Consider the following 218,893-nt stretch of genomic DNA (forward strand, 5'->3'; position numbering starts at 1 on the left):
AGTTTCTCAATCCTCAAATTTCCTCCATCCTGCTGCTGAGTCAGGAGCCATCTTGCAGTAGAGGGTAATAAAAATCTACATTTAAGCAAGACACTCTAAGCCTGTTAAGAAAAAAAAAAAAAAAAAGACAATCTAATTATTTAAACCCAGTTGCTTTATTTTGCACTTTTAAAATTCACAAAAAGCTTCACAATATCTGCTCTTCCCCTGTTGATCATCAAGGCTTTATGGTAAGACAGTGAAACCTTTATCACAGGAATTGGGCACCCTCAAAAACAATGGATCATTTGCAAACAAATTTCTTTAATCAAGAACATTTTGCAACATACATACTCTGGCATGTATCTGAATTCATCTATCTTAAAATAAGACTTTAAAAAGCTTTAAAAATAAAAGATTTAATACTGACAAGCCTACCAGAATAATGCTGATGGCAAGCTATAAACAGCTTTAAATGTTGAATGTAATTTGGGGAAAGGGGAAAAGGAATTATCTGTTGAACCTATATTCAAATGCATCTGTGAGTAAAACTTCTCTAGTTTAATGAATTTCAACAAAGTGAACAACTCCTTTGCCTCAAGGTAGTTGAGTCTCAAGTTTTATTTTTAAACTTGTGACATCTTGACTTAAGGAAATGAATCCTGAACTTAGAATATTTAACAAGAAAAACATTGGCGCAAGAGAGAAACAAGACTACTTTCTTAGTCTTTCTAATGTGGATAACAGATAAAACCACTGTTCACATTAGGGAAAAATAGCAAAGATGATACGTAGGGTTTAGTTTTGGCTTATGTACAATATCTAAATTCAAGGTGGTCTCATATAGGAAACTTAATAATTGTTGCCTTCAATTAGTTTTTTAATTTGTGGAATGGCAAAGTACATATTTTGAGGCACGCATTACAGGATCCACTACAATTATTTACACTGCTATTTTCACTTTTAATATAAGTTTTATCTACTCTGGGGTAGCTCTCTGGATATAATCAATAGAGGCCACTAAAAATAATGCCAGAATTCAAGTGAGAAGAGAGTGGAAATGGAAAGAGGATGGGAGGATAATGAAATTGGGTAGCAATAACAAACATTTTTAAAGGTTTCCGAACACATGCCATGAAATTACATTATTTTGGCTAAATGCCATTGGGCAGCTGGAAGTGATCAGGAAATGAGTGGAATATCCTAATTGTCCCAGTTAGATTCTTAACTAACCCGTGATTTGGATGGCTCGCTCATGAAGGACTGTTTACATAGGCTGCTTGGTGAAGGGTAGTTGTGCTAGGCTTACAGCCTACTCTGCTTTGTTTCGTTCAAGAACACTTTTAGAGGGCTATGAACCCCTAAAAAGGGCAGCAGAACAAAGAGTCTGTTAGACTACAAACAGAGATTAACAAAGGCATAATCTGTAAATGGTTTAATTATGGATATGTCATCTATCACCTTCTTTCTTGAGATGGGGAATATGGGCCTACGGAAAAAATGAAACTCCACTACTCCCCCATATTGTAAATTTTTCTATTCTGGTTAGAAAGTTTTAAAAAAATCTCAACTTTAAAATAGGCCTCATCTTTCATCTCGAATTGCCCCTTCTCTTAGTCTTATATATGATATTGTTTAAAACTCACACATCAGTGAGACCAGTCAGGAGTTTCAGGACCATTTTAATAGAAGACAGTTCATTTACTTGGAAAACAGGATTTTATTATTTTAGAGATTTAAGTGCTCTGTTTTATCACAATGAGAGTTATCCTCAAAGCAAATATTCTCTAAGATAACAAAGTATTCAATTTATTTGGGTAATATACTTAAACATATTAAAAGTTACAAAGCCTAAGATAAGCAAGCAACAAGTCAATAAAAATCACCTCAGGATTCTAACATCTTCACATGGTATCACTGACTATGAAATGCAAAAAGACTATAAATGTTTAAGTGGAATGATCTCTAACCTATACAGTACATTAGTGTGACCGAACAAATGATCGCATACTAAGGAAGACTACAGGACATGAGTAAGTACAGAAAGCTGCTCTCCAGGACTGCATTTTCAAGAAAGCTTAAAAAATTAACTGACCATCATTTTAGGAGGGAAAAAAAGGTAAGTATGGATTAGGAAGCTCTACATGCAGATTAAAAAAATTCGAATTAAAATATCTTAGACTATTTTAGATGTTCATTTGATACTGGAAATATGGTCACTATCATAAAGTATTTCTCTTCATCACAAAAATTCCATATATTAAGGATTTACACAATCCAGGGGGAAAAAAATCTAGAAACTTTTTTTTTTTTTGCCTGAGCAAGTAATCTAAAAAGGCTCTCCGAAATCTTGACTAGAGGTATCATACTCTGCAATAAAATGCTTGAGTTCTTCAACACACCGCTCACCTATTTCATGTAAATTCTGTCTCAATGCAAACTGTATAGACTTTTCTAATGAAGGATCTTTTTCAATCAGCATTTTCACAACCATCCCAAAAGTTTCACAGTCTTGTCGGTAAACCTAGAAAGATGAAATACATTGTGGTTAGCTAAGAATAATTAGCCAAACATTGAGCTGATTCAGCTGGCAGAACTATGGTGCTAAAATCTAAAAGGGAGACACAATACTGCTGAACCTCTCTTGGCTCTGAGTATACACTACTGCCAAAGGCCATTTAAACCTCTATCTCTGAGATTTGCTGACAAGCTGAAAGAGTAGAAAAGCACTGATACACTACATCACTGACTATAGAAATCTGGCATGGCGTTTGTCAAGCATAAGGCAGTCTACTAACAGGACATCAGACTAGAAACGAGAAGAACTGAGAACAAATGCCAGCTAGGTAAGGCACGCTGATGGCTTTATTTTTTTACTTGTTTGGAAGAAGTAAGTTTCCAAGCCCCTAATTTCAGATTATTTGTCTGAATCATGACCAGATGACAAATTTTAAATTCTGTTTAGTATACAAAAGACAACTATAAGAAGGCTGAAAGTATTTATTTGAAAAAAGCTTTTCAAGTCATAAATATTTAACCATAATTAAAATCACCAAGGCAGAGTTAAGATCAAAACAGTATGTTATACACATACATGTTCATGCATGCATGTGTGTACACATATATGTATATATAGATACACACATGTATACATGTGTATACATGTAAATATTTTTTCCACCTCAATGTATATATTATACTATTTTACTTCAATATGTATATATAATTTTTATCAATGGCAATTAGGTATTATTTCCTGCCCCAAAATTGCTAAATTTTCTCCAGACTAAATGTTATTTCTTCAGTTTACAGTCACAAAATGCATTTTAGATTTCTATGCTATTTTTCATACTCTGCAATTCATGTATTTAAAGAAATATTACAGTTAAGTCTCCATGAAAATTAAGTGAAATACAAATTGTCTGATTTAAAAGAACTGTCACATTAATTTTAACTTTTCCAAATTTAACAAAAACAATCAACATAACATGTTTATTCTCTGAAAAAGGATTTTATTCATTTTTTAAAACCTTAGAAAGAAGTAATTTGAGACATTGCTTCGCTTATGATAGTTTTCATTCCTCAAATGATCACTGCTAGTTGTGGTTGCTGCTAATATTTTTTAAATGTCTGCAAGATTTTTTTATCCTTTAAAATAGATATTTAAAGAAGAATATTTATTTTTGACTCTCAGTACTAGGTTGCTAACTTATACTAAATTCACTTCTTTGCTCTTGAAAACTATTCACAAGCCCCAAATTAAAAAGAATAAGTTTTTCAAATGACCTAGAAATTAAAATATATAAAACCCTCAGCTGCCTTCTCCATCTCAGTACTAACACACACACACCCCTTTTTCTAAATAGTGATGAAATTTACTAATAGCCATTAACTTTAATCCAACTATTTAAACCAAACATTTATTCCAGTTTATCTTAAGGTTTACATGACCCAGAATTGATATTACTAACTACTCTAATAAACCAACTTAGGAAACAGTATACCATTCACATGATATTACATAGGCTGTCAAGGCAATAGAGCACAGGAATTGGTCTAACAAACACAGAGTACCTAACCTAATGAAGCCAATGCAGTCCCCATGGGGGAAGGTAAATTCCTTACCAAACCAGTCAAGCCACATAATAACAGCATTCTAACACCAACCACAGGCCTCAGAAGACCACTTTGTGGGTGGCCTAAATTTTATAGGCTTCTTTATAGCAGATGTAACTAGATGAGGATAAGGTTACACTGTGAATTAACCTGCAAATTCTTTAATGTAAATCTGCTGTTTTACCTAAACTGTAACTCTTTGTCTAGCATATTTACAGAACATAAATGTACTACAGATTTGCATATCAAAAGTAAAACCATATTAAAATATGTTCATACATTTAAACTGCAAACTACTGTCACTCTGGAGACAAGATAATACAAGCATTTAAAGGCTGTGTTTTATTTTTTAATTGTAAATCCTTTTTGAATTATTCACTGAAATAGACAAATTTTTGTACATTAGTTGACAACAACTAGAACTGCCCAAAGCAATGTAATTCTCTACTACAGGGTAGATTTTCTAAAAAGACTGCTTAAAATGCAATGGTTGAGCATTAGACAGGAAATAATTAGTTTTTTGTTAAAGGAAGAACCTCACCCTCCAAACTTTTATAAATAAAATTCACAACAGTCAGAAACATATTTCCGAAATCTGTTCCACAGTAAACTCAATCCCAAACAGGAAGGGTGTAGTTATCTGTGGAAGAGTTTGTTTGCTTATGGTCCCAAGCTGGAAATGCATTAATAATCTTCAGATTTGATATCTACAGGCCACACAGGAAGATTTTTTGTTGTTGCATTTTCCCTTGATTGGACCTCATCAAAATGGGAAACATGTTAAAGTTTGGGTGGGGCTCACATACATTGCATAGAAACATAGTTAAGTTTGCCAGCAAAATGAAAACACTATCCAAATGTGCTTTCACACAGTCCTTTATTATAGTAGTCTGTGTTAATAGTTGAATTCTCATAAAGTGCTTCTAGGAATAAAGGGATATGATAAAATAAACTACCAAGGCTTTTTACTATTAATTATGCTGTCTAGTGACTGAAAGAAGAATATCTGGCAAAACAAACTACATACTTATAATGACATAAAATTCCTCTAAAATGTATATCATTGTAGACCTTACCTCTGTTCCCACAAAAAGAGAAAACAAAAATTAAGGCAAAATGAGTTGTTAGAATTTTCATTTCAGACAAACCATCTTTAGCATATATATTACAGCTCCGTAAGAGTAGTTCGGTGGAATGATAGAGATAACACAGTGATTAGCCACAGGAAGCTACTTAAATTTAGGTAAATATGCATATACTTATCTTAATATTTAACTTATAATTTATATTAATATTAGGAGGTACATGGATAAATCGCCAAAGTCAGACATGCACACAGCCTTAAAAGACTGAGGAATCAAAAACAATGATTTTTCTCTACTGTTGATACCTCAACATTCCATATAATTTCCTTTATCTGAACTCATTTGGTTCAAATCCTGTGTGTCCTATTTCAGGAGAGTCACATCCCAATGGGAAAGGTAAACACAGACAAGTAAAACACAGCATAAAGGAGATGACTAGATGTGGAAGGTGACAGGGAAGCTAGAAAGATGGAGTTCAAGTCCTGACTCTACTACTGTGTTGGGCTGAATAATGTTCTCCACCCCCACCCCACCCCCGAGATGTCCATATCCTCATGCCTGGAGCCTAGGAATGTGTTACCTTACACGGTACAAGAGACTTTGCAGATATGTTTACGTCAAGGATTTGAGAAAGGGAAATTATCCTGCATTATCCAGGTGAATAAAATATAATCACAGAAGTCCTTAAAAAGAAACACAGAAAAAGAGAGGAAATGTGATCACAGAAATAGAGGTTGAGTGATGACCTTTAAAGATGGAGGAGGGAGCTACCAGCCAAAGAGTACACGCAGCCTCCAGAAACTGAAAAAGGCCAGCAAAGAGATTCTCCCCTAGGGCCTCCGTAGTAAGTACAGCCCTTGCAGACGCACTTTTGGACTTTACACATTCTTCTTAAGCTCACGTGGAACGTGCACCAAGATACACCACATTCCAGGCCATAAAACATGCCTTAGCAAATTTAAAAGAACAGAAATCATACAAAGTATACTCTCAGACCACAGTGGAATTAAGTTAGAAATCAAAAGAAAGATAGCTAGAAAAATCCCAAGATATTTGGAGATTAAACAACATACTTCTAAATAATAACACCCAGATCAAAGAAGTCTCATCAGAAATTTTAAAATATTTTGAACTAAATGAAAATACAACTTATCAAAATTTGTGAGATGCAGCAAAAGCAGTGCTTAGAGAGAATTTTATAGCATTAAATGAGTATGTTAGAAAAGAAGATATAAAATAAACGATGTAATAAGCTAGGATTCTAGAAAGAGAAGAGCACATTAAATGCAAAGTAAGTAAAAGAAACTAATAAAAATTTGAGCAGAAATCAATGAAATTGAGAAAAGAAAACTAGAAAATCAATAAAACCAAAAGGTGGTTCTTTAAAAAGATGAATAAAATTGATAAACCTCCAGCCAGGCTAACCAAGAGAAAAAGAGAGAAGACACAAATTATTAATATCAAAATCGAAATAGGGGTCACCACTACTGACCTCCCAGGCATTTATAATAAAGGACTATTATGACAACTCTATGCACACTAATTTGATAAATAGATGAAATGAACCAATTCCTTGAACGATACAGTCTAGCAAAACTCAAACAAGGAAAAATAGATAATATAAATAGGCCTATATCTATGAAAGAAATTGAATTAACAATAACATACCAAAACAAAGCATTAGGCCCAAGTGGTTTCACTGGTAAATTCTACCAAACATTTAAAGAAAAAATGATAACAATTCTTCACAATCACTTCTAGTAAACAGAAGCAGAGGGAACATTTCCTACTGTTCTATGAGGTCAGCATCACCTTATTACCAAAACCAGACAAAGACATTACAAGGAAGAAAAATTACAGACCTGTATCTGTCATGAACACAGATGACAAAAAATTCTGAAATCCAAAATACAATAAAAAGAATTACACATCACAATCAAGTGGGATTTACTGCAGGTATGCAAGGTTCGTTCAACATGTGAAAATCAGTTAATGCCATCCATCACATCAATGTGCTAGAAAAGAAAAATCACATGATCATATCAATAGATGCAGGAAAGCATTTGAAAAAAATCCAACACTCATTCACAACAAAAAGTCTCTGGCAAACTAGGAATAGAGGAGAACTTCCTCAACTTGATAAAAAATATCTACAATAACCCTACTGCTAAATCATGGTGAGAAAGTAGATGTTTTCCTCCCAAGACAGGAAACAAGACAAGTACATCCCCTTTTACAACTCCTATTCAACACTGTACTGAACACAGATAATGCAGTAAGACAAGAAAAGGTATACCAATTATGACGGGAGAAATAAAACTCTCTTTGTTTGCAGATGACATGACTGTGTAGAAGATCCCAAAACTGACCAAAAAACTAGTGGAACTAATAAGTAAGTGATTAGAGCAAGGTTGCAGGATACAAGGTTAATATACAAAAGTCAACTGCTTCCCTAGATAATAGAAATGAACAACTGTAATTTGAAATTAAAAACAAAACACAGCACCAAAAACACTAAGTATAGTATAAATCTAATGAAACAGATACAAGATCTATATGAGAAAAACTATAAAACACTGATGAAATAAATCAAAGAAGATATAAATACCAGCATACCTCATTTTATTGCACTTTACAGTGCCTGCAGTGTTTTTTACAAATTGAAGGTTTGTGGCAACCTTGCATCAAGCAAGTCTATTGGCACCATTTTCCAACAGCATTTGTTCACTTTGTGTTTCTCTGTCACATTTTGGTAATTCATGCCATACCTCAAACGCTTCACCAGCAAAAAGATTATGGCTCACTGAAGGCTAGCATTTTTTAGCAATAAAGTATTTTTTTAATAAGGTATGTATATTGGTTTTTTAGACATATTGCTATTACACCCTTAACAGACTATAGTATAGTATAAACATAACTTTTATATGCATTGGGAAACCAAAAAATTCATGTGACTTGCTTTATTGTGATATTTTCTTTATTAAGGCGGCCTGGAACTGAACCTGCAATATCTCCTAGGTATGTTTGTAAATGGAGATATAGTCCATGTCCATGGATAAGAAAACTAAGTATTGTTAAGAAATCAGTTCTTCCCAACTTGATCTATAAATTCAACACAGTCACAACAAAAATTCCAGCAAGTAATTTTGTAGATATTGACTGATTCTAAAGTTTATATGGAAAGGTAAAAGACCCCAGAAGAGTCAACATAATACTGAAGAAAAAGAACAAAGTCAGAGAACTGACACTCAACTTACTATAAAGCCACAGTAATCAAGACTGTATGGTATTTTCAAAAGAACAAAGAGATCAGTTGTACAGAATAAAGAGCCCAGAAATAGATTCATACAATTCAACAGTCAACTGATCTTTGACAAAGGAGCAAAGGCAATTCAATGAAGAAAGAATAGTCTTCAACAAATGGTGCTGGAAGAACTGATCATCCATGTGCAAAATCTAGACAGAGGTAAACTCAGAATGGATCATAGACCTAAATGTAAAATACAAAACCGTAATACTTTTAGAAGATAACAGAGGAAAAAATCTAAGTGACAACACCAAAAGCATGTTCCAAGAAAAAAAAATTGGATTTCATTAAAATTAAAAACATCTCCTCTGGGAAAGACAATGTTAAGAGAACAAACAGACAAGCTACACACTAGGAGAAAAATCTTTGCAAAGCATATATCCAACAAAGTACTAGTATCCAAAATATACAAAGAATTCTTAAAACTCAAAAACGAACTCAATTTAATAAATGGGCAAAAGATCTGAACAGACACCTCACCAACGAAGACATTTAGATAGCAAAAAAGCAAATGAAAACATGTTCAACATCATATGTCATTAAGGGTATTGCGTATTAAAACAATGATGAAATGAGATACCACTACACACCTATTAGAATTGTTAAAATCCAAAACAATGACAACCCCAATTTCTGGTGAGAATGCAAGCAATAGGAACTCTCATTCATTGCTGGTAGGAATGCAAAATGATACAGGCCACTTTGGTAGACTACTGAGAAGAATCACACAAATGAAAAAAAGAGGGGAAACGTTAGGTACCCTCTGTGCCTTAGTTTCAGTATCTACAGACCTAACTATGCTGTTGTAAGGACGGAGATAATAAACAGCACTCAGTATAGTGCCTGCTCTGTAGGAAGCATTTAATATATGTTAAAGATAGCGATGCTGATGATGGAAAGAGGAAAAACACTCTTCTGACTTTGTCTAGAGAAGGGAGTATTAGAAAATGATATTGTAACTTCTTTTTAATGTTTAACATCTAATTATATTTCTAACATCAAAGACTACAGTTAAAATTTTATCATTAATGCTTTTATTTTGGTTTTAGTTTTATCTCAAGTCCTTTGTTTTCTGCTGACATTAATCAGGTGCACATTGAAAAAAAAATCAATGTGAAGACCACATTTCCCATCTCAAGAGCTGATTCTTTAAACATGAGGAGTTCTCACTAGGAAAACATGAAGGAGGAAAAGGAAATAGCATTTTGGGAAAACTCAATTGGCTTGGCGTAGTTAAAGCATGTTAACCTCAAAATAGGTCATGAAGAGCTTTCTTTCAAGGAGTTTAGATCTCAACTTATACATTAACAATTAGCAAATGGGTAAAAAGCGACAAGCAGGAAGTGGATCCTTTTGATGTATCAGGGAGAAAATGGTTAGGAATCAATGCTATGGGTTCCTGAGAACCAGAACTATGAATGCCACGTGATGTGTTAAAGAAAGAGGCTTAATTCAGAGTAATTAAGAAGCAATATGGATATGATAATATCAAAAAAACAAACAACCCAATCCAAAAATGTGCAGAAGACCTAAACAGACATTTGTCCAAAGAAGATATACAGATTGCCAACAAACACATGAAAGGATGCTCAACATCACTAGAAAAATGCAAATCAAAACTACAGTGAGATATCATCTCACACCAGTCAGAATGGCCATCATCAAAAAATCTACAAACAATAAATGCTGGAGAGGGTGTGGAAAAAAGGGAACACTCTTGCACTGTTGGTGGGAATGTAAATTGATACAGCCACTATGGAGAACAGTATGGACATTCCTTAAAAAACTAAAAATAGAACTACCATATGACCCAGCAATCCCACTACTGGGCATGTACCCTGAGAAAACCATAATTCAAAAAGAGTCATGTACCACAATGTTCACTGCAGCTCTATTTACAATAGCCAGGACATGGAAACAACCTAAGTGTCCATCACATGATGAATGGATAAAGAAGATGTGTCACATATATACAATGGAATATTACTCTGCCATAAAAAGAAACGAAATTGAGTTATTTGTAGTGAGGTGGATGGACCTAGAGTCTGTCACACAGAGTGAAGTAAGTCAGAAAGAGAAAAACAATTACCATATGCTAACACATATATATGGAATATATATTTAAAAAAAAAAAAGTTCTGAAGAACCTAGGGGCCGAACAGGAATAAAGACACAGATGTAGAGAATGGACTTGAGGACACAGGAATGGGGAAGGGTAAGCTGGGGTGAAGTGAGAGAGTGGCATGGACATATATACACTACCAAATGTAAAAGAGATAGCTAGTGGGAAGCAGCCACATAGCACAGGGAGATCAGCTCGATGCTTTGTGACCACCTAGAGGGGTGGGATAGGGAGGGTGGGAGAGAGGTGCAAGAGGGAGGAGATATGGGGATATATGTATATGTATAGCTGATTCACTTTGTTATAAAGCAGAAACTAACACACCATTGTAAAGCAATTATACTCCAATAAAGATGTTTAAAAAAAAAAAGAATAATGGGTGGAAGGTTTTAACTTATTTCAAGGGGGAGGGTATTGGGAATGGGAGATAAGGTCAGTACCTAATATGTAATTGAGGCACCTATCAAAAGGAAGTTGAGTACTGAGTCTAGACTTTAGGAGAAAGAAATAGAGGAGGGAGGGAGGGGGAGAGAGAGATCATTTTCAGCACCAATGCCAGCTGAGGCCATGGGAGTTCCTTGAAGAATGGGATAAGTTCTTTCCAGCTCCAGTATCTGATAAAGTAGATACTCAGTAAATGTTGAATGAATAGCTAAAGTCAGTTCTGAGAGAATGTATAGTATAAGAACAAAAGACAAAAAAAAAAAAAGAACAAAAGACAGCCCAAAGTAGACATCTAAAAACGTCAATACCAACCCTAAAAGTGACAATAAGGAAGACTAAGAACCAGGAGAGAATGAAGGAGAAAGTTTGTAAAATAAGGACACAGTCAATCAAATGCCAGAGAAAAGTTTAGGAAGCTGACAAACAAAACATGTTCACCGGATGTGGAAATGAGGGAGTAGCTGGTCGACTGCAGAAGCAGTTCACTGGCTGGTGGCGCTTATGGAGCTATGCTGCCCAATCCAGCAGCCACCAGCCATATGTGACTACTTAACTTTAAACCTTAATTAATTACATCAAAACTTCAGTTCCTCAGTTGCACTTTAGTGGCTTCCATATTGGATGGTGCAAATACAAAACGTTTCCATCGTCACAGAAAATCCTATTAAGCAGTGCTGTTATAGAAAATGGAGCAGTGAAAAAAGGGTAAAGTGACAAGTGTTGACCTGGTAAATTAATTAATATATATTTGCAACTATTTTACCATTAAAGTAGAAATAGAAGTTTACCACTTTTAAAGAAGCACTGTGAAATATTAGTACCTGTGAAATATTCTATAATCTTTTGGTGAAATTCATATAAAAATGTAAGTTAAAAAAAGTAACTCCAATTGAGGCTTAATATACAAGGAAACATTCATAATGTCTAATGTGTTGATGAGGGTGGGAAAAAAGTGACAGCATACTGATGTTAAATACTGGAGCAAACTTAAACCTTTTAATTTGGGTCTGTGGTAATGCAGAAGGTGTCAAAACTACTGTCATTTACGTTGCTCCTTGTGCTATATTAATAGAAAAAGATATCTTTGAAACATCCTCCTCAAAACTGCACTGGCTCTTAAAAACACAGCTCCTAAAAAGAACACTGATGGTTGCTAAGAAATGCACTATGAATACATGGATTAGATCTCAACCGCCTACATTCAATATGTGGGTACAACTACTACAGCCACATAAAAAAGTAAGTCCAAAATTAATGATAAAGTGGTTAAACGCTAAAAACACCTTAGCAATTAATGTCTGTAGAATTCTCATCCATAAATACAGATCAGTTTATAAACTTACACAATTCAATCAAAGATTAATATTTAAATGGTTTTCATTTTATCCTTTCCAGCTTATTGGTTCTTCCAATCTTAATATACTCAACAGACAAAAATAAAAGAAATAATTCCAAAGAGTCTACAAAATTTTTCGCTGATGCCAAAACCAGGTACCATGGAGATTAAATACAGGAACAAGACAAATCTCAAATTAATACTGAGCAAAAAAAAGTTGCAAAGGAAATTAGAGATACCATTTATGCATGTCTTTAAAAGTTTATTTAGTTTAGGGATACATACATATAAACTAAAAATACATAAGAATGACAACCCTGAGAAGGGAGGGAGAAAGCAGGGATCTGCGAGGGGCTTTATCTACATCTGTAGTATTTTATTTATTTAAAAAGAGGGGGGGAAAGCCACAAATATTAAACTCTAGTTAATGACATACATGAAGTATTTTGGAGTGAAGTGTACTGAGATGGGCAACATATGTTGACATGCAACCAAAAGTAAGATGAATTAATGGATGAACAGAAGCATGGATAGATATGTCAAAGCAAATAAAACAAAATATTAATTAGAGAATCTAGGTGATCAGTATATGGGTTTGCACTGTATAATTCCTTATGTTTGGCATTTTTATAATAAAATACTAAAGGGAAAGAGAGATCTAAAGCAAAATAAGGCCTAATGATGGGTATATGGGTCTGGGCATCTCAGCTTACAAATGAAGATGGATCTCTGTTTTGCTTGGACTCTGGGTACTGAACTCTGCATCTTATCAAAGTGGGTTGAGAATTACAGATATTAATGAATCTGTAAATGCAGATATAAATTTGAATGACAGACAGCTGTGCCCATCAGACAACTAGAACTCATCTACTATGTGCAAGGCACTGGATTTAGTCAGTAATAGAGCAGACCCTGCCCAAGGAAATTAGATTCTAATAAAAAACAGTAATATGTTTAAGATAACCATAAGGCAAGGCAAAATACAGAAATACCTCAGAGATATTGCGAGTTCAGTTCCAGACCATCATAATAAAGCAAATATCACATCCCATCAATCTTTTTGGCTTGCCAGTGCATATAAAAGTTATGTCAGATAACCTATGGACTAGGAGAAAATATTTGCAAACAATGCAACCGACAAGTGGTTAATTTCCAAAATACACAAACTGCTCATATAACTCAATATCAAAAACCCAAAAAACCCAATCAAAAAATGGGCAGAAGAGCTAAACAGACATTTCTCCAAAGAAAACACACAGGCCAACAGGCACATGAAAAGATGCTCAATATTGCTAATTATTAGAGAAATGCAAATCAAAACTACAATGAAGTATCACCTCACACCAGTCAGAATGGCCATCATCAAAAAGTCTGCAAATAATAACTGCTGAAGAGGATGCGGAGAAAAGGGAACCCTCTTTCACTGTTGCTGAGAATGTAAACTGGTGTAGCCACAGTGGAAAACAGTGTAGAGGTTCCTTAAAAAACTAAAATTAGAGCTACCATATGATCCAGCAATCCCACTCCTGGGCACATATCTGGAAAAGATGAAAACTCTAATTTGAAAAGATACATGCACCCCAGTGTTAATAGCAGCACTATTTACAACAGCCAAGACATGGAAGCAACCTAAGTGTCCATCCAACAGATGAATGGATAAAGAAGATGTGGTATATATCTACAATGGAATACTACTAAGCCATAAAAAATACTGAAATATTGCCATTTGCAGCAACATGGATGCACCTAGAGATTATCATACTGAGTGAAGTAAGTCAGACAGAGAAAGACAGGTATTATATCACTTATATGTGGAATCTAAAAAATAATACAAACAAATTTATTTACAAAACAGAAACAGACTCACAGGCATAGAAAACAAACTTATGGTTACCAAAGGGGGGTGGTGGTGAGAGGATTAACAGATACACACCACCATATATAAAATAGGTAAAACAATAAGGATTTACTGTATAGCATAGGGAACTACATTCAATATCTGGTAATAACCTATAATGGAAAAGAATCTGAAAAAAAAAAAAATATATATATATATATAACTGAACCACTTTGCTGTATATCTGAAAATAATACAATATTGTAAATCAACTACACTTCAAAAAAAGAGTTATGTTGGGACTTCCCTGGTGGCTCAGTGGTTAAGAATCCGCCTGCCAATGCAGGGGTCACGGGTTCGATCCCTGGTCCGGGAAGATCCCACATGTCACGGAACAACTTCTGAGCCTGCGCTCTAGAGCCTGCAAGCCGCAACTACAGCAGCCCGCGTGCCACAACTACTGAAGCCCACGTGCCTAGAGCCTCTGCTCCGCAACAAGAGAAGCCACCGCAATGAGAAGCACGCGCACCACGACAAAGAGCGGCCCCTGCTCGCCACGACTAGAGAAAGCCCGCGCGCAGCAACGAAGACCCAATGCAGCCAAAAATAAATTTAAAAAAGTTATGTTTACACTATACTGTAGTCTATTAAGTGTGCAATAGCATTATGTCTAAAAAATTGTATACACCTTAATTTTAAAATATTTTATTTCTAAAAAATGCTAACCCTCATCTGAGCTTTCAGTGAGTCATAATCTTTTTGCCATAATGACATCAAAGATCACAAATCACCATAACAAATATAATAATACTGAAAAAGTTTGAAATATTACAAGAATTACTAAAATGTGACACAGAGACACAATGCGAGCAAACACTGTTGGAAAAATGGTGCCAGCAGACTTGCTAGATGCAGGGTTGCCACAAACCTTCAATTTGTAAAAAATGCAGTATCTGCAAAGCCCAGTAAAGCGAAGCACAATAAAACAAGGTATGCCTTTACAGTAAATGCCATAAGACAAACACAAAATATTGGTATTATAATAATTCCAAAGAAAAGATCATAATGAGTGGAGAGGGGGAGGACTAAAAGCACTTAGAACGCTGGCTATTTTCAGGAATCCTGGAAGATTGCTAACAAAAAAGCATAGAAAGAAGAATGAATCTTGGAAGACAGGGAAGATTTGGAAAAGATGGCAAATGGATAGACTAGAATCAAATGGAGCTAACATATGAACAGATTGGACTTGAAATAACTTATGACTGGCCTACGGTTTAACTTCTCCTTGGACTTACATTACACTGTAGACAAACATATTACATTGTAGACATTTTTTCCTTATTCAGCAGACAACAAACAAACCTCTGAAGATTGCTGATTAGAGGGAAATGAATGTATTCATTACTCAATATCCCCTTCAAATCTGATTCAGTAGACCAGGAAAAGGAATTTGGTGCTCAATGCCAGTTACTGGTTTAAGAAAAGAAATTCTAAGATTCAAAACATTTTATAAAAAGGCTATATCTAGGGACTTCCCTGATGGCTCAGTGGTTAAGAATCCGCCTGCCAATGCAGGGGACACGGGTTCGAGTCCTGGTCCGGGAAGATTCCACATGCTGCGGAGCAACTAAGCCCATGCACCACAACCACTGAGCCTGTGCTCTACAGCCCACGAGTCACAACTACTGTGCCCGTGTGCCACAACTACTGAAGCCCACACACGTAGAGCCTGTGCTCCACAACGAGAAGCCAAAAAAATAAAAAGGCTATATCTAAAGAAAAATAGTCATAATGAAGATAAAAGGCAATTAAATAAAATAGGTTTAAAAATTCTAATTGCTGAGAAAATGGTTAACAATAAGCATTTTGCAAAATGACAAAATTTATCTGGTGGCTTTTAATATTCTGATGTCTAAAAACAATAAAAAATTCTTTAATAAAGGCCAGGAAGGATAGGCTCAATTTAGACATTTTCCCAAGTTAATGTCTAAAACATTCATCACCATGAAAACAGATCACAGGTTAAAATGACAAGTCAGCTCCTTAAAAGATACTTGTCACTTAGAAAGTATTTCCCTTGAATAAAAAATAATCAAATGTAAAATTTCTCATGTATATCCTGAACTGATTTTTTTAACATATAGCTATTTGTTATAAAAGAAATTATTATATTAGTTGAAAATTAAATGAAGCTAATGAGTATACAACCAAAAGAAAAACCTAACATACAGTTTAAGTTAGTATTATCCAAAGAAAATTTATTTTAATTAAGATTACTTCCAAATAAATCTTTTTAGAAATTAATAGATTTTAAATTGTTCATGAGGTTAGTCTAGTCCTCAAATGATTTAACATTATCAATCAGAAAAGTACAAAGTCTTGCCTTACAAAAGGTCACATTTTAGATTTGAATAAGGCTAAAAGAAAGTAAATAATTAGCAACAGCCTGTTCCATAAACGAAAAATCTTACATTGGTTTGAGAGAAATAAGAGGAGCAACCTCCATCCACCCAGTAACCCTCTGACAGGAGAAACCCTTAGGAGTGACTAAGCAGGAAGCAGCTTAGCTACTTCATGACCTGTCCACCGCACCCCCTTCCTCCTGGTTCCTCTCTCACACAAGAGGTTGGAGAGAATCCAAAAGTAAGGTTGCTTTAACCTTGTGAAGATATGGAAGAACGACTCAGAACCTAAGCCCAGTCAGTGAGCCATCAGGAAGGGCTACACAGGAAGAATTTTAAGAAAATGGGGAGGAATCCTAGGCAAACGTCTCTATGATTAGAAATGGTTATGGGTTACAATTCTAAAGGCTTTGTTTGTTTGTTTAAACATAATAGTATTTAGAAATTACTGGCATATTAGAAACATTAAGTCACTAACAACATCTTCACATAGACTTTTTACATTATTTTATGTACCAGGACTATCCTCATTTTACAAAAATACTGAAGCAGAGAGATTAAAGGAATTCACAGTTGCAAGAAGTATGACTAACATTCACAGCCTAGGTTTCTAATTTACCCCTTACAATACTTCTGCTATAACCCATGAGAATTATTTAAATCCAAAATTAGAAATAAAGCCACGACTGAGACTAAATCTTTGGCAAAGATAAATTAATCTGCTTGGTTTTGAAGAGTGGTGTAAAGAAAGATGACCTGGAAGGCAGGTCATCTGATCATGATTCCTAACTATCTTAAGAAAATGAGACATTATTTCTGTGTGTGTGCTTCATGTCTAATACTTTATAAGTCATTCTCCTAGTGCAATCTGAAATTTGGGTTATTTTTCCATACAGCTTCAAGGATGCCACTAAAATAAATTTATGAAAAATAAACAAGTCAGATCAGCCATCTTCCCCATGCTGAGAAAAAGCACTACTGTTCTGTAAACTATTTATGCTGTTGGTTTAAAGAGCATTTTATGGCTGAAATGGGACATTTTCAATGAATTCTACAGGGGAGGCTAGTTCTTCTCTAGCTTTTTGGCCAGGTGATTCTGTGCACCTTTTTTGCTATGTGATTCACTCTATCATCCCATTTCTTTCAACATTAAAATTCTATACTGTAAAGTTGATTTTAAGGGAAATTACTTTTCCTACTGTGAAATTTCCCCATGTCTCACACTGAAAAAATTAAGTTATGGTTCAGCACATATGTGCTGTTGTGCTACTTTTTCTTTTCCTGTTTTCAGTGACACTAGACAGTTTAAATATTTTATATGTAGTGCAGTCTAGAAAAACTTTCATTTTTGTTACAGTATCAAGGTACTGTGAATTTTCAGCTCAAGATAAGAAGTCCTTGCTAATAGTTTTAGGAGACTTAAAATGTATGCCATCGTCTCTTCTTAGTGAAGGTAACGGGAGTGGGGGTTATGAAGAGGTCGCTGAACCAGAAGGTGACAGTGAAGGGGTCGGACACACTAGAGGTGGTCAGAATTAACTATAACTTCAGTATTCTGGCAGCTTCAGCAGTTTCTGCTTAGCTGTACCTTATCCACCCCCACCCCGACCCCCATCCTGAGAGAGGCCTCTGGCAGCTATATTTATATTATATTCCAATTGAAAAATATATATTTAGAATAAAATTTAAGGGATTTTGGTGATAAAGACAAATCCCAGGGCGTGCTAGATTATGAATTAGGTTTATGATGCTGCATTGCCAAGGAACAGGAAAAGTAGACAGCTGGTGGGGAGGGAGGCATGGGGAGAAAGAAGGAAAATTAAGGAAGAAGTTCAGAAACTGCCTGGTAGCCTTTCAGTTCCAGGCTCTAAACCTGGTTTTTGCCCTGTATTTCATGAGAAATCCCCGTAAGTTTTCAATACTTTCCCTTTACTTGCTAAAGGTAGTCTGAGCGGGTTTTATAACTTGCAACCAAAAAGAACTCCCTCCAGATACCTAGCATGATAGCCTGCTGCATGTAGTAGATGTCATCCGGTCCTTCTGGGCTGGGGTGACGATCTGGGAGCAGCAAAGACCTGTGCAGTTACACCTGCACTGCAGCATATCTGCTCATCAGCAGTGCTTTCACACTGGCAAGAGTGCCAAGGTGATGGTAGAAATCTATTTTCTCTTCAATACAGTTGCAAACCTATCAAAAAGGTGCTTCACAAGGCTTTATCCAACATAGTTGAAGACAGGCTATACTGTTTCATGGTGAAAGCTAAACAACTGCCAATCCTTGGAGTTCCACTGAAAATACAGCTTTTGTTACTCCTACTGAAAAAAAAAAAAACAATGTATCTGCTTTCAACTCATCATATGCAAATGTAAGAAATAGAATATTATCAGTCTACTTAATTGTACTTCTACCAGAGAGAAGCTTTTCAGTTGGATAACATATAGTACCACTCTGAATACTTCTAATATGTGTTCTTTTTTCTTTCCAGAAGAAAGGAATTATTCATAACTAACACAAATAGCACAGCTTCATTTTAAAAATAGGAACTGCAGTAACTGGTATATTAAAAGTAGGTTAAAATTAATGAATGTTTAAAATAATTTATTATTTTACTGTTATCTCTGAAGGTATTTATATTATGTACAGTGGGAAAAGTCCATAAATCCCACTACATATGAATGGAAATACACATTTTCAAGGTCTCTCTGCAAATATTTTCTAGTCTATACATTTAATAGCAAAGTCTACAGAGTAATTGGTATATGATTTAAAATTAGTCTTAATATGTCTACTTGACATTACAAATAAAACTACTAATGACTTCTCAAATGATACTGAAGTACCTTCCAAGAATCAGAGACACACTTATAACAATACTGTGCACACAAATGAACAGACACATGCTAGAATCGTGATGCTGTCATCATTACATCAACCAATTATGCCGCAATTTCCATTTTATGTTCAAGATAAGGACCATGTATTAATTGTTGTCTGATGTTATTAAATTTTTGTAAATAAGATGTAAACCTGGTCCTCAAAAAAGCCTTTTTGAAGATGGAATTTAGCTACAGCCAAGGATTTGAGATAGGAATCCAGTCAAATGAAATTTTCTAATGTTTGCAGATAATTTGGGGTAAGCTGCTATTACAGAATACGACTACATATTTCTAATTTGTGGTAAGCTGCTATTACACAATACAACTAAATATTTCCATTTATTTGAAATTATGAGGATAAAAATGAAAGTACTAAAACTGTACTTTTAAATTAATAACTTTTTTTAGCTGGCAAAAGTCACTAAAATTGGAGTGATTGGTATAGTTTAGGTAAGAATAAAGGGGAAAACCAGACATTAAACCTTTGTTTGGATTAGCAGCACTGAACACTGAATTGTTTCAGATAAAATAATGGTCAGAAGGCTGGCCACCTTACTACAAGAGCCAAAAGAAACTGTAGGCTATAGTTTCCCCTTTAACCTTACTTCATTCAAGATTATTACGTGCTCATGTTGATACAACATAGACAGAAATTTTTCATATAAACACATCCTGGAAAAATGCATTAAACCATTTCTTTCCCCATACATATTTTCAGTGTCCTATGTCAATAAAAAGCATAAATATCAAAATGTGGCTTCACTCTCTGAGGGTTCAGTGTGCTTCATGTTGTAGTATTAAAAGGCCAGAAATTAATATTGAAGGTTAGGACGTACTGCCTGAGAAAACACGAAATCATCTATAAAAATTAATTGCTAAAGTATTCTACTGTTAAAAGGGACTGTTTACACACTTTCGGAAGTACCATAGTGCTGAAATCTGACTCTGTTGTATACCTCCTTATTTCTTGATTGTGCTATTTCTACAGTCACGATACTGGTGTGAAACTAACCAATACAACTCTGTTATAACACAGTAGCCTTCTTTCTAACTGTTTTGTTTCTAGTCTTTTTATTCTAAACTCTCCTGCTCACAGAAGCCATCATCCTATTGGCTTCCAAGATCTGACTCAAATTCTTTAATAAAATCTTAGCTACTAAAATAGACTTATCACCTACCAAAATATCATGCACCATACATTTTTCAGGATTTTACCTGCTCTCATATGCCATTTGCATTTCCTTGGTTGCTTTTCTACTTCAATTTATTCAAAATTTTGTTCAAGATATATTTCATGAAGTTTTTGCAGATCAAATTTTTCCAGTTACTTGAAATATCTAAGAAGTATACATTTATTTCTGGCCATCCTACCTCTATTATATTGAGGGTAAATACAATTTATTTTGCTTCCTTTGTAACTGTCTCCCATTAGGTATAAGGCTGGGAACAAAATGGATCTTTAATTCTCTGATTAATTTAAAGGCTTAACATCATATAGTCTGGCCTTGGCTCAAACTTTAATTAGACATTTTGGCCATCCTTCCAATTGATCCTAAATGCAAATTCTTTGAGATTAGTAAATGAATCTGTTCATAGGTGTTGTGAATAAATATTGTTCCTTGATCAAGTAAATGTCATAATTAAATTTTTAATTGATTTAGCATTACAAGCAAGGTGTAACCAGCCCTGCCCATACCCACCAGTCTGTAGGCATCAGTACTGGAACACATCAGGCCAAGCAACTAACTGGGCAGGGACACAGCCCCACTCACCAGCAGACAGGCTGAACCTGAGCCCACAGTCGCCCTTGGACATGGCCCTGCCTACCAGAGGGCCCAGGAACTGGTTCCACACACCACTGTGCAAGTACTGGACCCAAGACCCCCAGGCCCTGCAGCCAGAGCACCAGGAGCCACCAGTGGGCAGACAGTAGGCCCAGAATCCCCTGGGACTTGGCCCTGCCCACCAGCAAGCCACATCTAGCCTTGGGAAAAGTCGCATCCACCAAGAAGTAGACTCAAGCCCCAGGACCACTACAGCCACAAAGCCTGCCATCAGGCTAGTACCAGCCCTAGGATGGCATGGGCCACGGCCTTGCCAACCAGAAGTCCAACACAAGCTTCAGGACACCACAGACCACACAGTCAACTGTGTCATGAACTGGCAGAACACACCAGCAGTCCAACACCAGCTCTGGGACCCCTGGGCCTTGCACCCAGACCCCAAGACACAGCTTTGCCCCCCAGTGGGCTAGCACTAGTCTGAGGACTTGGCTTCATCCATCCACTGGTGGGCAGGCACCAGCCACATGATTTCCTGGACCCCGACTCTGCCCAACAGTGAACCAGCACTAACCCCAGTGCCTGCCGGTGTTCTGCAGCCAGGCACCTCATGATGCAGCCCTGCCAACCAGCAGCAGGCAGCCTCCACACAAGGCAGAACTTGGCAAATAACTGGACTGGGAGCCAGCCATGCCTACCAGACTGCCAAGAGTAGTCAGCCCGCCAAAAGAGAACAACCCACACAGCCGACATAGGAGGTATCCCTAGAGCAGATAACTCTGATTACCAAAAAAGAGTGCACTGCTGGGACCCATAGGATGTCTCCTACAAAAGGTCACTTCTTCAAGGTCAGGAAATGTAGTCAACCTACCAGATACATAGAAACAAAAACAGCAAGTTAGGCAAAATGAGGAAACAGAGGAACATGTTGAAAATGAAGGAACAAGATAAAACCCCAGAAGAACAACTAAGTAAAGTGGAGACAGACAATCTACCTGAGAAAGAGTACATGGTAACAGTTGTAAAAATGATCGAAGAACTAGGGAGAATGAATGAATAGAGTGAGAAGTTAGAAGTTTCTAACAAAGAGTTAGAAAATATAAAGAATAACCAAATGGAGATGAACACCATACCTGAAATGAAAAACACACTAGAAGGAATCAACAGTAGACTAAACGATACGGAAAACAGATCAGTGAGCTGGAAGACAGAGTAGTGGAAATCACTGAAGCTGAATAGGAAAAAAAGAAAACAAGAATAAAAAGAAATTAGGACAGTTCAAGACACCATTGAAACAACATCAAATGTACTAATATTCACATTATAGGGGTCGCAGAAGGAGAAGAGACAGACAGAAAGGGGCAGGGAACGTTTTTGTAGACATAATAGTTGAAAACTTTCCTAACCTTGGAAAGCAAACATACACCCAAGTCCAGGAAGCACAGAAGCATACAAAAACTGCAGAAAACACAAACATGTGGAGGCTAAACAATATGCTACTAAACAACCAATGAATCACTGAAGAAATCAAAGAGGAAATCATAAAATACCTAGAGACAAATGAAAATGAAAACACAATGATCCAAAACCTATGGGATGCAGCAAAAACAGTTCTGAGGGGGAAGTTTATAGCAATACAAGCCTACCTCAAGAAACAAGAAAAATCTCAAATAAACAACCTAACCTTACACCTAAAAAGAAAGTAGAGAAAGAACAAACAAAACCCAAAGTGAGTACAAGGAAGGAAATCATAAAGATCAGAGCATAAATAAATGAAATAGACACAAACACCAAAAAAAGGCAAAGATCAATAAAGCTAAAAGCTGGTTCTTTCAAAAGACAAACAAAATTGATAAGCCTTTAGCCAGACTCAACAAGAAAAAAAGGAAGAGGGCCCAAGTCAATAAAATCAGAAATGAAAAAGAAGTTACAACTGACACCATAGAAATACACAGGTTCATAAGAGACTGCTATGAACAACTATATGCCAACAAAATGGACAACCTAGAAGAAATGGACAAACTCCTAAGACTGAACCAGGAGGAGAGAGAAAATATGAACACACCAATTATTATAGAAATCGAATCAGTAATAAAAAAAAAATTCCAGCAAACTATAAAGTCTAGGAACAAGTGGCTTCACAGAATTCTACCAAACATCTAGATGGGAGTTAACAACTATCCTTCTCAAGCTATGCCAAAAAACTGCAGAGGAAGGAATGCTTCCAAACTCATTCTATGAAGCCAGCATTACCTTGATACCAAAACCAGACAAAGATATCACAAACAAAAGAAAATTACAGGCCAATGTTCCTGATGAACATAGATACAAAAATCCTCAACCAAATATTAGCAAAATGAATACAACAATACATTAAAAGGATCACACATCAAGATCAAGTGAGGTTTATCCCAGGGATGCAAGGAATGTTTCAACATCCAGAAATCAATGTGATACACCATACTAACAAACTGAAAAATAAAAACCATATGATCATCTCAGTAGATGAAGAAAAAGCTTTTGACAAAACTCAACATCCATTTATGATAAAAACTCTCCAGGAAGTGAGTATGAGGGAATATTTCTCAACATAATAAAAGTCATATATGAAAAGCTGACAGCCAACATCACACTCAGTGGTGAAAAGTGAAATGCGTTTCTTCTAATATCAATAACAAGACAAGAATGCTCACCCTCAACACTTTTATTCAACACAGTATTGGAAGTCCTAGTGAAAGCAATCAGACAACAAAAAGAAATAAAAGAACTCCAAATTGGAAAGGAAGAAGTAAACTGACACTATCTGCGATGACATGATACTATTCATAGTAAATTCTAAAGACACCACCAAAAAACTACTAGAGCTCATGAATAAATTCAGTAAAGCTGCAGGATACAAAATTAATATACAGCAATCTGCTGCATTTCTATCCACTAACAATGAATTATCAGAAGGAGAAATTAAGGAAACCATCACATTTACAATCACATCAAAAAGAATAAAATACCTAGGAATAAACCTACCTAAGGAAGTAAAAGACATGTACTTGGAAAACTAAAAGACACTGATGAAAGAAATTGAAGATGACACAGATGGAAAGATATGCTGTGTTCACAGATTATAAGAATTAATATTGTAAAAATGACCACACTATCCAAGGCAATCTAGACTTAATGCAGTCCCTATCAAAATACCTATGGCATTTTCCACAGAACTAGAATAATTTTAAAATTTGTATGGAAACACAAGAGACCCTGAAGAGACAAAACATCTTGAGAAAGAAGAACAGAGCTAGAGGTATCCTGCTCCCTGACTTCAGACTATACTATTCAATACAAAGCTACAGTATTCAAAACAGTTTGGTGCTGACACAAAAACAGACACATAGATCAATGAAACAGAATAGAGAACTCAGAAATAAACCAACGCACTTACAGTCAGTTAATGTACGACAGAGGCAAGAATATACAGTGGGGAGAAGACAGCACCACCTAGGCGGTACTAGGAAAATTGGATAGCTACATATAAAAGAATGAAATTAGAATTTTTCCCACACCATATACAAAAAATAGACTCAAAATGGATTAAAGACCTAAAAGCAAAATCATAAACTATAAAACTTGTAGAGGAAAACATGGGCAGAAGACACTTTGCCTGTCTCCCTAGGCAAAGGAAACAAAAGCAAAAATAAACAACTGGGACCTAATTAAACTTAAAAGCTTTTGCACAGCAAAGAAAACCATCAACAAAACAAAAAGACAACCTAGAGAATGGGAGAAAATATTTGCAAATGATATGACCAATAAGGGGTTAATACCCAAAATATAGAAACAGCTCCTACAAGTCAATACCAAAAAACAAACAACCCAATTAAAAATTGGGCAGAAGATATGAACAGCCGTTTTTCCAAAAAGGAAATGCAGATGTCAACAGGCACATGAAAAGATGCTCTACATTGCAAATCATCAGAGAGATGCAAATCAAAACCAGAATGAGACATTACCTCATACCTCACACCTGTCACACTTTTGGCTATCATCACAGAGACTATAAATAACAAATGTTGGCGAGGATGCTGAGAAAAGGGAACCCGTGTACACTGTTGGTGGGAATGTAAATTGGTACAGCCACTGTGGAAAAGAGTGGAGGTTCCTCAAAAAATGAAAAAAAAAAAAACTACCAAATGATCCCTTTTCCACTCCTGGGTATACATCTGAAGGAAATGAAAAAACTAATTCAAAAAGATACATGCACCCCATGGACTTCCCTGGTGGTCAGTGGTTAAGACTCCACACTTCCAATGCAGGGGGCACCAGTTCGATCCCTGGTTGGGGAACTAAGATCCCACATGCCATGCGGCACAGCCAAAAAACAGAAAGAAAAAAAAAAAAGATACATGCACCCCAATGTTCACAGCAGCGTTATTTACAACAGCCAATATATGGAACCAACTTAAGTGTCCAACAGCAGATTAAAGGATAAAGAAGATGTGGTACATATATACAATGGAATACTATTCAGCCATAAAGAAGAAGGAAATTTTGTCATTTGCAATAACATGGATGGACTTGGAGGGTATAATGCTAAATGAAATAAGTCTGACAGAGAAAGACAAATACTATATGATATCACTTAAATATGGAATCTAAAAACTACACCAAACTAGTAAACATATAACAAAAAAGAAACAAGACTCACAGATATAGAAAACAAACTAGTGGTTACCAGAGGGGAGAGGGGGAAAGAGAGAGGCATGGTAAGAGTAGGGGATTAAGAGGTACAAACTACTATGTATAAAATAAATAAGCTACAGGATATATTGTACAACACAGGGAATATAGCTAATATTTTATAACTATAAATGGAATATAACCTTTAAAAATTGTGACTCACTACGTTGTACACCTGAAACTTAATAATAATAATAATATTGTAAATCAACTATAACTCAATTTTAAAAAATTGGTCTAAAGTTTTTTCCCTGTAAGACAATCATATTGTAGAAAAATAATAAAATTCAATTAGAAACACTGTGCTTCACCATACATTCATACAGTTTTCACTATTAAAACTGAACACCAAAGGAGAAAATAAGTTTTTTAAAAAAAGACTATTATACAAAGAGACAAGTTTCAAAATGTCTAAAAATATACTTATATTGCCTTGTACAGAAAACAAACAAAACATACACACAAAACCACAAGAACAACCACAAAACCCAAAGCAAAACTCATCCAGAAATGGTACCATTCAGATGACAGTATTTAAGATGTCAAGAGGATTGCATGTTACTAAGATGAAGCAATAATTAAAATGTAAACATACTGCATGTAAAACAAAGGAAAATTCTGCCTCTGTCTCTACTGTGTAGGTGTGACAGGAAAGCTCTAAATTTTTCCCTCCAACACTGAATCATCTCCAGTGATTCAAGCCAGTATTTATCTCATATAACTCAATTGTGTAGCAGCTGCATTCTGTATTTTTCTTTAAATGGCACTTAAGTTATTTCAGTTTTAGAGACAAAAGAAACCACATTAAATTGGAAAAACCAAATACAACTTTAAAAGTCAAATTTTGACTATAACATCCTATATCTCTGTCAAAAAAAAAGAGAATAATATACCATTCTTCTCACATACTGAACACATTCTGAATTATCCATATGAAAATTATCCATATAAAAATCAGATTATGTTTTCTTAGCCTTCTATCATATGTGGGACATAATTACACAGTAAAAGCTTCAAATTGAAATCCTTTGCACAATAAGAATCAACTTGTTATGACCTTGAGGAATGAGCCACTTATATCCACAGGTATTCCAAAAAAAGAAAGGAAAAAAAATGTAAAAAATTATCATAGGTATCATTTCTTATCATTTTCTTTCTACGAAAGAAGTAACTTTTTCATTCATACTGAACGTAAGTGGTTTAAATATAATTCAATATTCAAAACTAAAAAAAGAAAAACTTAATTCTCCAACCCTTTAAAAAATTCCCACAGATGCCACTATTATAAAAGGTAGGCTCATAAGCATTTTAAACGTCCAGTTTTATTTTTTCTTACTTTTAAAAATGTGTATGAAAGAATTTCAATTATTAACAGGATGGAAGGGGAATATGGCAGAGTGATGGAGATGATGGATTTTAAGGTCATGGAGTCCCTAGGTTTGGGTTGCTGTGTGTCTCTGGGCACAATATTTAATTCTGTAAGCCCCAGCTGCCTTGTTTATAATGTGGGTATTGTAGCATGACCTTATGTCACAGGGCTTTTGTGAGTATTAAGTGACAGAGCAAACATAAAGTACTTAATACTCAGAAACCATTCACTCAACAAACATTTGAGGGCCTACTAGCCAACAAATATTTGAGGACCTACTATGTACAAACCCTGTGCAAGTGGTGAACAAAAAAACATACAGTCCCTATCCTCAGAAAGCTTTCTTTTTAGTGGGAAAGATATGCAATAAAAAGTATAAAAACATATAAACAAATGTATAATTGTGGGAAGTGTTATAAAGGAAATAAAGTAGGTTCAGTGATGGGGGAATTACTTTGATTGGTCAGGGGGATAAGGAAATGTTTCAGTGAAAGGGTAATACTCAAGCAGGGGCCTGAAAGATGAGAAGAAGCCAGCAAGAGCATTCCAGGAAAAAGTAATAGCATCAACAAAGGCCACCCAAGAGGGGAGAAAGTGTGTCCTATAAGAGGCCAGTATGACTGCAGCACAGTGAACCACGAGGGTAATACGAAAGAAATTTGGAGGGAGAGGTAGTAGAAAGAACCAGCAGATCTCTACAGCCACGGTAAAGACTTTGGATTTTTATTCTGAAATACTATAATGGGAAGCCACTGGAGGGTTTCAAATGGGAAAACATTATATTTAACAGGTTTAGAAGTCAGGAAATAACATAGCAACATTCCATTTGACTAAAAGATCGAGATTCAATGTATCCTGGAGCACTGCAACTCGCTTGTTTAAAATACCATTGTTTGGGACTTCCCTGGTGGTCCAGTGGCTAAGGCTCCGCACTCACAATGCCTGGTCAGGGAACTAGATTAGATCCCACACGCCCCAACTAAGAGTTCGCATGCCGCAACTAAAAGATCCTGCATGCCGCAACAAAGATCCCGCGTGCTGCAACAAAGATCCTGTGTGCCGCAACAAAGATCCCATGTGCCGCAGCTAAGACCTGATGCAGCCAAATAAATAATTTTTTTTAACAAAGTATATATTTCCTATTTTAAAAAATACTATTATTTGTTTCTTTCAGGTGGAAAATTCTAAAATACATTAGCCATTTCATGTCTAAGGCTAATATATATGTATTTTTAAAAAGACACCTCAAAAACATTAAAAACTAAAGTACCTGTTTCTTTTCCCCCCTTTTAAATGCATCATGATCAACCGTTATGCCAAATTATGAATGTAAGTGTAATTTTTATCACTTGCCTCTTCGATTTTGAGTTGCACAATATGTCAGTTGTTCAAAAGCCTGGGCAACAGAACTGGTCAAACTTCCTGGCGTATAAATAACTGAATTAAAAGAGACTTTAAAAGAGACTAAGTTTGTGTCTTTCTTTTTTTTTTTTTCAGTAAAATCATCACCTTCACCATCTATCAGTGATCCTTTTTTGATTGTTTAGTAATATTTAAGGTGTTCTTACTTGGTTAGCTATGGATAAACAATCTGGTTTGCTTTTCTACTCTTACTCAAAGGATACTGTGAATTACTGGAAAAAATCCAAAACTGCAATTATTTGATCCACCACAAACTCTTTAATCTCCCTGTTGAGTTCTATATCAACACGCACCATTTGGGGTATCCTAAGCCCTTTCCTTGCCCAAATCAGGAATGCCAACTGCTGATAGGACTCTCTCCTCCGTATCCATTTCCCCGTACTCTGAGCAAAACTGCCTCTCCTAAACTGATCCTCCTCTTCACCTCAAAAATGCTGCCACTTTATTCTCCTTTGCCCTAGTTGCAGAAAAAAGGGTTCTCTAAATTTTCAAGGTTAAGTCCCTCTATCTGTGCTACTGATAGCTTGCTTGCTATCAATTATTGCTTCATCAATATTTCATCTGTTTTCTTATCTCACTCTCTCATATTACCCTTAACCTTTCACAAGTGGTCAAAAGTAAGTAAATAAATAAATAAATAGGGCATCAAGTTTTGTTTGTTCTCCTGCCACATGTTCTCACACACTAGTTCTCCACTGCTGACTTCACCAATCTAATTCAGGCTCTCGTCATCCCTCACCCGAAGAGTAGCCAAACAGCTCTACACAGCCAAACTCATCTTCAAAACAATCCTGATCCTAATTCTCATGTATCTGAAATTCATCCATAAACCCTACTGCCTATCAACAGAATTCAAACTCTCTTTTTCTGGCACTTAAATTTTTCAGCAAACTGGCTTCAATCCACCTATCCTCAGAAAACTATCCTAGGCTTGCTATCTACTATCTTTTCCCTACCAACAAATTTCTGTAAAATACAGTCTATAATCACACCCTTTCTCACACTACCTTAGTTTCTCATCTTCTACTTGGAGACTGTGCCCTTTAACTTGTGGGATCTACACTAACTGTGAGTGGTTAATGCCAGAATTGAATTGCAGTACACCAGTACACCAGCTGAAACAGAATACTTCCTTCCTGATTTGTATCCTTTATAACAAAACTGTAATCAGAAGTTTAGCACTTTCCTGAGTTCTGTCAGTTGTTCTAGCACATAATTGGACCTGATGGGATCACGGGGAACCCCAAATTTGCAGCCAACTGGTCAGGAGTTCAGGGAGCCCCAAAGTACAGCCAGCTGGTATCTAAAGTAAGGGCAGTCTTGCTGTGCCCTTTAACTTTTGGGGTCTGCACTAACTCTGGTGGTTAGCAACAGAACTGTAGTACACCAGTTGGGACTGAAACAAGATACTTCCTTCCTAAGTCTTTCTACCAAAGCAAGACAAAGATCTTAAGCTCATTACTTGAGACTATTCAAGATCCTTCTAATAATACCACAGGAAATAAAATTTTGTCAACATCTACTCTATGAAATCATAGCAATAAATGCTGTGGCTGGGGAGTGGAATAGGAGAATGAAGGGTATGGGGGAAAGATTAAAAAATATTCATGTACAGATGGGCAATAGGCACATGAAAAGATGCTTGTCATTGCTAATTATTAGAGAAATGCAAATCAAAACTACGAGGGTCTTCCCTGGTGGCGCAGTGGTTAAGAATCCACCTGTCAATGCAGGGTACACGGGTTCGAGTCCTGGTCCGAGAAGATCCCACATGCTGCAGAGCAACTAAGCCTGTGAGCCACAACTACTGAGCCTGCACTCTAGAGCCCGCGAGCTACAACAACTGAACCCGCGTGCCACAACTACTGAAGCCCACACACCTAGAGCCCGTGCTCCACAACAAGAGAAGCCACCGCACCTCAATGAAGAGTAGCCCCCCGCTCGCTGCAACTAGAGAAAGCCCGCACGCAGCAACGAAGACCCAACGCAGCCAAAAATAAATTAATTAATTAAATAAATTTAAAAAAAAAAACAAAACCTACAATGAAGTACCACCTCAGACCGGTCACAATGGCCATCATTCAAATGTCTACAAATAATAAATGTTGGAGAGGGTATGGAGAAAAGGGAACCCTCTTACACTGTTGGTGGGAATGTAAATTGGTGCAGCCACTATGGAGAACAGGATGGAGGTTCCTGAAAAAACTAAAAGTAGAGTTGCCATGTGATCCAGCAATCCCACTCCTAGGCATATACCCAGACAAAACTAATTCAAAAAGATACGTGCACCCCTATGTTCATAGCAGCACTATTTACAATAGCTAAGACATGGAAACAACCTAAATGTCCATCGACAGAAGAATGGATAAAGAAGATGTGGTATATACATACAATGCAATACTATTCAGCCATAAAAAAGAATGAAACAATGCCATTTGCAGCAACATGGATGGACCCAGAGATTATCATACTAAGTGAAGTAAGTCAGAAAGAGAAAGACAAATACCATATGGTATTACTTATATGTGGAATCTAAAATACAACACAAATGAACTTATCTACAAAACAGAAACAGACTCACAGACACAGAGAACAGACTTGTGGTTTCCAAGGGGGAGTGCAGTGGGGGAGGGAAGGACTGCGAGTTTGGGATTAGTAGATGCAAACAATTATATATAGGATGGATAAACAACAAGGTCCTACTGTATAACATAGGGAAATGTCTTCATTATCCTGTAATAAACCATAATGGAAAAGAATATGAAAAAGAACATATATGTGTATAGCTGAGTCACTTTGCTGAATAGGCAGAAATTAACACAAAGTTGTAAATCAATTATATTTCAATAAAATTTTTTTAAAAAGTAGAAACCCCCCAAAAATTATTGTGAAATATGATTTTCCCTAAACTAAACTATTTTTAATTGTTTTTTTTTAAACAACTTTATTGGAGTATAATTGCTTTACAATGGTGTGTTAGTTTCTGCTTTATAACAAAATGAATCAGTTATACATATACATATGTTCCCATATCTCTTCCCTCTTGCATCTCCCTCCCTCCCACCCTCCCTATCCCACCCCTCTAGGTGGTCACAAAGCACCGAGCTGATCTCCCTATGCTATGCGGCTGCTTCCCACTAGCTATCTATTTTACATTTGGTAGTGTATCTATGTCCATGCCACTCTCTCACCCTGTCACACCTTACCCCTCCCCCTCCTCATATCCTCAAGTCCATTCTCTAGTAGGTCTGTGTCTTTATTCCCATCTTGCCACTAGGTTCTTCATGACCTTTTTTTTTTTCCCTTAGATTCCATATATATGTGTTAGCATACTGTATTTGATTTTCTCTTTCTGACTTACTTCACTCTGTATGACAGACTCTAACTCCATCCACCTCACTACAAATACCTCCATTTCATTTCTTTTTATGGCTGAGTAATATTCCATTGTATACATGTGCCACATCTTCTTTATCCATTCATCCGATGATGGACACTTAGGTTGCTTCCATGTCCTGGCTATTGTAAATAGAGCTGCAATGAACATTTTGGTACATGACTCTTTTTGAATTATGGTTTTCTCAGGGTATATGCCCAGTAGTGGGATTGCTGGGTCGTATGGTAGTTCTATTTTTAGTTTTTTAAGGAACCTCCATACTGTTCTCCATAGTGGCTGTATCAATTTACATTCCCACCAACAGTGCAAGAGTGTTCCCTTTCCTCCACACCCTCTCCGGCATTTACTGGTTCTAGATTTTTTGATGATGGCCATTCTGACCGGTGTGAGATGATATCTCATTGTAATTTTGATTTGCATTTCTCTAATGATTAAGGATGTTGAGCATTCTTTCATGTGTCTGTTGGCCATCTGTATATCTTCTTTGGAGAAATGTCTATTTAGGTTTTCTGCCAATTTGTGGATTGGGTTGTTTGTTTTTTTGTTATTGAGCTGCATGAGCTGCTTGTAAATCTTGGAGATTAATCCTTTGTCAGTTGCTTCATTGGCAAATATTTTCTCCCATTCTGAGGGTTGTCTTTTGGTCTTGTTTATGGTTTCCTTTGTTGTGCAAAAGCTTTTAAGTTTCATTAGGTCCCATTTGTTTATTTGTGTTTTTATTTCCATTTCTCTAGGAGGTGGGTCAAAAAGGATCTTGCTGTGATTTATGTCAGAGTGTTCTGCCTATGTTTTCCTCTAAGAGTTTGATAGTGTCTGGCCTTACACTTAGGTCTTTAATCCATTTTGAGTTTATTTTTGTGTATGGTGTCAGGAAGTGTTCTAATTTCATATTTTTACATGTAGCTGTCCAATTTTCCCAGCACCATTTATTGAAGAGGCTGCCTTTTCTCCACTGTATATGCTTGCCTCCTTTATCAAAGATAAGGTGACCATATGTGCGTGGGTTTATCTCTGGGCGTTCTATTCTGTTCCATTGATCTATATTTCTGTTTTTGTGCCAGTAGCAAACTGTCTTGATTACTGTAGCTTTGTAATATAGTCTGAAGTCAGGGAGCCTGATTCCACCAGCTCCATTTTTCGTTCTCAAGATTGCTTTGGCTATTTGGGGTCTTTTGTGTTTCCATACAAATTGTGAAATTTTTTGTTCTAGTTCTGAGAAAAATGCCAGTGGTAGTTTGATAGGGATTGCATTGAATCTGTAGGTTGCTTTGGGTAGTAGAGTCATTTTCACAATATTGATTCTTCTAATCCAAGAACATGGTATATCTCTCCATCTATCTGTATCATCTTTGATTTCTTTCATCAGTGTCTTATAATTTTCTGCATACAGGTCTTTTGTCTCCTTAGGTAGGTTTATTCCTAGATATTTTATTCTTTTTGTTGAAATGGTAAACGGGAGTGTTTTCTTAATTTCACTTTCAGATTTTTCATCATTAGTGTATAGGAATGCAAGAGATTTCTGTGCATTAATTTTGTATCCTGCTACTTTATTAAATTCATTGATTAGCTCTAGTAGTTTTCTGGTAGCATCTTTAGGATTCTCTATATATAGTCTCATGTCATCTGCAAACAGTGACAGCTTTACTTCTTCTTTTCCGATTTGGATTCCTTTTATTTCTTTTTCTTCTCTGATTGCTGTGGCTAACACTTCCAAAACTATGTTGAATAATAGTGGTGAGAGTGGGCAACCTTGTCTTGTTCCTGATCCTAGTGGAAATGGTTGCAGTTTTTCACCATTGAGGACAATATTGGCTGTGGGTTTGTCATATATGGCCTTTATTATGTTGAGGAAAGTTCCCTCTATGCCTACTTTCTGCAGGGCTTTTATCATAAATGGGTGTTGAATTTTGTCGAAAGCTTTCTCTGCATCTATTGAGATGATCATATGGTTTTTCTCCTTCAATTTGTTAATATGGTGTATCACATTGATTGATTTGCTTATATTGAAGAATCCTTTCATTCCTGGTATAAACCCCACTTAATCATGGTGTATGATCCTTTTAATGTGCTGTTGGATTCTGTTTGTTAGTGTTTTGCTGAGGATTTTTGCATCTATGTTCATCAGTGATATTGGCCTGTAGTTTTCTTTCTTTGTGACATCTTTGTCTGGTTTTGGTATCAGGGTGATGGTGGCCTCGTAGAATGAGTTGGGGAGTATTCCTCCCTCTGCAATATTGTGGAAGAGTTTGAGAAGGATAGGTGTTAGCTCTTCTCTAAATGTTTGATAGAATTCGCCTGTGAAGCCATTTGGTCCTGGGCTTTTGTATGTTGGAAGATTTTTAATCACAGTTTCAACTTCAGTGCTTGTGATTGGTCTGTTCATATTTTCTATTTCTTCCTGGTTCAGTTTCGGCAGGTTGTGCATTTCTAAGAATCTGTCTGTTTCTTCCAGGTTGTCCATTTTATTGGCATAGAGTTGTTTGTAGTAATCTCTCATAATCGTTTGTATTTCTGCAGTGTCAGTGGTTACTTCTCCTTTTTCATTTCTAATTCTATTGATTTGAGTCTTCTCCCTTTTTCTCTTGATGAGTCTGGCTAATGGTTTATCAATTTTCTTTATCTTCTCAAAGAACCAGCTTTTAGTTCTGTTGACCTTTGCTATTGTTTCCTTCATTTCTTTTTCATTTATTTCTGATCTGATCTTTATGATTTCTTTCCTTCTGCTAGCTTTGGGGTTTTTTTGTTCTTCTTTCTCTAATTGCTTTAGGTGCAAGGTTAGGTTGTTTATTTGAGATGTTTCCTGTTTCTTGAGGTAGGCTTGTATTGCTATAAACTTCCCTCTTAGAACTGCTTTTGCTGCATCCCATAGGTTTTGGGTCATCGTGTCTCCATTGTCATTTGTCTCTAGGTATTTTTTGATTTCCCCTTTGATTTCTTCAGTGATCACTTTGTTATTAAGTAGTGTATTATGTAGCCTCCATGCGTTTGTATTTTTTACAGATCTTTTCCTGTAATTGATATCTAGTCTCATAGTGTTGTGGTCGGAAAAGATACTTGATAACGATTTCAATTATCTTAAATTTACCAAGGCTTGATTTGTGACCCAAGATATGATCTATCCTGGAGAATGTTCCATGAGCACCTGAGAAAAATGTGTATTCTGTTGTTTTTGGGTGCAATGTCCTATAAATATCAATTAAGTCCATCTTGTTTAATGTATCATTTAAAGCTTGTGTTTCCTTATTTATTTTCATTTTGGATGATCTGTTCATTGGTGAAAGTGGGGTGTTAAAGTCTCCTACTATGATTGTGTTACTGTCGATTTCCCCTTTTATGGCTGTTAGTATTTGCCTTATGTATTCAGGTGCTCCTATGTTGGGTGAATAAATATTTACAATTGTTATAGCTTCCTCTTGGATCGATCCCTTGATCATTATATAGTGTCCTTCTTTGTCTCTTGTAATAGTCTTTATTTTAAAGTCTATTTTGTCTGATATGAGAATTGCTACTCCAGCTTTCTTTTGATTTCCATTTGCATGGAATATCTTTTTCCATCCCCTCACTTTCAGTCTGTATGTGTCTCTAGGTCTGAAGTGGGTCTCTTGTAGACAGCATATATATGGGTCTTGTTTTTGTATCCATTCAGCCAGCCTGTGTCTTTTGGTGGGAGCATTTAGACCATTTACATTGAAGGTAATTATCGATATGTATGTTCCTATTCCCATTTTCTTAAATGTTTTGGGTTTGTTATTGTAGGTGTTTTCCTTCTCTTGTGTTTCTTGCCTAGAGAAGTTCCTTTAGCATTTGTTGTAAAGCTGGTTTGGTGGTGCTGAACTCTCTCAGCTTTTGCTTGTCTGTAAAGGTTTTAATTTCTCCATCAAATCTGAATGAGATCCTTGCTGGGTAGAGTAATCTTGGTTGTAGGTTTTTCTCCTTCATGACTTTAAGTATATCCTGCCACTCCCTTCTGGCTTGCAGAGTTTCTGCTGAAAGATCAGCTGTTAACCTTATGGGGATTCCCTTGTGTGTTATTTGTTGTTTTTCCCTTGTTGCTTTTAATATGTTTTCTTTATATTTAATTTTGGATAGTTTGATTAATATGTGTCTTGGCATGTTTCTCCTTGGATTTATCCTGTATGGGACTCTCTGTGCAATTTCCTTTCCCATATTAGGGAAGTTTTCAACTATAATCTCTTCAAATATTTTCTCAGTCCCTTTCTTTTTCTCTTCTTCTTCTGGGACCCCTATAATTCGAATGTTGGTGCGTTTAATGTTGTCCCAGAAGTCTCTGAGACTGTCCTCAGTTCTTTTCATTCTTTTTTCTTTATTCTGCTCTGCAGTAGTTATTTCCACCATTTTATCTTCCAGGTCACTTATCCGTTCTTCTGCCTCAGTTATTCTGCTATTGATCCCATCCAGAGTATTTTTAATTTCATTTATTGTGTTTTTCATGGTTGCTTGGTTCCTCTTTAGTTCTTCTACGTCCTTGTTAAATGTTTCTTGCATTTTGTCTATTCTATCTCCAAGATTTTGGATCATCTCTACTATCATTATTCTGAATTCTTTTTCAGGCAGACTGCCTATTTCCTCTTCATTTGTTAGTTCTGGTGTGTTTTGACCCTGCTCCTTCATCTGCTGTGTGTTTTTCTGTCTTCTCATTTTGCTTATCTTACTGTGTTTGGGGTCTCCTTTTCACAGGCTGCAGGTTCGTAGTTCCCGTTGTTTTTGGTATCTGTCCCCAGTGGGTAAGGTTGGTTCAGTGGGTTGTGTAGGCTTCCTGGTGGAGGGGACTAGTGCCTGTGTCCTGGTGGATGAGGCTGGATCTTGTCTTTCTGGTGGGCACGTCCACGTCTGGTGGTGTGTTTTGGGGTGTCTGTGGCTTTATTATGATTTTAGGCAGCCTCTCTGCTAATGGATGGGGCTGTGTTCCTGTCTTGCTAGTTGTTTGGCATAGGGTGTCCAGCACTGTAGCTTGCTGGTCGCTGAGTGAAGCTGGGTCTTGATGTTGAGATGGAGATCTCTGAGAGATTTTCACCTGTTGGTATTACGTGGAGCTGGGAGGTCTCTTGTGGACCAGTGTCCTGAAGCTGGCTCTCCCACCTCAGAGGCACAGCCCTGATGCCTGGCTGGAGCACCAAGAGCCTTTCATCCACACGGCTCAGAATAAAAGGGAGAAAAAATAGAAAGAAAGAAAGAAAGAGGATAAAATAAAATAAAGCCATTATAATAAAAAATAAGAAGAAAAAAAATTATTAGAGAAAAAATTTATTAAGAAAAAATTTTTTTTAATTTTTAAAATTAATTTATTAATTTTTTATAATAAAAAATCAGAAAAAAATTATTAAGCAACAAATTTATTAAGACAAAATTTTTTTTAATTTTTTAAAATAAAAAATATGGAAAAACTTATTACGAAAAAATTTTTTTAATTTTTAAAAATAGAAAATAAGGAAAAAATTATTAAGAAAACATTTATTAAGAAAAATAATTTTTAAGTACAAAAAAAACAAAACAAAAAAAGGACGGACCGAACCCTAGGACAAATGGTGAAAGCAAAGCTATACAGACAAAATCTCACCCAGAAGCATACACATATACACTCACAAAAAAAGGAAAAGGGGAAAAATTAATATATCCTGCTCCCAAAGTCCACCTCCTGAATTTGGGATGATTCATTGTCTATTCAGGTATTCCACAGATGCAGGTACATCAAGTTGTTTGTGGAGCTTTAATCTGCTGCTTCTGAGGCTGCTGGGAGAGATTTCCCTTTCTCTTCTTTGTTCATAAAGCTCCCGGGGTTCAGCTTTGGATCTGGACCGGCCTCTGCGTGTAGGTCGCCTGAGGGCGTCTGTTCTTCGCTCACACAGAACGGGGTTAAAGGAGCAGCTGCTTCGGGGGCTCTGGCTCACTCAGGCAGGGGGATGGGAAGAGTACGGATGTGGGGCGAGTCCGTGGCGGCAGAGGCCGGCGTGATGTTGCAGCAGCCTGAGGCCCGCTGTGCGTTCTCCCGGGGAAGTTGTCCCTGGATCACGGGAGCCTGGCAGTGGCGGGCTGCACAGGCTCCCGGGAGGGGCGGTGTGGATAGTGACCTGTGCTTGCACACAGGCTTCTTGGTGGCGGCAGCAGCAGCCTTAGCGTCTCATGCCTGTCTCTGGGGTCCGCGCTGATAGCCGCGGCTCACGCCCACCTGTGGGGTCCACACTGATAGCTCACGCCCGCCTCTGGGGTCCGCGCTGATAGCTGCGGCTCGCGCCCGTCTCTGGAGCTCGTTTAGGCGGCGCTCTGAATCCCCTCTCCTTGTGCACCACGAAACAAAGAGGCAAGAAAGTCTCTTGCCTCTTCAGCAGCTGCAGACTTTTTCCCGGACTCCCTCCCGGCTAGCTGTGGTGCGCTAACCCCTTCAGGCTGTGTTCGCGCTGCCAACCCCAGTCCTCTCCCTGCGATCTGACCGAAGCCCAAGCCTCAGCTCCCAGCCCAGCCCACCCCGGCGGGGGAGCAGACAAGCCTCTCAGGCTGGTGAGTGCTGCTCGGCGTCAAGCCTCTGTGCGGGAATCTCTCCGCTTTGCCCTCTGCACCCCTGTGGCTGCGCTCTCCTCCGTGGCTCTGCAGCTTCCCCCCTCTGCCACCTGCAGTCTCCGCCCGCGAAGGGGCTTCCTAGTGTGTGGAAACCTTTCCTCCTTCACAGCTCCCTCCCACTGGTGCAGGTCCCGTCCCTATTCTTTTGTCTCTGTTATTTCTTTTCTCTTTTGCCCTACCCAGGTACGTGGGGAGTTTCTTGCCCTTTAGGAGGTCTGACGTCTTCTGCCAGCGTTCAGTGGGTGTTCTGTAGGAGCAGTTCCACGTGTAGATGTATTTCTAATGTATCTGTGGGAAGGAAGGTGATCTCCACATCTTACCCTTCCTCCATCTCTGTAATTATTGATTGTTCCCTACAGTGTCCTATTTTTCAACTTATGTTCATGTCATTCACCGCTATCTAGAATCTTTTACCTCATATTCCTACCTATGAGACTCCTACCTGAATTTTAAGAGTCCAAACAATTGTCACTTCCAAAATGAAACCTTTCTGGTTCTCCTAACTGAAACTGATTCTTTAAATCTCAGTTTCAAGGCAAACAAGAATAACAGAATGCAATAAGTTAAGGAGCAGTCACATTTTTACCATTTCCAGTATAAACTTGAATAAGTCACTTCAGCTTTTTAAACTTGTAAAATAAAGATAGGGCAAAACAACACACTATTTCCCAGAAAACTCTCCTTCCTTAAAAAACTTAGAAACACATTCTTTTAGAAGCATAGCTAAGCTCTTAAAATAAGTGAGGGGGGGGCTTCCCTGGTGGCACAGTGGTTGAGAATCTGCCTGCTAATGCAGGGGACACGGGTTCGAGCCCTGGTCTGGGAAGATCCTACATGCCGCGGAGCAACTAGGCCTGTGAGCCACAACTGCTGAGCCTGCGCGTCTGGAGCCTGTGCTCTGCAACAAGAGAGGCCGCGACAGTGAGAGGCCCACGCACCGCGATGAAGAGTGGCTCCCACTTGCCACAGCTAGAGGAAGCCCTCGCACAGAAACAAAGATCCAACACAGCCCCCCAAAAAATAAATAAATAAATAAAAATTAAAAAAAAAAATAAGTAAGGGGAACTGCCAACAGTCACAAATGAAGAAAGAAAAGAAGCAAGAAACCAGAGTGCTAAGCTAGTATCATGAGCCATGGCTTCCCCAAAGAGCCAGGGACTCACAGCCTGGTGGGCAATGAGAGACACGACTTCTGGTTCATTCAAGATAGAGTTGGTTTTAAGGCCTCTGTATAAAGCTAAGATTTTTGTGAAAGGTCAAACTAGAAAAAAACAAACAAAAATCACCTGTCAGTAAAAGAAAATGACAGGAAAACTTCTCTGCCTTGGTCTAGGCTCTTGAGGTGAAGAGATGTAGTTTCCTCTGAGAATTCATAAGCACAGTCTACCTTCATATGCATTTGTAGTTCTAAATATAATATCACAACTCCAAAATACAAATTACATGAGGGAACATGCTACCATAGGCAAGGGTTAGCAGAAACAACAGCTGGATTAAAGACCTGAGACTTCAGCTATTAAAGTGATCAGTTACAGAAAATAAGATGTTTAAAGAAATGAGGGAATGAAAACATAAGCAATAAACAATCTAATTCTAGGTAGATTTACAAAAGGAACCAAATTGAACTTCTAAAAGTGAAAAGTATTAACCGAAATTAAGAACTCAATGGATAGATTAAACAACAAATTAGATACAACTGAAGACTTAGAGGGAGTCCTGAACAAAATACCCATAATTTCAAATAGAAAAAGATAGAAAAGATGAAAGAAAAAAATTTAAGAGAAATGAAAGATGGGATGAAAACATCTACCTGTGTCCAACTGGAGTACATAAAAGTAGAAATACAGGATACTCAAAATTCAGAGAGTTAACAGTTTATAATTTTCTAGCTCTAATGAAAAATGTAAATTCTCAGAAAGCATAAATTATCTTACACAGAATAAATTTTAAAACATCCTTATCTAGACACATTATAGTGAAACTGCACTTCAAAAGTAAATAAATTTTAAAATAATAATCTCTTCCTTGTCCCTTCATAGCTTGTTGTAAAGATCTAATTTTTTACATCAATAACAATTTCTTACATCAATCTTCTAATATGCATTTTAGTCATATGTAATAAATATATGAGAAATCCTCTCAACCTTGTAGACTATGAAAACCATTAAAATCTGGCTACGTTTTTGCAACAAAATGAATGAAGATGGTTTTCCTTCTTCCTTTAGTTCCCAATCCCTGGAAGGGAAAGATCCTTGAAGCTAAAATGGCAGAGCAAAAACTACGTGGGACTAAGGTTGCTTTGGGCACTGCTTCTAGTTCCATTCGTTCAACTGGTAAACACACACTGTGAGTCTACTGTAGGCAAGGAACTGGAGGATACAAAGATGATTAATTGGTAATTGTCCTTTCAGCCTATTAGAAAGGTAAATAGCATTGTGGATGAACATATGCTAACTACGAGTAGGAGAAAAAGATGTTATTAACTTTTGGTTGTGTAGCTTTCATGGGCAAACAACAGTTGGCCGTGCAACTGATGAATTCAGTGAATAAAAATAAAGTTTTAGCATAAATAAAACAAAATTTAGAAAAGTAAACATGCTGCAAACAAACTGTCCTCTCTTAATACCCTGTTTCAACTAGAAAGTCAATAATTTAATATTTTTTACACTTTTGCTTTACATGGGGCCCTGATCTCTTTCACAATTACAATCAAGAATGTACTACATTAAAAAAATGGAATGGAGGGCTTCCCTGGTGGCGCAGTGGTTGAGAATCTGCCTGCCAATGCAGGGGACACAGGTTCGAGGCCTCATCTGGGACGATCCCACATGCCGCGGAGCAACTGGGCCCGTGAGCCACAACTACTGAGCCTGAGCGTCTGGAGCCTGTGCTCCGCAACAAGAGAGGCCACGATAGTGAGAGGCCCGCGCACCGCGATGAAGAGTGGCCCCCGCTCACCGCAACTAGAGAAAGCCCTCGCACAGAAACAAAGACCCAACACAGCCAAAAATAAATAAATTAATTAATTAATTTAAAAAGAAAAAAATGGAATGGAAAACTATTTTTATGTAAGAACAAATTCTTTACTGAGAGAATCAGATGCATTTCTTCAAGCTTGGTTTCAATAGAACCAAGAATTTTTACTAACATAGTTCGTGATTAAATACTTAAGTAGAATAAATGAGTACTATTTAAGTCTCTAGATTAAAAAATCTGTATTATTAAGACCTTATTTGATCTATAACTTTTGGACAACAAATATAAAGGACAGAGAAACACATGCAGTTGTTGAAGTAGTAAGTACAAGAGGTTTTTCTTAGTTCTCCTCAAACAGTGTCAATGAAGGATGTTAATAAACAGAATAAAATTTCAGGGCAGAATAACACAAATCATAATTAGAGAGCAATACAGTATGGAACTGTCCAAGCTCTGGGCAAAATTATAATTACGAATCCTCAAAAGAAGTGTATGTATGACTATATGTAAGAGAGAGAGAGAGAGAGAGAGAGAGAGAGAGAGTGTATGTGTGTGTGTGTGTGTGTATACACCCTTATAATTAAGCCAATGAAGCTAATGAAAACAGATAAATAATCTTCAAAGTCAGAAATATCCTAAAGATAGAAATAAGCACCACAATTCAATACAGTCTACATATAGTAAAACACAATGGAGTGTATATGGTCAGGAAAATGTTCAAGAAAAACTGGATACAAAGAAGTGGTTTAATGGGAGAAAGGCATACTACTATATCTGGTGACATGAAATTTTAAAAACTTTGTAACTTGAATTCACATACCATAAATGATTATTTCAAAATCCCCGGAAATAAAATACTTCCTATCAATCTAACATGCGTATTGTATGGATAAAGCAATAAATAAAAGACAAAAGCCCTATTCAAAATATGAAATTGCTAATATATATTTTATAGACTTTTTCCAAGCAAATTAATCTTTAAAAGATATATATACAAAAATTAAGTCCTACTATAGCCTCAATATAATCACTACCATCATAGGTAAAATGGAGATGACAATATAGCATCATATTATCACCATTCTACATGTTTCAGTTATTCAATATCTATTTTGCCTTTTACCTTTCACTCTTAGTAAGAGGGACTCACTAGATGAAAGTGAGAGGAGGAGTCATTTTTGTCCTCCTTTGTTTCAATGATGTTAATTATAATTTCAACCCATTCACAAAGATTATAATTTAAAATACAAGACTACCAAAGGAACAGATCATTTTTCAGTGTGACTTACAAGTTACTTGGTCAGTTTAAGCCTTATTTTTTCTAAGCTGGGATTCCATGTGAATCCACAAAAATCTTGTAAGCACACAAGACTTAATACTTTTCATCTACCATGAAAAATAGTACAAAACAATAGCAGCAGCCATGTTGATACTGACAATATACTAGGCAACTTAAATATGTATTCCCACTTAATTCTACCTTTACTATGAAGTGGGTAATATCACCATTCCCGTTAGAGTAGTGAGGAAAAAGCGAGGCTCAGAAAAGTTAAGTGACTTTCCCAAAGAAGCACAGCAAGTGGCTGAACTGGGATTCAAGCCAAATCCCCTAACTCCACAGTTCCTACACTACTTATTCTAACTTCTAAAATACTGCAGCAGCACTGTGGTAATTCTCCATAAATCCTTCTACTGAGTATACAGAATTCCATAGTGTGGATGTGCTAGAATCTATTGAGTCATTGTTCTTCAGGTAGAAGAAAATGATCCTTGATGGAAGTTAGAGATGTAAGAAGCAATGAAAATAACAAAAAGGGTAAATATTTAAATAAACCAAATTAACATTAACGGCATAAAATACTATTAAGTATCTTGTGGGGTTTAAAATACATATGGGAGTAAAATACAAACTAAATCAAATCAATCAAGAGGAAGTTCAATGGATTTCAAACGATCTAAGGTGCCTGCATTGATCATCAAGGAGTGAAAAGTACTAGTTTATATTAGACTTCAATACGTCAAGGATGCATGGTGTAAAGAATGTATAACTACAAAGAAAATGTGGGTGTATGGGAGATGAACAATAAATTTCAAAATACCAAAGAAAGAGAAAAGGAAAGAAAAAGGACTACAGAACAGGAAGAACAACTAAACACAAATATAACAGTAACTACAGTAAATGGAAATGATTCAAAGAAAAGATGTATTTTATTCAAGATGGATTTTTTAAAAACTCAACTATATGGCTGCTTACAAGAGAAATAACTTAAATACAAGAATGAAAGTAAGGTAACAAAAACAGACATCATGCCCAAACTAACTTAGGTAAATATGAGACATTAGAGATTAAGGGGACTATTTCATAAAGACATAAAATAATTCTAAACTCATATGCACTTTACATCATAGCCTCAACATATAAAAGGAATAGAAACATTTAAAAGAGATATGCAAATCCACAAACATATTTGAAGGTTTTGACACAACTCTTTCAGAAACTGTTAAGACAAGCAAAATCAATACGGATATGAAAGAGTTGACACAATAATAAACTTTACCTTATTGACATACTAATAGAACAATGCACTCAACAAATAAAAAATACACCTTCTTTTCAAGTATACAGAACACTTAGAAAAACTGACTGGACTTCCCTGGTGGCACAATGGTTAAGAATCCACCTGGCAATGCAGGGGACACAGGTTCCATCCCTGGTCTGGGAAGATCCCACATGCTGCGGAGCAACTAAGCCCGTGCGCCACAACTACTGAGCCCGCATGCTGCAACTGCTCGAGCCCGCATACTGCAACTGCTCAAGCCCGCATGCCTAGAGCCCGTGCTCCACAACAAGAGAAGCCACTGCAATGAGAAGCCCATGCACTGCAATGAAGAGTAGCCCCTGCTCACTGCAACTAGAGAAAGCCCATGTGCAGCAATGAAGACCCAACACAGCCAAAAAAAAAAAAAAAAAAAAAAGGAAATAAAAAAGAAAAACTGATGATGTGTTGGGCCACAATGTAAGTTACAACAAATTTCATAGGGCTAAAATCCTAAAGAATATGTTTTCTGACTACAGTGGTTTAGAAATAGAAATTTATTTTTTTTAAAAAAACCTACAAAATCCCCATGTTTGGAAATTTAAAAATATTCTAAATAAGAAATCCAAGGAATATTAGGAAAATATTCTAAACTGAATGACAATAAAAATAACATCAAAATTTGGAAGATGAGCTAACGCCATGTTGAGAGGGAATTTATAGGTTAAAAGAAAAACTACAAATCAGTAAGTATCTATCTCAAAAATTTTTTCAATAACAGCAATTAAACCAAAAAATGAAGAAGGAAAAAAAACAATAAAGGCAGAATTTAATGAAATATAAAATCAAAACAAGAAAAAAAAATGAACAAAACCAAAAGTTGGTTCTTTGAAAAAGACTAATAAAGCTGGTAAATTCAGGTTACAATGATCATGGAAGATGTGGCAGCCAACCCCCAGATAGCCCCCAGTGATCCCCACCCTCCTGGTATTTTCATCCTTGTGTAATCCCTTCCTGTTGAGTGTTGGCTGGGCTTAGTGACTCACTTGTAATTAACAGAACAAGGTAGAAGTGACAGACAGTATGTGACTCAGAGAACAGACCAAAAAAGGCAGCAAAGCATTGCTCTTTTTTGCTCACTCTTGGGGGAGGCAATGATTACATGCAAGGAACTGAAACTCATGCCAACAGCTACATAAGTGAGCTTGGAATCTCAAGTGGAGATTGAGATTCCAAGCTCACTTGGAATCTCAGCTTGAATTCCAAGTTCACAGTGGATCTTCCCAACTCCAGTCACATCTTGAGAAACTATAGCCCTTGTTATCAGCTTGACTGCAGCCTCGTGAGAGATCCTGAGCCTAGATCCCAACAGGCTTTGTTTGTTATACTGAGAACATGAGAAACAAATTCTAAAGTTTCTACAGAAATTCACAGTTCCAAGTACAGGCACCCTTGAAAAAAAAACAACAGGGAGGAGGATTTGCTCTACTGGATATGAAGACTTAATTGTGAAGCTATAGTAATGAGGACAGTGCAGTACTTTTACATGAATCAAAAGACCAATAGAATAGAACAGAGTCCAGAAACAGATTCACATATATATGGACACCTGACTTATTACACAGTGCAGGTGTCAATGCAGAACAGTGAGGAACACATGGTCCTTCCAAAAGATGGTTCAGTGTCAAATGGATATCCACATGGAAAAAAAGTGAAACTCGATCCCAGCTACATTTAATATACACTATACATAAAATCATTTTCAGATGGATTGTAACTCATTGCAAAAGACAAAACAGAAAAGCTTCTAGAAGATAATAAAAGAGAAAGATATCTTAAATAGGAGACAAATAAAAGCAATAAAGACAAAGACTCAAAAGTCTGGGCTACATTAAAAGTAAGAATTTTTATTCCTCCATAGATATCAAAAGAATGAAAAAGCAAGACACAAAATGGGAAAAGATATCTGCAACACACGTAACTAACAAAGGGTTTGTATTCAGAATATATAAAGAACTTCTACAAATCATTTAAAAAAAAAAAAAGAACTCAACAGGAAAACAAGCAAGAATCTCAACAAGTACTTTACAGAAGAGTACTTGTACTATGTGCGAATAACCATACGAAAAAATCCTCAGCATCATCTGTAATCGGGGAAATGCAAATTAAAACCAAAAGGAGCTATATTACATGTAACAATATCAATGAATCTCATAAACACAATGCTGAACAAAAAAAAGCTAGGCACAAAATAATATCTACTGTATGATTCTATTTGTGTAAAGCTCAAAAACTATACTACAATGTTAGGAATCAATTTAGTGGTTACCTTTGGGAAAGGAGGGGCAGTGATTAGCGAGGGGGTATGATGGGACTCCTGGGGTACTGGTAATCTCTATTTCTTGCCCTGAATGGTAGTTTTCACTAGTGCTTGCTTTGTGAGAAATCATTCAGGTTAATTATGTTTTGAACACTTCTCTCTGTACATGTGTTATACATTGTTAAGGTGACTTTCTTAAAGTAGAGCATATTAGTAATCATAGCAGAGTTTAGCATAATTGAACATCAGCTAACCAGAAAGCTGAATGATGCTGAACTGCTCATTTCCCCTCAAGTCCAGATAACTGAAGGATTAGAAATCTTAAGATTCAGTTCAGAGGCAGACAAAAAAAATCTCCAAATAATCTCCTGGCTAATTCAAGTAAACAAGTATTCTAAACAGAAATGATATATACTGCATTGTCCAATTTCCTGTACTACTTTTTTTAAAAACAAAATTTAAAAAAGAGAAAGAATAAGGGAAAAGCACACAAAATAGATAATAATATGTGACTCCCAACATCAACTCACTTCTAGTGTTTAATTTCGTTACCTTTAAGTAGAAACATAAGATTATCTAAGTGCAACTTTTAAAACACCATCTATAAATGAATTGAGAATATCAATTAACTCACACTGTAGTCAGCAAATGAGTGTATATAACAGACAAGTTTGTTATCTCCTTGCACAATACTTGAATTAAACAACAGTTGAGAAGACAGCAGATGTTATAGGAGGGATCACATCTTAAAAATAAGGGATGACAAGTGAAGGGGGATATATGGGAACAATTTATGTCTTAGGAATGGGGAGGGAAAGCAGGGAATTCTAAGGAGAAGGAAACATTAATCTTTTATGGTACTTCTTATGTCTAGAAAAATAGATAAGGACCAGTGAGATAAAAAAAGCAAGCCAAATGGAAAATGTGAAAGGAAAATTACAAAGCCCCCCAAAATAAATAAAATATTTCATAATAAAATTATTTTCACATTTCATTTTGAATAAAGGGGAAATCCCCCAAAATAAAAACAGAAGTAGGGCTTCCCTGGCGGCGCAGTGGTTGAGAGTCTGCCTGCTAATGCAGGGGACACGGGTTCGAGCCCTGGTCTGGGAGGATCCCACATGCCGCGGAGCAACTGGGCCCGTGAGCCACAACTACTGAGCCTGCGCGTCTGGAGCCTGTGCCCCGCAACGGGAGGGGCCGCGATAGTGAGGGGCCCACGCACTGCGATGAAGAGCGGCCCCCGCACCGCTATGAAGAGTGGCCCCCGCTTGCCGCAACTGGAGAAAGCCCTCGCACGAAACGAAGACCCAACACAGCCATAAATAAATAAATAAATAAAGTAGCTATTAAAAAAAAAAAAAAAAAAAAAACAGAAGTAAAAGGACAAGAGGTAAACAGCCCAAATCTTCACACTGATGAGAAAATGGGCTCTCAAAGTTAAACTTATACAGGAAACTTGCTATAAAATATTCCTAAGAGGTAATCTGAAAGTAGTCAATATTCCAAGGTTGCAAAGAAACAGGCAAAGTAATACTCAACACAACCATAACCACTTGTATAGCGATTTTCAATATATAAAGGGCTTTCACATACAAGAGTTTGTTAATTCTGCAGGAAAACATGCAACTAATCCCATTTAACAAATGAGGAAAAGGCTCTGAGAAGTTAAAGCACTAAATGGAAGCATCCAGCAATTTCTATGCCACACTACTTAGAAATGTTCCCAATGTGAAGTACTCAGAGACTAAATAAAATTGTTAACTTACAAAAGGGGAACTGAATAGCAAGTGACAGTAATTTGGAACCACTAGAGAAAATCCTTACCTAACACTGGTTGACAGGAAACAAAGAAGGGAGGTGAGAGAAGGAAGCTCATGCATGGGCTTATGCCATGGGGAATACCTGTATTGGGTACTTTTGTTTAAATGATGACATTCCCAGGGATAATGTCCAGGATGGCCTTATCTCTTCTGGTACTTGCAACATTTTAAGTATGGTTTTTATAAGGCTTGGTATCTGTATTGTCCAAATTTTATATTTTATGTAAAAATAGTATCTTAACAGAGTCATCAATCTCCATATTTATGGATTTATATCAGGTATAAATAATAACTTACTTTTAATTAAACGTAAAAGCTGAGACACTTGGTTTTGACATTTCAAATATGATACAAATTACCTTCTGAGACAGCTTCCAGATGAAACTCCCTTAAAGTGAAAACTTTACACTTAGGTTTCAGCAACAAGTGTCTATAGTAAGAGCATGAACAGAATCTGACTGATAAATTGTAACTTTCAAAAACTCGAAATTTAGCCAAAATAAATGATTTATTTTCAATGTGTTTTGGGGATAAGAGATTTTTCAGAGGTAAATCTTATGTGAGTATATTTTACTAAATCTATATATGTAAGGTCCGAATAAGTGGTTGGTAATAATGGACTGTTAAATACAGTAGGGTAGACTTGATGTCTAGACAAGATAGTGGTAAGAGCTGCACTTTTAAAAAGTTTGTTACTTGCTCTGATAAAAAGAAAAAACAAAGAATGTTTCTATCATGTAGGATTAGTATAAAATGCTTAGATCATGCATATACAATGATAGAGTTGCCACTACTTTGGAAACAATTTCATTTTAACCCATCATGTGTGACTCTTTTCCATGTCTGCAACTCTAGTTAACATTTCAGGAAGATGGTTCATTTGATTAATTTTCAAGCTTTTTCTCTGTAAAAGTAAAACAAAAATATCCTATTTTATATTGAGGGAGAAAGAGCAAGACCCAGTGAGAGGACTGGGAAGCATCAGCTATATAGTTAGATGGTGACTGAAACTAGACACTCTAAGAAAAGAAGAGGGCCACAGGCAGAATGGTGACTAAGCGGAACATCTTGTGTACTGAACAAAACACTTTCTGCACAATTCATTAGCTCAACAAGCACTAATTAATTACTGACTGATGCATAGCAATGATAAATATTTGAGTTTTTAAAAAGCATTTTAATGTAAGTAAACTGTGTCCTCATTAAGAGGTTTAAAAAAGAATCAACACCTAAATATTCTATAGTGAAATCTGAAATTAGCTTCTTTATCTACATATGTAATAGTGCATACAGAAGAAGCAACATTTAACTTTTAATTTTTAATATGATTTAGATTAGGAAGAGACCTAAGATTATTCAGCCTAACTTTTTTATTTTGAAGAAGAAAATGAAGAAAAGCCAGTGAGCAGCCCATACGGTCACAAAATGGTTAACATGTAGAATTCAAATTAAAATAAAAACCACATATTAAGTAGATTGATCTAGACTTACAGTAAAACTGTATTAACCTATAAGACTGATGACCTAGACAGGCAACAAAATGATTTCGGAAGTAACTTGATTTTTATTAACTAGAGTAAGGAAAGTGGCCCCAACATGACTAAGAAATAAATTTCCTCAATATAACAAGGCTGGCATAGCTATGATTGACTATAAAAAATAATGTCTTTACCAAAACAAATGCATATTCAGTTTAAGTCTTTGGAAGTTAAAAGAAGGAAAGAAGAAAAATACACAATCCCCTCTATCAAGAGTCTCTGAGTACTCTCTCTGTTTTAGAACATTAGATTGGCACCCTCTCTGGATCTAAAATGATTCCTGTCTATATTTTAATTATAAATTATCAGATAAATATAGTAATCAACCATTCTGTTAATTGAGAGACTTACTTGCAGGTAGAAATATCAGCTTTTTCATAAAACAGCTTTATGTTATTAGGATCGTGTCCTGAAATAGCCAAAGAGGTCTTAAAAATGAATTTGCCTTCATGGTACCTGTTCTTTTTTGAATTACTCACCAAATAAGAAGAAAGAAGAGATGGACTTTCCCCCTTACAAATGATGACTTTCTGCGATTTGAGGAACATCGTGAGTAATGCATTTAAAGAATATTATCAGGTACATCCCTGCAATTAGATTGGCTTGGATTTTATTAATTGCTTGCATCTACTAACATGATTTTTAAGAAAGGCTGATAAAGACTGGTACAAGCAAGAAATTCAGATCCTCTACAAACTCACATATTACAGTTATTCTCAAACTTGGCATGCCATTAGAACCATGAGAGGTAAACAGGCACTCTGGTGATCTCCTATGCAGTTATTAAAACCTGCACAGCACTTCACAAAACATAAACACAGGCATTTGACACCCACAGTATTAAAGCAACTCCACAGCCCCAAACTGTATATTTTAAATGTAATATTTTATTTTAAAAATACATATATATACATTTTTTTAATGTGGAGAAATCAGAGGACCTATATTTTGAAACACGGTTCCCAAGGGATTATAAATGTCTATTAATAGGGGACTAGTTATATATACTGATATAGAATGGTCACTAAGACATTGAACAGGGTACAGAGTATTCTGCTGTATTTAAAGAAAAAGCATGGAGACACACACACCAACTTTTATTTTTTTTAACACTCAGGAATGACTTTTTAAAAATTTTTTTAATTTTTTTTTAAATTTTATATATATATTTATTTATTTATTTATGGCTGTGTTGGGTCTTCGTTTCTGTGCGAGGGCTTTCTCTAGTTGTGGCAAGTGGGGGTCACTCCTCATCGCAGTGCACGGGCCTCTCACTATCGCGGCCTCTCTTGTTGCGGAGCACAGGCTCTAGACGCACAGGCTCAGTAATTGTGGCTCACGGGCCTAGTTGCTCCGCGGCATGTGGGATCCTCCCAGACCAGGGCTCGAACCCGTGTCCCCTGCATTGGCAGGCAGACTCTCAACCACTGCGCCACCAGGGAAGCCCCACACACCAACTTTTATCTCCACTCATCTGAATCAAACATGCTCCAGATGTGTGTGTGTGTATATGTATGTATGTATGTATACACACATACATACTGTATATAAACTCTGTGTATACACATATATATGTATATATACACATACAAATATATACAGTATATCTACACGTTGGGGAAAGAAACTGGGCAGCTAAGAATTACAGGTGAGAAGGAAACTTGTTTTCACTGCATAATCTCTTGTGCCTTTTGAATTTTATCCTTGTGTATTTTATCACTTAAAATACAGCTTTCAATGGATGGGCTGGAGGATATTTTAACATAAACTAAATCAAAGGACATGCTTTTGAGATATAACCATGACGTTAGTTCCTAACTGAATGTTATTACTGTCAGTAAAATCAACTGCATAACTGAATAGAAAAAACTTTCATAAATATTTGTTTTGGGTGATATTTACAAAGTGCTACAACTTACAACTTATCCAACTGAATATTTAAGATCTATGCATTTTATTGCATGTTAATTATACCACAATTAAAAAACAGACAGTACAAAAGTCTCTTAATTTACATAAAAGGTGGTAATAGTTTTCAACCTTTCAGCACATTAGAAAGTATAGAAGAACTTAAGAAAAAACAGTCACCTCCTTCCAACTCCTTGTTACTCCAAATATGGTACATAGACTAGTAAAATCAGCGTCACCTGGGAGAATGTCAGACATTCCAATCTCAAGCCCCATCCCAGATCTACTGAATCAAAATCTGTATTTTAACAATATCCCCCAGTGATTTACACCCACATTAAAGTTTGAGAAGCTCTGATAACTAACTTACCAGAATATTTATGGCAGATATCCAACAAGCTCTACTTTTTAAAAGCCCCACAGATGTACAACAAAAGCAGAGAATTACAATATAAGCACAGTGCCTTGAGAGTGAAGAGATGAAAGGTTCTTTTTTTAAAGACTAGTTGGCAGAGCAAAATATCCTAATAAACTTCAGTTACTCACCAACTATCCTTACAGTTGCTTCACTAGGCACCTGCTTCTCTACAACTTCTTGTGTCTTTAGGAGGATTTTAGCCACCCTGACACTCTCAGTCATATGATTTGCTAGGCCAACCATGCATATGCATATTTTTTTGTCTGTGTATGTATACATATACATATGTGTGTGTGTGTGTGTGTGTGTGTGTATACCCCAGATCTACTCATATTATCCGATTCCATCTGAAGAAAGAGTAAGATAGAAGAATCGAAGCCAGATCTTGCCAGTGGGGAATTACAAGAAGACTTAAATATCATTAGATGCCAGGACCCCAAGAAAACAGAGGATCTCGCTGACAGGCTATGTCTAAGCACAATTTTATCAAAGTATGAGGGATTTTGCAAATCTTAAATAAGAGAATTCCAAAGAGTTAAAGTAAATATTGCTTTATCCCTCAAGGTACAATAGAGGAAAGAAGGGTATGTAATAATGGAGGATTTCAATTTGCGTCGTTCATTCAAAGTAACAATTCGTTAAAAGCCAAGATTCCTCCCTGGTAAAACAGCAAGGAGTAGGATGCACTTTCAAATCAAATAGTTCAGTAGTAGTAGGTATGTGAGGTCTTGCAGGATATATCACGATCAAGGGGTTAATGCCAAATACCTGAACCACAATATGAATCACCTATATTTTTTTTTTGAATTTTAGAATTTTATTTATTTTTTTATACAGTAGGTTCTTATTAGTTATCCATTTTATACCTATTAGTGTATATATGTCAATCCCAATCTCCCAATTCATCACCTATATTTTTGTGGATTAAGTCTCTCTAGGAATTACCATAATGACAGAAGAAATTCTGAAGTTCACCTCTCTAAGCTCAGAAGCCAGAAAGCCTAGGAAAATATTCCAGTATTTGAATGCAAAAGGTGGCCCAAATTGGGTAAGAGGGGATAATCTGGGGAAATAGGGGGAAAAGATATACCACAGGATCCAAAGCATAAGGAGGATAAATGTGCTGTAGCAAGAGAATGAATCATACCCACTAAAGGATATTTACGTAAAAGTGAGATGTTTCAAATGATCTCTAGCAACATAATATTCAAAGATGCAATCTGATGTCTTCTGGCTCAAGGATTTTAGACCAGTGGTTCTCCACTATATACGACTATAAGCTGGCAGCTTTTTCAAAAGGCACCTGTACCTCTACCCTACCGAATTCTTATATGCCCAGGAATGAGATGGCAATAATATGGCAAAGAACATGAATCTGTGCTTATTGAAGTGATTCTGATACAATCTATCTCCATATGCGTGCCCTTAAACATCAAATAAGCCACATTTGTAGGCCCTCTGAATTAAATCAAATTTTGGCCTGAAGATTTAGTTTATTACATATTGTAATACTGCCTCAAGTTAATGACTTTCTTTGGATTCAAGGGCTGAAGGACCTAATTTATATAAACCCTCAAAAAATTACATGTGGAAATTTATAAGATACCTGAACATATTGCACTTGACATAACAGGGAGAAAAAGCAACTTGGCTATAACACCAATATTTACATTCCTGCATTATTCTAAGTTTGATTTGTTGGCCTCATCTATGCAGGCCCTCTTTTGGGGGGCTATTATTCATTTTTTAAATCATGCAATATTTCAAGTATATGGAAAAATATAAATTACTAGACAGCTGTAAAACTAACTACCATCTAGCTTTCTCAAACCTTTATAATATTCCTATCTATCTGGTATTTAATCTCTAAAAATAAAATGTGCAAATGTTTGAGAGAAATCCCCTTAAACTTAATTTTTTCATTTTCAAAAATCACTATAACATTAAGACATGATTTATAAAATAATTATATGTCATTATTTACTAGCTTTGTGACATTTTGAGGAATTTTGGTTTGATTTTCTTGTCAATATATGAAAACCAAAGTACCCTAGCAAGAACACAGTAGTTACATTCCAACATTTAACATCATTAAGTTCTCTATTTTATAATGGTTTTACTTCTCTAGTACATCAGAATACAGTATTGACCTTTTAGAGTTATTTTTCTTTCTTTAGGTCATCTGTCCTTGTTCAATATACTTTAGTATCAGATTTTTCATGTGTTTGAACAATGGGCAGATGAAAACAGAGATACAGTCATACTTACAGGTCAAACATATATGGGTGTCTGTAAAGTATACAAACACTGGTTTCATATTAAATAATTTTATGTGTGTGCTGCTAAGCTAGGCTCCACCTCTGACTGGTAACCCACCTTTTCAAGATCAAATAGATCAACTACGACTAATAACAAGAGGAGACAGTACAAATATTAATAAATAACAACCCAAAATACTCCCTCCCAATAGGGGAGTCAGTCAAGTTTTTCTACCAGTTATATTCTTAAGAAAACCTCTCCTTTAAAGAACTGCAATTTAGGTGAAAAAGAAAAATAACATTAAATAATTCATTCACTTAACAATCACTTATCAAGCATTTACTATGTGCTGGGCCTAGGCACTCTGTTAAGTGGTCAGGCTAAGACGCACTCTGATTTCAAGTGACTCAGTGACTATCCGTACAACACATATTTCTTGTGAGCCCACTACATGCCAATCACTATTCTGGGTAATGAAGATAAAGCAGTAAACAAAACAAAGTCCTTGCTCTCATGAAGCCTCCATATGGAAGGGAGACAAGCAAACATATGTCAAATGGTAGGGGAAAAAAAAAGCTACAAAGAAAAATAAGTCAGAGTAAAAAGACAATAATTTTATATAGGGCAATGATATTCATATTCGTATTGGACGATACACCTAGTGAGCAAACCATTTATTTACTCCCATTTAATTGATATCTTGAAAGGCACCAATCTGCCATTCACATCACCAAATTAAACCGGATTTTCTCAGTCACCGTTTTCCTATATAAGCTGCACAATCATATCTAGGATTTAAATAAGATCTTCTACTTAGCCAAGGGAAATAGATTTTAATTGATGTGGAAATGGACAGCACCTTGAGAAAAGGTTTAATTTTGTTCTAATTTCCAATAGTTTTTAGAAGATTATATAACAATATAATGACATTTACTCAAGGCACTAGAGAGTAACAACATCAAAAACAAACAGCTGTACAACATGTCACATTTTATAAAGCCCTTTCACATTTCATTTACTTCATTTAATTCTCATAAAGTGATAATACCGTATAAAGCAGGTAATATTTCCATATTGAAACACTTTCAACTTTTCTATGCATAATGAGCATATGCGAGGAGAATTAAAGAGGAAATGATGGCTACTTTTTAAATCTTAGGTAAAACAAAGCCTCTAGGCTTATTCTATTCCAAAATTACATTTCACACTGTATTAAGATACAGATAGAAGGTTTTGTCCTATAACTATTCCTTAAGCAATCTATTCAATCTAGTAAAAACAAGATCCTGACTTTTCAGAATGACATCATTAAAATTAGATTTAAATACCTATCCTTTATTTTTTCTTTAATATTTGAAAAATACTTAAAAGTATAATGAAAACCATCAAGAAACATCTGTAATCCCAGTATTCAAAACTAACATTTGCTATCATATTGGTATATTTTTCAACCCATCTCTAAGTTTAATAGTTTTTTAATTGCTCCACACTAACTAAAATATTAATATTCTCTAAAATAGAAGCTTGCTTTTTATTAAAAAAAGAAAAAAAAATTAAGCAGGGGTGGAGGACCAAACTGATCAAAATTACTGTGAAATCAAATCAAACACTTTTTAGAATTTTTTACATTGTAATTTCAGGGTCACAAATGGAAAAAGACAAAATGAAATATATTTATTCAATAAATATTTACTGTAACTACTGTGTAAAAAGTGACAGGAACAAAAGATTTTGTACTTTAAGCAGACTGGATTCTCACCTGTTCAATCTCTTTGGTTTTTGAAGCTATTGCTTTAGAGCGACTGGTTAGCTGACTGTCTTCGAATAATTCTATGCCATCTGTTGCATTTGGCTCAGGTTCTTCTGGCTGGTCAATGAACAATGGTGCCGTGGATCCCGCCTTTAAAAAGAATTAGAAATCTTTTATTACTTTCTTAAAGGACATACAGCATTTTAGATGACTGAATATAAGCACCAACTGGCAGATTATCTCAAGAGAAAGTGCTAAATTTAACCTGACTTAAGAAAAGAAACACTTTCAATCTTGCTATGCATAATGAACATATGTGAGGAGGATTAAAGAGGAAATGATGGCTACTTTTTAAATCTTAGGTAAGACAAAGCCTCTAGGTTTATTCCAGTCCAAAATTATATTTCATACTATATTAAGACAGAGCTAGAAGGTTGTGTCCTGTAACCATTCCTTAAGCAATCTATTTAAGAAACACAGAAGAAAAAAGTCCAACTGGAAGTGAGAAGTGTGAACACACATAAGCAAATATATTACACAGGAACACAGAAAAGGACTCTACTTTCAGAAGTTAAAAATACCTTGCCTCCTGTAGGCTAAGAATTTATTGAAATAACTGAAAAGAAAACAACTCCAAACAGCAATAATTATTACTTCAACAATACTGCAATAGTTCATTAATGAGTAAATGATCCCATAAAAAGCCCAAGGCCGATTATTTTACTTTCTAAAAATACTTCTGAGGAAAACTAAATAAATGAGGGAAAACTATTATTTAACTACAGTGCATTAGTTTACTCAAAAATTTATTCTATGATAAATGCCAAGCACTGCTCAAGGGACACTAGATATATCAATGAACAGAACAGACAAAAGTTCTTGCCTTCACGGAGCCTGCAGTAAGCAGTAACTTGGAAAGAGTAAAGTTTGAGCTAATGTATTTTACTGTTGTATATTTTAGTTGGGTGGGAGGTGAAGAAGGAAATAAGAAAACTGTACTCATCACAAGTTTATCAAAAAACTTACTGTTTTTGTGACTGAAGTAGCAGCAAACAGCAGTAGTTTTAGAGAAGTCACAAGATATATATTAATTAGTGGTATTTTTCACCAGTAAGAGCAGTGGCATTCCAACATCTAATGTGTTGTACACTGCCACAACCTCTTTAGAGAGTAATTTGGCAATATTTATCAAAATGTACCACATATCCCTTTCACCAAGCACCTTCACCTGTAGGAACTTAATCTACAGATACACACATGAGCAACAAATGCTAAGATATGGCTGCCATTAATGGCAAATGATTGAAAACAACCTAAATGTCCATCAAATAAATTATGCACTATCTAGAACCATGGAATACTAAGAAATCATTTAAAAGAATAAGAACAGTCTAAATATATTGCATAACGTTTCCTAATTTTTCTCCTGGCAAGTCCCGAAGGTCATTCCCCATAAATATACTGCCAGTTGGGCTTCCCTGGTGGCGCAGTGGTTGAGAATCTGCCTGCCAATGCAGGGGACACGGGTTCCAGCCCTGGTCTGGGAAGATCCCACATGCCGCGGAGCAACTAGGCCCGTGAGCCACAACTACTGAGTCTGCGCATCTGGAGCTTGTGCTCCACAATAAGAGAGGCCGCGACAGTGAGAGGCCCGCGCACTGCGATGAAGAGTGGCCCCCACTCGCCGCAACTAGAGAAAGCCCTCGTACAGAAACGAAGACCCAACACAACCAAAAATAAATTAATTAATTAATTAAAAAAAAAAAATATATATATATATACTGCCAGTTGTGTCAAAAACAAAAGGGAAGGGACTTCTCTGGTGGTCCAGTGGGTAGGACTCTGTGCTCCCGATGCAGAGGGCCCGGCCGGGTTCGGTCCCTGGTCAGGGAACTAGATCCTGCATGCATGCTGCAACTAAGAGTCCTCATGCCACAATGAAGATCCCACGTGCCACAGCTAAGGCCCAGCGCAGCCTTAATAAATAAATATTTAAAAAAAACAAAAACAACAAAAAAAAAAAAACAAAAGGGAAGAGGGAAGCATGGGTGTATATACCTTTATGCATATATATGAACACACTACCTCTGGAAGGATATTACCTATGGGGAAAAAAATGATAAAAGAGGCTGTCTCAATAGGGATAACTTAGAAGACACTGTACCTATTCCAATGCCTTTTGAATTTCTGACATGTGCATGCATAATCTACTCTTTTAAAAAACCTGGTTTTTATAAGTCTGAGTGATATATCTTCAGGGATTTAAATTGAAAGTATATGAATCATTTAGGGGGAGAGGATTCTGGGAAGACAGCAGAGTAGGAAGCACTAGCAATCTGTCTCTCAACCTACACAAAAAATTACACCGGCATAATGTCTGATTTAACTATTGTGGAACTCTGGACTCTGTTGAAGCCTTGTCCCTTCCAAGGAAGACATGGGTGGTAAAACTGAGGTTAAATTCAGCTCTTAGCACAGTAGCAGCTGCCCATCTCCCATCCCTACCCACTTGGCAGGAAGCTGTGTACATGTTCCTAGAGCAGCTTACACATTGCTTATGGGAGTCAGACTGGGGAAAAAGTACCCTATCCTCCAAATATCAGAGAACTGTGCTCCAATCACTGATTGCTGCTTCTGATCAGAGGGGCAGACAAACAGGCGAACAGCCATTATTATTATACCTCCCCCGATTGTTGCAAGTCCCTCTTATTCTGGCTGAAGTGACTTCCAGGGGATATAAAGGACCAGAACACTTCCCTCCTTCATTTTTCACGTCTTCCTCTTTTGGGAGCCAGACATTGAAGATAAGAATGTTCAAAAAAAAACTGTATACATGGGGGAAGTTAGAAAGTAAATGGGCACAACAAGGGAAAGGCTCAGAAAGAACAGAGAAGACTTTGTTTATACCTCAGACTGATCCTCAGTACAGAAACAGCCAACAATAAAAAACAAAAACAATAACAACAACAACAACAACAAACCCAGCAAGCCCAGGGGTACAGGGAGACTCTGACTTACAGAGTTACCACATTATTAGATTCAAATGCCCAGTGTTCAACAAAAAAATCACAAATCATACAAAGAAATGGCAAAGTATTGCTCATTCAAAGAAAAAAATGAATCAACAGAAACTGCTCCTGAAAGAGACCTAATGGCAGATCTACTGGATGAAAAAACTTTAAAATAACAGTCTCTAAGATGCACAAAGAACTAAAGAAAGATGTGGGAAAAGCCAAGAAAGCAATGTGTGAACAAAATGGAAATATCAATAAAGAAATAAAAAACCTAAAAGGAAACCAAAAAGAAATTTCATAGCTAATAAGACCAATAATTACAATAAAAAATTCACTAGAGGGATTCAAAGGCAGAAGAAAGAATCAGTGAACTTGAAAAATAGGACAAGGAAATAGGAAATTATTGTCTGAAGGACAGAAAGAAAAAAGATTGAAGAAAAGTGAACAGAACCTAAGGGATCTGTGGAGCACCATTAAGTGGACCAATATACACTTAATATATATATCCTTCTGGGAATCTCAGAAGGAGGAGAGAGAGAAAGGGGCAGAGAAGATACCTGAATAAATAATGGCTGAAAACTCCCAAATCTGATGAAAGACATGAATATAAACATCCAAGAAGCTCAAAAAACCCCAAGATGAACTCAAAGAAGCTCAAAAGACACATTATAATCAAACTTTAAAGATAGAGACAAACGGAGCATCTTGAAAGCAGTGAGAAATCATCATCATCAATACAAGGGGTCTTCAACCAAGATTTAGCAGATTTATCATCAGAAACTTTGGAGGCCAGAAGACAGTGGACTGATATGTTCAAAGTGTTAAAAGAAAAAACTGCCAACAAAGACTGCTATATCCACCAAAACTGTCCTTCATAAGTGAGGGAGAAATTAAGACATTCCCAGATAAACAAAAGCTGAGGAAGTTCATGATACTAGATCTGTCATGCAAGAAATGCTTAAGGGAGCCCTGCAAGGTGAAATGAAAGGACACTAGATGGTAACTCGAAGCTGTATGGAGGAATAAAGAGCTCAATAAAGTTAAATGCATGGGCAGTTAAAACAGCTAGTATTACTGTAAATAGTTGGAAACTGCACTTTTTATTTGCAACATGATTTAGGAGACTATGACATTTAAAGAAAAAAATTATTAGTGTAAAAACTAGTATCACTGTAATGTTCGTTTATAACTCCAAGTCTTATTTTCTAGATAATTTAATATGCTAATGCATTTAAAATAATTATTAGTTTATGGTTTGGGGCAGCACACAATGTGTAACGATGTAATTGTGGACCATCAACAAATGAAGAGGTAGAGACAGAGCTGTAAAGGAGTACAGGCTTTGTATGTTATTGTAGGTAAGCTGGTATAAATTTAAATTAGTGTTACAATTTTAGGATGTTATATGCCATCTCCATTGTACCCACAAAGATAACAGCTATAGAATATACACAAAAGAAAACAAGATAGAAATTTAAACATTTCACTACAAAAAATGAACTAAAAACAAAAGAAGACCTGAATGCAGGAAATGAGGAACAAAAAAGCTATAGGGCATATAGAAAACAAATAGCACAATGACAGGAGTAAGTCCCTCCTCAGTAATTACTTTTAAGTGTAAATGGTTTAAATTATCCAGTCCAAAGACAGAAACTGGCAGAATGAATAAAAACATATGATCCAACAATATGTTATCTACAAGAGATTCACTTGAGACCCAAAGACACAAACAGGTGGAAAGTAAAAGGATGGAAAAAAGATATTCCATGCACATAGTAACCAAAAGAGAGCAAGAGTGGCTATAATAATAGCAGACAAATAAACTTTAAATAAAAATGGTTACAAGAGACAAGGACATTATGTATTAATAAAAGTTTCAATAAAGCAAAAAGATATAACAATTACAAACATTTACACACCTAATGACAAACTATAAAAATATATGAAACAAAAACTGACAAAATTGAAGGGAGAAATAAACAGTTTCACAATAATAAGTAAGGAAATAAGTAAGTAAGGGAATAGTGGGCTTAAGCAACACAATACACTAACTACATCTAACAGACATATACAGAACAATCCAAACTTCAACAGAGTACACATTCTTCTCAAGTGCACATGGAACATTTCCCTGTATTGGTGCACATATTAAGTCTCAATAGATTTAAAAAGAAAAATCTGGAAAATTCACAAAATTGTGGAAATTAATGCACTTTTAAACAAACAAAGAAGAAATCACAAGGGAAAGTAAGAAATACTTAGAGATGAATGAAATGAAAACACAACATACCAATGAACAGATAAACAAAGTGCAGTACACACACACACTGCTATACTTAAAATAGATAACCAACAAGGACTTACTGTAAAAAATTTTTAAAAATAGAATGTACTCCTAGTCCATCTGAAAACCCCAATCAATTTCCCCAAATATCACTAAAGTATCTTTTAAAACTATTTAAAAATCCACTAAGGAATTCTAAATAATATAAAGCATTTAAAACACACACACACACACACACACACACACACACACACACAAAATATAGTACACACATATACAATGGAATATTACTCAGCCTTTTAAAAGAAAAAGGAAATTCTATAATATGCTACTACATGGATGAACCTTGAAGACACTATGCATAATGAAATAAGCCAGTAACAAAAGATGAATACTATATGATTCCACTTAAGTACTTAAAGTAGTCAAAATCATAATGACAGAAAGCATAATAGTGGTTGCCAGAGACTGAGGGAGGGGGAGAATGAACTGATAAAATTGCTTTGGAGAGTTGTTGTTTAATTGGTGTAGAGTTTCAGTTTTACAGGTGAAAAGAGTTAAGGGGATGGAGGGTGGTGATGTGCATAATAATGTGAATGCATTTAATACCACTGAACTATACACTTAAAATGGTTAAGATGAGCTTTAAATGACACAATAGACCAGATAGATTTAATTGATATTTATAGGACATTCCATCCAAAAACAGCAGATTACACTTTCTTCTCAGGTGCGCATAGAACATTCTCCAGGACAGATCACATCTTGGGTCACAAATCAAGCCTCAGTAAATTTAAGAAAACTGAAATCATATCAAGCATCTTTTCTGACCACAACGTTATGAGATTAGAAATCAATTACAGGGAAAGAGAACGTAAAAAATACAAACACAAGGAGGCTAAACAATACGTTACTAAATAACCAAGAGATCACTGAAGAAGTCAAAGAGGAAATCAAAAAATACCTAAAGACAAATGACAATGAAAACATGACAATCCAAAACCTATAGAATGCAGCAAAAGCAGTTCTAAGAGGGAAGTTTATAGCAATACAAGCCTATCTCAAGAAACAAGAAAAATCTCAAATAAACAATCTAAACTTACACCTAAAGGAACTAGAGAAAGAAGAACAAACAAAACCCAAAGTTAGCAGAAGGAAAGAAATCATAAAGATCATAGCAGAAATAAATGAAATAGAAACAAGGAAAACAATAGCAAAGATCAATAAAACTAAAAGCTGGTTCTTTGAGAAGATAAACAAAATTGATAAACCATTAGCCAGACTCATCAAGAAAAAGAGAGAGAGGACTCAAATCAATAAAATTAGAAATGAAAAGGAGAAGTTACAACAGACACTACGGAAATACAAAGCATCCTAAGAGACTACTACAAGCAACTCTATGCCAATAAAATGGACAACCTGGAAGAAATGGACAAATTCTTAGAAAGGTATAACCTTCCAAGACTGAATCAGGAAGAAATAGAAAATATGAACAGACCAATCACAATTAATGAAATTGAAATTGTGATTAAAAATCTTCCAACAAACAAAAGTCCAGGACCAGATGGCTTCACAGGTGAATTCTATCAAACATTTAGAGAAGAGCTAACACCCATCCTTCTCAAACTCTTCAAAAAAACTGCAGAGGAAGGAACACTCCCAAACTCATTCTATGAGGCCACAATCACCCTGATGTCAAAACCAGACAAAGATACTACAAAAAAAGAAAATTACAGACCAATATCACTGATGATTATAGATGCAAAAATCCTCAACAAAATACTAGCAAACAGAATCCAATAACACATTAAAAGGATCACACACCATGATCAAGTGGGATTTATCCCAGGGATGCAAGGATTCTTCAATATAGGCAAAGCAATCAATGTGATACACTATATTAACAAATTGAAGAATAAAAACCATATGATCATCTCAATAGATGCAGAAAAAGCTTCTGACAAAATTCAACACCCATTTATGATAAAAACTCTCCAGAAAGTGGGCATAAAGGGAACCTACCTCAACATAGTAAAGGCCACATACGACAAACCCACAGCAAACATCATCCTCAATGGTGAAAAACTGAAAGCATTTCCTCTAAGATAAGGAACAAGACAAGGATGTCCACTCTCACCACTAACATTCAACATACTTTTGGAAGTCCTAGCCACGGTAATCAGAAAAGAAAAAGAAATAAAAGGAATACAAATTGGAAAAGAAGAAGTGAAACTGTCACTGCTTGCAGATGACATGATACTATACATAGAGAATCCTAAAGATGCCACCAGAAAACTACTAAAGCTAATCAATGAATTTGGTTAAGCAGGATACAAAATTAATGCACAGAAATCTCTTGCATTCCTATACACTAATGATGAAAAATCTGAAAAAAAAATTAAGGAAACACTCCCATTTACCATTGTGACAAAAAGAATAAAATACCTAGGAATAAACCTACCTAGGGAAACAAAAGACCTGTATGCAGAAAACTATAAGACACTGATGAAAGAAATTAAAGATGATACCAACAGATGGAGAGATATGCCATGTCCTTGGACTGGAAGAATCAATATTGTGAAAATGACTATTCTACCCAAAGCAATCTACAGATTCAGTGCAAACCCTATCAAATTACCAATGGCATTTTTTATGGAACTAGAACAAATAATCTTAAAATTTGTATGGAGACACAAAAGACTCCGAATAGCCAAAGCAGTCTTAAGGGAGAAAAACAGAGCTGGAGCAATCAGACTTCCTGACTTCAGACTATACTACAAAGCTAGAGTAATCAAGACAATATGGTACTGGCACAAAAACAGAAATATAGATCAATGGAACAGGATAGAAAGCCCAGAGATAAACCCACGCACCTATGATCAACTCATCTATGACAAAGGAGGCAAGGATATACAATGGAGAAAAGACAGTCTCTTCAATAAGTGGTGCTGGGAAAACTGGACAGCTACATGTAAAAGAATGAAATTAGAACACTCCCTAACACCATACACAAAAATAAACTCAAAATGGATTCGAGACCTAAATGTAAGACCGGACACTATAAAACTCTTAGAGGAAAACACAGGAAGAACACTCTTTGACATAAATCACAGCAAGATCTTTTTTGACCCAGCTCCTAGAGAAATGGAAATAAAAACACAAATAAACAAATGGGACCTAATGAAACTTAAAAGCTTTTGCACAGCAAAGGAAACCATAAACAAGACGAAAAGACAACCCTCAGAATGGGAGAAAATATTTGCAAATGAAGCAACTGACAAAGGATTAATCTCCAAGATTTACAAGCAGCTCATGCAGCTCAATAACAAAAAAACAAACAACCCAATCCAAAAATGGGCAGAAAACCTAAATAGACATTTCTCCAAAGAAGATATACAGATGGCCAACAGACACATGAAAGTATGCTCAACATCCTTAATCATTAGAGAAATGCAAATCAAAACTACAATGAGGTATCATCTCACACCGGTCAGAATGGCCATCATCAAAAAATCTAGAAACAATAAATGCTGGAGAGGGTGTGGAGAAAAGGGAACACTCTTGCACTGTTGGTGGGAATGTAAATTGATACAGCCACTATGGAGAACAGTATGGAGGTTCCTTAAAAAACTAAAAATAGAACTACCATACGACCCAGCCATCCCACTACTGGGCATATACCCTGAGAAAACCATAATTCAAAAAGAGTCATGTACCAAAATGTTCATTGCAGCTCTATTTACAATAGCCAGGACATGGAAGCAACCTAAGTGTCCATCATCGGATGAATGGATAAAGAAGATGTGGCGGGGGCTTCCCTGGTGGCGCAGCGGTTGAGAATCTGCCTGCCAATGCAGGGGACACGGGTTCGAGCCCTGGTCCGGGAAGATCCCACATGCCACGGAGCAACTGGGCCCGTGAGCCACAATTACTGAGCCTGCGCGTCTGGAGCCTGTGCTCCGCAACAAGAGAGGCCGCGATAGTGAGAGGCCCGCGCACCGCGATGAAGAATGGCCCCCGCTTGCCGCAACGGGAGGAAGCCCTCGCACAGAAACGAAGACCCAACACAGCCATAAGTAAATAAATAAAAAAAAAAAAAAAAAAAAAAAAAAGAAGATGTGGCACATATATACAATGGACTATTACTCAGCCATAAAAAGAAATGAAATGGAGGTATTTGTAATGAGGGGGATGGAGTTAGAGTCTGTCATACAGAGCGAAGTAAGTCAGAAAGAGAAAAACAAATACAGTATGCTAACACATATATATGGAATCTAAGGAAAAAAAAAAGGTCATGAAGAACCTAGTGGCAAGATGGGAATAAAGACACAGAACTACTGACGAATGGACTTGAGGATATGGGGAGGGGGAGGGGTGAGATGTGACAGAGTGAGAGAGTGTCATGGACATATATACACTACCAAATGTAAAATAGATAGCTAGTGGGAAGCAGCCACATAGCACAGGGAGATCAGCTCGGTGCTTTGTGACCACCTAGAGGGGTGGGATAGGGAGGGTGGGAGGCAGGGAGATGCAAGAGGGAAGCGATATGGTAACATATGTATATGTATAACTGATTCACTTTGTTTTAAAGCAGAAACTAACACACCATTGTAAAGCAATTATACTTCAATAAAAATGTTAAAAAAAAAAAAAGATGAAAAGACAACCCTCAGAATGGGAGAAAGTATTTGCAAACGAATCAACAGACAAAGGATTAATCTCCAAAATATATAAACAGCTCATGCAGCTCAATATTAAAAAAACAAACAACCCAATCCAAAAATGGGCAGAAGACTTAAATAGACATTTCTCCAAAGAAGACATACATATGGCCAAGAAGCACATGAAAAGCTGCTCAACATCACTAATTATTAGAGAAATGCAAACCAAAACTACAATGAGGTATCACCTCACACCATTTAAAATGGGCATCATCAGAGAATCTACAAACAACAAATGCTGGAGAGGGTGTGGAGAAAAGGGAACCCTCTTGCACTGTTGGTGGGAATGTCAATTGATACAGCCACTATGGAGAACAGTATGGAGGTTCATTAAAAAACTAAAAATAGGGGCTTCCCTGGTGGCACAGTGGTTGAGAATCTGCCTGCCAATGCAGGGGACATGGGTTCGAACCCTGGTCTGGAAAGATCCCACGTGCCGCGGAGCAACTGGGCCCGTGAGCCACAATTACTGAGCCTGCGCGTCTGGAGCCTGTGCTCCGCAACAAGAGAGGCCGCGATAGTGAGAGGCCCGCGCACCGCGATGAAGAGTGGCCCCCACTTGCTGCAACTAGAGAAAGCCCTCGCACAGAAACGAAGACCCAACACAGCCATAAATAAATTAATTAATTAAAAAAAAAAAAACTAAAAATAGAATTACCGTATGACCCAGCAATCCCACTACTGGGCATATACCCAGAGAAAACCATAATTCAAAAAGACACATGTATCCCCAGTGTTCACTGCAGCACTATTTACAATAGCCAGGTCATGGAAGCAACTTAAATGCCCATCGACAGATGAATGGATAAAGAAGATGTGGTACATATATACAATGGGATATTACTCAGCCATAAAAAGGAACGAAATTGGGTCATTTGTAGAGACGTGGATGAATCTAGAGACTGTCATACAGAGTGAAGTAAATCAGAAAGAGAAAAACAAATATCATACATTAATGCATATATGTGGAACCTCGAAAAATGGTACAGATGAACTGGTTTGCAGGGCAGAAATTGATACACAGATGTAGCGAACAAAGGTATGGACACCAAAGGGGGAAAGCGGTGGGGGGTGGGGGGGTGTGATGGTGGGATGAATTGGGAGATTGGGATTGACATGTAGACACTAATATGTATAAAATGGATAACTAATAAGAACCTGCTGTATAAAAAAAAAAAGATGCCTGTGTCCCTACTGCCACCTAATGGTTCTTTGAGCATTAAGGTCTCCATTGCGTAGTTCTTTTTTTCCCAACTGCTGACACTATACCAATAAACTGGCTAAATGTGACCATATCAAACTATGTACCACTAGTCTTACTGTGGCAAAACTCTGGGGCTCATTCTGGTTTCTGGAAAAAGTCATGTTAACTGTCTCCTTTTTCCTCTTTACATTTGGGAATGTATATCCCCCTACTCCCCATGGTTGTTTGGTATAAGTATCATTTTAAAAAAAGATTGTTTTATAATCTATCCACTGTGCAATAAAAGTGATGTGGAACGTAAAAAAAAAAAATGGTTAAGATGGAAGTTTTATGCTATATGTATTATATTACAACAAAAAATAATTTAAGAAATAAATCACAATATCAGTATAAGGTTTCTAACACTAGACAGACAACAGTTAGTTTCAGATGATGTCAAGAAAGATTATTTATACTGTGTTCTGACTACCCCATGGTCAAAATAATTCTGCCACTAGATTCCATTTTAGTTAGGTCAATGCAAAACAAACAAAACAAAAAATTATTAAAGTTTTACAACACACTCAAAATAGGAATTTCAAGCTTCATCATAATTCTAGACCTACATACAAAAATAGAAATTGATGAGCATAATAAACACATCAGTGTAGATGAGTTTTGGGAAAATAAAAGGCAAGTAACGAAAAGAAAAATAACTTGAATTGACACTAAAAGAGCTCATTAGCTACAGTAATCAAAACAGTATGATACCAGCATAAAAAGAGACACATAGGCCAAATGGAACAGAACTGAAAGCCCTGAAATAAACCCATGCATATATGGCCAACTAATATTTCACAGAGGAGGCAAGAATACTCAACGGAGAAAAGAAAGTTTCTTCAATAAATGGTCCTGAAGAAATCACGTTATTCACATGTAAAAGAAGGAAACTAGAGCCCTATCATATACTATTCACAAAAATTAACACAAAATGCCCTAAAGACTTAAATGTAAGACTGGAAACCATAAAACTCCTACAAGAAAACAGGAAAGAGAGTTCCTTGATATGGGTCTTGGCAATGATTTTTTAGATATGACATCTAAAACACAAGCAACAAAATAAAAAATAAACAAGTGATACTATATCAAACTATGAACCTTCTGCACAGCAAAAGAAATGATTAACAAAATGAAAGACAAACTACAGAATGGGAAAAAAATATTTGCCAATCATATATATGGATAAAGAGTTAATATCCAAAATAAAGAACTCATACGACTCAATAGCAAAAAACAAAAAAAAACCCACACAAAACCAAATAACACGATTAAAAAATGGGCAAAGGACCTGAATATAAATTTTTCCAAAGAAGATATATGAATGGCCAACAGGTACATGAAAAGGTGCTCAACATCACTAATCATTAAGGAAATGCAAATCATCACCACAATGAGATATCACCTCACACCTCTTAGAATGACTAGCATCAAAAGGACAAGATGTAACAAATGCTGGGAGGATGTGGAGAAAAGGGAACCTTTGTGCACTGTTGGTGGGATTGTAAATTGGTACAGCCGCTACAGAAAACAGTATGAGATTCCTCAAAAAATTAAAAAGAGAACTACCATATGATCTAGCAATTCCACATCTGGGTATATATTTGAAGAAAATAAAAACACAAACTTGAAAACATACATGCACCCCAATGTTCATAGCAGCATAATTTACAATAGCCAAGATACAGAAGCAACCTAAGTATCAATCAACTGATATACAGACAAAGAAGTTACATGCACAATACAGTATTATTCAGCCATAAAAGAGAAAGAAATTCTGCCATTTGCAACAACATGGATGGACCTTGAGGGCATCATGGTAAGTGATATAAGCCAGACAGAGAGAGACAAAAACTGTATGATCTCACTTATATATGGAATTTTTTTAAAAACTCATAGAAAAAGAGATCATATCCATGGTTACCAGAGGTGGGGGGTGGGGAGTAGTGGGGTGGGAATTGGATGAAGGTGGTCAAAAGGTACAAACTTCCAGTTATAAGATAAATAAGTACTGAGGATGTAATGTACAACATGATGTTTACAGTTAACAGTGCTGTCTGGTGTATTTGAAAGTTGACAAGAGAGTAAATCCTAAGAGTTCTCATCACAAGGAAAAAAATATTTTTCTTTTTTGTGGTGTTTATATGAGACAATGGATATTAACTAAACTTACTGTGATAATCATTTTGCAATATATGTAAGTCAATTCATTATGCTGTACACCTTAAACTTATACAGTGCTGTATGTCAATTATATTTCAGTAAAACTGGAAAAAAAGAGCTTATCAGTAATTAAATTTAGTTTAGTTCATTAGATATATATTATCCAAGGTACTGGAGGGAAAACAAGACATGAGATACATTCTATCTATCTATCTATCTATCTAAATAACTAGACAAGTAAAAGAAATTTTTAATAAAGGCAATATAAGGTCATCAGTGAAACAGTGGCAAAAAACTTTACAACAGGAAAGGAAGAAAAGTGGAATCAAGAAAGATATTGAGTCTTATTATCTCGAGCACTACTGATTTCACTGAATGGATCTGAATTTGAAAGAGGGCCATGGAAGTTGGGCATACTTCACTAGGGACAGGGTAAGCGGAAAATAACACCTGATACGTGGAAACAACATAATTCACATTTTCACATTTAAATAAGAAATATTTTAAAATTTTCTTCTGCAGCAAGAAGCAACAACCTGCTCTACCACAACATTCTAATAATCTCTGAATAATTTGCTTTTCATTTTGATAGCCAAAAGCAAAACTCTCATGGCCATATGTTTACAGATAGTAAATTATATCTCTACCAAACTTGACTGCAAGCTCTTTGAAAGCTAGGATAGTGTCTCTAATGCAGTGTTTGACACAAACAGACGCAGAATGAATATTTAGTGAATTTAAATAAACTATGAGAAAGCCAGTATAGTATCATTTTCTGAAAATACATGCCTTAAAACACTAATCCTAAAATTTGCACTGTGAAGAAAAATTCAAGCCAAAAATTTGATAAATTATGCAAACTTTATTATTCATCCTCCTGTCACAGACCACTAATGAGCATATTAACATATTAAAATCTCTGAAAAGTACTGAAATGCCAAAATCAACCTACCTCTTTTAAATCTAGCATTTCCCAAATGTAAGGGGGCTAACAGAATCTTTTTTGTTCTTCCTCAGACCACTAAGACCCTTCAGAATTATCATTCTATCAAATACTTTGGGAAATTCTCTATTAGAGTCCAAAAGGTAAATGTATGCAAACTGTTACAGAAGAATGAACTATAATATTCCTGAATATTTAAACATATCACTGAATTTACCTTCAATTTCACTGGACTCTCTATTAACTACATGGTCTCCCAACCAAATTGCTTAAAACTATATTGATGACAGCAAGAGAAGATAAACTGGAAACTTAAATATTTAATCTCCTCTCTATTCGACAGCTAATATAAAGATTGTCACAATTAGATTTAAACACACGCATACACACACACACACACACACACACACACACACACACAGCACTATGCCAAACTCTTCCATAGCATCAAAGTCCTTTTTTCCTTCCACCTTATTCTTTCAAATCAGATAGGAGTTTATAGATAGGAGATAGGAGATAGGAGAACCAAGGTCAAAATTCTCAAAAATGTTTACTTCTCATAAAACATAGATCACTGAAATGAGCAACTATTTAAAAACTACCCTAGAACAAATGTGACTATCTGTGCCCAAAAGACAGAGTATCGTTAAGAATTTCTCAACTGCTTTATCTCCAGTATGGAAAAGTATCAATGTAACTTGAAGAACATTTAGATGCTACGAGATTAATAATGCTGCTCAACGCTCATGATGTACACCAACTAACAAACATACTAAAGTAATCTCAACCCTGCTCTCGCCTTGCCTTTGGTCCAACAAAAAATCATGTCTGACCTATGACCCACATATAGATTTTTAGGATACTGACTTCTCACTAATTCAAAACCTAGCAAATTCTGGGCATATTTTAGAGAAAAAACACGGAGCCTGAAAAAAAAGTCTTTCTAGACCCAATGTCACTGACTATTCAGAGTCAAAATCTAGTCAAGCAATGAAAAAAGACTATAAATAGAATATTTAAAATCTGGAAAAGGTGGATAGTGAGATTTTTTTTTTTAATGAAGAGATATCAAAGAAGACGAGGGGGGGAGAATGAACGTATCTTAATAAAGCTTTGCTAATTGAAGATATAGTATTTAGGAAACAAAAAATTAAGTATTTTTGGAAGTTTTTGGTTTAAGTACTCTGAGAAAAATTATCAGATGTCCAAATTAGCAATTTTAAAGCACATATTTCTATTATTAATATAAAAACCATTATTCTAAATTATTAAGGAAAATAGGCAAAATGACCCTATTAAATGTATTACTGTATTGTTCGTGCTTTTAAATAGTGCTAGAAAGGTACCAAAGAAGGACAGCTTGATATTTTTATATCTTTACTTGAAAATATGCATATCTATTATTATAGCTACAGTAACAAGGAAACCTTGACCTATTTAAGAACAACTGATAGCTAAATGATAGATCAGCATCTTAAAAAAGAAAGGCTCTATTTCTGAAAGTACTGATAGGGTTTGTACTGGTTTGTACTTTCTATGAGCAGTGTACATTAGTTATTTTGGAAAGGATCTTTTCATAGTGTATTAAGATGTATGTAGGTATATAATTTGTACATTGAATTCTAATGCTTGATCTGTTTTATCAAAGGACCTTCCTTAAAAGGCATCCAAAAATATATTGTAAAGTCAGAAATCTCCTCTGAATATACATAATTTGTCATCATACAGAGATTTTTATATTCTCTGCCAGGTCAAAATAATTCCTCTAGTAACAAATTCTGAATCTAGAAGCTTAACTTTGCCCACAAAATATCTGTATTTCACTCTATTACAGGTTATAGAGAAATTTTTCAGTTCATTTTCAAATATTTTAATGAAAACATTCTATAAAGAGTATTCTGTGGACCCAAAAATGTTCTCATTTTTTGGTACTCAAGACTCATCAAAAAGCACAGGTAGGGCTTCCCTGGTGGCGCAGTGGTTGAGAATCTGCCTGCTAATGCAGGGGACACGGGTTCGAGCCCTGGTCTGGGAAGATCCCACATGCCGCGGAGCGGCTGGGCCCGTGAGCCACAGCTGCTGAGCCTGCGCGTCTGGAGCCTGTGCCCCGCAACGGGAGGGGCCGCGATAGTGAAAGGCCCGCGCACCGCGATGAAGAGCGGTCCCCGCACCGCAATGAAGAGTGGCCCCCGCTTGCCGCAACTGGAGAAAGCCCTCGCACGAACCGAAGACCCAACACAGCCAAAAATAAATAAATAAATAAATAAAGTAGGGGAAAAAAAAAATTATAAAAAAAAAAAAAAAAGCACAGGTAGACCAAACAATGCATAATTGCATTTCTTGGAATATTTACGAGATAATTTGCATAGAGTATAACATGCAATATAAATATAGCCCAAGATCCAAGGTTTAATTAGATTTTTGTTCTGAATTCATTGATTTATGACTAGTGGCTTAGCATGATTTCTAGAAATACTTTTAAAAGCTCACAAAAGAAGCATATAAATATTGCATTTTCCTTATGCTCCATATTTATACTATTCTTACACTTCTAAACTACTAGAGACATTCAGACATAGTATAATTACTGAATTCAGAGTCATTCACATTCATTCTATTACTGTGTATGGTAAAATTTAATAATCCTTGAGGACATTTTCCCCAAATATACTTTAAAACACTAGAACAAACTAAAATTTTCATCCATAATTTAAAATCCAGGCAAAACTCTCAGATGTGAAACATAAAGAAGAAATTTTGCCTTACCTCATACTCAGAAATTTCAGGTAAGTTACTTTCATCTGCCTTCTCTAGCTTTTCAGCGGCCCACTTGCTTGCAGCCTCAGCAAGTTCCTTTTCCGTTAGCCTACTGGGTTTGTCTAACACCTAATAAAAACAAAAGAATGGTTCTGTTACAGTTCTCAAGGGCTTTTAAATTTCAAATACATCAAGAAGTATACCCCACTTACACACAAAATCATATAAGCCTTCAAATTTATATAGAGAACAAGTACATTCTTCACTTTTTCAAAAATATTCAACACAGAATTTAGTTAAGTTGCAATTTGTTTGGGACATACAGACTAGATCTGACTCCTACTTTCATTTATATAAAGCTTTAGAAATTCATCTAAGGAACGAAACAAAAGACACTGACAACTAATATACTAAATAGTACTTAGAATATACAAGACATTATACTGATTTCAACTTTGTATCTTTAATTATATTCAATGAAATAACTAATGCCAAGATTTCATCAAGGTAAATTCCTAATTAACGAAACAGTAAAGTCCAGATATGCTATTTTATACTTTGTAATAGTTTATATAAATCCTACTCTTTACACGAAACGTATACACTTAAATTTCATTTTTTGGTACTACCACTACTTCCCTTCTCCAACCACATACAATACTAAACAAAGTATAGGATTTGGAGTTACAGACAAAGCTGGGTTTGAATAGCAGTTTCATCACTAGTGAGGGTAGATGATTTTATATACATAACTTATGACACTGTGAGCCTTCGTTTTCTCATTTACAAAACAGGGATTAATAATATTATATTCACTCTTAAAGTAGTTGTGAGAATCAAGGGAAGTAACAGACCTGAAAGCATCTAGCATAATGCTTGGTACTTTAATTTTGTCTCCATCTCTTCTATAATGTCACATCATTGATTCTAAATATACCTCCTCTGGATGACAGTGTCAGTAAAAATCCCCATGTTATGGTACACTATCATTTATAAAGCGTTTACACATGCAAACCAAAAAAAGGTATTTTAATTAAACGGAATTCCATGAAAGTGGCTAGACTTTATCACCCTCAACTTATAAACCAAAAAACTGAATGTCAAAAGGTTACTGATTTGCACACAGTTACCAATAAATGCTGAGCTGGAACTTAAAACTAGGTCTTCTAGATGAGTAAGGCCCTTGACCACCTTCAATTCAATTTACCAAAAAACTGGTTTGCCATCCATAATATTTACTGGAAGATAATCACAGTGTATCTACATGGAGTGTTTCCATGGCCACTGAGTAAGCCTAAATATCTTACTCCAAAGCCCTACCCATACATAAGGTTAAAAAGATATAAGCGGGACTTCCCTGGTGGTGCAGTGGTTGACAATCCGCCTGCCAATGCAGGGGACATGGGTTCGAGCCCTGGTCTGGGAAGATCCCACATACCACGAAGCAGCTGGGCCCGTGAGCCATAACTACTGAGCCTGTGCGTCTGGAGCCTGTGCTCCGCAACGAGAGAGGCCGCAATAGTGAGAGGCCCGCGCACTGCGATGAAGAGTGGCCCCCGCTTGCCACAACTAGAGAAAGCCCTCGCAAGAAATGAAGACCCAACACAGCCAAAAATAAATAAATAAATAAAAATTAAAAAAAAAAAGATATAAGCAATACCTTTATTATTACTCAGTAATAAGGTTAAAACGTTTTTTAAAAAATAAGAAACACACACAAATATATTTTTTTAAATGTACACCTCACTTTGGTACCTGTTTTGAAGAGAAAATTATAGAGCAAAAACAAAACAAAACATTGTAAATTATCTCTAGTAAAGAAGGAAGCAAAATCTTTTACAACTGAATCCTTCTATTCAACCATTATTAACTCTGTACACTTAAAAAACTCTCATTTGAAACTGCCTTCTAACAGCAGAAAATAAACTCTGAAAAACTATTCCTACATGACAGTAACCATAATGTTTAAAAGAAAAAGTCCTCCACCATATCAGGAAATCTAGGTAATAAAGCTAGCATGTAACCCTGGGAAGAGGACACAGGAAGCTGTACTTTCCCAATACATAAAATGATTATAGATCTAAAATTCTGAAATTCTAATTCCATTCTAAGACAAAAATGCAAACATCTAAAATAAACTGTCAGATGAAAATATCTAAAATCCATTAGGGTTGGATTTTACAGTTAAAATATATTTTTATCACATACCATAAAGTCCTATGCTGTAATATATTCACACCACATTATAGTTCAAGAGAAATAAATATTTCAAATATCATAATTTAAATATTCATAGTGACTTAGATGGGTAAGTATTATTTACTCTTCACTCATTTCTAGCAGGGGAAAAAAATCCCAAAAAAACAAAACCAAGCCAGTGTTTCAGATGGGTAAAGCACCCTTGATATGATAAGAAAGAACCGAAAAATCCTATCAGTCTTTCCTATTCAAAATCCAGCATTCTAGCATCCTCAGACTTCTGGGAAAGCTCCAAAGACACAAGTTGTCACAAAGACACCTTTTCTTTTTTCCATTTGAGGCAGAGAAGCAGCTGCCCACTGAACACCAGCACAGACCACCAGGTGATATCTATTCTTACAGAAAAGCCAAACATACCAAAGACAGAAAACAAAAAGAAATGAAGAAAGACGAGAATAGAAGTAACAACAGTTATGGAAAGAGAAAGAGTGTGAGGTTGGTGAAGAGAACCTCAGCAACACCCCAAAGTTTTAAGTTTTGAGGATTAGAACCATGCACCTTTTCAACATGTTTTCGGATGCTGAGAAGGAAGGACTGAGAAGAATGATGCAGTGAAGACTGGCTATGCCCTTGAGAAAATTATTTAACATCTAAGCCTTTTCCATAAAATGGAGATATATACCCACTTTTTTTAAATTGCAAAATAATCACAACCTTAGCATTAGCTAACACCTGCATCATGTCACATAATTACCATTTCTTTTTTGTGGTGAGAACATCAAAGATCTCTTAGCAAATTTCAATTATACAGGAGAATATTATTAACTATAATAACTTTGCTATACATTAGATACCCGGAACTTATTCATATTATAGCTTCAAGTTTATAATCTTTCACCAACATCTCCCCTTTTCTCCCATCCCCCAGACTCTGGTAACAACCCTTCTTTCTGTGAATTTGACGTTTTTAGATTCCACATGTCAGTGGGATCATAGAATACTTGTCGTTCTCTGTCTGGCTTATTTCACTTAGCATAATGCCCTCAAGGTCCATCCATGTTGTCACAAATGGTAAGATGTTCACCTTTTTCATGGTCAAATAATATTCCATTGTGTATGTATACAATATTTTCTTTATCCATTTATTCATTGAGGGCAGGTTAGGTTGTTTCCACATCTTGGCCATAGTGAATAATGCTGCAATGAACACAGAAATGCAGGGGAGTTCCCTGGTGGCCTAGTGGTTAGGATTCCAGGCTTTCACTGCCGTGGGCCAGGCTCAATACCTGGTCAGGCAACTGCGATCCCGCAAGCTGGGCAGCACAGCCAAAAAAAAAAAAAAAAGCAGATATCTCCTTGAGATACTGTTTTCATTTCCTTTGATTTCTTCAGTGATCCATTGGTTGTTTAGTAGCATATTGTTTTGCCTCCAATGTGTTTGTGTTTTTTGCAGGTTTTTTCCTCGTAGTTGATTTCTACTCTCATAGCCTTGTGGTCAGAAAAGATGTTTGATATGATTTCAATTTTCTTAAATTTACTAAGGCTTGTTTGGTGGCCTAGCAAGTCATCTATCTTGGAGAAAGTTCCATGTGCACTTGAAAAGAATATGCATTCTGCTGCTTTCTGGATAGAATGCTCTCTCTATATTAATTAAGTCCATTTGGTCTAATGTGTTATTTAAGGCCTATGTCTCCTTACTGATTTTCTGTCTAGATGATCTGGCCACTGATGTAAGTGGGGTGTTAATGTTTACAGACAAGCAAAAGCTTGTCACTTAGTTCTTCTTCTGGGGTTATATCTTGTTCCTTTCTAGAACATATTCCTCTGCTGCCTCATTTTGTCTAAGTTGCTCTTTGTATTTTTATGTATGTGGTAGGTAGGTTATGCTTCTCCACCTTGGAGAAGTAGCCTTCTGTAGGAGACGTCCGTTGTGTCCTAGCAGTACACTCCCCCCTCCGCCATCACCTAAGCTATATGCTCTAGGCGTTCCCCCTAAAAGGGCTGTGTGGGTCCTTCTGTTATGGTGGGCTAACTATGTGGGTAGTCTGGTAGGCTTGGTTGGCCCCTAGTCCAGTTGGCTGCCCCCAAGTCCAGCTGGTTGCCAGGCCCTGCCTTGTGGAGATGCTGCTGGCTACTGTTTAGTTGGGCCTGGTCACAAGGTGGCTGGTTGCAGAACCCTAGGGGGCCCCAGAGCTAGTGCTGGCTCACTGGTGGGAAGTCAGGGTCTCAAAGACTCTAAAGCTGCTGCCCACACACTGGCAGGTGAAGCCAGATCTGGGGTTAGGGCCAGACTATTGGCAAGCAGAACTGCTTCCTGGAGTCTGGCTGCAGGGCCAGGGATCCCAGAGCTCATTTCAGATTGCTGGAGTAGGGGGGAGGCCAGTTCCTGAAACAGTTGGGTATGGGGTCTGGGGTGTCCCGAAGGTTGTGCTGGCCTGCTAGTGGTCAGGGCCAGGGCACAGCTGGTCCCAGGGCAGGGTCTGGCTTGCTTCTGCTGTCTGCCCCCTAGTGGGTGAGGCTGGTCTAGAGGCTAGTGCAGGCTTCCTGGCAGGAAGGGCTGGTGCCTGTCCACTGGTGGTTAGAGCTGGGTCTTGGCCCTTTGGTGGGTAGGGCTGTGTCTAGGGGTGTGTCTAGAGGTCAGGAAGTCTTTAGGCAGGCTGTCTGTTGATGGATGGGGCTGTGTCCCCGCCCAGTTAGTTGTTTGACCTGAGGCACCCCAGCACTGACCCCTACAGGCTGCTGAGTGGGGCCAGGTCTTGGTGCTAATGAGCCAAGATGACAGCAGCCAGCAACAGTGTTCATGTGTCTGAGCGTTCCCTAGTATGTCTGCCACCAATGTCCATGTCTCCAGGGTGAGCCGCAGCTGCTCCCTGCCTCTCCAGAAGACTCTCCAAGACCAGTAGGTGGGTCTTGTCCAGGCTCCTATCAAATTACTGCTTTTGCCCTGGGTCCCACTACACATGGGATTTTGTGTGTGCCCTTTAAGAGTGAAGTCCCTATTTCCCCCACTCTGTGGGGCTCCTGCAATTAAGCCCTGCTGGGCTTCAAAGCCAAATGCTCTGGGGGCTTGTCTTCCTGGTGCCAGAACTCCAGGCTGCGGAGCCTGACATGGGGCTCAGAACCCTCACTCCTGTGGAAGAACTTCTGCAATATAATTATCCTCTAATTTGTGGGCTGCCCACCTGGGGGGTATGGGATATGATTATACTGCGAGTCCATCCCTCCTACCTGTCTCGTTGTGGTTCCTTCTTTACGTCTTTAGTTGTAGAAGATCTTTTCTGGTAGGTCCCACTCTTTTTCACTGATGGGTGATCTGCAGGAAACTGTGATTTTGGTGTGCTCCTGAGAGGAGGTGAGCTCAGGGTCTTTCTACCTTGCCATCTTGGCTGCTCTCCTTATGAGAGCAGTATGAGCAGTGGTCATACATGCATACTGAAGCATCATGGCAGATGGACACCGAACTCCCAGTGTTGACACGTGGGCTGAGTTTTGTGGCCAATAGGAGGCAGTTTATGATAAAAGATGCTTAGGCAAGGCTAAGTGAAGGGGTGCAGAGCTTCCTTGCACTCTCAGAGCTGCCATGTGTTTACCCTGTTTTCAATTCTTTTGCATATATAACTAGAAGTGGCTTGCTGGATGATATGATAGTTCTAATTTTTTTTTTTTTTGAGGAATCCCCATACTGTTTTCCAATTTACATTCCCACCAAGAGCACACAAGGATTCCCTTTTCTCCATATCCTCTCCAACATTTGTTATTTGTACACTTTTTGATGACAGTCATTCTGACTGGTGTGAGGTGATATCTCATTGTGGTTTTGATTTGCATTTCCCTAATAATCAGCAATGTTGAGCATCTTTTCATATGCCTGCTAGCCATCTGTATGTCTTGTTTGGAAAAATGCCTATTCAGGTCTTCTGCCTGTTCTTTGATATTGAGTTGTATGAACTATTTATATATTTTGGATATTAATCCCTTGTTGGTCATATCATTTGCAAATATTTTCTCCCATTTTGTAGGTTGTCTTTTTATTTTATCAATGGTTTCCTTTGTTTTGCAAAAGCTTTTAAGTTTAATTAGCTCCCATTTGTTTATTTTTGCTTTTATTTCTTTTTAGGGTTTTCTACATATAAAATCATGTTATCCACAAATAGTAACAGTTTTACTTCTTCCTTTCCAGTTTGGGTGCTTTTTATTTCTTTTTCTTGCCTAATTGCTCTGGCTAGGACTTCCAATACTATGTTGAATAAAACTGGTGAGAGTGGGCATCCTTGTCTTGCTCCTGATCTTAGAGGAAATGCTTTCAGCTTTTTGCCATTGAGAATGACGTTGGCTGTCAGCTTGACATATATAGCCTTTATTTTGTTGAGGCATGTTCCCTCTATGCCCCCTTTGTTGAGTTTTTATCATAAATGGATGTTAAATTTTCTCAAATGCTTTTTCTGCATCTACTAAGATGATCATATGATTTTTATCCTTTATTTTATTAATGTGGTGTATCACACTGATTGATCTGCAGATACTGAACCATGCTAGCATGCCTGGAATAAATCCCACTTGATCATGGTATACGATCCATTTAATGTGCTGATGAATTTGTTTTGCTAACATTTGGCTGAGGATTTTTGCATCTATCTTCATCAGAGATATTGGCCTGTAGTTTTCTTTTCTTGTAATGTCCCTGTCTGGTTTTGGTATCAGGATAATTCTAGGCTCATAAAACGAGTCTGGAAGTGTTCAATCCTCTTCTATTTTTTGGAAGAGTTTGAGAAGTACAGGTATTCTTAAATGTTTGGGAGAATTCATCAGTGAAATAATTTGAGAAAATTATTTAACTTCTGAGCCTGTTATATAAAATGGAAATATACACTTACCTACATCATAGAATTTTTATATGAATTAATAACAGAAGAAAATACATAATATAGTATATAGAATCAAGTAATTATACAATAAATATTAGGTCTCTGCCTATTACCCCACTTCCAAAATAAAAGCACAGTCTCCCAAATATGCCTCATCTGGATATTCATTCCCACTCGGCTATGGTCAAGATGAGAAGGGGCTCAGTAAATACTAATTTTAGCATAACCTGTGGAAATAATTCTATGAGAAAACTGCTCATTTACTCTGGGGGCAACTTTTAAGTTATGGTTACTTAAAACTCAAGCTTTCAATGCAGCAAATTACCCCCATTAGGTGTGACAGTAAAGAATAAAAGCATCTGTACTATACAATCCATCTCATTTACTTTGTGTTTCCTCTTTGAATTGATTTTAGAAATACAACAAACCTTTGATGAAGGAACTGCTGAAGAACTTGAGGGTGAAGTGTCTCTTGATGTTTTCAAAGACTGAACAGGTCTTTCTTTACCTATGTAAGAAAATATAAAATGCAATTTTCTAGCTTATTTGTTTTCAACTAGAGTGATTTTGTAAATGAATAAATAAGGGGTGGAGGTCATACACTTATTTTAATAGTGAAATCTTTATTACATTATTAAATTAAATCTGTTAATATCTAAATCCTCCTATCTTAGAGGCTGGGCACCATCAAAAATTTCAAATAACCTAGAACCAAAGGACAGCATATATGGCAATCTAGGCCATATCAATGCCAGTTAGCAAACACGGAACCACAGAGAAGACCTCAGGAAAGGCAAAAAACATTTTAAAATCATAAATGCTTCCTCCTCCAAGTTCCGAAAAGTTAACTTTTAATACATCACACTAAAAATCCAATGGAGGTTATTATATAGATACTACCAAAGAAAATTAGCTAATTATTAGCTAATTAAGCTATAGCTCAAAGAGAAAGGTATGTAGAAAACTTAGCAGGTATTCATGAAATGTTTTAAAAAAATTAAAACTAGAAAACTATAATAGAGCACTCACTAATCCAGTACCTGATATGAATGAGTACCTAAATATTTGTTAAATGGTGAAAAATAAATTTGTATGCGATAAAGTCACTAACCTTTATCTTTGGTCACTTCAGACACTCACATAGTGCTCTATGTGTACTATTGTTTTTATGGAAATATAAGCCAGAAAATAAATTTAAATATTATTTTAGTCGGTTCAACGAAAACAAGAAAAATGGGTTTAGTTAAATATAATCTTAAAAATAACAGTGAGCTGTTGCTAATAGAAAAACGTTTCATTAAATTATCTATATGTCAACTGTAACAGATATCCTCTGCTTTCAAGTGCTAGGAAAACTTTAATTACAGAGAAGAGGAAAAAGCAGCACCAAGTTTGGAGTGACACAGCAACTGGTCAAGACTGGATAGTGGGTTAAGGCCAGGAAAGCAGTCAAGAGCAAAAGCGGAGACAAAACGACCTTGAAACTGAGGCAAAGCCAGCTTCAGTCAAAAAGCCTCTTAAGCTCTTCCTGCTATGGTCAAGACAGCGAAGTAAGGGCTTGGAGGTCAAGGGCTTCCAACCACCTGGCAACGTAGTGAATAACATCTCTTTCCAATGTCCTGCAGAGCCGGAAAGGCTTTCTCAAGACGCCCCCCACAGCTCCCCGCACCCACAACACGTGGCAATGTGTGAAGATATTTCTGATTGTCACAGTGGGTGAGTGCCACTGGCACATAGTAAGCAGAGGTTAGGGATGCTGCTAAACATGCTACAAATGCACAGGGCAGCACCCACAACAAAGAATTATCCAGCCTCAAATGTCAGTAGTGCTGAGGTTGAAAACTCCTGCTCTAGGCACAGTATTCCAACTGTGAAGCTCCAATAGTCTTAAAAAAGACCTAACTCTAGAATCTTTTAACTTGTGGTACCATTAAGAGACTTTCACACTAAGCAAGTTTAAAAGTTCTTACAGACCTTAAAAATCAAAAGCAAAATGATACCATCACTACATCCCCAAATGGCTAAGAACATGGTTTATTTAGTCATTCCCTACTGTATTTCCATTGCACATGGCAAATTCCATATCATAATGTGACAGTGTCAGTCTATCCCACTGCACCAAAAGCCCCTAGAGGAACAAGTATCATAGCTCATTTTTTTCCAAATACCCAAGGCCTACCTAGTTGAGTCCTTTAAGAAAAGAGTAGGCACTCACAAACTGGTGAAAAGATGAATTCTTTTTCTACCCTTAGGATTCAATGACCTCCCCAGTCTATTCCGATTAAGTATTTCCTTGAGAGATGAAGAACTGGACCAATCAGCACAGCACACTATGTTAATTAAAGACATAATTATAGGCTCAATTCTGGCACACAGCAGCTAAACATAGCAAAAAACTTTCACAAGCAGCTGTTAATCTCTTATTTAGCACCTCTTTTACAAACAAAACATCAGCACTACAGGTATGCCAAGTATGGTATCCAAGTGTAGTCTTAGGATCTTTCATGATTTTAGCTGCATAAGACTAATTTAAGCAGATTTCAACCAATCTCAGTGTGCAGAAGCAAAGGAACATTGAAGGAGAGGGCAGTGGTTTATCAAATATCAACATATATTCATATATACCGGTGGCATGAAGGGCAGGGACAGGCAAGAAGCAAAGGATAAAGAAAAAGGATGATACAGATGGCAGCAGAAAGAGCACAAAAACGGTAAATAGAAATATCCTGATCCTACTGATGTTGGCTCCTTTCTGCCAGTGACTTGCCTACTCTACAGATCTCAACCTCCTATGAGGTGGCAGTTGCTGACTGGGAGTGTCTAGCCCAGACAACAAACCCACATGTCTCCCCAAATCCTACTACCTGAGTCTGCTATTGTTCAACTCTGGTTCCAACAGCAGACTAATGGAGCAGTTATACACTTTTCCCATTTCTATAACCTCTATCAATTATAGCCCCCCACCCTTCACGATCCCAAATCACAATCTAGCTCAAAACTCACCTCTTTCTGGCTTTCCTTCATTCTGCCGTTTGTAGGAGGCACCAGCACGCACGGACTCTAGGGAAAGGTGGGCAGGGAGGAATTAACACCAGCACCTCTGTGCCCAGGAGGAACAACAGAAGAACCCAGAAGCAGGAGTAATGAGAACAGGAACTTCTGAGCATTTGCCAGTGACCCTAACCGCCTTCCTACCCTGCTTTCAAGTTGGGTTGCCTGAGCAAACACCAATGAAGAGAAATAAATAACAGAATAGGAGAAAAACTCTGTTTAAGATTGCGTCCAACAACAATGATGTATGAAGATGAGGCTAACCAAGGACAGCATGAGCAGAAAGAAATGAGAAAAGGATCCTATGATAAGACACCAAAAGTTAAAGACGGGGATCACACGTCTTACTTATCACTATAAGCATCTAATCTAATCTCCTCCATAAAGTCAATATTCAAAGGATTAAAGAATGACACCAAAAAATCAAGAGTGAAAGATGAATCACCACTAGAAATCAAAAAGGACACCTGGGAAAGTTTTCATGGTATATCATATCAGTTCCCTGAGCATAGGACGGCTACCGGCAAGCAGTCATTCTGACGTGTTCTCAACAGGTAGCCTATTACTAAATCTTGCTAATTCTTTTTATACGAACTCTCTCACATATGGATTTTCCTTATAAACAAATCCACAGCTACATGATCTCCTAATTATCCCATACTTAGAATCTTGTAAATATTTTGTTAGTTTCCTTACCTGCAAACTCTTAATGATGCAGATGGAATCGGCTTTCTAAATAGCCTAAATAAACTAGAAGGGGCTCTCAGCTATATTTCCAATAAGTTTTCTTATCATTTATTTCAAATTATTCTACTATAGATCCCAAATTGCCAATTTTATCTTTTTTTCTGAGAAAATAATACATTTTCTGAATCACTTTGGCACTGTCAGCACCTTGCATTAAAAAAAAAATTCAAGAAATATCACACAAATATTGCCATCCTACTCTTGCAAGAACGTTGAAGACGCAGTATCCTTATCTAATTGTTCACTGATGTCATCAGAAAGTTTTGTTCCTCCTGAGCAGCTGATGTGTTTTTATCTAAGTTTCACTATGAACACTATTTATTGCTCATTTCCTCTTTGTTTTAGGCAAATCCTTAGTTCACTTATAGTAATTGTTGAAATCCTTACCATAGGCAACTATTTCATAAACTACTAACTTTATTCTTTTATTTTCATACCCTTATTTCCCTTTTATATAAAATTCTTCACCCGTTTACTTAATCCTGTTTTAATAAGTGTTTATTTTTGTTAACCTGCCTCAAATTCTTTGTAGATCAAGAGATCAGGACAATGATATTTTTTTATAGGAGTGTCTGGGGCTTGGGCCTGGCTCACACTAGCTGTTGAGAATGAACTGTCTGTATCTCTTCCAAACTCTTAAGTTCAGTGACTCCACACCGGTAGCCTGAAATCAGCCATGGTAAAAGTATTCACTCCACGAATATTGGCAAACGTCACAATCAGGTGTTTTTCCCCTGAAGAGTCAGTTTACTAACACACCACTGGTGCTGTGTTGATTGATTTTGATTCCAAATTTCAGAAACACTGTAGGAATTACTGCATTTAACTACAGATTCCCATCCATGCTACCTTCAACAGACCTGGGCTACTTAACAATATCCTAACAGACAGTAAAACCACCCAGCTGAATCCAGCTCAGACTGCAAAATCATAAACAAGTGGTTGTTTTAGTCCACTAAATTTTAGAGTATTTTTTTTTAACACAAGAGGTAATAGAAACAACCCACTGTGCTTAAACTCTTTATCCCAGAGTTTCCAATGATCTGCTTACATTAAAACTGAAGGTCTTTCTTCTTGTCCTCTACTACTGCAGCTTAATGATTCATATACAAGTTCTTCTTAATATTTTACCATTTGCTTTTCATGCCTTTGTACGTTTCTGTTTGTCATCCTACATCTTCCTACCTTTCTCTTTTTTCTTTGTTGGTTATTGTTCCTTAAATATGAATGTTCCTCCTATCCTCAATCCTTTTTGTTTTGTTATTCTTCCGTGGCTCCAACCAATATTATGAAGACAAATGTCTCTCAAATCCACTTCTTTCACTCACACTTCTATATTTCTAATTGACAGAATGCTATTCCTTGGCTACTTAGCCATTACCTCAAATTCATCTCACATGTGATCTTAGTAAGCAGAAACTAACTCCTACTTGAGAGCAGGGCAAAAGGGCTCAACACATTCCTGCCTTTGCTGTGATTTGCTAAAGAAAATGAGTTCTAAAGTAGGATGAAGGAAAGAAACCAGGAAAGAAAAATTCTCAAGTTGGCAATATGGAAATCAAAATCCAAGTCAATGTATTGGTGAGTGAAAGAATAAATGGTGAGGAAGACAATGAACAAGAATTTCAAATACTGGTTCCATAGACTAGATATAAAGTTCTTCCCACGCAGGTGAAATGAAAGCCAGAGAAGCAGCTTAATGTTACAATAAACATTTAAAAGTTCTGTAAGAATTTAACAATATTTGCTGTCTCTTTGAATATAATAGCTGTAAATCTGATACGATCTTTCAGAAATATACTTTCTTGCTGATGTGTTCTGATGAAAGCAGCAATGAACTTAACCAGACTCACCCAATCCTATCAAGTATTATTAATTATTGATAACCCATATAGGAGCAAAATACACTGCTAGGAAAAAAAATTAAAACCATCCCTAGAGGGACTTCCCTGGAGGTCCAGTGGTTAAGATTTCGCCTTCCAATGCAGGGGGTGCAGGTTTGATCCCTGGTTGGGGAGCTAAGTTCCCACATGCCTCGTGGCCAAAAAACCAAAAAACATAAAACAGAAGCAATATTGTAACAAATTCAGTAAAGACTTTTAAAAAATGGTCCACATCAAAAAAAAAATCACTGGAGATAATAAAATTAGGGGCTACATCTTGCAAACTATTAAATTCTTGGTACAGTGCCTGATGTATAAGAGAAAACCAGATACTTCTGAATGTCTTATCAATAAACAAATAAACTTAACAGCGCAGGTAGTAGATTCATCTCTCCTTTGATAGCTGAAGCATTAAAGGGGAAATTAAGATATGAACAAATGAAGATGTGGTGGCTATAAAGATGCTGAGGAAATGATTCATTTTTCTGGATCATGGATGAAGACATGCAAATTTGGGGCTCTTGGTTAGGAAGAACATGATTTCTCAGAGATCTACTGGTTTATTCAAGATGGTATGAAACAGGGAATTCTCTGGAGGTCCAGTGGTTAGGACTCCACACTTCTGTTGCAGGGGGCACAGGTTCATCCAGACACAGGGGTAGAAAAAGCTCTCTCTGTATCACCTCTGCTTCCCACAAATAACAAACTTTTGGAGGTAAGAGATCCAACAAGTTGAAATAAAGGCATATTAACTATGAATACATGGAAGTGCATTTCTGAAGAGAACTTTCCTTTAATACATCAGTTACAACCACATGGGCTCACTTTTTAAAGTATAAGTAAAATATTACATCATCTGTACATATTATGAACATGTGCAACAGGGATGCTATAAATGCCTACACATAGGAAAATGCCATTAATTGATTACTGTTTCAGAACCTCCATCACTCAGGTGCCAGAAAAGCTAAAGCTGTACTCCTGGGATTCACCCAGAAAACTCACAGCCAAAGCTCTTTGTGATATAATAAATAGACTCTCACACACAAGAATACATTATACAATCTAATTCAATAGCACACTTACAGCCTGGATCAGTTAACAGCCCACGATTAAATTCCTCATGAAACAACTCATCCCAATAACCCTTCTCCACTTTCCTCCTTCCACCAACTTCTGCCCACTCTTCAGATATCCCCTAAAATGCCTAATCCCATGTAATGATTTGTCTCCTTCTCTAACCCATAAACTCAGAGGGCAAAGACTAGATCTGTCTTGCTTGGCAAACCATTTATATGAAATATATTTTTGTTGAATGATTTTATGAGTACTGAACATAAATACAATGACTTTCAAACCAAGAAACACTATAAAATTTAGCTGCTAAGAAAATAGGTTCTTACTGCGTAATAAACATGATCTGATGGTAAAGCCTTATTTCCATATTCCCATTATCACTTACACCCGCACAGAAAAGCCTTCTTTCTAAAGGCAGAATTAAATCTCTAAATTTTATTGGAATTTCAGCTATGATCCAAAAATTCATGTGGACTTCCAAATTCATTCACAGCCAACAGGTATTAAGACGTGTGTCTTTTCCCATTATACTTAAGTTCAATAATAGAGTCTATCTTCCAAATACACTCTTCTCAAAATAGTATTTTTAATTCTTGTACATTTTCAGTTATTGTAGAAGATATGCTTTCGAAAAGGATTAAACACTGATGAATAAGTCTTTCTTAAAAATATCTTTCATTCTTAACAATGGCTGCTGATATTGAGAAAATAAGGGGAGGCTGGGCCCAAAGTCAGAGCTATAGAAAATCAGATACAGACCAACAAAAACAATAAACTTACAAATCTTCCATAGTAATGACATTTAAAAAATTCAACCAAAATGTCACACAACCTAATTTATATATGAGCATCACTGGTAAATGTGACATTAATCTGTAGCAAATGTTTAGAATGAATTAACAAAGAGTTTGTAAATACTTAACATAATCATCCCTAGGAGCCACACCAGATTTACAAAACAAAGCAAGGCAATCTTTATGTCATTGTTTCCGTAGTGGAAATGCTTTGTAATCCTCAAGTGGAAAAGAAAACAAGATGGGGAATCACAACTGGTTGAATAACAGCAAACAATGCAGATAAATGGCTGTGGTCCACAGAGGGAGGTGCCTAGAGGTTTCTATATTGGGCCTTATGCTACTCAACATAATTTTTTTTTTAACATCTTTTTTTTTTTTAACATCTTTATTGGAGTATAATTGCTTTACAATGATGTGTTAGTTTCTGCTTTATAACACAACATAATTATTAATGATTAATACAAAACACATAAAGCATACTTCATTTGTAGATAAAACAAAGCTGTTTTTATCTGCTGCTAAATACATAGGATCACTAAAGAGATTTTAAGACCTTTATGGAAGAGAATTATAAGCCAAAGTTAACTACATGAAATATATCATTCCAAGATTTTTTTTTTAATGCATTAACTACAAACAAATAATTGCAGCTGAAAAAAGTACAGGCTGCAGGGCTTTTTGTTTCATAGTAATATATGTGAAAATGGCCTAGGTTTCAGTTGTCTGCAGTTTCAGAAAGGACCAGTAATACAATATGGTTGACAAAATAAAAGTTCACTTCTGGCATCATGACTTAAAAGGAATAGAAAGAAAATTAGGAAAGCAAAAGGTCTGAAAACCATGTCAAATGAAAGGAACAGCTGAAGGAACTAAATATATTTAAACCTGGAAAAAAAAAATCAAAAAGATTATGATGGTACTTTTCAAATACACAAACGGTTCCAACAAAAACAGAAATATCTTTACAGCTCTAAGATAAATAACTAGTATTAAGTAGACATTATAGGAAAAGATTTTAATTGTTTTTTAAAATGAGCTATACAAAAATGGAAAGACTGTACTGTGATACAGTAAACATCACAGGAAGTACTTTAACAAAAAGTCTCCCATACCCATATGGGAGACTAAACATAGTGATCATTATTAATGCTATTATCCTAAACAAAAGGTAAACAGCAAAAGTATAAGATAGGAAAACAATGAGATTCATTTGAGAGAAGGTAGGGAAAAAGGAAATAAATAAATAAGAGATAGTTGACAAATGGGGAGATGTTTTGTTAGATTAATTAGAATAAAATAAACTTCAAGTAAAAATACACAAGGTATACATAACAAAACAATTTTAACTATAACAGTATCATAATAATCTGTTAATAAACAGATTAAGAAGGACAACCTACACTGTTAGCATGTAAATATGAACAACAATAAGGAATGAAAAATAGTATCATAGTCACCGTTATGACCAGGTTAGTCCACTTAAGTTATAGGCAGAAAATTCTTAAACGTGAAACACAAGGTGTAAACAGTTTGATTTAGGAAGATAATTAGTCTATGTCAGTACAAAGTTCCATAAGATTTAACCCAAAAGGCTAAGTAGAAAAAATTTAATTAAATAACATGTGTGGACATGTGTGCACACGTGTGTATGTGTGTAAGCACAAAATGGGAACTAAGCAGCTGAGATGAAAAAGTAATAATCATTCTGTGGCTTATAATTAAGCACAGATACATTAAATGCACAGAACAATTGTGAAGAATTAGTCCTAAAATAATTACCATGGACAAACTACTAGTGATTATTAAAATAAATAAAATTACTCTGAAAAGTATGAACAAGAAGCAAAAAATTAAAAGTTAAAGAATTAACAAAATGAGGGCATAAGGAATAAGAAAATTATTTTTTACCTGTTACAGAAACATTTAAAAATCTTTGTCAAGATTTCAATTTACATTGGAAAACTAAATTAACCCATCACTGTTAATTAGCCCAGTTTAAGTGACTGATAATTGAAGGATGATATTTCTCAGTCCTTTTTTGAAGAAAAGCAAGGTGCCATCAACATTTGTGAGATTTAGATTTAAAGCAAAAACCATTATCACAGATATGTAAAATAACAATTACTTTTTCCTTTTATTGTTTAAAGCAAGACTTTTACTGTTAACTTTTTGGAAGATGATCTCATATAACTATTCTAAAAACTATTTAATGAAAGGAGTACAGAAAAACATTTCAACAGTTCAGCCCAAACAGCTAAGGAATCAACCAAAGTAACCCGTAAAGAGAGTTTTCCCAGAACAAACTTTTTTTCTTGATTAAAGAACTTTACTTTCAAAGCTAAATGACTTAAGAAAATAAACATAAAGGCATTAACAAAGTCATACACTCTATTTCATTCAATTCACACCAGATTTTAGTCTCCCAACTTTCTCTGTTATCTTTCCATCACTGCAAGATATTAAAGGTATTAGACCTCAGAGGATGGGGAAAGCATATCGCAGACACTAAGACAGGAGCATCACTGTGTGACTCTACATTTCATCTTGAGATTTGAGAGTTTTGGCCACTGACTACCAGGCCAAAGGCAGACAGAAGATGCCTCCCTAGGAATCTGTTTTAGAGGAGAAATGTAAAAAATAAGGCTAATTCAACAGTAACTTAAATAACTTAATGGCTTCACTATAAGCTGTAAAGAAGGATCTCAAGCTTCCATTTTACTCATGTTTTGTTAAAAAGGCTTCAAAATCAGTTTCCAAAGACACTTTCTTCCTCTTAACCAAATTATTAATAGATTTGGATTTAAGTCACACACATCTAAAAACATATCGTCGGTCTTAGAAGGTATATCGGGCTAATTTGGGATATTTAGGTCTGTGCATGTGAGCATAAATTAGACTTAGAGGTTATTTATCCACTTGAAGGGTGAGGGGAGAAAAAGGAAGTAAAGCATAGGAGAAAATACCAAACTTTTAACACTGAACTCCACAGTAAAACTTTCAGTTACCTGGAACTATTCCAAGAATATTTTAAGCAGTCAGGCATGTGTAAGTGACTATGTTTGTTTTAAATCCTTCAAATGGCATTCTTACACATATATCCAAAAGTATGTTTTTTGGAAACCCCACTCTACCTAGCTCTGGAAACAGTAGACAAGTGATAAATGTTTGTTAAATACAGGAATCCAGCAACAGCTACAATGGAGACAATCTAATGATCTGAAGTGATCTTCCATCACTCTGAACACGCAGGAGGCAAAGACTGTTGAACTAAAAACCTTATCATTTGAAAAAAACAGTTAAAAGGAAGGAAGTTAAAAAGGAAAGAAAAATTATTGGCTTATAATTCCTTCTACCTAGAAGATACTTCTCCACCTGTAGAAGTCTGAAATAAAAGATAAGCCCAAATGTCATTTCCTCCATGGCATGTTCTTCCATCCCCAGAGTGAGAGTCTCTTACCCTGACCGGCTAATGTCATGTTAACTCATTTACGACATAACGAGCCTTACATCAAAGTTATACTTTACATGTTATATTTACATAATGATAAAATTGCTATTAGTTGGGGAAAAATACACATATATATTCTAGTTCCTTGGTGACAGGGACATCGTTCTAACACAGTGCCCTGGATACAGAAGGCATGAGGAAGTGTTTTGTGAATGAGCTCAACTGCAGGTAGTAGAGTCTAGAATGACAACACAGGAAAGCGTTACCTAGAAAAGTTGCTTCATTTATTTATTCCAACACATACTGAGCAACTGGGCCAGGATGACATGCACTGAATGCCATGCATGTCCAGGCACTCCAAACTTAAAAAAAACAAAAAACAAATTGGAGGTTGGGAAAGAATTAAAAAAAAAAAAAAAAACAAATTGGAGGTTGGGAAAGAATGAACCTAAGGTAGGTTTTAGCTCTAAATTCTATAAGGCTATATACCTTATATTTAGGGGGATCCACTAATATTTTTCATGAAAAATATAAATAGATTTCCTCTAGTGACAGAAGATTAAAGAGGTTGGATCAGCTCAGGAATTAGCAGAAAATACAGGAAGTGTGTGACTTGCCAACATGATTACAACCTCTTCCACGCTGAAGAACTAGAAGTGAAATGTCATATAGACTGCAATTTAAATGGTTTCAAAATGCTTGTGTGTGTCTATGTGTGTGTATGACATTCATTATACTATTCTTTCAACTTTTCTGTAAGTTTGAAATTTTTCAAATAAAGAGTTAAAAATAATAACACATATAAGGCAATCTGACTCAATACGTTCTTATCAGTGGAGGTTGCAAAAAAAAAAAAAAAGGAGAACTCTTAAAAATACATACTTCTATGTTGAGACTGATGGAAAGAGTAAGTTTTGCTTCTTTCTGGGGAGTAACTTCTACTGCTGACACTGGAGCCAGATCTGCTGTGTGGAGAATCCTTTCGGCCTGCAGGTGATTCTCTGAAAAAAGGAGGGTCTCTTTTATGAGGAGACCGGTCTCTCACATAATGGGAAGAGTAGAAACTTTTTCTTCTAAAGCCGTCTCTCATGTCCCTTTGAAGAAAAAATAAAATAAGTTAATTATATCCTATACTCTCTATATACAAGCTCAAATGGCAAAAGCTCTGGTTACAAACCACTGTTTGTGTTGTAATTTATGTCCCCTTTTTCTACCACCACCTAACTTCTGAAATCAGTCAACAAAATGAAACTTTATCAGTGAATTATGTCATTTTTTCAGTTTGGGGTAGAACCAGGTGGTTAAGTGCAAAAGTTACTTTATTTTAAGCAAGCACAAAAATTTTTTAATGTGAAAAAGTCATATAGTCTCTACTTCTGCTTGCTACTAACAACATACCACACAGCTACCATACTCTCAAAGACACCTAGAGAATGCCAAAGATTTCCCCAATGAGACAGTTCATGGTCTACTATCCTCTTCTAAGTACAGTATATACCACTGGTTTTCAACTAGTGTGATTCCCCGCTGCCCTCCATGATAATTTGGCAACATCTACAGACACTTTTGTTGTTACAACTGGAGAGGAGGGAATGCCCCTACTGGTTAGGGGCAGGATGCTCCTAAAATGCTACAATGCCCAGGACAACACCCACACTTATACACAGTAAAAAACTATGCAACCCAAAGTGTTGACAATGCCAAGGTTGAGAAACCCTGGTATATACCTATTAAATCCTTGCTCTCTGAATTTACAACAGATTGTTGCCAATCTCTAAATACCAACTTTTTATATCATCTTTACTTTTATAAATTAAATTTCCTTAGTAAGCAATATCATCAACTCAAAGCAGAAAGTAAGCCCAAGTAATAAAGATTTATAAAGCAAAACTATATAACAGTAAAGCAAATTAAAATTATTAAATACAACTATGAAGACACAAGCCTCGGACTTCCCTGGTGGCACAGTGGTTAAGAATCCGCCTACCAAAGCAGGGGACACAGGTTCAAGCCCTGGTCCAGGAAGACCCCACATGCCGTGGAGCAACTAAGCCCTTGCACCACAACTACTGAGCCCGCGTACCACAACTACTGAAGCCCGCATGCCTAGAGCCTGTGCTCAGCAACAAGAGAAGCCACTGCAATGAGAAGCCCGCATGCCTAGAGCCTGTGCTCAGCAACAAGAGAAGCCACTGCAATGAGAAGCCCGCATGCCTAGAGCCTGTGCTCAGCAACAAGAGAAGCCACTGCAATGAGAAGCCCGCTCACCGCAACAAAGAGTAGCCCCCGCTCGCCACAACTAGAGAAAGCCCGCGCAGCAATGAAGACTCAACGCAGCCAAAAATAAACAATTAATTAATTTTAAAAAAAAGACACAAGCCTCTATTTAAAAGAACACTTGGAGTCAAACAGGTTTTAATTGAAGATTTAGCAAATGTACCTCCATATTAAAATTAGAGACCACTATCTTCAGACAGAAGAATGCTAAAAAGACGAGCCAATTGTATGAAATTTCAACTGCTCAGAAAATAATTTCAGCATATTGACTGGTAGTCCACAATATATAAGTAGGTTGTTGTCATTAACTGATTAATACCCAAACTATATCCTCTTTCCAGATATAATTTTCTCTGTGCAAAAATAGAAAACAGTTAAAACTCATTTATGATAAATAAACTCAGCCAAAATACTAATACTGAAATAAAGCATTAAAGAAATTCCAATATGTTCAAGTTCAATCACTAAAGCTATAGAAATCATATCAATATCACTGAGAGCTGAAGTAAGTAGCTATATATGTATTACACAGATTTTAGGAACTGTACCAGGCGCTGGGGACCCAGTGGTGAACCACAAGCATGCAGTCCCTGCCATTACGGAACTCTCAGGCTAGTGGGAGAGGCTGATATTAAACATACAGACAAAACATGTAGCCAATGGTGTGTGCAGGGAGACTAGGAGTCTACTTAGTCCAGGCAAGAGACACTGGTGACTTAGATAAGGCGGGAGCAGGGGAAGGGTCACAAATTCAACATGCACAAGAGTGCAGTTTTGTAGACTCAACGAGACAAGGTAAATGTTTGACTAATGAGTGTGAGAGATGGTGGATGACAAGATGATACCCAGAATTCTGGCACGATGGATTACTGAAATGAGAAATAGGGACAGGGTGGGAGATCCACATTTAGACTTGATAGTGCTATATTTGAGATGCTCATGTAATATCTTGGTAGGCAACTACAGATACTGGTGATAATATCAGAAGAGATTTTTGGCTATAACTACAAATTTGTCTGTAAACAGGCAGTATTTAAAAGCCTTGGGTATAGATGAAAACAAAGGATAAAAAGTGCAGAAGGCCCAGAATCTAGGGCTAGAAAACTGCCACACTGAGAAGGAAATGGGCTGTCTGAGAAGAATGAAATAGAGTGGCCACAGAAACATGAGGTACAGGTGAGTAAGTTATCAGGGAAGGCAATGAAAGAGTGCTCCAAGAAGGAGAATAAAGGTTTCATACAGCAAAAGTAAATGAGCTCTTCCTGATAACTTACTCAGGAAATGGAGAAGAACAGGCCCACATTCAGAGGAGAGACTGCCTATCTTCTCTGGAGGGAATGGAAAGATGAAATGCTGAACTACAGTTTCCTAATCCTGACACCAGATGGCAGTAAAATCACAACAGCACAGTTGAGAGCTGTCAGAGCGGCTTGGGGTGGCTAGATACACACGGGGGAAGTGCACGTCAGATTTTAACATCTCAGAGCAGAGTAACGTCTCTCCTCTCCTTCACATCAGCATCTCCTACTGACCATCAGATTAAGCAAAAACATCACCACAGGCGTCAGCTACCATAAGTACATGGTACTACTTTGATAAAGTGGTAATATTAGCCAAGTCATTTATTCATGTGTGTATGTATGCATATTTTTTCATATCTATATATCTCTGTCCCAATATAGGAAAGGCACTATGAGGAGTTACTCTGGCTCTGAAGAAGCTTAATATCTAATGGGGGGATGGGGAGTAAATGTTCCAGAAGGCTGGTACTGTAATTTAGAAGAGACATATATACATATTAATAGATGAAAAACTGACCAAGGAGTCTTTAAGCAAAGGTGAAATTTAGATCAATATTGTCTAAGAGAAATATAATCAAGGTACAGATGATGTAGTCATATTTCAAAAGTAAAGAGAAACAGGTGAAATTAATTTTAGCAATATTTTACTTAACCCAATATATCTAAAATATTAGCAACATGTAATCAATATTAAAAAATTTAGTGAGATACTTTATATTCTCTCTTTCATCTTACAGCTTGAAATCCAGTGTGTATTTTACACTTACACAATATCTCAGTCTGAACTGGCCACATTTTTTTTTTTTTTTTTTTTTTTGGCTGTGTTGGGTCTTCGTTTCTATGCAAGGGCTTTCTCTAGTTGTGGCAAGCGGGGGCCACTCTTCATCGCGGTGTGCGGGCCTTTCACTGTCACAGCCTCTCTTGTTGCAGGACACAGGCTCCAGACGCGCAGGCTCAGTAGTTGTGGCTCACGGGCCTAGTTGCTCCGCGGCATGTGGGATCTTCCCAGACCAGGGCTCGAACCCGTGTCCCCTGCATTGGCAGGCAGATTCTCAACCACTGCGCCACCAGGGAAGCCCCTGAACTGGCCACATCTTAAGTGCTCAACAGGCACATTCAGCTAGTGGCTCCCATATGAACAGCACAGATTTAGATGGTGGGAAAAGCATTCCAAGCTTCAAGAAAAAGCAGAGAAGGATTAAAGGATATTATGCAAACAAGAAGAGAAGTAGTCAGAACAGTGAAAACTTAAAAAAGCAGTAACTAAAAAACAAAGGAAGAAATTTTTGAAAAGGGAAAAGGTAGTTAATATCAAATACTGCAGAGGCTGGAAGAGATCTTCATATTTAAAACCTAAGAGTCACATGACCAGTGAGTGGGCTGTCCAGTAAAACTTTGGAAACCAAATCAGACTATAAGAAATTATGACATATCTACTAAAGGAGTTAAACTACTTTTCTTCTAAAAAAAAAAAAAAGTTTGGCAGAGGGAAGAAGGAAGAGAATTGGGACAATACTCTGAGGAAAGGGGCTTACTTGGTCATATTTGGAAGTTAGGGGGAAAAGGCTAATTTCCTATTGAAGGAGAAACTGATAATCCAAGACACAAAAATGGTAACTGACAAAGAAGGAGCCAAAAATCACCAGGAAAAAAATGGGATAAAGGAACTAAGTAGAAGAGAATAGCACTGAAGCCAAGAAGAGAAGAACACGAAAAGGATAAAGAGGAAAATTCTCATTTCAAGAAGAAAAAATATGAGAAATCTCTCTTCACAAGTCCTTTACCTCAGTAACATAGTTCTAGAAGTCATTAATAGAAAGTAAAGAAAGTAAGGACATGAACAGACGCTTAAGGCAGAGTGGAAAGTATTTGTCCTTTGGGGGAAAGTATTCATTTGAGCAGTGTTCCTCAAAATGCAGGTCCCCAGACCTTCATCAGCATTACCTTGGGAAGGTGATAGAAATTCAAATTCAGGGCATCAAACCACACCTACTGAATCAGAATCTCTGGGAGTGAGACCAAGGATTCCGGGCTTTAACAAGGCTCTCCAGGTGATTCTGTTGCACAGGAAACTTTGAGAAGGACTGGACTAGACAAACTCACTAACGTCTAAGAGCTGTGTACGTATAAATATGGTATCTTTAAGTCAAAAACAGAAACTCAGGGCTAATGATAGAGGCAGAACATTTTCCAGTGGTGATGATTGTAGGGTTTGACCATGCCAGTGGAGAGCTAAAGAGCTGAAACAAGAAAGAACTGGTGTTAATTAAAAGCATCATCAAATCAGGATAGGGAGGGATGGAGGAGAAGACTATATGCCAGAAACTATAATAATCCAGGAACAAGAAATGGGGTCCTGGAAATTCATCAAAGAGTACAAAGATGAGGACAGGTGGTACAAATGGAGAAGTTCAGAGATGACACTGGAACTGTGGCTTGGAGGAGGTAATAAGGAGCAAGAAGTATGCCCAGAACTCATCTCAAGAATCAAGGAATTAGGAGGCAAGTGAGTTGGGAGGTAAGTGGTTTCAACTCTTGGAAGTGAGGTTCCTGTTGCAGAAAATGGATGGAAAGAACAATAGAAAATACATCCACTCTACTTTGATACTAAAAGACCAAGTCTTTGCCCTCATGAAGCCTATATTGTAATGGAGAAGACATAAATACAACATTTCAGACTGACAGGCAGTATAAAGAAAGGCAGATGTGAGGGAGGTTATTTTTGATGGGATGATCAGGAAGAACATCTCTGAGAAGGTAATATCTGAGCAGAGATGTAACAGAGGGGATGGAACCCAACAAAGAATGAGGCAGTAGAGAGACCTGATGTACATTTACAATGATCACTCTAACTGCTCTGTGAAGGCATCATATGTTGGTGCCAAGGACACAATGATGAGTCAGAGAGCTTTCTTGGCGTTTATAGAATTATACAGCACCAACATTTCAAATATACTACTAGCTCTATGTATAGGACTTAACAGAAGCATAACTAGTAGAGGAAGGAAAGGGACTGCTAAGGCCCTCTGTGAACTAGCCTCCTAAGTACTAAAAGCCCCTCCCAAAGTAACTACTGACTCCATGACCTTGAACAAGTTACTTAACCTCCTTATGCCTTAATTTTGTCATCTACAAGGTGGGGATAATAACAGTACCTACTTACAGCTGAAAGGAGTAAATGAGATATTATATGTAAAGCACTTAGAACAGGGCCTGGTACACAGCACTCAACAGATGTTAGCTAATTCTATTGACAGTATTACCCCACTATGATTTCCATCAAATCGGTATAAAGGCTTATTCAAGAAATTAGCTAAGCGTGCCAATACCACCGCTTGATAGCTTTGTCATTCAGAAAAAAACTATGAAATCTTACATATTTGTTAAGAGTTTAAAACCTACTCAAAATAATAAAACCTCCAGAACAAGACTTCCACTTGACTTCCCAAGCAATTTGCTTTACAGAAGATGAACTGTGGATAATTCAATGTAAAGGATGGCAGTTATGGAGTTCTGTACACAGACAAAACACATATAAAGTGAAAAGTAGGCAGAATGGCCATTTGCTAGACTAGGGGGTCAACAAACATTTGTTTAAAGGTCCAACTACAAATATTTTAGGTTTTGTGGGCTATATGGTCTCCATCACAACTCCTCAACACTCCACTCTAACACAACAGCAGCCACAGATGATATGTAAACCAATGCGTGTGGCTGTGTTCCAATAAAACTTTATTTACAAAAATAGACAGCTGGTCAGATTTGGCCCATGGGTTATAATTTGCTGATCCCAATGTAAACAATTATGTACTTCTTGAAGGTTTCCAAACACAATTTATTAAAGAATAAAGAGTTTACCTATAGCTTCCTTTTTCTCACAGAACACAAAGAAAAGTATGGGGATTTTTTTCACCTTAACCCCTTGTCAATACCTCAAGATTTTTATGCTTTAGAAGTTTAATTGTATTTTGGAGAGCAAATTAGTTATATAATGATAGAAATATGTTTTGGCTGATTCATATTTTCTTTTCTACCAGAGACCTGACTTTATATGTTTACAATGTAATTGTAAATATACAAATTTAATGTTTATTTACTTATAATATAAAAAAGCCTTTCTCAAAATATGTTCCACAAAATACTAATCCACAACTGTGGGAAACACTGAGTTTAATAAAATTAAACACCTTTATTTACAGTGACACTTCTCAGAGCATTCTCTGCAGGAAGACACAGACTCAAAAATTAGTTCAGCTGCTCATGTATGGCCTTTGATCTTAATTTACTTCCTAACTCCTTTAAGCACAGCAACTTTGCAATGAACGGTATCTATGACTATAGTTCTAAGCTTTAGTCTTTTCATTATCCGTTATCTTATTTTTAACCTTCCCCCAAACATATGGATCCTCAAGTTATAAAATATTTTACCTAACTTTGAGACAACGTGGGGAAGAGGGTGATAGATTCTCTTTCCTTTAACACATACTATGACAAATTCAGGCTGACTAAAAAGCTAAATGTTTGGAAGGAAGGGACAGGAGAAAAAGACCTGTCTCTCTGTCTGTCTGTCTGTCTCTGTCTCTGTCTCTCTCTCTCTATATATATATATATATATTTAAAAGATACTAAATAATTATAAGTCAACAGGAAGAAACCACTGTGTATCAAAATACCAAGTTTAAACTACATACCAAAAAAGTGCCTAAAGTTGAAAATTTAATTAGATTTAAAGCAAATTTCCAATTAAGAGGGAAAATTCCAACATCTGATGGCAGTCTTAAATGTTAGTCTTTAATAATTTAATGAATGTTGACAAACCTTTGAACAAGATGAAAACACCAATAAAAAGTAGATGAAGGATATGAAGATAAATCAATGAAAGACAAATGTATCACCTCACTAAATATTTAATATAACTCAAGTTATTTTAATTTTTCCCTATCAAATAGGCAAATGATCCCATCCAATAGTGAAAATTAGGGTGGGATATATAAGCCTCATCATGAATAATACACAATTTGGGTTGGGCTGGAAATTGCTAGGGATTTACTGGTCCTAAAAAGAAAAATACTACTCTAGTCCGTAGAACAGAGTTAGACTTCAAGGTCCACACTGTCAGAATGCCTTTTTTATCTTTAAATAACAAGTTTCCTTTCTCTCTTCCTCTATTTATATTCTGTACAAATCTCACTTTTTCTAGGCTCAATCTAACGTTACAAAATGCTACACAATACTTTGAATTCCTTCTTTTTCTAGGCATAACACCTGGTTAATTTAGTTTGCACTTGGTTTCAAACGTCAACCATAAGAGTTTCTATCTTTGAGAGAAAAAAGTCACAGCTATCAAAACAATCCAGTAATCCATAAATAAGATGGGTGTCAATGTATATCACTAGCGCACGTGATATTAGTTTTATGAAACAACTGAGTCTTAATTTTCTTAAATTTTTGTCTTCCACTATAATATATGACAGACTTAGGTAAAACTGGATATACAAGGACTTAGCTGTTTTGTTCTTTTTTTCTTTAAATTAAGATAATGTGGCAAGGACAAATTGAGCAACCTTGTATCTTTTACCTTATACCTAAACAAAACCCTTTCATTTACTTCTATTTCTTTGGCATAAAATGTAATGTAAGAGTGCAATGAGTTTTTAAAGCATGTAATTCAACAGAAAATCAACAGTGCTTTCATCTGTAAACTTATTCCTAGTAAAATCAAGGAATTTTTTCCTTTCTTTTCAGATGATTTCTATGTGATTGTAGTACTTCATAATGTAAGTTTTAAATTTTTATTTTTATTTAATTAGAAATTAGTTGTTAAGTTTTTTTTCTTTCATTTCATTGATAGTTCCTATTTATCAAGTGGAAGACCAAATATTTCACAATTATTTAGTAAATCAGTTTGACTATTATAAACAACTTATGTAACTAAATATTTTCTGATGTCAATATTCTCTTAAGTTCCCTATTTTAGATTTTAAAAATTGATCTTCCACTACTCAAAGCCACCTCCCTCCAACACCAACCTTCCAATCCAAAAAGAAATCTGGATAGCTAATATTCTCCACAGTAATTAAGTAGCTGTAATTATACTTCAAAGAGGAAAAGCGACCTCTAGAAACAGTTTCCTGATGCTTAATGTACTCAAGTGACGAGTACAGCTATTATTACTGCTCTGAGAGTCTGATACTCTAAATGCAAAAAAACCCTATTTATCCAAATTATGAATATAAAAAACAGTCAAAATACATGCAAGGATAAAAAAGGATTCTATTAGTGAGGCTCCTTAGTATACTGATGGTTCTCAAGTGACAGTGATTTTGCTCCAAGCAGGACATGTGGCAATACCTGAAGACATGACATTTTTTACTGTCACAACAGGGAGATACTACTAGCGTCTAGTGGGTAAAGGTCAGGGGTGCTGCTAAACAACCTACAATAAACAGGACAGACCCCCTCAATAAAAAATTGCCCAGCCCAAAATGCCAATAGTGTCAAAAGTTCAGAAATCCTGAGACAGACAGACACACATGCATGCACGCGGGCACACACACACACACTCAAATTTAATCTATCAGTTTAAGAAATAAGAAGAAACATTCTAAAGCTTTCTTGGAACCACTTAACAATTCTAAAATGTTACTTTATAACATACCTAACATCAAGTATTAAAATTCCTTCAACTCTTCTAAACATTCAAATTATATGTTACATTTTCAAGTAAAGTATTTTCTACTCTATTTTCAATCTTTAATTGAAATAGTTAAGAGCATAGACTCTGGAACAAGTCTGCCAGGTTTCAAATCCTGGCTCCATCATTTGGTTACCATGGGAGAGGTGTGACAGTTACTTAACTTCTCTGTGCCTGTTTCGTCATCTATAAAACGGGAATGATGGATTAAGAGGAATAATGCCTACATAATTCATAATACATAATAAGTATTCATACTTATTAACTCAAATTAAAAAAACACTGAAAATACCAAGTGTTGACAAGGATGTGAAACAACTTTCACATGTGTTGCAGATGAGAATATAAATGGGTGCAAAGCTGCTAGCTCTCAGTCCACAAATCACCACAGGACTAACAAATGCACATCATCATCAGTGACGAATCGCACTGCATTTTTCAAAGGCTTTTGGATTAGTCACGGTGCATCTGTTACTCAGTTCATACACAGACAACAAAGCATGTAGTTTTGTTGCCTTCTTGTTCCCAGTGATAAACCCACATGATATTTTATAAAAATGGATAATTGAAAGAGAATTAGTCAACAAAGACAAAAGTGCAGCCAAGAAACAAAGAAGTGACAATGATAGGAGTGGAATTCAAATTGAACATAAATGGAGTTACGGAAGAAACAGGTGACCATGGGAATGTTGACAATGTTGCCTTCAAGATATGCAGCCTGAGGAAATTGGTGAAGGCAAACTTATTGAAGGCAAACAACGAAAGGAACTGTGACAAAAAAGGATGAAAATGTCCCAGAGGAAGTGAGGCTAAGAAAAAAATTCACATTAAAGGAACTCTCAGAGATATTTCACGGCAATGAAAATGCAAAGGATAAAATGTTGGAAACTGATCCAAACTCAGAATGGAGTACGTATGACCATTCACCAAGGCATAAAAAAGATGCTTGCTTCGAGAAGAAGACAAACACTGTTCAAACTACTCTTGATAAGTTTTTTTACAAAGAAATAAAACTCAAACTCTCAATGTTTCTAATGTTCTAAATTACAGTGTATTAAATGAATATTAGTTTTACCATTTATTTTACTTCCCTATACATTTCTATTGAAAGAGTTTAATGTTTTGACAAAAGGTTTTACAAGTCACAACGACTGTAATTATTCTCATTGACTGTTAAGATGGCTTTATGTCAGAATAATGATCACCTTTGGAGAGGAAGAAGAAAATAACTGAATAGGTGCATGAAGAAGCTTCTGGGGTGCAAGTAATGTTCTATTTCTTAACCTGGATGTGGTTACACTTACAGTTAACACTGAGCTATACACCTTGATTTGTGTACTTTATGTATGTTATATGCTCTAATAAGTGTCTATGAAAAAGAAAGGTATTGGGACTTCCCTGGTGGCACAGTGGTTAAGAATCCATCTGCCAATGCAGGGGACACAGGTTCGATCCCTGGTCCGGGAAGATCCCACATGCCACAGAGCAACTAAGCCCGTGCACCACAACTACTGAGCCTGCACTCTAGTGCCCGTGAGCCACAACTACTGAAGCTCATGCACTCTAGGGCCGGTGCTCCACAGCAAGAGAAGCCACTGCTATGAGAAGCCCACGCACTGCAACGAAGAGTAGCCCCCGATCGCCGCAACTAGAGAAAGCCCGTGCGCAGCAACGAAGACCCAACTCAGCAAAAAAAAAGGAAAGGTGTTTATTTTCCTCTAAAAATGTGATATACAAAAATTTAGCTCCTTATCACTTAAAATGATGTGAAGGGATTTTTTAAAGAAAGCAAACAGAACTTTCATCTTCGAGAAAAGAATTTTCATTTTTAATATTTATTTTAAGGGAAAACAAATTGTAAGACCAACTACTGTCTAAAAATCATTATTATATTTTAAAGATTTATTTCGAACACCTGAACAGCATAGCATTACTCGCCAAACCCAAGAGAAGGCAGCCTTGTCAACTTCAACTACCAACGTGGTGTCAGGTAATCTTCCCAGAGGATCACCAAGAAATCAGGGCAACATGATTAGCTTCCTCCACCTCAGGATATTCTCTCTGCAAAGGCAAACCTTATAATATGTCTTGACCTAGAAATAATCCAACTTATATTTTGTTGCTATTTATTTTTCCATTATTCAGAAAAATGCTATACCTTAACAAAGCAATTCTTAACCTTCAACGTTATTTCCAAATATGATTCTCTTCACCTGACCTGCAGAAAAGTTAGTGCACAGATTTGAAGACAATCTTTTATAGATAAAACATTAAAAAAAATAATCCTTTATATCAAAATATAAAATTTAAAGATTTTTTTGTCTCCCATAGTTTTTCTTAAATCTTTGGTGCCTGCTATTGTATGTATGCAACTAAATGTTATCAAATGACTAATGAATAAGCAAACACAAAATAATTATTAACAGAAAAAATTTAAGTCTTCTGTTGCCCTTGCTTTAACAGCTTGTATTTCTGTAAACTCACTCACGGTTTTACTCTGTACCATATATTTAATAGATATTTTCTACTGATAAAATCTTTGACATATTTTTTAAATATTTCTGTTTCATAGAGTTTGACCTAAAGATACCATTACTTCAAGGCTCACCTCGATTTTTGCTACTTCAACAAAATACCACTACTACATTTAAGAAATACTTCTATGTCCAAAAATGGGGAACTAAATAATTCTAACTTGACTGCTGAAAAAAATCTAGAAAAACTGGACAAAAGATTTGTTTTTTAGTAATCTGCTCAGAGTCATCAGAGAGCTAAAAATGTAGAAAGAACTATGGATCCAAAGTACAAGAGAAGTAGGAAGCCCAGATTGCTGAGCCTGTCTTTTTGGGGCTGCTTTTGCTTTTATATATCTGCCAATTTCAGAAGCAGGATTTGAGAGGATGAAAAGCTGAGAAATAATTCTGATGGCTTCACAGAATGAGGATATAAAGATCTTCCTAAGGGTTACACAATGAGCAGGGTGAACCGGAAGTAGACTAGCCTGGCTTCATATGACCTAAATTCCCTTAGGCTGACCCTGAATTGCTAATGACTAACCCTCTATTTGAAATACTTCGAGATCTCTGTCTTCTTGATCACTAATTAAGATTCCTTAAAATTATTTCAGATGTAAAAATCCCATTTTAACAAGAAAATCTAAGTATTTAAAATCACATAAGTAAAATAAATTTAAGCTAAACATTCTTAAATACAGAACTGTCTCCTGAAGAACGGTACAAATTAAAACAAACCCACATATACAACTGTCATTTAGTACTTAAAATGCAAAACATAAAATCTCTATAGTTTATCATTAGTTTGTCCAAAAAAAATTAAAAGAATCGATTGAATAAGTATCACAGCTTTATTCATACTTTTTTCTTTTAAAGTGTGTTAGTCCCAACACTCATGATTAGCTATAAAATTCAATTAATATCAGCTAGTATAATTTTCTTTGTGCAAGTATCATCCTGATTTTAAGAAAGAATCTTGTTTAAAGATGCCCCTGAAGCATGCTAAACACAGCAACATGATACTGGGAACTTGAGCACATTTTAATTGTCATTCCTTAATTCACAGGGTATAACTCTGCACTGCAAGTAAGACGAAGTTCCATTTACTGCACAAAGAAAACTTACATCAAAAGCCTTCAAACTACAAAGTTTCTAGCTATGTTGAAAATGAGGATATCAACATATATAATGAATCCAATCAAAAAGAGAAGAAGAAATATAAGTACAGCTAGAATGCTTACTATGAGGCCTCCCAAAAAACCCCATATATTTAACAGAACTGATCCTTTTTATTATCAAAAAAGTATATAACTTGAGAGCTAGGACAGCATCTTTGGCTGCGTCACAAACATTGCAGCCATAATGCTGGACATATATATAGGGGGCAAAGTCACCTAGAGAATGGAAGATGGGAAGAACTAACATGCTATAAGGCACTGTTTCTCAAAATGTGAACCTGGGACAATCTACACTATAATTACCTTGAATGCTGGTTTCAAAAGCAGACTTATAAAGTTCAGGATTCTCACCTGTTAATATACACCCCCAAAGTAATTCCACCCCTCACACCAAACCAGACAAATTGTGATCAACCTCTCAGTTTCAGCAGATGTATGTTTACTGGTTAAGAGTAAAAATCAGGCAAAGATATAATGGGAGGGAACAAGGGGGAGAAAGAAAGCATTTTACTTCTTATTCAGGACCTCATCTTTCTTTCCTTCCCATATTCAACTCCGAAATACTTCACACAAAATACTGGCTACTTCATTTCTTGTCAACAAGAACTTCAAAAAGGAATTAAAATTTCAGGAATCATTTAGAGAAAGCAGCTTGGTAACTAGTAGAGCAGGGTTACGAATAAGTTAAGTGCAGACCTCAAATATCTGTTTTTAAATGTGGAACAAGAGAACGAGGGGTACTGTTACTTAAGCTAAGGGATTTCCCACATTACTTTTTACTCTATACTACCCCAAAATCAAGTAACTGTCTTATACCAGAGTTGAGATGAGAAGTTTGGGGACCCAGTGCAGAGTTCTTCCCACAAAACCACATCTTTACAGTTAAAAGTAATCTGGGAATGAGATATGGGCTGAGATCTCCCAGCTAGAATACAGATCTTTTCTGTGTTATTCACAATTTGATCACTGACACCTAAAACAGTGCCTAACGTTATTAAGGAAAAACGTTCCTACCTTGCTATAACAAAAATACCAAAAAATGTAATGTTGAGTCATTACACAAAAGAAGTCTATCTAACCACCATGAAACAGTCTAGGGCAGGCCTTCCAAGGTGAGAGACTCTGCTCCATGCATCATCCAAGAACCCTGGCTGACCACTCTGCTATTTCAACATGTGGCTTCCAAGGTCACATGCCTGCTGCCATTGCATTCCAGGGTCCACCCTGCAACATGGGAAAAGGCAAATGTGTGTGGAAGAATATGTGTAGAAACAGAACTCCTACTCACATTATTCTGGAGATAAATAGTTACATGGCCACACCTAGCTGGAAGGAAGGCTGGGAAAAGTAATCTACCTATATGCCTAAGATGTGTGAAGAAGAGGTTGAAGTCTTTTCAAGAATGATGAAATATAAGTTTTCAATGAAAAGTCTGGGATTCCCGAGTGAAAATGTGTCTAATAGGCAGTTGGATGTGGAAATGTAGAGCTCAGAAAAGAAGCCAAGGCCAGAGATACAGATTTGTCTGCCATCAGCAGCAGAGAGTACAGGTCAGAGATTCTCAAACTTCAGTCCTCAGACCCTCTGCATCACAATCATCCAGGGAGCTTGTGAAAAATACAGGTGATTCAGATTCTAAGGCTCGAACCTCTTGAGATGAAGACTGGCAATCTTCATTTTTAATGAGCTCCTAAGCAATTCTTATGAACACAAGTTTTAGAAACATAAGCAAAGGGAATAACTGCTGTCAAAAATAAAGATTCAAGATGAAGTTACCACCAATGAGAGAAGGTGCCAAGAAGTCACTGTTAACATGATCCTGCAGTTTCTGGACTGTTGTCGAGCCATACTACCTATTAGATCAACGGTTCTCAAGTCTAGCTTCACATTAGAACATCTGATGAGCTTTTAGAAAATACTGATGCACAGGTTCCACCCAAGACCAATTACATCAGATCACCAAGTGTGAGGACCAGGAATTATGGAGTATTTTTTTTTTTTTTATAGAAAGCTTTACACCTAATTCAGAGTACAGCCAGGACTGAGAAACACCATTATGAGACAGCTGCTGTTACATGCTCTTCATTTCAGAGTCCCAGATTATTGTCCTACTCCAGAGATCACAAACCCTTTTTTTAATTAGTTGTGAACACTGAAAAATCAAGAAATCTAACATTTTTTAAAAATCTGGATTTCTGACTTCTTTTGAAGCAGGCCACAGTGGCCTTATATTATTAAACAGCAAAGATCAGCTGGTACCAGGTAGCAGCTGCTCCAATCTGACCCTTGGCATTCATTTACATTCCCTAACTGGCCACTGTAGGCACATGAGTTACTGCCATTGATAGACAGGGGCATTATTACCACAGATAAACAAATATGTTAACTACTCACCTGTAAGTATTACAAGTACTTTATGCTTAATAACTGTATTTGTTTCACTCACGTAACAAAAATATAGTAATCTGAGTCAATCTTGTAATGTTTTCATATCAGCTTCTTCATAAACCAATCCCTCCAACTTCCTTTAACTGAAACCTGGCAATGGAACACAAATACTATCTCCCCTCAAACTCTTGAGTAATAAGTGCACATTGATGACTTTACCTCAAGCTCCTGAGGTATATGGGGCACAGAATTATGTTCTAAATCCTCCATCCTCTAAGAAAAGGGAGAAAGAGCCCGACAACTCCTTATTTAAATTCATGCCATCCCACTGTAACCCCACATTGCCTATATTACCAACCTTCTGGGAATTTTCCCACATTTCCTAAAGCCTTTAACTCAATGCCACAGTCTGCACTGTAACATATCCTACCCACATCATGAGTGACTTTCAGAATTCACGTGGATCCTCTGTGCAGCATGGTAGCAATTCCTTGACCACCTCCTACCTCTTCACAATACTTAGGCACTCCCTGAAATCCAAAACCTTGCCACTTATTACCCAGAGGTGCTCTTCATCAGAATCCAATACTGCATTCTTATCACAATGTCTTATCCTTCAGTTTTCTCACTCCTACAATAACTCCACCTACACCTCATGGATACCTGTAAGTCTCTTGTATTTCCTAGCAATTCATGAACCCCATTCTTATTGTGCTTCCAGCCTAAATTACAGTATTTGAAATACTTTATGAAAACCACTAACTTTCCCTCCCGGCAATTCTGATACATCATCTAAGGCAACCCAAAGCCTGAGTTAATTCCAAAATCTGTGATTTTTTCACTGATGTAGTTGGGTTGCCATATCCTACAGAGAAATTACACAAGCCTACAGATTGGTCCCCGTTTGGATACATGGTCTCTGACTTCCACTGTGACTTCAACTCCAATAGTAATATTTTTATTTATCATTAGTGAGCTCAATCTCCCATTCATGCCAGCAAGTATTCTATATGTTGATAATTCTCCCCAAGTCCTTTAACCTGGCACCAAACTTGTCACTCTCAATGAGTTATTTATTTATCATTAGTGAGCTCAATCTCCCATTCATGCCAGCAAGTATTCTCTATGTTGATAATTCTCCCCAAGTCCTTTAACCTAGAACCAAACTTTTCACTCTCAATGAGTTACCTCACATACTGAAAAATACAGCAATCTTTAGGCATGAACTACCTCAACTGCCAGCCCACACCCCTCTCCCCCAATTTGCCTTCATCTGCCCACCCCTAATTCTGTCCTTCCTTTCTTGGTATATGACTCTCTCCTCCCCACCATTAAAAATTAGACCTTCTTAGATTGGAAGATTGGGATTAACATATACACACTACTATATATAAAACAGATAACTAGTAAGAACCTACTATATAGCACAGGGAACTATACTCAAACTCTGTAATGACCTATAATGGAAAAGAAGCTGAAAGAGTGGATATATGTATATGTATAACTGATTCACTTTGCTGTACAGCAGAAGCTAACACAACACTGTAAATCAACTATACTCCAATAAAAATTAATTAAAAAAAACAAAACTATCTGTCAGGATGCCATACCACAGCTACCTAAAAAAAATAAAGTTAGCCCTTCTATCAATGGTCTTCATCCTCGTCCTCATTCACCTGCTTCATCAGTTATCCCTTTTCTGTCTTGTATCTTCAACCTCTCTTTCCCTTCAACCTATAAATATGCTCAAATTACTGACCAGCTAAAAAAAGGTTTTAGGTGATCTCCCTTTAGCCAGTGTCCTTCTCCAGCTAACAACATTGCCTACTTTCCATCCCAGTTAAGTATTTCTTAAAAAGTTATCCACGCAGGCTGAATCTACCCCCTTCCCATGTCATTCATCCTGACACTGCCAAACCCAAGAGATATTTTAATCTTTACATCACTGAAATACTCAGTTGCATTAGGCATCGGTGACCCATAATACCCTTTAAAAAGCTTTATTTTCCACCACTTCCGTAAAAGTGTTCCCTAGGGTTCTGACCTTAGTCCACTGCTCTTGTCTAACTATACCTTCTCCTTGGACAACCTCAATTTTGAATGCAGCTCCTCCCTTGAAACCATTCCTCCTACACTGCCAATCTCAGATAATGGTATTATTACACACACAGTAAACAAACAAAAAATCCAGATATTCCCCTCTTCTTCTTGTTTTTATAAATTTATTATTTTATTTATTGATTTTTGGCTGTGTTGGGTCTTCATTGCTGCGTGCAGGCTTTCTCTAGTTGCAGTGAGCGGCGACTACTCTTCGTTGCGGTGCGCGGGCTTCTCGTTGCAGTGGTTTCTCTTGTTGCGGAGCACGGGCTCTAGGCGCACGGGCTTCAGTAGTTGTGGCTTGCAAGCTCTAGAGCGTAGGCTCAGCAGTTGTGGCACACAGGCTTAGTTGCTCCGCGGCATGTGGGATCTTCCCAGACCAGGGATTGAACCTGTGTCCCCTGATCCAGGTTGTCATCGCTGCCGCTGTCTTCCGTGTCTGAGTCGATCACAACGCGGCCTTTCTGCTTCTTTACCATCGTGATCCCCCGGCTCCCATGCCGGACGCTGCCCAGACTCCAGATATTCCCCTCTTCTTTATTCCCACATCCAACAACCACATCTTGCTGATTTTTCACTTCCTAAGCATTTATCAAATTTAACCCTTTTCCTCCACCCCCAACTCCCTTTCTCCAATTAAGATATTCATGGCTTCTTATTCTATCTCTAGTGCCATCTTTTTTTTTAAATTTATTTATTTTTGGCTGCGTTGGGTCTTGGTTGCTGTGTGCGGGCTTTCTCTAGTTGCGGCGAGCGAGGGCTACTCTTTGTCGCAGTGCGTGGGCGTCTCATTGCGTGGCTTCTCTTGTTGCAGAGCACGGGCTCTAGGCGCCCGGGCTTCAGGAGTTGTGGCTCGTGGGCTCTGAAGCACAGGCTCAGTAGTTGTGGCGCACGAGCTTAGTTGCTCCGCGGCATGTGGGATCTTCCCAGACCAGGGCTCAAACCCGTGTGCCCTGCATTGGCAGGCGGATTCTTAACCACTGTACCACCAGGGAAGCCCTAGTGCCATCTTTAAAAGTCATCCCCTACACTGAAGACAAGCTACAACCTGACTGTGTTACTGTAGCCCCCCTCTTTCTACCAAGCTAAAATTTCTCAGTAGTTCCCCACAGTTAATAGAATAAAACCCAGACTTCTTAGTTAGAGATTAATCCACAGTTCCCCAGCTCTTACATAATCGCCTATTAATAGCTCTACACATCATGCTTTACACAGCTTTGCTCACGCTCTTCCCTTTGTAGGAATACGGTCCCTGTTACTCTTTTTTTTTTTTTTTAAATTCTCTTTTTCCTTCTTTTTTTTTTTTTTAAACTTTGGGTTTATTTATTTATTTATGGCTGTGTTGGGTCTTCATTTCTGTGCGAGGGCTTTCTCCAGCTGTGGCAAGTGGGGGCCACTCTTCATCGCGGTGCGCGGGCCTCTCACTATCGCGGCCTCTCTTGTTGCGGAGCACAGGCTCCAGACGCGCAGGCTCAGCAATTGTGGCTCACGGGCCTAGTCGTTCCGCGGCATGTGGGATCTTCCCAGACCAGGGCTCGAACCCGTGACCCCTGCATCGGCAGGCAGACTCTCAACCACTGCGCCACCAGGGAAGCCCCCCTGTTTCCCTTTTTCTGATTAACTCTTACTTTTCCTTCAGGTTCTGTTGAAATTATCCACCTCTCCCAGAAACTTTTAATAAAACCTCAGTACAGGATAAGTGCTTATTTGTCTTCAGCACTTGATGAAACTTCAGCACGTATTATATTATGCTATGTACTTGTGCATCTATTTCACTACCTAGACTGTAAGTCAGTGATACAAACACAGTGGCCTAACATAGTAAACACTCAATAAACATTTGTACCCCTGAACTAAATAGAAAAAGATGTTATACAGTATTTTTCTCCATCAAACAGATTATCACCTAAGAAGATAAAACAGCTATAATAAAATTAAAAATTAAATCTACTCTTTTTAAAAAATCAATAAGTATGAAATACTTAACAACGAAATCAAAATTTTCCATATGTGAATGCAGGAAAAAAAAAACTATTTAAAATTAAAGTATACTGACCACTTGGTGACACTCTTGCTCCATATTTTTAGATATTATTTAGTACTTTAAACAAATTCTATCCTAAGGTTTATTCTGAGACCTCATAAGTACAGGGGGAAAAGTGACTGTTAAAAATAACGTCATTCTATCTATATCAATAAAGTATGACATGTTCCTTGAATACAAAATGAAAAAAATCCTAACATATTCTGAATTTCATCTACAAGTGTGTTTTGAACAAATAGATAATATAATCACTAGGTAAATACAGAACCAAGATTAGTAGGTGATTATATACTTGAAATGCAGACAAATTACCAGGTATGTGGCTCTATTAAATAAGAAAGTGAGGGAGGGGATATGGGGACATATGTATACAAATGTCTGATTCACTTTGTTGTATAGAAGAAACTAACACAACATTGTAAAGCAATTATACTCCAATAAAGATGTTAAAAAAAAATAAGAAAATGACAGGCGGGGGGCGGGGGTTGTTGCATGCAGATGATAGAAAACTTGATACATTCTCTTTTCCTCTGTTAGCTGTTATTTCATCCAGTTGCTTCCAGTGATTCCACAGTCCTACTAATAAAACATATTTGAATATAAACCACTAATTCACACACACGCTAGATTTATGAAGTACGTAATGTGCTACAATATGAAACACATAAAACAGAACGTTCCACTGCCATTAACAGACCTGTGGAAGATGGTGTGAAAGCAAGGCACCCCAGTAGCAGCCAGTGATTGCAATCTGCAAAGGAAAGTGCTGAGGAGTATGAAAAGAAAGACCAACAGGGTCAGAGGATTAACTATGTACAGGAATGTAAGCAAATATATTGAAGGTGCTGGTTTCAGCTCTGAGATCAGATTTTACTCTGTTTACAAGCTAATGAGTTAGACTGTTACTATTTCATGGATGCCTGCAGAAGACACAAGACTCTTGGATCAGAGACAAAGTACTTAATACATCAGCATAGCAAACAACATAAGCGCTGGCACGTTTGTGTCAGTTTCCCCAGGTCCCAAGTCCCACAGGGATGATGTGATATGAGCCCAGATGGATGCACATGTCGTGGGTTTGGTTCATAACTGAGGAACACTGAACTTGGGGAACCCAAGTAAAAAACCACTATTTTTACCCCAAGCAATAAGCAAGCCTGCTCTTTGACACAGAGCGAGATATTACCTTATCCTTCAAGAGTGCTCACTACAAACTCAGCTCTGAGAAATAATATGGATAAAAAGTGATCAGGGCCTTGCATTCCTGGTGTAACTTGGCCAGATGTGTAGGAGTGCAAGAGACCCATGGAGGACTGTCTCTACCAACAAATGGAAGCCAGGTTTCTCACTGATGAAGAAGCGAGGTAAAATATGGAAAAGATGAAAGGATACTGCCATGAACTCATATATGTAAATACTGTATAAAAATAAATACAGATGTAAAGGTGTGTGTGTGTTTGTGTGTGTGCACGTGCATGTATGCACGCACCTAGTGTCCAGATCTTGGTTATAAAAAACCACTCTCCACTAAAGAGAACCTGTGTTCCTTAGAGAAATTGCTGATTTTAGGGTCAGGGCAGGGAAAGTATAAAAAGGACCATGAACATCTTTCAGCAGAAAGTAAGGAAATAATCAAAAAATGAGGTAGATAAGTCAAAACAACACAGATGATCTTAATTTGGCAATAAATTCTTATATGACACAAAAACATTAGCAACAAAAGGAAAAACAGATACATTAGATTTTATCAAATTTAAAAATTTTGTACATCAAAAATGGACATTATCCACAAAGTGAAAAAACAAGCTAAAGAATGGGAGAAAATATTTAGAAATCACATATCTGATAAGGATTTAATATCCAGAATATATAAAGGACTCCTAAAACAACAACAAAAAGACAAACAACTCAATTTTCAAATGGGCAAAAAGAGAAAAAAAATGAATAATTTCTCCAAAGAAGATATACAAATGGCTGATAAGCATATGAAATGAGTTGTTCATCATTACTAGCCATTAGGGAAATGCAAATCAAAACCACAAGATACCACTTCACATTTACCAGGATGTCAGTAATAACAGTAATAATGATGGTGATGATGATGATAGGAATGTAACAAGTATTGGTGAGGATGTAGAAAAACTGGGACTCTTGCACATTGCTGGTAGGAATGTAAAACAGTACAGCTACTATGGAACAGTTTGGTGGTTCCTCAAAAAGCTAAACATAGAATTACTGTATGACCCAGCAATTCCACTCCTGTGTATGCATCAAAAAAAATTGAAAGCAGGGACTCAAAACAAATACTTATATGTCAATGTTCACTGCAGCATTATTCACAATAGCCAAAAGGTGGAAATAACCCAAATGTCCATTAGAGGTTGAATGGATAAACAAAATGTGGTATATACATACAATGAAATATTATTCACCAATAAAGAGGAATGAGGTTCTGACATATGCTACAATATGGATGGACCTTGAAAACACTATGCCAAGTGAAAGAAGCCAGACACAAAAAACAAATATCGTATGAATGCACTTATATGAAATATCTAGAACAGGCAAATTCCTAAAAGTAGAATGTTGGTTGCCAGGTGCTGGGGGTAAGCGGGGGATAAGGAGTTATTGCTTAACAGGTATGGAGTTTCTGTTTGGGGTAATAAAAAGTTTTGGAAATAGTGGAGATGGTTGTACAACACTGTAAATGTAATTAATGCCAGTGAACTGTATAACTGAAAATGGTTACAATGGCATATTTTATGTCATATATATTCTACCACAACAAAATATTTTAAAAAAAAAAACACAGAAGTTACTTTGAACGGATTCACACTGGCCAAATTTGGGCATCAAAATAATAATGGCAACAGATTATACCACACAGAACAAAGTTTTGTTTGTTTTTTAAAGGGGCTGGTGGAGAGAAGAGAAAGCTCTTCTCACAACAGAATGCCTGCATAATAAATATAGAAAGAAGCACCTAATTACAAAATCACCCATTTAAAAGCATCTCATTAATAATTAATTCAGGCAAGAAACATCAATGGATGCTAAAACTAGGGGGTGAAAGTGGGATGAAGAATGGCATAATCACATAGTTTCAAAGTATCTCCCCACAAACACTAACTTTAAGGGAGGAGGCTAACTTCACAGTGAAGAAATTTCACAGGCCCCATCTTAATCAAGTGATAAAAGACAACAATACTAATAAGGGGACAAATCAATAGCATGTGCAACCTAACAGGATGCAATGCAAAGAACACAGCATCACTTCAGAAACTGCATCAGAAAAAAATGTATAACCTGGATCTAATCACGAAGAAACATCAGACAAACCCAAATTGAGAAACATTCTATAAAATGTCTGTCCTGTTTTCATTTTGCCAAAAACAGCCATAAAAATCAAGGAAAGACTGAGAAACTGTTCCAGATTAAGGAAGTCTACAAAAACATGACCTATGAGATCAGATAGATCTTTTTGCTATAAAGTGCATTACTGGGGCAGTGTTGGAGACATTAATGGGGTCTCTTGTGAAGGAGTACAGGAATTCTTTGAATTATTCTTGCAACTATTTTAAATTTTAAAAACTGTTTCAAATAAAATATTTTAAATGTTCTAATATTTCCTTCCCGTAATAAGGAATTATTATGTATACCCCACTGACAAAAACAAAAACACTGACTAGCATGGTTCTCCTAATTGCTCAGAACATTATTCTCTTACAAAAATACACAACTACTCTGTCTGGTTTACAATGCAGTAATTTTTTCCCCCTAGAACAACAGCTATTTTCCACTCACAAAGTCTTTTAGGTAGAAGGTCCAGAAAGATGCCAGCCAGTAAAAGCTATAGCTTTTGTGATAGTGTAAAATGTGAAATGTTACTGAAGACATACAGACATCAAGTGAAGGTGCTGAAGTAGAAGCACTTTCTACTCCACTACCCTGTTTTATTTTTCTTCATAAAACTTATGTTTTGTTTTTTATCTGTTTACTATCTATAATCTATACTAAAATGTAGGCTTCGTGAAAGAAAGGAGCTTATTGTCTCCAGAGGCTAGAAGAGTACCTGACATAGTAAACACTTACCAAATGAATGAATATACCATATAGAATTAACTCTATACCCTGAAAAGAGAATATACCTTGCTTTTTTTCCACAGTTAACATTTATTAATGATTACTATGTGACAGGCATGGTAAAATATGCGTTGTATGTGTAAAATCACTTAATCCTTTTTTAAAATTGAAGTATAGTTGATTTACAATATTGTGTTAGTTTCAGGTGCGCAGCATAGTGATTTAGTATTTTTGCAGTTTATATTCCATTACAGGTTACTTCAAGATAATGGGTATAATTCCCTATGCTATACAGTATTGGGCTGGCCAGAAAGTGCCTTCGGTTTTTAATTAAAATTAAGACACATTTTTCATTTTCACCAAGAACTTTATTGAACAACATATTCACCTTTTTGTTTCACTACCTTCTGCCATTTTTCAGGCAACTTCATAATTCCATCTTCCCAAAACTTTTTATCTTTTTGAGCAAAGAACTGTTCCAGGTGCCTTTTACAGTCTTCCAAGGAACTGAAATTTTGTCCATTAAGAGAATTTTGTAAAGACCGAAATAAATGGAAATCTGAAGGTGCAATGTCTGGTGAATATGGCGGATGAATCAGAACTTCCCAGACAAACTGTAAGTTTTTGCCTGGTCATCAAAGAAACATGCATTCTTATGTTATCCTGATGGAAGATTATGCGTTTTCTGTTGACTAATTCCAGATGCTTTTTGTCAAGTGCTGCTTTCAGTTGGTCTAACTGGGAGCAGTACTTGTTGGAATTAATCGTTTGGTTTTCCAGAAGGAGCTCATAATCCCACCATATATACAACATCACCTTCTTTGATGAAGACCGGCCTTTGGTGTGGTTGGTGGTGGTTCATTTCACTTGCCCCACGATCTCTTCCGTTCCACATTTTTGTACAAGTATCCACTTTTCATTGCCCGTTACAATTTGTTTTAAAAATGGAACGTTTTCATTACGTTTAAGTAGAGAATCGCATGTGGAAACATAGTCAAGGAGGTTTTTTTCGTCTTACTTATGTGGAACCCAAATATCAAAGCGATTAACATAGCCACGCTGGTGCAAATGATTTTCAATGCTTGATTTGGATATTTTCAGTATGTCAGCTATCTCCCATGTGGTATAATGTTGATTCTTCTCAATTAATGTCTCAATTTGATCACTATCAATTTCAAATGGTCTACCCGAGAGTGGAGCATCGTCCAGCGAGAAATCTCAAACACGAAACTTCGCAAACCACTTTTGACATGTTCAATCAGTCACAGCACCTTCTCCATATACTGCATAAATCTTTTTTGCGTTTCAGTTACGTTTTCACCTTTCCTGAAATAATAAAGCATAATATGCCGAAAATGTTGCTTTTTTTCTTCCATCTTCAGTATTAAAATGGCTACATAAAAATTCACCAATTCTGATGTCTTTTTTTTTTAATGCACGCTGATATGACAGCGGTCACATACAATCTAACAAAATTGTTTCGAATGAAGTTAAAGACAACTAAGTTCTACTAAAGCCATCTTATGGAAAAAACCGAATGAACCTTTTGGCCAACCCAGTATATAGTTGTTTTTTATCTGTTTTATACTGATACACAGTAGTTTGTATCTGTTAATCCCATACCTCTAATTTGTCCCTTCTACCTTCCCTTTCCCCTTTGGTTACCAGTTTGTTTTCTATATCCGTGAATCTGTTTCTGTTTTGTATATACATTCCTTTGTATTATTTGTTAGTTTCCACATTTAAGTGATACAGCACTTGTCTTTCTGACTTATTTCACCTAGCATAATATTCTCTAGGTCCATCCACGTTGCTGCAAATGGCAGTATTTCATTCTTTTTTTATAGTTCAGTAATATTCTATTGTATATATATATATATACACCATGTCGTCTTAATTCATTCGTCTGTTGATGGGCACTTCGGTTGCTTCCATGTCTTGGCTATTATAAATAGTGCTTCTATGAACATTGAGGTGCATGTATATATCCAGAAAAAATTCAAAAAGAAAATATCTTATTTTAATGTTCATGGTACAGATAAGAAAACTGATCAACTAATGATCAATGAATTTCAAACAGCAGAGTAAGAATACAGGCAACATTCTCTGATCACAGAATAACTAGAATATACTATGTCAGAATCAGTATAAAATTGCTACATATCTGAATCAGGGGGATACAGTTACAACAATGCTTAAAGGAAATTTCAAAACTTTATGTTAATAAATAAGAAAAACACTTCACATCGGTAAGAATGGCCATCAACAAAAAAATCTACAAACAATAAATGCGGAGAGGGTGTGGAGAAAAGGGAATCCTCCTACACTGCTGGCAGGAATGTAAATTGGTATAGCCACTATGGAGAACAGTATGGAGGTTCCTTAAAAAACTAAAAATAGAACTACCATATGACTCAGCAATCCCACTCCTGGGCATATACCCAGAGAAAACCGTAACTCGAAAAGATACATGCACTCCAATGTTCATTGCAGCGCTATTTACAATAGCCAGGACATGGAAGCAACCTAAATGTCCATCAACAGAGGAATGGATAAAGAAGATATAGTACATATATATACAATGGAATATTACTCAGCCATAAAAAAGAACAAAATAATGCCATCTGCAGCAACATGGATGAACCTAGAGACTGTCATGCTGAGTGAAGTAAGTCAGACACAGAAAGACAAATATCACATGATATTTGTGGAATCTAAATCTTACATGTGGAGTCTAAAAAAAAAAGGGTACAAATGAACTAATTTACAAAACAGAAGTAAAGTTACGGATGTAGAAAACAAACTTATGGTTACCAGTGGATTGGGGGGGGGGGCGGTTAAATTGGGAGGTTGGGATTGACATTTACACAATACTATATATAAAATAGATAACTAATAACAACCTGCTGTATAGCACAGGGAACTCTATTCAATACTCTGTAATGGCCTATATGGGGAAAGAGTCTGAAAAAAAAAAAAAGAGTGGATATATGTATAACTGATTCACTTTGCTGTACATCTGAAACTAACACAACACTGTAAAACAACTATACTCCAATAAAAATTTAAAAAATAAAAAAATAAAAACTCTGCTTCACCAATGAGAAAAAAAAAAGAAAAACAAATTAAACTTGAAATTAAAATATTAGATTTTTTAAATGAAAGCATAAGTGTTTTAGGCTTTTAGAAGGCAAACTGGACAGATCTATTAAAATTTTAAATATATATGCCCTTTGACCCAGAAACTCCACTTTTGGCGATCTATCCCATAGAAACCAAAGTACTGTTTCTTAAAGATATTATGTGCTCAGATTTATTGCAGCACTGTTTTGTACTGGAAACAGCATGAATATTCATCAATAGGTGAACAACTAAATTATTTGGTATAGCCACAAAATGGAACATTACTTGGCCACTAAAAAGATTCAAATTAAAGTTAAACCAAATAACTTGGAGGGATTTTCACAAGCCTCTGAAGGAGAAAAGCAACTTCGAGAAAAGTGTGTGTAACATGATCTCATCAACAAAAATCAAATACCCCAAATGTCTATGAATATGGAGAAAAGTAGAATATACACGAAGCTGTTAACATAGCTTTTAAGATTGAGGAATCACATATATGATTTTATTTCATTTATGTAAAATTATACACAGGCACAGGAAAAAAATGCTAAAAAAGACAAAAAGAAGAAAGATAAAAACAGAAACTAATTTTAAACACTGAAAAACAACAGAATTAAAATAATCCAAGAGCTGTTTCAAAAAAAAAAAGAGCTGTTTATTTAGGGAGAAATATAAACCATTAGCTAATCTAACCAAAAGCTGTGTTGTTTTTTTTTAATTTTGCTTTTCATATTCAGCTCTCTAGTATATCAGATTATTTATGTTGACATGCCAGGCTTCCAGTTTCACATTTTTTTTTCCCCCAAATGGATAGCAGTTTGTCCCAGTACTATTTATTAAAAAGCTCACTTTCCCCATTTGACTTTTAATACTACTAATATCCTAAATTCCTAGACATATCTAGGTTTGCTGCCAGATTCCCTATTCTATTTCACTGTTTACATTACTACAGCTTTAATAAGTTTTGATATATGACATATTCAGTCTTCACATGTTTTTCAATATCTAGGTTTGCTTCCAGATTCCCTATTCTGTTTCACTGTTTACACTACTACAGCTTTAATAAGTTTTGATATATGGCATATTCAGTCTTCACATGTTTTTCAATACCTAGGTTTGCTTCCAGATTCCTTATTCTGTTTCACTGTTTACACTACTACAGCTTTAATAAGTTTTGATATATGGCATATTCAGTCTTCACACGTTTTTCAATACTATTTTTGCTATTAGGCCCTTCACTCTTCATATTAATTTTAGAATCAGTTTGCCACCTTCTATGCAAAAAAAAAAAATCCTGGAATTTAGACTGGAACCACATTGAATTCACACCTGAATTTGAAGAGAACTGACGTATTTGTGATGCTGTCTCTTCATAGCCAAGGATGTACTCAGGACTTTAAAATGTTCTTTAGAAATGACTTGTAACTTCATCCAAATAGGTCTCACACACTTCAGTTAAATTTATTCTTATTACTCCTTATAGTTTTCATACTATAGTATTTTTGTAATTAATTAATTAATTTATATATATATATATATATATATATATATATATATTTTGGCTGCGTTGGGTCTTTGTTGCTGCACATGAGCTTTCTCTAGTTGCAGCGAGCAGGGGCTACTCTTCGTTGAGGTGCGCGGGCTTCTCATTACGATGGCTTCTCTTGTTGCAGAGCACAGGCTCTAGGTGCGCAGGCTTCAGTAGTTGTGGCATGCAGGCTCAGTAGTTGTGGCTTGCGGGCTCTAGAGCGCAGGCTCAGTAGTTGTGGCGCATGGGCTTAGCTGCTCCGTGGCATGTAGGATCTTCCCGGACCAGGGCTTAAACCTGTATCCCCTGCACTGGCAGGCAGATTCTAAACCACTGCGCCACCAGGGAAGTCCCTGCTATAGTGTTTTTAAATTACGTTGTCTAATTTATGCTGCTGATAGTTGATTTTATTATACTGAACTTTGCTAATATCCTAGTAGTTCTATAGTTTATATATAGACTCCTTTGGATTTTCTGCATAGATAATTATACAATCTGTAAATAGTTTTGTTTCTTTCATTCTAACCCTTAACCTTCATTTTTCTTGTCTTACTGAAGGTGTTGAGACCACCATTACCATAATGAATAGAAGCAGTGAAAATAGGCATTATTGCTTTGTTCTGGTTTTAAGGCGAATGCTTCTAACTTTACCATTCAGTATAGCAAATGCCTATCAAATAATGGTAATTCTCTTCTATTCCTAGCTGGCTGACAGTTTTTATAATTACTGAGTGTTAAATTTTATCAAAGTATTTTTCAGCATCTATTATCTCTGTTGCTTCTTTTGAGAGAGGCAGCCTGCCATGAGTTCTGAACGCCCTTGTACATGCCTGCCACACATACCAAACTGAAAGACCTAACCATCCAGTGATACTGAAGAGTTTTTGTAACTGGTCAAGAGACAGTTCAACAGGTCAAGGTGACCACAGCATAATTACCATGTGACTGCTTACTCCCTGGGAAAGGACTGGCTTGCTTCCTGACTGCAACAAAAGGTACCCAGCACTTAACTCTGGTTCCTTAGCTGCAATGCATAGCCACCATCTCTGCCTATCACATCCCCCTGTGGGACTTGGAGGCAGGAAACCAATACTGCCATGCTGATGCCCCTTCTGGCTGCTGTGCTATGAGTAATTAACTGCCCTGCTCTTATCCATGGAATCCAGCTGTCTACTTCTGGCACCTATGGAGCTGTGGCAGTTACTCCTTGCCATTCTCCATGAGTTTGGGGTTCTTGTCTGACAATCTGTAAGAGATCTTTAAAAGGCTCCTTTTACAACTTCCAACACTACCAGAGTGAAATCATTTAAAAAAACAACTACCAACCTGGTTAAGTATGTCCATCTTTTTTTTCTAACTATTCTATCAAATGCCTCTATTAAGTAACCAAAGCTAACAATGATCGAGGTCCTTCCAAAATGTGTTTTCCCAACAGAACTTAATTGATCAAAATAAAGCAACTGGGAGATGCTTTTTAATAGGCGACAATTTGTAATGACTCAAATATTTTCAAGAAGGCTATTTCTGGAAAAAATGCCTTATTTTCTAATTAAGCAAATATACACCTTATAATCCACATGACTCATAAAGAATAATTAAATAATTAGAGAAGAATATAACAAGAGTTTAAATATTTTTAAATATATATTTTTACTGTCAATTACAAAATGCCAAGAGATACAGAACACTAGCTATTAGTGCCATTAATATATTACACAGTCACAAAAAGAATATAATGCTAGTTGCTTTCAAATTTTTAAATCCTATTAAATATTTCATTGATTTGCCTTGAGGTTAGATTTCAATAGCAGACATCTCAGTGAGGCAAATATCAAAGTAATTATGTTATTTTTATCTTTTTACCTGTATTCAGGCTGTCGGCTTGCAGAATGATCATCTCTTGTCCACCTATAGCCAGATTCATCCTGTAACAGAAAAACGTTACTTAGATATTCACTTACATTATTTTGGTCAGGTAGGGTATATATGTATCTAACAGAACTACTAGAAACTAGTCTCTAAGACCAAAAGAATATGAGGGCAAAAACACCTTTCTAAATTTCTCTGAGCTTCAAAGGCATAAAAAAGTAAAAAGGATACAGCAAGTCATCCATTTCAACAACTAATTTGGTAGACTGAGAACCTGTGGTACCATTTATCTCTATTAAAATACTTAAAGTATTTCTTTGGTAGGCCCAAACACCCTTATTACCAAAAGCACATGCCAACATTCACAACATAGAAAGTCTGTTCGAGAACAAAGGTTCAATTTAAATTTAGCCAAGCACACATTTCTCGACCTTTCATTTTATTCTTCCTCTGTCAAGTTTGCTCAGCAATTTTCATATTCAAGCCCAATGAAGAACTTGTCACTTTTCCACTTCTCTTGTTCAAGTTTCCTTTTCTCAACCCACCTCCCATTAAAAACCACAACTGGAAACAATATAATAAGAAATCAACACTTACTGATAAGCTATATTAGAACAAGATGTGGCACTAAGTTTAAAATTAATCAAAGAAAGCACACTTTGTCCTCTAAAACAAATTTGGAAAAGGTACATATAAAAGAACCACATGGTAATCCATACTCAATTACTTTAAAATTATACAAAGAACAATGTACAATCAGCCGTCCATACCCACAGGTTCTGCATCGGCTCAAAAATATTGGGGAAGGGGGAACTCTAGAAAGTTCCAAAAAGCAAAACTTAAATTTGCTGCATGCCAGCCAACTATTTACATAGCACTATGTTGTATTAGGTATTATAAATAATCTAGAGATGATTTAAAGTATACAGAAGATGTGCATAGGTTATATGCAAATACTATGCCATTTTATATAAGGGACTTGAGCAACCTCAGGTTTTGGTATCCTGGTGGGTCCTGGAACCAATCCCCTGATATCGAGGGACAACTGTAACATGTGCATTACCTACAATCAGAAACATTGATTCACCTAAAACAAATACTATCTTCATCCTCCTCTTTAGCATTATGTACTCTATTCTTACAGAAGTAAAATGTATTCATCATTTTCCTTCCCAACATTAAACCATTAACAAACAAAAGAAAAAACTCAATAGCTATAATAGAATATTGGATCAAGTAAGCAGTTTGCTTTATACTAACTGAACTCTAGGTAAGAATTAGCATCATGAGAAACCTAAGGATCTCAAGTGGGCCTGCTTGTTTGTTTGAAGAAAATTTAAAGAGAAAATGTGTAAAGTATGAATAAACACAATTTGTAACAACAATAGTAAAAACTATTATCGAGGCACTATCATGCTGCAAGGTTTTAGAAAAAAATCTTGTTCATACGGCTTCAAATACAAATTGGTCCAATGAATCCAAAATTCCCTGTCTACACTAAATGGCCACAGGGTTTTCCTAAGAGGGATAACAACTGTTTATGCAAAGGCCAAACTGTTTCTCCTTGAGACTACCTGGAAGAATGGCTCTGATGGCAAAATCCAGTATTTCTAAAATAGAGATAACACATAGTATCTACTTTTCAATACCAAACCCTTCTTCCTAAAGGAACAGCATGACATTTAAAATTGAACAAAATAAAAATCAATTCTATCGAGAAGTAAGGAAGCTATAACACCCCAAACTTAAAAACAAACACAAGAAAATATTGAATAGTCTCACTGCCACTTTAGAATTGTCAAGGGTCACGATGATGTGGTAGTAAGAGAACTAAACTCCCATACATACTCATCTTGGGTAAATCGCCTTAGCTCCATTTCCTCAGGTGTAAAGTATGGAAACTAATTCCAATGGCTACTGTGAGGTCAAATTTATCATAAGCAATGTCTGAATATGTACCATTAATTACAACATTATATAGAAGGGAAGGAGAAAAAGGAGAAAGTGTAGGAAAATGGTCTAGCAAAGGAATGTTATAAACATGCAAGCTAGGTCAAAGGAAGTGCATCAAGGAATAGTTTAATCAAGTTCAATAACAGATTATTGCAACATTATATATATACGTCTAGATTACTAAAGATGGTCAAGAGAAAAAACATAATAATAATAGCAATAATGGCTAACACTTAAAAAGTGCTTATTATAGGAAAGGCAATGTTTTGAGGGCTTTCTAATCTGAGTTAGGAAGTAGACTTTAATAATAACAAAAATGAGACTGAGTCTCAACAACCTTAACCCAACCTTACCCACAGCATTTCATCATGATGAAAATAAAGTAATTGTAAGTGGGCACATCCAGTAAAAGATAACTACCTGGTTATCACTTATTGAATACAAAAGCAATAGACAAGATTACCTTTATCTGGTTCTGCAAATCCTTGCCAATTTAGGGGATAAAAAAGCAGGCTAGCTGGAATTAATGTCATTTAGATAGAGCTATCCAGAGGGCTTACCCACTTTGTCCAGCACCCCAAGATTCTTGACTACCAGTTCCCATTTGACAGCTCCAGCAGGCAAGTCAACAGAGCATCAAGCAGGAAGTGTTTATTCAACTGCCTTCATGGCCAGTCCCATAAATTCCAAAAATTACATGATTTTTTAAACTTATAAAATATAACAATTAGTACATGGGGGAAATTTACATACTCCTCTGTGAGGTGGACCACTTCTTCGATCATGAGAAAAACTGCGGCCCTCGTCATATTCTCGGTAATCAACATGACTGTAATATCTACTGTAGCTTCCTTCACCAGGTCTGTCTAGCAGTGGTGGTTTCTTTGGCACAATATTAACTACTCTATGGTAGCCATCCTAAAACAGACAAAAAGAAATATATAAAAATCACTAACTTCTCTATTTGGTCTTGGAAAGGTTTTTTAAAAAGCACAGGAGTTCTTATCCTTAATCAAATAGAGTAAATGTATAAACAAACAAAAATGCATTAATGAAATAACATGAATATAACTAATAGTAAGGTCTTCACATGAATTAAAGGAAATAAAACTGTTCAATGAAGAAAGCCAGGTGTTTAAAGTAACATGCAGCAATGCAAAAAACCAATCATAAGTAAAAGAAAAAATACAATATTATTGTTTTAATAAAAAATAAACTACAAAAGTGAGAATGTTACAGTAGCTCTAATCCCTAACTGTCTAGGAATTTTGTAAGTAAAACCATGTAAGATAGCACACATCTTTGGTCTACTGTGTTTGAAGTACTGTTCAGAAGAAATATAAGATTTTTACACACAACCAACAGCAAATAGGGAGGTAATACTGAGCTAGAAAGATCTAGAGAAAACATTTTGCTATTTCTCCAGCAGCACTAGAGAGAGGAGAGCCTTTGACATCACGAGTTTTGAAGCAAAATAAAACTCGTTATAAAATTTGAACTAATTTTCAAAGTAATGCATTAATGTTTTAAAGTTTTAGCAGCTGAATGGATTCTTAGTGGGAGTTGGGAAACTGGACAGAGGGAGAGAAGAACACCTGTCTTAGACAAGAAGCTGCTGTAAAATAACTAAACAAAAATGATTATCAACAAGAAGAACTGGAGAGCTACAGAACATGTATCTGTAAACAATCTGGTCTTAAGCACTCTTGCTATGTTTATCAATATCAGATTAGGTATATGTGGTTAGGTATATATAGGCAAGCTATCTAAGTATAAGATATGATCAATATGAGTTAATTAATTTGACAAAATGAAAAACCAAAATATAATGCCCAACGTTCGGGGCTGGTTATTTTACCATCTTAAGTCTCAGTTTCATTATCTGCAAAATGAGATTAATACTAGTACCTACCTCATGGAGTTGTGAGGATTAAATAAAAACCAAATTGTAAAACATTTAGCACAGCAGGACACACAAGTGCTCAAAAAATGTTTGCTCTTTTGATTACTATTTTTGCAAGTCTAAGTGAAACACTAAATTCCTCAAAGTGTCTATTTCCTTACATTACTTCTTAGCATTAATAACTACAGCTATTCAGATATAAATAATTACATCCAATTCAAATTTCCCAATGGGTAGGAAATTTGTCAATGTGTTAGGAAAAAATAAAATCAATAGTTCATATCTATTTGACAGTTAAAATGACCTACCTAATTTTTTTCCATGGGGATACAAGTTGGTTTCCTTCTTTAGTATGTTAGACATTAAACTGTAATATATATTCTGTATGATTACATAAAATATAGTACACAAATGAATTTATTGACTCTTTCTTCTAAACACTATCTTTCACAGAGATTTCAATTAAATCTAAACAAATACTGAGTTTCTTTTAAAAAAAAGGCATTAAGCCAAAATTAACATTACAATTTATAGCATTTTCTAATTCAAAATTTATTATACATAAAATTAGAATCACTGATTTCTCTAATTCCAGGAAATCATAAAATTCCACTCCACAGTATCCTTGTTTGTACATGCTTTGGTGAAGGGATGGTGGGGTGAGCATATACGCCTAAACGCTTCTATTAATAGACAGCTTATTACCTTACCAAGCAGCCTGTTTCTGTGTTCAACTCCCCCAAATTACTACAAAGTTATTTCAGGATTTTAAAATGTATATAGTAAAACTTTCAAAGAAGTAAAACTCAAGTCACATTTAGTTATATATTTAACAAATTGTTTCTACAAAATAATACAAATGAAAATAATCATTCCAAACTTGTTAATCAGCAAAAGAAAAAATCTCCTAATGACAGTTCTTACATCTAGCAATGAAGATGAAATTGGCATTTCCTTTATGTTCTGAGAATGTCTTCAAATGTAAGTATCATTATACCATCTCTGCTCTGTAGGCATCTAATCTTAAAGAAAACTCCCTCATTCTATGAAAAGATTTAAGGAAATGAAGACGACTGTAGGAATCTGTGACAAAGCAAGACTGTGTTTTCAGAGAGTTCATAGCTTATCCAGATATACCGTTCAAGAACTTTTTTCTTTCCAATAAAATCCATGATGAGAGGCAAAGATTTCAGAATCTCTCTTTCAAAAGCTTATATTATTAAGAAAGTTCAAACAGTATTTTATATTACTTACAAAGCCAGATCTGAATGGAAACACCACCACTGTTTGAAATTCTTGTACAAATCTTACATTAAGCTATAAATATGTAATTTTCCTTCCTAAATGCTAATGGAAGTACACAAGGCTTCAGATACTGATGTTTGGAACCTCCTTTAAAGAAATGTTTTGGAAAACAATGGCACCATAATACATGAACCAGAAATCAAAATTATAACTTATGAAGAATATGTTATACAGGGTTTTTAAGAACAACAGGATCATTTTCAATTAATTAAAAAATAAACTCAATGGAATGGAAACATTTCTATTATTTAAAATGCAGATGGATCCATCGGCTTTGCTTCTCCAAAGTTAGTATTAATGGTATGATCAGTCAGACCAAAAATAAATAGTATATGTAGTTCATTAAAAAAAAACGATAAATTTTAAAACCCATTTTACTTAATCATTTATCCACTCTGGCAGGATGTAGAAAGCAAAAACATGTATATAAACTTAACCACTTTTTTGAAAAGTTATAGTTCTATGATTTTTACACTTTTGTAATTGTCATTACCTTTTAGATGAGACAATTCCTACCACAAGGCTCTCTGCATTTCTGAAATATGGACTATTCACAGTTTGCTTGTGCTAACAGAAATCTGATCAGATTAAGATACATATCAAATTAGTTTTGCAATTTTGAAATCTGAAATGGTGATTGTGTTTTGTTGCAAAACAACCAATTATTTCTTCATTTTCTATAAATTCCAATTTAATATAACTACCTGTTATGAGAAACACTTTCATTTTAGTCAAGTAAAAGCACCAAGTTTGATGTTTTCTTTGATTCCATATATAAATTACATGAAATTTCCCACACTAATGTTTAGTCTCATTACTAACTGGGTACAAATTATGAGGATTACATTTCTTTAAAAACATTTATTTTCCATTGTCCTTAAAATATATTTTCCACCCATTTTAACACAAAAACATTTTTAATATATAAGCACCCCCTTAAGCATCTTTATCTTTTAGGAACACATAACTGAAATATTTTCATTTGAAATAAGTTTTGGATTTACTTCAAAATAATCTAAGAGGGAGGAAAGTGGTGAAGGCATAGACAAAACAAGATTGACCATGAGTTGATAATTACCATTTGAATGATTTGTCCTTGGGAGTTCATACATCATTTTGTTTACTTTCATATACTTAATTTTTACCCTTATAAAAAGTCAAAAACAACTAAAACATTAACCTACCAACAAAGTAACTAAGTACAATGGTACATGTAACTATTCAATGCCATTATTTCCTGACACAGTCAACTTAGTATGAATGCAAGTTTCATGGGCGCAGAAACTTTGGTCTTATCCACTGCTCTATTCCCAGCACCTGGAACAGTACTTGGCACACAGCAAGCACCACATACATAATATACATTCCACTTTGCTATCTCAACTTTACGCTCCTGTTGGCATCACATGCTTTTTACTAGAAAAGTACAACACCTAACTAAAAAATTTGATTACCCACCAGGCTGGTGGACTTCTGCCTGCAAAAGCTTAAGGTTTCCTCACTCTGATCCCTCATGTTTTATGACATGTCTCTGTATAGTAGCACTTATTGGTTTAATTCACTCACTGAATTTTCAATGAAATATTGATGTTTTCTGGGTCATTTCAATGGCTTTTGGGAATAATGGGCCAAATATCTGAAACTGGAACTGCCCCAGAAAATTAGGACAGGACTTCCCTGGTGGTGCAGTGGTTAAGAATCCGCCTGCCGATGCAGGGGACATGGGTTCAAGCCCTGGTCCAGGAAGATCCCACATGCCGCGGAGCAACTAAGCCCGTGCGCCACAACTACTGAGCCTGCGCTCTAGAGCCCGCGAGCCACAACTATTGAGCCCACGTGCCACAACTACTAAAGCCCGCGCGCCTACAGCCCGTGCTCCACAAGAGAAGCCACCGCAATGAGAAGACTGTGCACCACAACGAAGAGTAGCCCCTGCTCGCCACAACTAGAGAAAGCCCACGCATAGCAACAAAGACCCAATGCAGCCAAAAATAAATGAAATAAAATAATTTAAAAAAAAAAAAAAAAGAAAATTAGGACATATTACAGAATGTAGCCAAGAATTGCTCATATCTCTCTGGAAATAGTGACAACAAAAAGAAAGTTAAGTTCATGCAATTCTGTCAGCCAAAAAAATTAAACACCTCCTAGGGTAGCTCTACACAAAGGAACATTATTAAATCAAAACTCAGCAAATGAACACTTAAGATTTTACATTTCACATACGTAATTTTCACATTTCAAGTAAACTGTAAAAAAAAAACATTGCACTTTAGGTAATGATATGCATGTTTAGGTAGGTAATGTAAAGTGTACTGTTGTCCACAGTTTACCTTGAAATGCACCCCCAAAATTTGATGGATTAAGTGTATGCATAAAGGACAGACGGATGGATAAAGACATGATAAAACAAGTTCAGTAAAATGTTAACAGTTGAATCTAAATGATGAGTAAATGGATGTTCACTATAAAATTTAACTTTGCTGCAGGTTTTAAAACTTTCATAATAAAATACTGAAAAAAGTTTTATTTACATGGGTAAATTTACAGGAACACTGACTAGGTAAAACAATAAACTGCGGGGCATAAAAAGAATTAAATTATGCATGTGCACACTTTTAATAAGTGTTTCATGAAATAAGAGTGGGAAGAAAAGGAATATTTCCACATTAATATACTTTAAGCAATAGTATCTGGAATATGTATATAACTGAATTGCTAAATTAAGTAGACCTGATTATTTCAAGTTGGATTAAAAACAGATGTCTGATTTTATCTTGGGTACATTTAAATATGAGAATATATGGAACAAATATATGTCCTATATATTACCTATAAGGCCTTAGAAATTAACAAACTCATGTTCTGAATTCACTAAAAAATTGATTTCTGATTGGCTAGAGTCTCCAAGAGGGAAATAACCAATGACAAGAACAGTAGAAACATTCAACTAACCCAAAGAAATAAACATATTGTTATGTAATTACTTACTTATAAAACCTAATTATGTAACTCAAAACTAATTATATGTGACAGAAAAATTAAAAAAAAAAAAAATGATTTTTTGGCCGCACAACACGGCTTGCAGGATCTTAGTTTCCCGACCAGAGTTTGAACCCGGGCCATGACAGTGAAAGCTCCGAGTCCTAACCACTGGACCGCCAGGGAACTCCCAAAAATTAAAATTTTTTTAAAAATGTTGCTGCTCATCACTACCCTCAGTCTTTACAATTCTCACTGCTACCAAGATTAGAAAATCTTTTACTTAATATGCATTTGTTAAAGGAACAGAAGAAGAAGGCAGGTAGAAGCAGATAGGACTGCTTCAGTCCCAGTTACATTACAGTGCACCAAATATAAGCTGCTAGTGTTTTGATCCTAGTTTCCAAACTTTACCATCTCTAAAAATCTGAAATAAGCCAATGGAAAATGGACATTTTATGTTGCAACTTCATTAAAATGTTCCACATTACCTATCTGTTCCCTATCAGGCTAACAAGGCGGACTTCCACAACTGGAAATTTACTGGTATCTAAAAGCCATTGTCACAAAACTTGAAAAAGGCTACAAAATCATATAACCAAGTTCACAGAAATTACAGATTAAAAAGTAGAAAGCATGTTTTTAAAAATAAAGACCTTACAGGGACTTCCCTGGCGGTCCAGTGGTTAAGACTCCACGCTCCCAACGCAGGGGGCCTGGGTTCAATCCCTGGTCACGGAACTAAATCCTGTGTGCTGCAATTAAAGATCCCGCATGCCGCAACTAAAGATGCCGCAACTAAAGATCCCGCATGCTGCAACTTTATTTATCCCGGCACAGCCAAATAAATAAATAAATATTTTTAAAAATAAAATAAAAAAATTAAAAGTAAAAGCCTTACAGACATCTAGAAGTTAAATGTAGATGTTCTGTGATAATCAGTGTCCTCCCAACAAAGGAATGTGTATGTTTACATGCAGATTCTGTGTAGTATACTTCTTTGGGCTTAAGTCTCCTATTTATCTACCCAAGTTTAAGACTAAATAAAAATTTATGTGAAGCACCTTAAGAGTAACTTATTATTGATACAGAAGTAATTTTTAAATGCTCTAAGGTGCTAAAATAATAATTGATATATTTGTCAAGTTGTACATTGAGGATAAGCTTTCCAATACTCAAATTAAGTGTAATTTAACATCAGCACCAAAATATATGCGTCCAATTGCCTTTCAGGTTTATCAAAAGCTAGAAGCTCACAAAATATTTGCTTTATAACTGAGGTCATACTAGTGTAGTAGGTACCTTCTAGAGTCCCTATTTGATGTCATACTTTATGTCATAGCAATAGTTTCTCAAACACATTTCTGATGTATCAGAATTGGCAATGAATGGGACAAGGGGAACAGTAAGAAAAAAAAAAAGAGAAATGCAGTAAAATCGTTTGTTGTTAGAGAACAGAACCCAAACATACAAAATAAAAAAGAACATTAACTTTGTCTATCCCAGACACTAATGAGAGTGGGTTCTCACCTTATGAAGGATTGGCTAAAGTTTTACATTTAGAAAAAAATATATATTCTGTCCTTTCAAAATTTTAAGTAAAGTTTTATTTCGGTATGACAGCCACATAAAAAAGTGTACAAACCGTGAATGTATTTCTGGATAAATTTTCACAAGGTACTCATACTGTGTAACTACCACCCAGGTCAAGAAACTGAACATTCCTAGCATGGCAAAAGCCTTCCTGTGCTCTCTCCCAGTCACTACCTCTGTCCCCCAAAAGTTAACTTCTTTCCTGGCTAGTTCTGCCTGTTTTGAAACTTTGTATAAAAGGAATCATACAGGACACACTCTTCTTTCTTCCAGTATTGTTTGTGAGGGTCACACATGTTGTTGCATATGGCAGCAGTCCATTCTTTATCATTGCTGTATAACTGCAAAATTAATTTATCCATGCTGTTGGACACTTGGATTGTTGCCAGCTTGGAGTTCTTATGAATAATGCTGCTTGGGAACATTCTTGTACATATCAATATCATACACCAATATACTTTTTAAAATAACATTAGATGATCTCTGCTTTGTAAGCAAATATTTTAAAACTTTTAATTATGTTTTTGTTAGATCCAAAGTCAGAATTACAACTTCAGTGATTTACATTTCTAGCTCCAGTGTCACTTAAACACTTTAACCCAAGAATTCTGTCGGTCCATGAAATCAGATGTGAATAAAAAATTACTTTTTCACCTAAAAGTAGGCAACAAACAACACAACAGCAAAAGCAGTATCTGTGGCTTCACCACTAACAGAAATCACAGATATTTTTATGTTCATGTTATAGCTGTTGCTATAACAACAAAGTATCATTTACACTCATCGCTCCTTTGAAAACACAGCAATGAAATCCCCACCACTAGTTCTTGCTTGATATCTAATGACCTACTAAAAGAAGTATATATTACTATATCACAAATTTGGTTTCTAATAGTTTTATAATTATATTCAAATACAAGTGGTCTCCTTTAATTCTGTGTCTTTTATTTTATAGTTTTAAAAATGCTATTCTAGGAAGAGATCCATAGGCTTCACAACACTGCTAAAGGGATCATGGCACAGAAAAGGTTAAGAACCTATGCTTTTTTAACTAAAATGTAGGTGTAACATAAAAAGCAAAGGGATAATTTTCCAAGAGCCATCAAAGGGGTATAACATATCGAGAGGAAAGGAAGGCTTTAAATTACTAACCATAATAAGACCAAGTTCACCAGAAAAAATGTCGTGTCTTGAGTCTTGTGGAGGGGGGGATGTGGGAAGACAGAAGGATTTATAAAGTAATAGAAGTTGACTGTGGGGGATGGAGAGACCAATCTAATGGAATTAAAAGAAGAAAGACCAGAGGAATGAACTTGGACAAGTTCTGGGCACATTCCATGCTCCAGAAGGAGAAAAGCAGTCTGGGCTCTTCCCCATCTAGGAGAAACCTAGTAGCCAGAGAACTTAAGGAAGTGAGATTTACCTTTAGGCACTTACAGTTGAGTATATCCAGTCTGATTTTAAGGGCACTTGGGGTAAAAACATATCTCCCTATCTGCTTACCGCTGATGAAATTATTTTACAAAGGAAAAATGCCTCTGTTTCACTTTTACACACACACAAAAGGTATAAAATGAAAACGTTTGGGTTTGTTTAAATTTTACTACAATATCCTCATTCATTGAGTACTTCCCTCACCTGTCATCTTTACCTCAACCGTCATCATCAGCAACTTCAGTGTTCAGCTACAATCTGACTTTCTTAACTCTGCATACAGGAATCACCTGATGAACTTTTAAACAACACTATTGTCCAGATCCTATCCATAAAGATTATGACTTAATTATCTAGGGCCCATTCATTGGTATTTAAGAGCCCTCTAGGTAATGTACAGTGAGGACTGAGAGCCCCTAACCTAGATTACTGATCCAAAATCTAACCTCAAAGTTTTGCTGACCTCAACTCCAATAACCTTCACCCACCCTCATTCCCACCACCATATACTGAACTTCAGTCACCCAGAACTGTTCCATCTTGGAAACTCTACATTCCAAAATACTGATTGCTTATCTTTCCACCATACCCTGGTCTTCAACCTCATTAAGCCTTTCCTGTCCCTCAACCCCTTACTTCTTTCAATCCATTGTCCCTCTCATAGCCTTATTCCCTTTCCTAATCAGCCCATTCCACATATCACCTCAATAATTCTTCAATATCCTTATCTCCCTGGGTCCACCATTCATCTTGGAATCTTAAATCAATACAACTTGCTTTCTCTACTCCCAACCTGGGCTACTTAGATAATAAAGCACACAATCCTGCAGATTGGTGCCCCTATAAAATTTAAGGTACATAAGCTTACAGCCCCTCAGCAACAGTCTTTTTAAACATATCTAGTCAGGAGATACCTACAATGGCTACGCCAAACTTCAATGGCCTCAAGTCTCCCTCTACCTCCTCCACTTTCAATAGATGATCTTGCCACCTCTTACTTGAGAGAAAAAGGCTGTTAGATATGAGCTTTCTCAAATCCATTCTCACACAGACAATGACCTTACTAGAGATAGAGAGGGCCCTACTTATTGGTCTTTATGACACTGATAAACTGATTATTCCCATCTTAAAACTCACTCCTCCCCAGCATATTTAAGCCAGCTTCCTTGATAAGCAATAGCCTCTGGGCAGGTCCCTCAGCTTCCAGTTTTAATAGCTCTTTAAGCCAACTCCCACTGCAGTGTGTTCTATCATATAACAGAGCATGCACACATAATGCAGAATGGTGTCTTAAAAGTTTACATCATAACTTTCCCCATGATTTTATCGTGAGTATTTCCCACTGTTCTCTGAAATTATATTTCTGTATATAAATCTCTGTCTACATTATAAGGCTTCTAAAACACTCTACTACATTCTAGAAATGTACCATTCAACACTCAGAATTGTTTTGAAGATTAGGAAGTTGATATATACCTCACTTACAATAGGTAGGTACTAGTTAAATAGAGAGTTACAATAAATTTCCATTTAAAGTAAGTCATCCCCTCTCTAAATTACCTTACTTTATAATTTGGAGCCATGTAAAAGTGTTACATTAAAAAAAAAAAAAAAACTAATTAGAAAAGAAAAAAAAAAGGCAAACCCCCAAAATCAAAAACAAAGCACGGCTTCCCTGGTGGTGCAGTGGTTAAGAATCCGTCTGCCAATGCAGGGGACACGGGTTTGATCCCTGGCCCAGGAAGATCGCACATGTCGCAGAGCAACTAAGCCCATGCGCCACAACTACTGAGCCTGCGCTCTAGAGCCCGTGAGCCACTTGAGCCCAGGTGCCACAACTACTGAAGCCTGTGTGCCTAGAGCCCATGCTCTGCAACAAGAGGAGCCACGACAATAAGAAGCCCACACACCTCAACGAAGAGTAGCCCCCGCTCGCTCCAACTAGAGAAAGCCCGCACACAGCAATGAAGACCCAATACAGCCAAAAATAAAAACAAAAAAATTAATTAATTAAAAAAAAAAAGGTAGGGGCTTCCCTAGTGGCGCAGTGGTTGAGAGTCTGCCTGCCAATACAGGGGACCCGGGTTCGAGCCCTGGTCTGGGAAGATCCCACATGCCGCGGAGCAGCTGGGCCCGTGAGCCACAATTACTGAGCCTGCGCGTCTGGAGCCTGTGCTCTGCAACAAGAGAGGCCGCGATAGTGAGAGGCCCGCGCACCGCGATGAAGAGTGGTACCCGCTTGCCACAACTAGAGAAAACCCTCGCACAGAAACGAAGACCCAACACAGCCATAAATAAATAAATAAATACTTAAAAAAAAAAAAAGTAAAAGTCTAAAAAAAAAAAAAAGAGATGTGGGGAGGTGGATGTTATCTTTAAAAAAAAAAAAAAAAGGTAAAACAAACCCAACTATATATTCAGTTAATGGCATAACCACACAGAAAATTCTTTTAAGTATCCCAAATTTCTAATAGGATATATCCATGGGAGGGTAAGGGACCTAAAAAAATAATTTTAAAAAAATTCATCCCTTTTCCCATCCCTGTGTTAGTCCTACATCTTGTTTATCTATCACTTTTTTGTTCTAGGTAAACTATAAAATAATTCTATCAAGCTGAAAAAATTTTTAAATTGAGATTTTGATTAGAAACATCAAGACTATTAATTAACCTGGAAAGAAATGACATTTTGTAATAATTAAGTCCGCCCCTTCTGAAATATGGGAGGCCTCTTCATTTTTTTCCATCTTAATTCATTTTAGATCAACCCCAAGCTAAGCTGTAACCTAGGCCAAATGACAACCATGAAGATGATATCACCCATCTAACTGGGTTGTAGGATTTACTTACAACATATACAAAAAATAACTAACATATAAACTAATATTTGTGCCCTTGGATAGTGTATAGTGAATCCATAATATACCCATATACCATCACCATAAGCCCAATCCCTTGGTGCTTAGAATGGGCCTAAGCAAAAGTTTAAGATTGACAGCTTCTTGACCTTACCCAAACCCTCCCTTGGGTCTCTATAGAGGATTTTGAGGAGAGAAAGAGAGCATACACCCATTCAATAAACAGTAAGCTCCTACTATGTGCCAGGTACTAAACACAGTGCTGGGAATACAATAATAAGCAAAACAGCAAGCTCCTTTAGAAAAGAAAAGGACTGGTTCAAAATTATCAATTCCCAGAGCAACAAAGAGACAAGCAGTAGAACAGCATACCAGAAACTGCCTACCTCCCCCTACTTTAGAATTTCACATATCCAATTTGCAAACATTTTTAGGAATATAGAAAAACAGGTGACAGCCAATAGTAGCAGCAGGTGCTCAAATATTTCTTTGTTAACTGATGGTCTGAGCTTTATCAAACCTTAAATTTTCTTCACAAGTATAAATCCTCCCTTTTAGAAATTTAAGCAAGAAATATAAAATACAGATTTTCTACATAAATAAAATGTTGCCTTTCATTTTCAAACTTTTGACTTTTAAAAGATAAGCTTGATCTATCTACATTTCAACTAGCTTTTGGTAGACAAAATTCACTTGGACACTTGGTTCTGAATTATTCTACAGGTAAGAACAACTTACACTGGGGTGACTTCGAGGAGGTACTCTTTCTCTTGGAGGTCTTTCATAGTCATATCGTCCCTCAGACCACATTTCATCTCTTCTGTAAGCCACTAAAGAATAAAAAAAAGAAATCAAAGAATAATGGGTTTTATGTTACTATGAAATAGTAAAGAAGAAAAGGAAAAAGTAAATGATTACATTCTAATACAGATATTTTCCAGAGATACTTAAGGGAAAAAAAAAAAATGTAAGTGACCGAAAGGAAAAAACAATGATTATGGCAATTCTTCAAAACAATTTTGAAATTTTCTTAAAAAAAAAAAAAAGTAATAGAAAGCCCCACCTTCCTTCTATTTCCAAGGCTGTTTAAAAGCTTCAAAGACCTTATTCTCATCAACTGTGGGAAGATCCATAAGACCACAGATTTTTCATTCTCATAGAGTAAAAATCAGAAAAGATTCATTTTAATGAACAGTGTAAAAGGCTAATAAGCAAAGCTGGATGGTGTGTACAACAGTAGTTTCAGCTTTTCTACATCCTTGGAGCTTACTGTCTATGTCCAATGAAGTGGTTTTAACTGAAAAAATACTAAATAAACAACCCTGTAAAAACACACTCAACAGGACTTCCCTGGTGGCGCAGTGGTTGAGAATCCACCTGCCAATGCAGGGGACACGAGTTCAAGCTCTGGTCCGGGAAGATCCCACACACCACAGAGCAACTAAGCCCATGCGCCACAACTACTAAGCCTGCGCTCTAGAGCTCGCGAGCCACAACTACTGAAGCCCACATGCCCCAGAGCCCAAGCTCCGCAACTACTGAACCTGCGCTCTAGGGACCGTGTGCCGCAACTACTGAGCCCACATGCCGCAACTACTGAAGCCCACGCACCTAGAGCCTGTGCTCCACAACAAGAGAAGCCACCGCAATGAGGCCGCACACCACAACGAAGAGTAGCCCCACTCGACACAACTAGAGAAAGCCTGTGCGCAGCAACAAAGACCCAATGCAGCCAAAATAAATAAATAAATAGGAAAAAAAAACACGCTCAACAAACCCTGAGACAAACCACTCTTGATTTTGTTTTTAATATTATAATCTTATTTTAATGCAGAGGCACCTTCATAAATTTGAAATTAAAAGTTCTGTCAGCATTTTTCCCATTTGGGATGCAGAGAGAGGCTTCCTACTTTGACGGAGAGCTGACATTTTCTGGGTAGAGGGCTAATGCAGTGCGTTACAGAGTCCAGATGAAAGAGCATCTGTGAACAGGTAAACAAGGCAAATAAGACAGAAGATGAGAGTAGGGTACAGGAAACAGCCCAAAGGTCATTTACAGGAAATGGTGATACAGTAATTGAGGGGTTGGCAAATGTTTTTTTAATGGACCAGGCAAATATTTTGGCCCTGCAGATCACAGGTCTCTGTCACAACTACTCAATTCTGGTAGTATAAATGACAACAGTCACAGGCAATACATATAAATGTATGGGTGTGGCCGTGTTCCAAAAACATTTTATTTACAAAACCAGGCAGGTGGCCCACAGGAACAGCTTGACAAGCCCTGGAGTAGATGACAAACGGTTAACCGGGCAGAACTGGGGGAGGGTGAAGTAATCATGGAGCAGGTTAGAACTGTGAACCATCCTGATGTGTAGAAGGATGATCATGAGCGAGAAGTGAAAATGGAACAGGTACCAAGTTATGGCTTTTTAGTACATAGAAAATAAGGCAACAAGTCCACATACACAGTCCGCAGATCAGTGAAGATGAAAAATATTTCAGAGAAGCCATATATCAAGAGATTTTTGGTGGTTCTTTCTGATGTACTACTAAGGGGGAAGAAAAAGAAATAGACACTCCATTTTGGCAGCACAGAACTGTAATAGTTTAGGTTAGTTTAGGCTAAGGAAAAAACAAAGACTGGAAGATGAGAGCAATACTTTTTTAACACTATCATAGTAAAATCAATCTTAATTTTCTCTGTACAAACAAACCTATAATACTTTCTAATACAATCAGACCAAATAAAATGAACTAACTAACCAAAGATGCCTAGCGAAATGTTAATTTAAGTTACAAATTAGCTTTTAACATTATGCATAAATCAACCTGAATTCTAACTCTACAATCAGACATCATTAACAGTGTTATTTCAAAGTAACCAGTCTTTTAGGTAGAAGAACTGATGGAAGCTTAAAAGGAAAAGAAATAGTCAACATGGGAAAGAAATAGTCAACATTGCTTCTCCTCACCTACCTTTACTGAATCCAGGTTTCAGTAAAAGGGTTTCAGTCTAAAGAATGAGTTAGGTTTTATACTACTTAAGATACAATACACAGAAATAGTAACAGCAACAAACTGAAATCAAATCACAGGAAAAAATCAACAACCCAAAAGAAAAATAGACATATGATATGAAGACAGTTTACAAAAAAGGAAACACAATGGCTCAATCTTTTGAAAAGATGCCCACCTTTCTTCAAAATAAAGAAGATGAAAACTAAAACTATAATGGAGTACCCAAAGCTCTGAAGAAAGCAAACTCTTTTGATGAGAGTAAGGAAAGCAACACTCATAATTAATGGAGGAAGTATAATTTGGAACAGACTGGGAACAATTTGACAATATCTTTTGAAAATGTTAAATGCACATATGCTTTGACCTGGCAATTCCACTTCTACATATACTTGTACCTGTGCATGGCAAAGACTGAAAGCAACCTAAAATGTCCTTCAGGAGGGTACAGGTTAAATACAGTGTTGTACATTCATATAAAGGAATTCTATGCAAACCATTTCAAAGAAAATAATCCCATATATAACAATATAGAAAGATTGCCAAGATACACTGCTACGTAAAAAAGAGCAAAGGGCAGTCTAACATGTAGAGTATGCTGACGCTTTGGAAGTAAAAAGGCAAGATATGAATACATATATGCTTTTGCACAGACCACTTCTGGGAGTATAAGCAAGAGAACATAACCATGCCTGCCTCTGGGAAAAATGGGGTGGCTGGAGTATAGGAAGGTAAATATTTTCACCGCATGTTTTATACATCTTATTATCTATTATAAAAATAAGAAACTGTTTTTAAAGGTCCTGAAAATCATTCAATAAGTATAACGTGTCAGTTGATGGCAAAAATTATGACTATAAATTAATGAACTAAAGGAGAACATAAGGAAAAGTAAGATTTTGTAATTAATGTGAAACAAAAATAAACTATAAGAGTTCTAAAGAAATCCTATATAGTTTCTTAACTAGATACAGCAATAAAATACTGAAATCTACTGGCTGCCCACAAAGAATGTATGAATAATTACTATACCACTTACTTGAGTCTTTTCAGGAATCAAATTTAAAGTTTTCAACAATCTCCTGCAGGTGGGGGGGAAAATACAGACATAAGGATTTGTGCCTATATGTATGAATGGAGAAAAATAACTAAACCTTCATTATTTGTATAAATAAAACTCTCAAAATAAAAAATTATGCGCCTTAATAAGCAAGACTCCCTTCAAACACACCTTTGAAAATAGAAGATATTATTTTGACCACCAGAGGCCACTCAAGTTTCGTAAGAACAACAAAATTACATCAAGAAGACTTCTAGTCCTAACTTTGCCAGTTGAGAGCTGGACAGGGCATAACTCTTATCCTTTCTCTGAAAGGACTGCACTAGATGTTTAAGTCATTTTTACCTAGAATATTAAAAACACTAGCTTTAAAATACCTCACATATTGAAAGAAAATCTGGCATCCTCAGCCTGGAAAACCCTACAGTTTTATTTTGGCAATAAATGGTCCCATGTTCAAAAGTAATCCCAATATCAAGCCAGTAATCATTGACTCATCAAAGAACACCAAACTTATTAGGTATAAGTTTGATGGAGAACTTTTAATGACTTTCTCTGAAAATATACAAAGTACACTGAGCAGGCTTAGGTAAAATTAAAAAAACAAAAAGGGCATGTACGATTAACGATGGAAATTCCAAATATTTCAAATATTCTTACGTTTAAAAAAAAAAGTGACTCTAAATCTACTCAAGCCTGTAGCCCTACCTACCACTTTACATGAAATTCAAAGGATAGAGGAGTGGGTCTACTAGAAAGACTAGGCTCACCTAATTGCTTTACAGAAATTTTGAGAAGTGCCTCACTAGCTGAGTGCAGAAATAAGACTGTATTTATAGTCTTAAATTTATAGGTCACTCCTGATCTAGTTGCCTTTTTCTGCTTGGCAGTTTGGAAGACAAATAACAAAAATTTTATTGCAATTATCTCACAGTATTTCTACTTTAATTAATAAATCCACAGCTTACAGAAACTAAAAAAAAAAAAAGCAGCAAACAAAGTAAAAGTATTTAATTTTGATGAAAACCTAGCAGTTGGAAACAAAGCAGCTAGAACAAGACAAAAAACAGAAACATAATCATACAGAAAGTCAAAATAGCACTGTCTAGAATATACATCATCAAGAGACAAGAGACCAGTTAAATTCATTTGTGGAAGAGCTAAATGTAAGCAAATGAATCAGAGTTAAAATCCAGAGATAGAGAAAAAACCTAAATAAAAGCAAATTTATCTGATGGGGGTCATTGTTTAATAGGTATGTTGTTTCAGTTTGGGAAGATGAAAAGCATTGGGTGGTGGTGATGGTTGCACAACAATGTGAATGTAAATACTTAACACCACTGAATTGTATGCTTAAATGGTTAAAAAGGAAAATTTTATGTATATTTTACAATTTAAAAAAAATTTTTTAACGTGAATTTATCTGGCACCAAACTCCCAGCTGACTTTGCTGAATGTAACAATCACTTCTGTAAGGCATCAATCTGTATTTTGAACTTAATTTCTACTAGAAACAGAGAGCATCCACAAAACAGCAAGATATTACACTACTGTTACCAAAATTTCAATTCCTATAGTTAATCCTATGACAAATTTGCATATTTGACTTCATACCTGATGATGCCCCAATGGAGTATTCACCTTACCCGGAGCTACAGAAATCACAGTTTCAAGCAAAAATGTTTAGTAAATAAGGTAAATTTTCTTTACCTTAAAAAGTTGACAATTTTTAAAGATCTTAATTTAAAATTTCAATTACTGTAAGTATAGGAATAATTTTATAAAAGGAAGTTAGTTTCCTTTACAAATAACAAATAAATTGCTTACATGTCTATATTACAATGATTAAATAGAAATATTAGGCTATAAAGTAATCTCATAATCAATTATTTCATTTTTTAAGTTATCTCTTACTAGTGAGTATACTGAAATATTAGTATCTTTACAGAATCTGCAGGTATTCAGTTTTTAAATGTACTCTTACCATACCTATTGCTTTTACAAAACAGCAATATCAGAATATAATGTTTTATTGTTATCTAAATTACTGTGTATTTTCAGAATAAGAACATAAAAATAGTAGAACACAATGTAATGGTGAAATTAAATAGAGCTTGGTGTAGCAAAATAATTAGCACCTATTAGTAGAAAACACCGCAAAAAATCAAACACCACTGGTGAGGCCCATGCCAAATTATTAAACTTCTTTTATTTTTAAGAAACCTACACTACCAAGGGGGAAGGGGGGTGTGGGATGAATTGGGAGATTGGGATTGACATATATACACTACTGATACTATGTATTAAATACATAACTAATGGGAACCTACTGTATAGCACAGGGAACTCTATTCAATGCTCTGTGGTGCTTCCTTCCTAAATGGGAAGGAAATCCAAAAAAGAGGGGATGTATGTATACGTATAGCTGATTCACTTTGCTGTATAGTAGAAACTAACACAGCATTGTAAAGCAAGTATACTCCAATAAAAATTAATTTTAAAAAAAGAAGCCTATATAATTGGGGAAGGCAGTAGTATAAATAGACGATTCCATATGCAACCCTGTACTGTTAGTAGAACAAAACAGAAGACACAGTTTGATGATTACATACAAAAGAAAGAACATTGGGCTGTAAAGAAGATTGGCTTTAAGCCAGATCTTTAATTAAAACAACAGAAAAGGGAAAAGGTATTAGAGCAGGAGGATATAACGAAGGTACTATAGGATAATAAGGGAAGAATATGCTAATATCGCCTTGAATTCAAAGAATCTTTTTTGTAACTTTCAAAGGATTTTAAAATAACTGATGAGTACAGCAACCTTCTGATTAGCGGCACATGTTTATGACATTATCCAGATTTAGGCTATTGACCCGTTCTGCAACTGAAGCCAGTCAGCTAAATTTAAACCAATGTGGGGCTTCCCTGGTGACGCAGTGGTTGAGAATCCGCCTGCCAATGCAGGGGACACGGCTTCGAGCCCTGGTCTGGGAAGATCCCACATGCCGCGGAGCAACTAGGCCCGTGAGTCACAACTACTGAGCCTGCGCATCTGGAGCCTGTGCTCCGCAACAAGAGAGGCCACGACAGTGAGAGGCCAGCGCACCGCGATGAAGAGTGGCCCCCACTTGCCGCAACTAGAGAAAGTCCTCGCACAGAAACAAAGACCCAACACAACCATAAATAAATAAATAAATAAATAAATAAATAAATAAATAAATAAATAAACTAAGGTGCTCTGACTCCCAGTGAAGTGATCATGTTACTTACCCTGTCATCACTTCACTAATCTCCCATTAGGGGAGTATCAGAAGTACTCCAGTTAAGTTCTCTGATCCAACACCGTATGAAAACTGAATACAACTGAAAAACGGAAGGATCCTCTACATGACAATTAAGCAGAGAACAGAATTAGAATTCAGTGTGGGGAATGTAGGCTTCATTTAGAAGTTTGCTAATAACTGGTCATAGATTATAAAAATCTCATTCTCTTATGCCATATTCAATAGAGTACGTTTAATATGCCATCAGGGTATATTTACGTCCAGGAAGAAATAAGCTTTCTTAGAGCATTCCATTGAGCTACCCAACCACTGTCATGTTAGCTTCAACTGAGGGCGAAGATGACAGGGAGGACTTGAAGCCTTGGTAAGAGTAGCCTGGAAATTGAGAAACCGGAAAGTCACAGGCAATATCCTTCTGTAAAACTATTCACGCTTTGAATCCACAGGCAAGGCAACAGAGAAAGATCTGTTTTTCATTTTATCTATAAGGTTATAGTAGCAGCTTAGACTACAGAGAAACTCTGCACATTGCTCTAGCCAGCTTCCAGTATTAAATACACTCAGGATAAATAGCTTTCCCTCCTTCCCAAATGCATTCCTTTCACTCTTTATATTCATTCAGTAACTATTTTGATAGCAAACCATGGTTAGGAATTAGGTCACATTTGACCTCATGCTTTAGATGAGCCATAGGCCTTCGCACTGGCAATTCCCCACCCAGGATGCTTGTCTCCAAGTATCTGCATGGTTAACCTTTCAATGTCACCTCCAATGTCTTCTTAAAGTCATTTTTCTACCAGATCCCCCTAATCGTGCTGTTTTTTTTCACAGCACTAATCATCTAAGATACTATATAACTTTGATGTATATTATTGGTCCCTTGCTACTAGGAATGTGAACTATATGAAAGCAGGGATCTCTACATTGTTCACTGATTAATATTAAGCACCTAGAATAGTTTGCACAATGTATGTGCTCAGTATTCATGGAGTAAATCTATTAAAGCTGGTAACATGCCCCCTCTGGATAAATGATTCCCACGTCTCCACTTCCTTTCAAGAGGGTATCTCACAGCACCTCCAACTTCATATGCCAGAACAACTTTTCACACTTCTCAGAAAACTGCTTTATCTCCTGTCTTCCTCATTTTGGTCAATGACACTATATCAGATACCCAAAGGCCCAAATCAGAAACCTGAGTCACACAAGACCTAAAACTTTTCATATCTAAGTAACTAAATCCAGTTTTATCTACCACCTCAATATATAAGGCACATGTATCTCCACTTCCCTAACCCAGCTACCACTGTCTTTGTTCATATGCTCTTAATCTAGCCATTGGACTCCCTAACAGTAAAACACTGGTCTCCTTGTTTCTGATGTCACCTCTTCCACTCAGCAAACTGTAGCCAGAGTGTTCATTCTGATAAGACACCTTATTTTAAAATCTCTCAGTTATTCCCCATATCCTAAAGAATGAAGTCTCAGCCTAAACTTGAAAAAGCTTATTTATGACCTTGCTCCTACCATTCCAGCTTCACCTCCTACCAATTCCCCAACAGCCTCCAGAACCTCCAGACATAACAAACTACATCTTGTTCTGCAAGTGTGCCACTATTTCTCACCACCATATCATGGCATGCTTTTCTCCTGCCTAGAATATCTTTCTTCTACTTATTTGCCTTCACCCTCTACTCTTCCTTCAGGGTTCAGCTCAAATGTAAACTTTTCTTATATTCTCCAGAAAGAATAAAGTGTTCCTCCTTTGGGCCCCTTAAAGCGCCCTGCTATACTAGTGCTATGTAACATTATATTCAATTTACTTTCCTTCCTCTCCTCCCTCCCAAACTAAACACCACTGCAAAGGCAATGAATGTGTACCTTTCTTACTCCTGTTGCTTAGCACAGTAAAGGTACTTATTAAATATTGATCAAATAAATATATTATTCATATGACCACTACGTGAGCCATTCTGAAGAACCTAAATATTAGTTTGTACCTTTTGGTTATTCAGAAAACTTTCAATGAGCACTATTAGATTATGGCTCCTATCACACTTCTCATGACACTAATGCCACTTCATTTTTGAGCAAAAGGTACCAATAAGAATCCTTTAGCTCTAGCACCTAAAGCAGTGATTCTCAACCCTGTCTGCATATCAGAATCATCTAAAGAGCTTTAAAAAAAATACTAATGCCTAGGTCTTGTCCTCTGAAATCCCTATACAGTTGCCTGGGACATTTTTTTTAAATCTTAAACTTATCTTAGGATGAGGTCCATTGATGTTAAAGCAAGGTAAACGTATTCCTGATATCCTAAATTAAAACAAGAAGTTTTTAAGTGTTGACTTGAACCTAAAAATTACATAATACTACTTCTACTTGAAAATGTTTAAAATTCCAGACATCTAAAACAAAAATGAATTTTAGAATATAAAGTCTGTGAAGAAAAAAAAATAACATTGGATGTCAATTAAAATGGTCAAAATAAAGAATCCACAGGAATTAATCATTGTTCAGTGCCCAGGGAGAGATAAATGCAGGCAATGATACTTAAAAAAAAGCCAAGAAAATTTAATCTTGAGAGTGCTTAAATGTGGATGAACAACAGTCAATGGTAGAATCCAAGAAAACAGAAGGGAATTGGGGAAGATAAAACGTCCATGAGAAAGATACAAACGACCAGTGCAGAAGATTGGCATTGCAAAGGAGTGGGAAATGAGCCTGCATAGGTATTCAACAAGCTTTCATTTCCTCCCCTGAAGGAGATATTATCCCTCCCATTCCAGAAAAAAAAACACAGAGGCTCTGAAAATCTCAAATCTCAGAGGCATACGGAGCCTGGAATCAGACTCAGGCCTGTATGACTTTAAAAACCAAGCCCTTTCCACCATATCACCTTGCTCCACAAAGCAAACAGGCAAGGACAGAGAAAACAAAATTCAAGGGCACAACAAAGCAAAAAAAACAGGGACTTGCCTGGTGGCGCAGTGGTTAAGAATCCGCCTGCCAATGCAGGGGACACGGGTTTGAGCCCTGGTCCGGGAAGATCCCACATGCCGCGGAGCAACTAAGCCTGTGTGCCACAACTACTGAGCTTGTGTGCTGCAACTACTGAAACCCGTGTGCCTAAAGCCCGTGCTCTGCAACAAGAGAAGCCACCACAATGAGAAGCCCGCGCACCACAATGAAGAGTAGCCCCCGCTCACTGCAACTAGAGAAAGCCCGCGCAACAACAGACCCGACGCAGCCAAAAATAAATAAAATAAATAAATTTTAAAAAAATAAAGATACATGCCAACTAAATACTTAAAAAAGAAAAATGTGAAAAACTAGAGGAGGAGCTCCCTGTAGGCTTTTAAACCTAGAAATAAGGTGAGCGGGGAAAATGTCATTCCAAATGACATTAACCTGGCAGTATACACGAAGGACTGAAGGTGAAGAGGCTAGAGGAAAGGAGATCGCTGATTGCTTCATAACGAACAATAGAACTTAGTACTGTTAAAGTACTGCATTCTTTAGTAGTTTCACAAGTTACTTGACTTTTCACTGCTTTAAGGAAACTTCTTTTATGTAAGTATTAAATACTTAGTAGTAGATTCTTGATTGTTCATCATAAGTGATCAAGTAATGGAAATTACTCAAATAGGCAAAGTTTGTGTGTAATATTTTCAAAGCTAAATCTTATTTCACATCTGGATGGAGTTTACAGTCTTTAGTGGTCAGCCTCCTTCCAGTCTTTTACCCTCCATTTCACCCTTAAAAAAGGATACTCAATTAACTTTGCTAATATGTCATTCATATCTGAAGTTTCCCTGATCAAGAACCCAAATAGTTTCTTATTAATTAACTGTAACAAATCCAAACATCTCTGCCCTTTACATGCCCCCTTCTACCATCTCACCTAAACTTTCGTTCTCTCGGAAAGGATCATTCATGCCTTCCTCCTCACTGTGTCACAAAGTAACAAACACTACCCTGGAGCTGTCTTATTTCCCAAACCGGAATACCTCTTTCCGTTCTCTCACTCAACTTCCAAACATCCATAGAGGCCCAGTTCAAAATCTATTATTCTCCAGAAAGCCCATTTCTGAACCCTACAACACTTAGAAAAGATTCCATAACAATGACTGCGAAGCCACGTGTGACTTATGTTTGGCCCAGGTTTCTTTTTTTTTAATAAAACTTTAGTCCATTGACCACACTTAAAAACTGGAAGATACCCCTTTAAGAAACTATATTTCCAACTTTCCTTGAAAAAACTGGACACTCTGGCAACGCTGGGATCACACAGTCACACAGCCACAATCAGCTGTAGCTGAGTAGCAGCTGACGTCTTTTGAAAGATTTTTACATTTTAAAGTCAGGAGATGACATCTACCGCCTGACTTCTGAGGCTGTATCTGCAGCAACTGCAATGATTCAAGAAATACTTGACTGCCTATTAGGCACTGCAGTTACAAAAGTAAACAAGACAAATACAGTCCCTCCCCAAAAGCCTACCTTAGTAGCAAAGACAAAGAGATACGCAATCAGGATACATCCTATAAGTGCTACTAAAAGGGAAGTAGAGGGCACTTAGCACACAGCAAGGGTACCTAATTCTGTCTATGAGACGTCAGGGAACACCCCTCAGAGAAATTGACTAAACTGAGATCTTTAGCAGGTATAGGAATTATCCAGAAAAAGGTAGGGTAGGGATCAGGAAAATCAAAGAACGTTTGCAAAGACGCTGACTGAAGAAAAAAGCATTAAGAAAGTGAAATCAGTTCCATATGGCTAGAGCCATGACTCACCCACAAACGCAGGTGTCAAGAGAAAGGGCTCAATTGAAAGGGCTGGAGGGAAAAAACAAGTGTTAGTTAGGGTCAGGAGACGTAAGAAAATTTCCATAAAGAGGCTGAGTAAGTAAAAGTTTGTTAAGCAAGGAAGAAAGGTTTCAGAGAGCACAGCTGTTGTGTTGAGGGGTGAAATGTGGAAGAAAAGTAGGGAGAAGCAGTGAAAGCCTAAATCAAGGCAGAGGGAGCGAGCACAAAGCAGCACGGGGATGGGGGTGTAGCATAGAAGACCAAAGGGGCTTACATCTTGGACGGTAACCAAGGATAACAGGGATGTGAAGCATGGCAGTTTTGGCTGGCCACAAGTTTGCCAAGAGAATTAGTCCCAGCGGTCCCCTGGCGGACGCGGAGGCATTCGGGCCTCTCAAAATTCTGCTGCGCCCTGGCTGGATTGCACTTCCGTCTCTCTAGAAGACATCGGCTTCAGTCTGGATGGATTGTGCAGGCTCCAGGAGAGGCTCTGAGTTCCAGGCTGCTGGCACGCAGGCTCCCAGGGAGTGGTTAGAGGCCTGGTCTGTGTGTGCTGGTGGGCAGAAGTTAAGTATAAACTACCTTGCATTATTTTCTGGTTTTTCTGTCGGAATGACGGGCCTGTTTACAGCCACTTGGGGAAAAAGCAGTGTGTGCCCATTATAGATTTACAGGAAGAAAAAAGGTGCCAAGAAAGTTAACATTTGTCCATACCAATACTCAGGATGAGTCATTCTGTGAATCCGAGTCTCCCCAGGTTGACCTTGTCTCCCCAACGAGACTGAGATATCCTCCAGAAAAAGGCCGCTTTACACTTTTTTGTAGCTCCCGAAGTGCCTATAACCGAACTGGGTACGTCGAACACATTCAGTAAATTTACCGACTTACTAACTGACCTCGGCTCATTGAAGTCACCTAGTTCAGTCCTCTTTTTGCATATTACGATGCTAAAGAAAAGCGAACCTGTACCTCAGACTCAACACTTTCCTTTATTCCAAACTCCGCTGCGTCTCTCCACCCTCAACCGCAGGAGCAGAATCGTTGCACGATTCAAATGCAGCGGGAGACTCCAGGTTCCGCCGCGGAAAGGCCCACCCGCCCGCGCCCTCCCCTCTCCCCGGTGTAGCAGCCCATGCCCGTCCCCGTCCACCTCTTCGAAAAGGTAAAATGCGCTCACCGACTCTGGGCCGCCGGGAGACCCCGTAAACGTAGTCGTCCACTCGCCGCCGCGCTCCCAGGGAGGCACTTCCGGCGCGCGCAAAGACGTCAGCAAAAGCGCCCGCCCCTAGACCCGCCTCCGGGGCTGGGGTCAAAGGAGATCCTGGAAGAGGCACTGCTGCTAGCTTCTTGTCGCCGGCTCCTGACCCCTCCCAGGACCCGTGATGCCAAGGCAGCTGAAAGGGGCGACGAACAGTCGGGGTTGAGCCCCGAGTGAGCTGAGGGCTCGCGCTCTTCTAGTCTCCCGGGCCTGCCCCACCTGAAGGTAAACGCCTACTCAGCTGCGGCCTTTCTCCCTGCGGGCTCCTCCCCAGACCCAGCTGCCGGAAACATTTGCCCCTCTCTCCCGCCACCCTACTTATTCCAGGACCTTTACTTTTGCCTGCCCTCGCCATTCTCACCAGAACGGCTAACGTGTGAAGAGTTTCAGTTGGAAGCTTTTAAAAAGCGACCTGTCGATAAAGTTGTCCCCCAAAACATCCCAAGCATCAAGCGGTTTTCCCATTACATCGCGAACTGGCACGCCTTAGAATCAGTATTTTGATATTTATGATCGTAAATACACACCACACACACTTTTTAAATCGAAAATTTGAACTTGGTTGAGTCTGATATCATTTTCAGAGATAATTTGCTGACTGTGCTATATACGGTATGAAAATGAATTACAGATTATATTTGTAAACTGAAAAATACATATACAGGTCAATACCCTTCAGGGTACTGAAAACTATTCCAATAATGAAATGTATCATTTCATAATTTAGCAATAATATGCAAAATTAGAGATTTGAAAGAACTTTTTTTACATCGTCAAAATGCGAGGCTAAAATTTCCTCTTAGCACCGCTCCAGAGAAAAATATTAAGACAACCAAAAAGTTACCCAGCCAAATTAGTGAAAATCAACAGCTAAGGTTCTTTCTGAGCTCCCAGGCTCTTTCTCTCGTGGGTAGGCAAGGTATTAGGCATATCTGAAAGCACTTTCTTGCTCTCAGCCTGAGGGGAGGTTAAGAGTAGCTTCAGAGTTTTTCCTTCATCTGTTTGAAACTCACCTCTCCACTCACGCCATATTCCATCACTGAAAGGGGTTAGTGTAAAGAATCTACTTGAAAGGAGGAGCAGAAAACTCCTTTAAGTGGTGTCTGGAGAAAAGGAATTCCTTAATTCACCCAGCTGGAGTCAATGTTTCCTGAGTATTACTAAGAAGGAAAGTATATAAATTTGTCACTTGTCTATAGTATTGGTTTTACTTGGAATGAAGAATACCTGGTTTAGGTTGCTTCTGGGTTGGTTTGTTTGTTTTTTAGAAATGAGTGGTGGACTGGCCCCAAGTAAAAGCACAGTGTATGTATCCAACCTGCCCTTTTCCCTGACCAACAATGACTTATACCGGGTAAGTTTTTGTATTAGTATTGTTATCTACTGAATTCTCTATTTGAGATACAAATGTGGCTTCAGCAAACAGTTCTCTTAGGCAAAATTCATAATAAATACATTACAATGCACTTAAATCATTAATATCAAAGACCTCTATGGCAAACATAAGTAAGTGAAAAAAATTAGACACTTGTAATTTCCAAAGAGAATTCCCAGTGCTTTATAGAGGATAACAAGTTTTTTATAAACACAGAAGACACTACTAGCATAATGATGCTGATTTTTCCTGCTTGCTTACTTGGCTTTTGAAACTGGTAGTGGGGTGGAGGTTTTGGAGGAAGGGCTGATGGAAGCAAAACAGATCCCTTTCCTAATCCTCCAATTCTGAAAGTATATCTTAATTTATATATGTGGCAAAAACTTAACAGTTTAATAAAGTTTGTTTTCAATTCAGGATAGGGGTGACTGGAGGAGAAAAAAATCCCTGCCAACATCTTCTTTCACCTTGTTGCCTTACAGAGAACAAAATTTCCTTCTGTGCCTGTCCTGCAGATGGGTGGTTGAGAGGGACTGGTAGGAATGACATGAGTCCTCTCTACAAGTGTGCCCTCTTTTCTCTGCTACTTTGGGTAGATGTTAAGTACAGTAGAGAGATGCTGCATAGGTGGTACATAGTACTTGATTAATTAAGATAGCTTGAGTCTCCAAGAACAGAGAAGAAAACAAACTTTAGTGTCCTTCCTTGTATCAAAATAGAGACATCTCTTTATTGAACACTTACTATATGCCAAGGAACACTCACAAGTACTAGGTACACATCAGTGAACAAAAAGATGAAACTCCCTTTTGGCACTCACAATGTAGCGAGATAGAGAAACAATTTGAAATATAAAAAATTCAGATGATGTTATTTGTTAGATACTAAGTTAATGCTAAGGTGTTAGGTGCTAAGGAGAAAAAATAAAGCAGGAAAGGAGGGTTATTAAATGTTAGGTTGGGGGTGAAATTTTACTTTAGGAAGGTGACTTTCGATTAAGACATGAAGGAAGTAAGAGGCAGCGATGCAGCTGTCAAGGGGGGACAAGCATTTCAGGCAGACAGAGTAAATAAAGTGGAGAGAAGAGGAGGGGCAGTCAGAGGTAAGCCCATTCAGGGGTGCCTTATAGGGCTTGCACAGATAACGGAAAGGACTCTGAGTGAAATGAGAAGCCATTAGAAATGTTATGTAGAAAACTGTCTTTCATACAGATGGCCAATAAGCACATGAAAAGTTGCTAAACATAGCTAATTATTAGAGAAATGCAAATCAGAACTACAATGAGGTACCACCTCACACTGGTCAGAATGACCATCGTTAAAAAGTCCACAAACAATAAATGCTGGAGAGGGTGTGGAGAAACGGGAACCCTCCTACGTTGTTGGTGGGAATGTAAATTGGTGCAGCCACTACGGAAAACAATATGGAGGTTCCTCAAAAAACTAAAAATAGAGTTGCCATATGATCCTGCAATCCCACTGCTGGGCATATGTCCAGAAAAAACTATAATTTGAAACGATACATGCACCTCTATGTTCATAGCAGCACTGTTCACAATAGCCAAGACATGGGAACAACCTGTATGTCTGTCAACAGATGAATGGATAAAGATGTGAGATAGATAGATATACATACATACACACACACACACAATGGAATACTACTCAGCCATAGAAAAGAATGAAATAATGCCATCTGCAGCAACATGGATGGACCCAGAGATTATCATACTAAGTGAAGTAAGTGAGAAAGAGAGACAAATACCATATGATATCACTTATATGTGGAATCTAAAATATGACACAAATGAACTTATCTACAAAATAGAAACAGACTCACAGCCATAGAAAACAGACTTGTGGTTGCCAAGGGGGAGGAGTGGTAGGGAAGGGATGGATTGGGAGTTTGGGATTAGCAGATGCAAACTATTATATACAGAATGGATAAACAACAAGGTCCTACTGTATAGCACAGGGAACTGTATTCAGTATTCTGTAATAAACCATAATGAAAAAAATATGAAAAAGAGTATGTGTGTATATATATATATATATATATATACACATGTATATGTGTGTATATATACATATACACTTTGCTGTACACCAGAAACTAACACAACATTGTAAATCAACTATACTTCAATAAAGTAAATTTTTTTAAAAAAAGAAAATGAAAGGCAAACCACAAAAAAAAAAAAGAGAAAACTGTCTTTTTGGTCTTCAGAATTCAGTATTACTAACACTGCAATCCAGTTATACTATGTTCCATGGTTACACAACTTATAGAACTCAAGCATTTATTATTACTGATTACATACATTAATGTATTCTGAAGGACTTTTGTACAAAGCATTATATAATAAATAGGACCGGCTGAAACAGTAGAAGTAGATGAGATTGCTTAGAGTGAAGATGTAGATGTAAAAGGGAAGAAAGGGCCAACTGTAAAGTACCACCAACATATTAGGGTGGGCAGAAGGAGACTGATGGGAATGGATTTTTCATTATAGAAGCTTTTTTGTTTTATAAACAGTCTACGTAAGGATTTGTCTTCTGACATAGTGATTGCTTGATGGGGTTGGGGGTAGGCCAGGAACAGTGATATTCCACAACATTAATAGTTGAAGCACAAGATTTCTCTGGCGCTATGGTGGGGTTGATAGTTGTCATGGATATACCACAGGAACACTCAGCTGTGCAATGTGTGTGGCTTCAATCTACCACATATGAAGAGTGTTTTTTTTTTTTCTCTGTATGCACTCTTCTGTCAGAAATTTAGGGACTAAGGCAAATACCTGTGACACCAGTAGCCAAAAAAAGAGTATTATGCTAGTCACTAAAAAAATATATCTTCTAGGGCTTGCCTTATAGACGAGAGGCTAAAAATTTTCATAAACTACAACAAACAATGTGGTCAGTATATACAGCCTGAAAGTTTAATGTTTTCTTATGATTTTAAATTAAGTTGCAAATTATTATGTGGAAATAATTATTGCAAATTATTATTATTATTTGTTTCAGATATTTTCCAAGTATGGCAAAGTTGTAAAGTAAGTATATCAGATTTTGAAACTTCATTTAAAAGTCTATCGGAATTTACTTCTCCATTATTTTCTTAATGGAAGTAGATTTACTATTTTTTATAAAACAGATACTTGATATAAAAAAGAAATAAAAATACTACTGTTAACATTTTTATGTATATTTCAGTAATTTTTTAATATACATAAATATCTATAGACAAGTTTTAAAAGATAATTCTATACATGCAATTCTGCTGTCTTTTTTTTAACTTGACATATCGTAAATATCTTTCCATGTACTATATAGATACATCCTTGTATGTAATGATTTCATGGTATTCCTTTATACGGCCTAATTTATTTAAGTAATATAATTTTGTACCATATTACTAAGAACTAAAACTGATCCTGTTATCCAATATAAGACATAAGTCAAAGGCTCTGATTAAATATATATTTTAGGTACTAGGAGGTGTGTTATCAAGTATACTATAAATGGATTATTATTTGTCTAACAAATAGAATATAAAAACAAACACAGTTGACTCTTGAACAATGCAGGGTTAATGAGAGTGTCAAGTAAAAGCAAGATAGTGTTATTCTATCTTACAACTAATAATATGTTCTGGTATAAATTTAAAGTCGTATTTAAAATCCCAAGAATTTAGAGCATATTTATCTTGCCTAGTTGTTTTTCTTTTAGCCTTGATAAATGGATGTTAAACAGTTGAAGTTCATCTGCATCCTGAGGTTAACTTCTTTAAACTTACTTCTCTATTAAAAAATCATCAAAAATGCTACTAGGTCTTCAGAATTTCAAACAGTGATCATTATCAATCAGAACACTAATAATGATGATATGTAACAATGAACACATAAATACACTATGCATTGTTCTAATATCTTTACATAAATTATCTCATTAAAGTCTCACAACTACCTTTTAAGGTAGCTACTGTTATTATCCTGATATTATAAATGACAAAACTGAAGCACACAGTAAACCTAAAATCATATTGCTGGTTAGCAGTGGAGCCAAGGTTTGAATCCAATAGTTTGATTCCAGCCTATTCCTTTAACCTTTACCTTTTCTTGATTTTTCCCTGTCAGAATCGCTGAATGAATTTCCGTACAAATACATAATTATAAGCCATGAGAATGCTATGAAGTTAGACACAGAGTTATAAGCACCTATAAACAGGGAAGACCTGATCTAGTCTAGAGAGTCAGGGCAGATTTACCTAAGTCATTATCCTTTGAGTTGAAACCTAGAGGCTGGGTAAGAGTTAAGTAGGTTAAAAGAATGGGAGGAACATTTCAGGTAGAGGGACTTGCTTGTGCAAAGGCCCTGTGGCAAGAGAAAATAAAGCAAGATCAAGAAGCAGAAAGAAGGCCAGTGTGACTTGAGATGAGTGAGCAAGAGGGAGAAAGCACAAGACAGGTCCAGAGATGGAAGCAGGTTCCTCTAAGGACACCAAGAATCCATTAAATAATTTTAAATGAGGGAGTGACATGATCTGAATTTTTAGAAGCTTATTCCATCCAGCTGCAGTGTAGAGATTGGATTGGAGGGGAACAAGAGCAGATGCAGCGAGACCAGTCAAAAGATATAGCAATAGCCCAGGGGAGAAATTTGGACTAAGATGATACATGTGGAGAGGTAAAGACAGGTCAGATTTGAGAGATCATTAGGCAGGAAAATGGGTAATACTTAGTGATATACTTACTTTGTATGTAAGGGTTGGGTGAGCGAGAAAGAGGTGTTATGGATGACACCCAGGTTTCCCAGAATAGTGTCTGCTTCACTTCATGTGCTTAAATGAGTACATCATCTACCTTATATCAGGAAATGGTACGACCATCTTGCTTTTTTCCCATGCTAGAGACATGGGAATCATCCTAGGTTTGTCCTTTTAAATCCTTGATGTAATTATTTTTCTGTTACCGTAGAAGGTACCTCTATCAAAGTAATGTATTTTAATTGGTTTATAGGTCTTTCTCCACCTCTAGACTGTAAGCTTTTTCCTGGGGATAAAAACCTGTCCTATTGCCAGTGCTTAGTACCTGTCCTTGAGGCTAATGGAAAGACTGAATGGCCACATGAACAAACAAATGGATGCACGCTTTTGAGAAACTGCTTTCCCATTTGTATCTGTCTTTTTGTTTTAACATATTGAGGTAGGATTAATAGGGGTTACAGAAACAATCTTAAAGAAGATTTTTATATCAAAATAGGTGAGATGAAAGGAACATTTTATAGATAAAGCTTAGAGAGGTGCCTGGCAAATAATAGAGTAAAAATTCCATCACATGTATCCAAACATAAAGATTTGTTATTACTGCAAAAATAAATTTTTTGAATAGGGGAGATGAGGCCTTGTTTATACAGAGATTTCAGTAGAGACAAGCAGAAAAGAAAGGAGAAGAAATTATTTCCAGTTAAGAACTGATAACATTCTGAACCCTGAAGAAGGAGTGAAATTTTAATGGGCAAAACATTGAGATTTGAAAGCGGATAGAAGCCATATGAACAGAGGCAGCAGTTTAGGGGAAGTTCAGGCCATGCTCCATGAACACTGAGTGCCTTCTTGTGGCTAGACCTCATAGTTTGCAAGTGAGGAGCAGTGAAAGATGAGGGAAATGGGAGCCATAATCATGAAGGATATTGATTGCTGGACCAAAGAATAGGCAACTTGAAGAACAAAGATTTTTGAGCAAAGGAATTAGTGATTTTATTTATTCCTCAAGTAGAAGACTTTTCCACTAGCAGATGAGCATAAATTAGCATCAAGGGAACCAGTAAGAATAGATTATGGAAACAGTAATGCCACCATGGACAAGAAAAAAAGCAGTGGGAATGGAAAAGAGAGGACAGATGAAAGAGATCATTAGCTGAGTATGACTTAGAAAGCTAACACTTCCAAATAGTACTTTCAAAAAAATGATTTATGACTTTAACTGACCATCACAAACATTATGAAATTTTTAAAAAGTTAAAGTAACTATCTTTATACTCCTTTCAAAATTGGTTAAAAACTTTCCTGTTTATGCTAACTGGTGTGGCTTTGAAGAAAACCAGCCTAACCTTGAGCTGCATCAAGTGCTTGACTTCCTTCCTTCTAAGCCCAATGAATAAACAGATGCAGCCTTTTGAGAAAGTAAACCATTTTTATTGCCCATTTTTCCCTAAATTATTGTAACATATTTTTTTTAATGAAATAAGACATCACTTTTCTTAATATAGTGGCATCTTTTTACCAATTTCATTCCAATGACTCTATAGGTACCTAATCCCAAATCCAAATAAAATAAATTTTAATATGTGAAATGTAATACTAAATCAAATTTCTGTTTATTTATTCATTCATGTTCTCTTGTCTGTTTTCCTGTTAATTCAGTTTTTAGAAAATTATTAAGCTTTATCTTAGAGCTTTATCTCTTTTTTTGCTATTTGGAAATAATTTCAAATTTATAAGTTACAAAAAAAGTACAAAGAACATCAAAATATCCCTTGCCCAGATTCTTCACTTACTAACATTTTATCCCCATTTACTTTATCATTTGCACTCTCTCCCCAATGTGTGTGCATGTATGGGTGTGTGTGTGTGTATATACACACACACACACACACACACACCTATATGAATATGTCTATATATATCTATGTGTATACATACACACACACAGTTTGTTTTTGTGAGTTCTTTGAGGCTGTTATAAACATCATCACCCTTTACTCCTAAATACTTCAGTGTGTATTTCCTAAAAATACAATAGGGTTATATGTTACATAACCACAGTACAGTTACCAAACTCATAAATTTATCCTGATACAGTACTTTTGTTGAATCAGTCATCCATGTTCCAGTTTTGTCAGTTGACCCAATAATGTCCCACATAGAAATTTTTGCCTCTAGTACAGAATCCAGTCTAGAGTTAGGTGTTATTTTAACTGTCCTATCTTTTCAGCCTCCTTTAATCTGGAACATTTATAAATAATATAGCTCTAACCCATCTATTTTCCCCTCATTTTGTGTTTTCCTGATGTTGCCTCATGATTATATGGTGGTTATGTATTCTTGGCTGGTATACTCTATAGGTGATATGTTCTGAGGGTGTCACATCTGGATTCATACAGCATGCATCTGTCCCTCATTAGTGATATTAATTTTGATCACCCAGTCAAGATGTTAACCAACTTCTCCACTGTATAATTACTTTTTTTCCCTTTTGCAACTAAGAAGCAGTCAGTGGGAGACACTCTTAAGACAATGCAAACATCCTATTCCACATAAAAATTTCATTTTAGACATAGCATTTGTTGATAATTCTTGCCTGATGCAGTACCATGATTGTTGCAAATGGTGATTTTCCAACTCTAGCACTCCCTATACATTGACCAGTCATCCCTTGGCATTCAGCAGCTCTCCTTTCTCCCCCTTTTATTTATTATCAGTATGGACTTATGAATTCCTTTGTTATGTGGTTTATAATTCATTACTGTATTTAATTATTTTGGTACTCAGACTGTCCTAGATTTGGCCAATGGGTGCTCCCTCCAACTGGCTTCTCTGTTCTTGTGCCATGCCCCATCATTACTTTTTTTTTCAAGTACTCCCTTTCTTTTTTTTTTTTTTAAATTTATTTATTTATTTATTTTTGGCTGAGTTGGGTCTTTGTTGTTGCACGCAGGCTTTCTCTAGTTGTGGCGAGCGGGGGCTACTCTTCGTTGCAGTACGCAGGCTTCTCATTGCGGTGGCTTCTCTTGTTGCGGAGCACGGGCTCTAGGCATGCAGGCCTCAGTAGTTGAGGCTCATGGGCTGTAGAGTGCAGGCTCAGTAGTTGTAGCGCACGGGCTTAGCCACTCCGCAGCATGTGGGATCCTCCCGGACCAGGGCTCGAACCCGTGTTCCCTGAATCAGCAGGCAGATTCCCAACCACTGCGCCACCAGGGAAGCCCCAGTACTTCCTTTCTGACATAACAAGATGTTCCAAGTTCATCTTGTACATACCCTATCCCAGCCTTGGAGTCAGCCATTTCTCCAAAGAGCCCTGTTGAATATTTTCTTAAACTGTATTTAATGACATATGATGAGCGAGGACCACAGGACTAGGCATGGGTAAAGCATCAGGAGAAAGAACAGGCTCTGTGCTCTTATGACCATCCCTACCACTTACGTACCTTGGGTAGTATGGCTAAGAAGCACAGAAATGGAGATTCTTTAAAAGAATATTAAGATTATAGTTATGTTCTAACACCTAGAAAAAATAATTTGAGTAAATCACTTTACTTTTTGGGTAGAAGAGAACATCTCAGTTTTGTTTTGTTTTGTTTTTTCCTGCAGAGTGAGGGAGTCAGTAGAGAAGAGGAATTATGCTTACTCCTCAAGATTCTATTGTCTCTAATCTCTTCATCCTTCAACCTCTGATTAATGTTAGATTTATCAGATACTCCTAATCATAGCTGTGTTCACTTGTGTGAAATGAGTATCACACTTTCCCATTTCCATTCTTCTTGATATCCCATGACTTTGAAGAGTTAGCTATTTGTCAAATATATTAATTTCCTTGCTTACTCTATAAATGTTTTATTAACCCTTTTTGACCACTTGAGTTTTTCAAGTATCTATTCATATATTTTGTTTATTGCTGCCTCATTATTTTTAACTGGCTATTTGTTTATGCTTTAAGGGTTACTATAATGAAAGATAAAGATACCAGGAAGAGTAAAGGGGTTGCATTTATTTTATTTTTGGATAAAGACTCTGCACAAAACTGCACCAGGGCAGTAAACAACAAACAGGTAAGCCATTCATTCCCAACAAGGTTTTTAACCAAAAGCCTTTGTGCTTATCCAGGCTAAAAATGTGGGGATGAGGGGATGAGGGGATGGTCACGTCTGATGGATATCAGTAGGTCCTGAGGGTATTTAACTTACAGAAAAGAGGTCAAAACTGTACTGGGTTCCCAAAACACTGGTATAATATAAGGAATAAAAGTCTATTCTACAGGAAAGAACTTGTCATACCTAAGTGGGCAATTGCTAAAATAATCTAAAAAATAAAATGGAATTGAAGGTTTGAGGAAATGGGATCCAATAACTGTAGTTTTAGGTTTCAGTGAAATACATCCTTCTGCGTTTGCATTTTTCTCTGTTCTAGTTATTCGGTAGAGTGATAAAAGCAAGCATTGCTATTGACAATGGAAGAGCAGCTGAGTTCATCCGAAGACGAAACTACTTTGATAAATCTAAGTGTTATGAATGTGGGGTGAGTATACCTAAAACAGTATAATTTTCCATAGTTTACTTGAAGTATTTTTCACATCAGTGTTTTATTTGTGGTCTCCAAGACTTCTGGATGGCTAAAATCGGGTTATGAAAGTTTTACTTTGGGACTCTAGACTCATGTAAGTAAACTCAATTGAAATGTCGTATGTAAAGTTAACCTGAGTTGGGTAATATAGGGTGGTATTTTCTCCAGTTTCCAAACCTTTGAAAGTTGTTAGATTAAAAAGTTTAAGACTAATTACTTACATTATTGTCTGAAAGATTTTAGTGACCCATAAATTTTTGTGTTTCTATAATATTTTGCCAATGATTAAGTATCACAGGTCAGTAAAAACATTATGATATGACCCATCCTCTATGGGATATTGTTTTGAAAAGTCTTCCCCCCTGTTAGTACTGCTGATAGTTCAGGAGCTGAACTATACCCAGATTTTCTTATCTAGTTCTCATCATCTGTTGTTATCCATTTAAACTTTGGGTGATTAGGAGAGATGTATAGCCACAACACAACTTTGCCCAAGGCCCATAATTGTATCAAGAGAATTTCAGTCTGGGTCTGTTGCTGCCTATTTCTAAAATGTCTTTATATATACTAAAAAGCAGGATCCAGAGGTTAATGGGGAGCTTTCTACTGAAGAGAAGATTACTGAGAGACATTGTCCTGACTACGTGATCATATGGAAAATAGAATGAAATGTATCGGGGTCCTTTCCCCAGTGCCACTCACTTCCCCTCAAAAATATATACATATACAGACAGATGGGTGGGTGAATAGATAGATGGATGGATGGATGGAAAGAGAGAGCAAGCAAGGCACTGGGTACATTCTGTCAATTTTTATGACTCTGACACCTAAGTTAATGTTTCAAAACCTGTGTCCCAGAGTCCATCATAAACAAGAAAAAAAAGAAAGGAAAGGAGGGTGGAGTTGTTATGGTCAGATAGATAAGTATATATCCACATATTCACGGTAAATATTAAATTATCCGAGAACTCCTGGATGAATCTGTTAATCTGTCTTTTTGGTTTATGAATCCATAGATTTGTCATATTATACTTAGTACATTATAATATTTCTTAAAACTCCCCCCGCAAAAATCTGTTTATGTTTATTTTAGCCTGATTTTTCCCAAAGCTATTTCACTATTAAACCCCTGCCTCTATGTTAACAGTTTTTGGTATACCATTATTCCAGAAACAGTTTGAAAAATGGTTCTCTGAGTACATCCTCTCAGCAGTTCATTAACAATAACACCTCTTGGGTTCAGCCATGTCCCCAGGTATACAAAGTACACAGTCTATTTGATGCTTTGTAAAATATACTTGAAAAGCATGATTATTTTTCTCTTCTGTTGTTCTAATCCTGGCTCAGCCTCTCCGCACACCCTCATTCTCACATATTACTTCTAAAGGTATTTTGGTAAGCCAATACACAGATTCATTGTCTCGTTTTACAACTCAAACCATGTTATGGCTCATTATAATGTTATGGCTAGTCCAGCACTGTCAAATACAAACATATGCAAGCCATAGATTTAATTATAAATGTTCTAATAGCCACATTAAAAAAAATAAAGAGGGTAAAAACTTAATATATTTTAATTCAAAATATTTTCATTTGAATTATGTAATTAAAATTTTTTTAAATTATAATATTTTACATTATTTTTTCATACTGTCTTCACAGTCCAGTATGTATCAATTCAGACACATTCTCAGTAACCACAAGAGAATTATAGCTAGTGGCTACCATAAGTGGACAGTGCAGGTATAATCTAGATATGAAAGAAGCAAAATGAAATTAATTGATAGGAAAAGTGAGGAAGACTTTAAATTTTCCATTTGTTTTTAAAAGAAAATGTTCAGCAACATCTTGGAAGTTAGGAATAGTTTTGTCCCCATTTTATCATAATAACTTAAAATTTTTACAACTAAGGTAGATGGTCCATTTAAATTTTGAATTATTTTATATCCTGAATCTTCAGATTTAAAATGTTTGAAGGAAGAAAACTTCTTTTACTCTTAGTGAAACGACTAAAATACTTCCTTATTGGGAGTTATGATATAATCTCTTCCTTCTAAATATTAAAGTAATGGGTTTTAATTTCTTTGTGTATATTCCCTGTGTGACAATATTCTTTTTTTTTTAATTAATTAATTTATTTATTTATTTTTGGCTGTGTTGGGTCTTTGTTGCTGTGCGCGGGCTTTCTCTAGTTGCGGCGAGCGGGGGCTACTCTTCATTGTGGTGCGCGGGCATCTCACTGCGGTGGCTTCTCTTGTTGCGGAGCATGGGCTCTAGGCACACGGGCTTCAGTAGTTGTGGCTCGCAGGCTCAGTAGTTGTGGCGCACAGGCTTAGTTGCTCTGCAGCATGTGGGATCTTCCCGGACCAGGGCTCAAACCCGTGTCCCCTGCATTGGCAGGCGGATTCTTAACCACTGTGCCACCAGGGAAGCCCCTGTGTGACAGTATTCTTTCTTAAGTTCTAACACATTTTAGTCTTAAGGAACCACCAAGTTTTCTGTTAATAACACCACAAATGTAATATTTCTCCTTTCCTTTTTAATGGGAAACAAAAGGAAAGTGGACACTTAAGTTATGCCTGTCCTAAAAATATGCTTGGAGAACGTGAACCACCAAAGAAGAAAGAGAAAAAGAAAAAAAAGAAAATTCCTGAACCAGAAGAAGAAATGTATGTATATCCACTCTTAGCAAATACATCATTGTGTAGCTTCTGTCTTTTTCCTGTTGATTAAGTGCATTCTGATTTTTTTTTTAATAATTTAGTGAAGAAGTAGAAGAAAGTGATGATGAAGGGGAAGATCCTGCTCTTGACAGCCTCAGTCAGGCCATAGCTTTCCAGGTACTGAACAGTTCTCTTCTAAGGCACCACGCCATAGCTGCCTGGAGTTCATAGTTTTATATTCCTTGCTTACTTTACTACTCATCTCCTGATGGCAACCTCTGTCTTCCCCTTTGCCCCTAAACTTTAGGAGATAGGCTCTTTCTTTAAGGTCTTTAGAACAGTGTGGTGGAAAAGTGCCTATCGGTTCTTTCTAAGGGCCCCACAACATTGTTACTGTCTTAATCTGTTTTCATTATAGAATTGAACAGAACTATTTGATTCAAGTGAATTTAGCCCAATGGAAAAGATTTTATTAAATCGAAGATACTGTTTTAAAAGAAGCTTCATTTTAAAACAAAACCAAAAACATATTTTTGACCGTTAAAGGTCCTAATACAAGTATACGAAACATTTTTTGAAAAAGGGTGTATAACTTCCTGATTTTATATAACCACTTGTTTTAATGTAGTTGATAAATTGTAAATGCATACATCAATTTATTTTTTCCTTTTAGTTAACTAATGTCGTATTTTATGTAACATTCCCACATCCAACAGAGATGACAAGTAGGCTTCATTTCATATGCCTGTTAATTAGTAGAACTTGTCTAAAATAATTTTGCTTAACATGGTAAGACTGGGAGAAAACTTGGGGGTAGGGGAAATGGCATCTTAATGGAGTAGAACTCTCTGCACGGCTAGGAGGGTAGAGAGTGCTGGCACTTGTGATGTATGTTTTGCCATGTTTTGAATCACTGGACTATAAGTAATATTAAACAGATTCCTGATTTTGTTTTGTTTGTTTTCCAAACCACATTACAGCAAGCCAAAATTGAAGAAGAACAAAAAAAATGGAAACCCAGTTCAGGGGGTCCCTCAACATCAGATGATTCAAGACGCCCAAGGATAAAGAAAAGCACATATTTCAGTGATGAGGAGGAACTTAGTGATTAAAATTATATATATTATGTCAATATCATTAAAAATTTTTTAAATCTTGGAGTACCAAGTTCCGTTGGGACTAAAGATTACTTTTAGAATTTGAACATAAGAACACTTAGTACCAAATAGTTTTTTTACTTTAAAATAGTTCATAGGAAATTGAAAAGTAATTTTAAAGTATCATGTTTATCTTGCATCAAGATTTGCTAATAATCATTAATCTTGAAAACAGTTCATTTGAATAAAAAAGAAAACTTAATACTATCATAATAATGCTATTGTTATCCCAAGAAAAAAGGTAGATAAGTAAAAAGATTTGTTTGAGAAGTTCATTATAAAAGTTTATTCATGATTGGCTTATTTGAGGACTTTTGAAATAAATTTCATCTTTAAAACAAAAACCTCTTAAAGACTGAAAAGGTTGAATGATTTATTGTTATTAATGTTAATAAAATTTTCTCAAGAGAATTTTATTTTTAAATGTAGGTGTTTTTGTCATCTTATTTCTTTTAGCTTTATCCCAATCTGGATACATTGTAATTACCCATAAAATTTAAAGTAAAGTAGCTCTCAAAGGCTTGTAACCAAAGAGCAGTAATTTGTCCTTTGGCACAAAGTTCCATTCCCCAAAAACAGCCAGCTTCTATATTTGTGTCTTTTCACATGTACATACATCTTGCTAAATAAAATACATATATTTCTGCCACTTAATCCATAAAAGGATGAAGGAAGACTTTTCAATCTCCTGTACTCCCCTCTGCCCTCCTTCACCTTCCCAACATGGCTATGTTAAAATTTTTGGTTAAATCCATATTTTATTGTTTTTATTTTAGGACCATTGAAATACTGTACACTTAAGAGCTAATGAGTGTGCTATGATTACATTTTTCCTAGAGTTAATAATTGCCTTATTTTTTTCATGTATTATATTTCTTTGTATTTATGACTGAAGCTTCCCATACCTTTTGCAGTTGGTTATATGGGAATGGGATTATGGAGCCTTTAATTTTCTACTTTCTCTATTTCTGTACTATTGAATGCTTTTTAAAAGAACATCTATTTATTAGTTTCTTAATTACTAAAAGCAATAAAAATATTTCCACTTTGAAAACTATAAAGGCAATGAAAGTGTTAACCCCTCACCAGCAAAATATCTTCTAGATCTCAGGAGACCAGACAAAAAGATTGAATGCTGGACTCTATTTTCTGTTTCACCCATTAATTCATCAAATTTAAAGCAAAGAAAAAAATTGGGAAAAAACATGCCACAAAATATAGAAAAGTTTATATGAATACCTTAAAACAGAATAGAAAATGAGCTAGTGACATAAACAATATATAGAAAATTTAAAATAGTAAATGAAAATATTTTATCAAAGATCCTATTCAACTGGTAGGACATAAGGTTTTTTTCACCTAATTAAAAAAAATTAGTGGTGATGAAGATGTCATAAGAATACTTGTATTATACACTGGCTAATTTCTGAAGGGTAATTTAACAAGTATCAACTATTAAGTATGTTCTATTGTTTGAACCAGAAATAACATTCTCTTTTATCCTAGGGTTCCAGTCAGAAATACAAATATTTATGTACAAAGGTATATATTGTTATTTAAAATTCAAAACACAAATAGTTAAATATCAACAAAAGATAAAGCATGATACATACAAAATGATTATTAGAAAGCATTAAAGTGTTTCAGAGAATTCCTAATGGGATGGAAAAACATTCTGGATTTAATGGCAAGTGCAAAATACCTGCTGTGTATGGATACATATATGCATATGGATGGGAAAAGTCAACAACTAAGGTAGTAATGGCATAGTAGTTAAGACTATAGTCTCTTGACAGACATACCTAGGTTTCTGTGGCCATGTTTCCACTTAGAGTTGATGGCCTTGGGCCATTTACTTAACCTGAGTTCTTTGAAAAATAAAAAGGTACAAACAACGCCAAAGGACAAATATTGTATAATTCTACTTATACGGGGTACCTACAATAGGTAAATTGATAGAGACAGAGTAGAATCGAGGTTACCAGGGACTGGGAGGAAGGGGGAAGGGAGTGTTATTGTTTAATGGGTACAGAATTTTGTTGGGGATGATGAAAATGTTTTAGGTGTAGACAGTGGTGGTGGTTACACAGCATTGTGAATGTACTTAATGCCACTGAATTGTATACTTAAAAAGGGTTAAAATGGTAAATTTTATGTATATTTTACCACACAAACAAATGTACAAACTAGCTGGTTAAAATTTTTGTGTAAAGAGCAGTGAAGCCACCAAGACCCTCCCTGCTGCCCCCCAGTCATACTGAGCCATGACACCTGCAGTCTCCTTCCCCTGCCAATGTCCAAAACACTCTCAGATAAGTTCATTTCACCTCGAGCGGGGGACTGGGGGGGGGGGCGGGGGAAGTCATTCCTTCCCTGGAGAAAAGACATAGACACTGGAAATATGGGCCCTAAAAAGAGGTCAGTTCAACAATAAAGTCCCTCAAGTTGATATACCCAAGGTGGTGGTGGTGGTATATGCTTCTGATCAGCTTTTTTTTTTTTTTTTTTTTTTTTAGAAATTCACGTTCTTTTATTTATTTATTTATGACTGTGTTGAGTCTTCGTTTCTGTGCGAGGGCTTTCTCTAGTTGCGGCAAGTGGGCACCACTCTTCATCGCGGTGCGCGGGCCCCTCACCACCGCGGCCTCTCTTGTTGCGGAGCACAGGCTCCAGACGCGCAGGCTCAGCAATTGTGGCTCACGGGCCCAGCTGCTCCGCAGCATGTGGGATCCTCCCAGACCAGGGCTCGAACCCGCGTCCCCTGCATTGGCAGGCAGATTCTCAACCACTGCGCCACCAGGGAAGCCCTGATCAGCTTTTAAGTGCTCCACGTTCAAATAATGAAAAGACATATCAGCATCAACAAGTGTTTGAGGAAGTCCTCAAACAGTAGAACTCCAAACAACTAGACCAAAGAAAGGAGCTTAGAGGAGCTGAGGAATTCTGGCTTTAAAAATCTATCTGAATTATGGTTTGCTCAGGGTATATGCCCAGTAGTGGGACTGCTGGGTCGTATGGTAGTTCTATTTGTAGTTTTTTAAGGAACCTCCATACTGTTCTCCATAATTCAAAAAGAGTCATGTACCAATATGTTCATTGCAGCTCTGTTTTCAATAGCCAGGACATGGAAGCAACCTAAGTGTCCATCAACAGATGAATGGATAAAAAAGATGTGGCACATATATACAATGGAATATTACTCAACCATAAAAAGAAACGAAATTGAGTTATTTGTAGTGAGGTGGATGGACCTAGAGTCTGTCATACAGAGTGAAGTAAGTCAGAAAGAGAAAACAAATACCGTATGCTAACACATATATATGGAATCTAAGAAAAAAAAAATAAAGGTCATGAAGAACCTAGGGGCAAGATGGGAATAAAGACACAGACCTACTAGAGAATGGACTTGAGTGTATGGGGAGGGGGAAGGGTAAGCTGTGACAAAGTGAGAGAGTGGCATGGACATATATACACTACCAAACGTAAAATAGATAGCTAGTGGGAAGCAGCCGCATAGCACAGGGAGATCAGCTTGGTGCTTTGTGACCACCTAGAGGGGTGGGATAGGGAGGGTGGGATAGGGAGGGTGGGGGGGATGGAGACGCAAGAGGGAAGAGATATGGGAACATATGTATATATATAACTGATTCACTTTGTTATGAAGCAGAAACTAACACACCATTGTAAAGCAATTATACTCTATTAAAGATGTTAAAAAAAAAAAAAATCTATCTGACTCCCCGGGTTTCCGGGAAAAGGACTGTGGACCTGTAATAAACTGGATGATTTCTAACGTAAAAGCATCTGTCAATCAGAGAATGCCCATCCTACCAGATATAAGATATGTTTTCTTTCCCTCTTCAATCATTTATTTACTCATTTGTTATTTTGGGGGTTTTTTGACTAGATGCCTATTCTGGAACTGCTGGTTTTAATTTTCAGATTATCACAAAAAAACAGATGGCCACATATAATAGGACATTTATATATTATAAGTATTAACTGTTAATTCATTTCTTTTATATTCCATAAGTGTGTGTAATTTGTGGTACACAACAGTGATCACGAAATATTTAGGCATTAATACGTGTAAATAGTAAAAGAGAAGTACTTGAAAGCTTTACATAGAATATACCAGAGCTAGATCAGTAATTTAGACACAATTGTTTATAGAGGAGTGAAGCATGATTTTAAAAGGGGAGGTAAAGGATCACTGGATCACGTAACTGAGACATCTAGCTTCAGAAATGGATGAAGGGGTTAAAAATGTAATTAGAAATCTGTTTTTCTTTGTCTCTTAACCACTGCTTTCCTCCGTACTACCTCTGTTTTCCCACAAGCTTTCTTTATGAGATAGCAGAGATGACCACCAGTATCTCTAAAGCTAGGAATCCTAAGAATGAGAACTCGTCTCCCCCAGCAGTTCCAGCAAAAGTCCCAAGAAAAGCCCTGATGTGCCAGGCCTGTGTCCCAGTCCCCGTTCCGGAAGATGAGGAGTATGTCAGTCCCACCCAACTCACAGGGATGTTCCCATGCAATGTGGTATTTATTTTCAGTTTGGAATCAATATGGAAGTTCCTTATCTTGTCCAGCCTATTAGGCTCTCCCTTCATCATTGTCAAAGACAGAATACTGAGGCAGCTGAGCAGGATGCAGAGAGAAAACAGAGATGCAGCACCAAACAAAAAGAAGCTATTTCCCATAATTAGCAATGTTCACAGATAACTTGCAAAACATGGAAGGAGGGTACAGGCTCTTTGGAAAGCAGTTTGATAAGCACTGTTACTTAAAGTAACAACGTAAGCAACTGCAGTCAGAGAGCAAACCCAAGACAACAGGATGGGTTTAGCCATTGTCAATTATTTTTAAAATTGCTTCTTTAAGATCCAGATTTTCAGAATCCTTAGGTACTGTTACAGATAGAACCAATTAATAATTTTAGTTAAGCTCTGGTACCTAGAATAAGCAGACCAGGAATACAACACCTTTTATAGAATGTGGTCTTAAGCAGATTCCTTTCTGGATTGTTGCATTTTTTATCACTACATCTTTCCAAATACATGGCTTTTTTTTTTCTCTCTGATTATATTTTTCTTTTCCATTATGGTTTATTACAGGATGTTGAATATAGCTCCCTGTGCTATACAATAGGACCTTGTTGTTTATCCATTCTATATATAATAGTTTGTTTGCATGTGCTAGACTCAAACTACCAATCCAACCCTCTCCCACCCACCCCCCCTTGGCAATCACGAGTCTGTTCTCTATGTCTGTGAGTCTGTTTCTGTTTCATAGATAAGTTCATTTGTGTCATATTTTAGATTCCACATGTAAGTGATATCTTTCTCTTTCTGACTTACTTCACTTAGTATAATAATCTCTAGGTCTATCCATCCATGTTGCTGTAAATGGCATTATTTCATTCTTTCTTATGGCTGAGTAACATACCATTGTATATATGTACCACATCTTCTTTATCCATTCTTCTGTCAATGGACATTTAGGTTGTTTCCACGTCTTGGCTATTGTAAATATTGCTGCTATGAACATTGGGGTGCATGTATCTTTTCGAATTATAGTTTTGTCTGGATATATGCCCAACAGTGGGATTGCAGGATCATATGGCAACTCTACTTTTAGTTTTTTCAGGAACCTCCATACTGTTCTCCATAGTGGCTGCACCAATTTACATCCCCACCAACAGTGTAGGAGGGTTCCCTTTTCTCCACACCCTCTCCAGCACCAAATGCATGGCTCTGTGTGAAACACATAACCTTTTATAAGGAGATGGTATAATTTGGTGAGATTTATTCCAGGATGGAAGGATGATTCAACAGCCACAAATCAAAACACCACATAAACAAAACAAAGGATAAAAATCATATGATCATCTCAACAGATGCAGAAAAAGCACCTGACAAAATTTGGTATCCAGCTATGATAAAAACTTTCAACAAAGTTGGTATAAAGAGAATATACCTCAACATAATAAAGGCTACATGTGACAAACACACTAACATAACTCAGTGGTAAAAAGCTGAAAACTTTACCTCTAAGATCAGGAACGAAACAGGGATGCCCATTATCACCACTTTTATTCAACATCATATTGGAATTCCTAGCCACGGCAGGCAAGAGAAAGAAATAAAAGAAACCCAAATTGGAAAGGAAGAAGTAAACTCACTATAGGCTGATGACATGATAGTATATATAGACATCCCTAAGCACTTGACCAAAAAATTATTAGAATAAATGAATTCAGTAAAGGTGCAGGATACAAAATCAATATACAGAAATCTGTTGCATTTCTATACACTAATAATGAACTATGAGAAAGAGAAATTAAGAAAGCAATCCATTTACAATTGCATCAAAAAGAATAAAATACATAGGAATAAAATAACCAAGGAGGTGAAAGACCTGTACTTTGAAAACTATACAACACTGAAGAAAGAAATTGAAGACAACACAAATAAATGGAAAGCTATAACATGCTCATGGACTGGAAGAATTAATACTGTTTAAATGTCCACTCTTCCCAAAGCATCTACAGATTCAATGCAAACCCCATCAAAATATCAAAGGCATTTTTCACAGAACTGGAACAAATGGCCCTAAAATTTGTATGGAACCCAAAAGACCCAAATAGCCAGAGCAATTTTAAGAAAAAAGAACAAAACTGAGGTATCATGCTCCCTGATTTCAAACGACACCACAAAGCTACAGTAGTCAAAAGTGTATGGTACTGGCACAAAATATATACATAGATAAATGGAACAGAATAGAGAGCCCAGAAATAAACCCCTGCTTATGTGGCCAATTAATTTAGAACAAAGGAGCCAAGAATATACAATGGGAAAAAGACAGACTCTTCAATAACTGGTGTTGGGAAAACTGGACCACTTTCTTACACCACATATAAAAATAAATTCAAGGATTTCCCTGGTGGTGTAGTGGTTAAGAATCCGCCTGCCAATGTAGGGGACACAGGTTGGATCCCTGGTCCTGGAAGATCCCACATGCCATGGAGCAACTAAGCCCGTGCGCCACAACTACTGAAGCCCATGCGCCTACAGCCCATGCTCCTCAACAAGAGAAGCCACCGCAATGAGAAGCCCGTGCACTGCAACAAAGAGTAGCCCCTGCTTGCCGCAACTAGAGGAAGCCCGCGCGCAGCAACGAAGACCCAACACAGCCAAAAAAAAAAAAACTCAAAATGGATTAAAGACTTAAATGTAGATCTGAAACCATAAAACTCCTAGAAGAAAACACAGGCAGTATGCTCTTTGACACCAGTCTTAGCAATATTTCTTTGGATATGTCTCCTCAGGCAAGGGAAACAAAAGCAAAAATAAACAAATGGGACTACATCAAACTAAGAAGCTTTTGCACAGCAGATAAAACAATCAACCAAGCAAAAGGCAACCTACTCAATGAAAGAAGATATTTGCAAATGACATATCCAATAAAGGGTTAATATCCAAAATATATGCCTTCATATATTTTAATGTTTAAATATGTTTTCAATTTAAATAAAAATCATTTGAATTTCAAGCATCACAGGACAGTGCCTTCATTTGGACCATGATGGTTGCAAGTATCCTAGATAATTCACAATTCAAGCAACTCTTTCATGTAAATGTGCTTATTTTTCCAGTCTAGAGCAGGTTGATATGACATTAGATAAATGCGATAGTGGTAAAAAGTATTCCAAATACAGCAGGTGACACAGTATTTTGGGGGATTCATTTGCCAAACTTACTTTGGTATTCTGACTTGAACTCAAGAAATGGAAAGGGGAGAGTAGAACAAATATATACTATTTTGTCATTTTTGTTAGCAGAAACTAACACTTTACAGAAGCTTAATGTACCCAAAGCTCTGTGGGCTTTGTAAGACTAGCATTGTTATAGGGCAGTGTTTCTTTAGCCTAGGGAGCCTTGTACAGGAGTCTTAGAAATTTTAGTAGATCTGTGATATGTCCCAAGGAGTAGGTTTCTGAAAAAATAATTTCCCTAGTGTAAGTAGCCTTTTTGGGGGGACTCATTCCCTTAAAGGATGAAGATGGCTTACATTCCATGGATGTTGAATTCAACCAAGAAAGTGAAAAGGCCCAGCAGTAATTGTGCTACAAGGTCACAAATTGGCATGCTGATATTGAGAATTCCTTTATTGTAGTCCTTTTTTCTGGTGTATTTTGTGTTTGGTGGATTAAATGACAGGTTTCTGTGTTGTACCTGCAGTGATATATATATATATAACCCATGTGTCAAAAAAGAAATCAAGGGAATTAAAAAACATTTTGACCTGAATGATAATTTAATAAATCATCTCAAAATTTATGGGATATAACTAAACAGTGCTTTAGATGCGAATTTACAGATTTAAATGCCTACATTAGAAAAGATGAAAGGTATCAAATAAACAACCTATGCTTCCACCTTAAGAAACCAGAAAAATAAGAGCAAACTAAACCCAAAGCAAGTAGAGGAAAAGTAATAATAAAGGTCAGAGTGAAAGTCAACGAAATAGAAAACAGAAAGAGAGCAGGAAAAAAACATCAGTGAAACAAACATTGGTTCTTTGAAAAGATCAGCAACACTGAGGAACCTTTAGAAATACAGACCAAGGCAGAGATAGAGACAGAGGGAGAGGGAGAGAGGGAAGGAGGGAGGGATGGGGAGAGAAAGAGACAGAGAGAATATACAAATTACCAAAATCGGGAATGAAAGAGAGAGACCTCTTTTAGGTCTCTACTGACCTTAAAGAGACCAAAAGGACTGAAGGATTGTTAGGAAACACCGTGAACAACTTTGTGTCAACAAATTAGACAAATTAGATGAAATGGACAAATTCCTTGAAAGACACAAGTTAACAAAACTAACTGAAGAAGAAATAGAAAATATGAATAGTCTAGGTATTCATTTTCTATTGCTGCTGTAATAAATTACCTCAAATTTAGTGGCTTAAAAACCCACAGATTTATTATCTTACATTTATAGGTTAGAAATTCTACTCCCTGAGGAAAGATTATAAGTCTCACTGGGCTAAAATCCAAGTAACAGTAGGACTACATTCCCTTCTGGAGGCTCTAGGGGACAATCTGTTTCCTTGAATTTTCCAGCTTCTAGAGGACACCTAGACACATTGCTTGGCTCATGGACACCTTCCTCTATCTTCAAAGCAAGCAATGGCAGGTGTGCTTTGCATATCACATCATTCTGACTCTTCTCCCTTTCTCTTTCACTTTTAAAAACCCTCGTCATTACATTGGGCCCAACTGAATAATCCAGGCTATTCTCTCCATCTCAAAGTCTTTAAATTAATCGCATTTGCAAAGTCTCTTTTGCCATGTAAAGTAATATATTCACAGGCTCAGGGGATTAAGACATGGGTATCTTTGGGAGATCCTATAATAAGAAACTGAAGTACTGTTTAAAAATGTTCCCACAAAGAAAATCCAAGTCTCAGATTGCTTCACTGGTAAATTCTTCCAAATGTCTAGCAAAGAAATAATACCAATCCTTCCAGAAAATGGAGGATGAGGGAACACTTCTAAACTCATTCTATAAGGTTAGTATTACTCTAATACCAAAGCCAGACAAAAACATCATAAAAAAAGAAAACTGACCAGCATCGCTTATGAATATAGGCACAAAAATCTTCAATAAAATACTAGCAAACCGGACTTCCCTGTTGGCGCAGTGGTTGAGAATCCGCCTGCCAATGCAGGGGACACGGGTTCGAGCCCTGGTCCGGGAAGATCCCACAGGCCGCAGAGCAACTGGGCTCGTGTGCCACAGCTGCTGAGCCTGTGCTCTAGAACCCGCGAGCCACAACTACTGAGCCCTCATGCCACAACTGCTGAAGCCCGTGCGCCTACAGCCTGTGCTCCGCAGCGGGAGAGGCCACCACAATGAGAAGTCCGTGCACCACGACAAAGAGTAGCCCCTGCTGGCCGCAACTAGAGAGAGCACGTGTGCAGCAGCGAAGACCCAACGCAGCCAAAAATAAATAAATAAAGTTTAAAAAAAAAAAGATTATTAAAAAAAAAATACTAGCAAACCAAGTCCACTAGCATATAAAAAAAAGATTCTACACCATGACCAAATATTCCAGTGTGCAAGGTTAGTTTAACATGCAAAAATCAATTAATATAATACTACATTTTAATAGGGCAAAAACATAAGATTATATTCATACATTCAGAAAAATGTTTAATTTAACCATATCCAACACCCATCTATGAAAAAATCTCTCAGCAAACTTGGAACTTAGAATAGAGGTAACTTTCTCAGCCTGATAAAGGCCACCTACAAAAACCCTACAACTAGCATATACTTAATGGAGAAATGCTGAAGGCTTTCCCTGTAATATTGGGAATAAGGCAAAGATCTCTGCTCTCACCTCTCCAGTGTTGTAGTAGATATTCCAGCCAGTATAATTTGGCAAGAAAAAGAAATTAAGTCTCCAGATTGGAAAGAAAGAAATAAAATTAGCTTTATTTGCAGACAATATAACCCTATATGTAGAAAATCCTAAGAAATTCACCAAAAAATCAACCAAAACTAAAAAAAATAAGTTCAGCAAAATCACATAATTCAAGACCAATAGACAATAATCAGCTTTATTCCTCTAGCAACAAACAATATGAAAATGAAAAGAAGAAAACAATTCTATTCACAAAATAATCAGAAAGAACAAAATGCTTAGGAATAAATTTAACAAAAAAGTGTAAGATTTTGTACACCGAAAAATACAAAACATTGCTGAGAGAAATTTTTTAAAGATTTGAATAAGTAGGAAGATATTTCATGTTCATAGACTGGAAGATTCAATATTATTAAGATGGTAATGCTTCCTAAGTTGACATATAAGTTCAATGCAGTCCCTATAAAATGTCAGCAAGCTTATTTTTATGAAATTGTCAAGCTGATCCTAAAATGTATATAGAGATATAAAGAACCTAGAATAGCCAAACAACCTTGAAAAGAAGATCAAAATTAGAGGGCTTATACTACCTGATTTCAATACATAATATAAAGCTACAACAATTAAGAGAGTGTGGCATAAGGAAAAAATGAAACAATTTTGAGTCTGGAAATAAACCCTTACACTCATGTTCAGTTGATCTTTGACAAAGATCCCATGGCAATCTAACAGGGAAAGGATAGCCTTTCCACATATATTGCTGGGAAAATTGGATATCCACATACAAAATCATTAATTTAGACACTTACCTCACACCATAAAAGTCACAGGAACTTAGTAAACACCTTGAACTCAAGAAGGGCCAGGCCTTATGAATAAAGATCAAGTTCCTAGAGAGGAATAGGCTCTAGGACAAAACCTAAACAGATTCATACTAAAAAAAACCTACAACCAAGACTCTAGAAGATCAGGATGATTCTCCAATAATATAATTGCCTGCTAGAACAAAAATCAACACTCTTCAGAGAAAGATATTAGAATTCAGAGTCTCGTCATCTTATCATCCACCATGTCAGTATATGATAAAAAATTACTAGACACGTGAAGAAATAAATTGCCTACGCTAGTATTTTTTATTACTGAATTTGACTCAAAGAGAGAAGGGTGAACAAAATTTCTAAGATTAATCACTAACCCTTTGGCTTTTTCTTACCAAAACAGGCCAATATTAATTTTTAAATGTTTAAGGTAAAAAGCAGAACACTCAAGAATGAACTCCTTAAACAAGCTGTCCGAATAAAAAGTATTATTCAGATTTCATAGAGTCTGTTATTGTTTGGCTCTGGATTCACTTACCAAAATTGATGCTATGGAAATTTTCACTTTTATTTAAACTGGAAAGAACAGATAGGAAATTATGTAATTAATAATTTTGATAAAGCAATTGTAAACGGATGGCAGTGTTTTCAAGAAGCTGTCAGAGGATAGCTGTTACCTATTAACACTGCCTTGATTTCTGGAAACTCAAAAAGGTTCTAAATTAACATAAGACTGTTAACAATGACCATAGAATTTTCTAATAGTAAAACTTAAAAGTCTTTCCATTGTTAAATCCTGCAAAGTTTCAGGGTGGGAGTGGGGAAACCATTATTATATCAGCGTGACTGTATATAACCCAGAAAATCCATTATGTTTCATTTTGACTCATTAATTTGACATAATATGAATAAAACTATCATTTCCCTTTTTCTACATAATAAGTGTACTTTCCTAGGAACTAAATAGCCTCCTGCCACCACCTTGATCACCACCTCTTTAGTTATTTTACTCACACTTAACACTGTATGATACCACCTCAAATAGAATCAATTAGTTAAATAAATTTGGTTCATAACCCAACCTCTCTCTCATTCCCCAAGGAAGAAAGGGAAAAACGCTACGCTAAATGCTGTTCATAGTGCCAAATAACTCAAGGTACATAGGCAGAAGTGTGGTCAGGGTACATTTGGAATAGAATGATCACAATTCTGTATTCAGGTCACAATTATAGGAAAAAGTCTGCATTCAAAGCTCATACATGGAGAAAAGATAAAATCAGAAGCAAAATATTTACTTCATAGGCAGAAGCTGAGGTTTGGGATTCAAGACAACTGCAAGGAAACAGTTCATAACCAGGCAGGAAACTTCTCTGGAAACAAAGCAGAGAAATGAGGTCACACAGTAGTGTAAGCCTGGACTAACTGCCCACTGCTCTGTCAGTGATGTAACGGATTGAACAGATCAGTCCCAACAAGCGTAGATTACTCCTTAGCGCAAAATATGTTTCAGGAGGTTGCAGTTGATGTGTCTTTATGTAATTTTAAAAGAAGTGATGAGCAGACATAGAAAATAAACTTATGGTTACAAAAGGGGAAGGCAGCGGGAGGGATAAATTAGGAAGTTGGGAGTAACGTATACACACTACTATATATAAAATAGATAACCAGCAGAACTGTTTAGCACAGGGAACTCTACTCAGTATTTTGTAATAACCTATAAGGAAAAAGAATTTGAAAAAGAACATATATATATATGTATGTATGTATGTATATATATATATATATACACATATATATATATCTGAATTGCTGTGCTGTACATCTGAAACTAACATGATATTATAAATCAACTATACTTCAGTTAAAAAAAAAGTGATGAGGATCCTTTAAAAAAAATTTTATATCTAATTCTCTTCATCTCTAATAATACTGAAAATAAGAATTCAAAGGTTTCTTCTAAATTGTGATTTTCTATAAATTTTTTTACCAGGTGACTATAAGACGATTCAGAAAAACACACACACAGAACAAACATATGACCCAGTAATTCTGCTCCTGGGCCCCTTTAGGGCCTCCTATAGGCAGAGCTGATACAGCTAACAAAGAAATGTGGTTTCCAGAGTCCCAGAACCAGCATCACAAAGGGGGATTCAAGCTCAGAGACAGTAGCTTAATAACCAGCACACTTTCTAATCCTTATATCTTTTCTTTCTTTTTCTTGCCTTACTGCCCTAGCTAGGGCCTCCACTACAACACTGAATTGAAGTGGTGACAGCAGATATCCCTGTCTTATTCCTGACATCAAAAGAAAAGCTGTCACAGTTTCACCATTAAATATGATGCATACTGTCACTTATTGGTAGATTAAGAAAATTCCCTTCTATTCCTAGGTTTCTAAGAAATGTTAAATTTTATCAGCTAATGGATATTGAACTGTATCAAATGCTATTTTTCAGCATCTATTGAAAGGGTCTTATCATTTTTATTTTATTCTGATAATGTGTGAATCACATCACATTCCTTGAATAAATCCCACTTGGTCATGATGTATGTTTATGGACTGAGTATTTACGTCCCCTCAAAATTCATATGTTAAAGCCCTAACCCCCGGTGTAGCTCTATTTGGGAATGGGACCTTTAAGGAAGTAATTAAGGTTAAGTGAGGTTATAAAGTGGGGCCCTGATCCCATAGAACAAGTGTCTTTATAAGGAAAGACTTCAGAGATCTCCTGTTCTCTCTTCATGGGCACTCAGAGGAAAGACCTATGAGGACAAAGTGGCCATCTCCAAGCCAGGAAGACCGCTCTCACCAGAAACTCAACCAGCCAGAACCTTGATCTTGGACTTGCCACCCTCCAAAACCGTGAGGAAATAAATTCCTGTTGTTTAAGCCATGTATTCTCTGGTATTTTGTTACGGCAGTCTGAGCAGACTAATATGATACATTATGTTATTTATATCTTGCTAGATTTGGTGTGAGAATATTTTGTTTAGAATTTCTTCATCTATACTCTGAGGGGCTTTCCTTCTCATGATATTCTTCTAAGTTTCATTTCTCTTTATATCCCTGTTGAGTTTTGATATCAAGATCATGTTTGCCTCGTACCCTCTGGCTGAGATGTTTTACACTGGCATTTCTTTCTTAAATGTTCCATGAAAATACGCAGGGGAGCTATCTGGGCTTGCAGTTTTCTTTGTGGCAATTAATCATAGACTCAATTTGCTTAATGGCTATAAGAATATTTTGATTTTCTAGTTTTCTTGTATCATATTAGATAAGCTGTATTTTTCTATGAATTTGACCATTTTTTCCTGAAATTTCAAAAGTATTAGTATAAAGTTGCTTACAATAGCTTCTATTAACTTTTAAAATAGCTTAGAACAAATAGTTATTTGCGCCTTCTCTCTTTTTGATTTATACATTACCAGAGGTTTATCAATTTAATTTTAGCTTTGTTGATTTAGCTTTCCACTGTTTGTTTTTTTAATTTCTATTCTTATTGTCACTATTTCTTATTTTGATCTTTTGAAGTTTATTTTGTTGTACTTTTTCTAACTTCCTGAATGTTTAGATCATTGATAGTCAACCTTTTTCATTTCCTAACATATACATATTTAGCCTAGAAATTAACCTCTAAGTACTATTTAGCTGCATCACACAAGTTTTAATAAGCTGTATTTTTATTATCACTCAGTTCAAAATACTATCGAATTTCCATTGTGAGTTCTCCTTTGAAACATGAGTTATTTGGTAACGTACTTAAATTTCTACAATGTATGAATATTTTCTACTTCTATAATAAAATTCAAGTTTAACTTCATTTTGATCAGAAAACATACTGTATATAATTTCAATCCTTTGAAATGTGTTTATATTGTACAACAAATGGTCAATTTTTATTAACGTTCTTTTTCTTTTTGAAAAAGCATGGATTCTGCAGTTGCTGCATGCAATAAAATTGTTAATTATATTGTTCAAAGCTAGGACCTGATTTTCTTTTCCATTTGTTCTGAGAGAAATGTTAAAGCCTCCCACTATAATTATCAGTTTATCTATTTATTCTTGTAGTTTTGTCCATATTTGCTTTTGATGGGGGGAGCTGTTACTAGTCACCGTGGGAATTTAGAATTTTTCTATACTTCCCTCTGAATTAAACCTTTTATCATTACGAAGTACTCTTCTTTATCTCTGGTAATTACTTTTGCCTTAATAGCTATGTCAGCTTCCCTTTGGCCAGTTATTTTACAGTATATATTTTTTCCTTTTTTTTACTTTCAACTTTTTTTCCATGCTAAATTTCTATTTCAATGTTATGCAACTGCATAAGAATAAATACTTGTTCAATATTTACTTTCAATCTTAATGTATTCTTACATTTTAGCAAAATATATTTAGGTATTTTTTTAGTGAAATCTGAAATTTTCTGTCTTTTAATTAGAGAACTTAGTCTGTGTATCAGTTTAGGTCCACTCAGAAGAGAGAAACTGTATGGTAATTTGAAGGGAAAATGTAATATAGAGAATAATGAACTATAACAGGCGGTTGGATAATGAAGGATTAGCTAGTAAAAAGCAGAGAATTCTAATACATATAGCAGATATAAGGAAAAGCCACTACTCTAGGGCTGAGACAGTGTCCAAGGAAAAGTACACCTCCCTCCCCCACCATCTCAGGACTGATCATAGCTAGGCTCACTGGATGGCAGAGAACTCTCTGTGGTGCCATGTGGGTGGAACTTTCTGGAAGTCTACCCTCTGGAACTTGCTGGAAATCCTCACTCCAGGACGCTGGGGAAAGCTGTTCATGGGGAAGCATCTCACAACGCCACCCAAGAAATGGAAAGGTGCTGGCCACTAGGTGCAGCTGGTCACCATGCATGCAGGAACTTTGTGCTGGAGAAAGGACAAGTGCTTGAGGCTGGGGAAGCCATGTGCACTGCAGGAGCTGGATGCTGGAAAGCTGCGCATGCTGCCGGAGCCTGAAGAGTGAGCACAGTGGCACCAGGATGTAAAAACCCTTTCTCTCCGTAATGTCTCTCCGGCGCCCTCTACTGACAAAGCCTCAGTGCCATCTGGCAAAGGAAAATATTTAAAAGGCCCAGAACCATTTCCACAGAACAGAAAAAAAGGGTGAATTTGGAGCTGAGGCAATAAATTGAAAAACAGCACACAGTCCATTTATACTTTAATGTTATTACTTATATATCTGAGTTTAAATCTACCATCTCACAGTGTGCTTGGTATTTGTTCACCTGTTTTATGTTCCTCTTTGTCCCCTTTCTAGCTTTTCTTTTCTTTTCTTTTTGGTTAAGTATTTCTATTATTCTATTTCACCTTTATTTTGCTACTGTTTTAGAGGTAATTCTGATTACAAAACATGTCATTTTACATAACAGCTTTTAACAGCTTTATTGAGGTAAATTACATACCATAAAATTCACTCATTTTAAGTGTACCATTAAATTGTTTTTCAGTAATTTTACAAAGTTGTGAAATCATCACCACAGTTTAATTTTCGGACATTTCTGTTGCCCCCAAAAGAAAACTTGTGGCCAATTTGCAGTTTCTAATTCTAGGCAACCACTGATCTTTTTATCTCTATAGTTTTGCCTTTTCTAGAAATTTCATATAAATAGGAGCATACAAAATGTAGTCTTTGTGTCTGGCTTCTTTCACTTAGCATAACATTCTGGAGGTTCATTCATGTTGTAATATGTATCATTACCTCATTTCTTTTTATTGCCTAACAGTAGTCTCCTTTACGTCTGCACTACATTGTGTTCATCCATTCACCAGTTAATGGACATTTGAATTATTTCCACTTTTTTGGCTATTATGAATAATGTTTCTATGACCATTTGTGTACAAGTTTTTACATGGACATATATTTTCATTTTGAGAGGGTAAATACCTAAGAGAAGAATTGTTTGGGTTATGTGGTAAATTTATGTTTAACATTTTAAGAAACTACCAAAATATTTTCCAAAGTGACTGTACCATTTTACATTCATGCTAACAACATACGAGGTTCCAGTTTCTCTACATCCTCACCAACATCTGTTATTGTCTTTTTTTTAATTAGAGTCATTTTTGTGGGTGTGAAGTGTCATCTCATTATAATTTTAATTTGCATTTTCCTAATAACTAATGATACTGAGCATCTTTTCATGTACTTATTGGCCATTCATATATTCATTTTGCTGAAATGTCTACTGAAATCTTTTCCCCATTATTTGTCTTATCATTGAGTTGTAAGACCTCTTTATATATCATGGACACAAGTCCCTTACCAGATATATGATTTACAAATAGTTTCCAATCTGTGGATTGTCTTTTCACTTTCATATTATGTTTTCTGAAGGACAAAATTTTTAATTTTAATAAAGTCCAATTTATCAGTTTTTTCCTTCCATTGCTTGTGATTTTCATGTTCTTTCTAAGAAATCTTTGCCTAACCCAAGACCATGAAGATTTACTCCTATGTTTTCTGCTAGGATTTTCATAATTCTAGGTCTTACATTTATGTCTATGATCCATTTTGAGTTTATTTTTGTGTATGGTATGAGGCAAGGGTCTAAATTCATCATTTTGCATGTAGATATCTAATTATTCCAGCACTATTTGTTGAAAACAAATCATCCTTTCCCTCACTGAATTGTCTTGGCACCTTTATTGAAAATCGACATAATAAATATGAGGGTTTATATCTGGACTCAAAAATATATTCATGACTTGTCAAATTCTAATGATAATTAGTACTTTACTTTTCCTCTGGTGCACTTTTATTCTACTTAACCTCCTCTATTGGTTTATATGCTAGTGTTATCATGTTTCAATTTCTATATATTTTGAAACCCCCCCCAAAAAAATCCTAGTATTATTATTTGATACAGTCCCTGTTTACTCAGATTTACCCGGAGCTTTACCATTTTTGTGTTCTTCATTCCTTCTTGCATCTGGAAACTTCTACCTAGGACCATTCTCATTTTTTAACCTAGAGAACTCCCATTAGTATTTCCTTTAATACAAGTGTGCTGACGATGGATTATCTTAGTTTTTATTTGTGTGAAACATTCCTGAGGAATATTTTCACTCGGTACAGAATTTTAGGTTGGTAGTTGTTTTCTTTCAAGCTCATTGAAAAGTGTGTTCCATTATCTTCTGGCTTCCATTGTCTTTTAAAAAATATATTTTATTGGGACTTCCCTGGCAGTCCAGTGGTTAAGACTCCATGCTTCCACTGCAGGAGGCATGGGTTCAATTCCTGGTCAGGGAACTACAATCCCACATGCCACACAGCACGGCCAAAAAAAAAAAAAAAAAAAATATATATATATATATATATATATATATGATTATTACCTTTGGGATTTTTATTCTGAATATTCTCTTCCAGTTCTATCATCCAGATCACTAATTACTTCTTAAACTTTGTCAAAAATTCTGTGAAATCAACATGTTGCAGTCTAATTTTGTTCATAATGATTTTTATCTCTAGAATTTTTTTCAAATTTGCAGTTGTTTAAGGATAGCCACAAATTCTTTGTTACACTTCCTATTGAGACATTAAGTCCAGCTCCTCTCTCTGAATCTGAGCTGACTTTAGTGATTTGCTTGGCCAACAGAATGCATTGGAAGTGAGGTTCTGGGACTTCCAAGGTTAAATCATAAGAAGTTCTGCAACTTTGACCTGAAATGCTTGTTCTGGGGACACTTAGTACTCAAGATGCTCCCTTTGGGAGCCCAGCCATCATGTTAAACAAGCCACATGGAGAATGTGTTGCCACTCGTCAGAAGTTCTAGCTGAGCTCCCAGCAGACAACAAGCATCAGCTTGTCTGCTAATATCCATGCAAACAAGTTGTCTTGGATATCCAACCTGTTTAAATCGTCCAATAACTGTAGCCCCAAAATAGAATTCCTAAGCTTACAATTGGACACGGGAACAGACTAGGATCAGCACTAGATTAGCCTCAGTGCTTCTCTTTCACGCCATCCTTCTCCCACCTTTTTCTAATTAATTTTCAGAGTTTTCGAAAGTCCATTTTTCTATTCCTTTTACTGCCACTCTTATTCTTCTTTCTCTGGACATGAAAGTATCCATTTTAGACTATAAAGACTATAAAGAGGTGATGGAAAATGGAGCTAAAATAATACAATTGGAATTCAGGAGAGAAAACAATGTACATAAAATGTGCAGAATATTGAAAAGAGTGGTTTTATTTTTTAAGGCCAAATTTTATGAAGTTATTCTCTTAAGTTTAAAGATCAATGATTCAGAACTTGTACAAATTTGGGAAAACAATTAAACCAATTATACTGCCATAGTATGGTGGAAATTACTTGCCTTACTAGACACAAATATACAGAAATCCTGGTGTTGGTGAGGAAAATTAATTATCTTTTTTAGCCTAACATTATAATATTTGTTTTTCAGGGAAACATTATTTGACCCATCGCTTAAATAAAATAATAAATTAATGAGATTTTGTTTTAGGACAAGGTATAACTTTCAGTGGAAATGATTTGACACAGCACACAAATCTAGGTACTAAACAAGCTGTGTTATAAAGGGACTTTAACATACTAATAATCTACAATGGAAGATTTTCTAGGGAACATTTAATTCAGGGAAAACTTTTATAAACAATAAAATGTATGGTGATAATAAGTACTACTTTATGTGTTATGTATAACATTTTAAGTTTATTTTGTTTCCTTTGCTTAAGGGGTAGTAATTATATAATGTATTACTGAATGCTCACTAAATATTAATTGTGCATAGGTTACTTTTAAGAAATTTTATTTTTTATTGATTAGGAAATATAAAATATTTTCTCCAAATTTTAGGCAGGTAAATTCTAAAACAATACGCCCTTTATTTATTTTCATATTACTACATATTAAGCCATCATTTCCCATAGGCAGCTACTGCTACTGATAATATATATCCTATGTTGAATGCTTACAACGTGCCAAGAACTATTCTAAGCACTTAAAATGTATTTTCTAATTTAATCCTCCTAAGAATGGAAGGGGTAATGCCCATTTTACAGATGAAGAAACCAAGTCACTGAGAAGTTAAGTAATCTACATGTTTTATGGCTGTAATACTAGGTGACGCTTAAGTTTATGCAGATTCAATCTAAATAACACATCTTTCTTAAATTATATAATTACTTAAATTATATAAGTTATATAATTTTCTAATACCTTTTTAAAAAATGACTGTTAAGGACACTGCAATTAACTTCAGTAGAATGCCAGATGCTAATACCTAAAGGTTATGATAAAGTTAAAGGATAAAGATTAAATTGACCTGTGAAAACTTAAGCAATCAAAAATTCCAGCGTAAATGAGAAAATACATCTTACTGGACTAGTCTTTTGAAACCCACATTTTCATCTCCATAGCAAATGTCAGGAATTCAGGTTGGACTTGAATGTTTTATGGCTGCAGTATTAGGTGATGATCTCCGTATGAGCTTTTCCAACATTCTGCATTTGTCTTATACTGTCAAAATGTATGACATTGGTCTTTAAAATCCTTGCTCAGAAAGATATCTGTATTTTTATAAAAGTTCTATGTTCTATAATAATAGTTTAGCCTGGAAAATGTCAAGATTCTTTTTAAATAGAACCTCTAACTCCTTTTTAAAAAATGTTCTTGCATACCTTCATTTAGTTCTCATCTGATAAATCTGAACATATAGCTTTAGATAATTTATGCCTTCTCCACCATACCATTTGAAATTAAAGAATCAAATTGTAGAAACCCATATACATCAAATTATGAACTGCGTCTTTAAGATAACCTCTGAAAAAATATCTTTACTTGAATAAGCTAGAGAGATGATGATTCATGCCATAATTTTATCTCATGAAACTATAGCAAGTCTCTTTTGGCTAACATCCCAGCCAAACTCTAAATGTGACTTAAATCTAGATGGAACATAGTTGTCAGATTCTGTACTCATTTTAAGTTTCTTAACTCTATACTCCAAAACTGTATCTGACCACCTGTAGCCACCAATTACAGAGAAGACTGAAAATAAAACCACGCTTAAGATTTTAAGCCCTAAGTATAGCTCTGGGAAGTGCAATAGTTACATTAAGCACTAAGTAATTTTTGCATTTTCATTCAGTTTTGTGTGTTTCTGTATCTAGCATAGAGGATTTTCTTAAATAATCATAATAGCAAAATGAAGAAAAGAGCTACAATTTGAGGATCTCTGCACCATGTACATTACATACGTTACTGCCAACCAGCATTACGATCCTGGAAGATAGGTGGTGCTCACAGGCAAAGGTGGTACTCATTGCTCTAGTCTTTTGTCCTCTGACGCAGTCTATAAGGAGGAGTTTGGTTTGGCCTGGTTTGGTTTAAGGAACACTGCATTGGCCACGTCTAGGGGCTCGGTGTAGGGCTATTTATCAAATGCTGTACCAAGACTGGGATACCAATAAGAGCTAAGAATTAGTACTACACCTTTAAAATGGAATCAGCTCTTTCTCTTTTGATTTTATCCTCACAAGAAACGTATTACCTTGGAAATAAAATCGTCCCTTAAGAGTTGAAAAACACTTTATTCTGAATGTTGGCAGTAAGGAGTTAAAATATATGAAGTGGCAACTTGTAGGGATGCAAGCCTCCTTAGTGCTAAAATGAACAGTTTTAGCTCATAGCTGAGACTCAATCTAAAAATTATAGAAATCACTTAGATTCACATATGGTGTCATTAATTACTCGAAGGAAAAACAATGAGATCTTTCTTTGCTAGATTTCTATCAATTAAGTGGGCTACTAATCTGCATTCATTTGGGGGAATAATAGCTCCAAGTTATTTCTAAAGGCAAGTGAAACACTTTCTCCTATGGATACTCAGCCTTCAATTCATGTTATAAACAAAAGGATGGGAATTGAGAGAAGAAATGTTACTTTCTATCCATCCTCATTACAAGATGCTTACTTATAGGTCATAATCCAAGATTGTAAACAAGCTTCAACTAAAAAGCCTACAAATAAAATCATTTTAGAAGATGGGAGGTCATAGGGGCTGATAAAACAGTTTACACTGTTCTAATGTAGCTCTCCGTATCTTGTGTTGCACGACGGATCAAAGTCTCTACAGACCATTAAGGAAAAACTAAAGCAAAAGTAGCCAGAGGTGAAACCAGATACAGAGAAGGGCACAAGCCGGTGCCCAATGAGACCTAGTGAAATAAAGCAAAAGCAGAATCAGTAAATGGCAAAGGACACAAACCAAGTTGCCCAAACGAAACAATAAAAACTAGTAGAGATAGAAAGAGCAGAGATCTAAAAGATACTTAAGATTTAGATCTGCTTGGGCTAAAAGAATCAAATCAGAGAGAGCACACACAGACAAAAATGTCTTTGTGGAAACCATCAAAGATGTGCTGTAGCAGCCTGAGCCAGAAAGCATGAGAATGAGTGTGAATCTCTCTCTGCTAATAAGACACAACTCAAGGCACCTGACCCACCAGGATTAAATCAGAAGAGCCCTATCTGTGTCATGTTACTAAGAGAAGGTATTGGCCCTTTTGCAAAGATTCTGCCAATTGGCTCTTTCTAAATGTGGAAAAACACTTATCACCATTCTTGGGATCATTGGGGTTATTGGCTCTGACTTCAGATAAGTAGGATAAACAAACCTCAGCTCAAATGGAAGCTTCTTCTCTTGCATTCCTCCACACCAGGCTCTCACAGTTAATTCTGATTGAGAACTTCTAAAGGATTACCCATATTTATTTGCCTTTCTCATGTGTCTATATCTTCACATGTACCTGGTTTAATGGACAGCTCTTAAGAGTGTTGTCATTTCAGGTGTTTCCTAATGACTAAATATTTGCCCTATTTTGGCAGTGCTAATCAGCTCACCTGCAGATAGGGATGTCCAGTGTATTTAGTTTTTGCTTTTGTTTTGGGCAAGGGTCAAATAGCTTATGATGGACCCCTTTTAAAAGCATTAGTGATATATTTATTTAAATAATATTCTCACTTAAGTTATATGGGGACAGGCAGGATAAGGTATCCATCTGCCAGAGGATAGGCTGATTTCACATGATCTCTCCACTAAAAATTACGAAATAGGAAATGGAAAACATTAAGATTTCTTTAGAATTCTCTTTTACGGTTATACACATTGCCCTACACCTACCATTCTATGCTTGAGATTGCTATGATAGAAGAGTAGGATGGTAGAAAAGGACTGGGGGTAAAGTGCAAGAAAATGGAATGAATGAGAGAGCCACTTATAATTTGTTCAGATTTAAGTACTGGATTATCGATTTGCTAATAGGATGGTTCCCCCACATGGAAAATATATGCAAAGCTGACATATAATTTTTGTTTTTTTAAATTGCTATATATTACTCTACCTTACTTGTCTAAAAGACATTCAGCCAACAACCTCTCATCTCTGTATTATAACCAAGAAGCAGGAAATAAGGGGGAAGGCTGTAATAAACCAAATGAGAAATTATAATTTTTGTCCACTAGTGCTCATGAACTTCACCCAGAAAACAACCCTTTGGATTTTCAGTCAGTCTCTGTTTTCCCTGCCTGTGGCAGCATAAAAGCAACAGACTAGAAAGGAAGACAAGGCAGGTAATAGAAAGCACAATGATAGCATAAGAAGTAGAATAATGAATATGAGGGAAGTGAGAGCTGAATAATGGGGGAAGTGACAGAAAAAAATGCAAAAGCAGATTGAAGACCTTAAAAAATTTAGGCATCTGAGTGTATCTATTATAGATACAAACAAATTACACATCTGAATAAGGGAATATCTTTTATATGATACTAAGGAGTTTAGATAAGTAATTAGAAGTCATTAAAGACCTTTAAGTGTTAGAATAACACAGTCAGATTTAAATTTTAGTTTTAATCAACCAGACAAGGAATATTTAGCAAGAACAATACTACCTGGGCTAGTACTAGGGCCATAGAGGTGAACAAGTTACACTCCCTGTCCTCGTGGGGTTTACAGTGTGGAGAAGAAATTATAGAAGGAGTCAAAGGTACTAGACCAAGCAGAGGAATGGCTAAAATACAGAAGATGTTAAAGAGGTAAAAGCAACAAGACTTAGATGTGGATGTGGAAGGTGACAGGATGCGAAGATTCTAAGATGAGTCCTGATTTCCAATGTGGGCAGTGGGGTAGATCGTGATGGCATTAAGCAGGATATGAGAAACAAGAGGAAAAATGTATTTGGGGGAAAGGATGAGTTCACGTGTGAGATGTTTATGGGACAGCCAGAAGTCAGAAATACTGTTGTGGAGTTCAAAAGAACATTCTTGGCATTATCACTGATGGCTAATTTTATGTGTCAAACTGACTAAGCTAACTAACGTCTGCTAGGATTACTGGTGGAACATTATTTCTGGGTGTGTCTGTGAAAATGTTTCTGGAAGAGATTAGCATTTGAATCAGTAGACTGAGTAAAGTTCAATGTGGGTAGGCATCATTTAGTCCATCAAGGGTCCAAATGGAACAAAAAGGCAGAGGGAGAGCAGATTCTCTCTCTCTTCTGGAGCTGGGATACCCACCTCCTCCTGCCCTCAGACATCAGAACTCCTGTTTCTGTGGCCTTTGGGCTCTGGCACTTGCACCAGTGGCCCCCAGGTTCTCAGGTCTTTGATCTCAGGCTGGGAGTTACAACATTGTCTCTCCTGGTTCTCAGACTTTTGGACTTAGTCTGAATTATACCACGGCTTCCCTGGTTTACTAGCTTGCAGATGACACACTGTGGTGTATCTCAGCCCCTAGGATCACGTGAGCCAATTCCCATAATAAATCTCACATATACAGCTCCTACTGGTTCTGTTTCTCTGGAGAACCCTAACTAGTACACTCATGTATATGTGATGAGGGAACCTGGAGGTGAACATGAGAATACTGTATATAGAGTGAAAAGAAGATGAAGCCCAGGAACTTGAAACATCTATGCTTAAAATATGCATAGATGAGGAGAAGTTAGGAAGGATATTGAGAAGGATTTGGTTCAAGGAATAGGAAGAGAATTATTACGAGAGAATAGTGCTATGAAAACTAAGTAGAAGGTCAAGTAAGGTGAGTGTTGAGAAACGATTTTTGGATTTGACAACTAGGGCATATTTAGTAAGCAATGAAAGGGGGAAGCAAAATCTAAAGGTTTGAAAAGTGAATGAAAATTGACAGAATGGGGAGAGCAATTGCAGACTTTCTCAAGAGGCTTGGCTATGAGGGTATGGCTGACAGTCTCTAAAATGGCCACCTGGTATCCATACCTTTGTGAAACCCCCTCCCCTTGAGTGTGGGCTGGACTTAGCAGCTTGCTTCTGGTGAATAGAATACAGCAAAAGTGATAGAATGTCACTTCCCAGATTGGGTTACAAAGAGACTAGATTCTGCCTTGCTCACCCTTTCTTGTACACTCTGCTCATTCCAGTGAAAACCATCTGCCATGCTGTGGGCTGTTCTGCGGAGAGGCCAACACGGCAAAGAACGCTGGAGGCTTCTGGCCAATACCCACTAAGGAAATGAGTCCCTTGGTCCAACAACCTGCAAGGAACTAAACCCTGTCATTACCAGATGAATGAACTTAGAAACGGATCCTCCTCTAGACAAGCTTTTTTTTTTTTTTTTTTTTTACACAGTGCTTGGGTTTTATTTAACATCACGTCCATGACCAAGAGCCAGCTTGGAATCCACAGTCAGGACGGAGCCACGTGGGCCACAGCGCACCAGGACCCGCGTCCTCCCAGCCTGCCCCGCACACACAGCTCTTAGAGCCCTCGTAAAACGAGCTCCTATCAGCAGCTGCTTCTCGTGGAAACTTAGACGCTGGGCGGGTGGGTCAGGGTGGGCTCCTAATTGCTGGTCTTCTTTCGTTTCAGTCTAAGCTTGTTCCAAATCGTCTCCAGGGCCACTTTTCCCATGAAGAAGGTGATGGCAAAATTACGCTTGTACCAGTCCCTGTTGTAATACATGTGCTTCTGAAAATTTTTACTTAAAAATTCCTTGTAAAAGTCAGCCATTTCTTCTGCATTCAATGTTGCTTTTTGACCTGATTCAGCTCTCAGTTCCAGGCCTTTGGCTTTTAGTCTTGAGTCAATAAATTTTTCTTCTTCCTTAAGGAAAGTCAAATTCTTGTTTGCCCAGAACTGTTGGTTCCATTCTTGTGTTTCTTGTGTTAATTCTCTTAACTTTTGTTCCAATGGTGATTCATTTTCAGGGATGTAAAAGTGAACAGGTCGAAGGTTTGACTATTTATCTGGGGGTCCTGTCCAATCATGGCAAGATTTTGTTGGAGGGCAGAATCTTGAGACCCGGCTCGGCGCGGCATCCCTGCGCTCACCGCCGCGCTCGGGGACGAGCTGGCAGCCGCCGCCGGAGAAGGCGCGGCAGAGAGGAAGCAGGGCCCTCCTCGGGGGTCGCAAGGCCGCCATGGCTGCCGGCCGGCGGCTCCCACGACGCACAGCCTAGACAAGCTTTGAGATGACTGTCACCCCAGCAGATATCTTGATTACAGTCTTGTGGGAGACCCTGAGCCAGAGGACCTAGCTAAGCCATACCGGGGTTCTTGAGCCCCAGAAACAGTTATTTTTAAGTGCTAAGTTTTTTGTAGTTTTTTTTTTAATGAGCTTATTTATTTATTATTATTTATTTTTGGCTGTGTTGGGTCTTCGTTTCTGTGCGAGCGCTTTCTCTAGTTGCGGCGAGCGGGGCCACTCTTCATCGCGGTGTGCGGGCCTCTCACTATCGCGGCCTCCCTTGTTGCGGAGCACAGGCTCCAGACGCGCAGGCTCAGTAGTTGTGGCTCACGGGCCCAGTTGCTCCGCGGCATGTGGGATCTTCCCAGACCAGGGCTCGAACCCGTGTTCCCTGCATTGGCAGGCAGATTCTCAACCGCTGCGCCACCAGGGAAGCCCAAGGACTAAGTTTTAAGGTGATAGGTTAGGCAGCAATGGATAACAAATACAGAAGATAAGGTGTGAGACAGTGATGCCCTAAGAAGAAAAGATTTTGGAAAGAGGCTTTTTTTTTTTTAAGATCAGAGAAATTCAAGCATTTTATATGCTGAAGAGCCAGTACGGAGAGTTTGAAAATAAATCAGGGAGGAAAGATAATTAATTGGTAGAGCAAAAGGAGATGAGAGGGTATCAGACAACAGCCTTGTTACTCCGAGTGTGGTCTGCAGACCAGCAACATCAGCGTCGCCTGGAAGGTTGTTAGAACGGCACAATCTCTGGTCCCACTCCAGACCTGCTGAATCAGCATTTTAACAAGATCCCCCTGATTATTCATGTGCACTGACCCAGAACACAAGTAAACAAAATAGACTGAGTCAGTAGGAAGGTAATCTCCACCTGACACTAGAGGGACTAGAGAAAGAGACGGAACTATAAATAAAATTTTTAGATGAAGTTGAGAAAGTGAGAACTTGTTCACAAACATTGCTTCAGTATTTTCTATAAAATACGAATTCATTCAGAGCACAGAGCTTGAAATGAGTGGCAAAGAATTATAAAAACGACTAAAATGGATGGAAAAGGAAACTGGCCCAGAAAAATGTATAAGTATTTTGCAAAGAAGTACTAGGAGCCCAGCTGAGATGGGAGGGTAAGAATGTGCTGGGTGTGGGTTTAAATGGTTTCTGCAGTATTGCTCAGCAGCCTGTGTATAGCACCAGAAAAGGCAGATAGCAGAATCACTGCAAAGATGTGGTGGTAGATGGGAATTCCCTGGTGGTCCAGTGGTTAGGACTCTGAGCTTCCACTGCAGGGGGCACAGGTTCGATTCCTGGTTGGGGAACTAAGATCCCACATGTCGTGCAGTGTGGCCAAAAAAAAAAAAAAAAAAAAAAAATAGATGAGGTGGTAGAAATGGGATGGCAAGTTGAAATAATGCACTAGAACATCTTGGCTGCAAAGGAAAAGAAGCTGAGCCCAAGCTGGGAAACACAAGATTTAATTGACTAGTGTCTAGAAGTGAATATGAAGAAACAATAAGAATACTGGGCAAATAGACAATTATATTTGGAAACCAAAATAAAAGAACACGAGATTTCGGAGGTGAAAAACTTGGACTGTGAAAATACTTCATCTTTCCCCTCCATTCTAAGTCCCTCTAAACAACAGAACAGATATAAAAATTGTAACCATATCATTTAACAAGCTCAACGTAAGGTTATAATTGATGAACTTTGTGGTTGACTATTATCCCTGTAAAACTTATTAAGTGGGGGAAGTAGTTCTGTTGCCCCATTGAAATCTCCAGCAGGCCCCCAAGACTCTCTTGGTCTCTCTTTGGAAATAGACTCTCATGTTCACTTTAAGTCACCAAACAGTCTGAATATGGAAATTAGTACAGTCAATTCTTTGCAGGAATCATAATTCTAAAATTGATTTGGAATGAAATCCTCTCTTCTCTTACAGTTAGGGCCAGCTTCAGGCAGGCCTCCTGACACGTGAAAGAGGAGATGTCATGACTTTCTTTTCCTTCTTTGTGTTTCCTCCCTCAGCGTGCTACTCATAACTTATGGTCCCTTGAGGGTTGGGCCACAAAGAGAGAGGAAAAGAAAGGGGACAGAGAAAGTTCTCATTTGACAGATACTGTTATAAGTGACCTCCTTCTCTCTAGGCCTTGCAGGTGTTCAAAGTGGACTCTCTCATGGGTGTTCTGTAGGTCCTTTGCTGTGTTTATCCAATTGCATGTGCTGTGATGAATTCATTTTCCTCAGTGGACCCTGCTACTTCTCCTCTAGAATCTCAGCCCACTCGCACAGACCCCCTCTTGAGAGGGTGTCTCCTTTTCCTATGGCAGAAGCACTGGAACATTTTTTTTAAAATTATTTATTTATTTTTGGCTGCGTTGGGTCTTCGTTGCGGCATGCGGGCTTCTCATTGTGCTGGCTTCTCTTGTTGCGGAGCATGGGCTCTAGGCGCGCGGGCTTCAGTAGTTGCGGCACGTGGGCCCAGTAGTTGTGGCTCACGGGCTTAGTTGTCTTCCTGGACCAGGGATCATACCCATGTCCCCTGCACTGGCAGGTGGATTCTTAACCACTGCGCCACCAGGGAAGTCCCTGGAATGCTTTTAAAATGACCCTTGGCTGATATTCCTCCCAAGAGTTCTACACTTCATCCCTGATGGTTGTGCACTTTGGCTTGTGTCAGAAAGGAATGCAGTTACTTCTCAAAGCAGAAACATCTCTCTGTGGCTCTGCCCTGACTCCCCAGCCCAATGGCAGATGCCAGACCAACGTGCTTCTCAAACTCCAGGGAACACATATCAAGCTCTCCAGTGGTCCCTTGAAGTCTACTCTGGCTAGGCTTGAGGGGAGGAGGGAGTGGAGGGTTGTAGGATAGGAGTAGAATTAACATTATGGCAGTAGCTCTCCCCAGAAAATCTCTCCACACCATTTTCTCCCTCCTCTACTTTCTTAACCTGTTTATACCTTCATTGTGGGTCAGTTTTCTAACTGCTTTTCAATCTCTTGCTTTGAAAATCTGTATATGAGTCTATCACTTCACTTGGGATCTGATTATCTACTATCTTATGGTCTTGGTCAGAACTTCCAATTTCACAACCAGTCACACTATAAATAAATTCATGACAGTGTTGAAAACAAGTAAAGATGCTCTTGGTGGGCCAAAAATTATGAAGCATCCCTCAAGGCGAAAAGTAGCTGGACTCAGTTTGAGGAAAGAACCAAAGCCCAAAACAAAGAAAAAAGAGGACTGTTGAAAATATGGAAGTGGGACTTCCCTGGTGGTGCAGTGGTTAAGAATCCGCCTGCCATGCAGGGGTCACAGGTTTGAGCCCTGGTCTGAGAAGATCCCACATGCCGTAGAGCAACTAAGCCCATGCACCACAACTACTGAGCCTGCGCTCTAGAGCCCGCGAGCCACAACTACTGAGCCCATGTGCCACAACTACTGAAGACCACGCAGCTAGAGCCCATGCTGTGCAACAAGAGAAGCCACTGCAATGAGAAGCCCATGCACCACAGCGAAGAGTAGCCCCCACTCGCCGCAACTAGAGGAAGCCTGCGTGCAGCAATGAAGACCCAACGCAGCCAAAAATAAAATTAATTAATTAATTAACTTAAAAAAATATGGGAGAGGTTTTAGGGATGCTAAAGGTTCAGAAGGACTGTACAGGGGGAGCAAGAAAGAGCCCAATGAAACTGTCAGAAATATTAGTTGGAGCACAAGTAGCCAGAGAGCTTAGGTCCTCCCCGTTCTTGGTTTACACCAAGCGGCAAATAGTGGAAACACACAGATCTCACATAGTCTAGCAATTCTACTCCTAGATATTTACCCAAGAGAACTGAAAACATATGTCTATACAAAGACTTGTACGTGAACATTCATAGCAACATTACTGATAAAAGCCAAAAACTGGAAACAGTCCAAACATTCATCAACTAACTGATAAATGAATAAACAAAAAAATGGTATACCCGTACAAAGAATACTACTCAACAATAAACAAGAATTAGCAGCTGACACATGCAACAATGTGGATGAACCTCAAATTATTATGCTAAGTGAAAGAAGCCAGACACAAAGATTACATATTGTATGACTGCAGTTATATGAAATTTCTAGAAAAGGCAAAACTATGGAGATAGAAAATCAATGTGTGCCTGAAGCTGAGCGAGAGAGGGGATTGACTGCAAAAGGACACAATGACATTTTAGAGGATGATGAGAGTTCCAAAACTGAATTGTAGTGGTGGCTACAAAATTGTATAAATTTGTAAAAAATTATTGAAAAATCAACCACTTACAATGGGTTTATTGTATGGCATATAAATTATATACCTTAATAAAACTGTAAAACAAAACCTTATTGGTTACTACCAAAATAGAAATAGAGTGTGTAACTCCTAAACAGTTAAAATAAAAATGAAATCAATAAAATCTGATTAAAAAAAAGCAAAACAGGGATAAAATGAAACAAGAGAACATGTACATAATAAATATAATGGTAAAATTTCTCCAAACTTATAACTGTGAACATCAAAAATGGATTAATTTGCTAATTAAAAAACGGACTATCCTTTTAAAAACGTAGGTATACATTAAAATTCTAAGAGTTACCTCTATACAAAACAACACATAGAGGAGCTCAAGGAGGCAACATGGTCCCGATTGTGGCTTTGGGAAGGGGCTGGTTGAAGGAAGTCAAGGAACGTCAAGATCAGGGTGTTGGATATCAGCACAGGCACACCTCGGAGACACTGCAGGTTTAGTTCCAGACCACCGCAAGAAAGCAAACATTACAATAAAGTGAGTCACACTAACTTTTTGGCTTTCTAATGCATATAAAAGTTATGTTTACCCTATACTGTAGTCTATTATGGGTGCAACAGCATTATGTCTAAAAAAAAGCAATGTACATATCTTTATTGCTAAAAAATGCTAACCATCATCTGAGCCTTCAGTGGGTCATAAATTTTTTTTTGCTGGTGAAGGGTCTTGACTCAACGCTGATGGCTGCTGCCTGATCAGGGTTGTGTTTGCTGAAGCCTGGGCGGCAATTTCTTAAAATAAAACAATAATGAAGTTTGCTGCATCAATTGCCTCTTCCTTTCACAAACAATTTCTCTGTAGCATGCAGTGTTGTTTGGATAGCATTTTACCCACAATAGGACTTCTTTCAAAATTGGAGTCAATCCTCTCAAACCCTACCACTGCTTTATCAACCAAATTTATGTAATATTCTAAAAGTCCTTTGTTGTTATTTCAACAAGTTTCACAGCATCTTCACCAGGAATAGATTTCATCTCAAGAAACCAATTTCTTTGCTCATTCATAGGAAGCAACTCCTGATTCATTAAAGTTTTACCATAAGATTGCAGCAGTTCAGTCCCATCTTCTGGCCTTACTTCTAACTCTTGTTCTCTTGCCATTTCCACCACATCTGCAGTTACTTCCTCCACTGAAGTCTTAAACCCCTCAAAGTCATCTGTGAGGGTTGGAATCAACTTCTTCCAAACTCCTGTTAATGTTAATATTTGGACTTCTTCCCATGAACCATGAATGTTCTGAATGGCATCTAGAATGGTGAATCCTTTCCAGAAAGTTTTCAATTAACTTTGCTTAGATCCATCAGAGAAATCACTGTCTATGGCAGCTATAGCCTTATGAAGTATATTTCTTAAATAATAAGTCATGAAAGTCTAAATTATTCCTTGATGCATGGGTTGCAGAATGGATATTGTGTTAGCAGGCCTGAATACAACATTACTCACATTGTACATTTCCATAAGAGCTCATGGGTGACCAGGTGTATTGTCAACAAACAGTCATGTTTTTTATTTTTTATTCATTTAAGTCTACTTAATTATTTATTTTTTGGCTGTGTTGGGTCTTATTTGTGGCACATGGGTTCTTTGTTGTGGTGCTTGGGCTTCTCTCTAGTTGTGGCACGCAGGCTTAGTTGCCCTGTAGCATGTTGGAGCTTAGTTCCCCTACCAGGGGTCAAACCGGCGTCCCTTCATTGCAAGATGGATTTTTAACCACTGGACCACCAGGGAAGTCCCCTATTGTCAACAAACAGTCATATTTTGAAAGGAACCTTTTTTTCTGAGCAGTAGGTCTCAATGATGGGCTTCAAATATTCAGTAGAAATGTTGTAAACAGATGTGCTCTCATCCAAGCTTTGTTGTTCCATTTATAGAACATAGGCAGAGTAGATTTAGAATGCTTAAAGGCCCTAGGATTTTCAGAAGGGTAAATGAGCACTGGATTCAACTTAAGGTCACCAGCTGCATTAGCCCCTAATAAGAGAGTCAGCCTGTCCTTTGAAGCTTTCAAGCCAGGCATTGACTTCTCCTCTCTAGCCATGAATGCCCTAGATGGCATCTTCTTCCAGGGAAAGGCTGGTTTATCTATATTGAAAGTCTGTTGTTTAGTGTCGCCACCTTCATTATTTATCTTAGCTAGATCTTCTGGATAACTTGCTGCAGCTTCTATATCAGCACTTACTGCTTCACCTGTACTTTTATGTTATGGAGAGTTTCTTTCCTTCAACCTCATGAACCAACGTCTGCTAGCTTCAAACTTCTCTTCCACAGCTTCCTTACCTCTCTCAGACTTCATAGAATTAAAGAAAGTTGGGGCCTTGCTCTGGATTAGGCTTCGGCTTAAGGGGAATGTTGTGACTGGTTTGATCTTCTACCCAGACCACCAAAACTTTCTCCATAACAGCAATAAGGCTATTTTGCTTTCTTATCATTCCTGTGTTCACTGAAGTAGCAGTAACTTGTCTGTTTGGTGCAAGAGGCCTAGGCTTCAGCCTATCTTGGCTTTCCACATGCCTACCTCACTAAGCTTAATCATTTCTACCTTTTGATTTAAAGTGAGAGATATGCAACTTCCTTTCACTTGAACACTTACAGGCCATTGTAGGGTTATTAACTGGTCTAATTTCAATAGTGTTATTTCTCAGGGAATAGGGAGGCCCAAGGGGAGGGAGAGAAATGGGGTGATGGCTAGTCAGTGGAACAGTCAGCACACACATTACATTTATCAATTACGTTTGCCATCTTTATATGGGCGTGGCTGGTGGCACTTCAAAACAATTACAATAGTGAAATCAAAGTTCACTGATCACAGATCACCATAACAAATATAATAATAATGGAAAAGTTTGAAATATTGTGAGAATCACCAAAATGTGGCACAGAGACAAAAAGTGAGCAAATGCTGTTGGAAGAATGGCTCCACATAGGGTTGCCACAAACTTTCAATTTGTAAAAAACACAGTACCTGTAAAGCGCAGACAAAGCCAAGTGCAATAAAATGAGGTATGCTTGCATTGAAATTGTCTGCAATGATTATGGAATTCGGGCTGGAGAGTGAGATTGCGGGGGATTCTCTGGGAGGTAGGATAATGATAGCAAAAAGGAATGTTAAAGGGTGGAATCAGTGGTGTATCCCTGGAAGAAGGAAGTGTTTTTGCATTAGAGTGGAAGAATAATGGTTAAAATTGACAAAGAGAAAGGCAGAGAAAGATGACTCCTCCTCTCAGGCCTTTGCTTTGTGGGGTATGAGAAGAGGAGCAACCTCTTCTCCATGGGCTTCTAGTGAAAATGATGTGATAAGAAGGCAGCCAGTGAAAGCATGGGTTGGGGGAGGCACATCCACTGGGGGAGACGGAAATAGAGAGGGTATGTAAGAGCTAGGTCTGGATTTGCTAGTATGTAAGGGAATCTCGACCTACATTAAGCAAATAAGGAATTCCTTGATCTTATGAAATAAAAAGTCTCAGAAAAAGCATTGCAGGGTTGGTAAGGTGGCTTTACGAGATCATCAGAGAAGGATCATGCTTGTTTCCTGAGACACCATTCTTAGCACCTGGCTTTTGACCTCATTGTACCAAGGTGGCTTCTGTAATGCCAGACATCATGTTCTAGTTACAGAAGGAAGAAGAGAAAAAGGGCAAAAGCGTGTGCCAGGTTGAGTCTTTCCCTTCTAATAGCAAAACAATAGTTTTTCTGGAAACTCTGAAGTAGACTTGCGTCTACATCTCATTAGCTAAAATCATGTCAAATGACCACTCCTAGCTTTAAAGGAGCTTGAAAAATCAAAATTGTTTGACCTGGGGCACATTGATACTCCAAGTAAAATTGGTATTCTGTTAGTAAAGAAAGAGAGGTAATAGAATTCTGGATATGTAGCAAGTGAACGCCAGAGTATTCATGTATTATAATCTCATGTTGTTCTAAAAGGTACTTAAGGAGGTTTTACAAAGATGTTAAAAACATAGCAAAGATTTTAAGAAGTCTTAGAGATAGGGACTTCCCTGGTGGTCCAGTGGTAAAGAATCCACCTTCCAGTGCAGCGGATGCAGGTTCGATCCCTGGTTGGGGAACTAAGATCCCACATGCCACAGGGCAGCTAAGCCCGCGCACCACAACTACTGAGCCCTTGCGCCCTTGCGCCACCGCGCCACAACTAGAGAGAGAAAACCCGCACGCCACATCCAGAGAGAAGCCCGCATGTCGCAACTAGAGAGAAGCCCATGCTCCTCAACGAAGACCCGACGTAGCCCAAAAAATAAAAAGAAAAAATTTTTAAAAAGTCTTAGAGAGGGGCTTCCCTGGTGGCGCAGTGGTTAAGAATCCGCCTGCCAATGCAGGGGACACGGGTTCGAGCCCTGGTCCCGGAAGATCCCACATGCCGCGGAGCAGCTGGGCCCGTGAGCCACAATTACTGAGCCTGTGCGTCTGGAGCCTGTGCTCCGCAACAAGAGAGGCTACGATAGTGAGAGGCCTGCGCACTGTGATGAAGAGTGGCCCCCACTTGCCGCAACTAGAGAAAGCCCTCGCACAGAAACGAAGACCCAACACAGCCATAAATAAATAAATAAATTTAAAAAAAAAAGTCTTAGAGATAAAGCAAAGGAGAAATAAAAATAAGATCATACATTGGAGATGGAAGTGGGATTCATTCACAGAAGTTGCTCTAGGCTTTCTAGCAGCCAATTCAAAGAGGAAAGCACTTTAAAAAGGAAACTCCGTGTCGTTAGAAAAGGGTTTGTTTGGTTGGTTTGCTGGTTGTTTCGTTGTTGGGGGGAGCACTCCAAAAGGCATAGTAAAAGGGCTAGAATGGGTGGGCAACCACCAGAGGTAGAGTGATTTATTGGGGAGAAAGTAGAGAGCAGTAGCATGACAGCAGTACTTCAAAAGACAGAGTGTAAATATTGGTGGAGGAGGGAGATTATGGTTTGCCATTGTGAGAGTGATTGAAAATGACAGAGATTAGAAGCACGTTAGTATCGATCGGCTTAGAGGTTCAACACTGCTCCAGGCTAAGGCCTCTGATGGTGTCAGACCTGATGAGGTTAAAGTCTAGACCTCTGTCAAGAGTCTGCAGCCTTCCTCTTATACTCATTAGGACAGGGCCTGGTCTGTGCTGTGAGCTCCTCAGGAGAGATCCAGCCAGATGAGAGTGACGTGGTTCCTAAAGTGTTCTCTCGCTGAGTGACTGAGAGAGAAGGAGGCAGAAAGATGTGTTAGTTCCAAGGATCTCACCTCTCAGTGTAGTTTGGGCCCAATGTGACTTAAAAGGAAATTAAAAACTCTCTTCAATGTGCAAGTAGTACTCACATTCCTAAAGCTGTCTCTCCACAAACAAAAGTTTGTGGGTACTCGGCACCACGTCCATATGTGGTAATAATATAAGTACTATTGATCCTAAGACATGATTGTGTTTAGCTCATTTATCTGTGTGTCTTTTTTTAACATCTGCAGTATATTCTAAATGAATAAGGGTCTAGTGTTTTAAATTCCTAGCATCTAGGACAATGCCTGATAAATAAATAATAATAAACATGGCTTAACAAGTAAACATTTAGTTCTTTGTAGTTTTTGTATCTTTTATTTGCTTCTCATAGTATTTTAAAAACAGCATTATGGAAAATTCTGGGGACTTCCCTGGTGATCCAGTGGTTAAGACTCTTCACTTCTACTGCAGGGGGTGCAGGTTCAATCCCTGGTCAGGGAACTAAGATCCTGCATGCTGTGCAGCACGGCCAAGAAATTAAAAGAAAAAAAAAAAAAAAAAAGGAAAGAAAAGAAAAGAAAAATCTGGATGAAGCCATAAAATAGCTTATTAAAGAAATTATTAATTTAAAAAAAAACTGGTACAAAAGCTGATTCCAGAGCTAAGTAGTTTGGAATGTCAGATTTTCTTTTTGCAAACAAATAATATTTAAAAATTTAAAAATCCACATTCTGAATGTACCTCTGATATTAGAATTTTAGAAAACAAATAATGCTGTGAACATACTGCTGCTCTAGTTGTCATGTAAGTACAAGGAAATGTTAGAAATTCTTTGTTGAAGTATCTTTCCTCTCAGTAGGTTCTTCCTGACTCTTCCCATGAGGCATACTATTGTTCATCGTCATCTGAAATCCATTTTCTTTTCTAAATATTCCTCTTAAATTTGGCAATAACATATGAAAAGCAATGTTAATTAAGTATATCTTTCTTTTAAGAATTTAGCCAATAGTTTGGTGGTTCCTCAAAAAATTAAACATAGATTTACCATGATCCAAGAATTCCACATCTAGAGATATACCCAAAATAACTGAAAGCAGCAATTTGAACAGATACTTGTACATTCATGTTCAGAGCAGTATTATCCACAATACCAAAAGGAGGAAGCAATCTGAGTGCCTGTCAACAGATGAATGGATTAAAAAATGTGCTATATATATTTTACTCTTAAAAAGGAAGGAAATTCTGACATATGCTACAACATGGATGAACCTTGAAAACATTAAGTTAAGTGAAATAAGCCAGTCACAAAAGGGCAAATAGTATGTGATTCCACTTACGTGAGGTACCTAGAGCAGTCAAATTCATAGAGACAGAAAGCAGAACCGTGGTTGCCAGAGGCTGGGGTGTGTGAGGGAGGAATGGGGAGTTATTATTTAATGGGTACAGAGTTTCAGTTTGGGAAGATGAAAAAAGTTCTGGAGATGGATGGTGGTGATGGCTGCACAAGAATATGAATGTACTTAATGCCACTGAACTTAAAAATGGCTGTATACTTAAAAATGGTTAAAATGCAAATTTTATGTTATGTGTATTTTACCACAATCAATCAATTAATCAATAAGACTTTAGCTCATGTAAAGATCTAAACAGTTACAAAATTAAAGGAAAAAAATCACCATTTTAATAGTAATAGTATAACTAAAGCAATAAATAAAAAGTGACCATAGCTTTGTGTCACTAAAACTTAATAGCAGAGAGTAATCTATTACAACATAAAATCACCTGGAAACAACGATTGCTGCAGAAAAAACTTCATTTTAAACATCTGTATTAGCTTAGCTATGATAAGATGATGTCAGGTTGTATTTAGTAGAAGTGAAAGATTTGTTGCAGAAGTTTAGAATCAGATAGTTGTATCCCAAAATAACCACAAATGTTAAGAAGTCAGTTCTGAACAAATTAATCTGTAGATTCACCCCCATTCTGATCAAAATCTCAGCAGGATTTCTTGTAGATATCAGCAAGCTGATTCTAAAATTTTTATGTAAAGGCAAAGGAACAAGGATAGCCAAAACAATTTTGAAAAAGAAGTTGGAGGACTCACACTATCTGATTTCAAGATTTACTATAAATCTATAGTAATCAAGACAGTGTGGTTTTGGCCAAAGGATAGACATATAGATCAATGGAACATAAAGAGTCCAGAATTAAATCCTCAAAAATATGGTCAATTAATTTTTGACAGTGCTACAAAGGCAATTCAATGGAGAAAGGTTAGTCTTTTCAACAAATTGTGCTAAAACAAGTGAATCCACATGCAAAATATAAACTTGATTCATACCTGACACTTTATATAAAAATTTGCTTAAAATGGATCATAGACCTAAAGCAAAATTTTAAACCATTAGAGGAACACATAGGAGGAAATCTTTGTGACACTGGGTTAGGCAAACTGTTCTTAGGTATGACATCGAAACAATAGTTCTTAAAAGAAAAAATTGATCATTGGACTTCATCAAAATTAAAATTTTTCCTCTTTAAAAAACCTCAAAGAAAATGAAAAGATAAGCAACAGATTGCAAGAATATATTTGCAACTTACATATATGAAAAAGGACTTGTAAACAGAATGTAAAAAGAGCTCTTTAAACTCAATAATTAGATACAATGGAATATTATTCAGCCATTAAAAGGAATGCAATTTTGATATATGGTACAACATGGATGGACATTGAAACATTATGCTAAGGGAAATAAGCCAGACACAAAAGAACAAACATTCATTTATAGGAGGTACCTAGAATAGGAAAATTAACAGAGACAAAAAGTAGAATAGAGGTTACCAGAGACTAGGGGAAGATAGGGGAAAGGGGGTGTTAGTGTTTAATGGGTACAGAGTTTTTGTTGGGGATAATGAAAAACTTTTGGATATAGGTAATGGTGATGGTTATACAACATTGTGATTGTATTTAATACCAGTGAATTATATAATTATGAATGGTTTAAAATGTTAAATATTACATATATTTTACTAAAAATTTGAAAACCTTAATAATAAAAAATAACTACATTTTTTAAAATGCACAAAAGTTTTGAACAGATATGTCACCAAAGTAGATGTACAAATGGCTAACAAGCCCATGAAAAAATGCTCAACTTTGTTCATCATAAAGGAAATGCAAATTGAAAACACAATGAGATGCTGCTATTTACTCACAAGAATGACTGTAGTTAAAAAAAAAAAAAGGGCTTCCCTGGTGGCGCAGTGTTTGAGAATCTGCCTGCCAATGCAGGGGACACAGGTTCGAGCCCTGGTCTGGGAAGATCCCACATGCCGCGGAGCAAATGGGCCCGTGAGCCACAACTACTGAGCCTGCGCGTCTGGAGCCTGTGCTCCGCAACAAGAGAGGCCGCGATAGTGAGAGGCCCGCGCACCGCGATGAAGAGTGGCCCCCGCTTGCCACAACTAGAGTAAGCCCTCGCACAGAAACGAAGATCCAACACAGCCATAAGTAAATAAATAAATAAAATAAAATAAAATAAAATAAAATAAAAAAAGACTGACAATACCAAGTGCTGATGCATACTTGGAGCACCTAGAACTCACATGCACAGCTGATAGAAATGCAAAATGGTATGGAACTTTGGGAAGATGTTAGGCAGTTTCTTATAAATTTGAACATAAAATGCCATGTGACCCAACAATTCCAGTCATAAGGATTTACCCAAGAGAAATGAAAATTTATATTTGCACAAAACCCTGCATGCAAATGTTTATAGCAGCTTTATTCACATCACCAGACTTGGAAACAACTCAATGTCCTTATACAGGGGAATGGATAAACAACCTGGGAATTCTACTCAGCAATAAAAAGGAACAAACTATTGACACAAGGAACAGCACTGATGAATCTCAAAAGCATTATTCTAAGTGAAAGAAGCTGGACTGAAAAAGCTATATACATATATCTGTATGATTCCATCTATATAAAAAGGTAGAAAGGGCAACTCTAGGGGTGGAGAACAGATCAGTAGTTGCCAGGAGTTAGAGATTGAGGGGAAGTTTGACTACAAAGAGGCTGAATGAAGGAAACTTTTTGGGTGATGAAACTGTTGTACATCTTTAGTATTGGGGTGGTTCTGTGACTCCATGCATTAGTTAAAACTCAAAGTAGAGTGAATTTTACTGTATTAAACTGAAATATAATTTTTTAGAAATAATCACATATATGATAATGAAAAGTGTAGTTAATAATCCTACCAAAACGAGATGGGTAGGAGGAGTGGAGACGTAGTACCTTCAAGTACATACCCCCAGGTAGAAAATCCACAAACTGGAGGATAATTACAATTTCAGTGGTTCTCCCCAAGGAGCAACAGGTCAGAGCCCCACATTAATCTCCATAGCCCAGGGTCCTGCACCATGAAGACAAGCCCCCAGAATGTATGGCTTTGAAGGCCAGCAGGGCTTAGTTTCAGGAGAGATATAGGGTTGTGGGAAGTAAAGACTCAACTCTTAAAGGGCACACACAAACTCTCACACGTGAGAGACTCCCATCAAGCCTCTTAGATAGCCTCAACCACCAGAGGGCAGAGAGCAGAAGCAAGAAAAACTACAATCCTGCAGCCTGTGGAACAAAAACCACATTCACAGAAAGATAGACAAGATGAAAAGGCAGAGGGCTATATACCAGATGAAAGAACAAGATAAAACCACAGAAAAACAACTAAATGAAGTGGAGATAGGCAACCTTCCAGAAAAAGAACTCAGAATAATGAGAGTGAAGATGATCCAGGACCTCGGAAAAAGAATGGAGGCAAAGATCGAGAAAATGCAAGAAATGTTTAACAAAGACCTAGAAGAATTAAAGAACAAACAAACAGAGATGAACAATACAATAACTGAAATGAAAACTACACTACAAGGAATCAATAGCGGAATAACTGAGGCAGAAGAACGGACAAGTGACCTGGAAGACAGAATGGTGGAATTCACAGCTGCAGAACAGACTAAAGAAGAAAGAATGAAAAGAAATGAAGACAGCCTAAGAGACCTCTGGGACAACATTAAACGCAACAACGTTCACATTATAGGGGTCCCAGAAGAAGAGAGAGAGAAAGGACCAGAGAAAATAATTTGAAGAGGTTATAGTCGAAAACTTCCCTAACATGGGAATGGAAATAGCCACCCAGGTCCAGGAAGCACAGCGAGTCCCATACAGGATAAACCCAAGGAGAAACACGCCAAGACACATAGTAATCAAATTGGCAAAAATTAGAGACAAAGAAAAATTATTGAAAGCAGCAAGGGAAAAACGACAAATGACTTACAAGGGAACTCTCATAAGGTTAACAGCTGATTTCTCAGCAGAAACTCTACAAGCCAGAAGGGAGTGGCATGATATACTTAAAGTGATGAAAGGGAAGAACGTACAACCAAGATTACTCTACCCGGCAGGGATCTCATTTAGATTTGATGGAGAAATCAAAAGCTTTACAGACAAGCAAAAGCTAAGAGAATTCAGCACTACCAAACCAGCTCTACAACAAATGCTAAAGAAACTTCTCTAAGTGGGAAACACAAGAGAAGAAAAGGACCTACAAAAACAAACCCAAAACAATTAAGAAAATGGTCATAGGAACATACATATCGATAATTACCTTAAACGTGAGTGGATTAAATGCTCCAACCAAAAGACACAGGCTCGTTGAATGGATACAAAAACAAGACCCATATATATGCTGTCTACAAGAGACCCACTTCAGACCTAGGGACACATACAGATGGAAAGTGAGGGGATGGAGAAAGATACTCCATGCAAATGGAAATCAAAAGAAAGCTGGAGTAGCTATACTCCTATCAGATAAAATAGACTTTAAAAATAAAGAATGTTACAAGAGACAAGGAAGGACACTACATAATGATCAAGGGATCAATCCAAGAAGAAGATAAAACAATTATAAATATATATGCACCCAACATAGGAGCACCTCAATACATAAGGCAACTGCTAACAGCTATAAAAGAGGAAATCGACAGCAACACAATAATAGTGGGGGACTTTAACACCTCACTTACACCAATGGACAGACCATCCAAAATGAAAATAAATAAGGAAACAGAAGCTTTAAATGACACAATAGACCAGATAGATTTAATTGATATTTATAGGACATTCCATCCAAAAACAGCAGATTACACTTTCTTCTCAAGTGCGCACGGAACATTCTCCAGGATAGATCACATCTTGGGTCACACATCAAGCCTCAGTAAATTTAAGAAAATTGAAATCATATCAACCATCTTTTCTGACCGCAACACTATGAGATTAGAAATGAATTACAGGGAAAAAAACGTAAAAAGCACAAACACATGGAGGCTAAACAATATGTTACTAAATAACCAAGAGATCACTGAAGAAATCAAAGAGGAAATCAAAAACTACCTAGAGACAAATGACAATGAAAACACGACAATCCAAAACCTATGGGATGCAGCAAAAGCAGTTCTAAGAGGGAAGTTTATAGCTATACAAGCCTACCTCAAGAAACAAGAAAAATCTCAAATAAACAATCTAACCTTACACCTAAAGGAACTAGAGAAAGAAGAACAAACAAACCCAAAGTTAGCAGAAGGAAAGAAATCATAAAGATCAGAGCAGAAATAAATGAAATAGAAACAAAGAAAACAATAGCAAAGCTCAATAAAACTCAAAGCTGGTTCTTTGAGAAGATAAACAAAATTGATAAGCCATTAGCCAGACTCATCAAGAAAAAGAGGGAGAGGACTCCAATCAATAAAATTAGAAATGAAAAGGGAGAAGTTACAACAGACACTGCAGAAATACAAAGTATCCTAAGAGACTACTACAAGCAACTCTATGCCAATAAAATGGACAACCTGGAAGAAATGGACAAATTCTTAGAAAGGTGTAACCTTCCAAGACTGAACCAGGAAGAAACAGAAAATATGAACAGACCAATCACAAGGAATGAAATTGAAACTGTGATTTAAAATCTTCCAACAAACAAAAGTCCAGGACCAGATGGCTTCACAGGTGAATTCTAACAAACATTTAGAGAAGAGCTAACACCCATCCTTCTCAAACTCTTCCAAAAAATTGCAGAGGAAGGAACACTCCCAAACTCATTCTATGAGGCCACCATCACCCTGATACCAAAACCAGGCAAAGATACTACAAAAAAAGAAAATTACAGACCAATATCACTGATGAATATACATGCAAAAATCCTCAACAAAATACTAGCAAACAGAATCCAACAACACATTAAAAGGATCATACACCACGATCAAGTGGGAATTATCCCAGGGATGCAAGGATTCTTCAATATATGCAAATCACTCAATGTGATACACCATATTAACAAATTGAAGAATAAAAACCATATGATCATCTCAATAGATGCAGAAAAAGCTTTTGACAAAATTCAATACCCATTTATGATAAAAACTCTCCAGAAAGTGGGCATAGAGGGAACCTACCTCAACATAATAAAGGTCATATATGACAAACCCACGGCAAACATCATTCTCAATGGTGAAAAACTGAAAGCATTTCCTCTAAGATCAGGAACGAGACAAGGATGTCCACTCTCACCACTATTATTCAACATAGTTTTGGAAGTCCTAGCCACAGCAATTAGAGAAGAAAAAGAAATAAGAGGAATACCAATTGGAAAAGAAGAAGTAAAACTGTCACTGTTTGCAGATGACATGATACTATACATAGAGAATCCTAAAAATGCCACCAGAAAACTACTAGAGCTAATCAATGAATTTGGTAAGGTTGCAGGATACAAAATTAATGCACAGAAATCTCTTGCATTCCTATACACTAATGATGAAAAATCTGAAAGAGAAATTATGGAAACACTCCCATTTAGCATTGCAACAAAAAGAATAAAATACCTGGGAATAAACCTACCTAGGGAAACAAAAGACCTGTATGCAGAAAACTGTAAGACACTGATGAAAGAAATTAAAAATGATACCAACAGACAGAGAGATATACCATGTTCTTGGATTGGAAGAATCAATATTGTGAAAATGACTCTACTACCCAAAGCAATCTACAGATTCAATGCAATCCCTATCAAATTACCAATGGCATTTTTTACAGAACTAGAACAAATCATCTTAAAATTTGTATGGAGACACAAAAGACCCCGAATAGCCAAAGCAGTCTTGAGGGAAAAAAACGGAGCTGGAGGAATCAGACTCCCTGGGTTCAGACTATACTACAAAGCTACAGTAATCAAGACAATATGGTACTGGCACAAAAACAGAAACATAGATCAATGGAACAAGATAGAAAGCCCAGAGATAAACCCACGTACCTATGGTCAACTAATCTATGACAAAGGAGGCAAAGATATACAATGGAGAAAAGACAGTCTCTTCAATAAGTGGTGCTGGGAAAACTGGACAGCTACATGTAAAAGAATGAAATTAGAATACTCCCTAACACCATACACAAAAATAAACTCAAAATGGGTTTGAGACCTAAATGTAAGACCGGACAGTATAAAACTCTTAGAGGAAAACATAGGAAGAACCCTCTTTGACATAAATCACAGCAAGATCTTTTTTGATCCACCTCCTAGATTAATGGAAATAAAAACAAAAATAAACAAATGGAACCTAATGAAACTTCAAAGCTTCTGCACAGCAAAGGAAACCATAAACAAGACGAAAAGACAACCCTCAGAATGGGAGAAAATATTTGCAAACGAATCAATGGACAAAGGATTAATCTCCAAAATATATAAACAGCTCATGCAGCTCAATATTAAAGAAACAAACAACCCAATCCAAAAATGGGCAGAAGACCTAAATAGACATTTCTCCAAAGAAGACATACAGATGGCCAAGAAGCACATGAAAAGATGCTCAATATCACTAATTATTAGAGAAATGCAAATCAAAACTACAATGAGGTACCACCTCCAACCAGTTAGAATGGGCATCATCAGAAAATCTACAAACAACAAATGTTGGAGAGGGTGTGGAGAAAAGGGAACCCTATTGCACTGTTGGTGGGAATGTAAATTGATACAGCCACTATGGAGAACAATATGGAGGTTCCTTAAAAAACTAAAAATAGAATTACCATAAGATCCAGCAATCCCACTACTGGGCATATACCCAGAGAAAACCGTAATTCAGAAAGACACATGCACCCCAATGTTCACTGCAGCACTATTTACAATAGCCAGGTCATGGAAGCAACCTGAACGCCCATCGACAGACAAATGGATAAAGAAGTTGGGGTACATATATACAATGGAATATTACTCAGCCATAAAAAGGAACGAAATTGAGTCATTTGTTGAGTCATGGATGGATCTAGAGACTGTCATACAGAGTGAAGTAAGTCAGAAAGAGAAAAACAAATATCGTATATTAACACATGTATGTGGAACCTACAAAAATGGTACAGATGAACTGGTTTGCAGGGCAGAAGTTGAGACACAGATGTAGAGAACAAACGTATGGACACCAAGGGGGGAAAGCCACGGTGGGGTGGGGATGGTGGTGTGCTGAATTGGGCGATTGGGATTGACATGTATACACTGATGTGTATAAAATTGATGACTGATTAAAAAAAATGCAACACGTGGGGAAAAAAAAATCTCACACGCTCTGAGATGCAGAGCAGATGCAGTAATTTGAAAGGAACCTGGGTCAGATGAATTTGCTGCTATTGGAGAGTCTCACAGAGAGTAAGGAGGCAATTGGGACTCATCTGGGGGCAAAGATGCTGGCAGCTACCATTGTGGGAAGCTCATCCTACCATCAGGACACTGGTGGTGGCAAGAGCCATTTTGGAATCCACCCTCTAGCTTATTAGCACTGAAACCTGGTCCCATGCACCAGCTGGTCAACACAAGTCCTGGGACACCTCCAAACCAAGCAGCTAGTTGGGGAGGGACACAGCCGCACCAACAAGCAGACCAGCTGCCTTAGGACCCCCTGAGTCCCAGCTGCCCCGGACCTGGTCCCACCCACCAGAGGGCCCAGGACCTGGCAGCATGTACCAGTGGGCCAGAACCCAGGCATAGCAACTAGCCATCTGACACAGCCCTGCTCACCTGCAGTCCAACACCAGCTCCAGGAGCCCCGTGCCCCACAGCCAGAGACCCCAGGACCCTGCTTCACTTATCAGTGGGCCAGCACTAGGCCTGGGACCCGGCCTCCCCTCCCAGGGGGTGGGTTCCAGTTCTGGGACCCCTGTGGTCCCACAGACAGACATGTCAGGACTCAGCCCAACCACCCGCAGGCCACAGTCAGCCGCAGGACTCCCTAGGACTCCGTCCCACCAACCAGCCCTGGGACAACTGCAGCCCTGCAGCTAGCCATGTCAAGACCCAGTGCCCCCTCCAGCAGGCTGGCACCACCCTGGGATTCCATGGACCCCCACCTCACCCACCAGTAGGCTGACATCAGTTCAAGGACACCCTGGGCTCCTCAGACAGCTGCCCCAGGATCTGGCCCTTCCCACCAGCAGGCCAACATTAGCTCTAGGACCCCTGGCCCTGCAGCCAGCTGCCTTGTGACCTGGCCTTGCCCACCAGCGGGCTGGCACCAGGCATGGGACTCCCTTGGCCATGCAGACAGCCATGCCAGGATGTGGCCTTGCCCATGAGTGGCCTGCAGCCTCTGCACAAGGCAGGGCCTGGCAACCAAACAGGCTGGGGACCAGCTATGCCTACCACACCACCCACAGTAGTCAGCTCACCACAACAGAAGGATACATGCAGCCCACATAGAGGGCACCCCCTAGAGCACAGAGATCTGGTTACCAAAGGGAGTACGCTTCTGGGCCCCACGGGACATCTCCTACATAAGGCCACCTCTCCAAAACTGGGAAATGTAACCAACCTACCAAATACATAAAAATAAAACTAGGCAAAATGAGGTGACAGAGGAATATGTTTCAAATGAAGGAACAAGATAAAACTCCAGAAGAAGAACTAACTAAAGTTGAAGTAAACAATCTACCCCCAAAAGAGTTCAAGGTAATGATCATAAAGATGCTCAAAGAACTCAGGAGAAGAATGGATAAACACAGTAAGAAGTTAAAAGTTTCTAACAAAGAGTTAGATAATATAAAAAAGAACCAAACAGAGCTGAAGAATATAATAACTGAAATTTTAAAAATACACTAGAAGGAATCAGCAGTAGATTCAGATGAAACAGAGGAATGGATCAGCGACCTGGAAGGCAGAATAGTGGAAGTCACTCAAGCTGAACAGAAAAAAGAAAAAAGAATTTTAAAAAATGAGGACAGTTTAAGAAACCTCTGGGAGAACATCAAGCATACTAACATTCACATTTTAGGGGTCCCAGAAGGAGAACAGAGGGAGAAAGCAGTAGAGAACATATTTGAAGACATAATAGCTGAAAAATTCTCTAACCTAGGAAAGGTAACAGATATCCAGGTCCAGGAAGCACCGAGAGTCCCAAAGAGGATCCACCTAAAGAGGACCACACCAAGACACATTGTAATTAAAATGGCAAAAATGCAAAATAAAGAGAGCATGTTAAAAACAGCAAGGGTTGGACTTCTCTGGTGGTGCAGTGGTTAAGAATCCACCTGCCAATGCAGGGGACACAGGTTCAAGCTCTGGCCTGGGAAGATCCCACATGCCATGGAGCAACTAAACCCGTGCACCACAGCTACTGAGCCTGCACTCTAGAGCCCGTGTGCTGTAACTACTGAGCCCACGAGCCACAACTACTGAAGCCCACGTGCCTAGAGCCAGTGTTCCGCAACAAGAGAAGCCACCACAATGAGAAGCCCGCACACCACAACTGAGTAGCCCCCACTTGCCACAACTAGAGAAAGCCTGCGTGCAGCAACGAAGACCCAGTGCAGCCAAAAATAAATAAATAAAATAAATAAATTTAAAAACAGCTAGGGAAAAGCAACAAGCTATGCACGAGAAAACTCCCATACAGCTATCAGCTGACTTTCCAGCAAAAACTCGGCAGGCCAGAAAGGAGTGGCATAATATATTTAAAGTGATGAAAGGGAAAAATCTACAACCAAGAATACTCTACCTAGCAAGGTTATCATTCAGATTTGAAGGAGAGATGAAAAGTTTTACAAACAAGCAAAAGCTAAAAGAGTTCAACACCACAAATCTGGCTTTACGAGAAATGTTAAAGAGACTTCTCTAAGCAGAAAATAAAAGGCCACAACTAGAATATGAAAATTAGGAAAGGAAAAATCTCACTGGTAAAGGCAAATATACAGTGAAGGTAGTAGATCAGCCATGTATAAAGCTAGAAGGAAGGTAAAAAGACAAAAGTAGTAAAATCATCTATATCCACAATAAATAGTTAAGAGTTACAAAAAACAAAAAGGTGTAAAATATAATGTCAAAAACAGTAGAGAAGAGTTAATACCTATCTTTCTCAAGGTATTTCAAAAACTTGCAGAGGAAGAAATACTTCCAAACTCATTCTACGAGTACAGCATCACCCTGATACCAAAACCAGACAGAGATAACACAAAAAAAGAAAATTACAGGCCAATATCACTGATGAACATAAATGTAAAAACCCTCAACAAAATATTAGCAAACTGAATTCAACAATACTTAAAAGAATCATATACTGTGATCTAGTGGGATTTATCCCAGGGTTGCAAGGATGGATCAATATCTGCAAATCAATCAGTGTGATATACCACATTAACAAATTGAAGAATAAAAAGTATATGATCATCTCAATAGATCTGGAAAAAGCATTTGACAAAATTCAACATCCATTTATGATAAAAACTCTCAACAAAGTGGGAATATACTTCAACATAATAAAGGCCATATATGGCAAACCCTCAGCTGACATCATACTTAATGGTGAAAAGCTGAAAACATTTCCTCTAAGACCAGGAAGAAGACAAGGATGCCTACTCTCACCACTTTTATTCAACGTAGTTTTGGAAGTCCTAGCCACAACAATCAGACAAGAAAAATAAAAGGAATCCAAATTGGAAAGGAAGAAGTAAAACTGTCACTGTTTGAAAAGATACTACACATAGAAAATTCCAAAGATGCCATCAAAAACTGCTGGAACTCCTGAAGGAATTTGGTAAAGTTTCAGGATACAAAATCAATATACAGAAATTTGTTGTATTTCTATATACTAACAATGAACTATCAGAAAGAGAAATTAAGAAAACAATCCCATTTACAATCACATCAAAAAGAATAAAATACCTAGGAATAAATCTATCTAAGGAGGTAAAAGACCTGTACTCAGAAAACTATAAGAAGCTGATGAAGGAAACTGAAGATGACACAAACAGATGGGAAGATATACTTCAGAACTAGAACAAATAATTCTAAAATTTGTACAGAAACACAAAAGACTCTAATAGCCAAAACAACCTTGAGGAAGAAAAAGCTGGAGACATTATGCTTCCTGATTTCAAAATATACTATAAAGCCCCAGTAATCATAACAGTATGGTACTGGAACAAAAACAAACACACAGATCAATGGAACAGAATAGTAGGCCCAAAAATGAACCCACACTTATATGGGCAATTAATCTACAACAAAGGAGCAAGAATGTACAACCTCTCTAATAAACAGTGTTGGGAAAACTGGAGAGCTACATGCAAAAGAATCAATCTGGAATGCTTTCTCACACCACACACAAAAATTAACTCAAAATGGATTAGAGACTTAAATGTAAGACCTGAAACCATAAAACTTCTAGAAGGAAACATAAGCAGTATGATCTTTAACATTGGTCTTAACAATATGTTTTGGATATACCGTCTCAGGCAAGGGAAACAGAAGCAAAATAAACAAATGGGACTACATCAAACTAAAAGGCTTTCACACAGCGAAGGAAACTGTCAACAGAAGAGAAAGGCTGCCTACTGAATGGGAGAAGGTATTTGCAAATGATATATTTGATAAAGGGTTAATATCCAAAATATACAAAGAACTCATACAACTCCACATCAAAAAACCAACCCAGTTAAAAAATGGTGAGAGTACATGAATAAACATTTTTCCAAAGAAGACATATGGATGGTGAACAGACACATGAAAAGATGCTCAACATCACTCACCATCAGGGAAATGCAAATCAAAACCACAAATATCACCTCACACCTGCCAGAACGGCTATTATCAAAAAGACAACAAATAACAAGTGTTGGCAAGGATGTGGAGAAAAGGGAATCCTTGTCCACTGTTGGTGGGAATGTAAATTGGTGTAGCCACTATGAAAAACAGTAAGGATATCCCTCAAAAGATTAAAAATAGAACTACCATATGATCCAGCAATTCCATGTCTGGGCATTTACTCAGAAAAAACAAAAACACCAATTCAAAAAGATACATGCACCCCAGTATTCATAGCAACATTATTTACAATAGCCAAGATACGGAAACAAACTAAGTGCCCACCAACAGATGAATGGATAAAAAATGTGACATATATATATATATATATATATATATATATATATATATATATACACACACACACACACACACACACACATATATATACAGTGGAATATTACTCAGCCATAAAAAAGAAGCCTTGACACTTGTGACAACATGGATGGACCTGGGGGGTATTATGCTAAGTGAAATAAGTCAGACAGAGAAAGACAGATACTGTATGATTTCACTTATATGTGGAATCTAAAAAACAAAACAAATGGATGAACAAACATAACTAAATAGAAACAAACTCACAGATATAGAGAACAAACAGGTGGTTGCCAGAGAGGAGGGCAGTGGAAGGAAGAGAGAAATAGGTGAGAGAGATTGAGGGATACAAACTTCCAGTTATAAAATAAATAAAATGTACAGGTATGAAATGTACAGAGTGGGGAATACAGTGAATAATTATGTAATATTTTTGTATGGTGATAGATGGTAACTAGACATATCATGTTGATAATTTTGAAATGTATAGAAATGTCAAATCACTATGTTGTATGCCAGGAACTAGTATAGTGTTATAGGTCAATTATACTTCTAAAACAAACAAGCAAACAAACAAACTTACAGGAAAAAAGATCAGATTTGTGTTTACCAGAGGTTGGAGGGATAGGGGGAGGCACAACTGGATGAAGGCAGTCAAAAGATACAAACATCCAGTTACAAAATAAATAAGTACTAAGGCTGTAATGTACAACATGGTAAATACAATTAACACTGCTGTACATTTACATGAAAGTTGTTAAGAGAGTAAATCTTAAGAGTTCTCATCACAAGCAAAACATTTTTTTCTATTTCTTTAATTTTGTATCTCTATGATATGATGGATGTTCACTAAACTTATTGCAGTAATCATTTTGTGATGTATGTAAGTCAAATCATTTTGCTGTACACCTTAAATTTATACAGTGCTGTATGTCAATTATGTCTCAATAAAGCTTGAAGAAAAAAAATGATCCTGTAGATCAATTGAGGTGATTAGTGAAACACTGAGTATATGATCAAGAAACATGAAAAATATCAACACAGATACTGCACAGTATGTGAGGAGATGTGCTAATGTAAACATTTTGCCAGGTGTGATAAAGACAAGGGGATTTTGCACCAAAAGTTGTCTTTCAAATATGCATTGGTAAGTGGATCACTATACTACTGCAAGGATAAACCCAAGCCATATTTCAAAGAATACTATAGAATTAACCACTATATGACATACTAAGAGCCATAATAATATATGAACAAATTTTGCCAACAGATTAGTTATTCTGCTATCTGATAAAACTAAAAAGCAGTGGAAAAATGCCTTGCTATTAAAAACACCAGAGAAATTTATCTGGGAGTTGGGGGGGTGGGTGTGCAGTATGTGCCACTAGCAGAGGAGCTGAAAGCAAATGTGGAAACTCAAAACCATCAAAGTAAAGCTGCTTATCCTCCTAGCAACGGGCATGACTTCATATACATGAAATCTTACTTGGACATCTTATCACATAGAAATGCTTTGATGTCAGTTTAGAATCAAGGACTTCTATATGCTTCTTAAATAACCAGAGGTTTCTATCTCCATAAACTGTTATAAAGTTCTTTTGTTGAAATAAGTTAAGACAAGATTGATTTTTAAAATGATCACATCTAGGGACTTCCCTGGTGGCACAGGGGTTAAGAATCTGCCTGCCAATGTAGGGGACACAGGTTCAAGCCCTGCTCCGGGAAGATCCCACATGCCGCGGAGCAACTAAACCCATGTGCCACAACTACTGAGCCTACGCTCTAGAGCCCGCGAGCCACAACTACTGAGCCTGAGTGCTGCAACTACTGAAGCCCGTGCACCTAGAGCCCGTGCTCCACAACAAGAGAAGCCACCACAATGAGAAGCCCACGCACGGCAACGAAGAGCAGCCTCCGCTCACCGCAACTAGAGAAAGCCCACACGCAGCAACGAAGACCCAACACAGCCAAAAATAAATAAATAAAATTATTAAAAACAAATCACATCTAGCGTTTGTAAAGTGTATTAACTGTGTGAAGAATATATATGTGTGTGCATATATATGTATATCTCCTCATTTAAACTTAAAACTTAGGTTGGATTTTTAAGGATTTTAGAAACTTTCAAACCTATAAAATTCTGTTATTCCAAAGTAGTTCAGGAGTTTTATAGCAATTTAGTCATGGAAATACTTACATTATAAACATTCCAATTAACTTTGGTACTTTTTCTCCATAATAACAAGAAATTATAGGATTTGTAGAGACCTACAGTTTAGGCAGCTGCTACCAACAGTGAGTGGTATTTAAGCTATGGACTTGATTCGAACAGCAACTGAGATTCCATCTCTCTCTCAGACCACACTATGTGGATAGAATGCTAGAATTTTAGAATTTTATACCTGGAAGGGACATGAGAGATTTTTTAGTACAATCCTCTCATTTTACAAGTAAGAAAATTGAGGACCAGAGAAGCTTAATGATAAATCATTTGACATATATTTAGATACCACAAAACAACTAGATTAAAAACAGTTCCAGAGTAGGAAAACCAGAGCCAACTCAAATATGTTACAACCTTCAGCTGATTATATACCTCTCTCCTTGTTGTTTTAATCTAAAAGATAATTTTTATTATCTGTAAACTTCTAGTTGTCTGAAGTGCACAGGGAGGGAACCCTGAGCAGAAGAAATCCCTGTGTTTGGCCTGGCTACCACATAGGAGTATCAGTGGGTCCAGGGAGGATGGGCTGCCTAAAAGTTCCACTAAGTTTTTAGGGCTTTCAACCCTCACTGGCATTCAGCTGCTGGTAAAAAGAAATGTTTATATACAGTTTACTGTGTACTAACCATAGTACTTTATGTATATCAACCCACAATAATTCTACAAGGTAAGTATTAGTATCATTCCCATTTTATAGATGAGGAAACTGAGGTACAAAAAGGTTAAATAACTTGTCCAATGTTAACCAGGCAGTAGTAAATTGTAGAGCTGTGATTAGCAACTGTTAGTCTGGCTCTAGCCATTCTGTTGTTACCTCAGAAAAATAGCCTCCTTTCTAAGGGCTTTACATATATCGACTTGTTTAACCTGCATAATAATCCTATAAATACCTAATATTATTAGCTCCATTTCATAGATGTGAAAGCTGAGGGACAGGTTAGGTAATCTGCCCAAGGTAACACAGCTAGTAAGTTTCAGAGCCAGAATTTGAATTCAAGCAAACTGCCTATGGATAATGCCCTTAACCACTGGTTAAGCAAACAGTTTTGTTTTGCTTATTGTCAAAATTTATTCATATTAAAATTTAAAAATATATTTAATCTGAGAAATGTGAAGCAATAAATAACATGTAAAATATGTTACTTAAGTATATTACTTATATACTTTTGTTTTGAGAATATACTAATGAAATGTACTGTTTAAATGGCAATGTGTTTGCTGCAAGAAATCCTTGTAGGAATTGCTGGAGTTTTATTTATATTACTGCAAAAACTGATGCTAGTTCAATCACTTTCATATGAAGATATATGACAACAGATTGAAGTTTCTCCTT

General features: G+C 36.9%; 2 protein-coding genes and 1 pseudogene across 11 annotated transcripts; 1 reads left to right on the forward strand and 2 right to left on the reverse strand.

The window, feature by feature from the left end:
• Nucleotides 1-1,641: 1,641 nt before the first annotated feature.
• Nucleotides 1,642-150,056, reverse strand: PPHLN1 (periphilin 1). Of its 10 annotated transcripts, none has more exons than XM_007168324.2 (11): nucleotides 149,972-150,038; nucleotides 140,682-140,724; nucleotides 137,363-137,454; nucleotides 125,304-125,468; nucleotides 122,592-122,653; nucleotides 92,385-92,596; nucleotides 83,503-83,559; nucleotides 80,928-81,007; nucleotides 73,445-73,564; nucleotides 56,320-56,460; nucleotides 1,642-2,503 (listed from the first exon to the last, which is right to left on the reverse strand). In XM_007168324.2, coding segments are annotated over exons 2-11 (1,125 nt in total). In that variant the 5' UTR covers nucleotides 140,683-140,724; nucleotides 149,972-150,038; the 3' UTR covers nucleotides 1,642-2,308. The 10 variants fall into 10 exon arrangements, with proteins under 10 accessions (XP_007168386.1, XP_007168385.1, XP_007168388.1 ...); XM_007168323.3 differs by lacking the exon at nucleotides 140,682-140,724 and adding an exon at nucleotides 149,069-149,347 and having other exon boundaries at nucleotides 149,972-149,988; XM_007168326.2 differs by lacking the exon at nucleotides 140,682-140,724 and having other exon boundaries at nucleotides 149,972-150,056.
• Nucleotides 150,057-150,080: 24 nt separating this feature from the next.
• On the forward strand, nucleotides 150,081-164,997 carry ZCRB1 (zinc finger CCHC-type and RNA binding motif containing 1). The gene is made up of 8 exons (XM_007168322.2): nucleotides 150,081-150,277; nucleotides 151,321-151,406; nucleotides 154,451-154,479; nucleotides 160,144-160,255; nucleotides 160,614-160,721; nucleotides 163,323-163,435; nucleotides 163,531-163,606; nucleotides 164,410-164,997. Exons 2-8 carry the CDS (start codon nucleotides 151,323-151,325, stop codon nucleotides 164,539-164,541), a joined length of 654 nt encoding a protein of 217 aa, XP_007168384.2. The 5' UTR covers nucleotides 150,081-150,277; nucleotides 151,321-151,322; the 3' UTR covers nucleotides 164,542-164,997.
• Nucleotides 164,998-190,670: 25,673 nt separating this feature from the next.
• Nucleotides 190,671-191,285, reverse strand: LOC103012551 (cytochrome c oxidase assembly factor 8-like; annotated as a pseudogene).
• Nucleotides 191,286-218,893: the final 27,608 nt, after the last annotated feature.

This window comes from Balaenoptera acutorostrata, chromosome 11 (assembly GCF_949987535.1).
Source record: "Balaenoptera acutorostrata chromosome 11, mBalAcu1.1, whole genome shotgun sequence".
In the NCBI taxonomy this organism is placed as follows: Eukaryota; Metazoa; Chordata; class Mammalia; order Artiodactyla; family Balaenopteridae; genus Balaenoptera; species Balaenoptera acutorostrata.

Coding starts and splice junctions, on each gene's coding strand:
- PPHLN1 (XM_007168323.3), bottom strand. CDS start 149,108: ATGCTTCACATCCCTGTTATCCTTGGTTACCGTCCAAGAT. Junction 122,654..125,303: donor GTGGTCCACCTCACAGAGGA/GTATGTAAATTT, acceptor TTTCTGTTACAG/GATGAATCTGGCTATAGGTG. Junction 73,565..80,927: donor CAGCAGTTCCTTCATCAAAG/GTTTGTTGTATT, acceptor TGTTTTTATTAG/GTGTTAGACAAACCCAGTAG.
- ZCRB1 (XM_007168322.2), top strand. CDS start 151,323: ATGAGTGGTGGACTGGCCCCAAGTAAAAGCACAGTGTATGTATCCAAC. Junction 151,407..154,450: donor CCAACAATGACTTATACCGG/GTAAGTTTTTGT, acceptor TATTTGTTTCAG/ATATTTTCCAAGTATGGCAA. Junction 163,436..163,530: donor CCTGAACCAGAAGAAGAAAT/GTATGTATATCC, acceptor TTAATAATTTAG/TGAAGAAGTAGAAGAAAGTG.